General features: G+C 43.1%; 9 protein-coding genes and 1 long non-coding RNA gene across 18 annotated transcripts in view; 8 read left to right on the top strand and 2 right to left on the bottom strand.

The window, feature by feature from the left end:
• Window positions 1-327: 327 nt before the first annotated feature.
• On the top strand, window positions 328-49,470 carry LOC139537201 (vascular endothelial zinc finger 1-like). Of its 2 annotated transcripts, XM_071338248.1 has the most exons (6): window positions 328-436; window positions 30,904-31,658; window positions 39,205-39,274; window positions 39,734-39,896; window positions 46,325-46,360; window positions 47,069-49,470. In XM_071338248.1, exons 1-6 carry the CDS (start codon window positions 404-406, stop codon window positions 47,416-47,418), a joined length of 1,407 nt encoding a protein of 468 aa, XP_071194349.1. In that variant the 5' UTR covers window positions 328-403; the 3' UTR covers window positions 47,419-49,470. The 2 variants fall into 2 exon arrangements, with proteins under 2 accessions (XP_071194349.1, XP_071194350.1); XM_071338249.1 differs by lacking the exon at window positions 46,325-46,360.
• A 1,390-nt stretch (window positions 49,471-50,860) lies between these two features.
• Window positions 50,861-73,606, top strand: LOC139537202 (CUE domain-containing protein 1-like). Of its 2 annotated transcripts, XM_071338250.1 has the most exons (11): window positions 50,861-51,154; window positions 60,998-61,678; window positions 63,177-63,313; window positions 63,879-64,041; window positions 64,368-64,620; window positions 64,900-64,971; window positions 65,236-65,325; window positions 65,691-65,784; window positions 66,652-66,713; window positions 66,882-66,948; window positions 67,068-73,606. In XM_071338250.1, coding segments are annotated over exons 2-11 (1,257 nt in total). In that variant the 5' UTR covers window positions 50,861-51,154; window positions 60,998-61,360; the 3' UTR covers window positions 67,069-73,606. The 2 variants fall into 2 exon arrangements, with proteins under 2 accessions (XP_071194351.1, XP_071194353.1); XM_071338252.1 differs by lacking the exon at window positions 64,900-64,971.
• Window positions 73,607-77,257: 3,651 nt separating this feature from the next.
• On the top strand, window positions 77,258-123,139 carry LOC139537203 (kinase suppressor of Ras 1-like). Of its 4 annotated transcripts, none has more exons than XM_071338254.1 (21): window positions 77,258-77,783; window positions 103,536-103,676; window positions 111,165-111,312; window positions 111,544-112,039; window positions 114,267-114,454; window positions 115,509-115,578; window positions 115,701-115,784; window positions 115,939-116,000; window positions 116,335-116,444; window positions 116,572-116,734; window positions 117,152-117,193; window positions 117,597-117,645; window positions 117,745-117,802; window positions 117,894-118,169; window positions 118,322-118,518; window positions 118,634-118,730; window positions 118,846-118,979; window positions 119,096-119,227; window positions 119,361-119,496; window positions 120,142-120,275; window positions 120,670-123,139. In XM_071338254.1, exons 1-21 carry the CDS (start codon window positions 77,574-77,576, stop codon window positions 120,674-120,676), a joined length of 2,934 nt encoding a protein of 977 aa, XP_071194355.1. In that variant the 5' UTR covers window positions 77,258-77,573; the 3' UTR covers window positions 120,677-123,139. The 4 variants fall into 4 exon arrangements, with proteins under 4 accessions (XP_071194355.1, XP_071194356.1, XP_071194354.1 ...); XM_071338255.1 differs by having other exon boundaries at window positions 121,402-123,139; XM_071338253.1 differs by having other exon boundaries at window positions 77,260-77,783; window positions 120,142-123,139.
• A 25,287-nt stretch (window positions 123,140-148,426) lies between these two features.
• Window positions 148,427-159,626, top strand: LOC139537204 (galectin-9-like). The gene is made up of 4 exons (XM_071338257.1): window positions 148,427-148,814; window positions 158,100-158,188; window positions 158,338-158,545; window positions 158,700-159,626. The coding sequence occupies exons 1-4, from the start codon at window positions 148,785-148,787 to the stop codon at window positions 158,835-158,837; spliced, it is 465 nt and encodes a 154-aa protein (XP_071194358.1). The 5' UTR covers window positions 148,427-148,784; the 3' UTR covers window positions 158,838-159,626.
• Window positions 149,663-150,925, top strand: LOC139537205 (uncharacterized). The gene is made up of 2 exons (XR_011667481.1): window positions 149,663-150,407; window positions 150,640-150,925. It is a non-coding gene; the product is annotated as an uncharacterized lncRNA (long non-coding RNA).
• A 16,849-nt stretch (window positions 159,627-176,475) lies between the features above and the next one.
• On the top strand, window positions 176,476-182,417 carry LOC139537206 (galectin-9-like). Of its 3 annotated transcripts, XM_071338258.1 has the most exons (11): window positions 176,660-176,818; window positions 177,325-177,413; window positions 177,568-177,775; window positions 177,951-178,076; window positions 178,427-178,468; window positions 178,677-178,751; window positions 180,570-180,608; window positions 180,812-180,844; window positions 180,956-181,044; window positions 181,478-181,634; window positions 181,918-182,417. In XM_071338258.1, the coding sequence occupies exons 1-11, from the start codon at window positions 176,789-176,791 to the stop codon at window positions 182,062-182,064; spliced, it is 1,035 nt and encodes a 344-aa protein (XP_071194359.1). In that variant the 5' UTR covers window positions 176,660-176,788; the 3' UTR covers window positions 182,065-182,417. The 3 variants fall into 3 exon arrangements, with proteins under 3 accessions (XP_071194360.1, XP_071194359.1, XP_071194362.1); XM_071338259.1 differs by lacking the exon at window positions 178,677-178,751 and having other exon boundaries at window positions 176,476-176,818; XM_071338261.1 differs by lacking the exons at window positions 178,677-178,751; window positions 180,570-180,608; window positions 180,812-180,844.
• Window positions 182,418-191,821: 9,404 nt separating this feature from the next.
• On the top strand, window positions 191,822-280,140 carry LOC139537209 (neurofibromin). 2 transcript variants are annotated; one of them, XM_071338264.1, is made up of 58 exons: window positions 191,822-192,099; window positions 198,065-198,208; window positions 198,300-198,383; window positions 203,485-203,675; window positions 206,113-206,219; window positions 206,358-206,425; window positions 206,861-206,936; window positions 208,538-208,695; window positions 208,781-208,954; window positions 209,090-209,218; window positions 209,380-209,454; window positions 210,114-210,245; window positions 212,021-212,146; window positions 212,475-212,588; window positions 212,692-212,771; window positions 212,921-213,044; window positions 213,285-213,531; window positions 215,261-215,334; window positions 215,452-215,535; window positions 215,674-216,015; window positions 216,217-216,356; window positions 216,477-216,599; window positions 216,740-216,823; window positions 216,936-217,052; window positions 217,179-217,360; window positions 217,663-217,874; window positions 218,125-218,286; window positions 218,522-218,625; window positions 218,888-219,023; window positions 219,169-219,231; window positions 222,927-223,085; window positions 229,751-229,848; window positions 229,964-230,110; window positions 230,607-230,753; window positions 230,896-231,006; window positions 251,338-251,770; window positions 252,051-252,391; window positions 252,561-252,763; window positions 252,956-253,149; window positions 254,531-254,671; window positions 263,928-264,207; window positions 264,453-264,667; window positions 264,858-264,919; window positions 265,300-265,441; window positions 265,868-265,969; window positions 266,349-266,489; window positions 266,649-266,775; window positions 266,848-266,979; window positions 267,583-267,718; window positions 267,855-268,012; window positions 268,232-268,354; window positions 268,461-268,582; window positions 268,745-268,845; window positions 270,481-270,623; window positions 270,736-270,782; window positions 270,867-271,083; window positions 272,364-272,481; window positions 275,306-280,140. In XM_071338264.1, exons 1-58 carry the CDS (start codon window positions 192,040-192,042, stop codon window positions 275,463-275,465), a joined length of 8,412 nt encoding a protein of 2,803 aa, XP_071194365.1. In that variant the 5' UTR covers window positions 191,822-192,039; the 3' UTR covers window positions 275,466-280,140. The 2 variants fall into 2 exon arrangements, with proteins under 2 accessions (XP_071194365.1, XP_071194366.1); XM_071338265.1 differs by lacking the exon at window positions 272,364-272,481 and having other exon boundaries at window positions 191,823-192,099.
• Window positions 234,943-238,259, bottom strand: LOC139537207 (oligodendrocyte-myelin glycoprotein-like). The gene is made up of 2 exons (XM_071338262.1): window positions 237,914-238,259; window positions 234,943-236,683 (listed from the first exon to the last, which is right to left on the bottom strand). Exons 1-2 carry the CDS (start codon window positions 238,057-238,059, stop codon window positions 235,336-235,338), a joined length of 1,494 nt encoding a protein of 497 aa, XP_071194363.1. The 5' UTR covers window positions 238,060-238,259; the 3' UTR covers window positions 234,943-235,335.
• On the bottom strand, window positions 239,043-241,200 carry LOC139537208 (uncharacterized). The gene is made up of 2 exons (XM_071338263.1): window positions 241,042-241,200; window positions 239,043-240,505 (listed from the first exon to the last, which is right to left on the bottom strand). Exon 2 carries the CDS (start codon window positions 240,499-240,501, stop codon window positions 239,746-239,748), a length of 756 nt encoding a protein of 251 aa, XP_071194364.1. The 5' UTR covers window positions 240,502-240,505; window positions 241,042-241,200; the 3' UTR covers window positions 239,043-239,745.
• A 372-nt stretch (window positions 280,141-280,512) lies between the features above and the next one.
• LOC139537210 (A-kinase anchor protein 1, mitochondrial-like) overlaps window positions 280,513-288,358 on the top strand; it is a 23,233-nt gene continuing 15,387 nt past the window's right edge. The window contains exons 1-2 of the mRNA XM_071338266.1: window positions 280,513-280,731; window positions 287,764-288,358. The exon at window positions 287,764-288,358 is cut by the window's right edge and continues 861 nt beyond it. Of these exons, the coding sequence (XP_071194367.1) occupies window positions 287,794-288,358 (565 nt within the window). The 5' untranslated portion in view covers window positions 280,513-280,731; window positions 287,764-287,793. The remainder of the gene's footprint in view (window positions 280,732-287,763) is intronic.

Below are 288,358 nucleotides of genomic sequence, written 5' to 3' on the forward strand. Positions count from 1 at the left end.
TTCGCTACATACTTTCATTGCCGAGAATAAACTAACGTCCGTGGGTGTAGCGTAGCGTTTGGCCGGAGCAAGGTGTTTGTGTAACAGGCAAGGTAACCCGTACCAGTTAATCGAATACTCTCACTGATCAACTCTACCATTTATTAACCCCCCCCCCCCCCCACGTAGTTATATATTCTATTTGATATATGTTGGATATTCATTCTATATAAGTACAATTTATGTCAAACCTTTGTTGTGCTAAAAATAAGTGATACACTTTGATATGACAACTACAGTACTACCCCCCCCCAAATGCTTTAGAAGTGGAACAGTCCAAGGGTTACAGGAAGTTGTAGCAGCTGCCATGTTTGGCTGCTTTGTTCAGGTTTCTTGAAGGTTTCCTGCAGATTTTTGTGTTGCAATGGAACCGAGCTGGAGTACATTTCTATTTCAAGTAAGTACATTTTGATACCCGAAAAGTACGATAATTAACGGAATAACTGTAGCAAACTCAAGACATTCACGGTTTGACGTTTTTCAAATGTGTAATTTTAAGTAAAGCTACCCAAGCAAAACAATGGTAAATAACATCCAGGCTTCCAGCTGTGAGGTAGCTAGGGCATGACGCTAAGAAAAATCAGTTATTTTCGCTTTCATTTTTTTGTATTACTATGATGGTAAACATGTTTTTAGCTTAAATAAGAATTAAGTTATTTAGATAATTAAGTTAGCTTGTTAGATCAAAACCGGCAAACATGAGGGATCACTCGCAGACTCCAAGAACGCCACCGTTACGAGCCAGCCAGTCTGAGTCTCTTGTTTTTTTGTTATTGGCCGGAACCATTGATGCGTTTTTTTGCTGTCTGATGGTGGGAATTTACTTTATAAACAACGTCTCGCTAGCCAATTAGTCTCCTAAAATAATCGTCCAGAGATCACTCGAAAACGAAAAATACTTTACCGATTGACGTTTACTTCCTTACTATTTCGCTAGTCAGCGTTTAACTTTTTCCTTACCTCCTCAAGTCGAAATAGAGCCAGCTAGTTAACTAACTAGCTTAGCTAACCAAACATTGTGACTGCGGGTAGAGAGAGAATTCAAACTATGCACGCATGAAAGCAGTGTTTTTGCCACATTTATTTCAGTGTGCGACATCCTGATTCGGTGATGGAGATTTCAATCTATAACGTTACTATATACAAATCTCCGATATAGCTAGACGAACTAACGTTAGAAGTTTAACTAAATTGTTCAACATGGGTAACTGGTCACATTTGTCTATTTTTGTCTTTGGTCTGCATTCAAGCAAATTACGTTTCTTACCAGTTTCCATTACTAGTCTACATCATACTCGCTGCACCAACTTGTATCGTATTTGGTTTATCATAAAATAGGACATATTTCTACTAGCCCATGTGTGCATTAAGTCAAATGTTGTCCCCTGTTTACTTTATACAGCTACAGCGTGTTTTGGCAAGAAGATATAAACACAGGCATAGCCGACAACTGTGGTAGTTAGGGGGTAAAAAATAGATAGTGACATCGGGATATTATTTTTGATGATTGTCAAAACTATTGGATATTTCGCAATATAATTGTTGCGCTAGTTTGCTGTGCCTGCACCAAAATTCCAGTTTTTTTCCTTCATAACTTTTTCTCTATCTTCTATTTAAATAGGGAGCAAATGTGTCTTCAGCACTTATTTTGGTGACTGATAAACTTGTTTTCTAATGGCTCTCTTGTCCCTCTGCAATATGTTTGGAACATGGAATTGCAATAAATTCAGTGTCAAATCGTGATACATATCGTATCGGCACTGAAGTATTGTGATATCGTTTAGTGAGGTCAGTGACGTAGCAGCCCTAATATGTGGTGGAATGAATCGATTTTGATTAGCGATTTAGATTAGTGCTTGTTTTTCAACAAATTAATGCCAAGGAAACATAGTCTCGGGTGTTATACATTAGCTGGCTTCTTGTGTTTTGTCTGATTGGATCCTTGAGGAGAGTTGTGGCAAGCTCCACAACAACAAAACTATTCAACCCATTAGGCCTACACAGATATGGGCCTACAATGTGGCATTTCAAGTAATGGTGTTCAAACTGCTTTCAACCTGAATATAACATTCCAGATGGCTGATGTACAGTTGAAGTCGGAAGTTTACATACACTTAGGTTGGAGTCATTAAAACTCGCTTTTCAACCACTCCACAAATTTCTTGTTAACAAACTATAGTTTTGGCAAGTCGGTTAGGACATCTACTTTGTGCATGACACAAGTCATTTTCCAACAATTGTTTACAGACAGATTATTTCACTTATAATTCACTGTATCACAATTCCAGTGGGTCAGAAGTTTACATACACTAAGTTGACTGTGCCTTTAAACAGCTTGGAAAATTCCAGAAAATGGTGTTATGGCTTTAGAAGCTTCTGATAGGCTAATTAACATAATTTGAGTCAATTGGAGGTGTACCTGTGGATGTATTTCAAGGCATACCTTCAAACTCAGTGCCTCTTTGCTTGACATCATGGGGATATCAAAAGAAATCAACCAAGACCCCAGATCATTTTTTTGTAGACCTCCACAAGTCTGGTTCATCCTTGAACAATTTCCAAATGCCTGAAGGTACCACGTTCATCTGTACAAACAACAGTACGCAAGTATAAACACCATGGGACCATGCAGCTGTCATGTCGCTCAGGAAGGAGACGCGTTCTGTCTCCTAGAGATGAACGTACTTTGGTGCAAAAAGTGCAAATCAATCCCAGAACAACAGCAAAGGACCTTGTGAAGATGCTGGAGGAAACCAGTACAAAAGTATCTATATCCACAGTAAAACGAGTCCTATATCGACATAACCTGAGGCCGCTCAGCATGGAATAAGCCACTGCTCCAAAACCGCCATAATAAAGCCAGACTACGGTTTGCAACTGCACATGGGGACAAAGATCGTACTTTTTGGAGAAATGTCCTCTGGTCTGATGAAATAGAACTGTTTGACCATAATGACCAATGTTATGTTTGGAGGAAAAAGGGGGAGGCTTGCAAGCCGAAGAACACCATCCCAACCGTGAAGCACGGGGGGGGGGGGGGGGTCATGTTGTGGGGGGGCTTTGCTGCAGGAGGGACTGGTGCACTTCACAAAATAGATGGCATCACGTGGAAGGACATTTATGTGGATATATTGAAGCAACATCTCAAGACATCAATCAGGAAGTTAAAGCTTGGTCAGAAATGTGTCTTCCAAATGGAAAATGACCCCAAGCATACTTCCAAAGATGTGGCAAAATGGCTTAAGGACAACAAAGTCAAGGTATTGGAGTGGCCACCACAAAGCCCTGACCTCAAACCAATAGAACATTTGTGGGCAGAACTGAAAAGTGGCAAATGGCTCCATCTTGAAAAATAGATTATTTTGAGTGGGAGCTCAGATTATTGGAGTGATACAAATATTTACTCTCTGGGCAAGCTCTTAGCCCTGTTTCTGCTTTGAAGTTATTACTGTAATTGTCCCGGCTAACTGTTCTATTCCCAACGTTTCGGACATGTGTAGCTGTTGCTTGCTAATTGTAATGGGCCCAGAGCCTGTCGAGGCTAAGTGGCAGTTTGTCTCCAAATACTGAGTACAGTGCAGCCATTTTGCTGAGGGTGGGATGGTGTTTGTGTGATGTGATTATGCTAATGTAAACAGTCATTGATCAGTAGGTGTTTAGAAGTGACACATCGAGGGAAAGTTGATGTTAATGCAGCACTCTTGCTGATTTCTCCCACACAACTGCTAGTGGCCATGAATCATTGTGTCGTGTGTGTCATGTCCACTTTCAGTGAGATTAAATTACTTTTTCCTCATCTTGCGGACAGTGCAGCAAGCCAAAATACTGTCTGCTTAGTGTAACATGATTACTATGTCAGTTGTCTTTGTTTCATTGATTCATAAGCATTTGGATGCACCTGCTATAACTGTGTAGGCGACCAATAACATTTGATTTGATCCTATTCCTACCAGATTCTTTCACCCATATGGAGGAGCACTGTTTATTGTGTTGTCTGAGTGAGCGTTTTCTTTAATTCATTCTCATCAGACTATGAACCACCGTTTAGTCAAACGGTAGCAGCTGGGGGCCAGTGGGTTCAACTATCCATCACTACTCAAGAGCAGAGGGGAAAAATCTTTTCATTTTGATTTCCATTTTTACGAGAAAAGTGGTGCTTGACAAAGGTAAGGTTATTGTGCTCTCTGAGAGAGCTAAAGTACTATAATCCTTTATTACTCACCTGCAACGGCACAAAATGAAAGATTTGTTTGTGTCACAGGCTGCCTTGTTCCTGACAGAAAGGCTTTGTGACACTGGCTTCTGCATCTGTATGACTCACGCTAAACACCTCTCCCCTCTTGAGCACTCATTGATCCCAAGGATGTTGGCAGCAGGGTAGCATGGTAATGAGCTAGGAAATGGCCACAATGACCTTCTCCTATATAACCCAATCTCCCCTAGAGTATTTTAAAAGGCTACCCCAAGTATTAATTTCATATAGGTTAGCCTCAGGAGTTTTTTCTTTCTCCACCTATGCCCTGTAAGTACCAGCTGTGAAATGCCTCCAGTTATAGCCTATACCATAGCATAATTTTGGAGCTACCCGAGCAGTGACTCTTTCACATTTAGATGGTCTACTAGAATACATCCCTGCCTGGAGGTTATGTTCCAGAAATAATTGTTAATTTCTGTTTTCAGCACAGACTTGTTAACTAATCTGACATTGAACATTGTCAGAGCAATACATTTGTGCTCAATGGTTATTCAAATTAAATCATTTTATTTGTCACATGCGCCGAATACAACAAGTGTAGACTTTACCGTGAAATTCTTACATACAAGCCCTTAACCTGTCTAACCCGTTCCGCTAGCGGAACCCCTCGCCAACAGCCAATGAAATTGCAGGGCGCCAAATTCAATCAACAGAAATCTCATAATTCAATTTTCTCAAACATACAAGTAGCGGTCGACCGCCGATACTGATTATTGGAGGACGCCGATACCGATTATTGGAGGACAAAAAAAGACGATGCCGATTCATCGGCCGATTTATTATTTTAACATTTATTTGTAATAATGACAATTACAACAATACTGAATGAACACTTATTTTAACTTAATATAATACATCAATAAAATCAATTTAGCCTCAAATAAATAATGAAACATGTTCAATTTGGTTTAAATAATGCAAAAACAAAGTGTTGGAGAAGAAAGTAAAAGTGCAATATGTGCCATGTAAGAAAGCTAACATTTAAGTTCCTTGCTCAGAACATATGAAAGCTGGTGGTTCCTTTTAACATGAGTCTTCAATATTCCCATGTAAGAAGTTTTAGGTTGTAGTTATTATAGGAATTATAGGACTATTTCTCTCTATACTATTTGTATTTCATATACCTTTGACTATTGGATGTTCTTATAGGCACTTTAGTATTGCCAGTGTAACAGCTTCCGTCCCTCTCCTCGCTCGAACCAGGAACACATCAACAACAGCCACCCTCGAAGCAGCGTTACCCATGCATAGCAAGGGGAACAACTACTCCAAGTCTCAGAGCGAGTGACGTTTGAAACGCTATTAGCACGCACCCCGCTAACTAGCCATTTCACATCGGTTCCACCAGCCTAATCTCGGGAGTTGATATGCTTGAATTCATAAACAGCAGAGCTGCTGGCAAAACGCACGAAAGTGCTGTTTGAATGAATGCTTACGGGCCTGCTGGTGCCCACCATTTCTCAGTCAGACTGCTCTATCAAATCAGACTTAATTATAACATAATAACACACAGAAATACGAGCCTTAGGTCATTAATATGGTCGAATCCGGAAACTATCATCTCGAAAACAAAACATTTATTCTTTCAGTGAAATACGGAACCGTTCCGTATTTTATCTAACGGGTGGCATCCATCAGTCTAAATATTCCTGTTACATTGCACAACCTTCAATGTTATGTCATAATTACGTAAAATTCTGGCAAATTAGTTCGCAACGAGCCAGGCGGCCCAAAACTGTTTCATATACCTTGACTCTGCGTGCAATGAACGCAAGAGAAGTGAAACAATTTCACCTGGTTAATATTGCCTGCTAACCTGGATTTCTTTTAGCTAAATATGCAGGTTTAAAAATATTTACTTCTGTGTATTGATTTTAAGAAAGACAATGATGTTTATGGTTAGGTACACGTTGGAGCAACGACAGTCCTTTTTCGCGAATGCGCACTGCCTCAATTATATGCAACGCAGGACACGCTAGATAAACTAGTAATATCATCAACCATGTGTAGTTATAACTAGTGATTATGATTGATTAAGTTTAATGCTAGCTAGCAACTTACCTTGGCTTCTTACTGCATTCGCATAACAGGCGGGCTCCTCGTGAGGCAGGTGGTTAGAGCATTGGAATAGTTAACCGTAAGGTTGCAAGATTGAATCCCTGAGCTGACAAGGTAAAAATCTGTCATTCTGCCCCTGAACAAGGCAGTTAACCCACCGTTCCTAGGGCGTCATTGAAAATAAGAATGTGTTCTTAACTGACTTGCCTAGTTAAATAAAGGCGTAAAAGAAAAATCAAAATTGGCGTCCAAAATTTCCGTTTTCCGATTTGTTATGAAAATTAGGGCCGATTTCAAGTTAATCGGCCATTCCGATTAATCGGTCGACCTCTATATACAAGTCTTAGACACCATTTTAACGATACAATTCTCGTTAATCCAGCCACAGTGTCCGATTTTCAAAAAAGCTTTTCGGCCAAAGCAGAAAATATCATTATGTTAGGTCAGCAACTAGTCACAGAAAACATACAGCAATTTTCCAACCAAAGAGAGGAGTCACAAAAAGCTGAAATATTGATAAAATTAATCACTAACCTTTGATATTCTTCAGCAGATGACACTCCCGGGACAACATGTTACACAATACATGTATGTTTTGTTCGATCAACATCATATTTATATCCAAAAACCTCAGTTTACATTTGGCTTTGCATCCAAAACATCCCGTGAATTTGCACAGAGCCACATCAAATCACTGAAATACTCATAATAAACATTGATAAAAGATACAAGTATTATTCACAGATTTAAAGATATGCTTCTCCTTAATGCAACCGCTGTGTCAGATTTCAAATAAACTTTACGGAAAAAGCTAACCATGCAATAATCTGAGTACGGCGCTCAGAGACCCATCAAGCCAAAAAGATATCCGCCATGTTGGAGTCAACATAAGTCAGAAATAGCATTATAAATATTCACTTACTTTTGATGATCTTCGTCAGAATGCACTCCCAGGAATCCCAGTTCCACAGTAAATGTTTGATTTGTTCCATAAAGTTCATAATTTATGTCCAAATACCTCCTTTTGTTAGCGCGTTTGGTAAACAAATCCAAACTCACGACGCGCGTGCAAGTCCAGCGGAAAGTACGGACAAAGTCCAAAAAGTTATATTACAGGTCGTAGAAACATAAAATGTTTTTATAATCAATCCTCAGGTTTAAAAAAAAAACATAATCGATTAATATTTCGACCGTAACCTATTCAATAGGAGAGAAAAGGAAAATGGAGAGCTACCACACTCTATTCAGAGGACACCTGACTACTTTTGAAAAATCTTGCTCATTTGTCAAAATAAAAGCCTGAAACTATGTCTAAAGCCTGGTCACAGCCTGATGAAGCCATTGGAAAAGGAATCTGATTGATACCCCTTTCAATGGAAGAAAGACGGGCCAGGAAACACAGATTTGTTTTAAAAGAAAAGAAAGGGTTAGATTTTCCGGGTTAGATTTTCTCAGGTTTTCGCCTGCAGAATCAGTTTTGTTATACTCAGACAATATTTTGACTGTTTTGGAAACTTTGGAGTGTTTTCTATCCTAATCTGTAAATTATATGCATATTCTATGATCTGGACCTGAGAAATAGTCCGTTTACCTTGGGAACGTTATTTAAAAATAAAAAAAATCTGACCCCTAGCGTCGAGGTTAACCAACAAGGCTTGTAATTTAAATATTTAATTTGTATTTACAGGTGGCATACAAGTTTGTTATTAAGGCACATGAAAGTTCACATGTTCCAGAAGGCATTTCTGCTAAGAAACTTGTTTAGAATTTATTTTATGGCTCTCCTTTGAAGTCGTGACTTACGCCTAGTTTCCTGAAACTGGTCACATATAAGGAAATCAATCAATTTAAATACATTTATTAGGCATAGGCCCACCCACTTGGGAGCCAGACCCAGCCAATCAGAATTTATTTTTCCCCACAACAGGGCTTTATTACAGACAGAAATACTCCTCAGTTTCATCAGCTGTCCTGGTGGCTGATCTCAGACGATCCCACAGGTGAGGAAGCCTGATGTGGAGGTTCTGGGCTGGCGTGGTTCTGGGCTGGCGTGGTTACACGCGGCCTGCGGTTGTGAGGCTGGTTGGATGTACTGCCAAATTCTCTAAAACAACATTGGAGGCGGCTTATGGTAGAGAAATGAACATTAAAATATCTGGCAACAGCTCTGGTGGACATTCCTGTATTCAGGATGCCAATTGCACGCTCCCTCGACATCTGTGGCGTTGTGTAACAAAACTGCACATTTTAGTGTCCTTTTGTCCTCAGCACAAGGTGCACCTGTGTAATGATCATGCTGTTTAATCAGCTTCTTGATATCCCACACGTTTCAGGTGGATGGATCATCTTCGCAATGGAGAAATGCTCACTAACAGGGATGTAAACAAATCTGTGCTAAACATTTGAGTGAAATAAGCTTTCTGTGTGTATGTAACATTTCTGGGAACTTTTATTTCAGCTCAGGAAACATATGAACAACACTTAGCATATTGCCAATCATATTTTTGTTCATTATATTTCACATGGAATTAAAAGCCAGTCGCCAATCAGTACTGTTAGTCTTTTCAGAATCGTTTATTCTCCCTGCCTTCCATTTTGATGTTATTTACGTTGGAGTGACCTCAGTCTTCAGAGCACATTTGTATCAAAATGGTCAGAGCGGCATGAAAGCGCTGCAGGTCAAGGACCTCTGTCTTGGGGCCAGGCTGTCTGCTGCTGTCTGGATCAGTTGGTCGGAGACAGACAGAAAGAAGGCTAGAAAATGATGATGTTGATGACTAATCCTGGAAGGTATCGAGCGTGAGCAGGTGCGCAGACAATAGGGGCCGGTGTGCACGGTGGCTTTCTTCCTGAGTTACAAGGTCCACCTGGGTCCGAGAGCGCGACGGCTCGTCTGGGCTGAGTCGTGTGTGGAGAAATGCAGCCCCTGTCCCATGAATAGAGGAGCCAAATCAGAGAAGATGCGCACACACAAAGACTTCCTGTTGGGCACTGGGTGCATCACTGGCTGGATTCGTGTCTTCCACAATAGGGCAGATGAAGTAAGGAGGAGAATGTGGGATTCGTTTTTAGACCTCTCTGTCATAAAACTGCGTGCATGAACAAGTATTTTAACTCCGCCATTCACCTTTTATGGTGACAATAACAGCCTTTATTTGCTGTATAATGTGGAACTGTTGTCATTAGGCCACGGCATGCAAAATACCAAGTGTTGTTTAATATTCAGTTTTATCAATAGATTATTGGCTTTCAATGAGTATGTTTACATGCACACTAATACCTTTCTGAGAATCTTTCAAATTAGTTGGACATGTAATCGCCTTGCTTGGCGTTCCAGCTGTGTATTTGATCTGCGCCAAGAGTGTGCAAAGCTGGCATCAAGGCAAAGGGTGCCTACCTTTTTTAAAGAATCTCAAATATAAAATATATTTTGATTTAACACTTTGTTTTTAGTTACTATATGATTCCATATGTGTTATTTCATAGTTTTGATGTCTTCACTATTATTCTACAATGTAGAAAATAGTAACAATATTTTAAGAATATAATGGAATATAAAATACCATTTTTGTTTCTCTTAGAATAAAAACCTTAGTGTGAACCAGTTTTAGTAAGTAATAAGCTACGGCCCAGTTGCAGCTTTTTCTGACAAAGGCGAAACAACGTGTATTTTTTTGACTGTGTCCGTGTGACAGAGGATGAGCAATTCTTATTAAACAAACACTCAAATAGGCAACGGAAGCAGGAACAGCATAGGGCTGAGTGACTCACTCATTCCTGGCTTTCGTTCAAAATAAGTTACCTTATAATGCAGAGTTAAAGACAAATTCTTTCTGATTGTCGTTAGCATAGATTCTCTCCTCACTACAGCTAATTTTGTTTTCAATTATTATGTAGATTATAATAAATGAATGTTTGTAGGAGTTGATGTGTTTTTTTGTTAGGGCAAATCTGGTCTGTGATATTGAGTTAGAAATGTAAAACTTTAGAGTACTTAAGCATTGAATACATTGCAAGTTTTCCCTTTTCGGGTCATTAGGCTACACTTTACAATAGGACTCAACTCTGACTGCCCGCTGCACCTATCTGTAGTCTAAACTGTGGCACAAATGGTTTTTCTCACACCTAGCCAACCTATTAGACTGTCTTTTGTAAGTTAATGGAGGTGTGAATGTTTGTCAGTCTCTCCTATCGCACGAGTCCTGCATCAGGCAACAACAAAAATCAGTTGGCGGGTGGTACCGGAGTTGAGTAAATACAGTGGCGCATTTACACTTGAAATGTGGACTGACGATTTTCGAAAATAGGATACTTGTGCCGTACAGCCCGTTACATAAACGAAGAGTGGATGTTATACAGTGCCGCTCAAAACTGCAGAAAACATAAGGCCAGCTATTGTGAAAGAATAGGTGTGGATCTTGTTGATTTTTCACTTCAAGAGCCCTACTGTCCACCTGGTAATTGTGTGGTTTCAAAGGATATAGCGTCACCTTCAGATGGATGTGTGGTTTCAGAGAGAAGCCAGCTGCGAGCCTGCGACCAGGCACAGTGGATGACATCCTTTTCCTGCACAGCAATTTGAAGAAATCCATTGATGAATGGACTGTTTTTGGAGTTGTTATAGTATATTTATTTGTTTAATGTTAGACTCTTTAAAGCAATTTGAGTTGTCTGTGTGCTGCATTGCAATATTTTCTTAATTCACGGCATGGTTTCTTTTTAGCCAAATGATGAAAAGACATGCAGACAATTTAATTAATGCAGGAAAAGAGAAATGATAGCCTACTGTCTGTAGTCGTAAAAACAATTATGCTAAATAAATTGATATTATTTTGTTGGGTAGTGGATCGGCTCTCGGAACTCATTAAGAGGTGGCTTCGATCTTCAATATAATCATTCAGAAGGTTAAACCCATAGGTTTTAGGCTGTGTGGCGGAGAGTGACACGGGCACTGGAGATGTTGGGTCTGGGCAGGTGGGTCTGGGCAGGTGGGGTGTGTTTTTTTTGTCTAAAAATACTAAATAAAATCTTACAGAAAATGTAAGGAAAAATGACAAGCTTGCAACACGCATTATGAATAGGATTTATTTGATTTTGTTTACATTCTTCATTGTAACCACAATGTCACAAATAATTGAACACATACAACATGAGCAGATGAAGTTGTTCAACATTTCAAAAAATGTATATCTTTTTTTTACCCCCTTTTTCTCCCCAATTTCGATCTTGTCTCATCGCTGAAACTCCCCAACGGGCTCAGGAGAAGAAGGTCGAGTCATGCTTCCTCTGAAGAAATACATGGCCAGCCAAACCGCACATCTTCACACCTGCCCGCTTAACCCGGAAGCCAGCCGCACCAATGTGTCGGAGGAAACACCGTTAAACTGACGACCGAGGTCCACGGACCGCCACAAGGAGTCGCTAGATGAGCCAACTATAAAACCCTCCTCTAACCCGGATGATACTGGGTCAATTGTGCGCCGCCCTATGGGACTCCCGATCACGGCCGGTTGCGACACAGCCCGGGAACGAACCTGGGTCTGTAGTGTAGCCTCTAGCACTGTTGCAGTGTCTTAGACCGCTGCGCCACTCGGGAGGCCCTCAAAACATTTCTTTATGAAAGACTATCAGAAAGAATATTGGTACTTATTTATTTTGACCCAAAGCCACGAATGAGTGAGTCACATACCAAACAATATAGGCAAAATGACTAAACAGGTATTGACAACTCACACAACTGAAAATTCCTTTGGGAACTTGTATTTACTAAGCAGTCCTATGGTCAAGAACGAGATGACACAGGAATGCGCAATTTAAACAGGCTCATCGATAATAGTTTTAGACAAAGTACAATAGACAGAATTCAACACGATAAACTAACAACAATTGCTACAGTGACTCAAGGCTCAATGTATAGGCATCCCGCCATCCCGGGGATGATAAAATGTGTAATGAGCTGTTCAAAACCGACTCTGCTAGTTCTGGGACGATAGATACAAAATTCATACAAAGCCTGTAATTAAAAAGCCACGGTCACAAAAGGCTCTTCACATTATAAGTGCAGGAATCGCACATCGCAGTTGGCTATAGGTGCGGATGTTAAAATGCAACTGGCAGGAAAACACGTTCTCAAAGTGCACCGTTCTCCCAAAGCCCACCGCCACCTCAAATGCGAGTGGTTTCATGTGATCAAGATACCAATATTTGTGAGAGAGAGAAAAGAAAAGGGAAGACCTAACAACTAGCATGGGTTGTTAATATGATTAGGATTTTGTGTTTGCTTCTGGACATCGAAAATAAAGTTTATTTGAAAACCAACAGAACCAGAGAAAATGCTGGTTTCAGTGGCGTAATGTTAATGAGAAAATGTTCAGCCTATGGTCGGATTTTGGTTAGGCTACTTTGAAACCAGGTAAAACTTATTTATTTTGATCAAAAGCCACCAATGAGTGAGTCACTCAGCTTTATGCTGACAAATATAGCTTTATGTTGTGAAATAGGCCAAGCCTAAACACATATTAAATAGCCTAAATAAACTAGTACATTTCATAAATGAAGTAGCTCAGGTCTTGAAAATGTGGGCAACCTTTTCCCCTCCCTATCCTCACTGGACTCTTTCATTCAGTTTCTTCTTCACATCAGCAAAGAAGGACTCCGTGTTTCAGAAACTCACATCATATAGAGCGTCTGTCACTCTTTCACACTGTGGTAAATAAAGCCCGTTTTTTATTAAGAATGGTTTCTTTGTTTTTAGGGGGAGAGAAACCAAAAGCCCACTGTGCCTATTTTTCGAAAATCGTCAGTCCACATGTCAAGTGTAATTGCGCCATTGTATTTACCCAAGTTCTCTTTAAACTCCAGGACGACCCGCACATTTTTATTTTGCCTCATGTAGGACTCTAGTGCCAGAGAAGAGACTTTTGGACTGAAACATTCACACCTCCATTCATTTATGAGAAGAGCGTCAATTTCTGACAGTTTAGACTACCAATAGATCAGCATTCTAACTCTTGTGATAGTGTGGTGCAATGACAGAATGATGCAATTTGCCACGATCTACCACAAACGGTCGCGGCATAAGCTCAAAACCTTTAATTGATGAACCACTGAATATCACTGTTGACCAAATAATGGTTTTATAACAATGTACAGGAACTTTGTCTAGCAAATTCACTGAAATAGCAACTTAACCTGTCTAGGACTGGGGAACCCTTCGCCAACAGCCAATAAAATTGCAGTGCGCCAAATACAAATCAACAGAAATCTCATAAATCAAATTTCTCAAACATACAAGTATTAGGCACCATTTTAAAGATAAAATTCTCATTAATCCAGCCACAGTGTCTGATTTAAAAAAAATGCTTTACAGCGAAAGCTCCACAAACGATTATGTTAGGTCACCACCAAGTCACAGATAAACCCAGCCATTTTTCCCGCCAAAGAGAGGAGTCACAAAAAGCACAAATAGAGAAAAATAATCACTAATCTTTGATCTTCATCAGATGACACGCATAGGACTTCATGTTACACAATACATGTATGTTTTGTTCGGTAAAGTTCATATTTATATCCAAAAATCATATTTTACATTGGCGTGTTAGATTCAGTAGTTCCAAAACATGCAGTGATATTGCAGAGAGCCACATGAATTCACAGGAATACTCATAATAAATGTTGATGAAAATACAGCTATTATACATGAAACTTTAGATACACTTCTCCTTAATGCAACCGCTGTGTCAGATTTAAAAAAAACTTTACGGAAAAAGCATAATCTGAGAACGGCGCTCAGAGCCCAAACCAGCCAGAGAAATAACCACCATGTTGGGTAGTCAACGTTATTCATAAGTAGTATAAAAAATATTCACTTACCTTTGATCTTCATCAGAATGCACTCCCAGGAATCGCAGTTCCACAATAAATGCTTGTTTTGTTCGATAATGTTCATCATTTATGTCCAATAGCTTCTTTTGTTAGGGCATTTGGTAAACAATCCAAAAGCGCCATCTGGTCCATTCGGACGAAACGTTCAAAAATATATATTACAGGTCGAAGAAACTTGTCAAACTAAGTATAGAATCAATCTTTAGGATGTTTTTATCATAAATGTTCAATATTGTTCCAACCGGAGAATTCTGTTGTCTGTAGAAAAGCACTGGAACGAGAGAAACCTCTCGTGAAAGTGCGTGACTGAGAACGAGGCTGTAGGCAGACCCCTTACTCAAACATCTCCCATCCGGCCCCCCTTCACATGAGAAGCCTGAAACCACGTTCTAAAACGTGGTGACATCTAGGGGAAGCCTTAGGAAGTGAAAAAATACCCATATCCCGAAGTGTATTCGATTGGGGTGAGTTCAAAAACTACAAACCTCAGATTTTCCACTTCCTGTTTGGATTCTTTCTCAGGTTTTTGCCTGCCATATGAGTTCTGTTATACTCACAGACATGATTCAAACAGTTTTAGAAACGTCAGAGTGTTTTCTATCCAATACTACTACTAATATGCATATATTAGCATCTGGGGCTGAGTAGGAGGCAGTTCACTCTGGGCACGCAATTCACCCAAAAGTGAAAATGCTGCCCCCTATCCCAAACAAGTTAAGCAAAATGCATCGGGAGAGGAAGACAATGTTGGTAATTTCCGGTTTCTGGGGTTTATCGTCCCAGCTCTAGTACAGTACACAGTAGTTTCGCGGTATACCGGTACCTTGGTAATATCACGATACTGAAACGTCATACTGATACCAACATTTTAGAATATCGTAGTACAGTTTCATATGATTCTACCGACATTTTCAGCCCTACCGCTCTAAAGAACCTGCTGGTGCCTGTTATAAAATGTTTAGTCAGTTTGTTTATAAATTCAGTTGAATTGAAGCAACAGCTACCAGTCTCTTGTATGCACAGGTACAATATCCACTTCACTTTTATACTCGCATCAGGTGTAGCAGCTGTAATCAGCTAGCCGCATCCCCTACCAGCCCTCACTCACCTGCTTCCCCCCCGTCCGCTCTTCATGCGCGTCTATTCCTCATCAGTAAAAAAAATTATTGTATTTTAGCTGGGATGCAGAACCAGACGCTGATGAGTCTTCTGTTGGTAGGTTTGTACATTGGAGCAGCCCGTGAAGCGAGCTATGTTGATGTATTGTATCATTGCATCACCTGTTGTAACCAAGAGCACAGACCATTCTGGGTAGACTTTGAGTTCACTGTCATGCAGCCTCAGTGTCAGATAGGGAAAATGGAGCGCCGCTTCGCCACAGCCATGCTTGCAGCTTTACAGTAAAGACAACGACTTCTCTAGTCTAAACGGTTAAAAACATATGACCCATATTACCAAATATGTTTTTTTCTCTTTCTATTGGGAGTAGCGCGCATTTTATACTGAACAAAAATATAAACGTAACATGCAACAATTTCAGATTTTCCTGAGTTACAGTTCATATAAGGAAATCAGTCAATTGAAATAAATAAATTGGTCCCTAATCTATGGATCTCACATGACTGGGCAGGGGTACAGCCATGGGTGGGCCTTGGAGGGCATAGGCCTACCCACTGGGGAGCCAGGCCCAGTCTGGTTGTCTGTGGTTGTGAGGCCAGTTGGATGTACTGCCAAGTTCTCTAAAACTATGTTGGCGGCAGCTTATGGTAGAGGAATTAACCTTCAATTATCTGGCGATAGCTCTGTTGGACAAACCTGCAGTCAGCATGCCAATTCTGTTTGGTGCTAACGTTTTAAGTTGGGAGCAGTGTGTGTATGCATGTTTGAGAGAGACTCTGTGTTAACTGAAGTGTAAAGAAGGTTTCATGCAGTGTTTTCCTCTTACTGACACTGACATGCATGTCATTATGCATTTACAGTGCATTCGGAAAGTATTATCCCCTTTTTCCACATTTTGCAACGTTACAGCCTTATCCTAAAGTGGATTAAATTGGTTTTTTCTCATCAATTTCGACACAATACCCCATAATGACAAAGCAAAACAGGTTTTTAGAAATGTTTGCAAATGTATTATATATTTTTTTGAAATATCACATTTACATAAGTTTTCAGACCCTTTACGCTGTACTTTGTTGAAGCACCTTTGGCAGCGATTACAGCCTCGAGTCTTCTTGGATATGACGCTACAAGCTTGGCATATCTGTATTTGGAGCGTTTCTCCCATTCTTCTCTGCAGATCCTCTCAAGCTCTGTCAGGTTGGATGGGGAGCGTTGCTGCACAGCTATTTTTAGGTCTTTCCAGAGATGTTAGATCGGGTTCAAGTCCAGGCTCTGGCTGGGCCACTCAAGGACATTCAGAGACTTGTCCCGAAGCCACTCCTGCGTTGTCTTGGCTGTGTGCTTAGGGTCGTTGTCCTGTTGGAAGGTGAACCTTCACCCCAGTCTGAGGTCTTGAGCGCTCTGGAGTAGGTTTTTGTCAAGGATCTCTGTACTTTTCTCCATTCCTCTTTCCCTCGGTCCTTACTAGTCTCCCAGTCCCTGCCATTGAAAAACATCCCCACAGCATGTTGCCACCACCATGATTCACCGTAGGCATGATGCCAGGTTTCCTCTAGGCGTGAAGCTTGGCATACAGGCCAGAGAATATTGTTTCTCATGGTCTGAGTCCTTTAGGTGCCTTTTGGTATACTCCAAGTAGGCTGTCATGTGCCTTTTTACTGAGGGGCTGCCGTCTGGCCACTCTACCATAAAGGCCTGATTGGAGTGCTGCAGAGATGGTTGTCCTTCTTGAAGGTTCTCCCATCTCCACAGAGGAACTCTGGAGCTCTGTCAGAGTGACCATAGGGTTCTTAGTCACCTCCCTGACCAAGGACCTTCTCCCCGATTGCTCAGTTTTGCCGGGTGCCAGCTATAGGAAGAGTCTTGGTGGTATCAAACTTCTTCCATTTCTAAGAATGATGGAGGCCTCTGTGTTCTCGGGGACCTTCAATGTTGCAGAAATGTTTAAGTGCCATTCCCCAGATCTATTTCTCGACACAATCCTGTCTCGGAGATCTACGGACAATTCCTTAGACCTCGTGGCTTTGTTTTTGCTCTGACATGCACTGTCAACTGTGGGACCTTATATAGCCTTTCCAAATCATTTCAATCAATTGAATTTAGCACAGGAGGACTCCAAGTTGTAGAAACATCTCAAGGATGAACAATTGAAACAAGATGCACTTACGCTCAATTTCAAGTCTCATAGAAAACGGTCTGAATACTTATGCAAATAAGTCGTTTCTTATTTTTAAATGTGAAAACATTTCTAAACACCTGTTTTCAGTTTGTCATTATGGGGTATTGTGTGTAGATTGAGTTTTTTAAACATTTAATCCATTTTCGAATAAGGCTGTAACAAAATGTGGAAAAAGAGAAGGGGTTCTGAATACTTTCAAATACACTGTTTTCCTTCCTCCCATTCCTGAGCAAATCAGCCATTCGATGCAGCATTCTCTTATACAGTGAACAGTGTGATGTTAAATTCAGTGTGTTGTATTATGTAGAATTGTGAATTTCAGTGATGTTTTTAGAGAACGGTAACAAGTGTCCGGGGGAGGGCACGAACAGGATGCTAGGCCTATTTTTTTTTTCTCCCCTTGGTATCGCGATACTACTTGGTATCATGATACTTGGCCTGGTATCGTTTGTAAAATGTTGTTATTGTGACAACACTAGAGCACACTAGAGTTGAGAACACTATATTTTACTGTACTGAACTCTACTTTACTGTGCTGGACTGTACTCTATTTTGCTGTACTTTGTTGTCCAAACTTGTAAAACAGACGTCTATGATTGGTACAGATTTGGTCCGGACCAACCAAATTTAGTATTTTTGTGGGGCAGAACTCATTAAAATAATACCCCAGTGTGTAGAATAATACCCAAATATGCAAAGGAGGATAGTGCATATGTGTTAGAGGTCGACCGATTATTGGAGGACAAAAAAAGCAGATACCGATTAATCGGCCGATTTTATTTAAAAAATGTATAAAAAAATAATATATATAAAAATAATAATAATATATATATATATATATATATATATATATATATATATATATATATATATATATCATACACACACACACATTTTTGTAATAATGACAATTGCAACAATACTGAATGAACAATGAACACTTATTTTAACTTAATATAATACATAAATGCACACAGCTCTGAAGTGACAACGATACTGAAGAGTCTGCTTAGGAGACAAATACTCTCAACTGTTTGAATAAAAATAGAGTTTAAGTTACCTGTGATGAATGTTAAAAACTTTAATTTCTATATGCAGGAAATCCTATTTTAATAATGGGCATGGTAAGAATTGACGACCAAAGTGCGAGTCATAATTCCCATGACACCTAGCAAAATCTGAAAAGCGGTTCCTTCATTTATTCCATAGGATATTTTTAGATTCACTTAAAATAAGGTCTGTGTTTCGTGTAGGCTTACATCATCGTTTATAACTGTGTAGATATCCATAGGACAAGGTAACTCTGATCAATATTGGCTAAATATAAGCGAAGATACATTTTTTTGTAGAGTGGATTTATGAAAATATGTTGACAAACATTACCTTATCCTAGTGAGATTTACACGGGTATCAAAACGTTGAGGCGGTTTAAGCCTGCACGAAACACAGACCTTATTTGAAGTAGATCAAGACATTCTCTATGGAAGACATGAACGGTAAAATAACGAAGGAACCCCTTTCAAATTCAGCCGCAAGTTATTACAGGAATTATAACGCGTCGACTATTTCTCTCTTAACCATATACCTTTGACTAATCCGGAAACTATCACCTCGAAAACAAAACGTTTATTCCGTTCCGTATTTTATCTAACGGGTGGCATCCATGAGTCTAAATATTCCTGTTACATTGCACAACCTTCAATGTTGTCATAATTACGTAAAGTTCTGGCAAATTAGTTCGCAAAGAGCCAGGCGGCCCAAACTGTTGCATATACCCTGACTCTGCGTGCAATGAACGCAAGAGAAATTACACAATTTCACCTGGTTAATATTGCCTGCTAACCTGGATTTCTTTTAGCTAAATATGCAGGTTTAAAAATATATACTTGTCTATTGATTTTAAGAAAGGCATTGATGTTTATGGTTAAGTACACATTGGAGCAATGACAGTCATTGATTGATAGTTTTTTATAAGATAAGTTTAATGCTAGCTAGCAACTTACCTTAGCTTACTGCATTCGCTAACAGGCAGGCTCCTCGTGGAGTGCAATGTAATCAATGCAAGATTGGATCCCCCGAGCTGACAAGGTTAAAAATCTGTCGTTCTGCCCCTGAATGAGGCAGAACGTTCCTAGGCCGTCATTGAAAATAAGAATGTGTCCTTAACTGACTTGCCTAGTTAAATAAAGGTGGAAAAAAATGGGGGAAAATCTGCAAATCGGCCCCCAAAAATACAGATTTCCGATTGTTATGAAAACTTGAAATCGGCCCCGATTAATCGGCCATTCCGATTAATCGGTCGACCTCTAATATGTGTACCTATTACATCACCGTGAAGAGAATGATATCCATAATTATGCATTTCTGTGTAGTACAGAGCAGGAATCCATGATGAAATTCCTTTTAACGCAATTCCGTTACCGGGTGGAAGTCCACTTCACTTACTGTAGTTCAATAACCAATTCTTTCTGCAGACATTGACTCTTAATTCAAAGCAGATATTCTACAGAATTTCAGGAAAACGTGGACACAACATTTCTACGTGTTTTTTGTTGTTGTTTTAACTAACTTTACTTCTGCACAGTTCTTTCAGTAAATGTATTTTTGTACATTTTTAAAAGTAGTCCTTGTGCATAGTGTTGTATGGTTTGTTAAATGTTGAAATCAAATTTTATTTTTTTTGCATACATTTTATGTGAAAAATAGGAGTGTCTGTGCAATTCCGTTGCCGTGGAATTGCCTGTAGACCCGAATCTGGCCTCTGAAGCTGTTGAATGATTGATTACAGTCAAGTGGTAGGCAAGCCTAAAGGCCAATTTATGCTTGATCTGAAAATGTGATCGGAGGCCTCGTATGGAGTGTGTGTGACACAAGCAGAGCCTTTTAAATGTGTTTAAACACATGTTTAATTGTTGTCCATGATCTTGCACACACAGTGCTGACACAGTCAGTGAATCCCCAGTCACATCCTTTTCTTCAAAACATGCCCCTGTCTGGTTCTGGTGCAGTGTGTCTGTGTTCCGCTGAAGTGTAGTGCAAAGGCCTGATCTAGATTTTAGAGAGCTGTTTAGTAGGCTTGGGTGGTATACTGTATACCGGGGTATTTGAAAATAGCCACTGGATGTTTTCTTTTAAACCGTTAACTATTTCTTTGGCTTTTTTTATTTGTATCAATTTGAATATTTGTAGCTACTTTTTAAGTAAATAGCAGTAGTCAACTTGTGCAAAACGTTAGGAGATAGAGAACATTGTGTTCTTCATTTCACCTCTCACACATAAGGGGCTCCTGAGTGGTGCAGCGGTCTACGGCACTGCATCTCAGTGCTAGAGGAGTCACTACAGTCCCTGGTTCGAATCCAGGCTGTATCACATCTGTGATTGGGAGTCCCATAGGGCGGCGCACAATTGGCTCAGTGTCGTCTGGGTTTGGCCAGGATAGGCAGTCATTGTAAAAAAGAATTTGTTCTCAACTGACTTGCCTAGTTAAATAACGGTTAAATAAAAATATTTTGAAGCTTACCAGTAGTCCCCAGTCACGTGGTGTTTGTTTACAAGCACACAATGACAAGAGACCGGAGCCTTTTGAGTCACTGTTGTGCAGCACGCGCCAGGTGATCTAGATCAAGTTTGTAATTCACAACTAAATGTTTGCCAGCTAGATATCTTAACTAATAAGTTAATGGTCTAAAATGTGCTGAATGCTCTGCAGTTGTGTGTTTGGTTTGCTATTTTAGTACTAAGTTCGCTGTCTAGCTAGGTGGTTAGCTTCTTCCAAAATCAAGCTTCGCTTGGTAACAGTAGAGAATCCCCTCCTGGATCAAGAGCCTTGCTGTCTAATATTTGTGTGTGCAGAAGACTGTGAGTAGCAATTTTGAGTTCCTTGTATGACTTTATAAGCTGGGATGTCGTCTGTTCTGCAAATAGTTTAGGTCAGACTGTGTAAAATGTTTGCTATGTGCTCGTTAGCATTTAGTTAGCATTCTCAATGGGATTTTACATGTACTTGTTAGCATTATTAACCTTTGGATTACAGAGGCTGTGTGGTTAGAAAATAGTGTTCAGTGGCGATATTACTGAATATCCTGGTATGACAATCTGGATACCGCCCAAGCCTACTGTTTAGTCTGCACTGAAGTTGAGGAGACAGGCAGACAGACTAGGTATTCCAGCGCTGCGTGTGATTTTATTTATTAATGTCAGTCGACGTGGGTAGCTTCCAGCTTTGACGTCACTAACCTTTTCCCACAGCGGGGGACCTCTGCCTGCTGTGCAGTACAACCATGTGCTCTTATAACTGAACTGCTTTATTTTAGCAGCGGCAGCACATTAAGGCCCCTCCCCTCTCCGCCAGCTCTTTTCTATTTGGGCTGCTTTGGGTGGTGGCTGGACGTGGCGGTTCTCTATTCGGGTGGCGGGTTTCCTCTGTGTGTTTGTTGTAATGTGACAGAGATTCATCGCTGTGATTAGATGGGAGGCTTCCTGTGGCACTCACTTTTACCTGGTGTCTCTCCTCTGCTTCCTGAAGGGTGGCTAAGGAAACGAGGCTTGTGGCTTGACCTGCGCATCTCCAAAGCCACGCAGTCACCCCACTGAGAGGTTCTCGCTCCAACCCTAATCTATAGCACCTGATTCTAATAATTAGCTGGTTGATAAACTGAATCAGGTTAGTTACAACTCGGGTTGGAGTGAAAATCTACATGAGGGTAGTTCGTTAGCCCTGGTCTAACGGACACCGGTTTCTTATTCATTTATTAATTTGAACTTTCCTGTCAGTTCTTCAATAGTTTAATGTTTTGAGGAGCACTTTTGTAATGAATTCCATTGTAACGTAGCTGGGGGATTCTCACGAAACTGGCACTTGACCCACCAAAAAGTACCATTAAAAAAATAAAAATAAGATTCCAACATAATTCCTCTTGGATCACTAAGATTAGGATCTGTATTTATCTATTTCATAATTATTATGTTTATTGATCAGATATTATGCATTTTTACCTCTTTTCCACTACTACCAGTGCAAAAATTCCAAAAAAGTTAAACAAATCCATTTCAAATGTTAAAAAATATTGCTAATGTAAAGGCCTGAGTTAAACATAACACTAATAAGAATACATGTAAAATGACATTAAAATGTTTCATTACCAGAACACAAACTTTTCTGATTATAGTTGTTTTTGTCATCACTTCATGTTATTTTTATGTACACATATTTGGATAAAGAACAAAAGACACACCACAGATTAAGCCAAAATTACCAAACGATGCATTTTATTTTTCTGAATATTTCCTTAATATTGGTGCATTCTGGGTAATGGTGAGCAGGTTTCGGAGATGAGACTGCATGTTTTGGACTGTTGCGTAGTTTTTCATTGAAAAACTGTACTGAGCTCTATTAGAGATTCAGTAACCCAATAGATCAAACTGTTATTTGTTAATCCCAAATTACTCTCATAATTCTAAAATCACGGATCTTAATGCTATTGACTAAAATACCCCTTATTTTAGCATAAGTATAAGTACTGTAATTACATATGTATTTTCAAAAGTCAAATGTGGATTTAAGCTTAAAAAGTTCATTTTTTTTGGGAAAATGTCATTTCTCCAAGGTCTTAATAACGGGTAGTATTGGTGTATTAGGATGTGGATATGTGTGGGTCTAAGGTATTTTAGATGTATTTCTAAATTGAATGGAAACCTTTGGGCAAATGGCATAACATGACATGCCTATAAAGTATCTAAATATGTGGGGTATGGACCAAGACTGTCTTGGGAAATCAAACAACAGTATAGCTAAGTGCTAAAACAGGTACACATGTCACAATGAGGGATATCCTCCTTTAAGAGGTGGGGTTTCTCTTTGCTGAAACAAATTCCAGATTGTGGATTTAAGTAAATTAAAATGGTGTTTATACACCCATATTTTGACAACTTTTACTTAATCAAATAACTGATGTTTAACAAAAATCTATACAATAGGTGTAAGCAGCACAGCACACCCATTGACTATACACTAGAATTGACTTAAAAAGGACCTAAAAATTATGCAGTAATGAGAAATGTGTTTTCAGTAAAGAGAGGCCCTTAACTTAATCTGCAAGTAGTAGGAGACAGCCAATGAGTCAGCAAACAATTGACTACATCACTAAAGCCCATTCATGTCTAGGCCTGTGGTGGTCATGAAATTGTCAGCCGGTTATTGTCATGAAAAAGTCTACCGATCTCCCTGTAATTGATCGATAATTAGCATAAACATGTTTAGCATCCCCAGGCCTCCTCATACAAATCAAATCAAAATGTATTTGTCACATGCAACAAGTGTAGATCTTACCGTGAAATGCTTACTTACAAGCCCTGAACCAACAATGCAGTTCAGTAAAGAGTTAAAATATTTACCAAATAAATGAAAGTAAAAAAATATATAACAATAACGAGGTTATATACAGGGGATACCGGTACCGAGTCAATGTGCGGAGGTACAGGTTAGTGGAGGTAACTTGTACATGTAGGTAGGGGTGAGGTGACTATGCGTAGATAATAAACAGCGAGTAGCAGCTGTGTAAAAACAAATGGGGTCAATGTAAATAGTCCGGGTGGCCATTTGATTAATTGTTAAGCAGCCTTATGACTTGGGGGTAGAAGCTGTTGAGGAGCCTTTTGGTCCTAGACTTGGCGCTCCGGTACCGCTTGCCGTGCGGTAGCAGAGAGAACAGTCTATGACTTGGGTGACTGGAGTCTTTGACAATTTTTGGGGCTTTCCTCTGACATTGCCTAGTATATAGGTCCTGTATGACATGAAACTTGGCCCCAGTGATGTACTGTGCCGTACACCCAGTGATGTACAAGCCGCTGATGCACGGCTTTGGAAAATCTACATTTTTAAAAGGTCTAATAAATCTATGTAGTATACACCATCAAATCAAAGTTTATTTGTCACGTGCGCCAAATACAACAGTGAAATGCTTACTTACAGGCTCTATCCAATAGTGCAAAAAAGGTATTAGGTGAACAATAGGTAAGTAAAGTAAAGATACACACACTATTTATTTAGTCGGGTCGAAAGAAACGTATGAAGAAAATGTATTTCAGAAGTATAGGCTTGTTAATTTAGCTGACAAGATGTGCTTATGTCTCATGCCATTATTTAAAATATGATTTTATAGTAAGAAGAATATAATATAACTTAGCTGAATAAAATAGAAAGGATATTTTTTCCATTACAGAACGAGTGCATACGAAGGGGCTATGTGTAATGTAAAAGTGACCTTTTGAAATGGTTATTTTATCCTAGCTTTAGAGTTATTTGTGAACTTTAGTTGTGAATGATACAAACCTTAGAATGTCTTAGAAATCAACACATATATATGGGCTGGATGATGTGACTATAGGCTATTGACGATTTGAGAAAGTATCAAAAAAATCTTGTGCTCTGTTCCTTGCCTCAGGCTTCACAGTCGTTCTCTCATCAAGTGATCATATTTTCACGCATCAGACTATTCTCAAATGAATTTAATCTTTACTAATATGTAAAATTAGTTTCGAATTAGTGGCCCATTTGTCAAATGGGCAGGGGGAAAAATACATGTCATCTGTATGCATTCGAGTAGCGAATGGAGGCCACGCTTTCCGCCGGTCCGTTTGTAGGCTACATAACTTTTTTTATAGCAGAGCATGTAAGCACATGCTCTGCCATATGAGCAGCTGAGAAATATATTTAAGAACACTTAATTCACGCCAAGCATCAACCCCTGTTTGAGGAGCATGCTCTCGCTGCCTGACAGGTGATATTCCTGTTTGAGGAGCATGCTCTCGCTGCCTGACAGGTGATGTTCCTGTTTGAGGAGCATGCTCTCGCTGCCTGACAGGTGATGTTCCTGTTTGAGGAGCATGCTCTCGCTGCCTGACAGGTGATGTTCCTGTTTGAGGAGCATGCTCTCGCTGCCCGATCTTCAATGCTGCAGAAATGTTTTGGTACCCTTACCCAGATCTGTGCCTCGACACAATCCTGTCTCGGAGTTCTACGGATAATTCCTTCAACCTGATGGCTTGGTTTTTGCTCTGACATGCACTATCAACTGTGGGACCCTATATAGACAGTGGTGTGCCTTTCCAAGTCATGTCCAATCAATTGCATTTACAACAGGTAGACTCCAATCAAGCTGTAGAAACATCTCAAGGATGATCAATCGAAATCATATGCACCTGAGCTCAATTTTGAATCTCATAGCAAAGGGTCTGAATACTTATGTAAATACGTTTTTAAAGAATATTTTTTTCATAAATAAATGTGAAAGCATTTCTAAAATCCTGCTTTGTCATTATGGGGTATTGAATATTTTTTTTATTATATTTAATCAATTTTAGAATAAGGCTGTAACGTAACATAATGTGGAAAAGGGGAAGGGGTCTGAATACTTTCCGAGTGTACTGTACATTCTCTCCTGGACTCATGGATAGAAAGTTTGGAGCGTAGCATAAGGTAACCAGTCCATCCAGTATGCATCATAATACAGTCCACACTCAAAGGTGATTACTAGAGTTTGTTTAATTTTGGAGTATAGGCTAGACCAATTATGTACCAAAGACAACTTAAATCTGTTTTTGCATGTTTTCCAGCTGTGTGTAATATGCGGTAGGCTATATATTGTATAACAGCACAATCATCATTTTTAATTCAGGCTTTTCTTTCTGGCTTGGGCTCATAAGCCTATGCATAAGCTCTAATATGCTATAGGTGTTTTTGAATTCATCACATTAGAAAGCACTGTCCATTTTGTTGTGTTAGGCTTTGAAACAACATCCACAACCATGTTTTACACTGTTTCACCCTGCTGTGGAACTTCTGATCATTGATCATCACAGTGAGGTACATTTTAAAAGTAAGAGATGCCTACTGTTTTGATGATAAGTGTATGCTGTGCTTTTCAATTGTGATATCAATGCAAACAAAGTGGTTAGAGGAACAACAGAGCCCGGAGTACCAGGCCATTAGGACCTGATAGTAGTTAGCAAGTTGTGTAATACCAAAGCATGTCCAAAGTGCATAAAAGGAGATTACCATGTCACATGGAATTTTACTGCGGTCATGACTCATGACAGCCAGTGTGGCAGTAATATGGTCACTGCAACAGCCCTATGCATGCCTCCATGTTGGTAAGTTAATGGAGTTTTTTTTGTCGTTTTCGCTAATGAGAAGGTCAAGTGTCGTGAAGGGGTTGTTTGAGAATACAATCCTTATTCTGAAGTCATAGCCTGTAAGTGAAGAAATCAAATGAACTTGTGCTCCTCCAAGGACTACTTCTTTAGATCAGGGGTTCTTAAACATTTTCAGTCTGGGACCCAAATGAGAATTCTGTGAAAATATGCAACTATACATAAATATCAGTACATTTCATTGCCCTTATGCCTAAAACAAATAAATATCCACATAAATATGTTTATTTTCCCCCATTAAAACTCTTACATATCTGTCTAGGTTGGAACTATTACTGTTAAAATATAATAATTCCAGTTCAGAATGAAATTATTTAACTAATTTATTGCATAACACAGATGTGGACCAGAAAACACACACACAGTCCTAATGAGAGCATGTCTATTCTGGGCTCTGTTTTTGACAGTGTAACACTGAGGTTATGCTCAGCCTTGAAACGGTTTCTGTACTTATTATTTAAACTGGATCAGAACATCTACTGCGTTCTCAGTCAGGCAGGAGACCGCTTCCTGCTGTAGATGAACAACCCAGAACTGTGTGAGTGTGTTTGCCTCAAAAAGCATCTTGCTTCAATCAGTTTTATTCCAGTTCAGAATAACAATTATTATTGTATTTTAACAGCAACAGTTCCAACCTAGACTCGTTTCCAACGATAATTTCTACAGTAAGATGTACAGTGGGCCTGATCATTTTTCATCATCTGTACTGTTACTTAGGGTTGCACTATCAGTAGCTAGCTTGCTTTGGCGAATGTTAGCGATTAGCTGTGTACAAGGCCAGGGGATTGTTTGAAAGAAACTCACATCTACTACTGTGAGTGTTAGTACTCCCTTATTTCTGCTTATCACCTGTTATAAAATGACAATGTCTTGCTAGCTGACTGACTTTTCCACTGTCAAAGCACTGTTTCCTGAAGTATTCTGCCCTGTTCTGAAAGAACTTCCTGGGTTTACCATCATGGTGTGGATGTTTGGTCAGGACTTGTCATTTATTAATTTGTTCGTTATGAGAGACTCATTACTAAACTCTTCACTGCACAAAACACACTGTGGGTGCTCCTCGTTATACGTTTGTATGAAAGAGAAATTCATCGCTATATTTTTCGGTTCATGACAATTGAGCTCCGTCCGAACTTGTGGCTAGCATGAGTCCATTTCTAGACAGAGGTGAGTGATGGCGAGTGAGGATGCGTAGTCATTGGCAGACAGCGCATCATCTGCTGCTGAACGACAGCGCTGCATCGTGTGTGTTGCAGAGTGATCTTCAAGAAAACTGGTGTAAACCGCGAAGCACACGGGCAACTCCCTCTCACTCACGCAGCTGGCTAACAGCAGAGGCCGCTGCTAAACAGACAGCGCAGATGCACTTGGCCAGTAGCCATTGCACGGATTGAGGGAGACAATGCCATCCTTTCTGAAGTTTAGACTCTGCTTGCAGATGTAAGAGAAGAAATCCATACTGCCCTTCCCCCCTCACTGTTGCTCCAAGCAGAGGAAACTGCAGTTCTGAAATGCATCAAAAAGTGTGAAGACTTCTGCCTTAAGCCCAGAGTACATGTTGGACACTAATTATGCTGTCTCGCCACCCTGGCCTGGATGAGGGCAAGGTTCTTGGTAGTCTGGCGAAGTACACTTCCAAGCAAGGGCTTTGGAATGGAGATGCAATATGGCAGTCGTGCCAGCATATCTCATCAGCCACCTGGTGGAAGGGACTTTGTGGATCTGAGGCTCTTTCCCCTGTTGCCTCCATCATCCTCCAAATCCCACCAACATCAGCCACCTCAGAGCGCAACTGGTCTTTGTTTGGGAACACACACCAAAGCACACAACAGGCTGACCAATACAAGGGTTGAAAAATTGGTGGCCATCCGGGCGAATTTGAGGCTTTTTGAGCCTGATAACGAGCCATCCTCAACAAGGTTGGAAAGTATCAGTGAAGATGAGGCCTCAGAGTCTGATGTTCAAGAGGTGGACATTGAGGAGGTCCAGGGAGAAGACATTGAAGCCTGAGAGGAAGACAACCAAAGCTTTAGTTTCTAGACTATAATTTTTCAGATGTATGTTGAAATCTTTTTTGGGAGATGCGATGGATCATTGGGGATCATTCAATATTCCCTTTTGTTGTTCAATGACATCATCCCATGTGACGAGTCAAATCGTTGAATTAAAGTTAAATTCGTAACAATTGTTTTTCTATTGGAATGATTTAATCATTTGTAATTGTCTACTTATGATAAGGTAAAAGGTTTCTGTTTCCATATGATATGGTAAATATATCCAATGCAAAAAACATCTACATTTTAAATTGTATAAATATTAATGTGTATATATTCCCATTAATTCCCACAGAAAGTGTCCACCTCTGAATATTCCCCAAAATGTGCAGCCCTAATCAAGGGTGAATAAAACATTATTTAAAAAAATTATTGGAGTTTTTATAGCAAGTGTTACCGTAATGAGAAACATTTCCAGTGTTTTCATGTAATACGTATTATAATTTAATGTAGACTTCAACTAGTATCCAATTTTTATGATTTAAGGACAAACACCATGTATTTTATTCAAATAAGTTTTGTTTTTGTTTATAAAATGACCTGAATTTGGGGGTGAAAATGTACAAAATTCAGGTGAAACTAGACTGTATTTTAAATAAGACACTGTGCTATAAACTAGGCATCTTACTCTTCAGATTGATTGTTAATAGTTGCAGATGCATCATGGTTTTCTAACTCCATTTGCTACTGCCATGGTTAGAATCACCCAGTATACCAGGGCCTTGGTCTGGCTGAGCTCATGCCCAGGTTGCTGCTGTGTTTTGGCAGGCTACTTTTACAGTCACATGAAGAGTGCACCATCATGGCGGGGGATCATTTTTCATATATGCTAGCAGGTTTGGATTCCACAGCAGTAGCAGCAGTAGGCTGTTAGTGTGCCTCCTCACTAATGACAGAGCCAGGGCCTATTTATGTCCCTGTAAAACACCAACAGTCACTGACCCTGCTTTTTTTGCGTGATTCATCGAATAGATGCCCCAGACATCAATACTGTGGCTTGGTACAAAGGTGATTCTTTATAAGGGACTTGGATGTCAATAGAGCACAGTAGCAACTACGTGCAGTAAAGGACTTTGGCAAATGATATTCCTAGTTGCTGTGGTTTTAGACTGGAGACCAGGGTTGTTGTGGCGACTATCTGGGTGAATGTTTTCAGATCTTCCAGTACATTTCCTCCCGTTGTATTTGCTGCAATGTTCAGCTGACTGAAGTCCCTCTTGCATGTCATTAGTCATTCAGCAGAGTGGCGGTAGTGCTGACTGCTGTGTTCTGTGGTCTACTGCGATGCCACATTCGCCAAGAAGGACTGTCTATTTTGGTGTTGCTTCCGATGCAATGGCTTTTGCCTCGCAATCACACCCGCAGCCAGCCACGCTTTAACTCTCCAACTCTCTAAAGCCTCACTTCAGTGGAGGAGCTGTGAACTAACTCAAAGGGCACAAGCTCTCAGGGTGAAATTGAAGAACCACCACACAGAGACAGTGTTCAATCTCCATGTGTTGTGCAAACTCATGTAGCTTCTAGGCCCAAGCTATGGCTGAGGTGGACGAGTCACCAAAGCAAAGCCTCCCCAGCACCACTGGAGCATTTTCAGATGTGGCCTTTGAATGGCATTGAGATGAAGCTGTTCCTAATAGTTGTTGCATGTGAATGGCTCCCAGATTAGGCTATTCCCAGTAGGCCATCTAAGCCAGTAACACAACACAAAGAGAGCCTAATGCTAAATTAATTTCCTCCCAAACTATTTTCCCAACCACAAGAGCGGTTATATAAAGGAGGAATGTGAAGATGTAGGCTAATCTCCAAAAAGTGTCGTGTTACATAAAGGAGAAAGGCAGAGCTACAAGGATGTGAAGTGAATGTGACTGTATTGAGTAACACAAATAAAACCTGAACTTTCAGTGAGCTATCTCTTACAGCTTGCCTGTAGCAGACAGCAAGAATGGCTCATGGTAGTTTCAACCTGTAATTCTACCCTGTCCGTTCCAACAGGGAGGCCACCTGCTACACGTTCAGGCTACTGGTAATACTGTAATATTGTTTTGATTGAAAATTGAAATGTGTTGATCTGTGTTTCACCTTGCTCTGATGTGATGTCTCTACAGCAGGCCAATGAAGCCCTCCACCACCAGCACCAGGTGGCCCAGAACAGCCTGCTGCCGCTGCTCAACTCTGGGAACGAGCTAGTGGACCAGAAACCTGTTATGCCCATCCTCCTGGACCAGAAACCCCCCGCCAGCGCCGCCGAGCTCCTCAAAGACAACGTGGCCTGCGGGACTGGCAGCGGCAGGGGACCCATGCCCGTGGTGAAGAAGGAGCACAAGAGCAAGACACCCTTCATCTGCGGCTACTGCAACAAGGCCTTCCGTGACAGCTACCATCTGCGGCGCCACGAATCCTGCCACACGGGTGTCAAGATGGTGTCCCGGCCCAAGAAGACAGCTCAGACAGCCCCCACCATGGTGCCTCTCATCTCTACCCTGCCCAGGGAGAATAGTGGGCAGCCCTCCTACATATCAACCATCGCAGGCATCCTCACCACGGCCACCCCCTCTGTGTCTTCAGCCTCCAGCATCATGTCTCCAGCCTCTATGATCAATGTACCCCAGCAGAGCCAGCCCAAAAAGCCTGCCAAGCCAGTGAAGAAGAACCACGGCTGTGAGATGTGTGGCAAGGCCTTCCGAGACGTCTACCATCTGAACCGTCACAAGCTGTCCCACTCGGACGAGAAGCCCTACGAGTGCCCCATCTGCCAGCAGCGCTTCAAGAGGAAGGACCGCATGACCTACCACGTGCGCTCTCACGACGGTGGAGTCCACAAGCCCTATGTCTGTTCTGTGTGTGGGAAAGGTTTCTCAAGGTAGGCCCCAGGCCCAGTCATGCACATTCACAACCACTCGCTAGCTGCCATACATTTCAAGTAAAAGTGCTTGCTATTTATTACAAACTCAACTAATTCAGATCATGTAGGTACACGGTTGTTAGTCTACACATTCTATATAGTGTTGAGAGTGTATGACCATCAGTTGTTCAATGTGACATTAACGTGGTGCACGTCCCATTTGGCTGCTGCCCTCACAGATTTATAGTAGCGTTGAATGGTCTTGACTCAGTGCCTTTGTGGTCCCCAGCATGTTTAAACAGTCACGCTTTAGAGAGTAGTTCAACTCCAGTGTCCAAGAGTTCCCCCCTGTGAGGACAGGCATGCAGGCAGAGAGGAGTGAGCAGGGGGAGGGGAAAGGTGGCTTTGATTTGTGCGTCATGCTGTGGTTCCCGCCAGCTCGTCACCCCTTCCCCAGGGAATGCCATTTAAAACAGACCTAGGAGGCAGGAGCCTGAGATTTCCTCTTACACACACACACACAGCAGATCCCATTCTGATCCTGTGCTGCTGCTTAACCTCACTACGCTAGCGTCCCACCTCGTCAACAGCCAGTGAAACTGCAGGGCGCCAAATTCAAAACAACAGAAATCCCATAATTAAAATTCCTCAAACATACAAGTATTTTACACCATTTTAAAGATACACTTGTTGTAAATCCAGCCACAGTGTCCGATTTCAAAAAAGCTTTACGACGAAAGCACACCAAACGATTGTTAGGTCAGAGCCAAGTCACAGATAAACACAGCCATTTTTCCAGCCAAAGAGAGGAGTCACAAAAATCAGAAATAGAGAAAATTAATCACTAACCTTTGATCTTCATCAGATGACACTCATAGGACTTCATGTTACACAATACATGTATGTTTTGTTCGGTAAAGTTCATATTTATATCCAAAAATCTCAGTTTACATTGGCGCGTTATGTTCAATAGTTCCAAAACATCCGGTGATTTTGCAGAGAGCCACATCAATTTACAGAAATACTTATAATAAACATTGCTAAAAGATACAACTGTTATGCATGGCATTTTAGATCCACTTCTCCTTAATGCAACCGCTGTGTCAGATTTTTTTTTAAAGAGTCCAGCGCTCAGACACAAAACCAAGCCATACAGATATCCGCCATGTTGTGGAGTCAACAGAAGCCAGAAATAGCATTATAAATATTAATTTACCTTTGATGATCTTCATCGGAATGCACTCCCAGGAATCCTAGTTCCACAATAAATGTTTGATTTGTTTGATAATTTATGAACTTTATGTCCAAATACCTCCTTTTTGTTTAGACAAAAAGTCATATTACAGTTCATAGAAACATGTCAAACGAAGTATAGAATCAATCTTTAGGATGTTTTTATCATAAATCTTCAATAATGTTCCAACCGGAAAATTCCTTTGTCTTCAGAAATGCAATGGAACGCAAGCTAACTCTCACGTGAACACGCGTGGTCAGCTCAGGCCACTCTGGCAGACCTCTGACTCATTCCGCTTCCATTCCCCCCCCTTCACAGTAGAAGCATCAAACAAGGTTCTAAAGACTGTTGACATCTAGTGGAAGCCTTAGGAAGTGCAATATGACCCCACAGACACTGTATATTTGATAGGCAATGACTTGAAAAACTACAAACCTCAGATTTCCCACTTCCTGGTTGGATTTTTTCTCAGGTTTTTGCCTGCCATATGAGTTCTGTTATACTCACAGACATCATTCAAATAGTTTTAGAAACTTCAGAGTGTTTTCTATCCAAATCTACTAAATATATGCATATTCTAGCTTTTATGGCTGAGTAGCAGGCAGTTTAATTTGGGCAGGCTTTTCATCCAAAATTCCGAATGCTGCCCCCTACCCTAGTGAAGTTAAGGCCGCTACACACTTTACGCAAACGCAGCGACGGGTGTCGTTTTCTATAGTTCTACGTACTTTTGTGCGCTCAAAATGTATACCATGCTCCATCACTCTGTTTGCGTAGGGTGTTTAGTGCCCTTTACAGGGCCCAGTTTGTTTTAAGTCTAGCCCGCCTGGAATGACTGTTCATTCCGGTCTTTCCAGGCATAGCCAACAGTGGCCTTGTAAGATTTCCTCTTTCATCATTTACTGCAAATCCACTCACTACTTCCAGCTATGCGTCACTAGTAATCTGTGGGCATGAGTAATGGCAAATTGACATCGCTTTCCAAGAAGCAAAGGGCTTCTCTTACAGCTTGTTTAAAACAGTACTGTAGCAATGAGGTTTGTGCAGTAGGCTACAGTATAGGCCCAATACATTATCGCCGCATATTGGCTTTGCTTTAATTGCCCTGTTTGTTTGCTGGGCTGATGGTGTCTGCATTTGATGGTCAGTGTAAGGAAAGAGCAGCAGACTGAGGGTCCGCCTCTCAACGTTCCTGCGCTCTCCCTTTCCACCGCTGACACTGACCAAAAAGGGACACTGTCTTCCAGCTGATGGCGCAACTCATGTCGCGCCGCATTATTTCTGCCTCATGCACAAATTCATGTTAGTTCACGAACAGAGAAAGTGAAATATTCCTCGACTATAATAGAATTTACGCAAATCGATAAACTTTCCTGCTCATTCATTCATTACAGCTGTAGTGTTGGTTGTAGTGTGAGTGGAACTAGGAAGAATGTGCATTTTATTGCATTGTGTTTAATAAAAAGTGCTGACCGTGCTGAGCAAGAACTTAAACATGACCTCACTCGTAAAAACAGCAGTTCTTTGCTGTATTCATTGAGTCTCTCTAATCAGATAATTAAAAACAAATCTGTGTCGATTTTGCTTTATCTTTCTTTTACGCCTGCTATGTTACTGCAGACACGGTAATCTGAGTCATCCGATTGGCCAGCGGTAGGCCTATAGTGCACTTGATTTGCTCTCTGGGCCCGCTGGGAAGGCGTACACATGAAATGGTTCAAAATGGGAACACTTTGCCTACCCGGTGTGCATTGCAACTGAATTGGGTTATCGGGTACATTATTAATCATATACAACAAATTAGATTTTTCTCTACAATATTATAACCTTAATGTGCTTTTACTTAACTGATTAAATTAGGGGGGGGAAATGTTTTATTGGATTTCTGTTAAAACGCTAAGAAAAAGTAATAACATTCCATGTGAATTCACAATGCAGATGGTCTGTCATGCTTCCTGCGGAGAGAGAAAATTTTATAATTTATGATGCTGCTGCACTTGCTTTTCACGAGAGGGGCGCATGTAGCTTTTTGTTGTCGTCCAATCACAAGTCATCAAACCAGCACTAGGCTACAGTAATAGAGCTAGAGGCTCTATGTGGCAAGTTAAGATGCTCACATACCTTCGACCTTCTCTTGAAAAAAACTTTGCTTAAGAAATTAGTGGCAATAGTACGGTTTGTCGATCTTGAGACACCGTAGCCAGTATACACTTCCGCAAAATTAAAACTCAAATCGGTCATTCATTTTGACGTTTTTAACAAGGAAATCTTAGTTGCGCAATTTTACATCTAACTAGGATGTTTGGTGCAGTATTTCTCAAGTATTTTTTGTTGTTGCATGAAAACGATTTGCATATCGTTGAATGAAAACAGACTTTATTGAAGAATCCCTGCTTTTGACCAATCACCGACTAAGGGGTGTAGACTTAGGCTTCCGAACTTGGGCTTGCCTCAGGGGAAAAAAATGTTGGCACGAACAGACTTTAAAAAGAAAAATCCCCGAAGGCCAAAACGTCATAATATATTCAAACTTTTGAAAACTGTTTTGGGTGGGAAGCATGCCTTTAGGAGATATCTAGGCTAATCAATGGAAGATGTAATTAAAATTATAGAACTAAAAGTTAAATGAGAAGAACAGGCTACAACATCAAGAGCCAATCAATGGAAGATGTAATTAAAATTATAGAACTAAAAGTTAAATGAGAAGAACAGGCTACAACATCAAGAGCCAACAGGTAAGCTGCTACTTAATAATACGAATGGAGTTGAAAGGGGGAAAAGCGCTGTTATGTCTCAATTAGCCTAGCTAACATTAGCTAGCTAGCTTAACTAACTTTTCGCGGTTTGAAGACCGGTACTATTTAATCAGATGAGATGATAAATAACTACCAATAAAATAGTCTACCAGCGCGAGTCGACTTGTATTGCTATCTCTCTCCCCCTTCCTGCTCCCCTCGTCACTCAAACACACCGCACGGCCCCTCGCCGCTGCCTGCAGGAGCGCTGCTCTCATAGTAGTAATACAGCTCCGGTTAATAGGGTTGGGCGGTATCCATATCATCATACCATCCTTCTCTCATACCGGTATATATGGTATTACCGGCTTAGTGCACAAGGGGTGCCAAAAAACTTGCACAAAAAAACATTGGGTGTCTATTACCAGAATGCTGACAAAATTAACACAGGTAATGGCGAATTTCAATGGAGGATGCTAGCTAAATATGCTAACGAGCACAAACGAAAATAAACAAATTGCAAAGACAGGCAATCCAACTCATGAAGTTATACATATATAAGTAGGAGCTACTGAATGGCATTTTTGGTGAGTTTGGACATTTACAAGCGAATGTGAACGAGAGACATTGTGCAAATGAACAATGTTTTGAGACATACTTGTCTGAAGGAATCACAGTACTGGCTCCGCAGAAGCATGTGTAGGCTACATGTTGTGTCTGTAGAGTTGCTAGGGCAACTGGCCTGCCTGCTCTGAGAACAGGATGAGAGCAGAAACTCAAGGAAATCAAGATGGTGGAGGCTGTACAAATAACTCATCCGGAGGGCTTTGACTTCTCAAACACGGCAGAAAGCTAACACAATATGATGCCCCGTCACCTTATTAATTCAGCCACTTACTTAGATCAACTAGCAAGCTAAATTTAGGTGTGTGTATTTCACACAGGAAAACAAAAAATGTATTTCACCTTTATTTAACCAGGTAGGCCAGTTGAGAACAAGTTCTCATTTACAACTGCAAACTGGCCAAGATAAAGCAAAGCAGTGCCACAAAAACAACAGAGTTACACATAAACAAATATACAGTCAATAACAGTAGAGAAATCTACGTACAGTGTGTGCAAATGTAGAAGAGTAAGGATGTAAGGCAATAAATCGGCCACAGAGGCAAAATAATTACAATTTAGCATTAACACTGGAGTAATAGACGTGCAGATGATGATGTGCAAGTAGAGATACTGGGGTGCAAAAGAGCAAGAGGATAAGTAACAATATGGGAATGAGGTAGTTGGGTGTGCTATTTACAGATTGGCTGTGTACAGTGATTGGTAAGCTGCTCTGACAGCTGATGCTTAAAGTTAGAGAGGAAGATATGACTCCAGCTTCAGTGATTTTTGCAATTTTTCCAGTCATTGGCAGCAGAGAACTGGAAGGAAAGGCAGCCAAAGGAAGTGTTGGCTTTGGGGATGACCAGTGAAATATACCTGCTGGAGCGTGTGCTACGGGTGGGTGTTGCTATTGTGACCAGTGAGCTGAGAAGGCAGGGCTTTACCTAGAAAAGACTTATAGATGACCTGTAGCCAGTGGGTTTGGCGACGAATATGAAGTGAGGGCCAGCCAACAAGAGCATACAGGTCGCAGTGGTGGGTAGTATATGGGGCGTTGGTGACAAAACAGATGGCACTGTGATAAACTATATCCAGTTTGCTGAGTAGAGTGTTGTAGGCTATTTTGTAAATGACATCGCCAAAGTCAATGATTGGTAGGATAGTCAGTTTTACAAGGGTATGTTTGGAGGCTTTGTTGCGAAATAGGAAGCCGATTCTTGATTTAATTTTGGATTGGAGATGTTTAATGTGAGTCTGGAAGGAGAGTTTACAGTCTAACCAGACACTTAGAATATGTGGACAACTACAAATACCTAAGTCAGAACCGTCCAGAGTAGTGATGCTAGTCGGGCGGGTGCGGGCAGCGATCGGTTGAAGAGCATGCATTTAGTTTTACTAGCATTTAAGAGCAGTTGGAGGCCACGGAAGGAGTGTTGTATGGCTTTGAAGCTCGTTTGTTAGTTACCGAAAGTAAGACGCAAAAACTAAACTTAAGAATGGGAAGCATAGAAATAGCGCACATAGAACAGATCTACCACTTCTTAGACTTGCTTTCAAAAGAGTGACAGCTCTATAACATACATTTCTATGTGAATTTGGTCAGATCACCCAAAAAGTTATATATTGCAGCTTTAAATGTTTTAACATTGAAACGTTAACACCCCTAGATTAAATAAGACATTCGTTTGTTGTGACCATTGCTAATTTAAACTGCTCAGCTCTTGGTTGTATCTCCTCCATTTTTCGATGTTGGGAGTTGGTAACATTTGGAGGTGTTTCCATGCTTTGGACCAATCAAAATCAACTTTTCATCAACAGATCCGTGGTATTGTATTCCTCTAACCCAGGTCAATCAACGTTGCTGGGCCGTTTCTATGGCGGTTTAAAGGGGGAGACTCTTATATATATATCATATATATATATATATATATATATATATATATATATATATATATATATATATATATATATATATACACACCATGAAAACTGGAACAGATTGTCTTCGGGGAGGGTAGATATTTAAACTCCGTCTGTTAGCTTTGTAAATTAATATATAGACCCAATTTTGTTTTGTAGTCAGCAGATTTAATTTAGAAAAAAAACCTATCACACACTAACCTGCAGCCACTAGCTAGTTTGTAAGTTGACATTTGAAGTTGGCGCCGTTCTGCCCGCGGAGCAGTGACACGTTTATTTTGAGCGGCGTCCACTTTTTGACCATGGCCGTAATGACATTGTATTCACTCTAATCATGCTAAATTCTGAGTAAATTGTAACTTGTTAACCATATATGGTAGACATAGGGTCTTAACTATTGTTTTTCCAATGCAATTCTCTGTTGACTGAACATTTCTTTATGAACATTGAATGAAATAATAATTTTATGGGTTGGGTGAACACCCTACATTATACTGTCTGTCCAAACTGTAATCTTAGAGCTGGGCAGTTAAGGGAAGAACCCGGCTTGGTTCCAACACAGTGACGCAGAGGTTTATCGGCACATTGAAAAGTGAGGCCGGCCAGCAGAATAACGTAACGATGAGTCACTGTCAGACAGCCAGCCAGGTCTGCAGGCGCTCCCTCTCTCTTCTCTCTGTGTGTTTGTGTGTGTGTGTGGAAGCTGCTGTCCTCCTCAGTTAACAGTGAAAAGAAGAGAAGTCATTCTGGTTCACAGCACTGCTGAAAAGATTCCACTTGACTCATCTCCGTTGTAACAAAACCACTACCAGTGTGAAACTGTCTCGCTTTGGCCCAGCTGTTAGTTTTGGAGTTCTCCACACCATTCCTTATGACAGTGATGAAATGATTTAGCTCTTAGCCTGTCTGCTGTTGTTCAGGTTTTCAGTTAAACTAATGGGAGCTGCGATGAGTGGGATGTGTGAACAGTGGAGTCTCACTGGAAAGGTCAAAAGTTAAGAAACAGACTGTGTTGTGTCTATTAATATTCTACAGCAAGATTAACTTTTTTTTCACCTCTCTCCTCCAGGCCAGACCACCTGAGCTGCCACGTGAAGCATGTCCACTCTTCAGAAAGACCGTTCAAATGTCAAGTAACGGTGAGAGAGAGAGAGAGAGAGAGAGCTGTACTGTGTGGCCTTATTAGGGCCACTTGTCGAGCTCATTATTGACAACTCTCCCACTTTGCACGTTCTTCTCTGCCGGCTCGGACAGTACTTGTTAGTTTCCAGCATCGAAAGGAATGAAGATAACTGTGCCCGACTAGTGTCTTTAAAATGAGCCTGTTAGTCATAGAGTGCCGTAATGGCAGTCTGTTCATGACACCATACTCCAGTAGGCTCTGCCCTGTGGCCCCAGTAGAGATTTATGATGATCTATAAGCCTTTATAGTTGGACATGTTCCATGCAGTCTGAATGATGAAAGCTGGCTGTGTTAGATAAATTATTAAAGCTGCACTTGGCACCAAGCTGGAGCACAAAGCTGGGTGGCCCTATGAATAGTAGTGTGCCTCTGGCCTGACCTTCTGACCCCGTCTTGTTCTCCTCTCCTCCCCCAGGCCTGTACTTCTGCCTTCGCCACCAAAGACAGACTGCGCTCCCACATGATCCGACATGAAGGGAAGGTCACCTGCAACATCTGCGGCAAGATGCTGAGCGCAGCCTACATCACCAGCCATCTAAAGACACACGGCCAGACCAACTTTAATTCCTCTAACAAAGGTAAGTCACGTTAGCCCTATCTCACCAGCCACTGCCCCCCTCCTAACTTAAACAGTCTTCCTAATTTAATAGATTTGATTGATTTAATACTTTATTGTCCCTTTAGGTGAACAGCAGCTCCTGCCATACACATAAACACAAAATAAAAAACAGGACATAGCCTACACAACTTCACTTATGGACAAGACATACGTTTGATCATGTAGTGTATGTGGACACCTGCTCATCAAACATCTCATTCCAAAAATAATGGGCTTTAATATGGAGTTGGCCCACCCTTTGCTGCTATAACAGCCGCCACTCTTCTGGGAATGCGTTCCACTAAATGTTGTAACATTGCTGCAAGGACTTGCTTCCAGTCAGCCACGAGCATTAGTGAGGCCGGGCACTGATGTTGCGTGATTAGGCTCGCAGTCGGCGTTCCGATTCATCCCAAAGGTGTTCGATAGGGTTGAGGTCAGGGCTCTGTGCAGGCCAGTCAAATTCTTCCACACCGATCTTGACAAACAATTTCTGTATGGACCTCGCTTTGTGCATGGGGGCATTGTCATACTGAAACAGGAAAGGGTCTTCCCCAAACTGGTGCCACAGAATAATCTAGAATGTCGTATTCTGTAGCGTGAAGATTTCGCTTCACTGGAACTAAGGGGCCTAGCGCGAACCATGAAAAACAGCCCCAGACCATTATTCCACCTCCACCAAACTTTACAGTTGGCACTATGCATTTGGGCAGGTAGTGTTCTCGTGGCATCCGCTAAACCCAGATTCATCCGTTAGACGGCCAGATGGTGAAGTGTGATTCATCACTCCAGAGATGACGTTTCCACTGCTCCAGAGTCCAATGGCGGCAAGCATTTTACCACTCCAGCCGATGCTTGGCATTGGAGATCTTAGGCTTGTATGGGGCTCCTCCGCCATGGAAAAACATTTCATGAAGGTCCCGACTAACAGTTCTTGTGCTAATGTTGCTTCCAGAGGCAGTTGGAACTCTGTAGTGAGTGTTGCAACAAAGGACAGACCATTTTTACGTGCTTCAGGGCTCTGCGGTCCCATTCTGTGAGGTTGTGTGGCCTATCACTTCGTTCCTGAGCAGTTATTGCTCCTAGAAATTTCCACTTCACAATAACGGCACTTACAGTTGACCGGGGAAGCTATAGCAGGGCAGAAATTTGACAAACTGCTGACTTGTTGGAAAGGTGGCATCCTATGAGGAGTTTTTCAGTAAGGTCATTCTACTGCCAATGTTTTTGTCTATGGAGATTGCATGGCTGTGTGCTCTATTTTATACACCTGTCACCAACAGATGTGGCTGAAATATCCGAATCCACTCATTTGAAAGGGTGTCCACATACTTTTGTATATACATTGCATTCAAGACCCCTTTACGTTTGCTACATTTTGTTACGTTGCAGCCTTATTCTAAAATTGATGAAATTGTTTTTTTCCCCCTTCGTCAATCTACACCCACTACCCCATAATGACAAAGAAAAAAAAGGTTTTTAGAGTTTTTTGCAAATGTATAAAAAATACAAAACTGAAATATCACATTTTATATAAGTATTCAGACCCTTTACTCAGTACTTTGTTGAAGCACCTTTGGCAGCGATTACAGCCTTGTCTTCTTGGATATGATGCTACAAGCTTGGCACACCTGTATTTGGGGAGTTTCCCCCCCCCATTCTTCTCTGCAGATCCTCTCAAACTCTGTCAGGTTGGATGGGGAGTGTCGCTGCACATCTCTCCAGAGATGTTAGCTCGTGTCCATGTCTGGGCTCTGGCTGGACCACTCAAGGACATTCAGAGACTTGTCCCGAAGCCACTCCTGCGTTGTCTTGGCTCTGTGCTTAGGGTCGTTGTCCTGTTGGATGGTGAACCTTTTCCCCGTTCTGAGGTCCTGAATGCTCTGGAGCAGGTTTTCATCAAGGATCTCTGTACTTTGGTCCGTTCATCTTTCCCTCGATCCTGACTGGTCTCCCAGTCCCTGCCGCTGAAAAACATCCCCACAGCATGATTCTGCCACCACCATGCTTCACCGTTGGGATGGTGCCAGGTTTCCTCTAGACGTGAGGCTTCCGTCTGGCCACTCTACATAATGGCCTGATTGGTGGAGTGCTGCAGAGATGGTTGTCCTTCTGAAAATTTCTCCCATCTCCACAGAGGAACTCTGGAGATCTGTCAGAGTGTCCATCGGGTTCTTGGGTCATCTCCTTTACCAAGGCCCTTCTGCCCTGATTGCTCAGTTTGGCTGGACAGCCAGCTCTAGGAAGAGTCTTGGTGGTTCCAAACGTCTTCCATTAAAGAATGATGGGGGCCACTGTTTTCTGGGGGACCGTCAATGCTGCAGACATTTTTTTGGTACCCTGCCCCAGATCTGTGCCTCGACACAATCCTGTCTCAGAGCTCTACGGACAATTATTTCGACCTCATTACTTGGTTTTTGCTCTGAAATGCGCTGTCAAATGTGGGACCTTTTTATACACTGCTCAAAAAAATAAAGGGAACACTTAAACAACACAATGTAACTCCAAGTCAATCACACTTCTATGAAATCAAACTGTCCACTTAGGAAGCAACACTGATTGACAATAAATTTCACATGCTGTTGTGCAAATGGAATAGACAAAAGGTGGAAATTATAGGCAATTAGCAAGACACCCCCAAAAAAGGAGTGATTCTGCAGGTGGTGACCACAGACCACTTCTCAGTTCCTATGCTTCCTGGCTGATGTTTTGGTCACTTTTGAATGCTGACGGTGCTCTCACTCTAGTGGTAGCATGAGACGGAGTCTACAACCCACACAAGTGGCTCAGGTAGTGCAGCTCATCCAGGATGGCACATCAATGCGAGCTGTGGCAAAAAGGTTTGCTGTGTCTGTCAGCATAGTGTCCAGAGCATGGAGGCGCTACCAGGAGACAGGCCAGTACATCAGGAGACGTGGAGGAGGCCGTAGGAGGGCAACAACCCAGCAGCAGGACCGCTACCTCCGCCTTTGTGCAAGGAGGTGCACTGCCAGAGCCCTGCAAAATGACCTCCAGCAGGCCACAAATGTGCATGTGTCAGCATATGGTCTCACAAAGGGTCTGAGGATCTCATCTCGGTACCTAATGGCAGTCAGGCTACCTCTGGCGAGCACATGGAGGCCTGTGCGGCCCCACAAAGAAATGCCACCCCACACCAGACTGACCCACCGCCAAACCGGTCATGCTGGAGGATGTTGCAGGCAGCAGAACGTTCTCCACGGCGTCTCCAGACTCTGTCACGTCTGTCACATGTGCTCATGTGCTCAGTGTGAACCTGCTTTCATCTGTGAAGAGCACAGGGCGCCAGTGGCAAATTTGCCAATCTTGGTGTTCTCTGGCAAATGCCAAACGTCCTGCACGGTGCTGGGCTGTAAGCACAACCCCCACCTGTGGACGTCGGGCCCTCATACCACCCTCATGGAGTCTGTTTCTGACCGTTTGAGCAGACACATGCACATTTGTGGCCTGCTGGAGGTCATTTTGCAGGGCTCTGGCAGTGCACCTCCTTGCACAAAGGCGGCGGTAGCGGTCCTGCTGCTGGGTTGTTGCCCTCCTACGGCCTCCTCCACGTCTCCTGATGTACTGGCCTGTCTCCTGGTAGCGCCTCCATGCTCTGGACACTACGCTGACAGACACAGCAAACCTTTTTGCCACAGCTCGCATTGATGTGCCATCCTGGATGAACTGCACTACCTGAGCCACTTGTGTGGGTTGTAGACTCCGTCTCATGCTACCACTAGAGTGAGAGCACCGCCAGCATTCAAAAGTGACCAAAACATCAGCCAGGAAGCATAGGAACTGAGAAGTTGTCTGTGGTCACCACCTGCAGAACCACTCCTTTTTTGGGGGTGTCTTGCTAATTGCCTATAATTTCCACCTTTTGTCTATTCCATTTGCACAACAGCATGTGAAATTTATTGTCAATCAGTGTTGCTTCCTAAGTGGACAGTTTGATTTCACAGAAGTGTGATTGACTTGGAGTTACATTGTGTTGTTTAAGTGTTCCCTTTATTTTTTTGAGCAGTGTATATACACGTGTGTGTGTGTGTGTGTGTGCGCCTTTCCATATCATGTGCAATCAATAGAATTTACCACGGGTGGACTCCAATCAAGCTGAAGAAACATCTCAAGGATGATCAATGGAAACAATATGCAGGGTCTGAATAATGTAAATAAGGTTTCTGTTTTTTTATTTGCAAAGATATCTAAACCTGTTTTCGCTTTGTCGTGTGTGTGTGCGGATTGAGTTTTATTTTATTTAATCCATTTTAGAATACGTCTGTAACGTAACAAAATGTGGAAAAAGCAAAGGGGTCTGAATAATTTCCGAATGCGCTGTATAGTGTACTTAAAACAGACACACAGATTTAAATATGTGGGAAACCGGTTTAAAATAACTACTTCAAAGGGCTTCAAAAGTTCTTACTTGATTGTTTTTGTATACACATTGAACATCCACACTTCTCATCCCATCGCTGACACTTTCCTAGAAGTTGTCTTTTACTCCATACCAAGACAGTGTGCCAAAGGCCAGTGCTTGGGAAACCTCACTAGGTGATCTCACATTACAGTGAAAATCTCGTTTGACTGGTGCTGACTTTATCCTTAGGCAGGTTTCATTGTCTGTGTAGTAGAGCTACGGGACATGGAAGCTCCCACCTTACGTTTACCAAGATGACCATGTCCTCCTCGCTAGTTACGTTTCCCCATTTCTCTTCAATTACATTCTGTTTTCAAACATGAATTGGGTGTTACAATCCGTTGAGTGGAGAGATGTATACGCTATGCTATACGTACTTTTTAAAATATTTGTTTTGTCTGCACGTGGTATGTAATCTGACATTCTGGTTGACAGAAGTGAATGGCCTGTGGCAAAAATCTGTTCTAAATGTAAAGCGCTTTCAGCAATTGGCTCGTGTTTGAGCATAAAGGCGCAGAGGAAAGTGGAACACAAAGTGAGATCTGATCCCACCGCAACAACCTTACAGCTTCCCCACTCGATTGATTTGTGCAACTTTCACAGATTTAGAAGTGGGCAGGGTTTTTGTCAGAGGATTGCTCTTCCATGGGTCTTTATTGTTAGTGTTATTGACATCTTTGGTGGCATGAACTCAAGTTTACTTTGTATTACTGCATAGTAAATAATTCAGAAAAATCCCTGCTACCGTAACCATTTAAATACATTGAGTGTACAAAACATTAGGAGCACCTGCTCTTTTCATGACATAGACTGAACAGGTGAATCCAGGTGAAAGCTATGATCCCTTATTAATGTAACTTTTTAAATCTACTTCAATCAGTGTAGATGAAGGGGAGGAGACAGGTTAAAGAACGGTTTTTAAGCCTTGGGACAATTGAGACATGGATTGTATATGTGCGCCATTCAGATGGTGAATGGTCAAGACAAAATATTGAAGTGCCTTTGAATGGGGTGTTTAGGTGCCAGGCACACCGGTTTGAGTGTGTCAAGAACTGCAAGACTGCTGGGTTTTTCACACTCAACAGTTTTCTGTGTGAATCAAGAATGGTCCTCCACCCAAAGGACATCCTGACAACTTGACACAACTGTGGGAAGCATTGGAGTCCGCATCCCTATGGAACATTTTCAACAGTTTGTAGAGTCCATGCCCCCACGAATTGAGGCTGTTCTGAGAGCAAAATGGGGGGTGTAACTCAATATTAGGAAGGTGTTCCTAATGTTTTGTACATAGTGTATAATAATAACTTTGTCAAGTACAGCCCAATAACGGGTTTCTTCCTCAGCCTTCGCGCTGTAACTATGTGTCTGTATTTCCTGTTTATTAATCTGAGAATTTCCATTTGTGAAAGTGCTGTATTTGAGTTGTGGTGATACAGGCCGTTAGCCAACGCATTTGTGATTCTCCTGTGGCTGTGGAACATGAACCCTGTTCATCTCTTCCCATCTGGAGAACACTGCATTACACATGAATCACTGCTCAAAAGGTGTAGTCAATAACAATGTATAATCAACATTTCTCAGATTCCTGTTTCAGTTACTCAGACAGTAGAAGAAACAAGGCCTTTCCCTGGCCACTGAAGGGAAATCCCTTAGCTGCTATGTTTATTCACTCTGCATGAGCTGCCACCTGAACGAGCACTGCCACCCTTCTCCCAAGGGTCCACAACACAAGGCAGACATATACAGCACAGAGAACTCTACAAATAGGGTATTGCTTGTCACCACAGTAATTCTATGGCCCGTTCCCTCCTCCCCCTAGGGACTTGTAGGCCAGGGTGTGTGCCACCGTTTTGGTGTTTGTACCAACCTTGCCCACCTGAAGTGGGGCCTGTAGAGTGCACTGAGAGTGACACCCTGGCCTTAGCGCAGCAGCCTTGGCTGGCCTGCAGACAGCCTTTTATAACCCCTGTGTGTCTATTTCTGAATAGGGGACTGGCAGTGGAACTCCTCAGGGGGACAAAAAGGTAATAATAATGTAGCATTGTGTGAAAACCAAACCTTACCCCAACCCCCCTGCCCGCAACCCAAGAATACACACAGTCACATCACACACACACAAGTATAAGGCAAGGATAAATTGATGTTAGGATGTGGGTAAACTCCCAAAAGGGGGGGGGGGGGGGGGGCAGCGGCGCATTTCTGCCGAGAGCCAAATTAATATAGGGAAAACGCTGCATGATAGTGTGTCACTTCATTTATAAACATTGCATCATCATTACATTCCATAAACATTTCTGTGCCCTAATTGTAAAACTGTTTTACTATACTATGTACAGCAAGAATGACCGCTAGAGATTTTTTTTTTTTTTTACTGTTTTAAGCTATACATGATTTACCTGCTTCAGTATTTTTCTTTTTTAGAAAAGCATGTATTTGCCGCATTTTAAAGAAAAGTGTGAAATGGTTATTGCTATTATGGTCAGTTTTAGTTTAATCTGTGCTGCAGGTGAGTCAAGGCAGTAGCAGTAAAGAGAAGAATGCTGAAGGCGTATACTGCAAAAATAATCTGAGTACACTGCAAAAAATTATCTATGCAAAATAGTCGAGTACAGACCGCATTCCTCCCTCTGTTTTAATGGCGGGGAATAAGCAGTAAGTCTGTGTGTACAGGTATTTGTTTGATTGATTTAGCAATGAACCTTAAACACTATATCCTCTATCCCGTTCTCTAGACAGTAATGACGTCCACAACTCTGCCTCAGCCACACCTGTAACAGCCTCCGCCCCCATCACCACCACGATGAACCGGGGAAACTCCAACAACCCCGTCACCATAGCGTCGCAAATGAACATTTCCACCAACACGGTGAACGTCAGCCTCCAGCACCCAGTCACCATCACTGGACCCATCAACATCGCCTCGATCAACATCCCTACCACGGCACACATGAATATCGCCCACCCTCTGGCCATCAGCACCCCAATGTCCATGACAATGTCCGGGCCCCTCAACATCGCCATGAGGTCCATGGAGAGTATGCCTTTTCTGTCCCAAGTCCTGCCTTCGTCCCCACCCTGGTAAAAAAAAAAAAAGGTGGAGAGTAAAGAAAGGGAAAAATTGGGCAAAACAAGAGGTGATGATGCCTTCTCCTTACCCCCTTCTTTCCCCAGCCCACTCCTCAGACCTGGAAATGAAAGTTTAGCCTACTTGTGCCGTGCAGCGGGAGAGAACCTCCCTGTCACATGGCTCCACCCCAACCAATGCTACATCACAGAAAAGAGAACCAGAACAGTTGTGTAGAAGTTAGGTTTTGTCTATTATCTGAATGACTTCAAAACTAGATGTAGTTAGTCGATGAAGTGTTATACAGTGATGCCTACATTAGTTGGGGTAGGATGAACAAGAGTGGAGGACTCCTCTCAAGCCTCACTAAACGCCCATACCTTTGCAATTGGAAGATCATTTTTAAAAGGATTAATGCAAGTCTGAATTGCTGGTTTTATTGTTCCATAAGTTATCTTACAAAGTCAGTGGGTGTTTCTTATAAGTTGTTTTTAATCAGTATTTCATATTTTTAGGAGAGCAGTCAAACAAAAGGGACAAAGACTTCCATTTGGACGGAAGGTTATTCTTTTTTTCACAGCTGTGTAACTTTGTTTTTCAAATAAGAGGTATGCACTTGAGGTACATGTTAATGTATTCTCACCATCAACAATTGAGTCTGTATTATTTTGTTGAAGTGGATATCTGGAAATTGTCCCTCTTGACTGTTAAATATGTGTACAGTTAGTTTTTTTCTGTATGTTAGGGATGGCAGAGGTGTGCTTCTTTTGTTTGGTCATCAGTTGACGTAAATTGTTTTACACAAACGGAAAGAGGAATGAGTATTGCACTGAAAGCATATCCCATGTGTCACTTAACTGCAGTATTATCAATGATCAAATTGGAGTGTTAGGTAACCAGCCTACATAATAACAGGGCCATCTAGTGGCTTGCAAATGCCATTGAGGAAATTATCCTGAAGTTCACAAATGTGTATTTCTTTTATTATTATTATTATTATTATTATCATGTTGGTGACAGTTTATAGTTTTGTTAGAAATATTTTATACCCTTTTTAATATTGTTTTTGATGACCCTGATAGTATGGACACTCTGCTCAGATAACACGCTGAGAGTAACCCTGTAAACTTTATTTTTTGTTTTATTTGATTGAATTCACATCTAATACAACTTGATCCTTTCCCATGCTACTTTGTAAATATTTAACTCCCCATATACCTTTTTTGCTAAAAGAAAAACGTAGAAGTTAATTTTGTGAACATAGCCGTCCATTTTAATAATCATTTCAGCAAACTATACTTTCAATCAAACATCCATTGTCTCCGCCTGTGTCATGGTGATTTATGGATGAGGTGACGGATGTATTGAGAACAAAACACTAATGGTTTTTGAGAAGTGTATGGAAGTAATGTACGACTAAATCATGTTGTAGTGTGATGCAGACAATTTAGTTGAGCCAACATGGCCTCGGCAGCACATCTCAGGCATTGAGACCCATAGATTACTAGATAAGACGTTCTTACTTGGCCATATCACCGTTGCAAGGTTTTTGTGCTGTGTGAGGTATTTCCTGAAAGATCACACAAGATGCATGCCCCCCTGAGTTCTTTCAAAGAAAGTCCAATGATGAGCGTTTTCTTATGCATTGAGTAGATGAGCTATAATTGCCTGTTCTGTGCCAAATTTGATACGATTATGAGATTCAAATAAGCTAATATTTTGAATTGAATATTTCATCATTTTTAACAAGAAGAAAAGAACAATGATTTGGAAATTATTGGACCTCTGTGAAGGCAGTTGAATGTATATCTTTGTACAAAACTATTTTAGTTCTGAGGATGTCATAGTTACAATAGACATGTGAAAGATAACCTTTTTATAAATATTTTGTATTAGAACATTAACAATGGTAATTTTGTATATACCTATGAAGACTAGGCTTTCTGATTAGCAGAAAGGTAAAACATTCCTACATTTTTTTAAATGTATGTTTGAAATTATTACGTAAACATGCTCAATGTTTTATGTGCCTTTTTATTTGCATTGTCTAAATAAAACATGATGGGTGGGCTTTGTGGCGGTGTGCCATTTCCTGGTGAGTCAGCCTATGGTGGGAGGCTAGCTGTTCCACTCATTAGAGCCTCTACACTCATACCCCACAGTAGTACAGATGTTCACACACTTAATTGACACCAATTGTGTTTCCTCTTGTCAGATTGCTTTGTGCCTTTTTTGGGGCCTTGTTCTGTGATTTGAGACACCAAGGAGCTGCTGAGTGGCACAGCGGTCTGAGGCACTGCATCTCAGTGCTTCGATTCCAGGCTGTATCACAACCGGCCGTGATGGGGAGTCCCGTAGGGCGGCGCACAATTGACCCAGCGTCGACCGAGTTAGGGTTTGGCCAACGTAAGCAGTCATTGTAAATAAGAATTTGTTATTAACTGACTTTCCTAGTTAAATAAAGTATATATATTTTTTTAAATCCAGTTTCCCAGACACAGATTAAGCCTAGTCAGACTAAAAACATTTTCCAATAGAGATTCACCATTGAAATTGCTACCTAGTCTAAGCTTTGTGTTTGTGCGAAACCTCCACATAGATGCTCTATTGAGTTACTGATGACGCGTGAATGACCTTTCCAGTCTTTATTTCCTGCTGCAGAATAAATTACTACTGATGTGCTGTTTGTTTTATTCAGGTCCAATGTCAATTGCCCCCTCCTTTTCAGCTGATCCTCCTTTGATGTGTACACAGTTCAAGGTGGCTAGATGATACTCCCTATTTAAAATGGTAAAATATTTGAAGAGATAAAGGAGATTAGTCTTAAATATTGCATGTTTTCATTTAGAGAATATCTACAGTATTTGGTTAGTATATTCAGTAGACTGACATGTAGGCCAACATTCTGCAGTGTTGCAGCATTATGCTGTCTCAGCTGACCATCAACAGCTAAAATTAAATTGGGGTTGTATTGCTGTAAACGTTCTTGATATCTGAGAGCCTGTCATAACTTACCCAACCGAAAACCCAATTTCATTCAAGTGTGACCATTCTTAGAGGCTCAGTTTAAATTTAATTGTGAGTACCCCAAATGAAAAACAAGCATGGGAAGGAAGCAGGTGTTTTTTGTTTCGAGCCTTTTGTCTGTCTGTCTCTCCAAAAGAGAATGAATACAACTATTTTGTAGTGACTATTATGAATTAACATATAACACCAGTTAATAATAGCAAAAATATGGCTATTACAATGTTGCTATGCTTCTGATTTTTAAATATTTTTTATACATAAAATCAAATAGGACGTAGATTGCATAATTTCTGTTTTCTCCTATCCAAACAAACTTACAAAAATGTAATAAACAAGACCCTGCCCCCACTGATAAAAGTATCTTTGTTGCCCTATGTGCAATTCTCATATTTCTCCGCTAGGCTCCTCTTGCGCCATCTGTCTGAAGCTCAAATACATGGTCAAGCAAGGCTATCCGCGCCCAACTGAATTTGCGTGTGATGGCTTGGCGGTCGTAGAGAGGTGGTAAGAGGGAGACGACACCGGTCACGGTCAGGACCAGCAGTCAATGGATGACAGCACAGCATTCGGTCGCAACTGCAACTTGCGCCAAGAGAAAACACAACTTTTGGTCAACGTTTACCCTCGACCCTCGGGTAAACCAAGCATTGTTTTTTAATGTTGATAATAGGAACGGGGAAGCTAACGTCATTTTTCTAGCTTCAGATGTTCGTCCGCTCTTCACCTGGTAAGGGGGTTTACATTTCACACATCAACGATACTAGAGTAAAGCATTACGGTAGCTTACAAACCCTATCTAGCTACATTTCAATTGCGCAATCGTTCAAATGTGTCGCTTTATGTTTTAAATACCAATACGCTATTCAATGTTAGGTATCTTATAGATAGCAAGCAGCAACATGCAAACCTGTTAAAAATACTATCCGTCAACTCGTCAGCTAGCTAGAAGATAACCAACCAGCTAGCCTGTCTGGTAACGCGGGGGGATGAGAAGTCGCGTACTTCACTGGTCCACGGCACTAATTATTTGCTATCAGGGATTCTTGACGTCGCCCCATTGAAGTTGAAATTTAAGAGCGTTAAGGTCAGGGTATGGACATCCCAAGGATTCTAGATAGTACTAACCGTGCTTCACTAGCCATATAGCTGGGTGCACCACGGGCAGGAGTAATCACAGGGTCTTTGATCTTATGCTGCTGCCTTTGCCCACCAAGGCCCCGAGGGTCTCCTGGCTCAGGTGTCAATGGCTGGGGTCAATTCTGTTTTAATGGCAGGTGCATCTGCATGCTATAATCGCCTATTTATCATGTTATCTCTGGTTAGCAGATTTGTCATTCCCCCCCGCCTATTGTATTCTTGTAATACATTGTGTTTCAGAAAAGCACTAAATAAATATTTGAATGTAGTAGCCTTTTATAATTTCCCCAGAGCTATATATTTACAGTACGGCTCTGGATGTGCCTGTTAGTGCACAAGATCACAGGGCGATACCATGCCAGCGTAGACCAATTTTGGGGGGGTATCTAAGATTATTCTGGCAATTCTCACATAGAAACTATTAGGGATCAATGAAAGAAAGATGTGTAAATACACGCATATTCGTTAGGGCCGGGACATTACTAGTGTCACGATACTCATTAGTATTGTGGCAAGGAAAGTAAACATGAAGGGGATTTAACTTCTTTAGGAAAACAAACCTAATGTTGGAAACTAAGTATTTTTGTTTGATTTATTTGACCGTTTTAACACCATACAACCACATGTGGATATAGTACAATGCCATTAAACTCATTGAGGACGACACAACGTTTAAACACATATTCCATTGTGCTCCTCATGAAAATACATAAAAACGAAATATACACCAGATTATAACATGAAAACAAAATACATCTCATCAATAGGGAAGAAACCGGAAATGTAATAAAACAGATTACCAAGTAACGTTCATTGAAACAAGTATACTTTCTTTAAGCCTGTGCCGTTTTTTAAAGAATTTTACCCATGAACCATTTCTTCAGGTTTATCTTACAACTTCCTAGCGTAGGGATGGATTTAATATGGTTTGGTACACCATTCCACTCCGCTGCACCAGTGTTAAGGAAAGAGCCATGCTCCTATAGCGCAGTGATCTGATATTGGCTACACTGGTTCTGGTGTGATGGCTATGAGAGAGTCTAATGAAATTAAAATAACCAGACAGGTAACTGGGGGCAAGGTCATGTATAACTTTAAAAACCATCAACAGTTTAATCTGCACCACCCGGAGATAAACTGTAAGCCAATTCACTTCCCTGAAATGATTAGGACCAATGTACGTCTGAGGGCTGAGCTTGAGTATAATTCTCATTAGTTTGTTTTGGGTCGTTTTGAAGTTTGTCCTTCAGATGTTTTGTTATGAACCTTGAGATGCAATGCATAATCATAGTGGCACAGCTTAGTGTCTTTTCAACAGGCTCCTTATTCTTATGTGAAACCAATAGGGCAGAATCATCTGCATACAGGAACAGAGGGCATAAACAGGCAGAGTCTATGTCATTTATGTAGAGCAAAAAAGCAAAGGCTCCAAAACGCTCCCCTGGGGGACACCACAATTTATCTCATTAGCATCAGACAGCGTCACGCCCACATACACATCAGTTAGGTATGAATTAACCCATAATAAGGAGTTGGTGCCAAAACCAATTGCTTACAGTTTGTGCAACAAAATATAATGGTTCACAGTATCAAATGCTTTTTGTAGGTCAACCATTACCATATCACAGAAGTTGCCCGTGTCAATTTCTTGCTTGATCAAATCTGTCAAGTATAGTAAACGTGTCGGTAGAATAGGATTGTCTAAAACTGGACTGAAGGTCATATAAAATGTTATGGTCATCAATGTACTTTAGGATCTGTTCACAGATTCACTTAATTCATAAGGTCCTATACGATCAGCAGCATCACTCAGAAATCTAGCCGGGATGTTATCCAGTCCTGTGGCTTTCTGTTTGTCAAGATCTTTAAGTCTTTGTAACATCTGAGGTTGAAACCTGGGAAAATCCAAATTGTCCTTCGGAGATGCCCTTGGCTGAATAATAGGTTTGAATAGGATGGTTGCTGGCAATGGTGGTGAACAATTCATTAAAATTATCAGCCACCTGTGCTCGGTCAAAGGTTACAGTACCATTGATGTCCAATGCTGTTTGACTGTTTTTGGCTTGTTGCAAGTGCCTAGATTGAGTGCCTAGATTACTTGAGAGTAGAACTCAGTAGAATCACTCCAGAGTTAAGAAAGCCACAGTATGCAGTACATATATTTGAAGGATCTCATTAAAGTCACTCTGGTCTGGAGTTCTATACAGAGCCCCTACCAAAATTGATTTGCTCTTAGGTAATAACATATCCAGCCAAACTGCTTCCATGCGATCATGGTTTAAATCTGTTCTTGTGTTAAAACTAAAGTCCGCTCTGACATAGACGTACACATCCCCTTCTCTCCGATTTCTGTCCTTTCGGGTAATTTTGAAGTTTTCTCTTTCTGGCGAGCAAGCAAATCTCATCTATTTTTGGCAGTAGACTGCATACATTAAGATGTAGACATTTACATTACATTTACATTTAAGTCATTTAGCAGACGCTCTTATCCAGAGCGACTTACAAATTGGTGCATTCACCTTATGATATCCAGTGGAACAACCACTTTACAATAGTGCATCTAACTCTTTTAAGGGGGGGGTTAGAAGGATTACTTTATCCTATCCTAGGTATTCCTTAAAGAGGTGGGGTTTCAGGTGTCTCCGGAAGGTGGTGATTGACTCCGCTGACCTGGCGTCGTGAGGGAGTTTGTTCCACCATTGGGGTGCCAGAGCAGCGAACAGTTTTGACTGGGCTGAGCGGGAACTGTACTTCCTCAGAGGTAGGGAGGCGAGCAGGCCAGAGGTGGATGAACGCAGTGCCCTTGTTTGGGTGTAGGGCCTGATCAGAGCCTGAAGGTACGGAGGTGCCGTTCCCCTCACAGCTCCGTAGGCAAGCACCATGGTCTTGTAGCGGATGCGAGCTTCAACTGGAAGCCAGTGGAGAGAGCGGAGGAGCGGGGTGACGTGAGAGAACTTGGGAAAGTTGAACACCAGACGGGCTGCGGCGTTCTGGATGAGTTGTAGGGGTTTAATGGCACAGGCAGGGAGCCCAGCCAACAGCGAGTTGCAGTAATCCAGACGGGAGATGACAAGTGCCTGGATTAGGACCTGCGCCGCTTCCTGCGTGAGGCAGGGTCGTACTCTGCGAATGTTGTAGAGCATGAACCTACAGGAACGGGTCACCGCCTTGATGTTAGTTGAGAACGACAGGGTGTTGTCCAGGATCACGCCAAGGTTCTTAGCACTCTGGGAGGAGGACACAATGGAGTTGTCAACCGTGATGGCGAGATCATGGAACGGGCAGTCCTTCCCCGGGAGGAAGAGCAGCTCCGTCTTGCCGAGGTTCAGCTTGAGGTGGTGATCCGTCATCCACACTGATATGTCTGCCAGACATGCAGAGATGCGATTCACCACCTGGTTATCAGAGGGGGGAAAGGAGAAGATTAATTGTGTGTCGTCTGCATAGCAATGATAGGAGAGACCATGTGAGGATATGACAGAGCCAAGTGACCAGTGATCAGTGATCACCAACCTTTTCTGAGTCAAGATCACTTTCCCAGTCAAAAAGCAAGCTGAGATCTACTGCTCAGATATTTTTTTTTACATTAACCTCACACAGTTTTGTAGGAATAAAGTTTGGGCAGTAGGTCTAATACATTATCACAGCATATTGGCTATATGATTGGCCTGCCAATATTGTTAATCAGACCATATTATATTTCAAAACTCAAGCTTTGATAACAAAATACATCAGTTGGATTAGCACTTGTGAGGCACTGTGGAGCATGAATTTAAATAATTGTCTTTTTTTATTTTACTGGACTGATGGTACCTGCATCTGATGGTCAAATCACGACGTCAGTGATCTTCAGGTCGAAAAGTCAGAGCTCTAGAAAGATGCCGAGTTTCCGAGTTGGATGACCGTTCAAAACTATTTTTCCCAACCGCCTCTCACGGTCCCTGCTTTCTCCTTCCTTTCCTCCGGTGAGACTGACCAGAGACCGCATCTGCCTCATGCACAAATTAATGTTGTTCCTATGACCAGAGAAAGTTAAATATTCCTTAATATTAAAATCGACACGACGAACTGCTAATAATAATAAAACGCAGGGCTAATGATACTTAGCTACTCATTCATCGTAGCTGCAGCCCAAGCAGAAGTGTGGAGAAGTGCGTTTTGTAATATTGTTGAATATGCACTTAAACATGAACTCACTCATAAAAACAGCAGCTCTTTGCTGTATTCGTTGACAGTCTCTCTGTGGTCATGGTTATAAAAGTTATTAAATCTTACGTAGGCTACCGGTAGTAGCCTATTAAACTTGGCTGTGGCCAGGGTCAGGTAAGCGCTGTAGCCACGGTGATTTGAGCTATCCGATTGGGCAGCGCAGTAGGTGCACTGGAGTTAGTCACAGATTTGCTGGTCCGCCGGGTAGGCGTACTTTGTCTCATGGGAACACTTTGCAAACCCGGTGCGCAGGACTTTTGAAAATCAACACGATTTTAAAGAAGGAGCGCAAGCCTTTATCGTTCGTTGGCTTTTCTACAGAAATATTTGGTGATCGACCGGTTGGCGACCACTGATGTAGACAATGCAAACCTCTGGAGGCGAGGGGCTTGACTCTGGATGATGTTGTCATCTAGAGTCACACGTATTTATTTTCCAACCTATAGCACACAATATTTTACATACAGCAGGTTTTTAGAGGACCAGTGTTTTCATTTTTGCCATGAAAAAAATATTGGGATACTGGTGTCGTCACAGCCCTAATATTCATCAAATGTTCAGCACCAATTGGTAGATAAAAAAATACTGATCATGTATATTATTTAGGGTAAGGAAAATATATATGAATAATTTAAAAAACGAGTTTGGAAAGCATTTACACACTAAATACAGTGAGCTCCAAAAGTATTGGGACAGTGACACGTTTTATTTTGGGCTCTCTACTCCAGCACTTTGGATTTGAAATGATACAATGGCTATGAGGTTAAAGTGCAGGGTATTTTCATCCATATCGTGTGAAACGTTTAGAAATTACAGCACTTTTTGCGTATAGTCCCCCCATTTTAGGGGACCAAAAGTATTGGGACAAATTCACTTAAATGCATCCAACAAGTTTGTAGAGTCACAAGCTTGATGTAATCATTGCGTGCTAGGAATATGGGACCAAACACTAAACTTTTGACTACTTTAATACACATGCTGTTTGTTTTGGTTGTGTTTCAGATTTTTTTTGTGCCCAATAATGTATTGTGTCCTTTTGGAGTCACTTTTATTGTAAATACGAATATCATATGTTTCTAAACACTTCTCCATTTAATGTGGATGCTACCATGATTACGGATAATCCAGAATTAATTGTGAATAAAATGAGTGAGAAAGTTAGACGCACAAATATCATACCCCGAAGACATGCTCACATCTCACCACTACAATAACAAGGGAGGTTAGCATTTTTCTAATGTTTTGTACACTATATTGGTGAATAAAAATACAGTGGTTGCCATATTCAATTGTTCAACCCATGAAATATTGGAAGGTGAGTAAAGTGTACAGTAGGGGTTTAACAGTATTCCTATGAATCTGTCCTAATAATCCTCACTAATCATGGAACTGTGAACTGTGCTAGGCTTGGGCGATATAACGTTTATACCGTATACTGGGCTATTTTGATATACAGACGGTATGATTTTCAATAAGTGCCTTCAGAAGTATTCATACCACTTGATTTATTCCACATTTTGTTGTGTTACAGCCTGAATTCAAAATGTATTTTTCTCACCCATCTACACACAATACACGATAAAAACAAAGAAATGTTTGCAAATGTATTATACAGTTATTTAATGTACATAATATTCACACACATGAGTCAATACTTCGTAGAAGCACCTTTGGCAGCAATTACAGCTGTGAGTCTTTCTGGGTAAGTCTCTAAGAGCTTTCTACACCTGGATTGTGTAACGATTCAAATGGAAGGGGGAGCATCATAGTCCTAATGACCTATTCACTGCCGGACAGGAGGCCATACTGCCACCAAAATATACCATGTAGCCTACACTGTCAATGATACCTTACCTCAGGAGGAGGATTTTGAGGTTCCTGTAAGAGATCCCCTCTTTTCATATTGATTGGCTAAATCCAAAACATCTAGACGAGGATTTTGAGGTTCCTGTAAGAGATCCCCTCTTTTCATATTGATTGGCTAAATCCAAAACATCTAGACTAGGCCTAGTTAGCCAAAGATAATATTTGTGTGTAGGCCCACCTATCACCACATGTTGTCCATTGTGTTTGTCTTTCATCACAGAGATTTATCAAACAGTCCTTTGTCTTCTACCGGTAGGCCCTATCTGTAATCAGCTCAGGGCCTAAACCAGCAGGCATTAGTTATGGGTGACGTAAGCAAGCCCTATGCTGCATGTAATTCACAAGAGCAAAGCAGTCCTCCCCTGGCTCCCATATCGGTAAGCAGCTACAGTAGCCTACATGAGGACAAAGAGCTGTGGTGGATTGTGGTGCTAAATATAGCTGGGCACTAGGTTCAGATTAGTGTTGAATAGTGAAAAGTGAGGAATCGGTGCGTGGGAAATATCATTCAGCCAGCTCTGAGATGATTGATTTGACACCAGACAGCTCACTGGCTTCAATTGATGTCTGCCTGCAGGATGCTGGATTGGGCCTATTTTATCCCAGATAAGTATCTGGAAGAAGAGCTTGACCAGTGATTCTGCTTGTGAATCTGTTGCTGTCAGTCAACCCTGTCTTTCAGTCAGTTCAGCCTAACATAAATTATGCTGAATGGAAAGTAGGAATGTAAAGATAGTATTTTTGTATGTTCAGTGTCTGGCCTCTGCTGAACTGTGGCACTTCTCTGTATCAGATCTGTCGTGTCTTTGGCTATGCTGGATTAAGTGATATGACATGCTATTCTATAAAATCCTTTCTCTGTAATTAATATTACCTGATTAAGCTAATCATGTAAATGTAATTAACTAGAAAGTCGGGGCACCACGAAAGAGTGTTTATAGAGCTGTTATCTTCCGAATAAACTCTGAAAGACCTAGTAATATTTTACATCAATAGCAGTCAACATTAATCGTCACCTTATTTCAGTCTCATCTGAACATCGTAAATTCTTGGTTATCTTCACGAACACTGGCTAACAAGTTGAATCAGCAAAACAAAATTGGGTTTAATTATTTATTTACTAAATACCTAACTAATCACACAGAATTACATATACACAGAATGAATCATACCTTGATTACAAATTATGTCATAAAGGAAAACATCCCTTGCGGACAGAGCAGATATGACAGCTGGTTACACATAGGAAAGGGGGTTGGGTTTGAGTGAAAGAGCGGGAAGACTGAGGAACAAAGGGAGAAGCTGTGCTATCGTAAATACAGTATCCTATGCATTCTAAATTACCGCCCATTTGGAAAAGGAAAATGCAATAAATATTTACTCTGAGCTGCGCTTCAATAGGTTGGTGGTTGGGTGGTAGACAGAATACTCTGTCTGTCCTCTCCTAGCCCACGTTTACAGCGGCCGCTGCTAACTCAGCGGCTAGGAGGTATCACTTCTGTAGTGAATAAGAGTTCAAAGTTCATACCATTTGCAACCAAAGCTCACGCTGAGGTTGGCTTAGTTCTGTAGTTGACATGTTAGTCCTTTTCAACGTATGGACCGTCGTCCTATCGTCCTCGGAACAGAAGGTTACATTTTCGTCAAGGGCTTATATAGTGGAGGGAGAGAAGGGTGTGTTTCCTAGTTTATAACCCATGTCTCTTCACAGGGGCGGGCCACTGATTGAGCAGAGCTCTAACTTTATGAAAACCCAAATCTCTCATTTGGAAGCTAAAATTACATTTAATCTTTTCACAAATAGTGTCATATTTAAACATTTAAATTGCTCAACAATTCCATGTGAATCTGATAACTAGAATGTGTAGACTTTCCCAGATACAGTTTAGGTCATCCTGTCATCAGTCATAATGTCTCAGCTGACAACCGAACTGACATCATATTCATTAAGTACCAACGCATATTTTCAACTGGTTCTATTACCGAAATATGGTTCCTTTCCCTCCACTTGTTTGATGTTCCCAGACTCTCTATGTTTAACAAAGGCTATTCAAGAGTCCATCAGTAGAGTCAGAGAGAGAGGGAAGGGAGAAAGGTATTTATGGGGGGGGGTCATAAACCTTACCCACAGGCCAACGTCATGACAGATCATATGGTAATGGTGTGCCATGACATCTAGAAAAGTTTTTTTGAGCAGAAACTCTTAGAACTGTTAGCAGGCAATCCATAGGCCAGTGCAGAGCAGTGTGTCCTTGGTGCAGCACTGTGATTCACAGGTTCACGTGACACTGCCCTATTTCATTCTGAGTGCTCCATTATGTTTTCAAATGACCTCCTCTGTCAGGGCAGTACGATCTAGAGCAGGGTTATGAGACACTCTGCCTGCTCTCCTTGTGCTCTAATGCAGCAGCGGTGGACCAGGTTCAGTTCCACCACCTGGTCCAATTCTCAGACCCTACTAGCATTTAAACAGAACTTGATCCAGTGCCTCTGCGAACTCTTATTATCCCTAATCTGACACTATCCAATGCCTACTGACTGACTGTGATGAGGCGCTGCTGGGCTAGGCTGGCTTCATAGTCACACCGCCTGGCCCTGGCGCCTGGCCCGGGTCTCTGGGAAACAAACTGCTGCATGGTGGTGTGGAGTGTTGACTCAGTGGCAGCCTGATTAATTCAGCTCCTGTAACCTACTTAGGCGGTGCATGTATCGGCCCTCTGGGTCACGATGCAGTTGGCAGCGGGTGGTGCTTCTGCCCTTCCCTGGCACTGGCCGACTCTATTCTGGTGCCTGGGGACACAAGCGTTGCCGTGGGAATGCAGACGCCTAGGGTGTCGAGGTCGGGAAAGTAATGCATTCAGACAGCGACTCTGCCTGAGAGGGACCCAGCTGATTGGAGAAAAAAGATGGAGAAATTGAAATATGATGACATGGTTTGAGCACTATGAATTTGGAAGCTACACACTCAACATGGTTCAATGTGCCAATAAATTAGCACAATCTACTTATTAGTTTTTTCAAATTGCTGCCGTCTTGGAGCTAGTATTGGGATCATGTATACCGTGCTAATGCGACGCAAAAAATCAAACTAAAGTAACAGAGCATTGTACAGTACGGCGAATTTAGCAAATGAGGCATTTGTGATAATAACATGAGGGCTGCCATCTTTATGCACCTTCGCCATTTTAACGCCGCCTTCTCTCTCTCTGTGTGTGTGTGTCTTCAAAAAATATGTAGCCTTATCTTTTTATAACCTCCTTGGACACACTATTGCTCGAGTGGAACTTCTCCATTTGTACCGCTGTTCATTGTGTTGATGCTTGTCTGCTTCATTCTGTTCCTGTTCTCGACTCTGCAGGTGCTGAAGGGATGTGTGGGTTGGAAGTGTTAGGACACATCTAGTCCACCTCTGATCAGAGAGAACATAGCGCTGTGTCTTCCACACACTGCCTGCCTGGGGAGACCAGCCACCACATCCTCACAGCATTGCATGCAGCTGGGTCAAAACCAGAGGAGAAGAGAGAATGGCTTTCTGTGGTGTTGTGATGATGAGAGGATAACGGGGCCGAGCACTGAGGGCCCTGAGGTGGACAGGCACAGTTGAAGCAGCAGGCCAGGCAGGCGGTGGGCACCCACCGTCCAGGGACCAGAAGCCACCATTTCTCGGGTGGTGTGGCCGGCGCGGAGGAGGGGTGCCGTGCGGAGGCTGGAGGCACTCTGGATGATGACCAGCCTGTTCCGCCGCCGCAACAGTGGTAACCATGGTGACGTGGCGTCGCACAGCGACAGCCCAGTCCCAGCTGAACTCAACAACAGTAATCCCAGTGGGGGTGGGCGAACGGTGCGGCGTCTGGAGTTCAACCAGGCTATGGAGGACTTCAGGACTATGTTCCCCAGCATGGAGCAGGAGGTGATAGAGTGTGTGCTGCGGGCCAACCACGGAGCCGTGGACTCCACTATTGACCAGCTGCTCCAGATGAGCCTGGACGGACACGGCTCTGACGACAGCTCCGACTCAGAGGACAGCATCCCCCCTGAGGTACGTCTGCATGGGGGCAGGGGCGCTGGTACGAGAACTTGTGAGTAGCCCAGATAAAACTAAATGAACACAACCTAAGATAGTCTGAGACCATAGCATATCATGAAATGTATGTCAAGGTTGTCAGCTACTTTTTCACCCAATAGTAGTTATTAATTCACACACCTTATTTCAGGTGTTTTGCCTCTTCAAACCAGATGGTTGTTCTTGGAGAGGGAAAAGTATTTTTAATGTTGCTCTTAATATGCTTTTGTAGTGGGTGACATGCATTTCTCTGGAGGGCATGTGATTATGCACTGCTATTGTGGACACAAAGCTTTGATAAGCTGCCTAAAGCGATCTTCAAAAGCTTGACAATAGCTAGAGGTAAACACTTTGTGGTCTCTTGTGCAATGGGGTGACTGTTGTGGACAGCCGAGACCAGCCATTCCTTTGGAACTCCCTTGGTGCTGATACATAAACTCTTGCTGAGTAATAACAAGATTGTATCAAGTGCAATATTGGACTGGCAAGCTGTTCACTTTGTATTTGATTAAATTACTGCAGGTCTCTCAGTTCCAGCCATATTTAGTCTTTTTATTAGCATTTGTCCACTCTGGCTGTATTCCACCATGCTCCACACAGGATATGAACTGTTTTGTTTATTTCCCCCAATCATTCTGAAAGACTTGAGGGAGAAAGAGGAGAAGATTAAGAGCTGCACTTAAAAATTACACGGAGTGTACAAAACATTAAGAATGCTTCCTAATATTGAGTTGCACTGCCACTTTTGCCCTCAGAACAGCATAAATTCGTCGAGGCATGGACTCTACAAGGTGTCGAAAGTGTTCCACAGGGATGTTGGCCCATGTTGACTCCAATTCTTCCCATAGTTGTGTTAAGTTGGCTGGATGTCCTTTGGGTGGTGGACCATTCTTGATACACACAGGAAACTGTTGAGCGTGAAAAACCCAGCAGCGTTGCAGTTCTTGACACTCAAACCGGTGCGCCTGGCACCTAAACACCCCATTCAAAGGCACTTCAATATTTTGTCTTGCCCATTCAGGCTCTGATTGGCACACATACACAAGCCATGTCTCAATTGTCTCAAGGCTTAAAAATCGTTCTTTAACCTGTCTCCTCCCCTTCATCTACACTGATTGAAGTGGATTTAACAAGTGACATTAATAAGGGATCATAGCTTTCACCTGGATTCACCTGGTCAGTCTGTCAGTCTATTCTATCTAACATGCTAGGCTGTTTTAAAAATAAAGTTAATTTCAATCAACCATTTATTAAATACAGGATAAAAGAGTGTTGCTGGTCTAGTTGAATTAAACAGCTCAATACCAAGCGCTCGCAATGCCTCTAATTTAGGGCAGAGAGGCTGTGCTGTATTGCCAATGAGTAGTTATAATACAGATTCATTTAATCTGCTCTTTGAAGTGTCCACATGTGCCATCTGATGGGATTTTCAAGACCTTTTAGAACATTCTCAATGGTTCCTCTGACCCTGTAGATCCTGGAGCGGACTTTGGAGCCGGACAGCTCTGACGAGGAGCCCCCGCCGGTCTACTCTCCGCCCTCCTATGACATGCACATCTACGACAGGAAGTACCCAGATCAGGTCCTGCCCACAGCATCACCACCACCCAGGCAAGAGAAGAAGGGGAGGGAGGGAGGGAGGTAGGGAGAGAGAGAGGGCTCAGGGCTGTCTGCCTGGCTCTGACCTCATTTCATCACTTAAAGGAGAATGATAGATGGCTGGGATAATGTGAATGAATGAATGGTTTTTCTCTTATACCATCATTTACATGAGTGATGAGATGCATATATTCTTCGTTGTTGCTTTCTCAATATCTAATACATGATATGGCTGCTCAGCGATTCATGGTGTGAGTGCTTTGAATGCCAAGAGGTTCTTGATACATTCAATGCTCCACCTGCTGTCTAATGAATGCTACTGCAGCAGCTATGAAATCCATGTTCTGTACTGTGCCCTAACTTTGGTAGATCTGTAGACTTAATACTAGTGACACTTTTGTTAGATGTAGACAATTTTATGTGTGCCAAGGAGGGAACCTGTGAGAAGAAATAAGAGAGACCGGTTTATGCTAGACAGATCCTTTGAAGATGACCAAAACACGTCATTATTGATATGTACTCTTATAGAACATAGCATTGATGGGACTAACAATATCCTTTCCCATCTCTGTGCCAGCTTTGATGCCAGTCAATCCCGTCCCTGCCAGCCCCCTCCTGGTCCACACCCTCCTGCCAGTCAAAGGCAGATTGGAAGTTACAGGAACTGGAACCCACCGTTACTAGGCAACCTCCCTGATGATTTCCTCCGGATCCTGCCTCAGCAGCTGGACAGTCTGCCAGTAGGTAGATTTATGGGTCAGCCCCTAATGGACCATTAACCCACACTCCCATCACTTACAGACCACTGCCTGGCGCTCTGCTCTGATGGCCAACTGGCTGGATAATTACCAGCCTTTGCAACAGACTGCACATGAAGAAAAATACTGCACATGAAGAAAAATACAGTCCAATTATTTATACAGATTCAATTCCCTGGTACACCCCCCCAAAAAAAATTATATATTATTTTATAATTTATGGTGCAATTTTATTAAAAGCTGAAGCATTTCCACATAGGACTTTGACACGTCTAACATTGTTCTCTCTGGTCCCTCCCTTCCTGCAGCGCTCTCACAGCAGCCTAACGCCGACTAGTCTGACCCAGCCCTCCTGCTCTTCCTCCCTGTTGTCCATGACGCAGCAGGTTGAGCCTGGGGCTGGGGCGGCGGCCAGGGCAGGCCAGGTTGGCATGGAGACGGACCAGGAGAGAAAGCTGAAGCAGTACTTGGAGGATGAGAGCATAGCCCTCTTCCTGCAGAACGAGGAGTTTATGAGGGAGCTGCAGCGCAACCGCGAGTTCCTCATCGCCCTTGAGAGAGGTGTGCATACACTTAGTAACACATACAAACGTTTACATTTTTGGCATCATTTGCAAAGGGCTTATGCACTACTTAGTGATGATATCACTATGCTTTCATCCCCAGCAATCAAGCTATGAAGAGTCAGTAAAATAAGGTCTCTGTCATGGCAGTGCTTTCCTCCTCATTCCCTCCACCTCTTCTCTAGTAGTGCATGAAGGAGAGCTTGTCAGCTCCTGCTACATGCCTCCATGCTTTTAACTCCATTGATGCTGAGACATCGGCTCCCTCTGTTTTTAGATCGGCTGCAGTATGAGTCAAAGGCATCCAAGTCCCATCATTCACCAGCTGTCATGGGGACGTCCACTCCAGGTAGATATCATTCATCTGCACTCCATAGCATTTAGCTCCATTCTCGTTCTGGCTCAGTCTGAAACTGTCCAGGTTTCTTCATGCGGGGCCTGTGTACAGCGGGCTCCTGCAGTGAAACGCCTTATTTTCAAGGCACACAGAGGAAGTGTGACTTGTTGTGCATCTCAGTTGTTGTGTGTGTCTCTGTGTGCATCCCTGTGTGTCTTTCTCTTGTGCTCGCATGTCTCTGTGGGGTCTATTTCACGCTGCTTGTCTGTGTTCTAGGAGATAATTGTGCCTCAGGCTCTGGGGAGGCCTGCACCAATGTTACTGATGACGCCTTGTTCCGTGACAAACTCAAGCACATGGGCAAATGTAAGAACACTCAATCTGTCGCTCTCTGGGCCATAACCAAATAATTTTCTCAATGTGTGTGTGTCTATCACTTCAAAATGTAATTAGAACTTTCCATATTGGGCATGTCCAGTTAGCATGACGTGCTTCTAGCAGTACGTGGAACTGTAAATGATGGATGCTGAAGGACATGACCCTTTCACAGTCTGTGCTCCAGAAAGCTATAGGAAAACCAACTTTCCTACCGTCTCTGCACTTGAATGACATGTTACTAAGATGTTTTTTAAAATATATAATGATGTATTCATGGACATATGCTTTTTCAAATCAGAACAATCATATTCAATTAAAAAAACCTTTTTATTTGATCCTGTAATCCTCCACAGCTACGCGAAAGAAGCTTTTTGAAATCGCTAGAGCTTTCTCTGAAAACACCCGAAGAAGAAAAACGAAAAGGAGAGCCCTCATGAAACATCATTCGTATCCTTCCACTTCACCAATGGTCCCTGCCACCACCCATTGCCTCCCCCTCCTTTCCCTAGTCTCGAAAACTTGGGTCTGGTTTCAATTACAGACTCTTTTGGCATAGAGGAACTACCTCACTACTCTATCCTCTTGAATAAAATACTAAATAGTAGCAAGTAAGTCAAAGATCACAGAGGTTATTTTTAATGAGTGCATTTCGCAAGTGGCTAGTTTGCATCAACAACCTTCATTAAGCCCTTGAAAAGGTTTTGCCTACAAACTTAGGTTTTGAATCGTGACGTTCTGGCATGTCTGCATTGTGATTTGTTGAGAGGACCCACCCCAGACATTTTTCCCCCCCCTTATTGAAGTTGTCAAAAGAGTAGGTCATTGAAACCAGACCCTGGCCTAGGGTCGGGTTTACAAGACGATCCTCTCTCTGGCAGGCCTCCATGCTCAGGAGTCATTGCCCAATGGATCTTTTGTCCTTGCCAGAAGTGACAGTGTTCAAATGAACTGAACAGATGTGCTTGCATTGTACAGATGTAATTAACTATCCCTCAGAGACTTCCCTGCATGTTGATGAGTGGCTGTAATATCTGCCTTTGTTTCTATTGTTGATGTCATTTGGTTTGAGTTCCAGGGAAAGTCCCATTTAGTATCCAGTTGGCGGGTCATATGCTGGGCTTCATCACATTTACATTTTAGTAATTTAGCAGATGCTCTTATCCAGAGCGACTTACAGTAGTGAGTGCATACATGTTCATACCATTAGGGCTGTGCTGAATTAGGAGGTCTTTTCATGGGCTTGACTCTGAACTTGCATTCATATGTTTTATGTATAAACATCTGCCTCTCTCCTTAACATCCTATATTACCCAGACTGGGTAATGCTGCCTCCACTGCCAACCTCTTGGAAGATGAAGAAGCTGGACACCTGAGTGGTACATTTATCCATGTTGTTTTAATATCATTCTAATCAAGAAACCTAATTGAATCGTATGAGGCATGATTGTTCGATTGTTTAATTTAGGCCTAGTCCAACTGTAAACAGGGAGGTGAATTTAGTCCACATGCTAATTTGTATGAACCTAACTCATGTGTCTGTACAGAGGAGGACAGCATGCTCAAGAGACCAGGCCCTCAGGAAGAGGAGGTGCCCCAACAGGAAGTGTTATGGTGAGAGAGCAGTAACACTGCACACACAAAACCTACAAATTACTATACCTTGAAAACTATACATTTTTCATCTTTTGGATTTCCTCAACTAACAGTTATCTTAACTATTTCTTTGACAGATTTCTCATATAGTTTTGTCTGTGACAATGGAAGAACAATATGGCTCACACTACCCCCTTCTTGACCTGAACCAAGTCCCGTGGAATATTACTACCTTCAGATGAAATTTCCCAGTTATGAAGTCGTAAGTCCTGTTTTAGAAGTCAGAGCAATTCTTCAACCAATGAGATTTCATCTAGCGCGATGAGCTAGCTAACATTGCTAATGATAAAGTTAGCTAGCTTGCTTAACTTTGACAATATGGTAAACTAGCTATTATCCACATTGATATGTTTGACGGCGTCAAACGTTAATTTGCTTTATCATCTTATGGTTGAAAAGATGAAATGTCAGTGATGAAACGTCACAACTCTTAAATTGGTTATCTTCTCTGAATTTCACTCTTGGGATTCCAACATGGGAGGGTTGTTCAAGTGCTTATTTCCCAGTCGGAACATCGTATTTCCCACTTGAGTAGCATTTGAAGGCAGCATATTGCTCTTTTGGTTTCATGTTTCAGAAATCATCAAACTAGCTAGTTAGGCACTTTTTAAAATATTTAAGTTATATGTAAAATGTATTGTTATTGATGGTGAATATTAAAACATGTTATGATTAGAAAAACTATATTTAATTTTTTAAAATATTTTAATTATTCCTGATAATTGCTGAGTGATACAGTAAAGGCACAGTGAAAGCTGGAGTTGTAATTCTGATAGGACTCAGGACCCTAGTGCATTTTACTCTCATATGAATGGATTTGACCATGTCTAGCTCCGGAACATTCAAACAGTCCATTTCTGGCCCCATGTGAGTTTGTCTGTGTGCAACAGCGATTGTTCTAGTTTATGCTTCCCCCAATGCAATTATATTTTTCCTAATCTGAGACTATATTCTCTACCAAATTGTCTGCCTTAAGGTCCAACAACAAGGTCCAGATAGGCAAATTTTCCCCATTGATCTAATGGTACAGTTGAAGTCGGAAGGTTACATACATTTAGGTTGGAGTCATTTAAAACTTGTTTTTCAACCACTCCACACATTTCCTGTTAACAAATTATAGTTTTGGCAAGTCGGTTAGGACATCTACTTTGTGCATGACACAACTAATTTTTCCAACAATTGTTTACAGAGAGATTTATTTCACTTATAATTCACTGTATCACAATTCCAGAAGTTTACATACACTAAGTTGACTGTGCCTTTAAACAGCTTGGAAAATTCCAGAAAATGATGTCATGGCTTTAGAAGCTTCTGATAGGCTAATTGACATCATTTGAGTCAATTGGAGGTGTACCTGTGGATGTATTTCAAGGCCTACCTTCAAACTCAGTGCCTCTTTGCTTGACATCATGGGAAAATCAAAAGAAATCAGCCAAGACCTCAGGAAAACAATTGTAGAACTCCACAAGTCTGGTTCATCCTTGGGAGCAATTTCCAAATGCCTGAAGATACCACGTTCATCTGTACAAACAATAGTACGCAAGTATAAACACCATGGGACCACGCAGCCATCATACCGCTCAGGGCGGAGATGCGTTCTGTCTCCTAGAGATGAATGTACTTTGGTGCGAAAAGTGCAAATCAATCCCAGAACAACAGCAAAGGACCTTGTAAAGATGCTGGAGGAAACAGGTACAAAAGTATCTATATCCACAGTAAAAACGAGTCCTATATCGACATAACCTGAAAGGCCGCTCAGCAAGGAAGAAGCCACTGCTCCAAAACCGCTATAAAAAAGCCAGACTATGGTTTGCAACTGCACATGGGGACAAAGATTGTACTTTTTGGAGAAATGTCCTCTGGTCTGATGAAACAAAAATAGAACTGTTTGGCCATAATGACCATCGTTACGTTTGGAGGAAAAAGGGGGAGGCTTGCAAGCCGAAGAACATCATCCCAACCGTGAAGCACGGGGGGTGGCAGCATCATGTTGTGGGGGGTGCTTTGCTGCAGGAGGGACTGGTGCCCTTCACAAAATAGATGGCATCGTGAGGAAGGAAAATGATGTGGATATATTGAAGCAACATCTCAAGACATCAGTCAGGAAGTTAAAGCTTGGTCGCAAATGGGTCTTCCAAATGGACAGTCACCCCGAGCATACTTTTTAAGTTGTGGCAAAATGGCTTAAGGACAACAAAGTCAAGGTATTGGAGAGGCCATCACAAAGCCCTGACCTCAATCCTATAAAAAAAATTGTGGGCAGGACTGAAAAAGCGTGTGCGAGCAAGGAGGCCTACAAACCTGACTCAGTTACTCCAGCTCTGTCAGGAGGAATGGGCCAAAATTCACCCAACTTATTGTGGGAAGCTTGTGGGAGGCTACCCAAAACGTTTGACCCAAGTTAAACAATTGAAAGGCAATGCTACCAAATACTAATTGAGTGTATGTAAACTTCTGACCCACTGGGAATGTGATGAAAGAAATAAAAGCTGAAATAGAATTATTTATCTACTATTATTCTGACATTTCACGTTCTTAAAATAAATTGATGATCCTAACTGACCTAAGACAGGGAATTTTTACGAGGATTAAATGTCAGTAATTGTGAAACTGAGTTTAAATGTATTTGGCTAAGGTGTATGTAAACTTTTGACTTCAACTGTATATTCCCAGAGATGACTAATGTAGGGGAATACTGTTTCCATGTAACCAGAGAGCCCTGGTTTGAATCAGAATCTGAACCTTCAGTGTAACAGTATCCATGTGGCTAGGGTTTTCACCTTTAGCATGCCTATGCCTATTTAGTAGGTTTAGAAAATAATTAATTTACTGTTTCTCATACACATTTTTAGTACAGTATTAGAAACACTATGAAGCTCCTTCTGTTTGTGGTCCCTACATCTTTGTTGCTAACAGAAGAGCAGTTAGACCTTCAATTGTGAGTTGAGGCTTTATTTTCACGGTTATCTCTGCTTGCAATTTTCATTCTACCATTTCCATTCTTTATGAATTGTCTTTTTCAACCACATGTGTTCTTGCTGGTGAATATCACTGCTATGTCTCTCAGAGTACACCTCTTTGCACCTCAGAACTTTTACTCAAGTGATATGTTTTTGTTATTTAAAGAAGAAAAAATGATGTCTATATTATTTGAAGATAATAGTTTTACTCCTGTGTTGCTTGTAGCTGCTTGGGAAAGGAAGCTCGAGACTATCACAATGATCCAATGGCTTTATGTGATCCTACTGTAAATGAGACCAGTAAGACTTGATATAAGTTTTATTTATTTATTTTTTCATTTTTTTTATTTACAATACCAGTACTTCCTGATATTACTCACACTGGTTTAGACTTGCAGATAAATACATCACATACAGTGCATTTAGAAATTATTCAGACTCTTGACTTTTTCCACATTGTTACGTTGTAGCCTTATTCTAAAATTAAATTGTTTTTTCACCTCATCAATCTACACACAATAACCCATAATGACAAAGCAAAAACAGTTGTTTAATTTTGTTTTGCAAATGTATACAAAATTAAAAACGGAAATATGACATACATAGGTATTCAGACCCTTTACTCAGTACTTGAAGCACATTTTGCAGCGATTACAGCCTCGAGTTTGACGCTACAAGCTTGACACACCTGTATTTGGGGAGTTTCTCCCATTCTTCTCTGCAGATCCTCTCAAGGTCTGTCAGGTTGGATGGGGACTGTCACTGCACAGCTTTTTTTCAGGTTTCTCCAGAGATATTCGATAGGTTTCAAGTACGGGCTCTGGCTGGGCCACACAAGGACATTCAGAGACTTGTCCCGAATCCACTCCTGCGTTGTCTTGGCTGTGTGCTTAGGGTCGTTGTCCTGTTGGTAGGTGAACCTTTGCCCCAGTCTGAGGTTCTGAGCACTCTGGAGCAGATTTTCATCAAGGATCTCTCTATACTTCGCTCCATTCATCTTTCCCTCGATCCTGACTGGTCTCCCAGTCCCTGCCGCTGAAAAACATCCCCACAGCATGATGCTGCCACCACCATGCTTCACCGTAGGGATGGTGCCAGGTTTCCTCCAGACGTGATGCTTGGCATTCAGGCCAGGGTTCAATCTTGGTTTCATCCGACCAGAAAATCTTGTTTCTCATGGTCTGAGAGTCCTTTAGGTGCCTTTTGGCAAACTCCAAGTGGGCTGTCATGCAGTTGTGGAAAAAGTACCCAACTGTCATACTGGAGTAAAAGTAAAGATACCTTAATAGGATATGACTCAGGTAGAAGCCAGTCACCCAGTAATATTCTACTTGAGTAAAAGTCTGAAAGTATTTGGTTTAAAATATACTTAATTAGTCAAAAGTAAAAGTATAAATCATTTCAAGTTCCTTATATTAAGCAAACCAGATGGCACCATTTTCTTGGATGGAATATGAATGACATTCATCCAATATGCTGTGATAGGTCCCATGTTGCTCAGTTGGTGGAGCATGGTAGTTAGTCTTGTCCCATCGCTGCAACTCTCGTATGGACTCGGGTGTGGCGAAGGTCGAGAGCAATGCGTCCTCCGAAACACGACCCTGCCAAGCCGCTGCTTCTTGACATACTGCTCGCTTAACCCGTGAGCCAGCCGCGCCAATGTGTTAGAGGAAACACTGTACAACTGGCGACTGAAGTCAGCTTGCAGGCTCCCATAAAGGCCTGATTGGTGGAGTGCTGCAGAGATGGTGGTCCTTCTGGAAGGTTCTCCCATCTTCACAGAGGAACTCTGGAGCTCTGTCAGTGTCCATCGGGTTCTTGGTTACCTCCCTGACCAAGGCCCTTCTCCCCCGATTGCTCAGTTTGGCCGGGCAGCCAGTTCTAGGAATAGTCATGGTAGTTCCAAACTTCTTCCATTTAAGAATAATGGAGGCCACTGGGTTCTTGGGGACCTTCAATGCTGCAGACATTTTTTTAGTGCCCTTCCCCAGATCTGTGCCTCGACACAATCCTGTCTCGGAGCTCTACGGACAATTCCTTCAACCTCATGACTTGGTTTTTGCACTGACATGCACTGTCAACTGTGGGGCATTATATAGACAGGTGTGTGCCTTTCCAAATCATGTTCAATCAATTGAATTTACCGAAGGTGGACTCAGTCAAGTTGAACAGACATCTCAAGGATGATCAATGAAAACAGGATGCACCTGAGCTCAATTTTGAATCTCATAGCAAAGGGTCTGAATACTTATATAAATAAGGTATTTATTTTTTATTATATATATATATAAATTAGCAAACATAAAAATAAATAAAAAGTTTTTGCTTTGTCGTTATGGGGTATTTTGTGTAGAATGCTGAGTTTTCTATTTATTTAATCACTTTTAGAATAAGGATGTAACGTAAGAAATTCTGGAAAAAGTCAAGGGGTCTGAATACTTTCTGAATGTACTGTATGTTGCTAGATATGTATAAATTGAAATGGTTTAAAAGATGTATGATCTATCTTGGGGATGTCATTACCATAAACTATGTAGATATGCCGTAGGTAGCAAGAAAATAATCAATGCTCAGGGAATCTTACTCAGCCGCAATTTTCTTGTTGTGTTTGACCCTCTTCTCTGCTATTTACTCCAACTGATTAAACACAGCTGAAAATATTCTGATATGTTCTGATATTCTATGTGTTCCATAGCCTAGTATGATAAGATACAACTCTGTTGGCCTTTTCTGGAATACAATTCAGTACAAATGGCAAGACTTTTCAATATCAGTCCTACCCTGAATAAAATACTGTTTTAGCAAATGCAATTTAGATGACAATGTCTTCTTATCAGACCACAAGCCTAATTATCACCATGTCTAGCTGTAGCTTCCCTCTACTTTAACAAAGGTGAACTTATAAATGCTAGATTACTTGGCAACTCTTTATAGATTGTGTTACACTGAAATAGGATATGTTCTAGCCATACCACAACTAGAGGGTTACATGTTCTTATGTAAGCCAGGATTTCATTTCAGTCGGAGCATTTTTTTTATCTGGGTTTGCGTGATTGTTTAATTATTCTATTGTCCTGTGTGTTGGTCAGGGGGCACCTGAGACTTGGCATAATGATATTTTCTTCCATGTTACCGTAGCTCCCTCCAAAGGATTGTGTGTTACATGAATGTACAGTATAGAGCCAATGTTGATTAAAACATGAACCATTTAGAGTGCACGTCTTTGGGCTTGTTATCCTGAATGACTCACCATCAACCCAATCAGAAGACAGAATGTATCTAATGCTAATTTGTGATTGTTATTGTAAGCATTATACTGTATTCCTCTATTTTTCTATTTGAAAAAGCATATATGCTGGAAACTTATCAGCCAATTACATTACAATTCATGTTATCAAATGCAGGTTGAAGAAAAAATGGATGTTAATGCTTTTTATGACTTGTACAATTGATTTGTATCTGTGAGAGACATGCTGGTGTAGATCTAGAGAAATGATCTAATCTTGTATAGTATAATCTCTTACTTCTCAACCCAATCCAAAAATAGGAAAATATACACTTCTGTCTTTTGCATTTTCAAGATAACTTTCATAAACAAATATTTTCTTATACTGCTTTTGTTTGCTACGTGAATAATACAGTTGTGTTATACCCCGTGTTCTTGGTCTTTTTCTGTGTGACAGATATTAAATCAACATAGAACTATAGTAGGGCATGTTATATGTGATGTATTTTGTATGTGCCAGTGCGTGCTCCCATGCTCCGTAGTTTAAAGATGAGTTCCCAGAATATAACATTGTGAGCGGACATTCTTTCCCTTCCCTCTATTGTCTCTGTTTCCTGTTGCTCCTCATTAAGTGTGAGTGAAGGACCTGCCAGAGTTGCCTCGTGCCTCAGTATCTAGATGCCTAATTTAAAGGAAGTGACATCAACACTGACTGAGAACTGCCACTGATTTTTAGCAGGTTTACTTCTAAGTGCTCTATTTGAGTCTGCATTTACCATAGATATCCTATTAAATTACTAGGATTAATTAGTATTCTAATTCCTAAAAATATGGTGTTTACTTCTATTTTAAATATGGTATGTCAGACATATCACTTCATCACTTTTATTTCTGTTTTATGTAAATACCTGTGCTTTCATGCTTGGTACAAGGTAATTAACACAGGTTATTTCTCTGGAATAAGCCTAATGTAAACTGTTGCCATTTTATTCAGTTTCTCATGTCCAATGCATCTCCTGACTTGACAAGGACTATTTGTGATAGTAATCAATGCTGCTCAGTAAAATTATTCAATCTCACTGCCTCTACTTTTTCGACCAAGTTAAAGGCCCAGTGCAGAAGATGTGGTTTTTCTGTGTTTTATATATATTACCCCACTGAGGTTGGAACAATATTGTGAAAATTATCATAATGCCCTTTTAGTGTACTAGCTATTTGAAATGACCATCTGAAATTTCTGCTTGTTTTGGTGGGATGGAGTGTTGGCCTGCCTGGTGACATCACCAGGGGGTAAATTAGTTAATAAATCATATAAGAAATAGTTCCAAACCTCTCTGCCAGTGCCAATAACAGCTAGTTTTCTGATTTCCCTCCCCATTCCCAGACAGTCCTAGCAAAATTCTTCCTTGAGAAATTGCTCTTTGCTACGAAGCTATTTTGGTTTATTTTTTACCATTTTCATTTAAAAACAATCACAGGAAAGTACTTAAATGTTACACAAATAATTTAATATTGAGATCAAAACGGCTGCATTGGATCTTTAATGGTTTTGGAGTTTGCCCACTGAGCTCTAACGGCAAACCTACTTTGCCCAGTAGATGGTGCTCTACACAAATGTATTTAACGTCATCGCATCTGCATCCCATGTGCAGTTTTTTCCTCATTGCCTTTCTTCCGATAGTACTGTATGACACATCAGTGTTTTTTCTCTTTTGTTATCATGCTAATCTCTACCATATTACCCACAGTATCTTGATTATCCTTGCTCTTCTGTTTTGTAGTTCTATTCTTTATTCCTCCCTTGCCGTCAGTCTTTCTTTGTCTCTGCATGGCCTCCCGCGGTAGTCATTGCCACCCCTGTCCTGAAGGGGGCTCCAGCCTGTATGTGTTGTAGTGGCAACTGGGCAAGCAAGGCTGACTATGGCTGAGTGACGTGCATGTTGGTGTGATTAAGCCTGTCAGGCCTTTATGCTGCTAATTGCATGGCAACTGCAGATGGAGCTTTAATCTAAGCCTGACTGTCCACCCTGCTCCTCAGATCATGCCTGGTTCTGGTGTCCCCCTCCCTGTCCGAGGTTAGGATTGGGATGTTTAATGTCCCCTTTTACATATGTGTCTAAACTTGACATGTCTAAACTAGACATGTGAACCTCACACTCAAGACTTTACAATTTAGATTGTATGGAGCAGCAGTCCTCCCAGGCAGGCCGTGTTGTTATGGAGCAGCAGTCCTCCCAGGCAGGCCGTGTTGTTATGGAGCAGCAGTCCTCCCAGGCAGGCTGTGTTGTTATGGAGCAACAGTCCTCCCAGGCAGGCTGTGTTATTATGGAGCAGCAGTCCTCCCAGGCAGGCTGTGTTGTTATGGAGCAGCAGTCCTCCCAGGCAGGCTGTGTTATTATGGAGCAGCAGTCCTCCCAGGCAGGCTGTGTTGTTATTGTTATGGAGCAGCAGTCCTCCCAGGCAGGCTGTGTTGTTATGGAGCAACAGTCCTCCCAGGCAGGCTGTGTTATTATGGAGCAGCAGTCCTCCCAGGCAGGCTGTGTTGTTATGGAGCAGCAGTCCTCCCAGGCAGGCTGTGTTGTTATGGAGCAGCAGTCCTCCCAGGCAGGCTGTGTTGTTATGGAGCAGCAGTCCTCCCAGGCAGGCTGTGTTGTTATGGAGCAGCAGTCCCAGTGTTTGTGGCCCTTCCTGGGCTCATCCTCTCTCCTCAGACCTGCAGGGTTGGCTCAGGAGATCCCCACCACTAAAGGACACGCAATCAGATTGTCCACAATCCAATTGAATCTGATGCAACGCTGCCTGGGAGGCTTGCCCCTACGCTAAGATGCAGCAGCCTGGCTGGCCAATGGGGCTGCAGTACGAGGCCGCCAGGCTGGCAAAGGATGTGTGTGTCTACCCTCAGCTCAGCAAGTCATGTCAACAAGCTGACAAGTGCCTCCTTTCCTCACTCGTCCTATTGCTTTCAGACCAAATTGTCAGCTTTTTTGTAAATGAGGCCTTGGGGGAATTCTAACTTCGTGAAATTTGCTTTGCTTGCCTTGATGCTCTCTGTGCCTTACCCTTGGCAAGACTGTAACAAGCTCAGTCCAATACGCAAAAAAAGGAGAGCCATGTTTCTGGAAACGAGACTTAGTCTTTGAGTGTGTAGGTGATGTAAAAGGTGGCAGAGTCTCCGGAGTCTAAGCCAGGACACACGTTAATGTCAGTGTGTGTCTCTAGTCAGCATTGCTATGTGGGGCTGAGAAAGCAAGAAGAGAGCAGTCACATACCCTGAAGGTGACAGTGGGACCTTATAGGGGATTACCTTGTAATCTGCATTTAGGATGAGTGCCTACTAAAATAGCTTATGTTGTGCTCTGCTCTCTCTCGATGGAGTTTCTAAGTGTGTGGTCATAAGACAGCACCCACATGTGCTTATCCAGGACAGGGCTCACTCATAAGGGCTTACATTCACCAGACTCGCAGCTCAAATCTTGCCTTTTTGATCCTGTCACCCTCCCACTCTCATACATGTGCAGTTTTGTTCCTCTCAGAGTTAACATTATGGGGAAACCCTGCACCCTGGTCATTTAATTTAAGGTGGGAAGCAGGCAGTGTGTTTAAGGAAAGCAAGGCATTGTTCATAGTGCTGTGTCAGAAATAAGAGAGGAAAGGGTAAGTGATGTAGATGGAGAAATCCAGGGACACATCACATGTGCTTACAGATCCAGAGTGAACATTGCTGGCCCTCACGCTGATTCACTCCACAATGTGGTTGGGTCTAATTCTGCACATTATAGCATGTCAAGTAGTAATTGTCAAGTTCACAGGTTGTGGAGTATTATTGTCCTAATATGACTGGGTAGTATACTGCAGTAGATCTCGGCATCATCGCTTCTTATTCTATGGAGCGATATACTTCAGCTCAAGGTGTGTGTGTGTGGGGGGGGAATAATTTGTTGGCAAGCCTTTATAAGAAAATATTTTGTTGGTCCTCTCAAACAGGCTAGAGAACCAGCCACGTTTAGTCAGGACAATATGCCCAAACTGAGACACGTATTTATTAAGCCCCAAATCAGCGGATGCCCAGCCATATTAAAGGACTTCATTTCCCGAACTGCAACGGGTCTGTGATGTCTCCAACAGCTGACAGACGATAAAAGCCTAGGCGAGAGCTTTCTGGAGGGGGAGAGAGTCTCTCGGCAAGGAGAATACACAACCCGAACACTGTTGGACTTTGAATTGCTTTGGACCAGGATATTGATATCGAACGTTTTTATTTCTATAGCCGAATTTGGCGCTTTTTCTGCTGAATGTTGGGGCATTTGTTAAGTTCCATAACATTGCGTAGCTGGTGCATGTGCATTTTAACATTTTAAAGTGCATCTACCCCCTAAAGCCGTGCCCAATGCCGAGGAATGGAGAGTGTGTCTGATAACGGTGGAAAGATGGTCGAGAGTGATGAGCAGTCGGAGAGGGATAGTGGCGGTGGCGCAGCGATGGCCGCGCTACACCAATGCGAACTCATCCAGAACATGATTGAAATCTCCATCTCCAGTTTACAGGGGCTCCGGACCAAATGCGCCGCGTCCAATGACCTCACACAGCAAGAGATACGTACTTTAGAGGTAATTAACTCTTGAAAACGCATAAATACGGCGGTCCAAACTGCGGAGTTATACGTATGTCTGCCTGGGCTGCATTTCTTTGGTGGCTAAGCTAGGCGCTCCATCAATTTCCTCATGTTTTGCACAATACACTGCAGTTGTTTGCTGTATTGCGCGATGCTATACATGATTATTTAAAGAATAGGCCTACATTTAAACATGCACGGTGACTTCCCACATTGTCTACTATTGATATAGCTATAAATAGACATTGTCACTGACGTTGATCTGGTTACTGTGACCTCTTTCTCGAGGTGAAATATTTGTCTGGAAACCCCGGAATTTTTGCAGCAATGTTTTGCGTGCTGATGGAAACAAACGGGCCAAATTCCTCACATTTTAATTCTGTTCTTGTTCACGATTCCGCATTTCAAGCAAAGTTCGGGGACAAAACGAAATACAACATGAAATAGCAGAGCATTTCTCGGCAATGGTAAATGCTCCTCATGCCAATAATCTTGATAATTTCCCTAGTATATTTCTAAGCCAATTAAGGCCAATATGTTTTTTTATGTGTTCCCTGCACCTGGCTGTGTGAACCAAATAATTTCGGTCGTGTCTGGGATGAGTTGAGTAGCGTAGCGTGTGCAAACAGTTCTGAGGAACCAGTGTTTAAATTGCGCAACGGGTGATGGCCTACATATAGGCTCCAGTCTTTAGGCCCATAATATGGTAGTGTTCCGTTGGAAAATATTATATCACAATAATAAAATAATACGGGAAATGTAGCCTATTATAGAGCAATAACATACTCATGGGTGTATAGAACATTAGGAACACCTCTCTAATATTGAGTTGCACCCCATTTTGCCCTCAGAACAGCCTCAATTCGTCTGGACATGGGTTGAAAGCGTTTCACGAGAACGCTAGACAATGTTGACTTCAATGCTTCCCACAGTTGTCAAGGTGTCTGGATGTCCTTTGGCTGGTGGACCATTCTTGATACACCGAGAACTATTTAGCGTCACACAAAAAAACGGCAGCGTTGCCATTCTTCACACACTCAAACCGGTGCAACTGGCACGTACTACCATACCCCGTTCAAAGGCACTTACATATTTTGTCTTGCCCATTCACCCGCTGAATGGCGCACACATACAATCCATGTCTCAATGCTAAAAAATAATTCTATAACTGGTCTCCCCTTCATATTCACTAATTTGTAGTGGATTTAACAAGTGACCTCAATAAGGGATCATAGCTTTCACCTAGTCAGTCTGTCATGGAAAGAGCAGGTGTTCCTAATGTTTTGTACACTCAAAATCCCAAATCAAACTTTATTTGTCACATGCTCCAAATATAACAAGTGTAGACCTTATTGTGAAATGCTTACTTAACAAGCCCTTAACCAACAGTGCAGTTCAAGAAGAGTTAAGAAAATATTTACCAACTAGACTAAAGTAAACAATTATAATAAAAAGTAACACAATAAGAATAACGAGGATAAATACATGGGGCACCTGTACCGAGTCAATATGCAGGGTTACAGGTTAGTTGAGGTAATTTGTACATGTAGGTAGGGGTGAAGTGACTATGCATAGATAATAAACAGTGAGTAGCAGCAGTGTACAAAAAAGGAGGGGGGGTCAATGTCAATTGTCCAGTGAAGATTTTTATTAATTGTTCAGCAGTCTTATGGCTTGGGGATAGAAGCTGTTGAGCCTTTTGGTCCTAGACTTGGCGCTCCGGCACCGCTTGCCGTATGTGTGTGTGTGTGTATATATATATATATATATATATATATATATATGCAATGATTTTACAGAGTTACAGTTCCTAATAAGGAAATCAGTAAATTGAAATCATTTCTTTAGGCCCTAATCTATGGATTTCACATGATGGGGCAGGGGCACAGCCATGGGCCGGCCTGGGAGGGCATAGGCCTGGGCTGGCATGGTCTGCGGTTATGAGGCCAGTTGGATGTACTGCCAACTTCTCTAAAATGATGTTGGAGAGGCGGCTTATGGTAGAGAAATTAACATTCAGTTCTCTGGCAACAGCTATGGTGAACATTCCTGCAGTCAGCATGCCAATTGCACGCTCCCTCAACTTGAGACATCTGTGGCATTTTAGTGGCATTTTATTGTGCACCTGTGTAATGATCATGCTGTTTAATCAGCTTCTTGATATGCCACACCTGTCAGGTGGATGGATTATTTTGGTAAATGAGAAAGGCTCACTAACAGGGATGTAAACAAATTTGTGCACAACATTTGGGAGGTTTTTTGTGTGTGTGTGGAACATTTCTGAGATTTTTTTTATTATTTATTTATTTATTTCAGCTCATGAACATTGGAACCAACACTTAACATGTTGCATTTATATTTTTGTTCAGAATATTCTCAGCTGTCATGACATTTGTCCGGCCTGCATTCAGTCACCAACATCCACAAAGATGTATCAATAGCCAACTCTTTATGCAAATTGAATGATACTACTGATATGCTTTCATGCTCATCACATTTGAATGAGATTGTCAGGTTTCTATTTGAGGAAAGCATATGCTATTACTCTTCCCTTCAGGGGTTTTTGAAGAGTGCATTTTCTTTACGTTTCATGCATCTTCAACATCTGAGTTTTGAAAAGGTTCGGACTTCTTGAGTGGTCATTGGACTGCAACACTAGTTATGGTAAACCTGTTTCAGGACAAAGAAAGACTTCAAGTGAGTGTCAGAAATAGAAAGCAATGAGTGGGTGCTCTATGCTCACTCTACAGTACGCCTTTCACCACACTGCCACTTTCACTTCTTCCTTCACACTGGGTTTTCTTGTTAGTTCAGGATGTCCATCACTGAGGAAAACTGGATCGTTATGGTCTGCTCACCCTGCCTTATAGACATTCAACCAGCAATGGTCAATCAGAAGCTGCATTTCTCCAGGCCGTACATATACCCTGATCCCATCTTCACACGCCCCCTGAACCAGACAATTGTGGGGATGCTGGAAAGAATATAGGTAGTATTACAGCACCAAACTTAAGCACTCGTTTTAGTCACAGTATTTCACAGGTACAAAAGCCCGAACCATCTGGGTTGAATCACCCCCATCTGTTTGTATGAGAAGATTGTAGTGACAATTGGAGCAGAGAGAGCTGTTAACCATAAGTCGCCCGGATCTGTCTTGGGCTTGGCCATGAAATCCTAACTGGCAGAAATCTGACAGGCCTGTCAGCTTGACACTCCCATAGGGCTCCACAAGTGTTCCCATGAGTCCCGTATATAACAGCAGAGTGGAAAATATCAATTGTCAATCCAGCTAAATGGCCTAACTGCTCAGTTAATTTGTGTGATGAATGAGAGAAGTGAATAGCGACGGGTTAAAGTGTCTGTCACAGTTGTTTTGCAAAACAGGGGCATCTCTCCCAGAGACCCGCACTTGAGCGCAATCAAGAGAGGCTTGAACTCGCATTATATTCTTACTGAAAGAGCTTTATTATGGCACTCCATCCATGGCTGTTTTTTTACTGTGTGCCTTGCCGGTGAAAAGATAATGGTGCTTTGCTCTCCAAGTGGAGTACTGCAAGGTGGTGCTTCAGTTTTCACACACTAATCCCTGTCTGACTCTTGACATCTCTCACACACCCCCTCTGTCTGTCTTTCTGTCTCCATGTTGGCCTGTTCTTTGTTATGTCTCCCTGTCGTTGTCTCTCTGGCTGTGAATCAGTATGTCTGTTACACTTTAGCAATGAATGACACCAGATGATATCCAATAATAATTTAAACAGCCTCTAGGGACAGATTAAATACTGTGCAGGGAAGGTTACTCTAAAAGAGCTTGAACATTGTGGGGGGTTTTTGCTTACAGGTTATACAGTGCCTTCAGAAATTGTTCACACCCCTTGACTTTTTCTACATTTTGTTACAGCCTGAATTTAAAATTGATTCAGTTGAGCTTTTGTGTCACTGGCCTACACACAATACCACATAATATCAAAGTGGAATTATGTTTTTTCAAATTTTTTCGTTTTTCAATAACAAATGAAAAGCTGAAATGTCATGAGTCAACAAGTATTCAACCCCTTTGTTATAGTTCATAATGAGTTGCATGGACTCACTCTGTGAATGACAACCTCATCTCTATACCCCACACATACAATTATCTGTAAGGCCTCTCAGTCGAGCAGTGAATTTCGAACACAGATTCAACCACAAAGACCAGGGAGGTTTTACAATGCCTCGCAAAGAAGAGCACCTATTGGTAGATGTGTTCAAAAAATGTTCTTTTTAAACAGACAGTGAATGTCCCTTTGAGCATGGTGAAGTTATTAATTACACTTTGGATGGTGTATCAATACACCCAGTCACAACAAAGATGCAGGCGTCCTTCGTAACTCAAGTTGCCGGAGAGGAAGGAAACCACTCAGGGATTTCACCATGAGGCCAATGGTAACTTTAAAACATTTACAGAGTTTAATGGCTGTTACAGGAGAACTGAGGATGGATCAACAACATTGTAGTGTCTAGGGTTGCACATTTTGGGGAATAGTCACAGGTGGAACATTTCTGTGGGAATATATGGGAATCAACGGAAATATATGCAAATTAATATTAATACAATTTAAATGTATATTTTTTTTATTGGATATATTTATCATATGGAGACAAACATAAACCTTTTACCTTATCATAAGTAGACAATTAGAAATGATTAAATACTTCCAATAGAAAATAAACAATTTAGTTATGAATTGAACTTTAATTAAATGAGTTGACTCTTCACATGGGATGATTTCACTGAACAACAAAAGAAAGGGAATATTGAATGATCCCCAATGATCCATCGCATCTCCCAAAAAAGATTTCAACATGCATCTGAAAAATTATAGTCTACAAACTAAAGCTTTGGTTGTCTTCTCCCTGGACCTCCTCAATGTCCACCTCTTGAACATCAGACTCTGAGGCCTCATCTTCACTGTCACTTTCCAACCTTGTTGAGGCTGGCTCGTTATCAGGCTCAAAAAGCCTCAAATCCGCCCGGATGGCCACCAATTTTCAACCCTTGTATTGGTCAGCCTTTTGTGTGCTTTGGTGTGTGTGTTCCCAAACAAAGACCAGTTGCGCTCTGAGGTGGCTGATGTTGGTGGGATTTGGAGGATGATGGAGGCAACAGGGGAAAGAGCCTCAGATCCACAAAGTCCCTTCCACCAGGTGGCTGATGAGATATGTTGGCACGACTGCCATATTGCATCTCCATTCCAAAGTTCTTGCTTGGAAGTGTACTTCGCCAGACTGCCAAGAACATTGTCCTCTTCCAGGCCAAGGTGGCGAGACAGCATAATTAGTGTCCAACATGTACTCTGGGCTTAAGGCAGAAGTCTTCACACTTTTGATGTATTTCAGAACTGCAGTTTCTTCTGCTTGGAGCAACAGTGAAGTGGGCAGGGCAGTACGGATTTCTTCTCTGACATCTTCAAGCAGTCTGAACATCAGACAGGATGGCATTGTCTCCCTCAATCCGTGCAATGCTACTGCTATAGGTTTCAGGCTGCTTACCACACTCTCCCAAAATAAACTCAGCAAAAAAAGAAACATCCCTTTTTCAGGAGCCTGTCCTTCAAAGATAATTTGTAAAAATCCAAATTACTTCCCAGATCTTCATTGTAAAGGGTTTAAACACTGTTTCCCATGCTTGTTCAATGAACCATAAACAATTAATGAACATGCACCTGTGGAACAGTCGTTAAGACACTAACAGCTTACAGACGGTAGGCAATTAAGGTCACAGTTATTAAAACTTAGGACACTAAAGAGGCCTTTCTACTGACTCTGAAAAACACTAAAAGAAAGATGCCCAGGGTCCCTGCACATCTGCGTGAACGTGCCTTAGGCATGCTGCGAGGAGGCATGAGGACTGCAGATGTGGCCAGGGCAATAAATTGCAATGTCCATACTGTGAGCCGCCTAAGACAGCGCTACAGGGAGACAGGACTGACAGCTGATCGTCCTCGCAGTGGCAGACCACGTGTAACAACACCTGCACAGGATCGGTACATCCGAACATCACACCTGCGGGACAGGTACAGGATGGCAACAACAACTGCCCGAGTTACACCAGGAACGCACAATCCCTCCATCAGTGCTCAGACTGTCCGCAATAGGCTGAGAAAGGCTAGACTGAGGGCTTGTAGGCCTGTTGTAAGGCAGGTCCTCACCAGACATCACCGGCAACAATGTCGCATATGGGCACAAACCCACCATCGCTGGACCAGACAGGACTGGCAAAAAGTGCTCTTCACTGACGAGTCACGGCTTTGTCTCACAAGGGGTGATGGTGGGTTTGAGCGTTACACCGAGGCCTGTACTCTGGAGCGGGATTGATTTGGAGGTGGAAGGTCCATCATGGTCTGGGGCGGTGTGTCACAGCATCATCGGACTGAGCTTGTTGTCATTGCAGGCAATCTCAACGCTGTGCGTTACAGGGAAGACATCCTCCTCCCTCATGTGGTACCCTTCCTGCAGGCTCATCCTGACATGACCCTCCAGCATGACAATGCCACCAGCCATACTGCTCGTTCTGTGTGTGATTTCCTGCAAGACCCCACGGGGTGAGATATTGCGTGGAGTCCCAGATCGAGGGAGATTATCAGTGGTCTTGTATGTCTTCCATTTCCTAATAATTGCTCCCACAGTTGATTTCTTCAAACCAAGCTGCTTACCTATTGCAGATTCAGTCTTCCCAGCCTGGTGCAGGTCTACAATTTTGTTTCTGGTGTCTTTTGACAGCTCTTTGGTCTTGGCCATAGTGGAGTTTGGAGTGTGACTGTTTGAGGTTGTGGACAGGTGTCTTTTATACTGATAACAAGTTCAAACAGGTGCCATTAATACAGGTAACGAGTGGAGGACAGAGGAGCCTCTTAAAGAAGAAGTTACAGGTCTGTGAGAGCCAGAAATCTTGCTTGTTTGTAGGTGACCAAATACTTATTTTCCACCATAATTTGCAAATAAATTCATTAAAAATCCTACAATGTGATTTTCTGGATTTATTTTTCTCATTTTGTCTGTCATAGTTGAAGTGTACCTATGATGAAAATTACAGGCCTCTCATCTTTTTAAGTGGGGGAACTTGCACAATTGGTGGCTGACTAAATACTTTTTTGCCCCACTGTATATGTTTGAAATGAAACATGTATGGAAACAGGTGAATTAACAGGTCAAGCATTTAAATCCCACATGGTAGCAAAAACTAACTAGCAGAAATTGTTCACAAGTTAGAAATGATTTAAACACACTTTGCTGTAGGCTGCTATTTACTAGTTAACAAAAAATCATGTATGTCATAAAATATATTCACCCCACCCAGTATTGTAATCAACTTACCAGAAAGCATGTAGTCCTTGGCTCAGACAGTGTAGTAGTGTGGGCTCAATAGCATCTCATTAGTGTGCAAGATCTTGAGAATCAGCTGTACATGTGATGGAAGAGTGCACTGCACATGTGATGGAAGAATGCACTGTGCATGCAGAGGGTTGCAATTCCATTGAATTGGGGATAGTTTAACCAAAATATGCCACAAGACCTAGACCTGCCTTATGTGTATCCCACAAAAAAGGTTCACTGTTATAAGCTAACTTTTTTGATGAATATAAGCTAAATTCCTCAAATTCCTGAGCTTAACTTCCCATGGAAAAATTCTGGAAACTTAGTGTAAAATTTCCAACCGTTCTCAACCCTAGTAGTTACTCTTTTTTTTTTTTTTTAAGAAACAGAATGAAGCTAAGCACAGGCAAAATCCTAGAGGAAAACCTGGTTGTCTGCTTTCCAACAGACGCTGAGAGACATTCACTTTTCAGCAGGACAATAACCTAAAACTCAAGTCCAAATTTACACTTGAGTTGCTTACCAAGACGAAATTGAATGTTCCTGAGTGGCCTAGTTACAGTTTTGACTTCAATCGTCTTGAAAATCTATGGCAAGACTTGAAAATGGCTGTCTAGCGATGATTAACAACCAACTTGACAGAGCTTGAAGAATTTTTTTAAAGAATAATGTGCAAAATATTGTGCAATCCAGATGTGCAAATTTCTTAGATTTACCCAGAAAGACTCACAGCTGTAATCACTGCCAAAGGTGATTGTATCGTGTATTGACGTAAATGAGATTTGATCTTCAATACATTTGCAAAAATGTCTAAAATCGTGTTTTCACTTCATTATGGGGTATTGTGTGGAGAGAGAAAAAAAAGATTGATTCCATTTTGAATTCGAGGCTGTAACACAACAAAATGTGGAATAAGACGAGGGTTATGAATACTTTCTGAATGCACTGTATGTAGCCTAGCCTATATAGACATATAACATGATAGAGATTATATTATATCGGTCACAAAAACCAGACTTCTGACTCCTCATTTGAATCTTGCTTGCCTAGTGTCTCTTGATATACATTTTCTTCCGTGAGTCTTTTGGAGTAATGCATCACCATGTTATCTGTGCAGATAATCCATCCCTGAGCCTACCTAATGATCAGCAGATAGAAATGCATCATCTGTTTTGTCTTCTCATGGCGTTGGAAAGAGTTTTGCTGCGGCGCTCGTGGTGTGAGCTATTGTGGCTGTGTCTATATTTAGACGTCTTTCTTCCTACGCATTTTCAGGGTTGGTTGTTAAATAAGGAAATCAAATGACGCGCAAAGAGGCTATGCTGAGAGGGGAGAGCAGGGAGGAAGGGGGGGGCGAGGGGATCAAAGCCAATCAGCTGGGCTGCTTCTTATGACATAGCAACTGCTGTGTCTGTCTGAGGCCTAGGAGGAGACCGACTGGGGAGAATATGGCCATCGCCAGAGAAGAAACACAAGCAAATCATTGCAGCATTATCCACACTATTTTGGTTTCCTCTTTTTGTATTGGGAAAGCAAACGGTACAATCCAGCAGTCGGATTGCATTGTGTGGAAATCATGGTCGTTTTACCCCAGCAGGCGGCCTTTGAGCTATTCTTAAACATGTTGAGGATGTAGTGTTACTCTGCATCTGGTCATTTTGAGGTCTGCAGTATTTGTGTAATGGGGAAGGAGGATTTGTATGACATGGCAAAAAAACAAGGGGTTTCTTTGCCCTGTTCAAACAAGCTTCCTTCCTACCCATTCCTTTCTTTGTTTCTTCCTTTCTTCAAGGACCATGACATAATTCCATTTCCAGATCGGATATATTACATTTGGGTAACATTTTACATACAGTTGCTTCTATACCTGTGTAATAAATCTGCAATAACTTTGTAATTGCTTAGTAACAGAATTGGGCATGTCTTTGTTATTATTACTGAAGTGGAATAAGGAACAGTGCCTATTCCTCATTCCTGTTAGAAAGGTTCTATATGCAGCATGGTTACACTAATGTATTTGAGGCATTTTGAGTTTCTCAATTGAATTCAGTTTAATCTAAATTCTTAAATAATGATGCGTTGCACTCTAACAGAAAGCGCCTTAGATTTAGAGAACCATTTAGATTCAGAGAATGATGCAACACCAGCTCGAACTCCTACTCTTAAGTTCTATGGGAATTGCCTGGTTAGATAATAATGCATGTGTGGTTTCAAATGTAACTCGGGAGAAGACAGTCATTAGCCCGCCCCCATGCTGTTCTAACTGACTCGTGTCAACGTGTAACCCAAAACACTCAACAATGATCTTCCAATTGATGTGAAGAGGCTGCAATTGATTCAGGGCCTTGATGCAATTGCAATCCCTAAATTGTCCTATTGTGTTGTATTTCTTGAAACGGCAGTAAATTGGGGTCCGAAATTATTGACACGCTTGATCAAAAATTAGCAATTATAACTGTAGAAAATAATTTAAAAAAATACTGAGCTATATTTTGCACTCCAAAAAATGGGTAAATATTATTTTATACTAATATAATTGCTCAGAGAAAGAGATTTTCTTTAACAAGTAATACATTTTTTTCTCAAAGGTAGGGGCAAAATTATTGACAGCCCTAAAGATTCTTAGAAATAAAGTATCTAAAAGTGTAGTATTTGGTCCCATATTCCTAGTACGTAATGACTACATCAAGCTTGTCACTCTACAAACTTGTTGGATGCATTTGCCGTGTTTCAGATTATTTTCTGCCCAGTAGAAATGAATGGTACATAATGTATTGTCATTTTGGAATCACTATTATTGTAAATAAGAAAACAATATGTTTATAAAAACTTACGTTAATGTGGATGCTACCAAGACTACGGATAACCCAGAATTAATTGTGGTTAATGATGAATGAGAAAGTTACAGAGGGTCAAAGATCATACCGCCAAGATATGCTAACCTCTCACCATTGCCAATAACAGGGGAGGTTAGTATGTCTTGGTGGTATGATCTTCTTCTTTTTTTGAGCGAGCATACAATAAAGCAGTGTTGAAGTGATTCATTTTAAAGTCATTATTGCTTATCAAGATGAGCAGTAATGTTCACACACTTAAGATTCCAAGCTATTTCTGAGCTTTGTATGGTGTGTGTCGGCAAGGCCGGGCTGTGTTGCTGTGTGTTGCTGGGGCTGTCGCTGGGACAAGCCAGACGGGGACTAACCTTACACAACATAAGGACAGAGGATTAGTGGCAGCAGCCAACCAATCCCCCAGCCCCTCCCCCTCCCTGTGGGGTCAGCCAGCGATGACGGAGGGGTCAGCGCAGTGGGCCATTGTCTCTGACAGTCACCCACGGCCGATGGGCGCCCAGCCCCGCCACAAAGCACATGTGACCCTTCCTCCCTCCCTGCACCATGCGTCACTGTGCCTCCATCCATCGTGCCACAATGGTGGTGGGCTGTGGTGATTTGTGGCATATTCATGTTGTTACCTGGGGCTGCTTAATATGCAGCATCACGTCACAGCCGTTTGTTAACATTTAGGCCCATCACTAAGGCCTTAATGTGCCATGTTCATTATCTGCCAGATCACAGTGCACACGGTGACGGTGACGGGGGCCGCCCACATTTTATTAATGCTACCATGGACCGCATGGGGCCAGCGGATAAGGGCAGATGAAGCTATAGGCGAAAAGGCAAAACACAACAAAGCCTCCTTGTCACATGGTCCTGCCTCCTTGTCACATGGTCCTGCCTCCTTGTCACATGGTCCTGCCTCCTTGTCACATGGTCCTGCCTGCTTGTCACATGGTCCTGCCTGCTTGTCACATGGTCCTGCCTGCTTGTCACTTGGTCCTGCCTGCTTGTCACTTGATCCTGCCTCCTTGTCACTTGGTCCTTCCTCTTTGTGACAAGGAGGCAGGACCAAGTGACATGGTCCTGCCTCCTTGTCACATGGTCCTTCCTGCTTGTCACATGGTCCTGCCTGCTTGTCACTTGGTCCTGCCTGCTTGTCACTTGGTCCTGTCTGCTTGTCACTTGGTCCTGCCTGCTTGTCACATGATCCTGCCTCCTTGTCACTTGATCCTGCCTCCTTGTCACTTGGTCCTGCCTGCTTGTCAATTGGTCCTTCCTGCTTGTCACTTGGTGCTGCCTGCTTGTCACATGGTCCTGCCTGCTTGTCACATGGTCCTGCCTGCTTGTCACATGGTCCTGCCTGCTTGTCACATGGTCCTGTCTGCTTGTCACATGGTCCTGCCTGCTTGTCACATGGTCCTGCCTGCTTGTCACATGGTCCTGTCTGCTTGTCACATGGTCCTGCCTGCTTGTCACATGGTCCTGCCTGCTTGATGGTGATACTATTGTGTACTGATGAGTTCTTGTACCTACTCCAGTTACAAAGACATGTATTTTTTTATTTTTGTACATTTGTATTTTCTGACTGAAACAATGTTTTGGAAGAGAACCATCAAGCACTCATAGACACACTGGAACATTTATTTTGCTCTTGAAAATGGAGCGTTGATCATGGTTTCATTTACAATTGTGAAGACAAAAGCCAGCACATAATACCAGATGGGAATAGTGCAGTTTGTGGGCTTCTGTGGGGCAAATTCAGAATCCATGTGGGTCATATGCCCACCATGACCACAGACGGCAGATGCCTTTAAAAACTGCTGTACAGTTCTGAGGGGACCAAAGGATAATGGCACATAACATGTGACAATAGAAACTGCAGAGAGTCATGTACATTTGAAGGGGGCTTCTATTACCACAGATGACTCTGATTGTTTTATCTTTGAGAAATCTGATATTACCTCCTCATAGTGTAAGTTCTGTTTCCCTGGGAAAGAAGTCTTGCACAATTCTCCTGCAGAGAGGCAATGCTGTCATTGGCAAAGACATCAAAGTAAGGCTGTCATCCAATGTTTATGAGAGTACAAGACGGTTATTTCTGCCGAATCTTGAGGAAACAAGTGGAACAGTAGGACTTTGTCCCCTGTGTCAGACAGGTGTTCTGGTGTCTCTCTGGCTGCTCTCTGGTGACTTGGTTCGTATTGGCTGTCACTCATCTCCTCAAGGCACTAAAGCGTTTCCATGGTGGTGTTTAACCCCCATTTTCAGACTAACAGGTGGGATCTGAGGCCAGTCAGGCTACCCCATCCCCCACCAGGCTCCCATCTATATGAGTCCATGAGTTCCATCCCCCACCAGGCTCCCATCTAAATGAGTCCATGAGTTCCATCCCCCACCAGGCTCCCATCTATATGAGTCCATGAGTTCCATCCCCCACCAGGCTCCCATCTAAATGAGTCCATGAGTTCCATCCCCCACCAGGCTCCCATCTATATGAGTCCATGAGTTCCATCCCCCACCAGGCTCCCATCTAAATGAGTCCATGAGTTCCATCCCCCACCAGGCTCCCATCTATATGAGTCCATGAGTTCCATCCCCCACCAGGCTCCCATCTAAATGAGTCCATGAGTTCCATCCCCCACCAGGCTCCCATCTATATGAGTCCATGAGTTCCATCCCCCACCAGGCTCCCATCTATATGAGTCCATGAGTTCCATCCCCCACCAGGCTCCCATCTAAATGAGTCCAAGAGTTCCATCCCCCACCAGGCTCCCATCTAAATGAGTCCATGAGTTCCATCCCCCACCAGGCTCCCATCTATATGAGTCCATGAGTTCCATCCCCCACCAGGCTCCCATCTAAATGAGTCCATGAGTTCCATCCTCTACCTAACACAGACCTGTTGTTAACTGATCATCACAGTTGAAGAACCTGTTGTTTAATGATCATCACAACTGAAGAATCTATCGATCTGTGAATCTAACATTTTGAAGCCCACTGAGGATTTCAGTTTTTTATAACACACGTCATGTCTGGGATCTGTGGAATGGTACAACGCTACTCTAGCTTTTTATCTTTCTATAGAAAATGGGCTGTTATTCAAATGTTACCTAATAAGATACATGTGTTTTATTTAGCAGAAATGCAGAATTGTGTCTAGTCTGAGGTGTACTTTTAATAGATATTCCACGTCGAGGTGTACGGTCTCAGATTTTCTGTTACTTGTCTATGGTAAAATCCCACTCTAAACAATGCTGCTGACGACTCTGGAGTGAGGTTGCTAGGTAACCTGACAACACTCTTGCACCCGTGTATTGTTCACTGTGCTGCCTGAATGATCCCCATCTATCTTGTGTGTGTGTGTGTGGTTCTCGTGACGGATGTCTCTGGTGTCCAACTACACAACAACATTATGTTCCACAAATGAGACTGAAAAATACTGTATCTGCAACTCACAGTTGCAAAATATGAGGAGCAAATCGTCACGTTGGCTGTTACTCAGTAGGCCTAATACAAATGTTAAATAGTTTTTGCAGTTAAAATGTCTCCTGACCCTTTAAACTACACAGAGAGAAGTTCTGACAGAAGTCTAATTAATCTAGTGTCATTCCTGCTCTGTGGGAAATGTCATGTAGATCTTCTCCATTTAAGCTTACATCCTGTCTCTCCACTAAGAGAAGAGATACAGTGAAGAGAGCATGTTGTCGGCAGGAGGAAGCTTACTGGCCCTCTTGTCCACCCACAGCATGAGGCCTCTCATTGGCTAACCTCAAAGGTCAAATGCCTGCACCCAGAACAATGGTTAAAGTCCAGACACATTGTGTCAATATAAGGAGTTGTGGGCATGGTAGCCTATATGAATAGGATAGGATAGGGCTCCCTTTAACCAGCCCTGTCAGACAGTCTGTATTTGAAGGGATTCGGTAATATACATTCACTGGACATAGTACCATTCAATGGGTCTAGTCAAAAAGAAAATGCTGCTTCCCATTCATTTGTATTGGTCACATACATGTGTTTAGCAGATGTTATTGCAGGTGTAGCGAAATGCTTGTGTTTCTAGCTCCAACAGTGCAGTAATATCTAACAAGTAATATCTAACAATTTCACAACAATACACACAAATCTAAGTAAAGGAATGGTATTAACAATATATAAATAAATGGACGAGCAATGTCAGATCATATCAAGTTCTCTTCGAGTCAACTCTCTTTAGCACACTTTCAGTTTATTCAATTCTCAAATAGACTGGGGTTCTTTCTCCCAGTCACACGTCCAGGGGAAGAATAGAAATTGAGCTTTTATTGAGGAGTGTGATCTATGCCCTCAGTACAATTAGCACTTGTCTGGCAGCCGAGGAGCTGGAGTGGTCTATGGAGAGCCCCTTTGCCCAGGCCGTTGACCTGACCCCTCCTCAGGTCCTCCTCCAGACGCCTTCTCTCCTTTCCTCTCTTCCTCTATGCTCCCTTCTCTCCCTTCTACTCTCTCCTCTTGCCTGCAGTGGAGAGGCCTTTGTTAACCGCTGCCGCAGAGCCAAGCTGCCTCTTTCATCCCAAGGCCGCACTTTCTCTCGCCCAAAGTGTGTCTATGTTTCTACAGTGTGTACTACGTGTGTGTGAGTGAATGAGCTGAGAAAAGGCATGCTCAGCTCATTGTTGCTCCAGCACTCGAGAGGTGACTGGTGGGCATAGCTGTGAGAAATTGAAAAGAAATTGCCCAAATGTGGCTGCTTCTGCTTCTTCTTCTTCGAGCAGACATTAATACAATTATTCCAAATAATACACCAAATATAGAACAGCTTGTTGCGTTGTGGCCATCGATATAATCCATAGAAATATTTTGGAACCTCTAACCCTGGCACCTTTACTGTTAAACTCATGGGTACACTTGCAATGGCTTCCCGTCCTGACTTGAATAGGAACTGCCATCTATGGGTTATATTTCTATGTTTGGGTGCAGCGGTCAGTTTTCCTTTCACAAAAATCTAAATACACTCACGAGAGAATCGTAGGCCTACCGTTTGGAAAGCAAATACCTACTTTTGAAAAGAGAAGACTGATCTGTCTGTAGAAGCAAACCACTTCAGCGATTCTGAGTAAACAGCACTGTTTTTCAACATAGCTTATCTCGAGATAGTGGCATGAGCGCATTGGCCATCACTGATGAGTAGCCTATGCTTCCTCTGCATCATTGGTTGAGTCAGTGTTACTAACTAGGTTTCCATCCAATTGGCAAAAGATGTTCATGTGAATATTCTAAAATCTGCTTTAAGAAAATATGCAGATTTTTTTTCACCAGTGATATGTTTCCACCAAACTGACTTGTTGGGGATAACAAATTGTGTGTGATGACTTGGTGCACACAAAGTTGACTTTTTAGCTTAAGTTTTCATGTACCGATAGTTGTCACAGAAACTGTTGTGTTAAATAGCAAATGTGTCTACTCTGGTCTTGGCAAATGTGCTCTAGCCAACAGCTCACAGATACAGTGCAGGTAGACTGTGTGGTTACAGTGCAGGTAGGCTGTGTGGTTACAGTGCAGGTAGGCTGTGTGGGTACAGTGCAGGTAGACTGTGTGGTTACAGTGCAGGTAGGCTATGTGGGTACAGTGCAGGTAGGCTGTGTGGGTACAGTGCAGGTAGACTGTGTGGGTACAGTGCAGGTAGGCTGTGTGGGTACAGTGCAGGTAGGCTGTGTGGGTACAGTGCAGGTAGGCTGTGTGGTTACAGTGCAGGTAGGCTGTGTGGGTACAGTGCAGGTAGGCTGTGTGGGTACAGTGCAGGTAGGCTGTGTGGGTACAGTGCAGGTAGGCTGTGTGGGTACAGTGCAGGTAGGCTGTGTGGGTATAGTGCAGGTAGGCTGTGTGGGTACAGTGCAGGTAGGCTGTGTGGGTACAGTGCAGGTAGGCTGTGTGGGTACAGTGCAGGTAGACTGTGTGGTTACAGTGCAGGTAGGCTGTGTGGGTACAGTGCAGGTAGACTGTGTGGGTACAGTGCAGGTAGACTGTGTGGTTACAGTGCAGGTAGGCTGTGTGGGTACAGTGCAGGTAGACTGTGTGGGTACAGTGCAGGTAGACTGTGTGGTTACAGTGCAGGTAGACTGTGTGGTTACAGTGCAGGTAGGCTGTGTGGGTACAGTGCAGGTAGGCTGTGTGGGTACAGTGCAGGTAGGCTAGTTAACATGAGATTATTATGGAAAAGAGTGAGAATATTTTTATTTGTCAAACGTCGGTCAAGCATTGATCATCATGTCACCAAAATAAGACCCTCAATATTTATTGGAAAGGAGCATCAAGAGCACCGTGCACTTTCACCACCCTGTGAAGTTTGTCATAACTTATTTCATCTGTAGTTTTTAAATATGAACCCTTTTAATTAACTAGGCAAGTCCGTTAAGAACAAATTCTTATTTACAATGACGGCCTACCCCGGCCAAACCCGGACGACACTGGGCCGTTTGGGCATCGCCCCAATCACGGCTGGATGTGATACAGCCTGGATTCAAACCAGGGAGTCTGTAGTGACGCCTCGAGCGTAAAACAAATTTGTCTACAACATTTTGTCTGTGTGGAAAAATTCTGGTATCTTTTATTTTAGATTATGAAATATGGGACCAACACTTTACATGTTGCATTTATATTTTTGTTGTGTGTGTGTGTGTGTGTGTGTGTGTGTGTGTGTGTGTGTGTGTGTGTGTGTGTGTGTGTGTGTGTGTGTGTGTGTGTGTGTGTGTGTGTGTGTGTGTGTGTGTGTGTGTGTGTGTGTGTGTGTGTACAGTTGAAGTCGGAAGTTTACATACACCTTAGCCAAATACATTTAATCCTAGTAAATATTCCTCTCTTAGGTCAGTTAGGATCACCATTTTATTTTAAGAATTTGAAATGTCAGAATAATAGTAGAGAATTATTTATTTCAGATTTTATTTCTTTCATCACATTCCCAGTGGGTCAGAAGTTTACATACACTCAATTAGTATTTGATAGCATTGTCTTTAAATTGTTAAACTTGGGTCAAACGTTTCGGGTAGCCTTCCACAAGCTTCCCACAATAAGTTGGGTGAATTTTGGCCCATTCCTCCTGACAGAGCTGGTGTAACTGAGTCAGGTTTGTAGGCCTCCTTGCTCGCACACGCTTTTTCAGTTCTGCACACACATTTTCTATAGGATTGAGATCAGGGCTTGTGATGGTCACTCCAATACCTTCACTTTGTTGTCCTTAATCCATTTTGCCACAACTTTGGAAGTATGCTTGGGGTCATTGTCCATTTGGAAGACCCATTTGCGACCAAGCTTTATCTTCCTGACTGATGTCTTGAGATGTTGCTTCAATATAACCACATCATTTTCCTTTCTCATGATGCCATCTATTTTGTGAAGCGCACCAATCCCTCCTGCAGCAAAGCACCCCCACAACATGATGCTGCCACCCCTGTGCTTCACTGTTGGGATGGTGTTCTTCAGCTTCCAAGCCTCCCCCTTTTTCCTCCAAACGTAACGATGGTCATTATGGCCAAACCGTTATATTTTTGTTTCATCAGATCAGAGGACATTTCTCCAAAAAGTACAATCTTTGTCCCCATTTGGAGTTGCAAACCGAAGTCTGGCTTTTTTATGGCTGTTTTGGAGCAGTGGCTTCTTCCTTGCTGAGCGGCCTTTCAGGTTATGTCGATATAGGACTCGTTTTTACTGTGGATATAGATACTTTTGTACCTGTTTCCTCCAGCATCTTCACAAGGTCCTTTGCTGTTGTTTTGGGATTGAGTTGCACTTTTCGCACCAAAGTACGTGCATCTCTAGGGGACATAATGCGTCTCCTTCCTGAGTTGTATGACGGCTTCGTGGTCCCATGGTGTTTATACTTGCGTACTATTGTTTGTACAGATGAACGTGGTACCTTCAGGCATTTGGAAATTGCTCCCAAGGATGAACCAGACTTGTGGAGGTCAACACATTTTTTTCTGAGGTCTTGGCTGATTTCTTTTGATTTTCCCATGATGTCAACCAAAGAGGCACTGAGTTTGAAGGTAGGCCTTGAAATACATCCACAGGTACACCTCCAATTGACTCAAATGATGTCAATTAGCCTATCAGAAGCTTCTAAAGCCATAACATAATTTTCTGGAATTTTCCAAGCTGTTTAAATGCACAGTCAACTTAGTGTATGTAAACCTCTGACCCACTGGAATTGTGATACAGTGAATTATAAGTGAAATAATCTGTCTGTAAACAATTGTTGGAAAAATGACTTGTGTCATGCACAAAGTAGATGTCTTAACCGACTTGCCAAAACTATAGTTTGTTAACAAGACATTTGCGGAGAGGTTGAAAAACGAGTTTTAATGACTCCAACCTAAGTGTATGTAAACTTCCGACTTCAACTGTGTGTGTGTGTGTGTATGTATGTATTATGTATATATGTGTATGTATTATGTATGTATGTATGTATGTATGTGTATATATACACTGATTTCCTTATATGAAATGTAACTCAGTGAAATCTTTTAAATTGTTGCGTGTTTGTATTTTTGTTAAGTATATAGATAAAGAGAAGCTTAGGCCTAGCCCCAGAGAGAGCGAGAGATGGAGATATGCCGGCAGCATGCTACGATACCAACACCAACATCTCTTTATCCTTGTCAGATATGCTACTGTGTGAAGATATAGGCCTACAGAAAGTCTAATTCGCAATTTTTCGATCACAATATTTTTTATAAAGATAAGTATTATATTGTTAAATTATAGGATTAACTCTGGTAGGCTTAAAACATTCTTCCTCACCTCGAGATCATCTGTCGGAGTCCGATGCAGCGCAGGTGCGCACTGCCTTCATATCATAAGCCTGCAGTATAATAGGCTAATAGCCACACCAAACCTTCACAAAAGTTATTGTCAAAAGTAAGTCGAGCCATTAGTTTATTTGGAAAATATGAGCAGATATTATATCACAGCAAACACAACATTACAGTTGGAACTTAATTTGTCCAAAGAAAATGGCTCAACAGAAGCAAAAAAACACTTGAACTGGTTTAAACCTACGAAGGAAGGCTATTGCCTACTGTACCCAACAAATGACAGCAATAGGCAAATGTTATTTATTTTACAAAAGGCCTACTTATAACCTGTCTTAAACTAAATACTGAGCACAATTAAAAAGACAGCTCGAACTTAATTTAGCCAATGAATATGTCCCAACAGAATTAAACAACACCTTTTGCATAATTAAAGAACTGGTTTAGATTAATAAGTAGGCCTACAATAATAATAATGATGATGATGATGATAAAACAAATGATTCTAAAAAAAAAAAAAAAATTTAAGAAAGTTTCACAATTGCATCCTATCTGAATAGTCAGTTGCACAGTAGCCTACATTTGGGCATTTGTGTGGTATTAAAAAATACTCTGTCTTTTGAATTAAATGCAATGGCCATTTTTTATTTATTTTTCCCAGACCCTGAAAAAAGAAAACATCCCCAAAAACATGTATGCTCCTTTGTATGCACTACTCAAATGCGATTATAGATGCATGCAATGCTTTACTATAAAGGGGATTTTTCTCCCCCCGCACACCCCTCCTTCCAGCACCCACCACTCAAAACATCACATTGTATTTATCACTTGCGCCGAATACAACAGGTGTAGACTTGACCGTGAAATGCATCTTCCTGCGGCTACGCTGGTGGGTGGAGTAGAGTGATACCTGGCGGTGCGCTGCTCATTTCATGGCCACGTGTTGCGGCCTGCAGCCCAAGGCGTCCTGCTGTAATGGACACTCCCAGATGGAGATAAGGAGACACACTATACTGGAGCCAGCACTGCACGGAGTTGAGAAGGCCAGGCCAGCGCAAACTAATACCACAGTGCTGTGAGTTACTCATCCGGTAGTCACCTGGGAAGGCCGGAACAAGGAGTGGAGCCTGCCATATCCTCATAATGTTGCTATATTAAAGTACAGCAGTAGGTAGTGGTAATGCTAGAGTTTCAGACATCCTCTGGACAACTTCTGAGGTGTTTATATCACAGACCACTATCTTCAGACTGTCATTAACATGCCACGTGAGCGTCCAGCCTGCTCATAGTGTTTTTTCTTCCCTCTCATCTGTTTTATTTTTCCACTGTCATGTTCCATACAACATCTCTTGATATCCCAGTGTTCATTTGCACAATCACCATTAGGGCAGTGGTGTCAGGTGTGCTGTTTGAATGGTACACAACAGGGCTTGAGATGTTGTGATGTTTATCAGTACATCAGATATCAGGTGAAGGGAGCAATGGGGGGAGGGGGGAGGGGACATGTATCTTAGCAGTCACTAGGTGTGGGGGGGGGGGGTCTGTGTGTGTTTGTGGTGAAGGATGAGGTGGACTTGGCATCCCTGAATCTAGATGCCAGTTACTGAGGCTTCACTTATTAAAGTGCTGATTAGCAGATACAGGCGGCTGGGGGGGTTGGTGTGTGTGTGTGTGTGTGTGAAAAGGATGACTGGCTTAATGGCCAGCGGCCCCAATGGTAACATGGCTTGCTGTGCGTCAGCAAGCTGCTGCCCTGGGTGCTGGTGAAAGGGCCGTCTCAGCGGGCGAGCCCTCCTCCCTGGTGTCAGCTGTACAGGCCTCCTCTCCCCTCAGACTGCCCTGCTCCCTGCGTCATCACCAGCCACCACAACACGGAGGTGCTGCCACTACCTGTTCTCAGAGAGGGAGAGAGGCAGGGGGAAGGAGAGAGAAGGGAGGAGGGGGGGGGCATATCCTCTCACCCCTAGCCGCCTGTCTGTGTCCGGCCTGTCTCTCTCTGTCCAGCCTCTCTGCAGAGCTGGAAAATGAATGTGGTAGCCAGTGCTCTGTTTGTTTGTAGATGATCATGGTGGAGTGCTTTCACATATTCTGCAATGTAAGCATCCTCACTGTTTTGTTTATTATGTGAACAGCCTATGACGTCTTTTAATAGAAAAAAATGGATCCCACGGTCTTGACAGATGAAAGAACAATGTGATACCTGGGTTAGCACCTAGAAAAACAAAAGCTCATGGGCTGACATGTTGATACATGGTCACTGAGGGGGAGGTATGTTTAGTCGGGGGCCAGTCCAGTGATGGCTGTGAGGCTGTCTGCTAGCCTCACTGTGAACTTTGTGTCTTCCAGGACTGTGATGTCACTATGCCCCTGCCTTCAGTGGCTGCAATGTTCCAATGACACTTGGTTGCCATGCCAGCGGTGCAGACACCCTCATGAGAAGGCCAGCTCGCTGTTCCCTTCCATATAATAACAGCTATTTATATCTACTTGACAGCCCTGCTTGCTGGAGGCGAAGCAAAAAAAGGAGAGAGGGAGGGTAAAATAAAATCCAGTCAGATATCTGCCTGCCTGTGTGAGAACATATATGGAGGAGAAACGCCACATTGTAGAATTAATAAATGTGTGTCTGCGTGATTGGAATAATTAATGTTTCAGATTGGCTTCTCCTCACATTATGGGAGAAGGATTGTGTGTGCGTGTGGGTGTGCATACATGTGTCTGAAACTGCTTAATCTCCCCAGTGTTCTACCACAGTCCAAACATCAAAGACCGTAAAGCCCACTTAGGGCTGTGGCAGTCATGACATTTTGTCAGCTGGTGATGTGTCAAGCAAATAACTGCCGGTCTCACGGTAATTTACCGTTAATTAACATAAACACGTTTAGCATCTCCTGGCTTCCACACACAGCCTACAAGCCACTGATGCAGACCTTTGTAACATCTACAGTTTAAAAAGTCTAATAAATCCATGTAGCCTACACCATCACAATAAATTCATGTAGCCTACACCATCACAATAAATCCATGTAGCCTACACCATCACAATAAATCCATGTAGCCTACACCATCACAATAAATCCATGTAGCCTACACCATCACAATAAATTCATGTAGCCTACACCATCACAATAAATCCATGTAGCCTACACCATCACAATAAATCCATGTAGCCTACACCATCACAATAAATCCATGTTGCCTACACCATCACAATAAATCCATGTAACCTACACCATCACAATAAATCCATGTAGCCTACACATCACAATAAATTCATGTAGCCTACACCATCACAATAAATCCATGTAGCCTACACCATCACAATAAATTCATGTAGCCTACACCATCACAATAAATCCATGTAGCCTACACCATCACAATAAATCCATGTAGCCTACACCATCACAATAAATCCATGTAGCCTACACCATCACAATAAATCCATGTAGCCTACACCATCACAATAAATCCATGTAGCCTACACCATCACAATAAATCCATGTAGCCTACACCATCACAATAAATCCATGTAGCCTACACCATCACAATAAATCCATGTAGCCTACACCATCACAATAAATCCATGTAGCCTACACCATCACAATAAATCCATGTAGCCTACACCATCACAATAAATCCATGTAGCCTACACCATCACAATAAATCCATGTAGCCTACACCATCACAATAAATTAATGTAGCCTACACCATCACAATAAATTCATGTAGCCTACACCATCACAATAAATCCATGTAGCCTACACCATCACAATAAATTCATGTAGCCTACACCATCACAATAAATCGATGTAGCCTACACCATCACAATAAATCCATGTAGCCTACACCATCACAATAAATCCATGTAGCCTACACCATCACAATAAATCCATGTAGCCTACACCATCACAATAAATCCATGTAGCCTACACCATCACAATAAATCCATGTTGCCTACACCATCACAATAAATCCATGTAGCCTACACCATCACAATAAATCCATGTAGCCTACACCATCACAATAAATCCATGTAGCCTACACCATCACAATTAATCCATGTTGCCTACACCATCACAATAAATCCATGTAGCCTACACGTCACAATAAATCCATGTAGCCTACACCGTCACAATAAATCCATGTAGCCTACACCGTCACAATAAATCCATGTAGCCTACACCGTCACAATAAATCCATGTAGCCTACACCGTCACAATAAATCCATGTAGCCTACACCGTCACAATAAATCCATGTAGCCTACACCGTCACAATAAATTCATGTTGCCTACACCGTCACAATAAATCCATGTAGCCTACACCATCACAATAAATCCATGTAGCCTACACCATCACAATTAATCCATGTTGCCTACACCATCACAACAAATCCATGTAGCCTACACCATCACAATAAATCCATGTAGCCTACACCATCACAATAAATCCATGTAGCCTACACCATCACAATAAATCCATGTAGCCTACACCATCACAATAAATTCATGTAGCCTACACCATCACAATAAATCCATGTTGCCTACACCATCACAATAAATCCATGTAGCCTACACCATCACAATAAATCCATGTAGCCTACACCATCACAATAAATCCATGTAGCCTACACCATCACAATTAATCCATGTTGCCTACACCATCACAATAAATTCATGTAGCCTACACCATCACAATAAATCCATGTAGCCTACACCATCACAATAAATCCATGTAGCCTACACCATCACAATAAATCCATGTAGCTTACACCATCACAATTAATCCATGTTGCCTACACCATCACAATAAATCCATGTAGCCTACACCATCACAATAAATCCATGTAGCCTACACCATCACAATTAATCCATGTTGCCTACACCATCACAATAAATCCATGTAGCCTACACCATCACAATAAATCCATGTAGCCTACACCATCACAATAAATCCATGTAGCCTACACCATCACAATAAATTCATGTAGCCTACACCATCACAATAAATCCATGTTGCCTACACCATCACAATAAATCCATGTAGCCTACACCATCACAATAAATCCATGTAGCCTACACCATCACAATAAATCCATGTAGCCTACACCATCACAATTAATCCATGTTGCCTACACCATCACAATAAATTCATGTAGCCTACACCATCACAATAAATCCATGTAGCCTACACCATCACAATAAATCCATGTAGCCTACACCATCACAATAAATCCATGTAGCCTACACCATCACAATAAATCCATGTAGCCTACACCATCACAATAAATCCATGTAGCTTACACCATCACAATTAATCCATGTTGCCTACACCATCACAATAAATCCATGTAGCCTACACCATCACAATAAATCCATGTAGCCTACACCATCACAATAAATCCATGTAGCCTACACCATCACAATTAATCCATGTAGCCTACACCATCACAATAAATCCATGTAGCCTACACCATCACAATAAATCCATGTAGCCTACACCATCACAATAAATCCATGTAGCCTACACCATCACAATAAATCCATGTAGCCTACACCATCACAATAAATCCATAAGCGCGAATGTTCCAAAATGCTATCAATTAGCGGGAAAATACCATTCTCAAAAGTGACTGCAAATGAGATTATGCATATAATGCTTTTCTTATAAAGATGCATTTTTATGGTGAAAATTATCTTCCCCAAACCTGAAACTCACGCGCTGCTTATGTATACCAGTTATGCTCTACGCCCGGATTGTGCTTAATTTTAAGAAGTTATTTTGCCACATTAGTTGTAATACAAACCTTATCAAAACATATAGGCCTATGGGCTAGGCTACATGAGGTGTGCTGCTATGATTAGAAAAAGCCGCTAAAAAAGCCATGCGCTCTTTCTTGTCTTACAAGCATCATTCACAAGTGATAATATATCATTCACAAGTGATAGGCTAATATTGTCACCCATCAGATTATCATTTTTTTGTTCTTTTTTTGTAACTTTTTATTTAACTTCAGTTAAGAACAAGTCAGTTAAAAGAGCAAGTCAGTTAAGAACAAATTCTTATTTACAATGACAGCCTACTCCGGCCAAACCCTAATCCGGACGACACTGGGCCAATTGTGTGCCGCCCTATGGGACTCCCAAGCATGGGCGGTTGTGATACAGCCTGGAATTGAACCAGGGTAGCCCTGTGTGTTTTATAGGATTACATTTTTGGGGGCTTTGTCCAATATTTGATAAGGGGCTTGGGATAGGCTAAAACTCCAGCATAGACATACTGTAAACATGGCTTGGCATTGTCAGTGGCTGTCTTATTCTGGCTTTCATTTACCAGTGAATATAGTGTCTATTGTAGGTTTTCTGTTTAGTTAATCAGTTGTTAAATGATTTGCATGTGCAAGGATGACGCACAGAGAAGAATTCAGCAACATATAATCAGAGCGTGATTAAAATGTCTAATTAATGTATCCCTGGTATTTCATGTTTTCTATGTACTATTTCTGCAAAGAACGAGTGCGCATACAAATTGTGCAGGCCATAATTGCTGTAGTTATGTTCGACTGTCCATTAGGCTCATGGTTCTTTTCAATTCACCTATATTTTCCTGTCACGCTAAACTACACAGTTGACAACAACACAGGGAAGAGTAGTAGATATCCTACAGACCCCGGCCCTGGCCTGCTCCCAGCTAGCTTATCCAGGCTCATCTCCTCTCTTCTCACTAACCTGCCCCTCCCTTATCTGTTGTGTGGCCCTTTCTGTTGCCCCCTGCAGGTAAAGCTGATGAAGTACATCTGTAAGCAGCTGCAGTGTAAGCGGAAAGTGCCAGAGGCAGAGAGGCCTCAGGCCTTGGACAGTTACCCACGGCTGGGGGACTGGCTGCGCACCATCAACCTGAGACCTGAGCTCATTGAGGTAAGTCCTAGAAGTGTGTGCGTGAAAAGTATGTGATTTCTGAAAAAATCTGAGTTTGCTTAATTTACTATCATCTTAAATTAAGATATTACATTTTTTTATTATATTTATGCTACTTTCTATGATGTGGACAGTATGTGTACTTAGAACGCAGCGATGAATTTCTTTCTCAAATGGCACAGATAATTTAAATAGCAGCCAACCGGTGTCACTGTTGATATCTTATGGCGGGTCGTGATTCGATGAAGTTACGTTTTTGAGCTGTGTTAGTTTTAACAGGACGTGCAACCTCATCTCCTCTCTCTCTCTCTCTCTCTCTCTCTCTCTCTCTCTCTCTCTCTCTCTCTCTCTCAACCACACCACTGTTGGCTGCTGCTTTACTGTATCTGCATGTCTCCCCAGGCACGCGCATTATGTACTGGCTAGGCTGGGGCCAGGCCTGGAGAGGGCAGGGCAGAGTGGTGCTCTGTTGTCCACTTACCAGTGTTGTTTTAGCTGAGAGTCTCCTCTCACATTCCTCACACTCTGGATGAACCCCAGATACAGCACCACCCAATCCACAGAATGTGCAGTCTCTCTCTCATGTTGTCTCTCTGATGCTTTCTCTCTTACGTTGTCTCTCTCTCTCATCTCTCTTACGTTGTCTCTCTCTCTCTCTCTCATGCTCTCCCTCCATCATTTGCTCTATTTTTACTCATTGGCCAGTGGTCTGTCTGTGCCCTGTGAACAAACGGCAAGCAGGATAGGACAGAAATGCAGCCTACTAAATACCAGGGATGCCAGCGGGCTTTTGTGCTTATAGTGGAGCTTTATGATGTCTTCCATCCAACAAGTTCCTTTTACAGTACAACTCCCATCAGTCAGCCATTCAAGCAGTTTTGCTGCTGCATCCTGGGTGCTGTGACCCACTTCAGTGACAATGTGAACCATAGAATTAGGAATTACAATACTAGGATCTCTATGGTGTGAACCATGAAGGCACAGCTGACCCAGAATCCACCAGTGCTGCATGCCTGCACGCTCACTGTTTGGGGGTGTACTCAGCCAAGAAGGGAGCTTGTCTCTTTGTATTCATTATGTACATAATATTACATAACCAGCCGATCTGTGGATATTAGGTTGAGAGCTTCTTGCAGGTCTGTGTGTATCTTATGGGCTTAATTGCAAGTGATGCAAAAAGCCTCCCTGTGACAGCCCTCCTGTAAGCCTTCCAACTGGGTGAGCCTGCTTCTACACGTTGCATGTTACCCGGAACGATAGTCGAACATATCTGTAAGCAACTGAATGTTTTTTGTTACTCGAAAAGGAACCTCTCTGGAGTATGTTCTTGCCTTAGATACAGTATTTCCAGAAAAATCTTCTCAGCTTGTTGAGGATGGTGAGACAATGGTTTTAGCTCTAAGGTTACAGGGTTCATTCTCATCCACACAATATGCTTCAGGCCAGTAGTGGGTGAACAAGGTGTTCCTCTCCTCTTGGCTCAGTGACCACACCTGTGTTGAACTGTGAGTAAGGGTTAGACCTGGCCAGTGAGTCACCTGTCCTGGTCTAGCCAGGCTGACATCAGCACTTTACGGGGAGCAGGCATACACCCCCCCCGAAAGATGAACGGAGCAATGTACAAAGAGATCCTTGATGAGAACCTGCTCCAGATCGCTCAGGACCTCAGACTGGGATGAAGGTTCACCCTCCAACAGGACAATGACCCTAAGCACACAGCCAAGACAACACAGAAGTGGCTTCGGGACAAGTCTCTGAATGTCCTTGAGTGGCCAAGCCAGAGCCCGGACTTGAACCCGATCGAACATCTCTGGAGAGACCTGAAAATAGCTGTGCAGCGACGCTCGCCATCCAACCGGACAGAGCTCGAGAGGATCTGCAGAGAAGAATGGGAGAAACTCCCCAAATACAGGTGTGCCAAGCTTGTAGTGTCATAGCCAAGAATATTCGAGGCTGTAATCGCTGCCAAAGGTGCTTCAACAAAGTACTGAGTAAAGGGTCTGAATACTAATGTAAATGTGATATTTAAGTAGTTTTTTTATATAAAAACCTGTTTTTGCTGTGTTATTATGGTGTATTGTGTGTATATTGATGGGGAAAAAATACTATTTAATCATTTTTAGAATAAGGCTGTAACGTAACAAAATGTGGAAAAAGTCAAATCAAATCAAAATATTGTCGCATGCGCCGAATACAACAAGTGTAGACTTTACCGTGAAATGCTTACTTACAAGCCCTTAACCAACAGTGCAGTTCAAGAAGAAGAAAATATTTACCAAGAAGACCAAAGTGAAAAGTAATAATAAAAGTAGCACAATAAGAATAAGAATAACGAGGCTATATACAGGGGGCACCGGTACTGAGTCAGTGCAGGTCGAGGCAATCTGTACATGTAGGTGGGGGCGAACTGACTATGCACAGGTAACAAACAAACAGCTAGTGTACAAAGGGGGGGGGGTGTCAATGTAAATTGTCCGGGGGCGATTTTATGATTTGTTCAGCAGTCTTATGGTTTAGGGGTAGAAGCTGTTGAGGAGCCTTTTGGTCCTAGACTTGGCGCTCCGGTACGGCTTGCTGTGCGGTAGCAGAGAAAACAGTCTATAACTTGGGTGACTGGAGTCTGACAATTTTATGGGGTTTCCTCTGACGCCCCCTATTAAATAGGTCCTGGATGGCAGGAAGCCTGGCCCCAGTGATGTATTGGGCCGTTCACACTACCCTTTGTAGCGCCTTATGGTCAGATGCCGAGCAGTTGCCATACCAGGTGGTGATGCAAACGGTCAGGATGCTCTCGATGGTGCAGCTGTAGAACCTTTTGAGGATCTGGGGACCCATGCCAAATCTTTTCAGTCTCCTGAGGCGGAAAAGGTTTTGTCGTGCCCTCTTCACGACTGTCTTGGTATGTTTGGACATTGATAGTTCGTTGGTGATGTGGACACCAAGGAACTTAACTCTCGACCCGCTCCACTACAGTCCCGTCAATGTTAATGGGGGCCTGTTCGGCCCGCCTTTTTCCTGTAGTCCATGATCAGCTCCTTAGTCTTGCTCAGATTGAGGGAGAGGTTGTTGTCCTGGCACCACACTGACAATTCTCTGACCTCCTCCCTATAGGCCGTCTCATCATTGTCGGTGATCAGGCCTACCACTTTTGTGTCGTCAGCAAACTTAATGATGGTGTTGGGGTCGTGTTTGGCCACTCAGTTGTGGGCGAACAGGGAATACAGAAGGGGACTAAGTACACACCCCTGAGGGGCCCCAGTGTTAAGGATCAGCGTGGCAGACGTGTTGTTGCCTACTCTTACTACCTGGGGGCGGCCCGTCAGGAAGTCCAGGATCCAGTTGCAGAGGGAGGTGTTTAGTCCCAGAGTCCTTAGCCTAGTGATGAGCTTTGTGGGCACTATGGTGTTGAACACTGAGCTGTAGTCAATGAACAGCATTCTCAAATAGGTGTTCCTTTTGTCCAGGTGAGAAAGGGCAGTGTGGAGTGCGATTGAGATTGAGATTACGTCATCTGTGGATCTGTTGGGGCGGTATGCGAATTGGAGTGGTCTAGGGTGTCCGGGAGGATGCTGTTGATGTGAGCCATGACCATCCTTTCAAAGCACTTCATGGCTACAGACGTGAGTGCCACGGGGCGGTAATCATTTAGGCAGGTTACCTTCACTTCCTTGGGCACAGGGACTATGGTGGTCTGCTTGAAACATGAAGGTATTGCAGACTCGATCAGGGAGAGGTTGAAAATGTCAGTGAAGACACTTGACAGTTGGTCCGCGCATGCTTTGAAAACACGTCCTGGTAATCCGTCTGGCCCAGTGGCTTTGTGAATGTTTTGTTTAAAGATTTTGTTCACATCGGCTACCAAGAGCGTTATCACACAGTCATCCAGAACACCTGGTGCCCTCGTGCATGCTTCAGTGTTGCTTGCCTCGAAGCGAGCATAGAAGGCATTTAGCTCGTCTGGTAGGCTCACGTCATTTGGCAGCTCGTATCTGGGTTTCCCTTTGTAGTCCGTAATAGTTTTCAAGCCCTGCCACATTCGACGAGCGTCAGAGCCGGTGTAGTTGGATTCAGTCTTAATCCTGTATTGACGCTTTGCTTGTTTGATGGTTCGTCTGAGGGCATAGCGGGATTTCTTATAAGCGTCCAGATTAGTCTCCCGCTCCTTGACAGCGGCAGCTCTAGCCTTTAGCTTGATGCGGATGTTGCCTGTAATCCATGGCTTCTGGTTGGCATATGTACGTACAGTCACTGTGGAGACGACGTCATCGATGCACTTATTGATGAAGCCGATGACTGAGGTGGTGTATTCCTCAATTTCATTGGATGAATCCCGGAACATATTTCAGTCTGTGCTAGCAAAACAGTCCTGTAGTGTAGCATCCACGTCATCTGACCACTTCCGTATTGAGCGAGTCACTGGTACTTCCTGCTTTAGTTTTTGCTTGTAAGCAGGAATCAGGAGGATAGAATTATGGTATGATTTGCCAAATGGAGGGCAGGGGAGAGCTTTGTATGCATCTGTGTGTGGAGTAAAGGTGGTCTATGATTTTTTCCCCCTGGTTGCACATGTGACATGCTGGTAGAAATGAGGTGAAACGGATTTAAGTTTGCCTGCATTAAAGTCCCCGGCCACTAGGAGCGCCACTTCTGGGTGAGCATTTTCTTCTTTGCTTATGGCCTTATAGAGTTGGTTGAGAGCAGTCTTAGTGCCAGCTTCGTTTTGTGGTGGTAAATAGACTGCTACGAATAATACCGATGATAACTCTCTTGGTAGATCTACGCGGTCTACATCTTATTATAAGCGGCAGGCTTATAGCCTAGTCCGGGGCGGCAGGTAGATTAGTGGTTAGAGCGTTAGACTAGTAACCGAAAGGTTGCAAGATCGAATCCCTGAGCTGGCAAGGTACAAATCTGTCGTTCTGCCCCTGCCCCTAGGCCATCATTGAAAATAAGAATTTGTTCTTGACTGACTTGCCTAGTTAAATAAAGGTTAAAAATAAATAAAAATAAGGTACTCTACCTCAGGCAAGCAATACCTCGAGACTTCTTTAATATTAGATATCGCGCACCAGCTGTTATTGACAAAAAGACTAACACCCCCACCCCTCGTCTTACAATAGGTAGCGTATCTGTTCTGCCGGTGCATGGAAAATCCCGCTAGCTCTATGTTGTCCGTATCTTCCTTCAGCCACGTCTCGGTGAAACATAAGATGTTACAGTTTTTAATGTCCCGTTGGTAGGATAATCTTAATCGTAGGTCATCCATTTTATTGTCCAATGATTGCACATTAGCGAGTAGAATGGAAGGCAGTGGGAGTTTACTCGCTCGCCTCCGGATTTTCAGAAGGATGCCCGATCTGCAGCCCGTTTTCCAGCGTCTTTTCTTAACGCGAAAGCCGTGGATCTGGGCCTGTTCCAGTGAAAGCAGGATATCCTTTTCGTCGGACACGCCGGACTCGTTAAAGGGAAAAGTTTATTCCGGTCCGCGGTGAGTAATCGCTTTTCTGATGTCCAGAAGTTATTTTTGCTCATAAGAGACGGTAGCAGGAACATAATGTACACAATAAGTAAAAAAAAAAAAAAAAAAAAGTTACACAATACGCAAACAAATTACAAAATAGCACAATTGAGTTTCTGTGTCCTCCTCGTGCAGCTTGTTGTCTGGCCTCTTCTCTGGGTGAGAGGCTCCAGGGGGATTTGGCCAGTCAGTCAGTCAGTACTGACTTACTGGTCTCTGCTCCTTGCCTGGCCTGGCTTGTTCTGGCCTGGCCTGTCCTGCTCTGTGGACGTAACTGGAGTTAGACATATGGGCTGGCTGGCTTTGGTTTATGAGAATGAACAATGATAACCTTTGTGTCTAGCATAGGCGAGTTGGACTCTAGCATACTCGTTCGTGTAAGATGTATACAGTTTGTATGTTTCTCTGTCACATGTTGTACTGTATGTAGAGGTGTGTCATGACGTTGCCCTGTTTGGGTACAGCAAGCCCCATCCCCCTCTCCCTGCCCCCTACAACTAGGCTGCTGTGGTCAGTGAGGTCGTAAATTCCTAGGGAAGACCCTGCCTTATGGCCACACAGTATAGAGATAGAGTGTTTCACTCTATTTCACTCTAAGTTTCATAGAGAACAAAGGAATTTCTTCCACCTCACAGAACTTGAGGTCCGAACAACGTTTACGTTCCGGAGAAGGTATAAAAGATCGGTGAAGAATCCAGCTAGGAACTGGTCCGTTTGTTACAACTTGGGGAAGCTCATGGGAGACAGTGCGGCCACATTACCATAACTCTGTTTATATAATAGACTCAGATATGAGGTTTACATCTAATTGTTGTATAAGATGAATGAGTGAGTATGATACTGTTTGTAAAATTGTGTAATGTGATTTTGGACTGTTTAATGAAGGAAACTCCAATTACCTTTTGAGTTGAACTAAATCAGAGGACTGCCCATGAGCCCAGTTAGGGTCAGGCATCCTGGGACAGCCCCTTTTCTGCAATTCCGAATAAAACCCAACTTTGAGAAATTCTCAGTAGACCATGTTTCTCTCAATCACGGGAGGACAAAGGTTGTAGACCATTGCTGAATCTTTTAACCATATCACGTGGTTAAACTCTTAGACTATCGATACCGACGGAATAAGAACTAGTCTTTGATATTAATTACGAGTCTGCAGCTAGGAATTCGGTATCATTGAACGCGAAGAATGACAACCGCCGAAACATCCATTTTACAACAACACGAATGAATGTCACTCTGAACTATCCACTCTAACCACGACAGAGAGAGAGAGAGGACGGAAACTCTCCAACAGAAACTAACTTTTCAACAGCGATCAAGACGACACACTGAGCGTAAATATATATATTGATTGCAATTGTTCCCGAATGAGTGAGCGTTCATGTGCAAAGGATTAGCATTTAAATTGTTATAATTATCAACTTTGTAGTGTCTCATCTCAGTTGACCCCCACTTCCCCTTTTGTCCATACCGGTTTAGCCCACTAGGGCACATTCTCCTATCATTTCTTGTAACCATATTTACTTTGTTTGTTTTGTTTATGCATTTCTGTGAATTACTTAGTTAGTAATAAATAAATGATTTAAGACAATTGATGTATGGATGACTCATAGGGAAGACTGGGTTCGTGCAGATAACCAACAATTTACGACGTTTGGAATGAGACTAACGTGAGGTAAATTAAATAATTCATTAATCAGAAGACTATTGATCAGATATGAAAATATCTGAAAGGTTATATTAGGAAATTATAACTTTGTAATCTGAATATTTTCCTTGGTGCCCCGACTTCCTAGTTAATTACAGTTACATTATTAATCAGTTTAATCGCGTAATACTAATTACAGAGAATCTTTGATAAAACCTAAAAGTCTTCATTTAATGATGCCAAAGACACGACAGGTGTGACTGGATATTGTGTGGACGTACTAATAACTCCCCCCGACCTTGTCTCTTTCTCCTCTCTCCAGGCAGTGCCCGTGAAACTGTCCCTGGATGCCTTGCTGCAGATGCCAGATTCTCAGGTGCAGGAGACCGTGAGGAGACTGGGCTCCACTTCAGAAGAGTGTGCCAGGCTCACCGCTGCCCTCTCCTGCCTGAAGAGTGCCACTGAATCAGGTGGGTGTCTGTCTGTCTGTACCCTGGAGAGTCTGCCTGATCTGGGTTTTACTGACTGTAGGACACGGCTGTTTCTGCCAGGCTGTTTCTGCTCTATTAGCCCCGTCAGCAGCAACAGGGTGCCACCCAGGGTAAGGTTATGTTGTAGGACAGAAGACACAGGGTTGAGGGGTGGAAGACTGATTGGAGTGTGGTAGTGGTCTGTAACCCTGTTCTGTGCCTCCCCTACAGATGGGGAGCTGAGAGAGGATGTTGGACTCTGGTTCTCTGAGCCCACCCGGCGAGACAGTGGCTCTCTGCTGCTGCCTGCCGACCAGCTGATGGGGGGGATGGGGGGTCCGATGCGCCCCCACAGCCCCTCTCCCCTAGCTCGGCCCCCCACCACCCCATCCACTCCCTCCACCCCCTGCACCGCCTGTGCCCAACCCCGGTTCGGCTCCGTGTCTGCAATGCCCGGTCCCGAGGCACATGGGGCGTACATTTACGCTGACAGCCCCTTCACAGACCCCTTCCCCCTCTCCGCCACCCATCAGGGGCGTCTCTATGGCCACACCTCCACACCGCCCATCACCCCGCCCTCCAAGAGGCGCCACAGGCTGAAGCCCCCATGCACCCCGCCACCGCCCTCCCGCAAGGTGCTGCACCTCCTGCCCAACATCACCCTGACCCGCAGCAAGAGTCACGAGTCCCAGCTGGGGAACCGCATCGAGGAGCCGCCCACCAACAAGTAGGTCACTTCCTGCCCCCAATGCTTTGTGAGAGTTCCAGTCCATTATGACCTAGATTAAAGGGTTATGCTGTCTGACAGTGTTGTTGGAGGCACAGAATTTCAACTGATCCAGTCCATTTGACAGTAATCATAGTGGCCCACTCGACAAGAGATTTCTGAAAGATTATTTTGCTTGGCAACGCATGTGAGGTCATCATGACCAGTGTCTGGGCAGTTTTCCACAATGCTCAAAATCTTGGAACCAGTTTGTATATGGGACACACTTCTGTCCTTCCTTATTATGATGTTACAACTGAAGCACAGGGTTTTTCACACACACACACACACACACCACATCCTGCCCATTGCTGCCTTAATGTGTTCAGTATAAGGCCAGAGCTAATCCCCCACAGATTCCCTGAGATTGAGTCATTTCTAAGGCATGATTCTCAGAGGGCAAGACACAGAAACACACACACACACACACACTTTTCCCACACAGAAATACATACACATACAGTACTAACACATATCCATAATATCCTGTTCATTTGTAAATGTACAGTGGCTTGCGAAAGTATTCACCCCCACTTGGCATTTTTCCTATTTTGTTGCCCTACAACCTGGAATTAAAATAGATTTTGGGGGGGTTTGTATCATTTGATATACACAACATGCCTACCACTTTGCAGATGAAAAATATGTTTTATTGTGAAACAAACAACAAATAAGACAAAAGAAAACAGAAAACTTGAGCGTGCATAACTATTCACCCCCCCCCCTCAAAAAAAAAGTAAATACTTTGTAGAGCCACCTTTTGCAGCAATTACAGCTGCAAGTCTCTGTCTCTATAAGTTTGGCACATCTAGCCACTGGGATTTTTGCCCATTCTTCAAGGCAAAACTGCTCCAGCTCCTTCAAACTGGATGGGTTCCGCTGGTGTACAGCAATCTTTAAGTCATACCACAGATTCTCAATTGGATTGAGGTCTGGGCTTTGACTAGGCCATTCCAAGACATTTAAATGTTTCCCCTTAAACCACTTGAGTGTTGCTTTAGCAGTATGCTTAGGGACATTGTCCTGCTGGAAGGTGTGCCTCTGTCCCAGTCTCAAATCTCTGGAAGACTGAAACGGGTTTCCCTCAAGACTTTCTCTGTATTTAGCGCCATCTGTCATTTCTTCAATTCTGACCAGTTTCACAGTCCCTGCCGATGAAAAACATCCCCACACATGATGCTGCCACCACCATGCTTCACTGTGGGGATGGTGTTCTCAGGGTGATTAGAGGTGTTGGATTTGCGCCAGACATAGTGTTTTCCTTGATGGCCAAAAAGCTCAATTTTAGTCTCATCTAACCAGAATACCTCCTTCCATATGTTTGGAGAGTCTCCCATATGCCTTTTGGCAAACACCAAACGTGTTTGCTTCTTTTTTTCTTTAAGCAATGGCTTTTTTCTGGCCACTACATATGCACGCACCACTTTTCCGTTATAATTATTTTTAACAAGTTTATTTTTTACATTTCACTTCACCAATTTGGACTATTTTGTGTATGTCTGTTACATGAAATCCAAATAAAAATCTATTTAAATTACAGGTTGTAATGCAACAAAATAGGAAAAATGCCACGGGAGGTGAATATTTTTGCAAGGCACTGTAGCATTAGTGATGAAAAGCTCAGCCGTAATGAATGGAACCTGACTAGATGGAAGTATTTAAACAGGACTGATAATATAGCTTAATACATAGACTATATACTTTATATAGAAGTAGACCGTATGACCACAGACCTATCATGTGAGGACACTGATGCGTATGACCGGGGGCATAGGGAGGCACAGGCCTTTTCCACTGTGTATAGAGCTCAGAGAGAGCAGGCAGGAAGCAGTGGGGCTGCCTGCTGCTGGATCAGCACTCTGCATTCCTGACCCAGTGCCAGGCAGAGGACGCTCAGCCCTTTGGCCTGTGCTCTGCTGTGGTGGAGGTTGTGGCTGAGTCTGCCATGTGCCAAGACCTGCTGCTAATGTCTCCCTCCTTCCCTATCTGCCTCGCTCCTCTCCTCTCTGCCACTTGCATAACATGGTTGGTACAGGATAGCCATTCAATTATTGTCTTTGGTGATCTGTATGGTGGCCCATTTGGGATTGTCATTGAGTAATCCAGTGTTGACTGTGTTGAGATGAGGGTGTGGGAGCAGCAGCGTGCCACTGTACTGACGTCCCAGTGTGTTCTTTTTTCCCCTCAGGTGTACAAAGCAGAATAAGTTGTTCCTCAACGTTCAGATCAATGGGAATGGCTGTGAGGACTCACCCTCCCGTTCCCCCCACCTGTCTGCCCGCACCCCCGGGGCTTCCACCCCTGCCCCCGCCACTGCCCCCTACACCCTACCTGGCACCCCTACCCTGATGGAGGAGCATTCATCCCACCTCAAGAGTGAGTTCACACACATGTCTACTTTCCCCACTTAGGCTATATGTAAGGAATCTTCCTTTGAGTAGATTGGTAAGTGCATGGTGAACTACTCTGATAGAATGGACCCTTTGTCTGTGTGTGCTCTTTGTAAAGAAATAGATTTATTTTCCAGTAACTGGCTGTAGGGCCACAGTAGCCGTCCCAGTTTGGCTCAGAGGCAGTGTGTGTTTCAGTCGGTAGATTGCTGGGGTTTTTCCATCTGAGGGCTGTGATGTGGAGGAGCGTTCGCTGACCCCATTGCTTGTATAGATTACATTACTCCTCCACTTCATTTGACAGCTTAGAGATAAATCTAAAACTCCCACAAATTTGTATCTTTGAGAGTGACTGACTGAGTGAGTGATTGTGTGTTGAGTGAGTGATTGTGTGTTGAGTGAGTGATTGTGTGTTGAGTGAGTGATTGTGTGTTGAGTGAGTGATTGTGTGTTGAGTGAGTGAGTGAGTGAGTGAGTGAGTGAGTGAGTGAGTGAGTGAGTGAGTGAGTGAGTGAGTGAGTGAGTGAGTGAGTGAGTGAGTGAGTGAGTGAGTGAGTGAGTGTGTGTGTGTGTGTGTGTTGAGCGAGTGAGTGTGTGTGTGTGTGTGTGTTGAGCGAGTGAGTGTGTGTGTTGAGCGAGTGTGTGTGTGTGTGTTGAGCGAGTGAATGTATGAGTGTGTGTGTGTTGAGCGTGTGAGTGTGTCTGTTGACCGAGTGAGTGGTGAGTGAGTATGTGTGTGTGCTTTTGTGTCAGTAAATGTTTTTCATTGGTTTTGGCACATACTGTAGCAAGTGGTAGGGTTGAAAAATTCTGGGAACTTCCACGAGTCTTCCAACCAGGATTTCTGGAAATGTTGGGAAGTTTGGGAAAAGAACCAGAATTGAGCATTTCCCTGAGCACCACTCATTTCATTTTGATACTAGCCTCTAAACTTCATAGAACATTTGCAGTTTTTGCACTAATACTCAATGTTTAGACACATCCTCCTCTGTCAGGTTTACGTTTGATTCCTAGTGTTTGACATCTCTGTCTCTCTCCAGATAACATGGGGTTGCGTCGCGGCTCCCCACAGGCAGTGAGGAGAGACATAGGCCTGGCCGTCACCCACAGGTTGCTGACTACACCTTTAAGCCTCAGACTGCCATGATGAAAATATGAAATATACTTTCAATCTGCAGTAGATATAGCAAAACACTATTGATGGTTTAAGCAATTGATGATTCTGTGTGCAGGTTTTCCACCAAGTCGTGGCTGTCCCAGACGTGTCAGGTGTGTCAGAAGAACATGATGTTTGGAGTGAAGTGTAAACACTGCAGGTGAGTGAAGTGAGGAGGATGGGGAGGTGGAGGCTCTCTGAGATGTTCTGGAGTTAGGTTGAATGTCTGTACAATGCAGTAAAATACAACTTCATCCTGTTTTGGTGGTTTGTTTTTCTGTGCTGTTCTCTGATTGGTTGTTTCCTGACTGCAGGTTAAAGTGCCATAATAAGTGTACTAAAGAATCTCCCTCCTGCAGAATCTCCTTTCTGCCAAGTAAGCCTTCCACACCACACACTTTCGCAGGTTAGTATTTATTGGGATGACTCATGTACTGGAGGCAGCTCTGCAGAGGGGTCACTAACTGGCACAAAGTCATAAAATCTGATTTTAAACCTAACCTTAACTGCAATATTGTTTTCATAAATCTTTACAATATATACAATTTTGACTTTGCAGCTGGCACATCTAACAGAAAATCGCTCAGTTCTACCTCCAGGACAAGACTCATCCCAATAAACGTCAACCTGCTAAATGTTAATCCGTTTATTAAAGGGCCTACATAGATTCAACAAGTATGAGGGTTATGATCCCAATCTCTTCTTTCCAGTCACCAAAATCCGGAGGACTGAGTCTGTGCCGTCTGACATCAACAACCCTGTGGACCGGCCATTAGAAGCACCACAATTTGGCACACTACCAAAAGCCATCACCAAAAAGGTACAACCAATCACACCTGCTTAGATATTACATCACAGCTTTGATGATAATCATGTGCATGATGCTGTTAGGACAGACAAGTGTGTTATTGACTCTGATCAGTGTGTATTTGTTCTCCTTCTCTCAGGATCACCCTCCTGTGCTGAACCAGTTGGACTCCAGCAGTAACCCGTCCTCCACCACCTCCTCCACACCCTCCTCCCCTGCCCCCTTCCAGAACCCTCCCAGTGCCACCCCGCCCCCCAACCCCTCGCCCAAGGGCCACCGGGAAAACCGCTTCCACTTCCCAGGTAGGTCCCTCACCATCACTCACACACGTATACAAATACACACAATCACCGCTCTCACACACAAACACACACATGAATATACACACACACGGATAAATAAACAACCACACAAGCATGTCCACTGCACACAGTTAAGCCAGCATTCTCCCACTATCAAGGTGCATGCTTGCATTGTGTTCTTCATTACACAGAATGTCTCCCTGAGTCACATTTTCTGTTTAGTGAATGCTAGACTTGGAATGGCCGGGCAGCAGTGGTCGAACTCCCTCTCTCTCCCTCTTCATTAATACCACTAACACAGAAGAACTCCTGTGGCTGGGAGGGTGGGTGTGACTAGGGTTGTTTTAATGGCTACTCTAACCCAGAGTCCTTCTCTCCTCTCCATGCTTGTTGGTTCTTCCCTCTCTTTCCCCTAAGCTGCCTGCTACTTTCAGCATAGACAGCAGTTTATCTTCCCTGGTGAGTTTACGGTACAGTCCCAGACACTGTTGGGCGGCGCTCACTCCTGCCCACATCCTCAGCCACAACCAACCCTGTCAGCTCTGTCTATCTCCTGCATGTACTCACGGGTTTAGTGGATTAAATGAGCAAGTTGTGCATTTGTGAATGCCTTGGAACAATGTGTTGTGCTGTGTGATATTTAGACTGCATTATCTCATGTGGAGATGGGTCTCTGTGCCACCTGCTGGGGAGTTTCAGAATTGCATGTCTTATCATATTGTGGTGGTGGTGGTTGTCAACACATTGCTATGGCAAGGGGCCAATATAAGTGGGCAAAGAAACTACATGAGGGATGCAAGTTTGGCTTTAAGAGCAAAAATAGTTTTATTGCATACTGAATATTTGTATTATTTTCTCCCAGATGTGTCCAGTTCCACTACTTTGCACTCTGAAGCCCTCCAAGACACAGTGTAAGGCTCGCCTGTCTATTTCATTTATCAATAGTGTTTTAATGGTGCAACATTCAGAACACTCTGACATTGTGACTGTGGTTTGACCCGTCCCAACAGTGAGACTGAACCAGCAGATGACATGCACGCTGAACTGGCTGAGGATGAGGACGGAGAGGTAGAAACTGTGTGTGTGTAAAGTAACTGTAACATATGTGCAGACACATGCCCAAAACCAAAAACATTGGCCATGCATGAATGTCCTACAGGAGGAAGAGGAGGAGGAGGAGGAGGAGGTTGAACCTGAGATAGACCCAGACCCAGTAGAGGAGGAGGAGGAGGATGATGAGGAAGATGACGATGGGAGTGAGATTAATGGGGGTTCGGACGGTGAGTGTGATGGTGATGAGTTGGATGACCTGCCCAGCTCACGGGGGGGTCGCTGGAAAGGCCCCATCTCCCGTAAGGCCAGCCAGACCAGCGTCTACCTGCAGGAGTGGGACATTCCCTTCGAACAGCTGGACCTGGGAGAGCTCATTGGGAAGGTGAGAGGGCAATAGAACACACTGTTTTCACTGGAGATAACCTTTTCAATGATTGAGCTACATATGCATGAAACTATCAGTGTTTTTTATTCAAACCCATTGAATGTGTGTTTCTGAAAGTGTCATTAAAATCACTCCCTCCTTCACTCCAGGGCCGTTGGGGCAAGGTGCATAAGGGGCGTTGGCATGGCGAGGTGGCCATCCGGCTGCTGGAGATAGATGGGAACAACCAGGACCACCTGAAGCTGTTTAAGAAGGAGGTGATGAACTACAGACAGACCCGTCATGAGAACGTGGTCCTCTTCATGGGGGCCTGCATGGCTCCGCCCCACCTCGCCATCATCACTAGGTAGGGGGAGGGGCTAACTTACATCCCAAATGAATATCTCTTTGGTATATTCAGTCCACCATAGCTGTTGTTTACTTGTTTAGTTCCATTTGTTAATTCAAATGTTTCTCTCCAGTTTCTGTAAAGGGAGGACACTATATTCTGTTGTTCGGGACACCAAAAACACACTGGATATAAACAAGACGAGGCAAATCGCTCAAGAAATTGTAAAGGTGAACTTCTATTCTTGTTCGGTCCTTTCAGATTTCTACAGGTAGATGGGTAATGTTGACATATACAGTATGTGTAATATATATTTACTGTATTTCCTTACTTTAATCCACACAGGGAATGGGCTACCTGCATGCCAAAGGCATTGTCCACAAGGACTTGAAGTCAAAGAACGTCTTTCATGACACCAATAAAGTGATTATTACAGACTTCGGCCTGTTTGGGATCTCTGGAGTGGTTCAGGAGGGGAGGTATGGACTCGGCATATTGGTTCCTACAGCTATCATCTCAGCTGGTGGATACTCGGTGGGTCTGTGTTCTCCTAACAGTGGTTTCTTATTGTGCGTGTGTGTGTTTTCGCTCACAGGCGAGACAACGAGCTGAAGCTTCCACATGGCTGGATCTGTTACCTGGCGCCAGAGATCGTACGCAGGATGAGCCCTGGAAACAATGAGGACCGCCTGCCCTTCTCCAACGCTGCAGACGTCTACGCCTTTGGGTACGCTCTCTAAGCAGATTCTGAAGTACCTTTTCTTTATCATTAATAGCAGAATAGTTTCTCCTTGAGACTGCTTCACTTTACAGTTAACTGGCTCTGGGGAATGACCATATTGCTGGTTGCCCCCTTGTAGCACCATTTGGTACGAGCTCCAAGCCAGGGACTGGCCTATCACCAACCAGCCTGTGGAGGCTACCATCTGGCAGGTGGGGAGCGGTGAGGGCATCAAGAAGGTCCTGGCAGAGATCAACCTGGGCAAGGAGGTCACGGTGAGTGGAGGGGGGAAGCACTTATGTGAGCGGAGCTGGAGTGGAGCGTGCCCAATTTGACTGGAGCCCGGTGCGAGATTCCCAAAGGCTGGAGCGTAGGCCTTCTCGCCCGCCCCAATTTTGCTCCAGTAGCGCTCACTTCACGAGCTCAGGGCATGCCCACCTCAGCATGCATTTGTAGTCTACTTGCTTTAGCTACTGTCATGGAGTTCACTAAATATTTTCATAAAGAAAGTGATAAAACACACAGGTGCTAAATCAAGGTGACTTACAAAGATTAGGACCAAGAGCAAGAGAGGGAGTGTGGTGATGTAGTGTCCACAACTAAAGAATCATTGTGGAATCTGAAAAGATACGTATCCCGAAAGCATGAGCGGGATTTCCAACCGCTCATCTCCCCTCACATGCTCTGGTGCCAGATCACATTGTGCTGGAATCATGCAGAAATCTATGCTCATACTTTTTGGGGGGGAATTGCATCTTTCTTAATCCTAGCAGGGTAAGTGAGGGTATTTGCTCATGCTAATGCTATGTTTTTAAGGGATGACCTTGATAGAGTAGAGAAGAAATTAAAGCTGACTACAGGATACATCTCTGCATTGTGTTGGCATGAAGTGATGACATTAATCCTTCCTGTCTGTGCAGGAAATCCTGTCTGCCTGCTGGGCCTATGACCTGAGGGAGCGGCCCACCTTCACCCAACTGGCAGACATGCTGGAGAAGCTGCCCAAACTCAACCGGAGACTGTCCCACCCTGGACACTTCTGGAAGTCTGCAGAGTACGTATCCTAGAGGTGGAGGTATGGGAGTAGGACATGCCTGCCCGCCCTGCCATGCACTCTGACCCCTGACTGGGTTCTGACTCATCTGGAATGGACTTGTGTATGAAACAAAGGGGTTCAGCTGAAGGCATGACTCCCAGATTGCTGTGCGGTATTAGGGCCACTGATGTCAAACTGATGGGGACTAGGCAGGGGATGACTGAGTTGACTCTTGGTAGTAGTTTATAGTCATGAGCCACATACCCTCTTGACGGTCCATTACAGATACGTTGACCACTGTAATATGAGTGACTGTGGTTTCTAATGGTGAAGTATTTAGAAATGAACCATTATATGTGACGCTAAGGGAATTTTCTGTTTTATCTTCTGTTTCCCAAACTTTCTCCTCCAGGATGTGACTGTGAGTGCACTTTTCTGTTTAAAAGCATTGTTTTGTCCCTCCCTTTCCTGGACTTTTTCCTGCCCTGCTCTGTACCCATACACCTCCCCACCCCTTTCTTCTCATATGTTAGGTGTACAGTACCTGGTCCAGATTTGTCTCTCCACCTTCACTCATCTCCTGCCATCTCTCTCCTGCTCGCACTCTGTAACTTCATCATTCACTACATACTGCACGTCTGTCACTCAAAGGCTCATGGGTGGTCTTCTCTACACATGAACTACTTGTCCATTAACAGCCCCTACCAGTTCAACAACTCTCTGCTAGTGGAGCTAGCTACTGGTCTTATGTTTGTTTTCAAACAAGCTGTCCTTTGCCAACACTATCAGTAATGATGCCACTGATGCCCCAACAAATTGTGCCCGCATAGCATGCCAGAGCTTGAATGGGAAGAGAAGCGCTTACCAGCTTGCATGGTGTTTGCAATGGTCTGTTGGGAAACTGCATGGGCTTGTAAATCCTGAAAGAGGTTTTTGTGATGAGAAGGCTCATTTGAGATTCCTGTGGTGCAGAAATCTGGGCCCTTGTTTCATGTTAAAGTATTTACCTGTCTCTTCTACTGTACCGGTCTTCTTCTCAAATCATTCTCTTAATTTTAACCTGTTATTATATTTTCACTAACAGTCTCTAACCTCCATGTTTCATTTGTTCTCTCTCTTTCTGTTTTCTCTCTTCCTAATATAGGTTGTAGCCGTCACTATGAAATATAAGCAATGCAAAACAAACAAAGCCTGGGTCTGCCTTGCATGCTCCTGAACTCCTTAACTTTTAGGATTGATCAAAGCATTGACTCTGCCTGATACAGACACTGCTTCCACTAACCCACAGCCTGATCTTCCATGTCTATTAAACTGTAGTGTCTGGTTGTGTGGGAGAGAAGGGTGCTGGACTGAGGAGGCCGCGGGTAGTGCTTCGCTACCTCCCCTCAACTTTCCTTCCTTCGTCTCAAAACATATTGCCTTCATTTTTTTCTACTGTTGCTTTTTGGACTATCTGAGGCTTGTGAATAACTGGCTTGTGGTGTCTGTTCTGAGACTGACCGGTGTGCTCTGGTATGAGCCCGGTAGCTGACGGCTGCTCTGCTGTGCTCTGCTCCGTCTGCAGCTTGCCCTGCTCTCCCTCCTCTCTGTGCTGCTGTGATGTGGTTCTTCCTACTGGGGGCTCCCAGACGATGCGACCCAGACACTTGCTGGACCAAAACAATGGTTGTAACTCCTATCCTAAATGGACCACTGCATTCACTCCTTCCTCTTTTCTCATTGTGGTCTTGAAGCTTCGGGCTGCTTGAGTGATGTAATCCAACTGCCTCTTGACTCTTACCCTTCAGCTCTCTGCAGTTTTTCAATGGCATGCGCTGCGACCCTGTCACCGTGCTGCCCTCTGTCTGCCTCCTGCATACGACCTGTACACATTATTTCAACAGGAGAAAAAATTATAAGATACAAACTTTTACTTTTAGTTGTTGGTTCCTATTTTGAGTAATCAATTTCAGTGTTTATTTTTTTGTTCCATGAAGTTTGAAAGGACAAATGTCTCAGGAGTTGCGAGAGCATGATTGAATTGACTCATGTCTCTGTGTTGCTTGTCTGAGTAGAATCTGATGAAACTGTACATTTGAAAACAGCTCATTGCATAAATGAAGAATGAATATGTTGAAACCACAGCTAAGAGGTGTCAGCATGCAATGTGATCTTCCTCTCATCTCACTACACACTGGGAATGGATTCATGTTGGTTATTTAGGACTGAAGGTATTTGATAATGAAGCGAGTGCCCTGATTATTAAAATGCATAAGAGGGAGCCACGGAGAAGCAGGGATGCCTTCTCTCTGCCTGGGAGCACTGTAGAGAGGTAGATCAAGTAGTATAGTAGATTAATTTACAGCGCCCAAAAAATAGAACAGGAACCTGGCACAAAAGTGTCCTATAATTTACTCCTTAAACATGACCACTTGTGTGCGCTTGTGTGTATTCCGTTAGTGGTGGCCAGCTTCAGTTGGTGTGCTTGTATTTGTGTGTGTTTGTGAGTGTAAGTGAGTGTATTGTATTGTAATATATAGGCTTGATTTAGTGAAAGACTGCAGTAAATGTATTGATGATATCAATGGTATGTAAGATATACATGTAGATACATTATTTAATGTACAGGTAATTAACTCTTTTAATATTTGTACAAACATTTTATATGTACAATACATCGCATTTTGAAATAGGTACTGCTCCCCTATTACAGATGTATATATCTTTATATTTTTTCATGTACAAAATACTGTAAAAATACTGTACATTTCTTTTTGAATGGGTCAATTCATGTTTTTTATGTCATGTAAAAATTCATATTTTTGTATTGCATGTGGCTACCATTCTGTGAACACAGTTTCTGTTTTCATCCTTGAAAGAATAAAATGAAGCTTGTTATGTCATTTGTTTGAGCTGAATTTAATAAAGTATTTCATTTATGTTATGGGCTTTTACAGTCAGTTGTATTTAGTTACTGCCACATGTTCAAAAGATATGATGGGGAGTAAGGCCATAAAACCAAATATCTAAATGAATTAACATATCTAGAGACTAGTGTAGTATGTTTTATTCAAATTACTTTTTCATTTAGTTTTAGTTTGTAGCTATTTCTTGTGGGCTCGTTAGACGAAGAGGCCCAGGGCGGTCCAAAAAATGTTAGTTGTCAAATGTTTGGGTCATAAAGGACCTGGTCAAATCGCAATCTTTTTAATGCTACGCGTGTAAAGTAAGCAGGTACATGTGCTAAGTTAACGTGTTCTCGCACTAAGTTAACGCCTACGCGCATCAAATAAGCACGTGCAAGTGTGCTTGCAGGGGGTCTAACGTGCTAAATAAACGGCTGTAAGTGGTCCTGCACACGTCAAATTAACGCCTACAGCTGCTAAATATAAACCTGCACACAGTGGCGGATTTAGGTATAGACAACATGGGCAGCCGCCCAGGGCGGCATCTTGCCGGGGGCGGCACGGGGCACCCGCACAAAAATGTTGGAATGGTGACATTTGCGCGATCTGTTTTCTATCGCTCATTTGCACGTCACGTCAATGATATGTCACCATGTGGGACTGTTGGTCAATTAACCTTGTCAGAGTGGGTGCCCTGATTCTAGTTTGTGAGCTAGGCAAGAAGGAATCCCACTCAGAAGTACGAGAGGGGGTGGGGGTAGGTTGACCTCAGGTCGCCCCACTGGAACCCCGAGGTAGGGGGAGCGGGGGAATCTTATCAACTAGCGCACCTCTAACTTTGTACAGTACTAATGCAATTAGTAAAATCAGTCACACTACAAAATGCTACCAAATAAACCACAATTCATTCATAATACTGTGAATATATAGTTTCACAGACATATTGTTGCATTTTTTTCTGGTTTGTGTGAAATCGTTAAGAATAATATAAAACCAGTCTGCACACCACCAAGGTGAATTGGTTTAGTCTTGACTCTTGTTTGACAGTATTGTGGGATGGGTAATGTATTGATGCTCGAGTGCCAAATCAACACAAATGGATAAGACAAGGGCTAAGCCATCAGGTGCCCAGTTTAGGAAAAAGAGGAAAGAGAAATGTGCAAAAGATAAAAGGTATGCAGCTATGTCATCTCTTTGAGTATAATTTTTTATATATTTTTTTATTCCACCTTTTTTAACCAGGTAGGCTAGTTGAGAACAAGTTCTCATTTACAACTGCGACCTGGCCAAGATAAAGCAAAGCAGTTCGACACATACAACAACACAGTTACATATGGAATAAGCAAACATACAGTCAATAATACAGTAGAAAAAAAGTATATAGTGTGTGCAAATGAGGTAAGGCAATAAAATAGGCCATAGTGGCGAGGTAATTACGATATAGCAATACTATTAATATTATGCATGTAATGAAATAGGGTAGTATAACACATGTTTCTTAGCCTATGTTGCTTGCTATGTTATTACACATGGGGCGACAATATTTTGGTTTTCTGTCCAACTGGCTTACTTAACATTGGCTATATGTTCGCCCAGGGAGCCATACAAGCTAGAACCGCCACTGCCTACACGCTAACTTACCGCGTTCTTTAATATGCTGATATTACCAGCCAATTTCCCTAGCTCCTCCTTTCAACCACATTTCACAGTTTAAATTAACTTTATTTTCCACTGCAAGCAGAGTATGGACCTTCACAATGTAACGGTTTTGTCTTTGAAAATTGTTATTACTGAATCATAAAGTTTATCAGCTAGTTTACTGTGGAAGGATCTGTTTCTCATCACTGGCTATCCACGAGTTTCCCGTGTCCCATGATGCCTTGCGAATTATGGACGTTATTTCCGGTTTGACGTAAACAAACGGTTTATTCATTCATTCATGAAGAGCTTGCCAAACTAATAATGATGTGGGAATACAACCTGATGGAGAACAAAAAGGGTCATATTAGCCTACCTTTACCCTCCGTAATTGATGGTTGGGAAGATGACGTGAAGAAGTGGCCTCGTATCACGTACGGTAGCGTACTTACTTAGTTGAATCCGTAAGGCGATGAGCAACTTAAGTTTGAAGGCGTACCAATAACGTCACAGTAGCAAAGTCGGTCGGGTGTTATTGAAGGATGTTGGAAACGACCTCGTCTACCTAAAAGCAGACAGAGCCTGCACGCATCTCATCACAAGGCGTGGGTACTCGCATCAACGACAGCTGTCATACAGACAGCGAGTTGCTCATGTATTGCAGGGCCAGGACGCTCATGTAGTCATGCTGCAGCAATTCTGTGGAAGGTCAGTAAAGTAACGACCAAAAATGAAATGAAAGTGCAGGACAACGGGTACTCCAGGAGAGGTTTGAGAAACACTGGGTTAGATAATAACTAAAAATATTTTCTTCAATGTAGGTCGAGAGTGCAATCGGGCAAGGCGAAACAGGAATGGCATGCAAAGAAGTGAAACTCAGGCGTGAGGAAGAATGTAGAATGCGAAACACATTAATTGTAAACACCACAGACCCCACCACACAAATCCAGGCCCATCAATGTCGTCACAGGACGATTCCACAACCTCCCCATGACTTTTCAAGAACCATGCAGAGTTCACAAGCCACATCAACTCCTCAGTAATGGCCCCACTATTTCGGCTCCAGACAAATGGTGTTCTTTAGCTAAGTTACAGCGCAGATGTAGACAGCAGCAGCAAGTCAGGCCCAAGCCAACATGATTCAGCCCACACGAACACACTGTGTCACACTGAACACAACACAACACTAACCTGTAGGAAGTGCACAATGTTTTATGAGGCCTACATCAAATGATCCCCTGTACAAGCAGCTACATTGATGGAAGAAACCAAGATCCAAAGTGCTTCACAGCTACGGCATGATGCTAGGAAGCTGTGTCTAAGAGCCAGTACAGCGAAACGAGTCCCCAAACGAAACACCACAGATCCCCCAAAAATGTGTAAATGAGCATTTGTACCCAACCTTCACTGGCAATACAGCAACAAAGCATGGCAAAGAAAATTAGGTCAATGTCATCACACTCCTGGAGAGCAGAGGGCATGTTGTGGAGAACAGAGGCCTGGTGGTGCACCCTTACTATCCTTGGTTGGGAGCCAGCCCAGATGGGATCCTTGGTCGGGAGCCAGCCCAGATGGGATCCTTGGTCGGGAGCCAGCCCAGATGGGATCCTTGGTCGGGAGCCAGCCCAGATGGGATCCTTGGTCGGGAGCCAGCCCAGATGGGATCCTTGGTCGGGAGCCAGCCCAGATGGGATCCTTGGTCGGGAGCCAGCCCAGATGGGATCCTTGGTCGGGAGCCAGCCCAGATGGGATCAAGTGCTCCTTCAAGAGTTCCACGTCTCTGACAGAATTTCTGAGTCAGCCAAATGGTGACATCAAAAGCGTGGAGAATGGACAGTACCTAATTTGTCCTAATGGGAAAGATGGACACAACCTTCAGGTGGGTGAAAATGGACAGTACCTAATTTGTCCCAATGGGAAAGATGGACACAACCTTCAGGTGGGTGAAAATGGACAGTACCTAATTTGTCCCAATGTAGAAAATGGATACTACCTTCAGGTGGGTAAAAATGTTTAAGAAAATAGATTAGCTCTAATATTACAAGTATTGAACATTGTATTGTAAACTCATACTAGTCAGAATTGTGTGGCAATGCGCTTTATTATTCCTTTTTTCTCGACACAAGTGACCATGATATACCTGGGCCTACAGAGCTGCAAGCTGGTCGTCTGGACACTAAGCGAGCAAATAGAAGTGGACATTCCATTTGATAAAGACTACACAGATGCACATGTGCAACAGCTGCAGAAGTTCTACTTTTTACATGCTACCTCAGTTGGCTGATGATTGGCTGAAAAGAAGATACATCTCTGCCCAAAGTACCTGGTCTCTTTAAGTAAAATGGGGGTGAGCAGTAGATTGAATATGCTGGGCATACACAATTCAATTAGTTTGAGCGTGCACTTACTTCATGAAGTACTGTTTTAATAAATATATTAAATAATACATAAGATACTAATAGAGTAGATCATCAATTTATTAAAGAGATATACCTACACAAACACAGTGTAATGATCGCCAGCTTATTTTTCATAGGACAGAATCAGTTAAAATAGTCAAGTTGGTACAGGCAGTTGTGAGCTGACAAATGATTTAAAACAAATACAGCTAACAGTTGGAATAAAATAATGTTACAAATGCTGACAATGTTTTGCAGTTCATTAATAGGAATAAAGTTATGTACATTTTAGGAATACATAAACAATCAGTGCATGTTAGTCATGTTAGACATTAGTGATGGGCATTCCGGCTGTTCAGTGAGCCGGCTCTTAAGCTCCCAAACGGCTCTTTAAAAAAAATGTGTTTTGTATTTTTTCAAGTCAAACAGTTTGCGATAGTTTGACTATGATTGATAGTTTGACTATGATTGGTGTTAAAACAATTCTAGTTAAATGAAAATCATACTCTACCTTAACCACAATGTATTTAAAAATGCATTTGTTTGTTATGAAAAAGAATGTTATTAAACATTTGCATTTAAAGTATAACTATGTATATAAACAAAGTGCATATAAATCTAACCATTCAAAACCAATACAATCTGAACAGCATAATAGAATATTGCACCATATCAAAGAAAAATAAATGTGCAAAACTGCAGCATCCCACTTAAAACATTAAAACTGGTCCCTCTTTTCTCTCTTTTATTGCCATGTTATAACCAGCAGCACACGGCAATGCTGACCATATTTTGCTTTTATGAGAGATTTGCATTCAGAAATCCAAGCTGCCTCACTTCTGAGGGGCTGATGCGGTTTCTTCTCAGTAATTATTTGTCCCGTTTTCGAGAAGACCCTCTGAGGGAACGGATGTGGCCACTATGCAGAGTCTCCCTGTCATGACTTTAGTAAGCCGTGTGTAGACAGAGGCCTTGTTCCATTATGGGATCTGAGAGATTCCTTCGTACTGCTTCCCCAGTTGCTCTCTCATCAAACAGTAGATGTTTGTGGCACTAATGCTGGTGCTTCTGCTCCATCTGATCCCTCTTCTTCCTGTTGCCTGAGGCAGCTGACTGCTGGGTCTGTCCCTCCCTGCTGCTGAGGTTATTCTTTGAAGAGCCTCATCAATCACTCTGGCATCACTGAAGGCTAACTTCTTAAACCTGGGGTCAAGTGCAGCGGTTTCTGATAGCACGTGATTATATTCCATTCCATTTGCTTCTCTCTGGCGGCTAGCTGTGTTTCGCTGCAGACCCTTACACAGGAGTATCATTTTTGAGGCTGTCACATAGCTGAAAAGAGAGAACAGTAACTTATTAGTTCAGGTTCATGTTTTGTCTACTGAACACTACAATCTCATCTACTGCTCATATACATATATAATACTGAATTAAACAATGATGTAGTAATAACTGCTTACTGTACTTCTCTCCACTAAAAGGGTTTCAGGTGTCACGACTTACGCCGAAGTCGGGTCCTCTCCTTGTTCGGGCGGCGCTCGGCGCCAGTCTTCTGGCCATCATCGAGCCACTTTTCATTTTCCATTCGTTTTATCTTGTTTTCCTCACACCTGGTTTCAATCCCCTCAATCACTTGTGTATTTAACCTTCTGTTCCCCCCATGTCTTTGTGTGGGATTGTTTATTGTTTCATGTATGCGCACGTTAGACTGGTTGCACTGGGTTATGTCAACCCATTTTGTATTTCGTGTTCGTTGTGCCTTGTGTTTTTTGGTTTCTCCTAAATAAAATATCTGCTCTCCTGCGCCTGACTCCCTTACAGCCATTTATACATACCTAACAGAATCCCACACTACGACATGGAGTCAGCAGGAGCAGGTACCTATGGTAGCGGAGTCGAGGAGCGCATCCAGGAGCACACGGCATTGATTCACCATCTCGGGTGCCACCATGGACCGCGTCGTCCAGACGATGGACCGCTGGGAGAGACAGGGAGTTCCTCCAGCACCTCCACCAGCACAACAGGGGTTCCTACTACTCGTCCCTCCTGTACCCGGTCCCAGTGTCTCGCCCTTCCCGGGGAGTATGATGAGACGGCGGCACGGTGCCAGGGTTTCCTGCTACAGCTGGACTTATACCTGGGCACCGTTTACCCGGCTCCCTCGGGAAGGGAGAGGGTGTCCGCCCTCGTCTGGACGAGGAGCACCCAGGAGTTCGCGCTGGAATTTCGGACCCTGGCTGCCGGAGCGGGATGGAACGACAGGGCCCTTATCGACCACTACAGTTGCAGCCTGCGCGAGGATGTCCGTCGGGAGTTGGCCTGCAGGGATACCACCCTCACCTTCGACCAGCTGGTGGACATGTCCATTCGGTTGGATAACCTGCTGGTCACCAGTGGACGTCCAGAGAGGGCTCTGTCGATTCCCTCTCCCAGCACCACCGCTCCAGTGCCTATGGAGCTGGGAGGTGCTGCGCTCAGGGAGGCCGGAGGGGCTTTCACGTGTACCATCTGTGGCCGGAGAGGTCACACTGCCCTCTAGGGGTCGAGGCAGCAGGCAGAGTACTCTGGCGTCGGCCCAGGTGAGCATGCACCACTCTCATCCAGAGCACTCTGTTTTTGCATATTTATTTTCCTGAGTTTTCCCCGCATAAGGCGCTCGTCGATTCAGGCGCGGCTGGGAATTTTATCAACAGAGCATTCTCCCATAGGTTAGGGATCCCTATTGTTCCAGTGGTTAGGCCTTTCCCAGTTCACGCTCTGGATAGTCGACCATTAGGGTCCGGATTAATTAGGGAAGCTACCATCCCCCTGATTCTCACGAGGAGAGAATCAGTCTCTTCCTCATTGACTCTCCTGCGTTTCCCGTGGTACTAGGCCTTCCCTGGTTAGCTTGTCATGAACCCACCATTCATGGCAACAGAGGGCTCTCACGGGGTGGTTGCGAGAGTGCTCAGGGAGGTGTTTAGGGGTTTCCGTTGGTGCTACTATGGTGGAAAGTCCAGACCAGGTCTCCACCGTGCGCATTCCCCCCGAATATGCCGATTTGGCTCTCGCCTTCTCCAAAAAGAAGGCGACTCAATCCCCCCATCGACGGGGGGGATTGTGCGATAAATCTCCTGGTAGACGCTGCACTTCCCAGGAGTCACGTGTATCCCGTCACAGGCGGAGACGGTGGCTATGGAAACATATGTCTCCGAATCCCTGCGTCAGGGGTACATTCGGTCCTCCACTTCACCCGCCTCCTCGAGTTTCTTTTTTGTGAAGGAGGGAGGTCTGCGCCCGTGTATTGACTATCAAGGTCTAAACCAGATCACGGTGAGGTATAGTTACCCGCTACCGCTCATCGCCACAGCGATTGAGTGAATGCACTGGGCGCACTTCTTCACCAAATGAGATCTCAGGAGCGCTTACAACCTGGTGTGTATCCGGGAGGGAGACGAGTGGAAGACGTCATTCTGTACCACCTCAGGGCATTATGAGTACCTCGTCATGCCGTACGGGTTGATGAATGCTCCATCAGTCTTCCAAGCCTTTGTAGACAAGATTTTCATTGACCTGCACGGGCAGGGTGTAGTAGTGTATATTGATGACATTCTGATATACTCCGCTACACGCGCCGAGCAGGGTGCTTGGTCGACTGTTGGGAGTGTGACAGCTAGACAGCTAGACATCAAAAAAATCTTCAATGAAGTGACATGTAACCGACATGTAAGAAGTAGTTACCCTTGATGTCCAGCAGTCAGTGGTAAGGCAAACTGCAGTAGCTTTTTGGACTCTTTCCCACACTGAAGCCTGTGTGCTCTCATACAGTTGTGGAATAAGTGATTTAGAAAAGGTTTTCCTGCTTGGAATTGTGTACATTGGATTTAGACTATTTCTATAATTTCTAAAACCTCTGTCCTCCACGATCGAAAATGGCTGGAAATCGGTGGCAATCATTTTAGCCAATGCAATATCAATTTGGCCTTGTTTTGCTACAGATATAGACTTTGGCATAAACTGGTCCATAGAAGACTGCATTGCTGTGGGTCGCGGAGTAGGCCTACTTGACTGAGTGGATAAATCTCCACGTGTGGAGGTGCTGGCTCCACCACTATCACTAGCAGGCCCGCTAGTTTCTCGCAGCTCCGCTACAGCTAGCTTCACAGTTGGGTGCACAGTTCGCATATGCCGGTGTAGGTTGTGCGTAGAACCGGCTTTATATGAGATTTTGTTTTGGCAAATTCTACACTGTGCTCTAACATCGTCTACATTATTAAATTGCATCCAAATGCTACTGTGCTTCCGACTCATTTTCCAGCTATTGTTTTCACAGCTGTCCTTCTTCTCGCTCCTCGGGTTCTAAGTGTGTGACTGAGTGAGTTGGCTCGGCCCTCCCTCACGCATCTTTGGTTCATTGTTTGACACTGCGTGTCTGATTTGACAGGAACAACAGGTGAGGCTGTTAGTCTGAGCAGACAGAACGAGTGTGAGCGCTTGAGCATTTAGGCCTATATTATTTTTTAGATCCTTGAATTAGTTAATTATATTCATATCTTAATTTTTGTATATTTTTCTAAATAAATTTGGGTTCTTCTGATATGTGAGCCGGCTCTGTTGATAAAACGTTTACTGGAGACAGGAGATCAAGTGGAGACATAGGACGAGGTGGATAATTATATAATAAGGCCGTTTATTCACATGTAAAAATATCTTAGTAAATCGTGCAGCACGGCTCCTTCTGTCTGACTCGTATGGAATCGTCGGAAGAGAGCGCTCTAAACAGTTCATACAGATTATATAGGCAACAAGCAAAGTAGGTTGATCTTGTAGTCTGGCCTTCCGATTGGTCGATCTGGGTCGTGGGTAGTCCTGTCCGGGCCTGATGTCGACATTCCATTGGCTCTTCACACAGTTCTTTGTCTTAGTCTCATCCAAAAGCATCCTGCATGTGCGTTTGTTTTCACAGGGCCCTTTTCATGGGGGAGGGGAGTGTGTGTGTGGGTCTGCGGTTATTTATAAGGGTACAAAGTAGTGGGGGTATAGTGGGGATGGGTGCATGTTGTGCCAAGTATAGCTTGTGTTGATAAGTTGTAAAACAAGTTACCAGTATCTAATACAATTTCTTACAGCTCCCAACGTTCACCTACAAGAGCCGGCTCTTAGAGCCAACTCGTTCGCGAACAACCCATCACTATTAGACAGTGTCTATTTGCTAGAAATAAGCTTTCAGGTTTACAAGAGCTGCACAAATGTATGTTGTCAATTTTAGGTACCAAACGAATAGGCACAGTTTGAGAGAATCTTGTACACCTTAAGAAGCCTTATTTGTCGTTACACATGAATACGGAGATTTGCAATGCATTGTGTGCGAGTGACCTGCTCATTTGTCAACTGGCATTGCTTGCGTGTAAATGCTGGTAAGACCAAGCGCACACTCCGTTCCTCTAGCAAGTCCCTAATTGTGAAGCCACGGCCCCCCATCACCTCATCTCCAGCACGCAAATGGTTGAGAAACCCTGAGTTCTGTGTTATGAACCTATCGCTACATTTCCCACCATAAGCCTCTGTAATGAACATAACCATTCCTGTTGGAGCAGTAGCACTAGATATTTTACAGTATTACTGGCATAGTAGTGACTAAGATTCAGTTCTTGAGTCCAGATGTTTAGCCTTCTGCAAAACACTTAATGTGCAGTCAATAACACAAGTTGTTTTTGAAAAATCATCCTGAAAAACATGTGGCATAGTAGCCTTTATCGTCTCACGAGGCAGCCATGGAATGAGATCCTTGGTGTGCGCAGCAATGATATCTATCCATAATTTCAATGTTTTACTGACCCGACCGGGTGACCTTTTGAAGCGTCTTGCTAAATCAGCTATAACAAAGTTTCAAGTATCAACAGAATTTGGTCTACAACCGGCATTGTTGATGTGGGGGAAAAACCTTGTAAGCAAGACACGAGTTGAATTCTAGTAGTGAAATCCCTGTGTCCAGCAGACAGTCTGCATCATCTTTCAATGTAAGTGCCAAGCATAACGTTACATAGATTAGACAACGGAGATACTCCAAAAACATCCTGCTCAAAATCCTGGTAGTTGTCGATTTTTGGACTATGTTGTCTCTATTTTGCTTTATCATTGACTAAAGGAAGACAAGCTACCTAAATGTGACTTATCGGATAGTACTGAAGCAGGACATGTTTTTGAGTTACGTTTTTTGCCCAAAGCCTTGTATTTAAGCAAAACAGCTGAAGGTAGGCAATTTCTTCAGCCTAACTGGCTGTCATTTCAATGCTAGCGGTAGCCGCGCTAGCTCGCGATTAGCATGAAGCCACTGAAAAGCTCACAAAGCAAATTTGGCTAGTGACAACCTTGTAAAACCTTTGCTAACATCTACAACATGTCAGCTTTAGAACAGAGTAGACTTTAATGTGCACGTTCACTTCGTTTTTGGAATATTTAAATTCCATCGAAGCTTATTAGGGTAAAATAACAACTTCAGGCATATACCCAGTACTATATAGTACTGCTTCAAAGGAATAGGATTCCCATTCTTTCCGCTTTATTATCACACAATTGTCTTGCAGAAGGGAACCATGAAGAGGAGCTTGGAGTGGGCAAGAGAGAGGCTGATCAAGCAGCAAAGAAGACCTGATTCATCGAGTATCACAGTTAATTCCGGTGATTCTCACCTGGTTTGCATGCACAACACGGCAATGTATGCAACATTAAGCCCAATCAAATATCCAATGTTATTAAAACATGTATCTCAATCTACGGTCAAGCAGCGTTTAATGTCAGTTGCGTGAATGTTATGAACAATCTATGGTTCTTGGAGTCAATGAATCAATTGAAAGCGACTAGAATTAGAAATTATTTTAAAACCACTGTGCCAGTAAAAATTACAAAAAAAAGTCATCTGCTCTTATGGTTGTTTACATTTTCAGACACTTCAAACCAACACTCAATGTTTGAAGTCAGGCAAAACTTCTTCAGCCACGGTAGGATGGAGTGCCGCTGGTTGTTATTTGACTGCCGTGTGTACCAGGAAAGGACGTTAGAATTTTGGTCCCCATGATATCGTAGCTTCTGACAATCTCCACTGCAGCCCAGTCGATATCGATTTTAAAAACTGGAACAATAGATATCGTGTAGCACATGGTAGCTGTGAGGATATGTGTTTTATGCACTATAGCCCGCCACCACATCATTTGTGATTGAATATTGTATGCTGTATCTGCTTTGTGCATGTGTGCCTGTGTGTGTGCTGGAAGTAACATTTTGCCCCAGATAGTGTGCTGAGAAGCTGTGGTTAACCTTGAGCGAGAACAGTATGCTTTCTATGCAGGTGCAAATACCTCAACAGTATTACAGAACTGTCTGACCTCAGTCTCTAGGGTGTGGGAGCGTAATCTACACAGCAACAGCACCGGACATCTGGAGCGCCACCGACAGGCTAGTGAGTCTAAACCACGCTAAGCCTCTACTGTGATAGGCCAACGGACGATTTGGAACTATCACAGTATAACAAAGGTTGATTGTATCATTTCGAGCCAGTTCTCTGCTTTACCCTGCGTGGTGATACAGTGAACCCGTATATATGAAAATTGCATTTACCATTTATCGCTTGTGTCAAATAAAAAAGTACTTAAAGTATATTCGGTGACTCTGAATCACATTTTATCCTGATACCAGATTTGATTGACGCAACCCTTTACATAGCAAAAATTCACTGGACCAACTCCAGTTTGTCAATTATGCATTTTACATACGTCAGAGTGCGTTTTCTTTTATAGCTCTGCTTTCAACACCATCCTGACCCACAAACTTGTTAGCAGACTCAGGCCTCGGTGTAAACCCTGTAATAACAAATTCGATTTTTTACATATTACAAGAATGTGTATCTCCAGAATGGACCCAACACCTAAACATGCTGACAACACTACCATAGTACACCTACCTGATCACCAGTGATCAAGAGTACATGAAGGAGCTTTGGGACCTGACATGATGGTGATAGGACAACAGCCTCAGTGTAAGCAAAGTAGATGGTGAGACTTAAAGACCATTCTCCCATCTACGGTACATGGAGATGATCAGCAGCTTCAAGTTCCTGGGCACCCTGATATCCTTTTCACCCTTAGTCACTTCACTCAAAAAGTCCCACCAAATGTCCCACCAGTGCTTCTCCACTACCCTCATCAACTTGCTGCACCACGACCTATGTATCAACTACAGCAGGTGTGGGTCATTCCAGTCCTCGAGTGCCTGATTGGTGTCAGTTTTGCCCTAGCCTCAGCTAACACACCTGACTCCAATAATCACCTAATCATGATCTTCAGTTTAGAATGTAATTTGATTAATCAGCTGTGTTTGTTAGGGATGGAGAAAAAGTGTGACACCAATCAGACCCTCGAGGACTGGAGTTGCCCACCGATGAACCACAGTGTCTGTTTTTATTGCCATAACACATGTAAATGAAATGTTGTCCATATTTACTGTAAGATTTATGGTAACATTGCACATATTGTAATATTATAGTCCCTTGACATTCATGACTTAACTACTTTGCATAATGCCCAGTTTACCCACCACTAAGAAATCATACATTTATTAAAATATTAAAGCTGCATAATGTATTACTGTCCAATTGTTTCTGGTTGGTTGTAATGTTTTTGAAAACTTTCACTACACAACTTTTTTTTGCTGATGGCCAATCTTGTCGGAAACTTTCAAAATATCAATAATTTTGGGACACATCACCAATTAACATTGGCTGCAGTATTCCTGAACTTTACTAACTTTACTTTACTAGTCATGCAATAAACATTTTGGATAATTCCCCTAAAATGAATTCCCTTTAAATCAAATGTAATTTGTCACATGCGCTGAATACAACAGGTGTAGATCTTAGAGTGAAATGCTTACTTACAAGCCCTTAACCAACAATGCAGTTAAGAAAAATACAAAAATAAATAACAATAATAATTTGAGCAGCAGTAAAATAACAATAGCGAGGCTATATACAGGGGGTACCGGTACAGAGTCAATGTACTGGGGCACCGGTTAGTCAAGGTAATATATACATGTAGGTAGAGATAAAGTGATATTAAAGTGACTATGCATAGATAATAACAAAGTAGCAGCAGCATAAAAGAGAGAGGGGGGGGTCAATGGAAATAGTCTGGGTAGCCGTTTGATTAGGGGTAGAAGCTGTTTAGAAGCCTCTTGCGCTCCGGTACCACTTGCCGTGCGGTAGCAGAGAGAACAGTCTATGACTTGAGTGGCTGGAGTCTTTGACAATGACACCAAATGTTGGTGACTAGAATTCCACTCTCCATTTCCTCCCTGAAGGCTACGTAGGGTTGGGTGAATTGGTAGCCTTAAAACAATGCTGCATGTATTTGCTTCCGGGAAGATCCTGGCAGCCTCATTCTCTTGTTTGTGTAAGAACTGTGGCTGTGGCTCCACTGACAATCCCAGCCTAGGAATGGCTGAAGCCACCAAAGTGAAAAGGAGAACCTTCTCTAGGGTCAAAGGGTATGTGTTTCCCTCTGAAAAAAGAAGGGAAAGGGAGGGGGGACATTAAAGTCCATAAGTAACACTTATTGGAGAACACGATACAGGGGCAAAAACAGAGTGAACCTTGCTGCTCATTAACTTCAGCAGTGTTTGGAGAACAACACTTAAAAATAGACATTCAGAATAACAAAGCTCAGATACTTCCCACAATTCATCTGTAAAAATGTTACAAGACGCCGCTGTTCACTGCGGCTATGGCTGGGGTTTGCGGCTAAGGAACATTAGAAAACAAACTAGTAACTAATTTAGCAATCCAGCCATTTAAATACCAGCATTCATTTTAAAATATATATATATATATTACTAGCTACATATATAAAATACTCCCTTGGCCTAATCAGACTTACAATATTAGCGACACGTACCGTTAGGGCTAAGTTAATTGCACTGCTGTCTCAGTGTCTGAGCATCCAACATAGCTGCATAGCCATAAACAGATCCGTCCGCTGTGTTAGCTAGCTGATCAACTTTATGATGAAGTAATAATAGCATTTAAGGAAGTTCCTTCTCGACATCTTCAATTGTGGTGTTGTTGCTTCAAACTGACTGTACACCGATTAAAGAAATCTGGTTGAAAGGAGGAGCTAGGGAAATTGTCTGGTCAAATTAGCATATTAAAGAATGTGTTAAGTTATTGTGTGTAGGTGTATATTTAGCAGCTGTAGGCGTTAATTTGACATGTGCAGGAGCGCTTGCAGCTGTTTATTTAGCACGTTGGACCACCTGCAAGCACATTTGCACACTCTTATTTGATGCGTGTAGGCGTTAACTTAACGAGTGACCGCGTTAACTTAGGCCTGCACCTGCTTACTTTACACTCATAGCATTAAAAAGATTGCATTTTTAACACGTGCTTTATGACCCAAACGACGTTCCAAACAGTTTTCCAAGTGTCGACTAACTTGACTGTAGTAATTGAAATGGTGAAGCTCAGATAAGAGAGCAACTGACATCTTTTATGCAAAGTACACCTGCATTGCGCAGCGGATTTTGCCGACTGGTGATTGCAATTCACTTCCCATTGAAAAGGTTTCCTTGCATTGTATCCGTTCCTTTGTGAGAATTAATATGTGAAAGCAATATATAAATTCACCTAAGTTACTCTAGGACCAGAGGTATTTAAGGAATTTAAATTGGAAAAGGATTGCATCTAATCTGAAGGCCACCACATGGGCATACCTGGCTTCACAAAGTGCCCATTTGTACGGAATGCCATTTGGGTCATAAAGCACGTGGTCAAAACGCAATCTTTTTAATGATACGCGTGTAAAGTAAGCATTAAAAAGGTTGCGTTTTGACCACGTGTTTTATGACCCAAACAGCGTTCAATACAACTGGGTCAAGCCATCCGCTCTACAGTTTCCTCCAGAATTTGTGTGCGCAGAATACACAACACTTTATGGTATTGCATGTTTTCTGGAAACTGAGTCGGATGTACTCACGCACAGATATAGACAATAGCTACAAATCATTCCAAGCAAACAGCTTGAAATACACTTACTCAATCTTCCATAATTATAACAAATCGTTTATTTAATTTTTGTGCTTTATCAAAAAATACTTTGATATCATGGTTAGAGTGAGGCAGCACTAGCCTAACGGGTGATGTTTAGCAAATGTTAAATTGTTAAAGCAAGATGTTTACAGTCATGGCATACAAACACAGTACACAAACACACGCACAGCAAGATCTAAGTGAGCTTGAGTTGACACTGTAATATACAATAAACTTGTGACCCCATCCTAATTATAAATATGGTTGTTGTTTTAAAAACTATTGTTTTATTCATTTAATTTGATTAAAAACAAAGCATAGTCTCCTATCCCTTCCCCTCAATGAAGGTTGTTTTCTTTGGTCGTGCCCAATGCATTCACCAAATAACAGCCTATCAATAAAGGGTTTGGCTAGTGAGACTGCTTTGAAATAAATATCACAAAAGCTTTATTAAATATCAAATTTGGTAGCAGCAAAACAGTGAGCGGACAACCCCTTTTTATCATTATTTTAGCCAGCTCCTGTTATTATTTTGGATGTGCGTAAAGGCACATTGTATGCATACGGGGAGTAATTATAGTGCCTGTAACTGTAAACCCCTTCCCTTTTCCCACATTTCGTTACTTTACAGCCTTTTTCTAAAACATTTCCCTCAATCTACACACAACGCCCCATAATGACAAAGCGAAAACAGTTTATTTTGATTTTGGCAAATTTATAAAAAATAAAAAATGGAAAAACATTATTTACATAAGCATTCAGACCCTTTGCTATGACAATCGAAATTGAGCTCAGGTGCATCCTGTTTACATTGATCATCCTTGAGATGTTTCTACAAATTGATTGGAGTCCACCTGTGGTAAATCCAATTGATTGGACATGACTTTGAAAGGCACACACCGGTCTATATAAGGTCCCACAGTTGATAGTGCATGTAAAAGCAAAAACATTTACATTTACATTTAAGTCATTTAGCAGACGCTCTTATCCAGAGCGACTTACAAATTGGAAAGTTCATACATATTCATCCTGGTCCCCCCGTGGGGAATGAACCCACAACCCTGGCGTTGCAAGCGCCATGCTCTACCAACTGAGCCACACGGGACCAAAAACCAAGCCATGAGGTTGAAGGAATTGTCCGTAGAGCTCCGAGACAGGATTGTGTCGAGGCACAGATCTGGGGAAGGTTAGCAAAAAATGTCTGCAGCATTGAAGGTCCCCAAGAACCCAGTGGCCTCCATCATTCTTAAATGGAAGAAGTTTGGAACTACCATGACTCTTCCTAGAACTGGCTGCCCGGCCAAACTGAGCAATCGGGGGAGAAGGGCCTTGGTCAGGGATGTGACCAAGAACCCGATGGTCTTGATTTATTTTATTTAACCTTTATTTAACTAGGCAAGTCAGTAAAGAACAAATTCTTATTTACAATGATGGCCTACCAAAAGGCAAAAGGCCTCCTGCGGGGACGGGGGCTGGGATTTAAAAAATAAATATTTCCTATTTTGTTGTATTTCAACCTGTAATTTAAATTGATTTAAATTATTGATTTTTATTTGGACTTCATGTAATGGACATACACAAAATAGTCCAAATTAGTGAAGTGAAATGAAAAAAAAGAACATATTTATAAAAATTCTAAAAAATAAAAAACTAGCAGCATCTAAACAAGGTCCTTTGCTGTTGTTCTGGGACTGATTTGCACTTTTCGCACCAAAGTACGTTTATCTCTAGGAGACAGAAAGCATCTCCTTCCAGAGCGGTATGACGGCTGAGTGGTCCCATGGTGTTTATACTTGCGTACTACTGTTTGAACAGATGAACGTGGTATCTTCAGGTGTTTGGAAATGGCTCCCAAGGATGAACCAGACTTGTGGATGCTTAGAATGTCTTGACTGATTTCTTTTGATTTTCCCATGATGTCAAGCAAAGAGTCACTGAGTTTGAAGGTAGGCCTTGAAATACATCCACAGGTACACCTCCAATTGAATCAAATGATGTCAATTAGTTTATCAGAAGCTTCTAAAGCCATGACATCATTTAATGGAATTTTCCAAGTTGTTTAGAGGCACAGTCAACTTAGTGTATATAAACTTCTGACCCACTGGAATTGTGATACAGTGAATTATAAGTGAAATAATCTGTCTGTAAACAATTGTTGGGAAAATTATGCACAAAGTAGATGTCCTCACCGACTTGCCAAAACTATAGTTTGTTAACAAGAAATTTGTGGAGTGGTTGAAAAACGAGTTTTAATGACTCCAACCTAAGTGTATGTAAACTTCAACCGTATATCCACAGTAAAACGAGTATTATATCGACATAACCTGAATGGCCGCTCAGCAAGGAAGAAGCCACTGCTCCAAAACCGCCATAAAAAAGCCAGACTACAGTTTGCAACTGCACATGGGGACGAAGATCGTACTTTTGGGAGAAATGTCCTCTTGTCTGTTGAAACAACAATAGAATTGTTTGGCCATAATGACAATCGTTATGTTTGGAGGAAAAAGGGGGAGGCTTGCAAGCCCAAGAACACCATCCCAACCGTGAAGAACGGGGTTGGCAGCATCATGTTGTGGGGGTGCTTCGCTGTAGGAGGGACTAGTGCACTTCACAAAATAGATGGCATCATGAGGCAGGAAAATTATGTGGATATATTGAAGAAACATCTCAAGACATCAGTCAGGAAGTTAAAGCTTGGTCGCAAATGGGTCTTCCAAATGGACAATGACCCCAAGCATACTTCCAAAGTTGTGGCAAAATGGCTTAAGGACAACAAAGTCAAGGTATTGGAGTGACCATCACAAAGCCCTGACCTCAATCCCATAAAAAAATTGTGTGCAGAACTGAAAAAGCGTGTGCGAGCAAGGAGGCCTACAAACCTAACTCAGTTACACCAGCTCTGTCATGAGGAATGGGCCAAAATTCACCCAACTTATTGTGGGAGACTTGTGGAAGGCTAGCCGAAACGTTTGACCCAAGTTAAACATTTAAAGGCATTGCTACCAAATACTAATTGAGTGCATGTAAACTTCTGACGCACTGGGAATGTGATGAAAGAAATAAAAGCAGAAATAAATCCTTCTATCTACTATTATTCTGACATTTCACATTCTTAAAATAAAGTTGTGATCCTAACTGACCTTAGACAGGGAATTTTTACTAGGATTAAATGTCAGGAATTGTGAAAACTGAGTTTGAATGTATTTGGCTAACTTCCGACTTCAACTGTGTATACACCTGTTCTGAAAGGCCCCAGAGTCTGCAAAACCACTAAGCAAGTGCAACACCAAGCAAGCAGAACCATGAAGACCAAGGAGCTCTCCAAACAGGTCAGGGACAAAGTTGTGAAGAAGTACAGATCAGGGTTGGGTTATAAAAAAATATCCGTAACTTTGAATATCCCACGGAACACCATTTAAATCCATTATTGAAAAATTGAAATAATATGGCACCACAACAAACCTGCCACGAGAGGGGCGCCCACCAAAACTCTCGGACCAGGCAAGGAGGGCATTAATCAGAGAGGAAACAAAGAGACCAAAGATAACCCTGAAGGAGCTGCAAAACTCCACAGCGGAGATTGGAGTATCTGTCCATAGGACCACTTTAAGCTGTACACTTCACAGAGCTGGGCTTTACAGAAGAGTGGCCAGAAACAAATAAGCAAACAGGTTTGGTGTTCGCCAAAAGGCATGGGAGACTCCCCAAACATATGGAAGGTACTCTCGTCAGATGAGACTAAAATGTAGCTTTTTGGCCATCAAGGAAAACACTATGTCTGGCGCAAACACCTCATCATCCTGAGAACACCATCCCCACAGTAAAGCATGGTGGTGGGAGCATCATGCTGTGGGGATGTTTTTCATCGGCAGGGACTGGGAAACTGGTCAGAATTGAAGGAATGATGGATGGCGCTAAATACAAGGAAATTCTTGAGGGAAACCTGTTTCAGTCTTCCAGAGATTTGAGACTGGGACGGGGGTTCACCTTCGAGCAGGACAATGACTCTAAACATACTGCTAAAGCAACACTCAAGTGGTTAAAGCGGAAACATTTAAATGTTTTGGAATGGCCTAGTCAAAGCCCAGACCTCAATCCAATTGAGAATCTGTGTTATGACTTAAAGATTGCTCTACACCAGCAGACCCCATCCAACTTGAAGGAGCTGGAGCAGTTTTGCCTTGAAGAATGGGAAAAGATCCCAGTGGCTAGATGTGCCAAGCTTATAGAGACATACCCCAAGAGACTTGGGAGAAAAGGTGTCTCTACAATGAATTGACTTTGGGGGGGGGTGAATAGTTATGCATGCCCAAGTTGTACGTTTTTTTGTTTGATCCACAATACAAAATATTTTGCATCTTCAAAGTGGTAGGCATGTTGTGTAAATCAAATGAAACAAATCCCCCAAAAATCAATTTTAATTCCAGGTTGTAAGGCAACAAAATAGGAAAAATGTCAAGCTGGGTGAATACTTTCACAAGCCACTGTATGTCCAATAACAGGGCTGCCCAACCCTTTTCCTGGAGATCTACTGTCCTGTAGGTTTTCTTTCCAGCCCTAATTTAGCAGTTCTGATTCAGCTAGTTAAATTCTTGTTGAGCAGCTAATTAGGAGAATCAGGTGTGTTAAATTAGGGGTGGACTGAAAACCCACAGGACAGTGGATCTCCAGGAAGAGGGTTGGGCAGCCCTGTCCTATAAGGAGCATTGGTGGCAAATCTGATGGCCGAATGGTAAAGAACATCTAGCCGCTCGAGAGCACCCTTAACTGCCAATCTATAAATTACGTCTCCGTAATCTAGCATGGGTAGGATGGTCATCTGAATCAGGGTTAGTTTGGCAGCTGGGGTGAAAGAGGAGCGATTACAATAGAGGAAACCAAGTCTAGATTTAACTTTAGCCTGCAGGTTTGATATGTACTGAGAAGGACAGTGTACCATCTTGCCATAATCCCAAGTACTTGTATGAGGTGACTACCTCAAGCTCTAAACCCTCAAAGGTAGTAATCACACCTGTTGGGAGAGGGGCATTCTACTTACCAAACCACATGACCTTTGTTTTGGAGGTGTTCATAACAAGGTTAAGGGCAGCAAAAGCTTATTGGACACTAAGAAAGCTTTGTTGTAGAGCGTTTAACACAAAATCCGGGGAGGCGCCAGCTGAGTATAAGACTGTACCATCTGCATATAAATGGATGAGCGTTTCCTTCTGCCTGAGCTATGTTGTTGATGTAAATTGAGAAGAGTGTGGGGCCTATGATCGAGCCTTGGGGTACTCCCTTGGTGACAAGCAGTGGCTGAGACAGCAGATGTTCTGACTTTATACACTGCACTCTTTGAGAGAGGTAGTTAGCAAACCAGGCCAAAGACCCTTCAGAGACACCAATACACAAGAATGGAATGGTCTACTGTATCAAAAGCTTTGTCCAAGTCAATAAAAATGCAGCACAACATTGCTTAGAATCAAGGGCAATGGTGACATCATTGAGGACCTTTAAGGTTGCAGTGACACATCCATAACCTGAGCGGAAACCAGATTGCATACCAGAGAGAATACTCTAGACATCAAGAAAGCCAGTCAGTTGATTGACACGTTTTTCCAACACTTTTGATAAACAAGACAAAATAGAAAAAGGCCTATAACAGTTTGGATCAGCTTGATCTCCACCTTTAAATAAAGGACAATCCGTGGCTGCCTTCCAAGCAATGGGAACCTCCCCAGAGAGGAGAGGCAGGTTAAAAAGGTCAGAGATAGGCTTGGCGATGATGGGGGCAGCAACCTTAAAGAAAAACGGGTCTAAACCATCTGACCCAGATGTTTTTTGGGGGTCAAGTTTCAGGAGCGCCTTTAGCACCTCGGACTCAGTGACGCCTGCAGGGAGAAACTTTGTAGCGTGGCAAGGGAAAAAGAGGGAGGAGCGTCGGGGCTAGTCGCATTAGAAGGGGTGGGAGATGAGGAAATGTTGGATGGGCAAGGAGGCATGGCTGAGTCAAATAGGAATCCTGACTTAATGAAGTGGTGATTAAAAGAGCTCAGCCATGTGCTTCTTGTCAGTAACAACCAAAACCACATCAACATTAACTTCTTGCCGCACGGATCCCTTTTACGGGATCATTTTCGTAAACAACCGCTGAATTGGCAGCGCGCCAAACTCAAAAATAATACTAAAAATATTTATAATCATGGAATCACAAGTGAAATATTTCACCAAAATAACCAAAATCCACCATTTCGTTTGTGCGTTATGTTCAGAAAACCACATGCACGTTCCGGCCCTGAAAGGCAGACACAAATTCCAAAAAGTATCAAATTAAAAAATAATACTAAAAATATTTATAATCATGAAATCACAAGTGAAATATACCAAAACACAGCTTAGCTAGTTGTTAATCCACCTATGGTGTCAGATTTTGAAAATATGCTTTACAGTGAAAGCAATCCAAGCGTTTGTGAGTTTATCAATCACTAGACAAAGAACAAAAGAATAGCTAGAACAGCTAGCCTTAAATTAGCTTGGTCACGAAAGTCAGAAAAGCAATAAAATGAATCGCTTACCTTTGATAATCTTCGGATGTTTGTACTCACGAGACTCCCAGTTACACAATAAATGTTATTTTTGTTCGATAAAGATTCGTTTTATAACCAAAAATCGCCATTTGGTTTGCGCGTTATGTTCAGAAAACCACAAGCTCGTTCTGGTACTGAAGGGCAGACGAAAATTCCAAAAAGTATCCGTAATGTTCGTAGAAACATGTCAAAGGTTTTTTATAATCAATCCTCAGGTTGTTTTTAACATACATAATCGATCATATTTCAACCAGACGGTAAACTGTTCAATTCTACAGAGATAGAAAATGTCGAGCCAAATCTCTCCTGCGCAGGAACCAATCAAAGGACACCTGGTCATCCACTGATGCGTTTTGATAAATCTCGCTCACTTTTCAAAATAAAAGCCTGAAACTATGTCTAAAGCCTGGTCACAGCCTGAGGAAGCCATTGGAAAATAAATCTGGTTGATACGCCTTTAAATGGAGGAGGGGCAAGCAATGGAACAAGGACATTAAAAAAAAAGAAAAGCACTTCCGGGTTGGAGTTCCTCAGGTTATCGCCTGGAAAATCTGTTCTGTTATACTCACAGACAATAGTTTGACAGTTTTGGGAACTTTAGAGTGTTTTCTATCCTAATCTGTCAATTATATGCATATTCTAATATCTGAGCCTGAGAAATAGTCCGTTTACCTTGGGAACGTTTTTTTCCATCTCTACAGTACTCCACCAATCAGGCCTTTGTGGTAGAGTGGCCAGACAGAAGCCACTCCTCAGTAAAAGGCACATGACAGCCCGCTTGGAGTTTGCCAAAAGACACCTAAAGGACTCTCAGACCATGAGAAACAAGATTCTCTGGTCTGATGAAACCAAGATTGAATCCTTTGGCCTGAATGCCAAGTGTCACGTCTGGAGGAAACCTGGCACCATCCCTACGGTGAAGCATGGTGATGGCAGCATCATACTGTGGGGATGTTTTTCAGCAACTGACTAGTTAGGCATGGTTGATTAATTAGGGCCAATTTCAAGTTTTCATAACAAATCGGTAATCAGCCTTTTTGGATGCTGATTATGGCTGATTACATTGCAATCCACAAGGAGACTGCGTGACCACCTGTTACGCGAGTGCAGCATCAAAAGGACCTTGTGGCTGCAAGGAGCCATGGTAAGTTGCTAGCTAGCATTACATTTATCTTATAAAAAACAATCAATCTTCACATAATCACTAGTTAACTACACATGGTTGATGATATTACTAGGTTTATGAGCTTGTCCTGCGTTGCATATAATCAAATCGGTGCCTGTTAATTTATCATTGAAACACAGCCTACTTCAACTTTGCCTAACTTGTGATGATTTAACAAAAGCACATTTGCAAAAAAAGCACAATCGTTGCACAAACATCAATGCCTTTCTTAAAATCAATACACATAAGTATATTTTTTTAAACCTGCATATTTAGTTAAAAGAAATTCATGTCAGCAGGCAATATTAACTAGGGAAATTTAGTCACTTCTCTTGCGTTCAGTGCAAGCAGAGTCAGGATATATGCAGCAGTTTGGGCCTCCTGGCTTGTTGCGAACTGTGTGAAGACCATTTCTTCCTAACAAAGACCATAATTAATTTGCCAGAATTTTACATAATTATGACATAACATTGAAGGTTGTGCAATGTAACAGCAATATTTAGACTTAGGGTTGCCACCCGTTCGATAAAATACAGAACGGTTCCATATTTCACTGAAAGAATACGCGTTTTGTTTTATAAATGATAGTTTCCGGATTTGACGAAAGACTCGTATTTCTGTGTGTTTATTACATTATAATTATGTCTATGATTTTATATTTGCTTGTAAGCATTCATTCAAACAGCACTTTCCTACGTTTGCCAGCAGCTCTTAGCAATGCTTGAAGCGCAGCGCTGTTTATGACTTCAAGCCTATCGACTCCCGAGATTAGGCTGGCAGTACTAAAGTGCCAATAAGAACATCCAATAGTCAAAAGGTATATGAAATACAAATGGTATAGGGAGAAATAGAAAAAGTTGAAATAGTTCTGCCTCTGAACAAGGCAGTTAGCCTACCGGGGAGCAGTTGGTTGTCATTGTAAATAAGAATTTGTTAAATAAAAGATCCTCTCTAATCTTTACAGGAATGTGGTTCTGAATATAAATAGCAACACCTCCACCACTGGCATTTCTGTATTTTCTGTAAATGTTATAACCTTGTATTGCTACCACTTTATCATCAAAGGTATTCTCTAAGTGTGTTTCAGAGATAGTCAGAATATGAATGTCATCTGTTACTTGCAAGTTATTAATTTCATGAACCTTGTTTCATGAACCTTGTTTCACTTCTGCTAAGCTTCCCAGTAAAGCAATGAAAACAAGCAAGCATCCCAGAAAAGTGCTCAAAATAGCGTACATTAACATATGTAGATTAACTTCTCTCAGCTACGGATCCCTTTTACGGGATCACTTTCCTACACAACCGCTAGAATTGCAGGGCGCAAAATGTAAAAATATTACTAAAAATATTTATAATCATGCAATCACAAGTGAAATATACCACAACACAGCTTAGCTTGTTGTTAATCCGCCTATCGTGTCAGATTTTGAAAATATACTTTACAGCGAAAGAAATCCAAGCTTTTGTGAGTGTAGCTTTCAATGCTACAACAAGCTATCCTTATATTAGCTTAGTTAGCATGGTCAGAAAAGCAATGAAATTAATCGCTTACCTTTGATAATCTTCGGATGTTTCCACTCACGAGACTCCCAGTTACACAACAAATGTTATTTTTGTTCGATAAATATTACTTTTATCACCAAAAACCGCCATTTGGGTTGCGCAATATGCTCAGAAAATCAAAGCCGTGTTCCGTTCGTCAAATTCCAAAAAGTATCCGTAATGGTCGTAGAAACATGTCAAATGTTTTTTATAATCAATCCTCAGGTTGTTTTTAACAAACATAATCGATAATATTTCAACCGTACCATTACCTATTCAATAAGAGACAAACAGAAAATGGGGAGCTCCTCTCGCGCGCACAGGAACTATTCAGAGGACACTTGACTAGTTTTGAAAAAACTTGTTCATTTTTCAAAATAAAAGCCTGAAACTATGTCTAAAGCCTGGTCACAGCCTGAGGAAGCCATTGGAAAAGGAATCTGGTTGATACCCCTTTAAATGGAGGTTAGACGGGCCAGGAAACACAGTTAAAAAAAATATATATATCACTTCCGGGTTACATTTTCTCAGGGTTTTGCTTGCAGAATAAGTATTGTTATACTCACAGACAATATTTTGACAGTTTTGGAAACTTTGGAGTGTTTTCTATCCTAATCTGTAAATTATAAGCATATTCTACGATCTGGGCCAGAGAAAATGTCCGTTTACGTTGGGCACGTTATTTTCAAAAATAAAAAAAATCTGACCCCTAGCGCTACATATGTTAATGTAGGCTATTTTGAGCACTTTTCTGGGATGCTTGCTTGTTTTCAGTGCTTTACTGGGAAGCTTAGTAGAAGTAGATATTCTCATGTTATTTATGTTAGTGCATGGTGAGCTGCACACAGTGGACTTCCTACTAGGGCACACCGCCTCAGTGCTAACAGCATAAATCTGGTTCATAGACACGTGATTGCGGCAAACAATAGCTGTAGGATCAGCAGAGGCATTCGGGAAGTTAGAGGGACATACATTAGATTACTTACATTATGTCTACCACTGCCCCTTGTATAATGTACATTTGCTAAAGCATTATGATGACTCAGCGATACAGTGGTAGGGATTAATTGAGCTGGGTTTAAGAGTGCATAGAGACAGTGCAAAAAGAAAAGCGGATGGCTTGACCGTGTTTCAATTAGTGTAAAATAATGATGACCGCATGAGTCATTGTGAGAGAAATTTATAGACGTGGCAGAAGAGAACTGCCGAACGTCTACATGCTGCACTCTCTAGATTCACCATAAAGACAGACAGATCAGAGCCACACTGCAGCATGGATTATCAGCAACCCTTCTGCAATCCGGTAAGAATTCTACTTTGGCATTATTAACATGTACTTTTCAGGCCCCATTATGTGTGAGGTTTGGGAGTCAATTTGATACTTATTTTTGCTGTAATGTTCCACAATATTTTTATATTCTGGACCCACAGATTTTCTTCTAGCCCAGCACGCACTAGCACATCCGATGCAACTAAAATCAGGTGCAATGGGTCTGTTAGTGATACATTTAGTGGACTAGAATAAAAATGGGTTCCTCAGGAACAGGACTGAAAAACATTGAATAGGTCTGTCTATATTTCCTGTCATTTTCATATCCACCTTTGACACCTAAAAACTTAAGTGATTGATATAATTAATGAAAGAAGGTAAGAAGTAAGGAAACTATAACCTTTTAGGGTGGGTTGCACCAACATGGTTTTAATTAATATAGGATTAGAGCTAATCTAGGTTTTTTAAATCTAGGTTTATAATTAATCAGAGATGTGTGGCACCACTTCATTTTAAATCTGGCTCAGTAAATCTATAATTAACGGTTTTAAACTATGTGACGTGTTACACCAATATATTCGTTTTTTCTTGAGTTGAAACGAAGTAGCTAGCCTACTTGACAAATGAGGCCACAAAGTTGCTGCTCCTTGATAAAATAATAACAATGTAACGTTTGAACTATTGCAACTCCATCGTGAAAGGTTCTCATGGGTTGGCTGATTTGAAATAAAATCAGTTTTTTTACCAGTACTAGACAGATAACTAATTTGTTAGCTACTGTAGCTAGCTAGTTTATAAACAAAGCTAGCTAGCATTAAATATAATGTATTATTGTCATTACTTATTTTGGCATGTATTATTTGTCAGCTACCCACCTGATCATGGCACGTTAAAGTTGTTCACATTTCTCCGCTAATGAAAACCTCGTCGGAACTGATGGAGGAATTTAGTAATGTACTGGAGGATAAAAAGACAGACAATACGACTGTCAAAAAGGAGGAAGACACAGACACCTGGGCCATTTTATGCAGCAGATTTAATGGATCAACACGGATTAAAGAGAAAACGGACCCAAATCAAATAAAGGCGTGCTGGAAAAACGTAAAAGCGAAAGCGAAAGCAAAAAAAGGATGCGGCAGAGGCGAGTGCTATTTCAGACCGGAGGGGGCCTCCGTCCAAGGGAATTGATCCTCTCCCAGAAGATTTGAGAGATGATTCCCAAGCAGTTTGCCCCTCTCCTTAACCCCTATGATGACGACGGGCAACTCGGCCCACCAATATTTAGTAAACATAAATAACTGGTAAATATCAATGACTATAATGCACGTTAAAACTAACTTACTTCACTACAATGTTAACACAATCATCGCGGGATGAACGGTGTCAGCCACCGGTAACGTGTGGGTGCTTTATATGCGCTACAGTCAATTATGATTGCATGTCTACTTATAGTCCGAGGGGCTTACATCGCAAACTTCCCTTGCTTGGCTAATCATTTGGACCACCGACCAAGTTGGCGACGTTGATTCCCCCAAGGGCATAAGGCGGACGAGGGTGTGTCTTTTAAGTGTTTGGACCGTATTTAAACTTTCTTCAGCAAAGATGGCTGAAGGAATGGAAGAAAATGTAAGTGATTATAACGTCACAACGAATCATGCAAAAATGTACTGTTGACAGGAATATGTTAGTTCATGTAGAGACAAACTATTATGCTGAATTGTTTTATCATGAAGTTCATTTACGAAAATCTCGATTTAGCAAGCTAGCTGACTAGCTAACATTAGCCATCTAGCTGGCGAGCTTTATGTGTTTTGTGACATGCGTATGAAATTGTAATTCTGGTTGTTTAATGTTTTAGGGACTCCTGAAACAACCAGCAAACCAGGCTGTCGTAATGGGAATCAGTGGATGTAAAGAATCTAGCTAGCTAAAGCATTTACGTGTACTGCAAATTGAATGTACAATTTTGGAAGCTTGTCTTGCTGATATTTGCCATGCAATGCAGAAAGATGAAATAACGTAGCTAACTATGTTCTTCCTTATTGTGCAGTGGAGGATAAAAAATACCTGTATTGTAACCTGTACATTTAATATATTCACTGATCATGTACTCTACCTTGGCAAATAAAGGTGCAGTTCAGGTATGAATGTCTTTGAGATTATTTCAGTCATATCCAATACCAGGAGTATCACATTCCAGTCTTTGAATGATGCTGTGTCTGCATTACAATTATACACTTCAACAGTGTTTACCAATCTTGGTTCTGGGACAATGGTTACACATTATTCGTTACAGACTAGAAAAGGGATTTAACTAGTTAAAGGCTGATATTATATATATATTTAAACAGTACACTACACTTCCTATGCATCATGTAAATACTCTAAAACCAGTTAATCGCAATATCTAATGCCCTTCATTTGCATTGATCTGATAAACACAGGATATATGTATTTCAACCAGTAGAGAATGTTAAACTCTTTATTGAAAGAAGTTCATTATCCAAGTGTTATAAATACCTACATTATAAATATAATTGTAATATTATAAATTCAAGTTCAATCTGTATTTCAATGCACATCTGTTGTGCAGTATAAAAACAAAGGAAGAAAGGAGGTGGTGAGAGAGGTAAGAACATAGGAGCAGGGAAGGCAGCATATAATTAATGAATCACAGTGGAACCCAAATATTCTCTCAGTTCGTCACAATTACATAATAGTGTCGGCCCGAAGGTTATCTTAAAAGCGGGTGAGGTGGCTGATGGGACTGGGGGATGGCATCCTCTCACACCAAAACATATCTAAGGATGAGGGAGAGCATGTTTAAGCCTTGTGTTTTTATTTTTTATTCTAACATTGTTAGTCATAATCAGGAGGTGAAATGCAAAACTGACCTTGGATCATTAACTCTGGGACTACTACATCTATCTGTTTTTCAATGTAAAGCATCTCTTTAATAATGGTTCCTGTTGACCTGACCAAGTGATCTCTCACCTCTGATCATGCTGTGCCCTCTGTTTTATTTTTTACTTAACCAGGTAGGCTAGTTGAGAACAAGTTCTCATTCACAACTGCGACCTGGCCAAGATAAAGCAAAGCAGTGCGACAAAAACAACACAGAGTTACACATGGAATAAACAAACAAAGTCAATAATACAATAGAAAAAGTCTACATACAGTGTGTACAAATGAGGTAAGATAAGGGAGGTAAGGCAATAAATAGGCCATAGTGGCGACGTAATTACAATATAGCAATTAAACACTGGAGTGATAGATGTGCAGAAGATGAATATGCAAGTAGAGATACTGGGGTGCAAAGGAGCAAAATAAATAACAGTATGGGGATGTGGTAGTTGGATGGGCTATTTACAGATGGGCTATGTACAGGTGCAGTGATCTGTGAGCTGCTCTGACAGCTGGTGCTTAAAGTTAGTGAGGGAGATATGAGTCTCCAGCTTCAGTGATTTTTGCAGTTCGTTCCAGTCATTGGCAGCAGAGAACTGGAAGGAAAGGCGGCCAAACGAGGAATTGGCTTTGGTGGTGACCAGTGAGATATACCTGCAGGAGCGCGTGCTGCTATGGTGACCAGTGAGCTGAGATAAGGCGGGGCTTTACCTAGCAAAGATTTGTAGATGACCTGGAGCCAGTGGGTTTGGCGACAAATATGAAGTGAGGACCAGCCAACGAGAGCGTACAGGTCGCAGTGGTGGGTAGTATATGGGGCTTTAGTAACAAAACAGATGGCACTGTGATAGACTGCATCCACTTTGTTGAGTAGAGTGTTGGAGGCTATTTTGTAAATGACATCGGCGAAGTCAAGGATCGGTAGGATAGTCAGTTTTACGAGGGTATGTTTGGCAGCATGAGTGAAGGATGCTTTGTTGCGAAATAGGATGCCGATTCTAGATTTAATTTTGGATTGGAATGCTTAATGTGAGTCTGGAAGGAGAGGTTACAGTCTAACCAAACAACTAGGTATTTGTAGTTGTCCACATATTCTAAGTCAGAACCGTCCAGAGTAGTGACGGGCGGGCAGGTGCGGGCCGCGATCGGTTGAAAAGCATGCATTTAGTTTTACTTGCATTTTAAGAGCAGTTGGAGGCCACGGAAGGAGAGTTGTATGGCATTGAAGCTCGTCTGGAGGTTAGTTAACACAGTGTCCAAAGAAGGGCCAGATGTATACAGAATGGTGTCGTCTGCGTAGAGGTGGATCAGAGAATCACCAGCAGCAAGAGTGACATCATTGATGTATACAGAGAAGAGAGTCGGCCCGAGAATTGAACCCTGTGGCACCCCCATAGAGACTGCCAGAGGTCCGGACAACAGGCCCTCCGATTTGACACACTGAGCTCTATCTGAGAAGTAGTTGGTGAAGGCAGTTGAGTCGTGAGGCAGGTGAGGCAGTCATTTGAGAAACCAAGGCTGTTGAGTCTGCCGATAAGAACGTGGTGATTGACAGAGTCGAAAGCCTTGGCCAGGTCGTTGAATACGGCTGCACAGTAATGTCTTTTATCGATGACGGTTATGATATCGTTTAGGACCTTGAGCGTGGCTGAGGTGCACCCACGACCAGCTCGGAAAATAGATTGCATAGCGGAGAAGGTACGGTGGGATTCGAAATGGTCAGGGATCTGTTTGTTAACTTGGCTTTCGAAGAACTTAGAAAGGCAGGGTAGGATAGATAAAGGTTTGTAGCAGTTTGGGTCTAGTCTCCCCCTTTGAAGAGGGGGATGACCGCGGCAGCGTTCCAATCTCAGACGATACGAAAGAGAGATTGAACAGGCTAGTCATAGGGGTTGCAACAATTTCGGCAGATCATTTTAGAAAGAGAGGGTCGAGATTGTCTAGCCCGGCTGATTTGTAGGGGTCCAGATTCTGCAGCTCTTACAGAACATCAGCTATCTGGATTTGGGTGAAGGAGAAATAGGGGATCTTGGGTGAGTTGCTGTGGGGGGTGCAGGGCTGTTGACTGGGGTAGGGGTAGCCAAGTGGAAAGCATGGCCAGCCGTAGAGAAATACTTATTGAAATTCTCAATTATTGTGGATTTATCAGTGGTGACAGTGTTTCCTAGCCTCAGTGCAGTGTGCAACTGGGTGGAGGTGCTCTTATTCTCCATGGACTTTGCAGTGTCCCAGAACTTTTTTGAGTTTGTGCACCAGGATGCAAATTTCTGTTTGAAAAAGCTAGCCTTTGCTTTCCTAACTGCCTGTGTATATTGGTTCCTAACTTTCCTGAAAAGTTGCATATCACGGGGGCTATTCGGTGCTAATGCAGTACACCACAGGATGTTTTTGTGCTGGTCAAGGGCAGTCAGGTCTGGAGTGAACCAAGGGCTATATCTGTTCCTGGTTCTACATTTTTATGTAGCCAGTTCAGATGCGGGAGGGGTTCAGCGACACAGCTGATATAACCTAGAGGATTTAGGGAGAAGAGAGAGGGATGAAGTGAAGGAGAGAAACTTTTGAGAAAATAAGGTAGTTAAAGAGACCGTGTTCAACATGAATCTGTGTGTGGCCTCACCTGGTGTCCACACCACACTAAGTGGCTGCAGAGTACTTTATGCTGAAAAACATAAACAGACACATGAGGACAAACATTATAACGTAGTTATATAAATAATATAGTGTTTTACTATTCTCCATGGTTGGCCCTCTTGCCTATTCTTTGAAGGTGGAAGGAGCCACAGTATTACACCTGAGCCTGCTTACTGCACAACACAATCCATCAATCAGGTTGATACATGGGTGTGTAGGTGTGGGTTATAGGGTGTTCAGACATCACAGCACCCTCACCTGAGAAGTAGAAATCAAAGGCATAGAAACTGGGAATTGAATAACTGCAGTTGACATAGCTAAGTAAATGGAAGAATACTCTTATTGCAATGTGAATGGCTCTTAAAAGAGCCTTTGTTTGTGCATAGTGTAGTCTATGGTGTTGCCAGGGAACAGCACCCTCTTCAAAGAAGTAGGAGGTGAAGATCTCCCGCACACAGATTGCCTCTGGTCCTCGTGTCCATCCTCAAGAAGTTATGCAGGACACAGGTAGCCTTCACACACCTGAATTCCTCCAGGAGGCAGTCCCAGATGGCCCTGGTCACCCAACCTTGCAGTGCCCTACACGTTAACTGTAGGCAATCGTTGTGAAGGAATCTCCAGTTACAAGGTATCTGTAGGAATATGGAAGATAATGTAATTATTTGACATTTACATCACCAGGTCATTGTGGATTACTAAAGCATAATATCCCTGATAACTTATCATGATTGTCAGGACCCGGTGTGAGAAAGTCACTAATAGTCGGCAGAACCCAGAAGATGAGGCAGACACAGCAGTACTGGAGACGGTGGTTTAATCAAAGTAAAAGATCTTCAGGCAAAAAATATAAATCCACAACGTCAAAAGAAAAGCCAAGAGAAAAAATGGATATCCTCCAAAATACAATGAAAATCCACAAAGTGGTAAGAACAGCAGGAAAAAACAAACCTCAAAAGACTAATCAAAAATAAACAAGAACAAAACCAGAGTACCTCTGGAAAATCCAACAAGAGAAATATATGTTCACAGCATGGCTGGGGCTGGGTGCTAACATACAAACACTGAGCAAAGAACTGAGGAACACTAAGGGTTTAAATACCTACAAAGAAATAAGGCACAGGTGCAAATAATAATTAGACCAAGGGAAAAACAAAAGGTTCAAAAAAGGCGCAATGGGGGCAACTAGTGACCAAAACAATCCTGGCCAAATCCCGACAATGATAACATTGGATTGATAGATGCATGGGCACACATGTGCATGTGACAATAACAGGATCATATCAAGGATAGCATCACAAATGAATACGTAAATACCACTCGAAGCTTGATTGAGTTGATCATTTGAGTCAGCTGTGCAGTGCTAAGGCAAAAACAAAAATGTGCACCCCTTTGAGTCCCCAGGACAAGGACTGAGAACCACTGCTCTTCATTGGGACCTCTTCATGTGTAGAGAGGCTTTCATAGCGCTCTTTAAATAAGGAAAGAAAACCTCACAAGAAGCAGACTTCATTATAGTCAAATTGGTCCCGTGTGGCTCAGTTGGTAGAGCATGGCGCTTGCAACGCCAGGGTCGTGGGTTCATTCCCCACGGGGGGACCAGGATGAATATGTATGAACTTTCCAATTTGTAAGTCGCTCTGGATAAGAGCGTCTGCTAAATGACTTAAATGTAAATGTAAATTACACCGCACTGACCAATTTTGTGTCCTCCAGTCTTATCCTCACTGTTGTGTTCTTGTGCTTCTAGTTCCACCCTGTATTTTATTGAGAATAAGAAAGTCTTAATAATACATATGAATACAGATAGCCTAATTAGGAATTGTACTTGTCGATCAAAATATATTGCTTTTTACATGTTACCAATGTCACATTATACACACCTTAGGCTGCAAAATGGTTCTCAATCAAGGTTCTCCTCACAGCATTCCCATTTGGATTGGCAGCATGTTGCACCTAGCCATCTTCTTCATTCTCCTCAGGTAGGTCCTCTTCAGCCTCCTCAGGTAGCTTGTGTCCTTGTCTCTTGCCAAAGTTATACATAACCACCACTGCAATAATGATTGTCAGTGTAGTGTCCATCTTTGTGCGGAGCCCCTCTAGGCAGTGGAATCTTTTTTTTTCACACTCCAAAAAATCTTTCAATGAGACCTCTTACCAGGATATGAGAGGTGTTGCATTCTCTCTCTTCAGGTGTCTGGGGGTTTTAAAGGGGAGTCATAAGGCACCCACGACAGGCATATCCATTGTCACCTAGTAGGTGGCCTTCATATGCCCCCCTTTCCAGCATTGCACACAGATGACTATTGTCAAAGATTCTGCTGTCATGGGTGGATCCTGGCCATCTAGCTACGATGTTGGTGAGCTGACCTTTGTCATCACAAACAGCCTGCACGTTGATGGAGCAGTAACCTTTCCGATTACGAAATAGTTCTCCGTTCTCCCCACCAGGGTTGGGAATAGGAATGCGTGTACAGTCTATTGTCTAGTACACCTGGGAATCTACCTCTCCTGTAAAATCCAGCTGCTGTTTCCTCTGTAGGATTGAACCTTATGTACTGATTCTTCAGACCGGCAATAGCACTGGACACTGACTACAATCCTGCAGACAGTTGACTTGTGGAGTCCAAAAATATCCCCATCCACCATCTGGAAACATCCAGTTGCATAGAACCGTAGGGCCACCAGGAGCTGCAGTAGTGGGGGTACAGCCTCGTTCCTATCACTCCCATGCTTAATGGTTGGTCCAACCTTTCTTGTCAGTTGCATTACAGAGTCCTTGGAGAAGCGGTATCTCCTTGAAAACTCATCATTATCATAAAACTCAACAAGATTCAACCTGTCTCTAATTATTCTCTAAAGAACTCTGTCAATTTGATCTCTCCACGGTGGATATGCTGCCATTTTATCAGTTAAACCACCTCAAGTGGCAGTTCAGAATTAACTTTCCATCTAAGTTTATATATATTTTTTACATGTAATTGAGCAACAGGCTTAAAATGTATCTAGGTTTAAAGTGAAAACTAAAGGATTTAATTGACCTAAGATTAATTTAAAACTAGGTTTAAAATGTGGTGTGACAAGATGAATAGATAAACCTTGATTTAACCCAGTGTGGCAGATGGCAGGGAGAGGTGAGGGGAGTGGTTATTGAGGGGAGATATCTTGCAGCCCGCTGGCTCTACCCCTGAGCCTTACATAGACTTCCTGCCCCAATGAGGCGAGGCTGTGGATCATTAAGCCAGGGAGTGCTTGGGGATAAAGGAGGAAGCAGCCTGCACAAAGGGGCATAGAATGGAGAGAAAAATGTGGGTTATGAAGAGCGAACAATATCTGTGAGATTACCTGTTGTGACCTGGACTGTCAGATTACCCCCTTTGTCTACCGGATCGGCTGAGGACCTGAGTTTTAGGGTTACCCCTGGAGAACGGAAAGGTCAACGAGAGCAGCTTGTGGACTGAAGTAATTGGTGAATTCCCCCTTCCCCCGTGTACAAAAATCCCTAATAAACTCTCCATTTGCATTCTAGTTGTGCTACTGGTGCATGTTTTGTTATTGAACTTGGTGACGTGGAAACCCCACACCCTTGAGCCTGCTACACCAGTTTAAGAGTTAATCCATGTTGGTGCAACCCACCTTAGATTGTTATAGGTTACAAAATGCTTGATGTGGTCATTGTGAATGTAAAAGTTTTGCAATGTCCCTGGCCTTATCAGGCAGACTACCTAGCTGGTGAACGAGATTAGCTACCCAGCCTGGTCAAATGTTTTTTGCTTCATGCCCTAGAGCGTGCCATTCACAGGCCGTATCCAGGGAGCTCTGCATGAGGGGAAGACCATCACTGTGACGGGGAGAGTCCTGCCAGAAGCCAGGAGGTAGACCTACCTAGTATTGAAAACATCTCTTTTTGACGATAGGACAGCCATGTCTCCGTAAACTCAGTCTTGTCACTCACTATCAGCACAGGAGGGATCTTGTTAAACCTAATCACTTTCAAATATGGCCCCCTTTCTTCTCTCTATAGGTTTCATGTGAATTTGCAATGTGGCTCAAAAGAAAAACCCAACATAGCCCTCCACTTCAACCCCCGATATGATGAATCCAACCGCCATGTGGCCTGCAACACCATGCTGTGCTCTAAGTGGGGCCCAGAGGAGCGTAAATATTATATACCCATGGCCCAGGAGGAACGATTTACCCTCATGTTCCGAGTCAACCGAGATTCATATTCGGTCAGGAGACTTATCACTGATACTTAGGCTACACATTTTTCTTTTGACTGTCTAATTGAATTGTATCAATATTCTAGAGCAAAAAAGATTCATGCCCTTATTTTTCCTCAATGTGCCATTGATTTCTTGTCTCCTAAATCCTGTTTTATCCCAGGTGATTGTGAATGGTGCCCACTACATGGAGTACCTGCACCGGATGTTAATCACCGAAGTGGACACCATCCTCGTGTATGGGGATGTGGAGATCGAATCCATTGCCTTCTTCAACCCTGCAGTGACATTGAGTATCTGACAGGTCCTCCGTTTGGGAGAATACTGTACATCTTTGCAGTATTCTAGAGAAGCTATTATGCATATTTTTTTTATCATAAAGTTAATTTCCGATCATCTCGAATAAGCTAGCTAACATTAGCCAGCTAGCTTTATGGGTGTTGTGACATGCGTATGAAATTGTAATTCTGGTTGTTTAATGTTTTATAGACTCCTGAAACAACCAGCAAACCAGGCTGTCGTAATGTGAATCAGTGGATGTAAAGAATCTAGCTAGTGTTAGGATTTATGTTTATGCACTATAGCCTGCTACCATATTGTATGAAGATGAATATTGTTTTGTTACATCTGCATTGTTTGTGTGTATGTGTGTAAAGACTGAGCAATATAGAGTGACATGCTATAAAAGCTGTGGTCAATCTGGAGAGGGGAGGGGTGCATATCTCCAGGCCAACCAGGGAGGGCAGGACACTGGACAATACCATATACGGAACTGTTTGAGTGTAGCATCTGGGGAGCGGAACAAGACAGATCTAATCTACCCAAAGACCAGATGCGGACACCTGCGAGCACCAAGGGACTGGGACCAGTCTGAGTGCCAGCGATAGGCTGAGCAAAGTTTAAACCACGCTCAGCCTCTACCGTGATAGGCCAACGGACGGGTTGGAAATATGCCTGTCATAGTATAATAACTGTTTGCGCACATTCCAGAGTTCTCTGTTTTACCCTGCGTGGTGATACATCGAACCCGTATATATGAAAATTGCATTTGCCATTTATTGCTTGCGTTAATTAAAAGTAATTAAAGAAAGTTAGCAGACCTTGCTTTTTATTTATCCTGATACCGGATTCGATTAACGCAGCGCTTACATGGTGACCCCGGATGTGGTCCGATTTAAGGACCTCGCTGGTCTTTGACGAGCCAGCTAATTGACCGTTACTGTCGTCGGATGGCGTTTCTCACAAAAAGACCGGTCTAATAAAAAGGTAAGCAGATACCTATTGTATAAAATACTAAAGTTCTGCATATTGGCATTATCCAAATGTATTTTGTGAGATACCTGTTTGATGTAAGTTACCAAATTCCTTATATCCAATATACGAATAGTCTAAAATACTGTGGATCAAGTGGTGGCAAATGCAATTTTATTTGATCAAAATCATTCAATAATGCAATGTGTAAATTAAATGTACTGAATGCATGACGTAAGTCGGGGCTTACAAAGTATAAGTGAGGGTAATATCATACAATAACAAGTAATGTACTAGGCAGAGCCAAGTGTGTATGACGCAGGTCGGGAACCTACATACAGTGGGGCAAAAAAGTATTTAGTCAGCCACCAATTGTGCAAGTTCTCCCACTTAAAAAGATGAGAGAGGCCTGTAATTTTCATCATAGGTACACTTCAACTATGACAGACAAAACGAGGGAAAAAAATCCAGAAAATCACATTGTAGGATTTTTAATGAATTTATTTGCAAATTATGGTGGAAAATAAGTATTTGGTCACCTACAAACAAGCAAGATTTCTGGCTCTCACAGACCTGTAACTTCTTCTTTAAGAGGCTCCTCTGTCCTCCACTCGTTACCTGTATTAATGGCACATGTTTGAACTTGTTATCAGTATAAAAGACACCTGTCCACAACCTCAAACAGTCACACTCCAAACTCCACTATGGCCAAGACCAAAGAGCTGTCAAAGGACACCAGAAACAAAATTGTAGACCTGCACCAGGCTGGGAAGACTGAATCTGCAATAGGTAAGCAGCTTGGTTTGAAGAAATCAACTGTGGGAGCAATTATTAGGAAATGGAAGACATACAAGACCACTGATAATCTCCCTCGATCTGGGGCTCCACGCAAGATCTCACCCCGTGGGGTCAAAATGATCACAAGAACGGTGAGCAAAAATCCCAGAACCACACCCCAAATGATCCCAAAGTGACCTAGTGAATGACCTGCAGAGAGCTGGGACCAAAGTAACAAAGCCTACCATCAGTAACACACTACGCCGCCAGGGACTCAAATCCTGCAGTGCCAGACGGGTCCCCCTGCTTAAGCCAGTACATGTCCAGGCCCGTCTGAAGTTTGCTAGAGAGCATTTGGATGATCCAGAAGAAGATTGGGAGAATGTCATATGGTCAGATGAAACCAAAATATAACTTTTTGGTAAAAACTCAACTCGTAGTGTTTGGAGGACAAAGAATGCTGAGTTGCATCCAAAGAACACCATACCTACTGTGAAGCATGGGGGTGGAAACATCATGCTTTGGGGCTGTTTTTCTGCAAAGGGACCAGGAGGACTGATCCGTGTAAAGGACAGAATGAATGGGGCCATGTATCGTGAGATTTTGAGTGAAAACCTCCTTCCATCAGCAAGGGCATTGAAGATGAAATGTGGCTGGGTCTTTCAGCATGACAATGATCCCAAACACACCGCCCGGGCAACGAAGGAGTGGCTTCGTAAGAAGCATTTCAAGGTCCTGGAGTGGCCTAGCCAGTCTCCAGATCTCAACCCCATAGAAAATATTTGGAGGGAGTTGAAAGTCCGTGTTGCCCAGCAACAGCCCCAAAACATCACTGCTCTAGAGGAGATCTGCATGGAGGAATGGGCCAAAATACCAGCAACAGTGTGTGAAAACCTTGTGAAGACTTACAGAAAACGTTTGACCTCTGTCATTGCCAACAAAGGGTATATAACAAAGTATTGAGATAAACTTTTGTTATTGACCAAATACTTATTTTCCACCATAATTTGCAAATAAATTCATTAAAAATCCTACAATGTGATTTTCTGGATTTTTTTTCTTCTCATTTTGTCTGTCATAGTTGAAGTGTACCTATGATGAAAATGACAGGCCTCTCTCGTCTTTTTAAGGTAAGGTAAGGTAATTTGATAGAACACGGTGGTGAAATTAATATTATGGATAATAGTGGAAGATGAAAAATCATTGAGGGCGCTATTGGTCAATTTATGGAGGTTTGAGTGCACACTTCTCTGTTCATTGCACTATGCTTGGCTGCGGAATGGGTATAATGGCTTCAGGGGGGTGGTGGAGGTCCATGCCCGGGTTGGGTGCGGCCCCCTGCCCCCCACCCGGAATTGTCCGCAAGAGGGCGCCATTGGACATTTTAAGCTGATTTTAAGCATATGGGCCTAAAAACACAATGAAAACTTAGTTGGTTGCAGGAACTAAGGGGCAGCACTGATAACTTTTATAGTAGATAAGATACTTGACAGAATTGTTAGATTTGCGCCAGTATTGATACAAGGGCGGAGCCATGTATCAAAAGGGGGATGGAATAGGGCACTTTGTGGTGTGGCCTATTAGTTAAATATCCCTAGAGTTGGTTTACTAGGATAATAATGGATGATATTCTAGCTAATCAGATAGAACAGATAGAATGACAGAGGTTCTAGCAGAACACATTAAAAGACTGTTAATTAACCAAACCCGTATGTCCAAGATTTTATGCTCTACAGGAGAACTCCAGGAGGAGATTACCCACATGAACGGGCCAGGGGACTGGGTCTGGGTCCAATCACTAAAGAAAAAGGACTGGAAGCAGCCACGGTGGGAGGGGTCATACCAAGCACTCCAGGTGACTGCATTCGCAGTGAGAATAGCTGAAAGAACTACCTGGGTTCATATCACACAATGCAAGAGGGTAGGACACACTGACACTGCCGAACTATCACAGAGTTAAGGAGAAGAACCGTAGCTAATAAAGTTCGGGGGTCAACTCCTTAATGAAGATTTCCCTGACCCCGCCCTCTCATCACTGTATGCGTTCATAGAGTTGAAAGTGTGGCTTGGCCTCTGGCTGATGATGTGTTCTCTGGGAGAGGGTGGGGCTTTACAGGACTGCTGGTCGTCCTGAGCTGTCTGATTGGGATACGATGGGGATGGTTACCGTCACAGTGCTGCCAAAACCACCACCAGTTCCAACAGGCCAAGGCCAGGTTCAGCCGAACTCCTCCACCATCAGTCATATCCAATACCAGGATTATCAAATTCCAGTCTTTGAATGATGCTGTGTCTGCATTACAATTATACACTTCAACAGTGTTTACCAATCTTGGTCCTTGGACAATGGTTACACATTGTAATGAATAGACTAGAAAAATGATTTAACTAGTTAAATGCTGATTTGTAAATTATATATATATATACAGAAATAGAATTTAAAAACAGTACACTACACTTCCTATGCGTCATGTAAATACTCTAAAACCAGTTAATCGTAATATTTGAATCCCAGTGCTACCCCTAAATTCTCTGTTCGTCACAATTTCATAATAGCGTCTAGTCGGCCCGAAGTTTATCTTAAAAGCAGGTGAGCTGGCGATGATGGGACTGGGGGATGGCATCCTCTCTCACATCAAAACATATCTGCAGACGAGAGACCGATGGAGAGAGCGAGCATGTTTAAGCCTTGTGTTTTTATTCTAACATTGTTAGTCATAATCAGGAGGTGAAATGCAAAACTGACCTTGGATCATTAACTCTGGGACTACTGCATCTCTATCTGTATTTCAATGTAATGCATCTCTTTAATAATAGTTCCTGTTGACCTGACCAAGTGATCTCTCAACTCTGATCATGCTGTGCCCTCTATGTAGCCAGTTCAGTTGCGGAAGGGGTTCACCGACACAGCTGATATAACCTAGAGGATTTAGGGAGTAGAGAGAGGGATGAAGTGAAGGAGAGAGACTGTTATTGATAAAATAAGGTAGTTAAAGAGACCGTGTTCAACATGAATCTGTGTGTGGCCTCACCTGGTGTCCACACCACACTAAGTGGCTGCAGAGTACTTTATGCTGAAAAACATAAACAGACACACGAGGACAAACAATATAGCGTAGTTATATAAATAATATAGTGTTTTACTATTCTCCATGGTTGGCCCTCTTGCCTATTCTTTGAAGGTGGAAGGAGCCACAGTATTACACCTGAGCCTGCTTACTGCACAACACAATCCATCAATCAGGTTGATACATGGGTGTGTAGGTGTGGGTTATAGGGTGTCTCATTGTTTGTTTTTGTTCAGACATCACAGCACCCTCACCTGAGAAGTAGAAATCAAAGGCAGAGAAACTGGGAATTGAATAACTGCAGTTGACATAGCTAAGTAAATGGAAGAATACTCTTATTGCAATGTGAATGGCTCTTAAAAGAGCCTTTGTTTGTGCATAGTGTAGTCTATGGTGTTGCCAGGGAACAGCACCCTCTTCAAAGAAGTAGGAGGTGAAGATCTCCCGCACACAGATTGCCTCTGGTCCTCGTGTCCATCCTCAAGAAGTTATGCAGGACACAGGTAGCCTTCACACACCTGCATTCCTCCAGGAGGAAGTCCCAGATGGCCCTGGTCACCCAACCTTGCAGTGCCCTACACGTTAACTGTAGGCAATCATTTTGAAAGAATCTCCAGTTACAAGGTATCTGTAGGAATATGGAAGATAATGTAATTATTTGACTTTTACATCACCAGGTCATTGTGGATTACTAAAGCATAATATCCCTGATAACAAATCATGATAACATTGGATTGATAGATGCATGGGCACACATGTGCATGTGACAATAACAGGATCATATCAAGGATAGCATCACAAATGAATACATAAATACCACTCGAAGCTTGATTGAGTTGATAATTTGAGTCAGCTGTGCAGTGTTAAGGCAAAAACAAAAATGTGCACCCCTTTGAGTCCCCAGGACAAGGACTGAGAACCACTGCTCTTCATTGGGACCTCTTCATGTGTAGATAGGCTTTCATAGCGCTCTTTAACTGAGGAAAGATAACCTCACAAGAAACAGACTTCATTATAGTCAAATTACACAGTACTGAATATTATGTTACTATTATCTCCGTCCTCACTTCTAGGGTAAGGAACTACACAAAAGTACCTGCCCTATCCAGAATACAGTCGTTGCCAAAAGTTTTGAGAATGACACAAATATTAATTTTCACAAAGTCTGCTGTCTCAGTTTGTATGATGGCAATTTGCATATACTCCAGAATGTTATGAAGAGTGATCAGATGAATTGCAATTAATTGCAAAGTCCCTCTTTGCCATGCAAATGAACTGAATCCCCAAAAAACATTTCCACTGCATTTCAGCCCTGCCACAAAAGGACCAGTTGACATCATGTCACCGATTCTTTCGTTAACACAGGTGTGAGTGTTAACGAGGACATGGCTGGAGATCACTCTGTCATGCTGATTGAGTTCGAATAACAGACTGGAAGCTTCAAAAGGAGGGTGGTGCTTGGAATCCTTGTTCTTCCACTGTCAGCCATGGTTACCTGCAAGAAAACACGTGCCGTCATCATTGCTTTGCACAAAAAGTGCTTCACAGGCAAGGATATTGCTGCCAGTAAGATTGCACCTAAATCAACCATTTATCGGATCATCAAGAACTTCAAGGAGAGCGGTTCAATTGTTGTGAAGAAGGCTTCAGGGCGCCCAAGAAAGTCCAGCAAGCGCCAGGACCGTCTCCAAAAGTTGATTCAGCTGCGGGATCGGGGCACCACCAGTACAGAGCTTGCTCAGGAATGGCAGCAGGCAGGGGTGAGTGCATCTGCACGCACAGTGAGGCGAAGAGGATGGCCTGGTGTCAAGAAGGGCAGCAAAGAAGCCACTTCTCTCCAAGAAAAACATCAGGGACAGACTGATATTCTGCAAAAGGTACAGGGATTGGACTGCTGAGGACTGGGGTAAAGTCATTTTCTCTGATGAATCCCCTTTACGATTGTTTGTGGCATATGGAAAAAAGCTTGTCCGGAGAAGATATGGTGAGCGCTACCATCAGTCCTGTGTCATGCCAACAGTAAAGCATCCTGAGACCATTCATGTGTGGGGTTGCTTCTCAGCCAAGGGAGTGGGCTCACTCACAATTTTGTCTAAGAACACAGCCATGAATAAAGAATGGTACCAACACATCCTCTGAGAGCAACTTTTCACAACCATCCAAGTAGCCAACTAGCTAGCTCATTTAGCAGCTCATTTGAGTTAGTCTTCACCTGTAGCTAGTTAGCTAATAATACAATGGTTTTTTTACATTTTTGAAATGTATTTACTTACTTGAATAGGTTCTCCCAGCCATGTGGACAATTGGAAACAGGGCAGCAAAGTTTGTTTGTCACCAGAGCGTTTTAGAGGATATTACTATTGAACTATGTACCCATTTAATAACTAGACCTTCATACAAACTTGCTATGCTGATTTCTTGACGCACAATGGAACGTGCTGCCATATGCTACCTGCACGCCCACAAGCGAGTCACAATGGGCGGCCTACGCGGCAATCTACCGCTATCTAGTGTACATGCACAGTTAGCCCCCCTATCCATGAATCTCTAGTGACATCCCTGGTAGGTAATATGACGAGGTAACACCTAGGATGAGGTGCTGAGGCTGCCATGGACCAAAGAGGCCATGCAGGTTCTAGGGTGGGCTCGATAGACAAAGAGGCCCAGGGCTGTCCAGAAAATGTTAGGTGTAAATGGGCAGTTGTGAAGCCAGGTATGCCCATGTGGTGGCCTTCAGACTAGATGCAATCCCTTTCCAATTTAAATTCCTTAAATAACTCTGGTCCTCTGGTCCTAGAGTAACTTACGAAGGAACGGTTACAATGGAACAAAACCATTTCAATGGGAAGTGAATTGCAATCACAAATCGGCAAAGGCCGCTGCGCAATGCAGGTGTAATTGGCATAAAATGTGTCAGTTGCTATCTTATGAGCATCACCGTTTCAATTACTACGTTCAAGTTAGCCGACACTTGCAAAACTGGGTCAAGCCATCCGCTCTTCAGTTTCCTCCTGAATTTGTATGCGCGAAATCACAACACTTTATGGTATTGCGTGTTTTCTGGAAACTGAGTCGGATGCACTCACGCACAGATATAGACCATAGCTACAAATCATTCCAAGCAAACAGCTTGAATTACACTTACTCAATCTTCCATAATTATAACAAATCGTTTATTTCATTTTCGTGCTTTATCAAAAAATACTTTATCACGGATATAGTGAGGCAGCACTAGCCTAACGGGGTGATGTTTAGAGACTGTTAAATTGTTAAAGCAAGATGTTTTTAATTTTGGCTAAAAAAACAAATACCTTATTTACATAAGTATTCAGACCCTTTGCTATGACACTCGAAATTGAGCTCAAGTGCATCCTGTTTACATTGATCCTCCTAGAGACGTTTCTACAAATTGATTGGAGTCCACCTGTGGTAAATTCAATTGATTGGACATGACTTTGAAAGGCACACACCTGTCTATATAAGGTCCCACAGTTGATAGTGCATGTCAGACCAAAAACCAAGCCATGAGGTCGAAGGAATTGTCCGTAGAGCTCCGAGACAGGATTGTGTCGAGGCACAGATCTGGGGAAGGTTACCAAAAGATGTCTGCAGCATTGAAGGTCCCCAAGAACCCAGTGGCCTCCATTATTCTTAAATGGAAGAAGTTTGGAACTACCATGACTATTCCTAGAACTGGCTGCCCGGCCAAACTGAGCAATCGGGTGAGAAGGGCCTTGGTCAGGGATGTGACCAAGAACCCGATGGTCTTTATTTATTTTATTTAACCTTTATTTAACTAGGCAAGTCAGTAAAGAACAAATTCTTATTTACAATGACGGCCTACCAAAAGGCAAAAGGCCTCCTGCGGGGAAGGGGGCTGGGATTAAAAATATGACAAAACACAACGAGAGACAACACAACATAAAGAGAGACCTAAGACAACAACATAGCAAGTCAGAAACACATGACAACACAGTATGGTAGCAACACAACATGGCAGCAGCACAAAACATGGTACAAACATTATTGGGCACAGGGAACAGCAATAAGGGCAAGAAGGTAGAGACAACAATACATCACGCAAAGTGGCCACAACTGTCAGTAAGAGTGTCCATGATTGAGTCTTTGAATGAAGAGATTGAGATAAAACTGTCCAGTTTCAGTGTTTGTTGCAGCTCGTTCCGGTCGCTAGCTGCAGCAAACTGAAAAGATGAGCGACCCAGGGATGTGTGTGCTTTGGGGACCATTAACAGAATGTTAGACGGGTGTTGTATGTGGAGGATGAGGGCTGCAGTAGATATCACAGATAGGGGGAAGTGAGGCCTAAGAGGGTTTTTATAAATAAGCATCAACCCTTGCGATGGGTATACAGAGATCATCCAGTGCCTTGCGAGTATTCATCCCCCTTGGCGTTTTTCCTATTTTGTTGCATTTCAACCTGTAATTTAAATAGATTTTTATTTGGACTTCATGTAATGGACATACACAAAATAGTCCAAATGAGTGAAGTGAAATGATCTGTCACATGATCGTTTTTCAACCACTCCACAAATTTCTTGTTAACAAACTAGTTTTGGCAAGTCGGTTAGGGCATCTACTTTGTGCATGACACAAGTAATTTTTCCAACAATTGTTTACAGACAGACTATTTCACTTATAATTCACTGTATCACAATTCCAGTGGGTCAGAGGTTTACACACACTAAGTTGACTGTGCATTTAAACAGCTTGGAAAATTCCAGAAAATTATGTCATGGCTTCAGAAGCTTCTGATAGGCTAATTGACATCATTTGAGTCAATTGAAGGTGTACCTGTGGATGTATTTCAAGGCATACCTTCAAACTCAGTGCCTCTTTGCTTGACATCATTGGAAAATCAAAAGAAATCACCCAAGACCTCAGAAAAATAATTGTTGACCTCCACAAGTCTGGTTCATCCTTGGGAGCAATTTCTAAACACCTGAAGGTACCACGTTCATCTGTACAAACAACAGTACGCAAGTATAAACACTATGGGACCACGCGGCCGTCATACCGCTCTGGAAGGAGACGCGTTCTGTCTCCTAGAGATGAACTTACTTTGGTGCGAAAAGTGCAAATCAATCCCAGAACAACAGAAAAGGATATTGTGAAGATGCTGGAGGAAACAGGTACAAAAGTATCTATATCCACAGTAAAACGAGTCCTATATCGACATAACCTGAAAGGCTGCTCAGCAAGGAAGAAGCCACTGCTCCAAAACCGCCATAAAAAAGCCAGACTACAGTTTGCAACTGCACATGGGGACAAAGATCGTACTTTTTGGAGAAATGTCCTCTGGCCTGATGAAACAAAAATAGAACTGTTTGGCCATAATGACCATCGTTATGTTTGGAGGAAAAAGGGGGAGGCTTGCAAGCCGAAGAACACGGGGCAGCAGCGTAGCCTTATGGGGCAACAGCGTAGCCTAGTGGTTAGAGCGTTGGCTTAGTAACCGAAAGGTTGCAAGATCGAATCCCCGAGCTGACAAGGTACAAAATCTGTCGTTCTGTCCCTGAACAAGGGACATTGTTCCCCGGTAGGCCGTCATTGAAAATAAGAATTTGTTCTTAACTGACTTGCCTAGTTAAATAAAAGTAAAACAATAAAAAAACACCATCCCAACCGTGAAGCACGGGGGTGGCAACATCATGTTGTGGGGGTGCTTTGCTGCAGGAGGGATTGGTGCACTTCACAAAATAGATGGCATCATGAGGCAGGACAATTATGTGGATATATTGAAGCAACATCTCAAGACATCAGTCAGGAAGTTAAAGCTTGGTCGCAAATGGGTCTTCCAAATGGACAATGACCCCAAGCATACTTCCAAAGTTGTGGCAAAATGGCTGAAGGACAACAAAGTCAAGGTATTGGAGTGGCCATCACAAAGCCCTGACCTCAATCCTATAGAAGATTTGTGGGCAGAACTGAAAAAAAGTGTACCAGCAAGGAGGCCTACAAACTCCGTTACACCAGCTCTGTCAGGAGGAATGGGCCAAAATTCACCCAACTTATTGTGGGAAACTTGTGGAAGGCTGGGCCAAAATTCACCCAACTTATTGTGGGAAACTTGTGGAAGGCTAGCCGAAAAGTTTGACCCAAGTTAAACAATTTAAAGGCAATGCTACCAAATACTAATTGAGTGTATGTAAACTTCTGACCCACTGGGAATGTGATGAAAGAAATAAAAGCTGAAGTAAATCATTCTATCTACTATTATTCTGACATTTCACATTCTAAAAATGAAGTGGTTATCCTAACTGGCCTTAGACAGGGAATTTGTACTAGGATTAAATGTTAGGAATTGTGAAAAACTGAGTTTGAATGTATTTGGCTAACTTCCGACTTCAACTGTGTATACACCTGTTCTGAAAGGCCCCAGAGTCTGCAACACCACTAAGCAAGGGGCAGCACCAAGCAAGCAGCACCATGAAGACCAAGGAACTCTCCAAACAGGTCAGGGACAAAGTTGTGAAGAAGTACAGATCAGGGTTGGATTATAAAAACATATCCGTAACTTTGAACATCCCACGGAGCACCATTAAATTGAAAGAATATGGCACAACAGCAAACCTGCCAAGAGAGGGCATCCTACCAAAACTCTCGGACCAGGCAAGGAGGGCATTAATCAGAGAGGAAACAAAGAGACCAAAGATAACCCTGAAGGAGCTGCAAAACTCCACAGCGGAGATTGGAGTATCTGTCCATATGACCACTTTAAGCCGTACACTCCACAGAGCTGGGCTTTACAGAAGAGTGTCCAGAAAAAAATAAGAAAACAGGTTTGGTGTTCGCCAAAAGGCCTGTGAGACTTCTCAAACATATGGAATAAGGTACTCTGGTCAGATGAGACTAAAATTGAGCTTTTTGCCATCAAGGAAAACGCCATGTCTGGCGCAAACCCAACACCTCTCATCACCCCGAGAACACCATCCCCATGGTGGTGGCAGCATCATACTGTGGGGTTGTTTTTCCATCGACAGGGACTGGGAAACTGGTCAGAATTGAAGGAATGATGGATGGCGCTAAATACAAGGAAATTCTTGAGGGAAACCTGTTTCAGTTTTCCAGAGATTTGAGACTGGGAAGGAGGTTCACCTTCGAGCAGGACAATGACTCTAAACATACTGCTAAAGCAACACTCAAGTGGTTAAAGGGGAAACATTTATATGTCTTGGAATGGCCTAGTCAAAGCCCAGACCTCAATCCAATTGAGAATCTATGTTATGAGATTGCTGTACACCAGCGGAACCCATTCAACTTGAAGGAGCTGGAGCAGTTTTGCCTTGAAGAATGGCCAAAAATCCCAGTGGCTAGATGTGCCAAGCTTATAGAGACATACCCCAAGAGACGTGCAGCTGTAATTGCTGCAAAAGGTGGCTCTACAAAGTATTGACTTTGGGGGGGTGAATAGTTATGCACGCTCAAGTTTTTTTTCTTCTTATTTCATATTTGTTTCACAATAAAAAAAAAAAAAGTGCATCTTGTTGTGTAAATCAAATGATAAGGCAACAAAATAGGAAAATTGCCAAGGGGGGTGAATACTTTCGCAAGCCACTGTATGTCCTATAACAGGGCTGCCCAACCCTTTTCCTGGAAATCTACTGTCCTGTAGGTTTTCTTTCCAACCCTAATTTAACAGTTCTGATTCAGCTAGTTAAATTCTTGTAGAGCAGCTAATTAGTAGAATCAGGTGTGTTAAATTATGGTTGGACTGGAAACCCACAGGACGGTAGATCTCCAGGAAGAGGGTTGGGCAGCCCTGTCCTATAAGGAGCATTGGTGGAAAATCTGATGGCCGAATGGTAAAGAACATCTAGCCGCTCGAGAGCACCCTTAACTGACGATCTATGTCTCCGTAATCTAGCATGGGTAGGATGGTCATCTGAATCAGGGTTAGTTTGGCAGCTGGGGTGAAAGAGGAACGATTACAATGGAGGAAACCAAGTCTAGATTTAACTTTAGCCTGCAGCTTTGATATGTGCTGAGAAGGACAGTGTACCATGGTGACAGGCAGTGGCTGAGACAGCAGTTGTTCTGACTTTATACACTGCACTCTTTGAGAGAGGTAGTTAGCAAACCAGGCCAAAGACCCTTCAGAGACACCAATACTCCAATACACAAGAATGTAATGGTCTACTGTATCAAAAGCTTTGTCCAAGTCAATAAAAATGCAGCACAACATTGCTTAGAATCAAGGGCAATGGTGACATCATTGAGGACCTTTAAGGTTGCAGTGACACATCCATAACCTGAGCGGAAACCAGATTGCACACCAGAGAGAATACTATAGACATCAAGAAAGCCAGTCAGTTGATTATTGACAAGTTTTTCCAACACTTTTGATAAACATGACAAAATAGAAAAAGGCCTATAACAGTTTGGATCAGCTTGATCTCCCCCTTCAAATAAAGGATGAACCGTGGCTGCCTTCCAAGCAATGGGAACCTCCCCTGAGAGTGGAGACAGGTAAAAAGAAATGTCAGAGATATGCTTGGAGATGATAGGGGCAGCAACCTTAAAGAAGAAATTGTCGAAACCATCTGACCCGGAAGTTTTTGGGGTCAAGTTTCAGGAGCTCCTTTAGCACCTCGGACTCAGTGACGCCTGCAGGGAGAAACTTTGTAGCGGGGCAAGGGAAAAAGAGGGAGGAGCTTCGGGGCTAGTCGCATTAGAAGGGGTAGGAGATGAGGAAATGTTGGATTGGCAAGGAGGCATGGCTGAGTCAAATAGGAATCCTGACTTAATGAAGTGGTGATTAAAAGAGCTCAGCTATGTGCTTCTTGTCAGTAACAACCACATCAACATTAAGGGACATGGGCACTCTGACAGAGCTCCAGAGTTCCTTTGTGGAGATGGGAGAACCTTCCAGAAGGACATCCATCTCTGCAGCACTACACGAATCAGGCCTTTATGGTAGAGTGGCCAGACGGAAGCCACTCCTCAGTAAAAGACACATGACAGTCCGCTTGGAGTTTGCCAAAAGAAATCTAAAGGACTCTCAGACCATGAGATACAAGATTCTCTAGTCTGATGAAACCAAGATTGAATATTTTGGCCTGAATGCCAAGCGTCACGTCTGGAGGAAACCTGGCACCATCCCTACGGTGAAGCATGGTGATGGCAGCATCATGCTGTGGGGATATTTTTCAGCGACTGGGACTGGGAGACTAGTTAGCATCGAGGGAAAGATGAACGGAGTAAAGTACAGAAAGATCTTTGATGAAAACCTGCACCAGAGCACTCAGGACCTCAGACTGGGGCGAATGTTCACCTTCCAACAGGACAACAACCCTAAGCACACAGTCAAGACAACACAGGAGTGGCTGCGGGACAAGTCTCTGAATGTCCTTGAGTGGTCGGGTCAGAGCCCGGACTTGAACCAGACCGAACATCTCTGGAGAGACCTGAAAATAGCTGTGCAGCGACGCTCCCCATTCAACATGATAGAGCTTGAGAGGATCTGCAGAGAAGAATGAAAGAAAATCCCCAAATACAGGTGTGCCAAGCTTGTAGCGTCATACCCAAGAAGACTCGAGGCTGTAATCACTGCCAAAGGTGCTTCAAAAAAGTACTGAGTAAAGGGTCTGAATAATTATGTAAATGTAATATTTCAGTTGATAAATTATCTAAAATGTCGACACCTGTTTTTGCTTTGTCGTGATGGGGTATTGTGTGTAGATTGATGAGGGGAAAAAACGATTAAATGCATTTTATAATAAGGCTGTAACGTAATAAAATGTGGAAAAGTCAAGAGGTCTGAATACTTTCCGAATGCTCTGTACAGGGTCAGTTCCAATTCCATATGTGGAGGGTTACTGGAGTGATCGAGGTAGATATAGGGGTAAGGTGACTAGGCATCAAGATAAATGATAAACAGAGTAGCAACAGTGTAAATTATGATTGTAAGTGAGTTTTTGTGCGACTGTGCGTGTGTGTATTGAGTATAAATGTGTGTGCATGTGTTGTGTGTGTTGGAATGTCCGTGAGAGTGTAGAGTCCAGTAAGTGTATTTGTATTTGTATTTATTATGCATCTCCAATTGCTGCCAAGTCAGCAGCTACTCTTCCTGGGGTCCGGCAAAATTAAGGCTGTTATACAATTTTAAAAACATTACAATTGATTCATTACAGAATTCACAACACACTGTGTGCCCTCAGGCCCCTACTCCACCACTACAACATATCTACAACCCAAAATCCATGTGTGTGTATGCATGTGTCTGTGCCTATGTTTGTGTTGCTTCACAGTCCCCGCTGTTCCATAAGGTGTATTTTTATCTGTTTCTTAAATCTGATTCTACTGCTTGCATCAGTTACCTAATGTGGAATATAGTTCCATGTAGTCATGGCTCTATCTAGTACTGTGCGCCTCCCATAGTCTGTTCTAGACTTGGGAATTGTGAAGAGACCTCTGGTGTAGAGGTCGACCGATTGATCGGCATGGCCGATTAATTAGGAATGATTTCAAGATTTCATAACAATTGGTAATCTGCATTTTTGGACGCCGATTATGGCCGATTACATTGCAATCCACGAGAAGACTGCGTGGCAGGCTCACCACCTGTTATGCGAGTGCAGCATCAAAATGACCTTATGGCTGCAAGGAGCCAAGGTAAGTTGCTAGCTAGCATTAAACTTATCTTATAAAAAACAATCAACCTTCACATAATCACTAGTTAACTAGACATGGTTGATGATATTACTAGGTTAACTAGCTTGTCCTGCGTTGCATATAATCAATGCGGTGCCTCTTAATTTATCATCGAATCACAGCCTACTTCAACTTTGCCAAACGGGTGATGATTTAACAAAAGCGCATTCGTGAAAAAAGCACAATCGTTGCACCAATGTACCTAACCATAAACATCAATGCCTTTCTTAAAATCAATACACAAGTATATATTTTTAAACCTGCATATTTCGTTTTTCAAAAATCATGTTAGCAGGCAATATAGAGTCAGGGTATATGCAGCAGTTTGGGCCTCTTGGCTCGTTGCGAACTGTGTGAAGACCATTTCTTCCTAACAGAGACCGTAATTAATTTGCCAGAATTGTACATAATTATGACATAACATTGAAGGTTGTACAATGTAACAGCAATATTTAGACTTAGGGTTGCCACCCGTTCGATAAAATACGGAACGGTTCCGTATTTCACTGAAAGAATAAACGTTTTGTTTTCGAAATTATAGTTTCCGGATTTCACCATATTAATGACCTAAGGCTCGTATTTCTGTGTGTTTATTATATTATCATTAAGTCTATGATTTGATATTTGATAGAGCAGTCTGAGCGGTGGTAGGCAGCAGCAGGCTCGTAAGCATTCATTCAAACAGCACTTTCCTGCGTTTGCCAGCAGCTCTTAGCAATGCTGGCTCTTAGCAATGCTCATAAACAGCCCTGTTTATGACTTCAAGTCTATCGACTCCCGAGATTAGGCTGGCAGTACTAAAGTACCTATTAGAACATCCAATAGTCAAAGGTATATGAAATACAAATGGTATAGAGAGAAATAGTCCTATAATTCCTATAATAACTACAACCTTAAACTTCTTAACTGGGAATATTGAAGACGCATGTTAAAAGGAACCACCAGCTTTCATATGTTCTCATGTTCTGAGCAAGGAACTTAAACGTTAGCTTTTTTACATGGCACATATTGCACTTTTACTTTCTTCTCCAACACTGTTTTTTGCATTATTTAAACTCAATTGAACATGTTTCATTATTTATTTGAGACTAAATTGATTTTATTTATGTATTATATAAAGTTAAAAGAAGAGTGTTCATTGTTCATTCAGTATTGTTGTAATTGTCATTATTACAAATATATATATATATATATATACAAATCGGCCGATTAATCGGTATCGGCTTTTTTTGGTCCTCCAATAATCATAATCGGTCTACCTCTACTCTGGTGGCATGTCTTTTGGGGTATGCATGGGTGTCTGAGCTGTGTGCTAGTCGTTTAAACCGACAGCTTGGTGCTTTCAACATGACAATACCTCTCACAAATACTAGTAATGATGAAGTCAATCTCTCCTCTACTTTGAGCCAGGAGAGATTAACATGCATATTATTAATGTTTGCTCTCTGTGTACATCCAAGGGCCATCCGTGCTGCCCTGTTCTGAGCTAATAGCAAGTTTCCTTAGTCCCTCTTTGTGGCATCTGACCACATGACTGAACAGTAGTCCAGGTGCGACAAAACAAGAGCCTGTAGGTCATGCCTTGTTGAGAGTGCTGTTAAGAAAGCAGACCAGCGCTTTATTATGGACAGACTTCCCCATCGTAGCTACTGTTGTATCAATATGTTTTGACCATAACAGTTTATAATCCAGGATTACTCCAAGCAGTTTAGTCACCTCAATTTGTGTGTGTGCTGTGTTTGTAAGTCATGACTGTGAACACATCTTACTTTAACAATTTAACATTCGCTAAACGGGATACCCGTTAGGCTACTGCAGCCTCTGCGACCTCACCTGTGATATCAAAGTCATTTTTGATAAGGCCCGAAAATATAATTTACGATTTGGTATAATTTTGATTATGGAAGATTGAATAAGTGCGGTTCAAACTGTTTGCTTGGAATTATTTATTGCTATCGTCTCTATCTGTGCATGAGAGTGCATCCGACTCAGTCTCCCTACCAGAAAATACGCGAAGTGTTGAATTCAGCAGGAAACTAAAGAGCGAATGGCGGATGGCTTGACCGCCTTTCAATTACTGTAAAACAACGATGACCGCATGAGTCATTTTCAGAGAAACGAAACTAATGGAAGAGGAAACAAAAAACTAAATAATTTACGAATGCCTCGTTCACACAACTGGGAACTCGGAAATCTCCGGCATAATTTTGTTCAAAACAACTCGGAACTCGGAAAAATTACTAGCTCCGACCTGGGAAAATCGATTTGAACTGTCATCCAAATCGGAATTCCAACTGGGGAACTTGTGCCTCTTTCTAGAGCTCCGACTTTCCGACCTGAAGATCACTGACGTCATGATTTCCCCTCGTATTTTTCCGAGTTTCCAGTTGTTTTGAACGTGGCAGAAGAGAACCGCCGGACCTCTGTGCTGCACTCTCTAGATTCACCAAACAGTCGCACAGACATATCAGATCCACACTCGAGCATGGCTTGTCAGCAACCCTTCTTCAATCCGGTAAGAATTCTACTTTGACAGTATTTACATGTATTTTTTTAGCCCCCATTATATGTGAGTTTCAGGAGTCATTTTGGGGATTCTTTTTGGTGTAATGTTCCACCATATTTTTATATTCTGGACCCACAGATTGCACATTTTTCTTCTAGCCCAGCACCCACTAGCACATCCGGTGCAACTAAAATAAGTTGTAATGGGTCTGTTAGTGATGAGTTTAGTGGACTAGAACAGGACTGAAAAACATTGAATAGGTCTGGCTATATTTCCTGTCATTTTCATATCCACCTTTGACACCTAAAAACTAAGGTAAGGAGAAAGGAAACTATAACCGTTTAGATTGTTGTTGGCTACACAATGCTTGATGTGGCCATTGTTAACGTTTAAAGTTTTCAACTAAGTCTATTGCAAAGTCCCTCGCCCTATCAGGCAGACTACCTAGCTACAAGCTGGTGAACGACATTAGCTACCCAGCCTGGTCAAGTGTTGTTTTTTGCTTCATGTCCTAGAGAGTGCCATTCACTGGCCGTATCCAGGGAGCTCTGCATGAGGGGAAGACCATCACTCTGACAGGGAGAGTCCTGCCAGGATCCCAGAGGTAGACCTACCTAGTAGAACTCTAGTAGAGTCTCTTTTTGACTGTATGACAGCCATGTCGTCTTTAGATCAGTCTTGTCACTCACTATCAGCACAGAAGGGATCTTGTTAAACCTAATCACTTTCAAATATGGCCCCCTTTTTTCTGTCTGTAGGTTTTATGTGAATTTGCAATGTGGCTCAAGAGGAAATCCCGACATCGCCCTCCACTTCAACCCCCGATATGATGGCTCCAAAGACGTTGTGATCTGCAACACAATGCAGCACTCTGAGTGGGGCCCAGAGGAGCGTGACTACTCTGCACCCATGGCCCGGGGGGCCAACTTTACCCTCATGTTCCTGGTCAACAGAGATTCATATTCGGTCAGGAGACTTTTATCACTGATGATTAGGCTACACATTTTTTTTTTTTTACTGTGGACTCATTGAATTGCATTGTATCTCTGTTCTAGAGCAAAAAGATTCAAACCCTTATTCATTATTTTTCCTCCATGTGCCATTTATTTTTTTGTCTCTCCTAAATCCTGTCTTACCCCAGCTGATTGTGAATGGTTCCCACTTCATGGAGTACCTGCACCGGCTGTCGTTCTCCAGAGTGGACACCATCAACGTGGATGGTGGAGTGGAGATCCAATCCATTGCCTTCGCTAACCCTGCAGTGACAGTGAGTATCTGACAGGTCCTCCGTTTGGGAGAATACTGTACATCTTTGCGTTCCAAAGGATCAGCTTGGCTGATCTTGGTCAGTTGTTTGGAATGCTACCCAGTTGGCAAAACAAGTTGCAACTTGCAATGGTCATGGTCGGCATGTATAATGATTGTAATGATGTTTTGGGCATCTTTTTAGTGTCCAAAAAAAGTATTTCCCTCAGTTCCTACTTTAATCAAAGTCGCTACTTTAATCAAAGTTCCTACTTTAAACATTTAAATAAATAGTAATCAGACTTACATGTGCTGACCAAGATTCTGTCCATATCCTACACAGAGAAATGAAATGTATTTTCTTTTCTCCAGTCACCTCCTCCCCAACCAGGATATCTTGTCCATCCACACAGTGTGAGTATTCTCCAGACAGACTGATCAACAGGATTCTTAGTTATACAAGTGTTACGAGTTTTAGTATTTGGATTTACATAAGGCCTGTAGTTGTATGGACACACTTGTACTTAGTAATAAGCACATTACTACTAAGCACATTACTACATATTTGTCCTCACAAATCAGTAGCATAACCCATAACCCAAGAGAGACATTTTGTTTGCAGGGTCAATGGAACCAAGCCATGTCTCATCAAATTAAATCAGGTCCCAAAACTCCTCAATGGTGTAATGCCACACAGGTAGATTATAGCATGCTGGGTTGGAGGCTCATTTGGTGTATATACAGTGAGGGAAAAAAGTATTTGATCCCCTGCTGATTTTGTACGTTTGCCCACTGACAAAGAAATGATCAGTCTATAATTTTAATGGTAGGTTTATTTGAACAGTGAGAGACAGAATATCAACAAAAAAATCCAGAAAAACGCATGTCAAAAATGTTATGAATTGATTTGCATTTTAATGAGGGAAATAAGTATTTGACCCCTCTGCAAAACATGACTTAGTACTTGGTGGCAAAACCCTTGTTGGCAATCACAGAGGTCAGACGTTTCTTGTAGTTGGCCACCAGGTTTGCACACATCTCAGGAGGGATTTTGTCCCACTCCTCTTTGCAGATCTTCTTCAAGTCATTAAGGTTTCGAGGCTGACGTTTGGCAACTCGAACCTTCAGCTCCCTCCACAGATTTTCTATGGGATTATGGTCTGGAGACTGGCTAGGCCACTCCAGGACCTTAATGTGCTTCTTCTTGAGCCACTCCTTTGTTGCCTTGGCCGTGTGTTTTGGGTCATTGTCATGCTGGAATACCTATCCACGACCCATTTTCAATACCCTGGCTGAGGGAAGGAGGTTTTCACCCAAGATTTGACGGTACATGGCTCCGTCCATCGTCCCTTTGATGCGGTGAAGTTGTCCTGTCCCTTTAGCAGAAAAACACCCCCAAAGCATAATGTTTCCACCTCCATGTTTGACGGTGGGGATGGTTTCTTGGGGTCATAGGCAGCATTCCTCCTCCTCCAAACACGGCAAGTTGGGTTGATGCCAAAGAACTCAATTTTGGTCTCATCTGACCACAACACGTTCACCCAGTTGTCCTCTGAATCATTCAGATGTTCATTGGCAAACTTCAGACGGGCATGTATATGTGCTTTCTTGAGCAGGGGGACCTTGCGGGCGCTGCAGGATTTCAGTCCTTCACGGCATAGTGTGTTACCAATTGTTTTCTTGATGACTATGGTCCCAGCTGCCTTGAGATCATTGACAAGATCCTCCTGTGTAGTTCTGGGCTGATTCCTCACCGTTCTCATGATCATTGCAACTCCACGAGGTGAGATCTTGCATGGAGCCCCAGGCTGAGGGAGATTGACAGTTCTTTTGTGTTTCTTCCATTTGCGAATAATCATAGAAACTGTTGTCACCTTCTCACCAAGCTGCTTGGCGATGGTCTTGTAGCCAATTCCAGCCTTGTGTAGGTCTACAATCTTGTCCCTGACATCCTTGGAGAGCTCTTTGGTCTTGGCCATGGTGGAGAGTTTGGAATCTGATTGATTGATTGCTTCTGTGGACAGGTATCTTTTATACAGGTAAGAAACTGAGATTAGGAGCACTCCCTTTAAGAGTGTGCTCCTAATCTCCGTTCGTTACCTGTATGAAAGACACCTGGGAGCCAGAAATCTTTTTTGATTGAGAAGGGGTCAAATACTTATTTCCCTCATTAAAATGCAAATCAATTTATAAAATTTTTGACATGCATTTTTCTGGATATTTTTGTTGTTATTCTGTCTCTCACTGTTCAAATAAACCTACCATTAAAATTATAGACTGATAATTTCTTTGTCAGTGGGCAAACGTACAAAATCAGCAGGGGATCAAATACTTTTTTCCCTCACTGTAGCTTTTTTCCTTGTGGTGGGTGTTTTCATAAGATGACTTCATTTCATTCCATTCAGTCAAGTTTAGCTTTGAGGGTTGATCATGCTTTCCTTGTTTTCATGGTTTCCTTGTTTAATTTGATACTGGTTTGACAACTGTTTGTTTGATCTGTTTGTTTGATTTGTAGGCTTTCTCGGCTGCGTTTTGCGCCCCAGGATCTTTTCAGGTGCATTGCATTCAAATGAATCAACTTTTTAGAGTTCAAAATTTGTAGAGTAGCGGCCAACATCAGGAATTTGATTGGAGTCGTATCATTGATCTATATAAAGCTGAAATGAAAATGAAACTCTGACAAGATTTAAAGTAGTTTAGAGACTGTACTGAAAGGTGCTATTCTTCAGATGGTAATGTACAAGGTTTATTTTATAGACACCCCCTCCATACACCCCCCAGCCATCCTTCGTAAGTACCCCTTCTTTAACCTACAGACTAAGTGTAGACTGAACAATTACATTAATTTATTTGGTATCGAAACCAATTGTTAAGGTGATTTTATGGATCCTGTGTTCTCAGGTTGTGCCATATAAAAATATAATGGTAGGTGGACTTTACCCAGGCAGAAACATCATCGTCCAGGGTGTGGTCAACCACAACGCTGATAAGTAAGTAACGCTTTCTCATTTTAAACACATCTTGCATTATTAATTTGCTTGTCACCTGCTATGGGTCGGAGTTGGTACTATGAATCGTGTACCTGTACATTACAGACAATACAGATAGATGGTAAGGAAAAAGGTCCTTTTTAGATTAGTCTGTCACCCTCCAAATGATTTGCATAATTCTTTCTTTCACGATTGTGTAACACTCACCTGCCAGAAAAGTTCTCCCTCTCTAGAAACAGTACATTACAGAGCTATACAGTACTATGTCATTCCTTCAGCATATCAATGGCCGACATAGGTAAGGGTGATACTCTTTGTAGGCTTACCTTTGCACACCCTTTCCTGTATCTACCACAGAGCGTTCATTTATTTGGTCACCTAACATATTCCTGGCCAAGCCTTATAACCATGATCATGGTCTTTATGGTTCCAGGTTCTGCGTTAACCTGCGTTTCAACTCGGGGGTGGCGCTCCACTTCAACCCCAGGTTTAATGAGAACATTGTCGTGCGTAATAGTCTCCTGAAGGGACAGTGGGGTCCAGAGGAGAGGAACGGGGGCATGCCCTTCTACAGAGGCCAGCCTTTTACGGTATAAACTCCATTATCGAACTGCTTTGCTTTATCTTGGCCAGGTCGCAATTGTAAATGAGAACTTGTTCTCAACTTGCCTACCTGGGTAAATAATGGTAAAATAAAAAAATATATACCTGATTGTAGACTGTATTATGGAAGCTAACTATATTTTAATGTTTTTTTTTTGTGCATTGACAACAATTTGAGCTGAAATGAGTACTGAATGTGTTTTAGCTGCAATGGTACCGTGTGCTTTTCCTTGGATGAACTCAGCACTCATGTCAGGCTCTCTGTTTCAGGTGACCATTATGTGTGACACCAAGTGCTACAGGGTGATGGTGAATGGAGTCCAGATGTTCAGCTACAACCACCGCCACTTCCTGCTCCAGGAGATAGATATCCTGGAGGTGGAAGGGGACGTGAGCCTGTCCTCTGTGCTGGTCTAAGTAATGACTCTGTCCTGTTATGGTTTGAGTTACATACACTGGGGTCAAAGGTCAACAGGGGTAGGATCTGATCAGAACATTATAAAAACCGATGAGTGAAGTCATGTCTTCTGTGTGGACATTTTCTGTGTTGAAAAACTGTGGCGTTTTGCTATGTTGCTGATGGCGAATGTTGATATCATGTTGGGCAAGATGTTTTCATCAATATTTGTATCTCTTTCATAAACTATTTAATTTAGAGTAGACTATGTAAAATATTGTCTTCTATTTATCAAATTCCACATACTTACTGTGTCTGTTCTCTCTGTACCGACAATGTTTCCATAGCAAATAAACTTTAATATTGGAACTAAGATGTTGTCATAATTCTACATCACCCCCAGGGGGCAGAGGTTCTGATAAAATTACTAACTTTGTCCTGTTTTAGATTGTAGTGGGAGGGTTCAGATTTTTTATTAAAAGCTCAATTCTGAAGATTTTGACAAGGTAAATACTGATGACATTAATGGTGCTGTGAATCATTATAATTACATGAAGTGTATTCAAATGACTGGGAGTTCCAGGTGGTTAGAAATAGGCTAGTAGGCCGGTCGACAGATTGTTCTGGCTGGGATGTCTGGTCTAATCCATCGTCTACAGATTCCCCTCACTTGCTGCTACAAGCAAGTTGACAAATCTGAAGCCACCAGCAGAGGCCAATTGGTGATATACACTACAAAGACACGGCTGTTGCAACCAAAAATCTCCAATTTGGTCTCCAGACTAAAGGACAAATTTCCACCGGTCTAATGTCCATTGCTCGTGTTTCTTGGCGCAAGTCTTTTCTTATTGGTGTCCTTTAGTAGTGGTTTCTTTGCAGCAATTCGACCATGAAGGCCTGATTCACAGTCTCCTCTGAAGAGTTGATGTTGAAATGTGTCTTATTTGAACTCTGGGGAGCTTTTATTTGGGCTGCAATTTCTGAAGCTGGTAACTCTAATGAACATATCCTCTGCAGCAGAGCTTTGTGAAGAACATGCAAACAGTTTTTTTTCACATTGAGATGCAAACACGAGTCACTGAGCCACTTTGTACCCTGGACCATTACAGTAGTGAGTTCTTGTGCAGCTTGTTGTTTGCTCTTTGCATGCACATATATCACTGTATCATCTGCATACATTTGAACTTCAGACCCAGTACAGACAGAAGGCAGATCATTAATGTACAGGCTGAACAGGAGGGGCCCCAGTATTGACCCTTGGGGAACACCCACATCATAGCTAAGAGTGGGCGACAGCTCATTGCTCACTCTGACACACTGAGTTCTGCCTTCAAGGTATGATTTCATCCATCTCAAGGCATCGGGGGAAAAGTTTAACTTGGACAATTTTGTGATGAGAATCTCATGGTTAACAGTATCAAAAGCCTTCCCTAGGTCCAGAAACACAGCCCCAACAACGCCCCATTGTCCATCTTGGACTTCACATTTTCCAGAAGAAAGCAGTTGGCCGTTTCTGTGGAGTGTTTTCGCTCTGAAGCCAAACTGCATGGAGTGTAATGTGAAGGGGCTGTTGAGGTGGGCAATCAGTTGTTCTGCTACACACTCTTCAACAACCTTTGACACCATAGGTGCCTGTAGTTACTCACGTCAGCAGGGTCGCATGATTTAAAGATGGCCGTTATTATGGCCGACTTCCATACCCTTGGAAACACCCCGAGACCAATAGATGTGTTGGTGACCTTAGTAATGGGACCAATGAGTGACTCTCTGTAGTTTTTAAGAAAGGTAGAGTCCAGCCCAAACACATCTTTGGCTTTAGAGTTCTTCAGTGAGCTAATCACCTTGTTCACCTTTGACTCAGAAGCCTCCCTTATGATGAAGACAGGTTGAGCGTCATTCACTAGCACTGAGCCCAAGAAACCAGTGGAGGGGTTCTGTGTCAGTACCCTGACAGAGTCAATAAAGTAGGAATTGAAGGCTATTGCTATTTCGACTGCATCCTGTGTTAGATTGTTATTCAACATGATTTCTAGTATTTTTGCAGTGTTAATATGGTCTTTCCCTGTTAACTTTTTTAGATTCTCCCAGATCAATTTAGAATCAATTTGATCAATTTGCAAATCCTGGAATGAGTAGGTGTTCAACCTCTCTTTTAAAAAGCATGTGAAAAAGGTAATAAAAATAACCAAATTCAACCTAGCTAATTTCCAATTTATACAAAATTGTTTGACTATTGTTTGCTACAGAGGTAGCAAAACTGTACTTCAAATCTATGATACTCCCCCACTTAACATACTGCTTGACTAGTTGGGCCCAAGCTTGCTGTACAACATTAAAACCTATTCAGTCTGTCTACAAACAGGCTCTCAAAGTGCTTGATAGGAAGCCCAATAGCCATCATCACTGTTACATCTTCAGAAAGCATGAGCTCCTGAGTTGTGAAAATCTTGTGCAATACACCGATGCATGTTTTGTATTCAAGATCCTAAATGGCCTGGCTCCCCCTCCACTCAGTATTTTTGTTAAACAGAAAACCCAAACATATGGCAGCAGATCCACAAGGTCTGCCATGAGAGGTGACTGTATAGTTCCCTTAAGGAAAAGCACCTTTAGTAAATCCACTTTCTCTGTGAGAGCTTCCCATGTCTGGAATACACTGCCATCAGACACACATAACTGCACCACATATCACACTTTCACAAAATGCATGAAGACATGGCTAATGGTCAATCAGATTTGTGAACATAATCCCTAGCTGTGTATTGCCACTATCCACGTTGTCTGTTGTCTGTAGCTTGTGAGGTGTGGAAACACTTTGCTGCTTTTATGAATTTTGTCTTGCTGCTTTTTGTTCTATGTTGCTCTGTCTGTATGCTACGTCTTGCTTGTCCTATGTTGCTCTGCGTGTGCTCACTGCTCAATGATTGTCTATATTGTAATTGTTTTTAATAACCTGCCCAGGAACTGCGGTTGAAAATTAGCCGGCTGGCTAAAACCGGCACTTTTACTGAAACGTTGATTAATGTGCACTGTCCCTGTAAAAATAAAATCAACTCAACTCAACTGCCACCAGTCATTTTTCACTCCGCTATTTAAGAGGTCGCTTGGTGGTTGCGTAGGGGTGCTTTCAATCTATGGTGTGCATTCGTGCATGTATAAATACATTATTTATTGGGGGTGCTAGGCCTATTCTTTACAGGGCTTCAGCACTGTCTTGCCCCTCCCTGGAGCTGCCCATGACTGCCTGGTTGTACCAAAATGATTTAGACCAGTGCTGCACAAGTTGGCCTTTCTTTCACTAAAACAGATGCCTATGCAACATTCTTTAGATTAGTGAAATGAGTTCATTTTGCAGCATGTGATTTGATATGCTTTCTGAGGAGACCAAAATGGCATCTTATTCACAAAGAGCCCCTTCACACAGGGTCAAAGCATGGTAACATTACATGTCAACAAATTTGGATGACAAAGTATGTCAAATCAAAGTTTATTGGTCGCATACACAGTTTAGTAGATGTTAGGGTGGATTTATGCGAAATGCTTATGTTACTGGCTACTAACGATGCAGTAAAATGTCAATCAAGTACACAAATAATATAAATAATTAAAGAAATTTAAAACGAATCTAATTAACAACCCAAATAGCACTGTAACAGAATTTAATTTACAAAATACAAAGAATGGTATGTACAGCAGTAGATACAGTGAGCTCCAAAAGTATTGGGACAGTGGCTATTTTTTTGTTGTTTTGGCTCAGTACTCCAGCACTTTGGATTTTAAATTATACAATAACTATGAGGTCAAAGTGCAGTCTGTCAACTTTAATTTGAGGGTATTTTCCTCTATAGCGGGTGAACTGTTTCGAAATTACAGCACTTTTTGTACATTGTCCCCCATTTCAGGGGACTAAAAGTATTGGGACAAATTCACTTATATGTGTATTAAAGTAGTAAAAAATTCAGTGTTTGGTCCCATATTCCTAGCACGCAATGATTACATCAAGCTTGTGACTCTACAAACTTGTTTGGTTGCATTTGCTGTTTGTTTTGCTTGTGTTTCAGAATATTTTGTTCCAATAGAAATGAATGATTAATAATGTATTGTGTCATTTTGGAGTCCCTTTTATTGTAAATAAGAATAGAATATGTTTCTAAACACTTTACATTCATGTGGATGCTACCATGGTTACGGATAGTCCTGAATGAATCGTGAATAATGTTGAGTGAGAAAGTTACAGATGCACAAATATCATACCCCCAAGACATGCTAACCTCTCACCACTACAATAACAGTGAAGGTGTAGCATTTCTGGATCGGTAGGATATTTGTGCGTCTGTAACGTTCTCACTCATCATTATAGAACGGCAGCAAAAAGAGCTTCTATTTTCATGTTGCTTATGAGTGCATTTCACACTTCTTTTGGATTATAATTGGATTTTAAGGCTCGTATGAATGTCCTGCTTAATATAATGTTTGTCTCATCATCCCAAATCAATTGATTTATACTTTTAATAAATGGCTCTTTGGCTAGCTTTTGCAATAGCCAATTTCAATGAGCGTTAGCATTCTAGCTAACAACTGCTGCATCCCAAATAGTTTATTTGCAAAGATCACAACCAAATATAATGTTATGCTTCAATCACACCAACAGTGTTTTTGTGCAAAATAGTAAGCAGCATCATCTGGATATGTATGCAACAAAAGTTCAACATTCACCTTCTGCTACCATTTCTGTCAAGACGTCTACGCATACAGTTTGATGCATACATTATACACCACACCGAACGCACTGCAACTGCCTGTGCAACGCAATGCTGCGAGGCAAACGCAGCCATTTCATTGGAAATTAATGCAATTCTGGTGTACCAAAATGCAATAACGCTGTCGGTGTGATCGGAGCGTTAGAGACTGTTCAAGCAAGAATCAAAACATAATTGTAAGCGTACGAGAACCCCAAAAACATATTTTGTTTAGATGTAATAAAAACGTAAATCTAGGCTATGTTGAATGGGCGTAGATTGCGATGGCTTTCTAATGCTTCGAACACACCGGCTGCGTCGTTGCATCACTGCTGCATAACATTTTGCGCAGCTAGGCAACTATACTGATGCAGGTACCTTTTGGAAATGGTCGCATGCGGTTGGACACATGGAAGAGAGAATAATTTTCGCAGTATCCTCAAAACCGTGTCTTTTTGACACAACTGCTGACAGCTACAGGGACATAAACACAAAAAAATGCTGCTTGGAGACAAGTGTCCACGATAGTAGGATTGCCAGGTCAGTTTAGTAGTGAGCTTGTGCTAGATGTGGCTAGTTAGCGTTAGCTAGCTAGCTAACCTAGCCAATGAGGTGTGTGTGAAAGAAATAGTCAAATAAATAATAAATAAACCATCTCTGGAACCACACAGACCTGCGCTTTCGGCGGGGCTGGTCCCGGCCCAACAGCGCGATCAAGACCACCTTCCTCAACGTTGGTCTCATTGTTGAAAGAGCCTAAGCTGCTATCTTGACTATTTATTATTGCATTTTGCTCCAAAACTGCATTTGAGGGAAATTATATTATAGGCTCTCACAATTAATTTGTGGATGTCATCAAATAAATAATATACTTGGCAAATAAATTAATAAAACATTTAAATAAATTCTCCACTCAAACTGTTTTTATTATGTTATCACACATTTTTTTTACTGCATATGTGTGCAACAAAACTTGAACATTCACATTATGCTACTTTCTGTCAAGTAAATCTACGCATACAATTTGATGCATACGTTCGATAAATCGAACGTATGCATCACACAGAACGCACTGCAACTGCCTCTGCAACGCAATGCTGCAAGGCAAACGCATCGAACAGTCGAACACACCGACTGCGTGGTTGCGTTTCGATACACCAGAAGTACATTCATTTCCAATGGAACGCTGCATTTACCTTGCAGCATTGCGTTGCAGAGGCAGTTGCAGTGCGTTCTGTGTGGTGCGTTCTGTGTGGTGCATACGTTCGATAAATCGAACGTATGCATCAAATTGTATGAGTGGACTTGACAGAAAGTAGCAAAATATGAATGTCGTTTTTTTTTTGCATACACATTCAGTAAAAATTTGTGATTACATAAAAACAGTTTGATTGCATAATTTCTTTACATTTTTTATAAATTTATTTGCCAAGTATATTATTTATTCGATGACATCCTCAAATTAATTGTGAGAGCCTATAATATAATTTCCCTCAAATGCAGTTTTGGAGCGAAATGCAATAATAAATAGTAAAGATAGGCAGAGTAGGCTCTTTCAACAATGAGACCAACGTTGAGGAAGGTGGTCTTGATCGCGCTGTTGGGCCGGGATCAGCCCCGCCGAAAGCGCAGGTCTGTGTGGGTCTGCTAGCTAACGCTAACTAGCCACATCTAGCACAAGCTCACTACTAAACTGACCTGGCAATCCTACTATCGTGGACACTTGTCTCCAAGCAGCATTTTTTGTGTTTATGTCCCTGTAGCTGTCAGCAGTTGTGTCAAAAAGACACGGTTTTGAAGATACTGCGAAAATTATTCTCTCCTCCATGTGTCCAACCGCATGCGACCATTTGCAAAAGGTACCTGCATCAGTATAGTTGCCTAGCTGCGCAAAATGTTATGCAGCAGTGATGCAATAACACAGTCGGTGTGTTCGAAGCGTTACTGCCGCCAAGAGTCACGCATATCTCTGCGTGATGTCAGTGTGTCGTGTACTGGAAAAAGGTCTATAGGTTGCACCTCTGTCACTCGGTCGCATCATGTGGTTATTATGAATGTTCTCAACCTGCCCTCTATCGGTGGCACCATAGTGATGCCCTAAAGTGGTGATAAACACAGTCATTCTGGATTGAGGATACTGTTTAGTCGAAATTAAACTATAGTGCCTGGAAATACGCTGACGTTGCTCAAATAGTCAAATATACAAGGGCTGCATAGCGAACATAACAAATACAACTGTTTATATGGATTCTCATGACAATTTAAATTGGCATACGCTGCAGTGTATGGGAATTGACGCTGTTGACTGCGTCCCCTCTTGTGGTTTTGAGTGCTTCGAACACACCGACAGCTCATTGCATTTTGGTACACCAGTATTACATTCATTTCCAATGAAACGCTGCGTTTTCCTTGCAGCATTGCGTTGCAGAAGCAGTTGCAGTGCGTTCGGTGTGGTGCGTACGTTGACGTATGCGTCAAACTGTATGCGTAGACGTCTTGACAGAAATGGTAGCAGAAGGTGAATGTTGAACTTTTGTGGCATACATATCCAGATGATGCTGCGTACTATTTTGCGCAATGTCGGTGTGTTCGAGTGGGCTGCTTTCAGTACGTTTTTAATGTTCTGGAATGTTCAATTGAACGGAAACGGTGCTGTACTGAACTACCAGTTGAAAACCAGAGAGGTTGGGGAACGTTGTCAGCATGGTCACTTCCCCTTAAATGCATCACTTATTGTTTCAAGCCACACCCACCAAACGGGAGCAAATGCACTTCAACGTCTATTCAAGAACGTACAAGAACGTTTTGGGGAAATGTGTTGTTCAGTTCAAACCGTTCTCCAACGTAGCAAACGAGCAAGCGAACTGAACACACTTCTGATTTTATAGACTAGTAACATAGTAAACGTAAATCCGGGACACTCAAATGGGTATGTAATGTTCGGTGTGGTTACATAAGATTGATAGAACCTACTAGCAACCCAAAAGTTACGTGTTTGAATTTCACCACGGACAACTTTAGCATTTTAGCTAACTACTTACTACAACGCAAATCTAGCTTTGGCTTTGATAAATGCAACATGTAAAGTGTTGGTCCCATGTTTTATGAGCTGAAATAAAATATCCCATACATTTTCCATGTACAAAAAGCTTATTTCTCTTAAATTTTGTGCACACATTTTAGTGAGCATTTCTCCTTTGTCAAGATAATCCATCCACCTGACAGGTGTGGCGTATCAAGAAGATGATTAAACAGCATGATCATTACACAGCTGCACTTTGTGCTGTAGACAATCACAAGCACATGTAACCACACCAGCCCAGGACTTCCACATCCAACTTCTTTACATGCGGGATCGTCTGAGACCAGCCATCCGGACAGCTGATGAAACGGAGGAGTATTTCTGTCTGTAATAAAGCCCTTTTGTGGGGAAAAACGCATTCTGAGTGGGTAGGCCTGGCTCCCAAGTAGGTGGGCCTATGCCCTCCCAGGCCCACCCATAGCTGCGCTCCTTGCCCAGTCATGTGAAATCCATAGATTTGGGCCAAATTAATTAATTTCAATTGACTGATTTCCTTATAGGAACTGTAACTCAGTAAAATCATTGAAATTGTTGCATGTTGCATTTATATTTTTGTTCTGTATAGGTAAACAATAATTGTTCTTATGTAATGGATAGACTGTATCATAATGTTGTCATAAGAAACACTATGTATATTATGTAACACTAGATACAGACCTTCCGACTTTACCAATTGGGGCGGCAGGTAGTCAAGTGGCTAGCCTCTTAAGGATTCGCCCTTTTCCCCCCAATTTTTGCCTAAAATTACATACCCAAATCTAACTGCCTGTAGCTCAGGCCCTGAAGCAAGGATATGCCAATTCTTGGTACCATTTGAAAGGAAACACTTTGAAGTTTGTGGAAATATTAAAGAATGGTAGGAGAATATAACACAATAGATCTGGTAAAAGATACTATAAAGAAATAACCAACCGTTCTTTTGTATTTTTTTGTACCATCATCTTTAAAATGCAACAGAAAGGCCATAATGTATTATTCCAGCCAGGTGCAATTTAGCAGTGTACGTGCAACGTTTTAGACTGATCCAATTAACCATTTAATTTCTGTTAAAAAAATTGTATCAAGACTGCCCAAATGTGCCTAATTTGTTTATTAATAACTTTTCATGTTCAAAATTGTTCACTCTCCTCAAACAATAGCTGTAATAGCTACTGTAAATTGGACAGTGCAGTTAGATTAACAAGAATTTAAGCTTTCTCCTAATATCAGATATGTCTATGTCCTGGGAAATGTTATTGTTACTTGTTTAGCGACGGGACTTGCAACCTCATGCTAATCGCATTAGCCTACGTTAGCTCAACCGTCCCGTGGACGTTAACTGACTTGCCTAGATAAATATAGGTACAACATTAAAAAAATATATATCATTAGCTATTAAGGAACTCCCTCCCCTTTTCTCGCGCATTCAGCCCCCCCACTCCTCACTCCACAGACACATTCACAAATAGCAGCCAGTAGGCTACTCTATTCATACTGTAGGAACGAAAGGCTCATCTGTAGGTGAATGAGGGAAATATATTTTCTAAAGAACAATCTGCTAAGAGATCATTCATAGGTTGAAAGGCAAGCCCATTATCCTTTTTTAAATATTAACAATTAAATATTTCCTAGGAGAAAAGAGGCAGGGAGGGACATAACAGGAAAAAAAGGTTACACAACAGCGTAGAATACCAGCACATATTACGGACTGGAGTATTATATTGTACATATTGATGATGTACACAGATCGAATGGCTATCTGGTCTACTGTTACCATGCATTTTTCTTATAATGTAACTGCAAAATGTTTATGGTTCTGTTTCTTCTGATCTAAAATCACAAGGCAGTGTGACATCACCGGTTTGTTATCTAAAGCCTGTCATTGATGAAAACACACGGCATTGGTCCAATCCCCCGTTTTTACATTCATACTAGTCGCCGCAAAGATTCTTGCAACGCACGCGCAGTAATGTTAGCTGTTTCTCAAAGCAGCATCAGTGCCTGCTTCATTTCATTGAGAAGGAGGATTCAAACTTCCGGTACTGTCATGGCGACATAGTGGTGTGTCTGCTAAAATAAAGAAAAATAACCCCATCAACATCGGATTTTGAGCATTAACTGGTTGCAAATTGCAGAGGAATCATTATTTATACGGATAATTCAGGTGGCCCATCGCGGCTCGCACCCGGCCGGCCATGGCGGCGCATAAACCCGTGGAATGGGTTCAGGCCGTAATTAGTAGATTCGACGAGCAGGTAAGAATAACACATCGTATCAGACATTGTGCCTCTGCCTTGTCCCTGTAACATCATGGAGGTCGTGGCTTTAGCGACGGGATCATTTGAAGAAAGCTGCAATGTCATGACTGGTGTGTTTTGTGCCGCTCTAGCTAGCTAGCTCAACACACCGCTCCTGCAGAGCCGCATCATCACACACAGGACTCGGGAGCAAGTGACAGCGACAGAGAGGGCGAAATAGCACATGGGCAAATTTATCCCAAACATTTGAGATACCATTTAAAATCCATAAGGATAATACCACGAGGATGTACTCTCTATATAAACAAAGGAGTCGACAGAGTACGCCTTTTGCTGTTTAAAAGGAAGAACTAGCTAGATGTAGACTTAAGCAGCGAGTTGTTAGCTTGGTTAGCAATGCATTCAGCTTCTGGCAGTAACACTGTGCTAACTATAGTTAGCTAGCTAGCCACTGCGAGCTTTGTTGCTAGCCAATTTGTCAACCTGAAGCTAGTGTCCAGTAATTAATGTGCAAATGCAATTTCCATTTACCTACCTAGTAACTCATCGTGGACTACAAATCAAATTGTTTGTCTATACTATAAATTGTTTGTTTATAGCCTGTTAGCTATTACAGTAGCAGCTAGCTAGTCATATCCTGTGTTATTTTAGCTGCGTCCAGTTTGTTTAGCCTACAGTGTGTGTGTGGACTTTTCTATGCAGACTGACAATCAGGTCTCATCCATTGCATTGGGAAACATTGGTGATGATGGGTATCGAAACTTGTTTCTGAATGAATTTATTGATCTACTTTACTCCCCTCGCAAAATCTCACCAATGTCTTAATTTTCCTTCTCGTTCATCATAGCTATCCTATATGATGCAGTATCAGTATGGGCTATGGTTGTACAGTACTAGGCTTGTATGCAAAGCAGTGATTTCATTGTATCATCCTTACATGTGTTGCTTTCCCATGTTGACGTTTACATTGTAATGTATAGGCCTAGTTAGTCTGTGTAATTCTGATCAGTGACGTTTGTAGTATATTGCAGTATACACGGAGTGTACAAAACATTAGGAACACCTTCTCTTTCCATGACAGACTGACCAGGTGAAAGCTGTGATCCCTTAATGATGTCACCTTCAATCAGTGTAGTTGGGTAGGAGACAGGTTAAAGAAGGATTGTTATGCCTTGAGACGTGGATTGTGTGTGTGCGGCTATTCAGAGGGTAAATGGGCAATACAAAATATTTAAGTGCCTTTGAACGGGGTATGGTAGTAGGTGCCAGGCGCACCAGTTTGAGTGCGACAAGAACTGCAATGCTGCTGGGTTTCACACTCAATTGTTTGAGAAGCATTGGAGTCAACATGGGCCAGCATCCCTATGGAATGCTTTTGACACCTTGTAGAGTCTATGCCCCTACAAGTTGAGGCTGTTCTGATGGCAAAAAGGATGCACTCAATATTAGGAAAGTGTTCCTAATGTTTTGTTAACTCAGTGTATATGTTATGCCTACATGATGAACCTATGGGATGGTAAATTCCATATATTTCATATGTAAAAGTAAATATAGGCTAATGAACCTTATCAAATGACAAGTTAGTGGATTAGCGAACCGGAAATCTCAGTCCTGGGAGCATTAGTTTTTGTGCTTGTTCATTGTTGCAAGAGGAAAGTGACTTGTGTGACCATATTGGCACACACTTCTAATTTGTTTACACATTCAATTACTATCAACTATTTCTTTAGTATAAAAACTCCAGTGGATATGAGAGATTAGTAATTGTAGATGTTTAGGCTACTGTGTCCAAGTTGGTTTGTTTTGGGTATGTGGTTACTTCAAACCTCCATGCAGGGCAGGCTAATCGGATGAATGGTTAATTTTAACCGTTCTATCTAAGCTGTTGGTATACACATCAGTGACATTCCTACAGTGTATGACATGAGGAGGTTAGACAGTATGCAACAGGCCGGATGTCTAGGTTATTGAGACAGTATCACAACACTTGGTTTCTGAGATCCGCTATTCATAGTTTTGACAGGGTTTCCGGTAGCATAGTCCTAACTAGTCCAATGTCCCCAGTAATCTCCGTCTTCCAGGGTTGGGATAGTCTGAGGACTGTTCCACCTAAGATCAAGCCGATAGGCCTACCTGTCCCTTGTAGCAGATATCCTGTTGAAGTTGTGCCCCCCCTATCCATTAGCTCACTGTTCTGGCTTGGAAGGCCAAGTGGCTGGGTGTGGCTCATTGCACTTTGATGAAGGTTTAATGGAGATTAGGCCTAATTTGCTGTTAAGCCTATTGATACCACTTTGTAATCATTAAAGAGGGTTTTGTATGTTGGCTTCTGGTTGGATTGAGACTGCTTTCTGTCAGAATCAGCTTTGAGATTAGCAGCTCAACCCTCGACTGTGACGTTATAGGTTAGGCTGTATCACCTTTCCTTTTGAGCTTGACCCGTTGAGGCCAGAGCATTGGGGCGGCAGGTAGCCTAGTGGTTAGAGTTTTGGACTAGTAACCGAAAGATTATCCCCGAGCTGACAAGGTAAAAATCTGTCGTTCTGCCCCCGAACAAGGCAGTTAACCCACTGTTCCAAGGCCGTCATTGAAAACAAGAATTTGTTCTTAACTGACTTGCCTAGTTAAATAAAGGTACATATAAAAAAAAATGATGTTATTACCGTATAAATAATCCAACCCTCACTTTTCTAAATCCAAGGTAGGCTACTTTCCTCATGCAAAATTCAAGAATAATGTAGTGTGTAAATGTGTGAAGGGGATTCCAGTCAAGCAGATTATTTTCCCCTGTTGTGTAAACAACATATTTGTAAAATGTTATTAATCGCATACACATATTCAGCAGATGTTATTGCAGGTGTAGCGAAATGCTTGTGTTGCTAGCTCCAACATTATGCCCTATAATGTATTATCTAATAATACTTTCTTATACTAGTGCTTGCATGTATTGTGCTTGAGCTTGTAACACCAAAGCTCCTAAGGAAAGAGGATGGAGTCTTTCTGACCTTTTCATTGAAAATCTGATGTTGATCCCTGATGCTGGTTTACAAGCACTGACCTGGAAAGAGAAGCTCAGCCAAGTGAAGAGCCATGTCTTTTTTTAGATGGCATCTCAGATGGAAGCTCATAAATATCTCCTAATGGTGTTTCTGTGCTCGCCTAAATAGTGTTTCTATGTTGGCAGCACTCAGGAAAAATGTCTTAAACCGCGTTTGTGTATCTTCTGGCGTTATGTCGACAAGGGAAGTGTACTCTTCCTCTCGTCCCCTCTTTGTGTTCAGTGCCCTGTTGGCTGGTGCCAAAGCACTCATTAGGAAAGGGATTGACCTTAGAGGAATTTCAGACTGTGCCTGTGAAACAAAGTGGCCCTGTGTCTGTTGGCCTGAATATAGATGTCAACAAGCCATACTCTGTGTGCATGTTCGCAGGGAAGATGCTTAAGTCTCGGGACTCTCATTTCATGCTCATGTCTCTGAGCCAGGAGACGAGCAGCCCCTCTCTGGTCTGTTGTGGTGACCTCTGGCCTTTGCTGGATGACATGGTATTAGGTCCTGCTATAGGTGAGGAATCTCCTCTGGACCTGTCGGATGGTTGGGATTGGTGTGTCCACCTCAATCTCCATACCTTTATATGTTTAGCATACTTATAAGAAGTCATAGTATAAAACTGGGTCAAGTTGGACTTTCTTTGCACTTTGCAGACTAAGTAAGTTTGTTTTCATTAGTAGTCCTACTTGTGAATTGTGTGTGTGTGCGCGCGCACACGTTTGTATGTGGGCGAGCAGCAGACTGCCGCAGGTGTGCAGCTGTGGCCCAAATGGGAGCGGCGCAGCGCCAAAGGCCTCTTTGTTCCTACGGAGCGGAGCATGGCGCATGGAGCATGGCCCGTAGTGGGTGTCTGTGAGCTCAACCCATCCACCCCCTGTGTGTGTCTGTGTGTGGTACTATATACTCAGGGAGGGGCCACCCAGCCACCTTCCAGGCTTCCCCAGTACTCTACACTCCTCCCTATCCCTTTAGCCTCTTCTACTCAAGGTTATTATAGCTTTGTGTTTTTATATATATATTTTTTAATTTAATTTAAAATTAATGTTAAGTTTAATATACTTTTAGTTGTGTACAAATATATATTTTTATTTCGTTTTTATATTATGTAGGTGTAGTTTTAGTGTTGGGGACAGAAGGCATGCATTGGGGGCTAGGAGCTTAGTTTTTTGTGTATTTGTGATGTCTCTTCTTGTGGCCATATGTGCTGGTATTCTACGCTCTTGTGTAACCTTTTTTCCCCTTATGTCCCTCCCTGCCTCTTTTCTCCCAGGAAATATTTCATTGTTAATATTTAAGAAAGGATAATGGGCTTGCCTTTCAACCTATGAATGATCTCTTAGCAGATTGTTCTTTAGAAAATATATTTCCCTCATTCACCTACAGATGAGCCTTTCGTTCCTACAGTATGAATAGAGTAGCCTACTGGCTGCTATTTGTGATTGTGTCTGTGGAGTGAGGAGTGGGGGGCTGAATGCGTGGGAAAAGGGGAGTTCCTTAATAGCCAATGATAAAGTCGGAAGTTCTGTATCTAGTGTTACGTAATATACATAGTATTTCTTATGACAACCTTATGACACAGTCTATCCATTGCATAAGAACAGTTATTGTTTTACTATACCGAACAAAAATATAAATGCAACAATTTCAATGATTTTACGGAGTTACAGTTCCTTTAAGCAAATCAGTCAATTGAAATGAATTCATTAGGCCCTAATCTATGGATTTCACATGACTGGGCAGGGGCACAGCCATGGGTTGGCCTGGGAGGGCATAGGCCCACCCACTTGGGAGCCAGGCCTACCCACTCAGAATGAGTTTTTCCCTGCAAAAGGGCTTATTACAGACAGAAATACTCCTCCGTTTCATCAGCTGTCCGGGTGGCTAGGCTCAGACGATCCCGCATGTAAAGAAGCAGGATGTGGAAGTCGGGGGCACTAAAAGGCTACCTTAGGTGATGGGTCAGGTCATAGGTTTAGTTACAATTATAACGTCAATCTCAAGCGACTTAGATTTAAAAGGAATTGCGCAGATGCTGGTGCAAAAAAATATGATGGAAGGAAACTATCGCTTATGTTTACACCAATCCAATGCTTTTTCACTTTTGTAGTACATAAGAAGAAGAATCAGTTTGGCTACCTAGACCGTTTTTCCCCTGTTAGCTCGTTCTAGCGATGCACTAGTTAGGCCTACTGTACAGTTCACCCCCCCAGACCTGGAACAGGCCTCCTTGAAAACATATTGAGTACGTTTACATGTACACTGATTCATTCGATATTAAACTGTTTCATAAATCCAACATATGCACCACATAGAACACACTGCAACTGCCTCTGCAATGCAATGCTGCATTGAAAATGAATGTGCTTCTGGTGTATACAATGACGCTGTTGGTGTGATCGAGGCGTATGTGCGGGTGAGGTGAGTTCGGAAAAACTGAAAGTATGCATCTTAGAAATAGTTTTCACATACAAACTTAATATGTCCAAACTCAGAATCAAATCGGCTTTGCAAAAATAACATGGTCGCTGTTGTAGAATGTTTATTTTGATTGACGATTTTTGGCATTATTTAAGTCCCATCAGGTAGCTTGGTTTCAGATGTCCAAGTAAACAGGATTATTAGGAAAAATTGTTATTTTTGCAAGGCATGTAAATGTTTTAAATGAACTATTATATTAATCAGACTATCTGCAATAATCGTATTGTTGTGTGCATGTAACCACGCTCTCTGATGAACTTATTGACAGGAAATGGTATACACAACACTTGGCTATTCCTGTACTCCATGCTCTTGACATTATGGTTAGGGTTATGTATATTGGACACAAAGTGAAGTTACCAACTTCGATGAATGCACCAACATCAAGGGTTTTCACACTGTATAAGCCTAACTCCCCCACCCCGTCCCCTCTGCAGCTTCCAGTTAAAGTGGGCCAACAGAACACTCACACCAAAGTCAGCACGGAGCACAACAAGGAATGTCTGATCAACATCTCCAAGTATAAGTTCTCACTGGTGATCAGTGGCCTCACAAACATACTGAAGAATGTGAACAACATGGTAAGTGTGTGTGTGCAAGCAACGCCAGTTGTAGCCTATAGAGACATGTACAGTGTTGCATATGTCTCAACCATGTCTCCCTCTCCCCTAGCGAATATTTGGGGAGGCTGCGGAGAAGAACCTGTATCTCTCTCAGCTCATCATCCTGGACACACTGGAGAAGTGCCTTGCTGGGGTGAGGAACATTTCTTAAGGCAGTCTACATTTTATACCCTTTATTTTTTCTCTTAAACTTTCCCCTTAATATATATATTTTTAAATTATGGATACATGTCGCTTTTATTTCTCAGACTCTCCCTTCATCCTTCTTTCCTCCCTATGTCTCCTTCCTGATTTGTTTCATTTTCTCATGCTGGCCTAAGACACTTTTTTTATCAGTAGATTTCCATTGGATATCAGCATAACACAATAGGATGTGGTGGGCTGTCTGTGGTTGAGATGTTTTGTTTCAGTTGGGACAGTGGCCTTTGCCCTGGATCTGGGCCCTTTCCTCTCCCCACACAAATGAATTGTGTGTTTGAGTACTGTCTCTCTCTCAGGCTCAGTGAACTCTGTTAGTAGCCAGTATTCCCCTGGTTCCTCTCCCTCCTCTCCTCAGTAAAGATGTGCTCACTGCCCACTTCTGAAGATTGCTTTTCCAGGTGCTTCCTCATCTTGACTTCACATTCGCAGCCTCCAAGTTTCCGGCCGTCTTTTTTTTTAATCACTGGGAGCTGGCGGATGGAGGACAGCTGTTAGTGGGTTCTTCAAGTCCTCCTTGTTCTTGAAATGGGAATGCTTTTTGCTGACTATTTTACCTTTGTAAATAGTGTATTTACACATAGGGCTGTGACGGTCATAGAAGTTTGGATGACTGTTATTGGTCAGCCAAATGACGGCGGTCATCATTCTAATTGTTTGAATAGCAAAACATTTATTTGTATTTTAAAGCACATTTTGTACACTCCTCCACTCCTGACTGCATGTGCTGCTGTGCAGGGAGAAGGGTGCTGCCTAGGCAAACAAATACTTATTTTATACAACACCTTGCTTGTTTCAGCAAGGAGCAACCAAATTTTATTACGTAAAGAGTCTGCAGAAACGGACTCAACTGCAAAAATGCCCGGCCGCCCCGTCTTCAGTCAGCTGTTTGTATATTATATTTAAAAAATTACCATGGTATTTATTCATAATCGTCAGTTACATATACGGCTTAAATATACAGCTTTCCTCTTTCAGTTTCCCATGTCACTGCCAGTCAATTTAAAATCATGACATTAAACCCTTACTTAATTAGAAAATCCTTATCTTTTCTATGAAATATTTAACTTAATGATCCAGCATTACTGTCCCCAAGTAGAACCCTCTTTGTCCCAGTCCTCCCACGGTGTGCTGGGGTAATGGCAGATCCCAGGTTGAAAAATGCAGAACAAACTCTATTTTGGTGCCCTCTGGTACATTCTAATGCCTTGATTCCGTCTGAAATACACAGCTAAATTATTGAATACTTTAACGACTACCTCCAATGTTCGGGAAATTAGTTGTGGTATTGAGTAGAAATACCTGACTTTACATTTAAAATAGCAGAAAATTTAAGAATTCAGTGTGTTGTAAGTTGTTTTGGATATGGTCTAGGCATATATGTTCTAGGGCTGTGACGATACCAATATCACTATTGTTTCCATGGCAAAAATGAGAACAAGCAGGCAACTCTCTGGTCCTTTAAAACCTGCTGTATGCAAAATATTGTGCTAAAGCTTGGAAAATAAATAAATGTGACTCTGGATGACAACATAATGATTTTGTTTCCAACATTGGGGCTGTTCTCCTAAAGAAGTTAAATCCGCTTCTTGTTTTGTTACCTTGCCATGCAAGTATTGTGTTACTGGTATCGTCCCGGCCCTAATATGTTTAGGACTGTTTTCTAAGTAAGATAATCTTTTTAAAAAAATAAAAAAACCTTTTCTGCTAGTTTTACTGCAAGATATGAATTGCCACAATGTTTGTTCTTCAAATTATGTATTTTATTGGCTCTGACTGGTGGACCCTAATTTGGGTGAACTATCCCTTTTAACAGTTTGGCCTGTCAATCAATCACTGTGGGTGGGATTGTCAGGGGAGGGAGCAGGTTGCTTGTAAGTCACAGAGTTGGTAGGGGGTCAGACCTGTCAATCAATCACTGTGGGTGGACTTTGAGGTAAGGCAGTAGATTAGTCAGAAAAACTAGTGTAGTCTACTCTTTGAATTTATTGTGGCAAAAACTTAAGACAAAAGTTTGTGTTCTGTAAAGTAAACATGGATTCCTTGTTGAGAAACAATATAGAATTGCAGGAACATTTTTCAAAGGGCAAACATTTTCAGGGGGATGACCCACAGATTGTGCACCCCCATTTTATACGAAGTCAGGGGCCCACTATAGACCTACAGGTATGCTTGAAGAATGAAGCAGGTTAAACATGTGCTTTGCTACACAGAAAGCATCAGCAGTATTTTGGACCAGAATGAGTCTCTCTCTCTCTGCTACTTATTGTTCCTGCAGTGAGGATTCAACATCTTAATTAAATGTTTTCATAATTTATCTGCAGATAAATGCCAAAAAGCAGTAGTAGCCTACCACTATGTAAATTAGGGAGCCAAATGAACAGCTCTCTCTCCGACTCAGTTCCAACATTCACCTAAAAGATCCGTTCAAAAATAGCTGTCTGTTTGCGAACAACCCATCACTAGGCTACACTGACAAGTCACTTTAGCGGTCACTGGCAAGTCTCGACATGGACTTCAAATCTTAGGAAAATAAAAACAAGATTTGGTTTACTTGTCCCGATGCGATACCATGGACATTTAACTACAGTGAGGGAAAAAAGTATTTGATCCCCTGCTGATTTTGTACGTTTGCCCACTGACAAAGAAATGATCAGTCTATAATTTTAATGGTAGGTTTATTTGAACAGTGAGAGACAGAATATCAACAAAAAAATCCAGAAAAACGCATGTCAAAAATGTTATGAATTGATTTGCATTTTAATGAGGGAAATAAGTATTTGACCCCTCTGCAAAACATGACTTAGTACTTGGTGGCAAAACCCTTGTTGGCAATCACAGAGGTCAGACGTTTCTTGTAGTTGGCCACCACGTTTGCACACATCTCAGGAGGGATTTTGTCCCACTCCTCTTTGCAGATCTTCTTCAAGTCATTAAGGTTTCGAGGCTGACGTTTGGCAACTCGAACCTTCAGCTCCCTCCACAGATTTTCTATGGGATTAAGGTCTGGAGACTGGCTAGGCCACTCCAGGACCTTAATGTGCTTCTTCTTGAGCCACTCCTTTGTTGCCTTGGCCGTGTGTTTTGGGTCATTGTCATGCTGGAATACCCATCCACGACCCATTTTCAATACCCTGGCTGAGGGAAGGAGGTTTTCACCCAAGATTTGACGGTACATGGCCCCGTCCATCGTCCCTTTGATGCGGTGAAGTTGTCCTGTCCCTTTAGCAGAAAAACACCCCCAAAGCATAATGTTTCCACCTCCATGTTTGACGGTGGGGATGGTTTCTTGGGGTCATAGGCAGCATTCCTCCTCCTCCAAACACGGCAAGTTGGGTTGATGCCAAAGAACTCCATTTTGGTCTCATCTGACCACAACACGTTCACCCAGTTGTCCTCTGAATCATTCAGATGTTCATTGGCAAACTTCAGACGGGCATGTATATGTGCTTTCTTGAGCAGGGGGACCTTGCGGGCGCTGCAGGATTTCAGTCCTTCACGGCATAGTGTGTTACCAATTGTTTTCTTGATGACTATGGTCCCAGCTGCCTTGAGATCATTGACAAGATCCTCCTGTGTAGTTCTGGGCTGATTCCTCACCGTTCTCATGATCATTGCAACTCCACGAGGTGAGATCTTGCATGGAGCCCCAGGCTGAGGGAGATTGACAGTTCTTTTGTGTTTCTTCCATTTGCGAATAATCACAGAAACTGTTGTCACCTTCTCACCAAGCTGCTTGGCGATGGTCTTGTAGCCCATTCCAGCCTTGTGTAGGTCTACAATCTTGTCCCTGACATCCTTGGAGAGCTCTTTGGTCTTGGCCATGGTGGAGAGTTTGGAATCTGATTGATTGATTGCTTCTGTGGACAGGTATCTTTTATACAGGTAAGAAACTGAGATTAGGAGCACTCCCTTAAAGAGTGTGCTCCTAATCTCCGTTCGTTACCTGTATGAAAGACACCTGGGAGCCAGAAATCTTTTTGATTGAGAAGGGGTCAAATACTTATTTCCCTCATTAAAATGCAAATCAATTTATAACATTTTTGACATGCATTTTTCTGGATATTTTTGTTGTTATTCTGTCTCTCACTGTTCAAATAAACCTACCATTAAAATTATAGACTGATAATTTCTTTGTCAGTGGGCAAACGTACAAAATCAGCAGGGGATCAAATAATTTTTTCCCTCACTGTATGTTGTATGAATAGCAAAGGGATATAGGATATTAACTTTATTCAGTCAGTTCGACACCTTTTTATAAACTAGTCTGCTGTTAAAACTTGCTATTCGGTCGTCAATCCAAGCACAGTAAATGGCCTTTGCGCCCTGACTCCTTGGCTGGCTATATGAAACACGCTAAATAAATTAAATGAATTTGCCACAAAACAATAATTAAGTGGATTTCAACACATTTTTTCCACTTACATGACATGGGACTTGTAAATTCACTCACAGGGGATGATGAAGCGTCATGCTCTCCCTGCTCCGTGAAAATACATTTTGACTGCAGCCAACCACAGCACACATAAATAACACGGATACCGAGAGGCAGGACAGACAGCAGACTGACAAACCAGCAGTTTCACTGTCATCGCTCACTTTGTGACTGACAGGTGCCTGTTCTATCAATAGATTACTAGAAGATGCACTGTATATCGTTCATTCTGGCGGGAGAAGGCTATACAGACTTTTCTGACGAGGGAATTGAACCTTTTAAATGAAAATAATCCTAGTTAATTTATGAAGGGGAAAAAGTAGGCGCTTAGAGAACACTGAATGTGTGACTTAATTTTTATGCAGAGCTCTCTCTGCTTTTGTGGTGCTCGGCTCTGTCCATGGTGTAGTTGTTCAGGGATGCCAGCCTTGTCACTGGAGCCTGACTGACCATTCTCTGTGTGGGATGGCTTTGATCCTCATCCTCAGTGGTTTCTCTCCTCTGGGTTAAGAGGGCAGTGCAGACATAGATTTAAAGGTTTTCTTCTTTTTGACCACTAACCTTTCCTTTCCTCCTCTTCTCCCTTCCCTCCATCACTCAGCAACCGAAGGACTGCATGCGTCTGGACGAGACCATGCTGGTGAAGCAGCTGCTGCCAGAAATCTGTCACTTCATCCACACCTACCGCGAGGGCCACCAGCACGCCGCCGAGCTCCGTAACTCCGCCTCTGGGGTCCTATTCTCCCTCAGCTGCAACAACTTCAACGCTGTGTTCAGCCGCATCTCCACCAGGTGACATTAACCTCACAACTCTCCCCTCAACCCAACCTGCTCTAAGCAGGAACAGGCCAAGATGGAAGGCATCAGGCTGCACATAGAGGATGGGTTACTAAATGTATGTACATTTCATTCGGAAAGTATTCAGACCCGTTGACTTTTTCCACATTTTGTTACGTTACAGCCTTATTCTAAAATTGATTAAATAGTTTCCCCCCCCCTTATCAATCTACACACAATACCCCATCATGACAAAGCAAAGACAGGTTTTTAGACATTTTGGCACATTTATAAAAAATATATACAAGTATCACATTAACATAAGTATTCAGACCCTTTACTTAGTACTTTGTTGAAGAACCTTTGGCAGTGATTAGAGCCTCAAGTCTTGGATATTACGCTACAAGCTTGGCACACCTGTATTTGGGGAGTTTCTCTCATTCTTCTCTGCAGATCCTCTCAAGCTCTGCCAGGTAGGATGAAGAGCGTTGCTGCACAGCTATTTTCAGGCCTCTCCAGAGATGTTCGATCAGGTTCAAGTCTGGGCTTTGGCTGGGCCACTCAAGGATATTCAGAGACTTGTTCCGAAGCCACTCCTGCATTGTCTTGGCTCTGTGCTTAGTGTCGTTGTCCTGTTGGAAGGTGAACCTTCATCCCAGTCTGAGGTCCTGAGTGCTCTGGAGCAGGTTTTCATCAAGGATCTCTCTGTACTTTGGTCCGTTCTTCTTTCCCTCGATCCTGACTAGTTTCTCAGTCCCTGCCGCTAAGAAACATCCCCACAGCATGATGCTGCCACCATGTTTCATTGTAGGGATGGTGCCAGGTTTCCTCCAGATGTGACGCTTGGCATTCAGGCCGAAGAGTTTAATATTGGTTTCATCAGACCAGAGAATCTTGTTTCTCAGGGTCTGAGAGTCCTTTAGATGCCTTTTGTAAAACTCCAAACAGGCTGTCGTGCCTTTTACTGAGGTTTCCGTCTGGTTTGGTGGAGGACTGCAGAGATGCTTGTCCTTCTGGAAAGTTCTCCCATCTCCACAGCGGAACTCTGGAGTTCTCAGAGTTCTTGGTCACCTCCCTGGCAAAGACCCTTCTCCGTGCCGATTGCTCAGTTTGGCCAGGCGGCCAGCTCTAGGAAAAGTCTTGGTGGTTCCAAACTTCTTCCATTTTAACAATGATGGAGGCCACTATGTTCTTGCGGACCTTGGGTTTTGCTCTGACATGCACTGTCAACTGTGGGACCTTTATATAGACAGGTGTGTGCCTTTCCAAATCTTGTCCAATCAATTAAATTTACCACAGGTGGACTCCAATCAAGTTGTAGAAACATCAAGGATGATCAATGGAAACGATGCACATGAGCTCAATTTTGAGTCTCATAGCAGGGTCTTAATACTTATGTAAATAAGGTATTTTTAATTTTTAATACATTTGTTAATTTCTAAAAACACAGTTTTTGCTTTGTCATTATGGGGTATTATTGAGGAAAATGTTTAATTTTATAAATGTTTGAATAAGGCTGTAACGTAACAAAATGTGTTAAAAGTCAAGGGGTCTGAAAACTTTCCAAATGCACTGTACACCAGTTCAGGCCTTTAAGCTTCAATGAGAGTGAGGGGGAAGAGAGAAGATAGCTCTATCACCCACCTAAGATGGAGTAAATGGAGAGAAAGGAAGGGAGGATGAATAAAGGTAGTCTCTGTCAGCAGCCTTCATAAAGAGGGTCTTTGTCCGGGTCTGATGGAGCAATGTTCCACTGTGAGCACCGTGCTCCATAAGGACCTGGGCCTGAACAAGGCGTGTGGGGAGATAACATCTGGTGTAACCATTAACCACTAGGGTTTATGAATTATTTATAGAAGCTTAGAAAGCACAGCTTTTTGTTCCCTTCTCGTTGCACTGGTGTACTATTTGGTTCTGAGGCAGAAGAGAGGAGTGCTGCTCCACTCGTGTATTTATCATGTCTGTGAGTCGCAGTCTGCACTTGTTAACCAAGCTGTGCTGTGGTCTGATTGGTCCATGACTCGCAGGCCCCAGACTGATGAAATAGCTGGTTATTAAAACATGAGGTTTTGATATGTGATGTTAGCACAGGGAGAGTGTGTTGACCTCAACCACTCCCCAGTGTCACTCACCTTTTGCTCTTCAGAGCTTTTACCTTGAAAGCATTGCCCAGTCATCCAAACTATTTGATGTCAGTTAGTACTACGTGAAGGCAAAGCACTATATGACCCTTAATTTGCTACTTAACCTTGTTCTTGGAGGCTCTAGTAGTCTTACTCACCGACCCGCCTCATTTAATTATTACATTTCCCATTGGGTTTGGTTTTCACCATACGCTAGTGTATGTATGTTGATCTAATGCTACTTATGTGATTCTATTGAACGTGAATATTTGATGAGATGAAAAGGATGGTCTTTATTAAATATCCATCTCTGCTGTGTTTCCCCTCAGGTTGCAGGAGCTCACCGTGTGTTCGGAGGACACAGTGGATGTCCATGACATTGAGCTCATCCAGTACATTAATGTGGACTGTGTCAAGCTAAAGAAACTGATCCAAGGTATAGGCCTATTCTAATCAGTCACATTGCTTTATTTAGGACAACAGATGTCACATTTTGATTGAGCTACAGACGTTCTGTTTCTTTGGAGTTGTTCTCTGTTATTGATGTTCGGTGTTGACTCCCTATCTTCTGCAGAGACGGTGTTTAAATTCAAAGCCCTCAAGAAGCCTGCCCAGCTAAGTGTCATCAACAGTTTAGAGAAGGTGAATGGCCCTCTGTGTCGCCCTCTGCAGTGTCTGTCTATAGACTCACTGTCTCCTCCTAGTGGTGTCTCTCCTCCTGTAGCCGTGTTCCTCCTGCTCTAGTGTTTGAGTTTCCATCTCGATACACAACTCGGTGCAGTCAGGATGCTAGTGTTTACACAAACTGTCTCTGGCTCGCCAGAAACCCCAGTCATGAAGCTGGAGTGTGGCTCCACTGAGAGGACCTGTAAACACATTAACTGTTTTATGGAGTTTTACATTTTAACAGTTTTTATCTCTCGTCATCAGAGCGTGACATTAGTATCTGAATAGTTTAGTTGGCTGAGGATAGGGAAACATCCTTGCAAGTTGGTGTGTTGATAGTTTTCCTGTGAGTTGAGGATAGGGACAGTGCTTCCCAGGCAGTTGATGTAACCCTCTTCTCTCCCCCCTCAGGCCTTCTGGAACTGGGTGGAGAACTACCCTGATGAGTTCACCATGCTGTACCAGAGGCCACAGACAGATATGGCCGGTGAGGATGCTGTTACACTTCTAATGTTACGATCAGAGATGAATCCTGTGTTATAGATTGTTGTTTCTTGGCCGGGTCTCTCCCAGACTGTGTGTTGTTGCTTGGCCGGATCTCTCCCAGACTGTGTGTTGTTGCTTGGCCGGATCTCTCCCAGACTGTGTGTTGTTGCTTGGCCGGGTCTCTCCCAGACTGTGTGTTGTTGCTTGGCCGGGTCTCTCCCAGACTGTGTGTTGTTGCTTGGCCGGATCTCTCCCAGACTGTGTGTTGTTGCTTGGCCGGATCTCTCCCAGACTGTGTGTTGTTGCTTGGCCGGATCTCTCCCAGACTGTGTGTTGTTGCTTGGCCGGGTCTCTCCCAGACTGTGTGTTGTTGCTTGGCCGGATCTCTCCCAGACTGTGTGTGTCATTGACTGTGTTGTTTCTTGGCCGGGTCTCTCCCAGACTGTGTGTTGTTGCTTGGTCGGGTCTCTCCCAGACTGTGTGTTGTTGCTTGGCCGGGTCTCTCCCAGACTGTGTGTGTCATTGACTGTGTTGTTTCTTGGCCGGGTCTCTCCCAGACTGTGTGTTTCATTGACTGTGTTGTTGCTTGGCCGGGTCTCTCCCAGACTGTGTGTTGTTGCTTGGCCGGGTCTCTCCCAGACTGTGTGTTTCATTGACTGTGTTGTTTCTTGGCCGGGTCTCTCCCAGACTGTGTGTTTCATTGACTGTGTTGTTGCTTGGCCGGGTCTCTCCCAGACTGTGTGTGTCATTGACTGTGTTGTTTCTTGGCCGGGTCTCTCCCAGACTGTGTGTTTCATTGACTGTGTTGTTGCTTGGCCGGGTCTCTCCCAGACTGTGTGTGTCATTGACTGTGTTGTTGCTTGGCCGGGTCTCTCCCAGACTGTGTGTGTCATTGACTGTGTTGTTGCTTGGCCGGTTCTCTCCCAGACTGTGTTGTTGCTTGGCCGGGTCTCTCCCAGACTGTGTGTGTCATTGACTGTGTTGTTTCTTGTCCAGGTCTCTCCCAGACTGTGTTGTTGCTTGGCCCGGTCTCTCCCAGACTGTGTGTGTCATTGACTGTGTTGTTTCTTGGCCGGATCTCTCCCAGACTGTGTGTTTCATTGACTGTGTTGCTTGGCCGGGTCTCTCCCAGACTGTGTTGTTGCTTGGCCGGGTCTCTCCCAGACTGTGTGTGTCATTGACTGTGTTGTTTCTTGGCCGGGTCTCTCCCAGACTGTGTGATATTGAATGTGTTGTTGCTTGGCCGGGTCTCTCCCAGACTGTGTTGTTGCTTGGCCGGGTCTCTCCCAGACTGTGTTGTTGCTTGGCCGGGTCTCTCCCAGACTGTGTTGTTGCTTGGCCGGGTCTCTCCCAGACTGTGTTGTTGCTTGGCCGGGTCTCTCCCAGACTGTGTGATATTGAATGTGTTGTTGCTTGGCCGGGTCTCTCCCAGACTGTGTGATATTGAATGTGTTGTTGCTTGGCCGGGTCTCTCCCAGACTGTGTTGTTGCTTGGCCGGGTCTCTCCCAGACTTTGTGATATTGAATGTGTTGTTGCTTGGCCGGGTCTCTCCCAGACTGTGTGATATTGAATGTGTTGTTGCTTGGCCGGGTCTCTCCCAGACTGTGCAGAGAAGCTGTTTGACCTGGTGGACAGTTTTGCTGAGAGTGCCAAGAGGAAGGCAGCTGTGTGGCCACTGCAGATCATCCTCCTCATCCTCTGTCCCGACATCACACAGGACCTCTCCAGAGAGACCGTGGAGGACACCAAGGTCAACAAGGTCCGACACAAAACACACACACCAGTGTTTTAATTAGCCATGTCTTACTCTCCTCTCGTACAGTACTCTTCTGTCTGCCTCACAGAAACTGTTCCTGGAGAACCTGAGGAAGGCCCTGGCCGGCCACGGGGGCAGTAAACAGCTGACTGAGAGTGCTGCCATCGCCTGTGTCAAACTCTGCAAGGCCTCCACCTACATCAACTGGGAAGACCACTCTGTCATCTTCCTCCTGGTGCAGTCCATCGTGGTGGACCTCAAGGTGTGCACCAGCCACAGATGGTCCTCTGATGATCACTGTTATGGGACAGTATTATAATCGTAGTATACAGGTTGTCACCAGCGATAGCATCAGCTGTGACTGGTTATCTACCTTGTCTCTCCCTTCTCCTGTCAGGCCCTGCTCTTCAACCCAGCCAAGCCTTTCTCCAGAGGGGCGGGAAGCCAGAACGCAGACGTGGACCTCATGATCGACTGCTTCGTCTCCTGTTTCCGCATCAATCCCCACAACAACCAGCACTTTAAGGTCTGGGACTCCTGTTGACCTCTTGACTGTAGTATTCCATATAAATGTTGATAACCATTTATTATTAACTGATGTTGTGCACATACTGGTGTGTTGAAGTAAGGACTGTGTTTGATCTCTGTTCAACGTCTCCCTCTATTTATTTATTTCTCCCATTATAGGTCTGCCTGGCATCATCCTCCCCTCCCACCTTTCACTTTGTCCTGGTCAACTCCCTACACAGAATCATCACTAATGTAAGTGTGTGGTGTCGTGGCCCAACTCCGAGTTAAGGGATCAATCAACACAGCCAATACTAATATCCAGTGGCACCATCCAAAGTATATAAAAGTGACCACACAGTGCCCATCTACAATGACCAGTGGTGACCTTATCTGTGGTGACTCGGTATAGATGATGTCACTACTGTAGGAATGGCTCACATTCTGTACACACTGGGCTTAATTACACAGCATTAGATGGACTACCATCTCACTCTGGCTGAGCCATGCAGGGAGAGGAAGTGCTGCAGACACTTATGTGGTATGTGTGTGTGTTTCAATGGGATGTGCCTGAGGGCAGGTTTCATACAGAGCCCTTTTTATTAGCTCTCCATGTGCCTGAGAGACTGTGTAAGAGCGATGGAGTGGGAGTGTTACTGGTCTCTCTCCCGCCCCCCTTACCCAAAGCACTTCCTGATTGTATTCTTGTGTGTATGTCTGGGTGGGTACCATTAGATGCCCTCTTTCTCCCCTCCAGGCTAACTGAAGAAGTCAATTTCTCCACCCTAACAAATCCTCCTGGGCTGAAGGCCCCATGTTATCTGCGAAAGTTTTGATTGGGATAAGACCGTAAACACCCACCTTAATCAACCTACAGGATTGAGTTTAACCCTCGGTCCATTCCTCTGTTGCAGTCTCCGTTGGACTGGTGGCCTAAGATTGACGCTGTGTACTGCTACTCAGGAGAGCTGAGGGTCATGTTTTCTGAGACACTGGGCCACGTGATGAGGGGCTGCAGTACACACGCTCCCCTACGCTTGACTACGGTAAGACGTTCACACAGCAAAACACCCTCGCCGTCTGTGGGCAGACTGACCACACACACACAGCTCTACACACTCTTGGAAACAAAAACATGCTCAACAAACCCCAAATATTATTGGTGTGTGAGTGTGCATGATTGTTTTTTCCGTAATGGGCCGAGATGTTAACGAATGTCAGACAGCAGTGACTGTGTATGGTTGAACTGTAGAGACCAGGAGATCCACAGCAACGGGAGACAAATCCTCCTGTCCACTTGACACAGCCCAGACACTACTGGAGAGTCATGCAGGAGAATATTTGAACATCTCTGATAACTCCTCACACCCCTGTCCTTTTGTGTGAATGCGTGAGTATGTGTATGGGCCTGTGTCACCTCGCTGTCATCGGTGTGTTTGGTTCAGTCATCTCATGGAGGTGGAGGACTGCAGAGGGAGCTCTCTGACATCACTGACGTGGTGGTGCTTTTTTTCTCTTTCCTCGTTCTTTCCTTCTCCTCCTCCTTCATTTTGAACTGGCTGCTGCTCACTCACTCAGATGCCAACTTGTCACTGTTTTGCATGGCAGTGGGCATCTGTTGCTGTAAGTATAACTGCCACCCCTTCCACTCCCCAAGCCGCCGCCTCCTGAACCTTCTGCAGCTGACCCTCTGACCTCTAACCCCTAACCCCACCCCCAGGCTACCACAGATAAGAGAGAGCCCCTGTCGTCGTCCACCTCCTCTGTGCTCTGGTTGAAGTGAGCCTGCCTCTGGCTCCTCCCTCCACTCCATCTCCTCTGTATGCTAGGCTAGCTGCTGGAGCATGCTTCTCAGCCTGTTGAGGCTGGGTCCTCCACTCCATCTCATCTGTATGCTAGGCTAGCTGCTGGAGCATGCTTCTCAGCCTGTTGAGGCTGGGTCCTCCACTCCATCTCCTCTGTATGCTAGGCTAGCTGCTGGAGCATGCTTCTCAGCCTGTTGAGGCTGGGTCCTCCACTCCATCTCCTCTGTATGCTAGGCTAGCTGCTGGAGCATGCTTCTCAGCCTGTTGAGGCTGGGTCCTCCACTCCATCTCCTCTGTATGCTAGGCTAGCTGCTGGAGCATGCTTCTCAGCCTGTTGAGGCTGGGTCCTCCACTCCATCTCATCTGTATGCTAGGCTAGCTGCTGGAGCATGCTTCTCAGCCTGTTGAGGCAGGGCCCTCCACTCGCACACTCAGTCTTTGGATGGTTCATCTCCTTTATTTTAAGCTTTGACATGCCTTCATACTAGGTTATATGGATGGATACTTGGTTGGGATCTCATCACCTGTGAAGAAATGGGAGGCATGTAGATTGTGTTGGTGCATAGTTGAATATTTCCTTCAACCTCTACTAGAGTTGGTTATTATTTCCTCATCCATAATCTGGGTTTGCCGTGTCCTGATGTTGTGTGTTTGTGTGTGGGCCTGACTCCCTCATGGTGGGCAGCCCGTCATGGTTTAGGCATGGCCCCATGCTCCTGTCTGGTTGCCCACCTCCTGTTTCATGGCCCACCCATGAAGGGCCCTCATGAAACAGTCCCTCTATCTTTGACCCCTGATCCCTTCTCTCCTGGTGGCTCTCCTGATCCCTGTGCTGTGGGTCTCTGCTCGGAGGGAACTTGTTTGTCTGATTACAGTAGAGAGACTCTGCATCTGTTTCCGTCTCTTCTAGTTCCCTTTTCCACGTTTTCCTTACCCTCCCTCTTTTTTTTATCACTCCCCTCATCTTGAAAGAGTGCTCCTGCTCACGGCCAGTCTCTACTGCTTGTTCCCTTCAGAGTCTGACCTTCAAGGAGAAGATGACCAGTCTGAAGTTCAAGGAGAAGACCACAGATCTGGACACGCGGAGCCTCCTGCTGGCCCTGGTCAAGCTCATCCACTCTGACCCTAAACTCATGCTGCATGTTAGTATTTACTCTGTTTATTTCTGTCCAGGAGACCTAAAGTAATGTGTGTTTTGCTGTTTGAGGATGGTCTGTGTAACACAGTTTTACTTATCCTTTAATTCTACATTTGTTGTGTTGGGTTAAGGGATTATCGTGGTTAATTCCACTTGCAGGGTTAGATTTAGACAAATAAGCCAAGTGTTTGGTTAGAGACTGTAAATCCCAAACCAGCTTAAGACTTTCTAAATCAAAGACTTATAGGCAGACTGGTCCAGAAAAGCCACTCTTGGCATGTTTGTACATGGCTGTGTAGTCGTGTACTGTAAGTTTGCTTTGTGTGTGTCAGAACCCGGGTAAGCAGGGTCAGGAGATCCAGAGCAGTACAGCAGAGCTGATCACTGGCCTGGTGCAGCTGGTGCCTCTGGCCAACATGGGAGAGTGTTCACAGGAGGCCATGGAGGTGAGCCCCATCTCTCTTTCTCTCTCTCTCCCCTTTTTCTCCATTATGGTTACATTTGCCACAGTGGCTAATAGATACTCCTCCCGTTCTCTTCCTTTTGTAGGCCCTCTTGGTCCTGCATCAACCTGAGACCATAGAGCTGTGGAACCCAGATGTTCCCATTGAGACCTTCTGGGAGATCAGGTAGCCTAAATGCCCCAATTGTTTAACCACCTTTGCTTATGTGTGGTCCTCTACATTAGATGCAAGGTGAAATTGAGTGTTGATTGATGCTGATTGGTTAGCAGAGATGGTCACCCAAGTTGACTCTGATTGACTTTTGTACCCTACAGTTCCCAGGTCCTCTTCTTCATCTGTAAGAAGCTGGTTGGCCACCAGATGATCAACAGCACAGAGATCCTTAAGTGGCTGAGGGAGATCCTCATCTGCAGGAACAAGTTCCTCCTCAGGAACAAGGTAGGTTACTGCCTTGTGTGTTATGTATTCCTTATACCTCTGTGTCTCATCCAGGAAGGCACAACATTGTATAATGTTCAGGAATATTCTTTGTGTAACAGATATATACTTCTGTCATGCAGAGTAGGGAAAAATGGCAGCTCTGTATGACATTTCTATATACATTCTGAACACCCTCCTGAACGTGACCTCGTTTAGATCTCCGTTGTTCTAACCGTCTGTCCTGTCTTCCTCCCCCAGGAGCGGGCCACGGTGGGCAGTGGCATCCCCATCTGTAGACAGGCCCAGACCAAGCTGGAGGTGTGTCTCTACATGTTCCTGTGGAGCCCTGACATGGAGGCCGTTCTTGTGGCCATGTCCTGCTTCAGACACCTGTGTGAGGAGGCTGAGGTCCGCTGTGGCGTGGACGAGGTCCCGGTACAGACCATCCTGCCCAACTACAACACCTTCATCGAGTTTGCCTCCGTCAGCAACATGATGTCCACAGGTTAGTCATGAACGCACGCGCTAATGACCTCCTAAGATTTCGTCGTCTGGGTCAGTTCAATAATCCTGAGGGACCTTGGAGAAATTATGGCGCTGTACCGTACAGTTTATAGAGTACCACCTCTAGAGCAGTGGCGGTCGGTGCCGTTTAAGATGAGGGAGGACGATTATTGAATTTTTATGAGCATGGCCTTTTTTCTATTACAGCATATTGGATGACTGTCATTCATATTCCATTCATCCAGCTCATTGTAACATTGATAGGTTTAGGCAGCTAAATGATACTCGAATTTTCCCTATACCCGTCATGAGGTTGCTACAACCTACACTATGAATGAAAGTTTACAACGTAGGTGCGTAGGTGCAGAGAAATATGTAAGTAATCAAGACCGTGACACGTTCAATACCGTCTTGCACATTCTTGCCTGCATCTAGCTGCTCTAGGGTGTAATCATTAGTCCAACAGTTGCAAACGAGAGTTTCTGTTGGACAAATTCAGGTATGTTTATCCCTGTTTTGTTCCCTTTGCTTCCGTTTAAGAAATGTTTTTCAACAGAATCGGTGGAACGAATACACGCAAACACAGTTCACTTTCATAGCTGCCACATACAAACAGCATGATCTGCTCATTGTGTAATTCCTACGCGCTCTCCTCCACCTTTTCCCTTCACTTATGGACTAGAATGCACAACACATTAGCTTTTTCCAAGCCGAACATCCATATCATAAACGCTAACCACAGCCTACATCATTGCTAACATACTGTAGCATCCCTCCCTGTTTGAGTAGGCTAAACTAGCTAGCTGCAATCACTAGCTAAGTAAGTGAAAGAAATATTACAAAATATAGCTAGCTCGCTCTCTTACGTCTCCTTTATTTTAGAAGACATTTCTTCAACTGTTGTCTTTCTCTTTGAGTCATCTACTCACCACATTTTATGCACTGCAGTACTAACTAGCTGTAGCTTATGCTTTCAGTACTAGATTAATTCTCTGATCCTTTGATTGGGTGGACAACATGTCAGTTCGTTCTGCAAGAGCTCTGATAGGTTGGAGGACGACTTAATGTGCAAGTCTATGGAAGGGGGTGAGAACCATGAGCCTCCTAGGTTTTGTATTGAAGTCAATGTACCCAGAGGAGGACTGAAGCTAGCTGTCCTCCGGCTATACCATGGTGCTACCCTACAGAGTGCTGCCGAGGCTACTGTAGACCTTCATTGCAACATAGTGTGTTTTAATCAATGATTTGTGACGTGAATATATTTAGTATAGTTTTATCTAAAAAGGATAACCTTTGTAATGTTTTAAATTGTCTGAAATTCACTGAGGAGGATGGGCCTCCCCTTCCTCTTCTGAGGAGCCTCCACTGCTATAGAGGACAGTCCCACCATGAGAACTCAGAAGGTCATGATGCTCAAATCAAATGATAACTAACAGTGAAATGCTTACTTACGGTTTATTTTCCAACAATTCAGATGTAAAGATAAAATAATAAATACACAGTGAATAACAGGTAAAAATAACATGGCTATATACACAAGGTACCAGTACCGAGTCGATGTGCAGCGGTACGAGGTAATTCAAATAGCTATGTACATATAGGTAGGGGTAAAGTGACTAGGCAACAGGATAGATAATAGACAGTAGCAGCAGCGTATGTGTTGAGTGTGTGTGTGCTGGGGCTGTCAGAGAGGTGAAGGCTCCTGTCATAGTGTGTTTGTGTGTTTTCAGGCCGCTCAGCCCTGCAGAAGAGAGTGATGGCTCTGTTGAGGAGGATCGAACATCCTACTGCAGGAAACAAAGAGGTGAAAGAGTGGCCTGCTGTGTTCCTGTTCATACCCTGATGCTTCAATAATGGAAGGATGTTTGTGAAGCACGATATTGATATCAACTCAGCATTTGTTTTATGATCTTCCCCACAGGCATGGGAAGACACGCATGCAAAATGGGAGCAGGCAACCAAATTAATCCTCACCCATCCCAAAACTAAGCTAGAGGATGGCCAGGCAAGCACACACCCAGTACCTTGTTCTTATGCATTCCCGTTATGCAAATAAAAAATACACTTCATATATTATTTGGTTGTGGATTGATGTTGTCTCTCTGTTCTCTCATTGGTCCTCTCGCTCTGCTTCTGTGTTCAGGAGTGGATCAACATGACGGGCTTCCTGTGTGCTCTGGGAGGTGTGTGTCTGCAGCAGCGCAGCGCCCCAGGCCTGGCCACCTACAGCCCCCCCATGGGGCCTCTCAGTGAGAGAAAGGGCTCCATGATCTCCATGGGCTCCTGTGAGGGGAACACGGAGACGCCCCTGGGCCGCTTCCTGGATCGCCTGCTGTCTCTCATGGTGTGCAGCCATGAGAAGGGTGTTCAGATCCGGACTAATGTTAAGGACCTAGTTGGCCTGGAGCTCAGCCCGGCTCTCTACCCCATGCTCTTCAACAAACTCAAGAACAGCATCAGCCGCTTCTTCGACGCACAGGGGCCGGTGAGAGAACACACAAACACACGCACGCTTAGAAAACGTCATCGATTATCTGTTTGTCATAGTATAATCACATTGGTGTGATCACTCTTGCTTCTGAAAAGGGTTATACATTTATATCCAAAGTCACTGATGGAATATAGAAGGTAAGAACGTCTTTGTTAGCTTTTGTGGTAAAATATATTTTTCTTTGTTTCTGTTTAGGTCCCCATCAATGACACGAACACCCAGTTTGTGGAGCAGACCATCGCCATCATGAAGAACCTACTGGACAACCACACTGAGGGCAGCTCAGAGCACCTGGGACAGGCCAGCATAGAGACCATGATGCTCAACCTGGTCAGGTAAATGCCACACCTCCTGTCCTCTCCTCTATGCCGACCCTGGACCATGAGAATGTTGGTGAGCTGCTGTGAGCCCACTGCCCACTCTCATCCTCCACATGCCCTGTGTTGTGTTGGCAGGTACGTGCGTATCCTAGGCAACATAGTGCATGCCATCCAGATCAAGACCAAGCTGTGCCAGCTGGTGGAGGTGATGATGGAGAGACGAGACGACCTGTCCTTCTGCCAGGAGATGAAGTTCAGGTGAGAAAGTCAAAACTCCAGGAGAACAGTCTGTCAAACTGTACTGTCCAGGTTTACTGCAACATATTGATACGGAGTAATACAAAAACCGTGTCATTTAGTTGACATACTGTAAAGCAATGTCCATTCATCCCTGGCAGGAACAAGATGGTGGAGTACCTGACAGACTGGGTGATGGGCACCTCAAACCAAGCGGCTGACGATGACGTCAAGTGTCTTACCAGGTACTGTTCTACTACCCCCTGCTTGGATTGTACCCCCCTCACACAGCTGATGTGAACATGACCTCTGTGACCTCTAACCCCTGATCTATACCCTGTGCTGTGTGATATACAGGGACCTGGACCAGGCCAGTATGGAGGCGGTGGTGTCTCTGCTAGCTGGCCTGCCCCTCCAGCCTGAGGAGGGAGATGGAGTGGAACTGATGGAGGCCAAGTCCCAGCTCTTCCTCAAGTACGCCAGCCAATCTCTACTACTATTGAATTTTATTACTTCTGTACATCACAATTCTACAGAAAGCAAAGTCTGGCATCATTACTCCCACTAGCTTTGTAGTGCTTGTGTGTGTCCTCCTCCCAGGTACTTCACCCTGTTCATGAACCTGCTGAATGACTGCAGTGAGGTGGAGGATGATGGGCAGCAGGTGGCAGGGAGGAAGAGGGGCATGTCCCGACGTCTGGCCTCCCTCAGACACTGCACCGTCCTGGCCATGTCCAACCTCCTCAATGCCAACGTGGACAGCGGCCTCATGCACTCCATCGGTCAGTCTGGAAACCTAACATCGGAACTTATCAGGAATGAAGCTTGGGCTCGCTCTTTGGTTGGCTGCTTCATGTGTCCCTGTTTTTTAAAGTGCTTCACTGCACATGTGAAAGAAGATTAACAGTGGAAGTGGCTTTAATGGGATCTCTGTGAATTACATCTAATTCCGCATTTAGTGTAGGGTCGTTAAAACGATACTTGCCCATGGTCAATGATATTCCCTCTTATCCCACGTAGAGAGAAATGCATTATCTTACCTATTGCGCTCTCTCTTGCGTTCTCTCGGTGTGTGTGTGTGTAGGTCTGGGCTACCATAAGGACCTGCAGACACGGGCCACCTTCATGGAGGTGCTGACTAAGATCCTGCAGCAGGGAACAGAGTTTGACACACTGGCAGAGACGGTGCTGGCAGACCGCTTCGAGAGGCTGGTAGAGCTGGTCACCATGATGGGAGACCAGGGAGAGCTGCCTATCGCCATGGCTCTGGCCAACGTAGTGCCCTGCTCCCAATGGGTATGTAGTCTACTCACCACCCACTGTCCTTTATGTGTGACCTGACATCTTGACCCTGGTGTTAGATCTGGCGGTGTAAATGGAATAACATTTAACGCAACATTTAACGCATGGTTTCCTACTGTTCATAGGTGTGAATATGAATATCAGTGTTGTGTTATTGATGTATAGACTGTGGGTGTCAGTGTGAGCTGTGTCACTAACGGTGTGATCTCTGTAAGTGATTTTCTCCCCTCCTGTCCCCTGTCAGGATGAGCTGGCGCGGGTGCTGGTGACTCTGTTTGACTCGCGCCACCTCTTGTACCAGCTGCTGTGGAACATGTTCTCTAAGGAGGTGGAGCTGGCGGACTCCATGCAGACTCTGTTCAGAGGAAACAGTCTGGCCAGCAAGATCATGACCTTCTGCTTTAAGGTACACAGCATGATTGGCTAGGTGCCCAGTCCTGTCCTGATCAACCCAGGCACGAAAGTGTGGTTGAGCTCTTTTACGGCTATGCAAAATATCTGCTCTCTGACAAGGGTCATGACACAATATGGTCTTAGGCTTTCAAAGAAACGTGGCGCCTGCTTTCTAAAATGAGTTCTAGTTTAGGTTGTCAGTGTGTTTATGCCTGTATGTCCACCCCTCCCTCCCTCTGCTGTTTCAGGTGTACGGTGCCACGTACCTGCAGAAGCTGCTGGAGCCTCTCCTCAGAGGGGTCATCACCGCCCCAGAGTGGCAGCTCATCAGCTTCGAGGTGGATCCCACCAGGTAACTTACCCCACAGACACTATTCAACTCATTCACCCGCTTTGTTTTCCAGCTGTGCTTTTTAAACCAAGACAGCAGTGCTAGTCAATTAACTGATCATCTGCTTGTTTTGATTTCAGTTAGGACCTTCGTAAAATTCTAATATTCTCGGCAACATGGAAGAAGTGTTGCGTTGTCCCATGCTCTCTTGCTGTCTCTGGTTATGACTGACTGGTTCTGTGTCTCTGGTTATGACTGACTGGTTCCGTGCCTCCGGCTGCAGGCTGGAGCAGAGTGAGATCCTGGAGGAGAACCAGAGGAACCTGCTGCAGATCACCAACCGCTTCTTCCTGGCCATCATCAACTCCTCCACAGAGTTCCCCCCACAGCTGCGCAGTGTCTGTCACTGCCTGTTCCAGGTACGTATTCGACCCCTCAACTCCCAACTCTAACCCATGCAGTAGTATTTGTGCAGGTTCTGTATACGAATGTAGTAGTTTGTGGTGTGTGTGTTTGTGGTGTGTGTTTGTGGTGACTTTTTTTGTGCCCATCTCTGTTCTGTAGGCAACTTGCCACTCTCTACTGAATAAAGCCACAGTTAAAGAGAAAAAGGAAAGCAAAAAAGCAGTAAGTTCAGAGAACGTTCTCCCTGGCCACTCTGTTGAAAGAAAGGGAAGGTCATTCACCCTCTTGCTGTTCTATCACCTTAAACTACTTTATACTCCCGCCCTCCTTACAATCACCACCTGAAATCCCACTACTAATACTTTTACTTCCAAACAAGTTTCTCTCAATTTCAATGTATGCTCACCACAAACTGGTGGGACTGTTGTAGCTACAATGTTCCTATCCACTGCTCCTCTGGTAACTTACTGGTGTGAGGTTTTTGGGGTTGGTGTTAAAAGGAGTTTGGGGGTCTATGATAAGGGGCTTGTATTGCAGGTCACGTAGCACTTTGGCAGATAGTTATGTGGTGCTACTCTGTGTCCTGGGATCCACTCTGCTTTTTGAAAAGCTTTCCTGGAATTTGGAACTCTTGTGAAGACTTAAGGTTTCTGTGCCGTTCAGTACTAGCTATGTTTCGCAGTGCAGAAAGACGTCCACCCCAGGGATGATCTGATGACCACACCCTCAGTTCCCTCTACTGCATTTTTATAGATGTATTTTTTTTTGAGGTCGGCCGTTTATGATTTTTCAACGCTATACCGATTTATTAGAGGACCAAAAAAAGCCGATACCGAATAATCGGCCGATTTTATTTGTAGTAATGACAATTACAACAGTACTGAATGAACACTTATTTTAATTTATGTAATACATCAATAAAATAAATTTAGCCTCAAATAAATAATGAAAGATGTTCAATTTGGTTTAAATAATGCAAAAACAAAGTGTTGGAGAAGAAAGTAAAAGTGCAATATGTGCCATGTAAGAAAGCTAACGTTTAAGTTCCTTGCTCAGAACATGAGAACATATGAAAGCTGGTGGTTCCTTTTAACATGCGTCTTCAATATTCACAGTTAAGAAGTTTAAGGTTGTAGTTATTATAGGAATTATAGGACTATTTCTCTCTCTACGATTTGTATTTCATATACCTTTGACTATTGGATGTTCTTATAGGCACTTTAGTATTGCCAGTGTAACAGTATAGCTTCCGTCCCTCTCCTCACTCCTACCTGGGCTCAAACCAGGAACACATCGACAAAAGCCACCCTCGAAGCAGCGTCACCCATGCAGAGCAAGAGGAACAACTACTCCAAGTCTCAGAGCGAGTGACGTTTGAAACGCTATTAGTGCGCAACCCGCTAACTAGCTAGCCATTTCACATCGGTTACACCAGCCTAATCTCGGGAGTTGATAGGCTTGAAGTCATAAAGCATTGCGAAGAGCTGCTGGTAAAACGCACGAAAATGCTGTTTGAATGAATGCTTACGAGCCTGCTGCTGCCTACCACCGCTCAGTCAGACTGCTCTATCAAATCATAGACTTAATTATAACAGGTCATTAATATGGTCGAATCCGGAAACTATCATCTCAAACAAAACGTTTATTCTTTCAGTGAAATACGGAATCGTTCCGTATTTTATCTAACGGGTGGCATCCATCAGTCTAAATATTCCTGTTACATTGCACAACCTTCAATGTTATGTCATAATTACGTAAAATTCTGGCAAATTATTTCGCAACGAGCCAGGCGGCCCAAACTGTTGCATATACCCTGACTCTGCGTGCAATGAACGCAAGAGAAGTGACACAATTTCACCTGGTTAATATTGCCTGCTAACCTGGATTTCCTCTAGCTAAATATGCAGGTTTAAAAATACATACTTCTGTGTATTGATTTTAAGAAAGGCATTGATGTTTATGGTTAGGTACAGTCGTGCAACGATTGTGCTTTTTTCGCGAATGAGCTTTTGTTAAATCATCCCCCGTTTGGCGAAGTTGGCTGTCTTTGTTAGGAATAAATGGACTTCACACAGTTCGCAATGAGCCAGGCGGCCCAAACTGCTGCATATACCCTGACTCTGTTTCAAGCGAAGTGACACAATTCCCTAGTTAAAAGAAATTCATGTCAGCAGGCAATATTAACTAAATATGCATGTTTAAAAATATATACTTGTGTATTGATTTTTAAAAGGCATTGATGTTTATGGTTAGGTACATGTTGGAGCAACAACAGTCCTGTTTCGCGAATGCGCACTGCATCGATTATATGCAACGCAGGACATGCTAGATAAACTAGTAATATCATCAACCATGTGTAGTTATAACTAGTGATTATGATTGATTGATTGTTTTTTATAAGATAAGTTTAATGCAAGCTAGCAACTTACCTTGGCTTCTTACTGCATTCGCGTAACAGGCAGGCTCCTTGTGAGGCAGGTGGTTAGAGCGTTGGACTAGTTAATCGTAAGGTTGCAAGATTGAATCCCCGAGCTGACACGGTAAAAATCTGTCGTTCTGCTCCTGAACAAGGCAGTTAACCCACCGTTCCTAGGCCGTCATTGAAAATAAGAATGTGTTCTTAACCGACTTGCATAGTTGAATAAAGGTGTAAAAAAAAAAGAAAGCCACATCGTTGTCTCAAAATACCGATTTCCGATTGTTATGAAAACCGAAAATCGGCCCTAATTAATCGGCCATTCTGATTAATCGGTCGACCTCTAATTTTTTTGAATCATTATTTGGTATTTTTATTTAATAATATTTTATTTAATTTGACCCCTTTTTTCTCTCCAATTTTGTGATATCCAATTGTCCCATCGAACGGACTTGGGAGAGGCGAAGGTCGAGAGCCGTGCGTCCTCTGAAACACGACCCCGCCAAGCCGCACTGCTTCTTGACACAACGCCTGCTTAACCTGGAAGCCAGCCGCACCAATGTGTCGCAGGAAACACCGTATACAGCGTGCAATGCGCCCGGCCCGCCACAGGAGTGGCTAGAGCACGATGGGACAAGGACAACTCGGCCGGCCAAAACCTCCCCTAACCCGGATGACGCTGGGCCAATTGTGTGCCACATTATGGGTCTCCTGCGGCACAGCCTGGGATCGAACCAGGATCTGTAGCGATGCAGTGCCATAGACTGCTGCGCCACTCGGGAGGCCCCCTCTACTGCATTTACCGTATCTGAAATGAACAATGAAGTGAGCTAGCAGCTTGTTATAATGAGTAGTTGTGCCTCCTTCATCGGTTGAGATGTCATATTGGCATCATGGTTAATATTGCTAGCGGTCAATATCCTGTGTTGATGAGACTGAGGAGTAAGCTGTAGAGGCCTGGTAATTGGCTGACCTTCTCAAAGCAATCTAATACTGCAGGCTGTTAATAACAGCTTGTGGTGTTGCAGCAGCAATGAAACAATTATTTTCATTTTACAGCCTAGTAATTCTATTGCTGCGATCTCCCTATTAAAACACACTTGTGTTACAGCTGAGGACATTTTAGTATGCAGACATGTAGAACGTTTGTTCAGTTCAGGAGATGGATTTACCTGAACATTGCCCAGTGCTTTCTCAGTAGCGTACAGTATCAAGTCTACACTAGTAGTTAGGACTGGTCTACGATTCTCCTCTCCCCTTTATCTAGATTTCCAGGCGCCTTGCTTTCCTTTTTTATCTATAACTCAGTTTTGAAGCGGGCCTAGTGGTGTGAATGTGGTTTGGTGGTGACGTGGCCATCTTGTGTCCTCTAGCCTGTGGAATACTTTGTCTCCTCCTACACTCGATCTGCTCCAACCCATGCCCTCTCCTCCTCTCCCTCTCTCGAACAATGAATCATCCCCTGTTCTTACTATCCCTCCTCCAACACCCTCACTTTCAGGTGGTCAGCCAGCGTTTCCCCCAGAACAGCATAGGGGCGGTGGGTAGTGCCATGTTCCTACGTTTCATCAACCCTGCCATAGTGTCACCCTATGAGGCGGGCATCCTGGATAAGAAACCTCCTCCCAGGATAGAGAGGGGATTGAAGCTCATGTCCAAGGTAAGAGGACAGGACACCCATGCCTCATATACAATATGGCTTAACACTATGTGACTGGATTCAGGATCGTAGGCATTTGACGCTATTTCCTAGTTCACAGTAGGGCTGTTAAAAAATTAAATAAGCATTAATATGCCTTAATTACAAACTTGGAGCTGATTGTGGACTACAGGAAAAGGCGGGCCAAACAGGCCCCCATTAACATCGACGGGGCTGTAGTGGAGCGGGTCGAGAGTTTCAAGTTCCTTGGTGTCCACATCACCAACTAACTTATAGTCCAAACACACCAAGACAATCGTGAAGAGGGCACGACAACACCTTTTTCCCCTCAGGAGACTGAAAAGATTTGGCATGGGTCCCCAGATCCTCAAAGTTCTACAGCTGCACCGTGCAACTGCTCGGCATCTGACCGTAAGGCGCTACAGAGGGTAGTGTGTACGGCCCAGTGCATCACCGGGGCCAAGCTTTCTGACATCCAGGACCTATATATTAGGTGGTGTCAGACTATATTAGGTGGTGTCAGACAAATTGTCAGACTCCAGTCACCCAAGTCATAAACTGTTTTCTCTGCTACCGCACGGCAAGCAGTACTGGAGCGCCAAGTCTAGGACTAAAAGGCACCGTAACAGATTGTACCCCCAAGCCATAAGATAGATGAACAATTAATCAAATGACCACCAGACTATTTACCTTGACCCCCCCCCCCCCCCCCCCCCCCACCCCACCCACCCCATTTGTTTTTACACTGGTGCTACTCACTGTTTATTATCTATGCATAGTCACTTCACCATACCTACATGTACAAATTACCTCAACTAACCTGTACAGCCGTGCATTGACTTGGTATCGGTACCCCCCTGTATACCAGTACCCCCCCTGTATATAGCCTCACTATTGTTATTTTATTGTGTTACTTACTTTAGTTTATTTGCGGAGGCTGCAGGGGTGCGTGCTACACCACTGCATAAGTTAAGTTTAGCTATGAGGAATCTAAGATGTATCAAGAAAATGATATCCAGCTCAGGGCTCCAGCTACGCTTTCGGTTTGCTGACTTGCTAGCTAAGTGGCGAGATGTCAAGATTAAGCTTCTTGGTTACAGCAGTGACATTCAATCCCGTTTTGGATCAAGATCCCTGTTGCCTAAATAGTTTTGTGCGTCCCCAAAATGTGTATAAATACACGAAACAAAAATATAAACGCAACATGCAATAACTTCAAAGATTTTACTGAGTTACAGTTCATATGAGGAAATCAGTCGATTTAAATATTCATTATTCCCTAATCTATGGATTTCACATGAATTTGAATACAGATATGCATCTGTTGGTCACAGATACCTTAAAAAAAGGTAAGGGCGAAAACCAGTCAGTATCTGGTGTGACCATCATGCGGTGCGACATCTCCTTCGTATGGAGTTGATTGTGTCTTGTGGAATGTTGTCCCACTCATCTTCAATGGCTGTGCGAAGTTGCTGGATATCAAATCAGATGTTATTTGTCACATGCGCTGAATACAACAGATGTAGACCTTACAGTGTAATGCTTACTTACAAGCCCTTAACTTCTTATGGCTGCATTCCCGTTAACGGGATGATATGACAACAGCCAGTGAAAGTGCAGGGCGCCAAATTCAAACAGAAATCTCATAATTAAAATTCCTCAAACATTTTAAAGGTAATCTTGTTGTTAATCCCACCAAAGTGTCCGATTTCAAATAGGCTTTACAGCGAAAGCACCACAAACGATTATGTTAGGTCACCGCAAAATCACAGACAAACAGTCATTTTCCCAGCCAAAGACAGGAGTCACAAAAATCAGAAATAGAGATAAAATGAATCACTAACCTTTGATGATCTTCATCAGATGACACTCATAGGACTTCATGTTACACAATACATATGTCTTGTTCGATTAAGTTCATATTTATATCCAAAAACCTCAGTTTACATTGGCGCCATGTTCAGAAATGCCTCCAAAATTGCAGAAAAAAAATTCAACTAAACTTTGATGAAAGATATATGTTTTACATAGAATTAAAGAATTAAAGATACACTTGTTCTTAATGCAACCGCTGTGTCAGATTTCAAAAGCTTTACGGCAAAAGCACAATATTCAATAATCAGTTACCCGCCAAATTGTGCAGTCAACAAAACTCATAAAAAGCATTATAAATCTTCACTTACCTTTGCTGATCTTTGTCGGAATGCACTCCCAGGACTCCCACTTCCACAAGAAATTGTCGTTTTTTTCGGTAATGTCCATCATTTATGTCCAAATAGCTATTTTTGTTAGCGTGTTTGGTAAACAAATCCAAAGCGCGTTCACTAAAAACAGACAATGTCAAAAAGTTCCGTAACAGTCAGTAGAAACATGTCAAACGATGTATTGAATCAATCTTTAGAATGTTTTTAACATAAATCTTGAATAACGTTCCAACCGGAGAATTACATTGACTTCAGATGTGCGATGGAACAGAGCTCCCTCTCATGTGAATGCGCATGGTCAAAGCATGGTCAGGTCATGATAGACCTGACTAATTCCTGTCTCCTTCGGCCCCACTTCACAGTAGAGGCATCAGACAAGGTTCTACAGACTGTTGACATCTAGTCTAAGCCGTAGGAAGTGCAAACTCATCCATATCCCACTGTGTATTCAATATGGTCTTGGTTGAAAATCGACCAACCTCAGAATTCCCACTTCCTGTTTGGATTTTTTCTCAGGTTTTTGCCTGCCATATGAGTTCTGTTATACTCACAGACATCATTCAACCAGTTTTAGAAACTTCAGAGTGTTTTCTATCCAATGTGAATAATAATATGCATATATTAGCAACTGGGACTGAGGAGCAGGCAGTTTACTATGGGCACCTCTGTGCACCTTTCATCCAATCTACTCAATACTGCCCCTGCAGCCATAAGAAGTTTAACCAACAATGCAGTTCAAGAAATAGAGTTAAGAAAATATTGACTAAATAAACCACATTTTAAATATAAAAAAGTGACACACTAAAATAACAATGAGGCTATATACGGGGTAGCGGTACCGAGTCAGTGTGCGGGGGTACAGGATAGTAATGAGGCTATAAACAGGGGGTATCGGTACCGGGTCAGTGTGCTGGGGTGCAGGTTAGTAATGAGGCTATATACAGGGGGTATCGGTACCGGGTCAGTGTGCTGGAGTGCAGGTTAGTAATGAGGCTATATACAGGGGGTATCGGTACCGGGTCAGTGTGCTGGGGTGCAGGTTAGTAATGAGGCTATATACAGGGGGTACCGGGTCAATGTGCTGGGGTGCAGGTTAGTAATGAGGCTATATACAGGGGGTAGTGGTACCTGGTCAATGTGCTGGGGTGCAGGTTAGAGGTCATTTGTACATGTAGGTAGGGGTGAAGTGACCTACACATGTATAATAAACAGCGAGTAGCAGCAGTGTACAAAACAAAGGGGACTGGAACGCTTTATTGTCCATGTCGATCCAGAGCATCCTTAACATGCTCAATGGGTGTCCTGTCTGAGTATGCAGGCCGTGGAAGAACTGGGACATTTTCAGCTTCCAGGAATTGTGTACAGATCCTTGTGACATGGGGCCTTGCATTATCCTGCTGAAACATGAGGTGATGGTGGCGGATGAATGGCATGCCAATGGGCCTCAAGAGCTCGTCACATTATCTCTGTGCATTCAAATTGCCAACGATAAAATGCAATTGGGTTCATTGTCCGTAGCTTATGCTTTCCCATACCATAACCCCACCACCCACCATGGGGCACAACGTTGACATCAGCAAACCGCTCGCCCACACGATGCCGTACTGCCATCTCGGTTTCCTGTACAGTTGAAACCGGGATTCATCCATGAAGAGTACACTTCTCCAGTGAAGGTGAGCATGTGCCTACTGAAGTTGGTTACAATGCCCAACTGCAGTCGGGTCAAGACCCTGGTGAGGATGATGAGCTTGCAGATGAGCTTCCCTGAGACTTTTTCTGACAGTTTGTACAGACATTCTTTGGTTGTGTAATCCCATGGTTTGATCAGCTGTCCGGTTGGCTGGTCTAAGACCATCCCGCAGGTGAAGAAGCCGGATGTGTAGGTCCTGGGCTGGCATGGTCTGCGGTTGTGAGGCCGGTTAGACGTACTACCAAATTCTCTAAAACGACGTTGGATGCAGTTTAAGGTAGAGAAATGAACATTCATTTCTCTGGCAACAGCTCTGTTGGACATTCCTGCAGTCAGCATGCCAATTCCCCGCTCCCTCAAAACATGAGACATCTGTGGCGTTGTGTGACAAAACCAAGTTCAAGGTGCACCTGTGTAATGATCATGCTGTTTAATCAGATTCTTGATACGCCACACCTGTCAGGTGGATGGATTATCTTGGCAAAGGAGAAAGTGTGTGCAAAGCTGTCATCAAGGCAAAGGGTGGCTATTTGAAGATTCTCAAATATAAAATATTCTTTGAATTATTACTACATGATTCCATATGTGTTATTTCATAGTTTTGATGTCTTCACTATTATTCTACAATGTAGAAAATAGTAAAAATAAAGAAAAACGAGTAGGTGTTCTAAAACTTATGACGGGGGGGTGTGTACAGTGCCCTCGGAAAGTATTGAGACCCCTTTACCTTTTCCACATTTTGTTAGGTTACAGCCTTATTCTAAAAATGCATTCAATAAAAAAAATCCTCAGCCATCTTCACACAATACCCCATAATGACAAAGCAAAAATAGGTTTTTAGAACTTTTAGCAAATGTAATAATAAAGACCCTATTTACATGCAGTGAAAGTATTCAGACCCTTTGCTATGAAACTCGAAATTGAGCTCAGGTGCATCCTGTTTCCATTGATCATCCTTCAGATGTTTCAACAACTTGATTGGAGTCCACCTGTGGTAAATTCAATTGATTGGACATGATTTGGAAATGCACACACCTGTCTATATAATGCCCCACAGTTGACAGTGCATGTCAGAGCAAAAACCATGCCATGAGGTCAAAGGAATTGTGTCGAGGCACAGATCTGGGGAAGGGTACCAAAACATTTCTGCAGCATTGAAGGTCCCCAAGAACATAGTGGCCTCCATCGTTCTTAAATGGAAGACGTTTGGAACCACCAAGACTCTTCCTAGAGCTGGCCGCCCGGCCAAACCTGAGCATTTGGGGGAGAAGGGCCTTGGTCAGGGAGGTGACCAAGAACCTGCTGGTCACTCTGACAGAGCTCCAGAGTTCCTCTGTGGAGATGGTAGAACCTTCCAGAAGGACAACCATCTCTGCAGCACCACCAATCAGGCCTTTATGGTAGAGTGATCAGACAGAAGCCACTCCCCAGTAAAAGGTACATGACAGCCCGCTTGGAGTTTGTCAAAAGGCACCTAAAGGACTCAGACCATAAGAAACAAGATTCTCTGGTCTGATAAATCCTAGATTGAACTCTTTGGCCTGAATGCCAAGCGTCACGTCTGGAGGAAACCTGACACCATCCCTACGGTAACGCATGGTGGTGGCAGCATCATGCTGAGGGGATGTTTTTCAGCGGCAGTGACTGGGAGACAAGTCAGGATTGAGGGAAAGATGTACAGAGAGATCCTTGATGAAAACCTGCTCCAGAGCACTCAGGACCTCAGACTGGGGCAAAGGTTCACCTTCCAACAGGACCTCGACCCTAAGCACACAGCCAAGACAATGCAGGAGTGGCTTCGGGACAAGTCTCAATGTCCTTGAGTGGCCCAACCAGAGCCAAAACTTGAACCCGATCGAACATCTCTGGAGAGACCTCAAAATAGCTGTGCAACGACGCTCCCCACCCAACCTGACGGAGTTTAATGGATCTGCGGAGAAGAATGGGAGAAACTTCCAAAATACAGGTGTGCCAAGCTTGTAGCGTCACACCCAAGAAGACTCAATGCTGTAATCGCTGCCAAGTGTGCTATAACAAAGTACTCACTAAAGGGTGTGAATACTTATGTAAATGTGATATTTCAGTTTTTTATTTTTAATAAATTAGCTAACATTTCTAATACCCTGTTTTTGCTTTGTCATTATGGGTTATTGTGTGTAGATTGATTAGGGAAAAAACGATTTAATCAATTTCAGAATACTGTTGTAAGTCAAGGGGTCTGAATGCTTTCCGATGGCACTGTATGTACTGTTATTTTTTTGTTGAAATAGTGCACATTCAGGAATACTGTATACCCCGGTATTGTACAGAAACGATATGACTGTATGAAATGCCATCCTGACTCATGCGTTTATGTGTGAATCATTAAAGTTACCCGGAAGGTTGCTAGACTAGTAACCGGAAGGTTGCTAGATCGAATCCCCGAGCTGACAAGGTAATAATCTGTTGTTCTGCCCCTGAACCTCGGCCGTCGTTGTAACTAACAATTTGTTCTTAACTGAATTGCCTAGTTAAATAAAGGTTAAAAAAAGTGCTTCGGGCTACAGCTTAAGAGGATGAGAACGATGCTGAATGGGTGTAAACTAAGAAAATATATTATTTAAGAGCTTTTTCTCCTACTTGTCTCAAGTTCTTAGTTTATTTTTTTTTACACTTTTATAAAATGTTTATAAAATTTTGGTAAGCTCACCTTCCTGAATTCAGTCACATATGGTGTATTCTATTTGAGGATCTTGCCTTGTTGTTGACATGTTTTTATTTGTCTCTTACAGATCCTGCAGAGCATTGCCAACCATGTTTTATTCACCAAAGAGGAGCACATGAGGCCTTTCAATGACTTTGTCAAAAGCAACTTTGATGCAGCTAGAAGGTATGATAAAATAAGGATCTCTTCCCTCACTGAAATCTATTAGGTTAATGAGTATCCAATAAAAACACCCATCAGGCCTAGCTGAATCTTGTTCATTTGTCCTTTTGTGTTGTAGGTTTTTCCTGGACATTGCATCAGACTGCCCTGCCAGTGACTCCGTCAACCACAGCCTGTCCTTCATCAGTGATGGCAATGTTCTGGCCCTGCACCGGCTGCTGTGGAACAACCAGGAGAAGATAGGACAGTACCTCTCCAGCAACAGGTGAGTGGGCTGAACAGTCCAACAGAGTTGTGTTGTATTGCTTGGGACGACTTCGATGTTTAAGAGAGATATCTGTTTCTATGTAAGATGTTTTACATAACCCAGATCTTTAGGATGAACTGAAGCCCACATTTGTTTACACCAATCTGAGAAGCCCAGCTCACAGGAAGCGTTGTTTGAAACTATTGTACACCTCTGTATCTGCTGCGTGTGGAAGAGGCTTATCAGAGAGTAGACTGGATCAAATAACATTTTATTTGTCACATGCGCTGAATACAACAGGTTACACTGAAATGCTTACTTACAAGCCCTAAACCAACAATGCAGTTAAGAAAAATACGTGTTTAGTAAAAGATGGATAAGTAAAAAACGAACATAATTATAGAGCAGCAGTAAAATAACAGTAGCGAGGTTATATACAGGGGGTATCGGTACAGAGTCATTGTGCGGGGGAGTACACGTCTGCCGTGCTAACTACTTCCTTGTTCTTCTTCAGGGATCACAAGGCAGTCGGGAGACGGCCGTTTGACAAGATGGCTACCCTCCTGGCCTACCTGGGGCCCCCAGAGCACAAACCTGTGGCTGACACCCACTGGTCCAGCCTCAACCTCACCAGCTCCAAGTTTGAAGAATTTATGACAAGGTACACACATCAAGTTACTATTAATCACATAGATCTCACTGTCACAAGCCAGTCTCATAAAACTGGATATGATAGTATCTGAGGCAGGGGTTGTTTTATTAGTACTCTGAAAGTACCTCCAATCTTGTATTTGCTGCCTCAGACACCAGGTACATGAGAAAGAGGAGTTCAAAGCCCTGAAGACCCTCAACATCTTCTACCAGGCTGGCACCTCCAAGAACGGCAACCCTGTCTTCTACTACATCACACGCAGGTGAGGCCTGCAGACTGTCACATTTCAACAGAGTCACAAAACGCTCTATTCACTTCATGATGCATTTATTCAGAAACATTGATGCTGGAAACATTTTAAAACGAGGCATTGAGTTGGAGCACTCAACATAAAAAGGCATAGATTAATTTATTTTAGCTCACCTTAATCCATTGTACAGATGAGAACAGGTGTCTTTCTCAGTGAATTGGCAGTTGCACTTAGGCCACTAGGCTATAAATATGAGCTATTTAGACACAACAATGTAAGAAAATAATGTTTCAAGGTAAATGGCAAATTAATACCAATAATAAGAGATCATGTCTGGTTAATCAATAGCATGTCTGGTTAATCAATATGGAATCATGAAATAAGCAGAAAAAGTGTTAAACAAATAAAAATATATTTGAGATTCTTCAAAGTAGCCACCCTTTGGCTTGATGACAGCTTTGCACACTCTTGGAATTCTCTCAACCAGCTTCATGAGGTGGAATGCATTTCAATTAACAGGTGTGCCTTGTTAAAAGTAAATTTGTGGAATTTATTTCCTTAATGTGTTTGAGCCAATCCGTTGTGTTGTGACAAGATAGGGGTGATATACAGAAGATGGTAAAAGACCAAGCCCTTATTATGGCAAGAACAGCTCAAATAAGCAGAGAGAAATTACATTCCATCATTACTTTAACACATGAAGGCCAGTCAATCTGGATTTTTTTTTGTGTCACTGGTTTACACACAATACCCCATAATGTCAAAGTGGAATTATGTTTTTGGAAATTTGACAAATTAATAACAAATTAAACGCTGAAATGTCTTGAGCCAATAAGTATTCAACCCCTTTGTTTTGGCAAGCCTAAATAATTTAAGGTGTAAAATTTGCTTAAGTCATATATAATACGTTGCATGGACTCACTCTGTGTGCAATAAGTGTTTAACATGATTTTTGAATGACTACCTTATCTCTGTACCTCACACATTGTCTGTTAGGTCCCTCAGTCGAGCAGTGAATTTAAAACAGATTCAACCACAAAGACCAGGGAAGTTTTCCAATGCCTCGCAAAGAAGGGCACCTATTGGTATGTGGGTGAAAGTCCCTTGGAGCATGGTGAGGTTATTAATCACACTTTGGATGGTGTATCAATACACTCAGTCACTACAAAGATACAGGCGTTCTTCCAACTCAGTTGCCTCAGTGGAAGGTCAATGGTGACTAAGACAGAGTTAAAAAAATAGTTTAATGGCTGTGATAGGATAAAACTGAAGATGGATCAACAACATTGTAGTTACTCCACAATACTAATTTAATTGACAGAGTGAAACGAAGCAAGCCTGTACAGAATAAAAATATTCCAAGGCATGCATCCTGTTTGCAACGACACACTAAAGTGATACTGCAAAAAAATGTGGCAAAGCAATTCACTTTTTTTTCTGAATACCAAGTGTTATGTTTGGGGCAAATCCAATTCAACACATTACTGAGTACCACTCTTAATATTTTCAAGCATAGTGGTGTCTGATTCATGTTATGGGTATGCTTGTAATTAAGGACTGGAGTTTTTCAGGATAAAAAAAGAAATGGAATTGAGCTAAGCACAGGCAAAATTCATGAGGACAACCTGGTTGTCTGCTTTCCACCAGACATTGGGAGATGCATTCACCTTTCAGCAGGACAATAACCTAAAACCCAAGGCCAACTCTATACTGGAGTTGCTTACCAAGAAGACCGTGAATCTTCCTGAGTGTCCGAGTTACAGTTTTGACTTAAATCTGCTTGAAAATCTGTGGCAAGACCTGAAATTGGTTGTCTAGAAATGATCAACAACCAATTTCACAGAGCTTGAAGAATTTTTGGAAAAGAATAATGGGCAAATGTTGCACTATCCAGGTGTGGAAAGCTCTTAGAGATTTACACAGAAAGATTCACAGCTATAATTGCTGCCAAAGGTGCTTTTACAAATTATTGACTCAGTGGTGTGAATACTCATGTAAATGAGATATTTCTGTATTTCATTTTCAATAAATGTGTAACTATTTCTAAAAACATGTTTTCAATTTGTCATTATGGGATATTGAATCCATTTTGAATTCGGGGTGTAACGCAACAAAGTGTGGAATAAATCAAGGAGTATGAATACTTTCTGAAGGCACTGTATGTAGTCAAAAAAAAATTGTACCTGTGTGGCATAGGATGTGAAGTCTGAAACCACTTGAAGCTGGGATGTCCCTCCCTCCATTTCATTTGGTCTTCCGACTGTCCATCAACTCCTGGCTAAACCCTACGTCACAGCCACTGACAAAGCACATGCATGCAATCCTTACATCGTAGTGCAGAAGGAGAGAGTGGTCACTATTGCATACTCAGAGATCGATTTATTGCCATTCATCTAAATTATTTCATAGATTTTTTTAACCAACACTTTCTCTTTGTCATAGATGGAAAATATTGATATGAGTTCAGGAATCCAAGCTAGAGCTCCGTGTGACGTTCACAGCGATGGGGGCAGACATTTTGATCAAGAGATCTTTAGAAAATATGCACATTTTCTCTAACACTAAATATACAAATATGTATTTCATAGTTATAAGGAATGTGAAATCGTATAGTTATTGGTTTTATACTTTGATTATACAATATTTAAAAAGCATATGTCATTTCAAGACTTATTCATACAGTTTTGTTGAATAGGAAATGCATCATATGATATTTTTATATTTGTACTTGAGCTTGTGTCCCCAAAAGTGACTACACCTCAGCAATTTATAACTATTTTTACCAGAAAGGTTAGATTTGAGTGTGCAGCCTTACTAATTATTGTTTATGGCCCTCTCATGATGAAGTTGTTTTCAGGGATTACGTAGATTACATATAGTTACATTTATAAAGTTTTAAGGTCACACTACATTTTAAATAACTGACTTGAATGCAAGTAAATTTACTGCAATTAACATCTCACCAATTATAACAGGACCACCAGCACCATTCAAAGATCTCTGCCACTTACCTGTTGTTATGAGCAGCGTAAACCCTCTCACCTGCAGTGGTTTATGAGCAGCGTAAACCCTCACCTGCAGTGGTTTGTGAACAAAGTGAACCCTCTCACCTGCAGTGGTTTGTGAACAAAGTGAACCCTCTCACCTGCAGTGGTTTATGAGCAGAGTGAACCCTCTCACCTGCAGTGGTTTGTGAACAAAGTGAACCCTCTCACCTGCAGTGGTTTGTGAACAAAGTGAACCCTCTCACCTGCAGTGGTTTGTGAACAAAGTGAACCCTCTCACCTGCAGTGGTTTATGAGCAGAGTGAACCCTCTCACCTGCAGTGGTTTGTGAACAAAGTGAACCCTCTCACCTGCAGTGGTTTGTGAACAAAGTGAACCCTCTCACCTGCAGTGGTTTGTGAACAAAGTGAACCCTCTCACCTGCAGTGGTTTGTGAACAAAGTGAACCCTCTCACCTGCAGTGGTTTGTGAACAAAGTGAACCCTCTCACCTGCAGTGGTTTGTGAACAAAGTGAACCCTCTCACCTGCAGTGGTTTGTGAACAAAGTGAACCCTCTCACCTGCAGTGGTTTGTGAACAAAGTGAACCCTCTCACCTGCAGTGGTTTGTGAACAAAGTGAACCCTCTCACCTGCAGTGGTGACGATTGTAGAAGAGCCAACAGTTTGGGATGAGGGATTTTATTGTACCTGGCTAATGACATCATTATAGTTGACCATTGGCAGCGAACCTCAGGGGTATGGCCAGTATTTTTGTTGAGCCTTACCAATTGAAGTTCACAATGCTGTCTTTACCTGAGATCCACTCATCTACAGCCCATAGACATTCACGCTCTCACACACACACACACACACACACACACGCACACACACACACTGTGGTGCCAATAGAAACAAAGGTACAGTATGGTGCCACCTGCTGCTGAGTCAAGGTCATAGCCTATAGAATGTTTGGAAATAACTCTGTTTAATAGTCAAGAAACAGGCAAACACATCTCGGAGGTGAAGTAAGGGCCATTAAGGAACTATTAAAAGTTAACGATGAAAACAGAGTTATGCAGATAGTGAATACTAAAGCATAGTTTTTCAACATCCCAATAATGATGTGTACAGTGGTAGACTGGTAGTGTAAAATGTACATCGATGCTACCTGTGCATGTCATATGTTGTTGATTAGTCATGCAGAAGAGTGCATTTGAGAGATAGTAAGTGTCTGACACAGTATTCAGAATGGTAAGAAAACAGAATGTTGGTTTAATGACACTCATTCGTGTATGTTTGTGCAGTTGTCCAATAGACTGACAAGGACATTTAACTCCAGACATTTTAATTTAACTTTCAGAGAACGTACAGGGTGAGAGTCAGGAGGAGCCACAGGTTCAGTACTAGTGGGAGTGTAGACCTGGGGGCTGGGCTGGTGTTGTGGTCCGGGGAGCCACCCTGGTTGGCCCTCTTGACACTCCTGGTGCGGAGGGTGGCCGTTCTCCTTGTGATGGTAGAGGGGTTGTTAGTGGTGAAGGCTGTATCTGTGGTGTAGATGCTGTCAGTAGTAAAGGTTGTGTCTGTTATGTAGGTGTCGTCTGTGTTTGACGTGCTGCTGTCGGTGTGGGACCTGTCAGTGGGCAGGGTGGAAATGGCCAGAGGGGTTGAGGTGAACGGGTAGTGGTCTGTGAAGAGGTTGTTGTTCTCTGGTCCACTGGGGCGTCCTGGGCCTCTCCTGGTGTGGAGCTGGGTGTTGAGCAGGGCAGACTCGGACAGGTACCAAGGCCACCTGGTGAGGGCCTCTGGGGGAGGAGGGTGGCTCAGCTCCTCCTGAGTACCAGCAGCCAGGGGAGGCTGAGTGTAGGAGGCAAAGTGCCACCCACCAGTCCTGGCCGGGTGGGGCTCTCCACAGACGGGGTGAGTGTGGCAGGGGCAGCCAAGCACGCGGGTGAAAGTGTGCTGGAGCCAGGCCAGCAGGTGGGTGATGTTGGTCTGGTGCTCACAGGCCCAGGGGTTGTCCCCCAGGGAGAGGAGGCTCAGGCTGCCCAGCTGGCTGAAGGCCTCGGGGCCCACAGAGGAGAAGCGGTTGGAGTGCAGGTAGAAGGTGGTCAGCCTGGACATCCGGTTCAGCGTGCCAGGCAGGATCTGCACCAGGGAGTTGTGGGACAGGTCTACGGTCTCCAAGCTGGCGGGCATGTTGGTGGGCACGGTCCAGAAGTGGTTGTGGCTGAAGTTGAGCAGGCGTAGGCTGGTCAGGGTGTTGTTGATGAACACGGCCCGCTCCAGCTTATTGTTGGACAGGTCTAGGACCCGCAGGTTCCACTGGTAGGCCGTGTCATTCTTGTCCAGTAGGTGGATGTGGTTGGCTGCAGCGTGGAGCTCCCACAGTGCCTTTGGCAGGTCGGTGGGCAGGCGGACCAGCCTGTTGTGGGACAGGTCAAGGGTTCGGAGGTGGGCGAAGGTACTCAGCTGGCCGTCCAGGTCATGAATGCGGTTGTGAGACAGGTTGAGGGAGTGCAGGTTGTGCTGCAGGCCCAGGGGCAGCGTCCTCAGGCCCCTCCAGGAACAGTCCACCTCTCTGTGGCTGCGGTTACAGGTACACATGGGGGGGCAGACAGCCAGGGCCTGGAGACACAGCAGCATCAACAGCCATAGCACGGCCACACAGTGGGGAGGGCCACTGGGGGGCATCAGTAGCACACGCCTTGAAACACAGGAGGAATGGTTTAGAAACATGATGGCAAACCCACTTTATTAGCTAGGCTACATATCAGCAGCATCTAGTAGTAAACCCTTATAGTCCACGTAGGTAGTAGACCAAGAACTAGCAGTGTGAATGAATGAGGCAGACTGCAGTAGTGGAGTAGAGGCTGCTGAACAGACTAGAGACCACAGTTCAGATCTCATTCTCTCCCATTCTGCTCTGCCCCTCTCTCTCCCATTCTGCTCTGCACCTCTCTCTCCCATTCTGCGCTGCCCCTCTCTCTCCCATTCTGCTCTGCCCCTCTCTCTCCCATTCTGCTCTGCCTCTCTCTCCCATTCTGCTCTGCCCCTCTCTCTCCCATTCTGCTCTGCCCCTCTCTCTCCCATTCTGCTCTGCCCCTCTCTCTCCCATTCTGCTCTGCCCCTCTCTCTCCCATTCTGCTCTGCCCCTCTCTCTCCCATTCTGCTCTGCCCCTCTCTCTCCCATTTTGCTCTGCACCTCTCTCTCTCCCATGGAGGCTCCCTAATATCTGGCACATGGAGGCAGTGCATGCACTGTACCACCACACCTGAACATGTATGACTGTGACCTCTATAATTATGCAGGTATAGTAATCAGGCAGTGTGTGTAGAGATGCACTCAGTCACAGTGCTGCAGATATACCTTCTCCAGCATGCTCATGCATGCAACACAGTATGTGAGTAGGGTTTAAACGTTTGTCTTCAACGCCTACAGTCCGGGACCTATTTATTTAGGGAGTTCCCCCATCCTCCCTAGCAACAGACTAGTGGGCAGTGTCATGCTTTGACTACAATGGCTTGTAGATTGTTTTGAAGAGGATGTTCTGATTGGCTTGGGTTATTAGTCTGTAGGGGATACCTTTTAGAAGATGGTTGTAGTTCGCTTGAGGTGGGAATTCCCTGCTGTCCCATTTCACTGATGTTAATTAGCCTGTTCAATATATAGCCCAGTTAGTGAGTGTCAGCTATTGAGCAGGGAGTTGTTCCTACTAGAACAGGCTGACTAGATGGGTATTATAAATTACTATGGAGAGGACTGAGACACCGGCCAGTCCCACAGCAAGCCAGAGTCAGAGATGATGTATTGTGAGCAGTGCAGATATTGTTACTGTAGCACCACGGTCATGTTTGTAAGGTTGTGTGTGTGTGCATTGCTACTTTCTTGATTTTCTATTTGATTCCATCGGTGTGTGAGAGTAGCGACACTCACCTTTTCCTCATCTTTGCATTCCAGTCTCTCCTCTCCTCTGTGGTCCCCAGCCCAGGCTGATCTCCTGCCTTTGTCTCCTGAAACACTGGAGTGGCTGCTGCAATGCTGATGAGGGATTTTCCTGTGTTTGACCGGTTTTCGCTCATTCACTGTTTTTAACGCTCTCTTCCTTTTCCCTTCTTACCTTTTGAGGCTGTTTTGTCCCCTGGTTTTGTCCTTCATCCCTCTTTCTTCTCTGGAGGATGGACTGTTAGGAGGATCTGTCTCTTCTTCTATCCTTTAGGTTCAGTGATGCAGGGAGCATTAAACAGTGTAAGCTCCTACTGCTTGAGCAGCCACTGCCGGCTCTGTGCAGGGAAGAGTGTGTGTCTTGGGGAGGGGGAAAGTGGGAGGGGAGTAGAGTAGAGGGATGCAGAGCAGCTCATAGCTATTGATGACTGAGGAGCTGGGGACTGCTGACGCCAATGTTTCATAATCACTATCCTTTCACTCATTCAAATAAATCTCTTCCTGTCTCTCTCTCTCCACACACCTTCCTCTTTCCATTTCTCTGTATTAAACTAGCACTACCAATATAATTCCACTGACTCACTGCACCATGGAAGTGAATTGATTTTGTTATGGCACAGCAATGTTTTTCATATTTACTATAATAGTTATGTACCCAATTTGAAGGCCCCCCCTACAAATATTGCTGTAATGGAAAACCTTTGCATCTGGATTGATGTTAGTGTCAGTATTATGTCATCACGGACAACCCATTTTAGACTTGGCATGCAATACATCCACGCATTCATCATGTTGTCAGCCATAAGTAGCTGAATAAATATCTCGGAAAGACGCTGGGAACACAAAGAAGGGATCCGTGGCGGTGTGGAAGTTTAGAATGGGGTTTTGTGCTGCTTCGTTGTTTTTTTCCCTCTCTGGTCAGTGAAAACAGGGCATTCTTTGAGATCCCAGTGGTACTGCCCAGCAGAGAGACGGACTCACTCTGCTTACTAATACCCAGCCTCACACGCTCTGTAATGGATGGTCTTGCACACTCTCTCACACACACACACACTCACACACATTTAGCTGTCTCTCAGACACACTCTCTGTAGCAGAGAAGCACTCAGGAAGCACTTGACAAGGTGTCGTAATGCTTTATTGTTGTATACAAAGGATAGATGGAGCTAGAGTAGAAACATGTGAATTCTTCTTTACTGTAGAGAAAAGACCAAGAAAGTGATGTTGAATTGTAGTAATACATTGTGAGAGAGTTTCTGGAAGAGCTTTGTTGCTTAAAATCCTCTTAATGCAGTCTCTTTACTTGACCTGATACTACAGTTCAGTGCTGGTGGTGGTGGTTGTTTCTGCTTTTGTAATATTAACAGCATTTCTATTGCATTTAGAATGTCTAAAAAAGAAGTGAGGGAAATGGGAGATGAAATGTGACAACAAGCAAGCTGTGATATATCCACTAGACAAAATACGAGTCCTCTGATCAGTGACACTGAGGAATGCTCTACATTTGAACAAATATTTATTTTTGTTTTTCAAAAATACAAATTAATACAAATATCAAACATTCACATTATAGTCAACTTCTTCTTGTACATGAATGTGTATTACATTATCATAACAGTAATTATTTCATAGGTTTTGAATGAGAATGCAAACATGGTGTATAAAGCTACTGTGGTATTGAAAAATCACTCTATTTGTCTACACAAACACCTGTCAGTGCGAAAGCAGATGGTCTCTTTAGGGCATGTCAATAGAAGCTGTTGTATAAAACTGTGCTGTACCAATCAGTATGCGGTCTGAGAAGGTCACCATGAGTGCGCCACTCACCCCACCACCACATCACTGGAGGCCTGGGAGGAAGGAGAGGCTGTTGTGGCTGCGGGGTCAGAGGGCTCTGCAGGCTGGTTGTTGGTGACTGGGCTCTCTTGGCTGGGGGTCGACGCTCCATTTTCAGCACTTCCTGACGTGACGTTAGCTGTGGCTGCCTCCTTCTCTTTCTTCTTGGGCGTGGCTTTCGCCGTCTCATCTTTCCCTTGCTCCTTGACTTCCTTCTCTGGCTCCTCTTTCTTGCCCCTCTCCCCCTCCTGCGTCTGTCTGAGCTCTGGCATCATCAGGCTGGTCTCACTGGGCTCAGAGCCAGGCCTCTCCTTGGTCTTCTGCCCAGAACCACTCACCAGGTCTACGTTGCTGCGGGTGGGGCGGCTGCTGATGGTTCTGCTACATAGCTGGTGTTTCAGGTGGAACACCTGGTATAACAGCACCACGGTGGAGACCAGCAGGATGGTACACAGGACCACCAGGCAACCCGTCACTATCAGCAGGATGGTGGCATCCATCTCTTTAAACAGACAGTCGGCACAGGGATTGGGATGGGCCTTAGTGTAGGCTCTGGATGGTGTGTTGGTGGTTGCTGGGATGTTGGTTACAGATGTTGCCCTAGTGGAGTGTGTTGTTGAGGTTTGATTTGTTGCTGTGGTTAAACCTGTAGTTACAGATGGTCCCATGGTTGTGTCAGGGTTAGCCCCATATCCCATTAGTACTACACTGTACAGCAAGAGGCAGACCTGGGAGCCATTCATATTTCTATCGGGAAAGAGTGAGAAAAAGAGTGAGGTTGACTGGTGACTCTCAAAGTATAATAGGATCTCAATTTGTGCTTATTTTCTTTGTAACAGTTCCTATTGTGATTTCATGTGAGTCAGTTTCCATACTGTCTGATTCAGAGTCAGTTTCCATACTGTCTGATTCAATCAGCAGTCGGAGATCAATGCTCTCATCTGAGATTTCACGTCTTGATTCATCTGAACCATTATCATTCAGAATATATTTTAGATCATTGACGATCAATGTTCACTTCCAGTTTAGGCCAGCACATTTTTATTTTTTTTACTGATATTATACAATTTCTATCTCCCAGAAAATGTAGCTCAAGCGATTCTGGTCAATATAGACCGTAACCTATACATTCTGGGTATGATGAACAAAATCTCGCTATTGAATTTCCTTATAGTTAGGTTCTCAAAATAGACTATACAATTTTGTATATATAAAAAAAAAAGAAAAAAAAAAAGACTATTTCCAAACTTTTTTCTGTTCTTAAATATGTTAATGTCACTTACCTTGACGGAGTTGACAAGTTTGTTTGTGGTACTTCGTAACACAGGAGAAGCCAGGCAAGATTTTTTTTTAAAACACCTTTATCTGTGAGCAATTTTATAGAAGAGAAATGTCTGGGGGGGAAAAAAGGGGTGTGAGAAGCATTCAAGCCTTCGTCACGCTCGCACAGTAATGATATGTTTCCTGTACCGCTCTTACTTCTCCTTTGCTGCTTTATTTGAAGCTAACTGTAACTTCCAAAATAACGGAAACACTTGAGTAAACGAAGGATACAAAGTATATTGAAAGCACTTGAATCTACACAGGTGTGCTTCCTGATTTAATTAAGCAATTAACACCCCCATCATGCTTAGGGTCATGTATAAAAATGCTGGGTAGGCCATTATCTTTCCCATTATTTTGGCTACCATGGCTATGTCCCCATCCACAGGGCACGAGTGGTCACTGAATGGTTTGATGAGCATGAAAATGATGTAAACCATATGGCATGGCTGTCTCAGTCACCAGATCTCAACCCTATTGAACACTTATGGGAGATTCTGGAGCCGTGACTGAGACAGTGTTTTCCACCACCATCTACAAAACACCAAATGATGGAATTTCTCGTGGAAGAATGGCGTCGCATCCCTCCAATAGAGTTCCAGACACTTGTAGAATCTATGCCAACTTTACCAAGGTGCATTGAAGCTGTTCTGGCCCAATGCCCTATTAAGATGCTTTATGTTAGTGTTTCCTTTATTTTGGAAGTTACCTGTATATCAGTTTGTGTGTGTGTGTGATGATTAGCTTGGTCACACAGAAGCCAGAGAGAAAGCACTATGGTTAACACCCTACAACAGGTGGGCTGTTGAGAGAAGTGGAAACATGCTGTGTTGTCTTGGAGACGAGAAGTGTTTGTTATAATTACTAATCAAATTGTATTTGTCACATGCGCCAAATACAACGTGTAGACCTTACAGTGAAATGCTTACTTACAAGCCCATAAACCAACAATGCAATTTTAAGAAAAATACCTAAAAAGAAAATAAATAAAAGTAACAAAGAGCAGCAGTAAAATAACAATAGCAAGGCTATATACAGGGGGTACTGGTACAATGTGCGGGGGCACCAGTTAGTCGAGGTAATTGAGGTAATATGTACAGTCGGAAGTTTACATACACTTATGTTGGAGTCATTAAAACTCGCTTTTCAACCACTCCGCAAGTCGGTTAGGACATCTACTTTGCATGACACAAGTCATTTTTCCAACAATTGTTTACAGACAGATTATTTCACTTATAATTCACTGTATCACAATTCCAGTGGGTCAGAAGTTTACATACACTAAATTGACTGTGCCTTTAAACAGCTTGGAAAATTCCAGGAAATGATGTCATGGCTTCAGAAGCTTTTGATAGGCTAATTGACATCATTTGAGTCAATTGGAGGTGTACCTGTGGATGTATTTCAAGGCCTACCTTCAAACTCAGTGCCTCTTTGCTTGACATCATGGGAAAATCAAAAGAAATCAGCCAAGACATTCTAGGCATCCACAAGTCTGGTTCATCCTTGGGAGCCATTTCCAAACACCTGAAGATACCACGTTCATCTGTTCAAACAGTAGTACGCAAGTATAAACACCATGGGACCACTCAGCCGTCATACCGCTCTGGAAGGAGACGCGTTCTGTCTCCTAGAGATGAAAGTACTTTGGTGCGAAAAATGCAAATCAATCCCAGAACTTCACAAGGACCTTGTGAAGATGCTGGAGGAAACGGGTACAAAAGTATCTATATCCACAGTAAAACGAGTCCTATATCGACATAACCTGAAAGGCTGCTCAGCAAGGAAGAAGCCACTGCTCCAAAACCGCCATAAAAAAAAAAGCCAGACTACGGTTTGCAACTGCACATGGGGACAAAAATGTTACTTTTTGGAGAAATGTCCTCTGGTCTGATGAAATAAAAATAGAACTGTTTAGCCATAATGACCATCGTTATGTTTGGAGGAAAAAGGGGGAGGCTTGCAAGCCAAAGAACACCATCCCAACCGTGAAGCACGGGGGTGGCAGCATCATGTTGTGGGGGTGCTTTGCTGCAGGAGGGACTGGTGCCCTTCACAAACTAAATCAGCATCAAGAGGCAGGAAAATTTAAGTGGATATATTGAAGCAACATCTCAAGACATCATTCAGGAAGTTAAAGCTTGGTCACAAATGGGTTTTCCAAATGGACAATAACCCCAAGCATACTTCAAAAGTTGTGCCAAAATGGCTTAAGGACAACAAAGTCTAGGTTTTAGAGTGGCCATCACAAAGCCTTGACCTCAATCCTATAGACAATTTGTGGGCAGAACTGAAAATGCGAGTGCGAGGAAGGAGGCCTACAAACCTGACTCCGTGACACCAGCTCTGTCAGGAGGAAATTGGCCAAAATTCACCCAATTTATTGTGGGAAGCTTGTGGAAGGCTACCCGAAACGTTTGACTCTAGTTAAACAATTGAAAGGCAATGCTACCAAATACCATTTTGAGTGTATGTAAACTTCTGACTCACTGGGAATGTGATGAAAGAAATAAAAGCTGAAATAAATAATTCTCTCTACTATTATTCTGACATTTCACATTCTTAAAAGAAAGTGGTGATCCTAACTGACCTAAGAAAGATAACATTTACAAGGATTAAATGTCAGGAATTGTGAAAAACTGAGTTTAAATGTATTTGGCTAAGGTGTATGTGAACTTTTGACTTCAACTGTACATGTAGGTAGAGTTATTAAAGTGACTATGCATAGATAATAAACAGAGTAGCAGCACTGTAAAAGAGGTGGGGGCAATGCAAATAGTCTGGGTAGCCATTTGATTAGATGTTCAGGAGTCTTATGGCTTGGGGGTAGAAGCTGTTTTTTAGAAGCCTCTTGGACCTAGACTTGGCCCTCCGGTGCCGCTTGCTGTGCAGAACCGTTAATGACTAGGGTGGCTGGAGCCTTTGACAATCTTTAGGGCCTTCCTCTGACACCGCCTGGTATAGAAGTGCTGGATGGCAGGACGCTTGGCCCCTGTGATGTACTGGGAGGTACGCACTACCCTTTGTAGTGCCTTACGGTTGGAGGCCGAGTAGTTGCCATACCAGTCAAGATGCTCTCGATGGTGCAGCTGTAGAACCTTTTGAGGATATGAGGACTCATTCCAAATATTTTCAGTCTCCTGAGATGGAATAGGTTTTGTTGTGCCCTCTTCACGACTGTCTTGGTGTGCTTGGATGTTTGTTTGTGATGTGGACAACAAGGAACTTAACTCTCAACCTGCTTTGCTACAGCCCTGTTGATGTGAATGGGGGTGTGTTTGGTCCTCTTTTTCCTGTAGTCCACATTCATCTCCTTTGTCTTGATCACGTTGAGGGAGAGGTTGTTGTCCTGGCTCCACACGGTCAGGTCTCTGACCTCCCTAAAGGCTGTCTCGTCATTGTCGGTGATCAGGCCTACCACTGTTGTGTCGTCTGCAAACTGAATGATGGTGTTGGAGTCGTGCCTGGCCACGCAGTCTTGGGTGAACAGGGAGTACAGGAGGGGACTGAGCATGCACCCCTGAGTGGCCCCTGTGTTGTGGATCAGCGTGGTGGATGTGTTGTTACCTATCCTTACCACCTGGGGGCGGCCTGTCAGGAAATCCAGGATCCAGTTACAGAGGGAGGTGTTTAGTACCAGGGTCCTTAGCTTAGTGATGAGCTTTGAGGGCACTATGGTGTTGAATGCTGAGCTGTAGTCAATGAATAGCGTTCTCATATAGGTGTTCCTTTTGTTCAGGTGGGAAAGGTCAGTGTGGAGTGCAATAGAGATGGCATGATCCGTTGGGGCGGTATGCAAATTGGAGTGGGTCTAGGGATTCTGTGATAATGGTGTTGATGTGAGCCATGACCAGCCTTTCAAAGCACTTCATGGCTACAGACGTGAGTGCTACGATTTGGTAGTCATTTTAGGCAGGTTACCTTGGTGTTGGTATTACAGACTCAGATAGGGAGAGGTTGAAAATGTCAGTGAAGACACTTGCAAGTTGGTCAGCGCATGCTCGGGGTACACGTCCTGGTAGTCCGTCTGGTCCTGCGGCCTTGTGAATGTTGACCTATTTGAAGGTCTTACTCGCGTCGGCTACGGAGAGCGTGATCACACAGTCTGATGCTCTCATGCATGTTTCAGCGTTACTTGCCTCGAAGCGAGCATAGAAGTAATTGAGCTCATCTGGTAGGCTCGTGTCACTGGGCAGCTCGCGGCTGTGCTTCTGTTTGTACTCTGTAATAGTTTACAAGCCCTGCCACACTCGACGAGCATCGGAGCCGGTGTGGTACGATTCGATCTTAGTCCTGTATTGGTGCTTTGCCTGTTGGCTGGTTCGTCGGAGGGCATAGCGGGGTTTCTTATAAGCTTCCGGGTTAGAGTCCCGCTCCTTGAAAGCGGCAGCTCTGCCCTATATCTCAGTGTGGATATTGCCTGTAATCCATGGCTTCTGGTTGGGGTACAGTGGGGAGAACAAGTATTTGATACACTGCCGATTTTGCAGGTTTTCCTACTTACAAAGCATGTAGAGGTCTGTAATTTTTATCATAGGTACACTTCAACTGTGAGAGACGGAATCTAAAACAAAAATCCAGAAAATCACATTGTATGATTTTTTAATAATTAATTTGCATTTTATTGCATGACATAAGTATTTGATCACCTACCAACCAGTAAGAATTCCGGCTCTCACAGACCTGTTAGTTTTTCTTTAAGAAGCCCTCCTGTTCTCCACTCATTACCTGTATTAACTGCACCTGTTTGAACTCGTTACCTGTATAAAAGACACCTGTCCACACACAATCAAACAGATTCCAACCTCTCCACAATGGCCAACACCAGAGAGCTGTGTAAGGACATCAGGGATAAAATTGTAGACCTGCACAAGGCTGGGATGGGCTACAGGACAATAGGCAAGCAGCTTGGTGAGAAGGAAACAACTGTTGGCGCAATTATTAGAAAATGGAAGAAGTTCAAGATGACGGTCAATCACCCTCGGTCTGGGGCTCCATGCAAGATTTCACCTCGTGGGGCATCAATGATCATGAGGAAGGTGAGGGATCAGCCCAGAACTACACGGCAGGACCTGGTCAATGACCTGAAGAGAGCTGGGACCACAGTCTCAAAGAAAACCATTAGTAACACACTACGCCGTCATGGATTAAAATCCTGCAGCGCACGCAAGGTCCCCCTGCTTAAGCCAGTGCATGTCCAGGCCTGTCTGAAGTTTGCCAATGACCATCTGGATGATCCAGAGGAGGAATGGGAGAAGGTCATGTGGTCTGATGAGACAAAAATAGAGCTTTTTGGTCTAACTCCACTCGCCGTGTTTGGAGGAAGAAGAAGTATGAGTACAACCCCAAGAACACCATCCCAACCGTGAAGCATGGAGGTGGAAACATCATTCTTTGGGGATGCTTTTCTGCAAAGGGGACAGGACGACTGCACCGTATTGAGGGGAGGATGGATGGGGCCATGTATCGCGAGATCTTGGCCAACAACCTCCTTCCCTCAGTAAGAGCATTGAAGATGGGTCGTGGCTGGGTCTTCCAGCATGACAACGACACGAAGCACACAGCCATGGCAACTAAGGAGTGGCTCCGTAAGAAGCATCTCAAGGTCCTGGAGTGGCCTAGCCAGTCTCCAGACCTGAACCCAATAGAAAGTCTTTGGAGGGAGCTGAAAGTCCGTATTGCCCAGCGACAGCCCCGAAACCTGAAGGATCTGGAGAAGATCTGTAGGGAGGAGTGGGCCAAAATCCCTGCTGCAGTGTGTGCAAACCTAGTCAAGAACTACAGGAAACGTATGATCTCTGTAATTGTAAACATAGGTTTCTGTACCAAATATTAAGGTCTGCTTTTCTGATGTATCAAATACTTATGTCATGCAATAAAATGCAAATTAATTACTTAAAAATCATACAATGTGATTTTCTGGATTTTGGTTTTAGATTCCGTCTCTCATAGTTGAAGTGTACCTATGATAAAAATTACAGACCTCTACATGCTTTGTAAGTAGGAAAACCTGCAAAATCGGCAGTGTATCAAATACTTGTTCTCCCCACTGTATGTACGTACAGTCACTTTGGGGACGACGTCATCGATGCACTTATTGATAAAGCGAGTGACTGATGTTGTGTACTCCTCAATGGCATTGGAAGAATCCCAGAACCTATTCCAGTTTGTGCTAGCAAAACAGTCCTGTAGCTTAGCATCTGCTTCATCTGACCACTTTTTTTTTTATTGACCGAGGAGGATGGACGGCGAGGGAGAGCTTTGTACTGCTCTGTGTGTGGAGTAAAGGTGGTCTAAAGTTTTTTCCCCTCTGGTTGCACATTTAACATGCTGGTAGAAATGAGGTAAAACGGATTTAAGTTTCCTTTTAATTAAAGTGCTCGGACACTTGGAGCGCCGCCTATGGATGAGCATTTTCCTGTTTGTTTATGGCTGTATACAACTCATTGAGTGCAGTCTTGGTGCCAGTATCGGTTTGTGGTGGTAAATAGAGAGCTACAAAGAATATAGATGGAAACTCTCTTGGTAGATAGTGTGGTCTGCAGATTATCATGAGATTACCTCATGCGATCAAAACCTCGAGACGTCCTTAGATATCGTGCACCAGCTGTTGTTTACAAATATACATAGACCGCCACCCCTTGTCTTACCATAGGCTGCTGTTCTGACTGTCCGATACAGTGTGTAACCCACCAGCTGTATGTTATTCATGTAGTCGTTCAGCCACGACTTGGTGAAACATAAGATGTTCGTTTTTTAATGTCCCGTTGGTAGGATATACGTGTTCGTCCACTTTATTATCCAGCGATTGAACGTTGGCCAATAGTACCGATTGAGGGAGAAAAAAAGTTTAGCCACTCGTCGCCGGATCCTTACAAGGCACACCGATCTCCTTCCGCGATATCTAAAAAAAGAAAAATCCTGCGAATGACGCGGAGGGCCTGTTCGGGTGTCTGGAGTAACTCCCTCTCGTCCAACTCATTAAAGAAAAATTATAATATATATCATTGTTGGTTAAGAGCCCATAAAACGGCAGTCATCCCTTCCGGTGCCATTATCACATACTAATGCTACTGTAGGTTAGCGTTATTCAACAAATGAATGTCTTGCATGGTCAGATTAATTATTTATTAATTCTGTTATTAACCAAATATTTAATTGAAAGCTGTATTTTACTGTACATCAGTCATTCCTCCTATCTGTTTCTAATTTCTGTCTTTGCAGACTCAAGTTCCAAGTTTGTCACGTGCTCAAGTACAGTGAAATGCCTTTCTCTCAAGCTCCAAACCCAACAATGCAGTAATCAACATCAATGTAGCACTACAAATAACACAAGGGAGAACAAAAATACACACGAAATAAGAACACAAGAAAGTAAGAAGCAAAATACAGGGTCAGTTCCAATACCATACAGTGTTTACAATGTGCAGGGAAATGTGTGTGTGGAGTCCTATGAGTGTGCATAGAGATGGTGCAAAAATAAAATACAAGGGTTAACTCAGTCTGTGTAGCCATTTTGTTAGCTATTTAGCAGTCTTATGGCTTGGTGATAGAAGCTGTTCAGGAGCATGTTGGTGTCAGACTTGATGCACCGGTACCACTTGCTGACTGGAAGCAGAGAGAACAGTCTATGGCTTGGGTGGCTGGAGTCTTTAACGATTTCCAGGCCTTCCTTTCACACCACCTGATATAGATGTCCTGGATGGCAGGGATATGTACAGTCGTGGCCAAAAGTTTCGAGAATGACACAAATATTAATTTTCACAAAGTCTGCTGCCTCAGTTAGTATGATGGCAATTTGCATATACCCCAGAATGTTATGAAGAGTTATCAGATGAATTGCAATTAATTGCAAAGTCCCTCTTTGCCATGCAAATGAACTGAATCCCCCCAAAATATTTCCACTGCATTTCAGCCCTGCCACAAAATTACCAGCTGACATGTCAGTGATTCTCTCATTAAAACTTCTTACGGCTGAAATCCCGTTAACGGGATCGATTTGACAACAGCCAGTGAACGTGCAGGGCGCCAAATTCAAACAACAGAATTCTCATAATTAAAATAACTCAAACATACAAATATTATACACCATTTTAAAGATAAACTTGTTGTTAATCCCACCACAGTGTCTGATTTCAAAAAGGCTTTACGACGAAAGCACACTATCTGATTATGTTAGGTCAGTACCTAGTCACAGAAAAACACAGCCATTTTTCCAGCCAAAGAGAGGAGTCACAAAAAGTAGAAATAGAGATAAAATGAATCACTAACCTTTGATCTTCATCAGATGGCACTCATAGACATCTGGTTCAAACAGCTCTTATTCGTTCCCCCTTCACAGTAGAAGCCTGAAACAAGGTACTAAAGACTGTTGACATCAGTGGAAGCCTTAGGAAGTGCAATCGGACCAAATTTACACTATCTTGGATAGGCAAAGACTTAACCTACAAACCTCAGATTTCCCACTTCCTGGTTGGAATTTGTCAGGTTTTTGCCTGCCATATAAGTTCTGTTATACTCACAGACATCATTCAAACAGTTTTAGAAACTTCATAGTGTTTTCTATCCAATACTAATAATAATATGCATATATTAGCAACTGAGACTGAGGAGCAGGCAGTTTACTCTGGGCACCTTATTCATCCAAGCTACTCAATACTGCCCCCCAGCCATAAGAAGTTAACACGGGTGTGAGTGTTGATGAGGACAAGGCTGGCGATCACTCTGTCATGCTGATTGAGTTCGAATAACACTGGACACTTCAAAAGGAGGGTGGTGCATGGAATCATTGTTCTTCCTCTGTCAAACATGGTTACCTGCAATGAAACACGTGCCGTCATCATTAATTTGCACAAAAAGGGCTTCACAGGCAAGAATATTGCTGCCAGTAAGATTGCACCTAAATCAACCATTTATCGGATCATCAAGAACTTCAAGGAGAGCGGTTCAATTGTTGTGAAGAAGGCTTCAGGGCGCCCAAGAAAGTCCAGCAAGCGCCAGAACCATCTTCTAAAGTTGATTCAGCTGCGGGATCGGGGCACCACCAGTAAGGAGCTTGCTCAGGAATGGCAGCAGGCAGGTATGAGTGCATCTGCACGCACAGTGAGGCGAAGACTTTTGGAGGATGGCCTGGTGTCAAGAAGGGCAGCAAAGAAGCCACTACTCTCCAGGAAAAACATCAGGGACAGACTGATATTCTGCAAAAGGTACAGGGATTGAACTGCTGCGGACTGGGGTAAAGTCATTTTCTCTGATGAATCCCCTTTCCAGTTGTTTGGGGCATCTGGAAAAAAGCTTGTCTGGAGAAGACAAGCTTGTGTCATGCCAACAGTAAAGCATCCTGAGACCATTCATGTGTGGGGTTGCTTCTCAGCCAAGGGAGTGGGCTCACTCACAATTTTGTCGAAGAACACAGCCATGAATATATAATGGTACCAACAACATCCTCTGAGAGCAACTTCTCCCAACCATCCAGGAACAGTTTGGTGACGAACAATGCCTTTTCCAGCATTATGGAAAATAACTAAGTGGCTCGGGGAACAAAACATCGATATTTTGGGTCCATGGCCAGGAAACTCCCCAGACCTTAATCCCATTGAGAACTTGTGGTCAATCCTCAAGAGGCGGGTGGACAAACAAAAACCCACAAATTCTGACAAACTCCAAGCATTGATTATGCAAGAATGGGCTGCCATCAGTCAGAATGTGGCCCAGAAGTTAATTGACAGCAGGCCAGGGTGGATTGCAGAGGTCTTGAAAAAGAAGGGTCAACACTGCAAATATTGACTCTTTGCATCAACTTCATGTAATTGTCAATAAAAGCCTTTGACACTTATGAAATGCTTGTAATTATACTTCAGTATTCCATAGTAACATCTGACAAAAATATCTAGACACTGAAGCAGCAAACTTTGTGGAAATTAATATTTGTGTCATTCTCAAAACTTTTGGCCACGACTGTACTTGGCTGTCCGCACCACCCTCTGACAACTGCTTGGTGCTGTTGTCATACCAAGCAGTGTTGCAGCCAGTCAAGATGCGCTGAATGGTGCAGCTGTAGAACATTTTGAGGATTTGAGAGCCCATGTCTGCTGTTAATCCAGTTCACACTGTCATTTTCCAACCGAGTCAAGTGTTGAACTGTGACGCAATCAGTTGGCATGACATACACTTCCTGTCTTGTGCACCTTATTTAAATTACAATGAAAACCACCAATGCTTCTGTGACGTCCCCCTCTCCCTCTTTACCCTCCCAGATTCAAGACGGGCCAGATCAACGGTGACCTTCTCATATACCACGTGCTGCTGACCTTGAAGCCCTACTACGCCAAGCCCTATGAGATCGTTGTGGACCTGACCCACGCCGGACCCAGCAACCGCTTCAAGACCGACTTCCTGTCCAAGTGGTTTGTGGTGTTCCCGGGCTTCGCCTACGAGAACGTGGCTGCCATCTACATCTACAACTGCAACACGTGGGTGAGGGAGTACACCAAGTACCACGAGAGACTGCTGACAGGCCTGAAGGGGAGCAAGAAGCTGTTGTTCATTGATTCACCAGCGCGGCTTGCTGAGCACGTTGAGCCTGACCAGCAGAAGCTGCCTGCGGCCACGCTAGCCCTTGAGGAGGACCTCAAGGTGTTCCACAACGCCCTCAAACTGGCCCACAAGGACACCAAGGTCTCCATCAAGGTCAGGACATGAGGGAGTCAGTAGATTTATAATGTTATATGATTCCTACATACTTTTTGGGCTGTGGGATGTAATTGAAAGTAATTAGGGGCACAGACAGGAATGACAGGAATGTCTGAGACGGATTGAATGCTTGTCCCCCGGAAGTAGATGTGGTCTGAAGGGTCAACCGCTAAACCAGACTCCGGCTGATAATGGATGTTTTTTTTACCATGTTACTCTTTTGTGGGCCGTATAGCATAGTGACTCAGTCTCAATGAGCTGTCTCTGTTGTCCCCAGGTGGGCTCCACAGCAGTCCAGGTGACGTCAGCAGAGCGTACCCGGGTCCTGGGTCAGTCGGTCTTCCTCAACGACATCTACTACGCCTCAGAGATAGAGGAGATCTGCCTGGTGGATGAGAACCAGTTCACGCTTACCATCGCCAACCAGGGCACGCCGCTCACCTTCATGCACCAGGAGTGTGAGGCCATCGTCCAGTCCATCATCCACATCAGGACGCGTTGGGAGCTGTCCCAGCCGGACTCCATCCCCCAGCACACCAAGATCAGGCCCAAAGACGTGCCGGGGACCCTGCTCAACATTGCCCTCCTCAACCTGGGCAGCTCTGACCCCAGCCTCAGGTCAGAAACACAGCTGTGGAAAATAGTCATGTGATTAGTATAGATTTTGATGGGACTATGAGAGCAGACCATTAGGCTTCTTAGGGATGATTGAATTATACATCTATGATGCTTACTTACGTACTATTTTTTTATTATCTCCTTCCCTCTCTGTCTGTGCTGGTTTCAGATCGGCGGCCTACAACCTGCTCTGTGCCTTGACCTGCACCTTCAACCTGAAGATAGAAGGCCAGCTGCTGGAGACGTCGGGCCTGTGTATCCCTGCAAACAACACCCTCTTCATAGTGTCCATCAGCAAGACACTGGCCGCCAACGAACCACACCTCACCCTGGAGTTCCTGGAAGAGTGTATCTCTGGCTTCAGCAAATCTAGTCAGTATCCTTGTTCCTGCCCTCCACACACAATGTCAAAAAAAAACTCACACGCACATATGCGCTCACACACACACACACACACACACACACACACACACACACACACACACACACACACACACACACACACACACACACACACACACACACACACACACACTGTAACATCCTCTCTGATGTGTGTTTTAGGTATTGAGTTGAAACACCTGTGTCTGGAGTACATGACCCCCTGGCTGCTCAACCTGGTGAGGTTCTGTAAGCACAATGACGACGCCAAGCGCCAACGTGTCACCGCCATCCTGGACAAGCTCATCACCATGACCATCAACGAGAAGCAGATGTACCCTTCTATCCAGGCTAAGATCTGGGGTAGTCTAGGACAGGTGGGGGTCTCTCTCTCCTCTCTGTATGCGTTTTAGCCCATGTATCAACCAGTATTTCAAATCAAATCACATATTTTCAGATGCAATCGCAGGTACAGCGAAATGCTTTTGTTTCTAGCTCCAACAGTGCAGTAATATCTAGCAAAACCATGCACACAAATCTTAAAAATAAGAAATTAAGATATATCAATAAAAATAGTGTGTATGGACAGTATATGAATAGAAAAGGTGTGTACAGCAGTAGTGATGAGCCATGACTAGAATACAGTACACATGAAGTGGGTAAAACCAGTATGTACACATTATTAAAGTAACCAGTGTTCAATGACTATGTACACAGGACAGCAGTCTCTTAGGTGCAGGGTAGAGTACCGGGTGGTACATTTAATATTACTGAGCCTGTGCAGTGTCTGTTATTGCCTTAATGCTACTGCTGATTCATGCACTGGGAAATGGCTGAAGGATTCAGTGGACCCACTGTTCAGGATGTTATAGACACTGGACAGGGACACCCTATGCCAGTGATCATCAACTAGATTCAGCCATGGCCTGTTTTTCTTCTTGAGCGGATGGTCAGGGGCCCGGAACATAATTTGTCGACTGTAAATTGACCGCAAGATGCCCAAACAGATATAATGTTTGACTAAAACATAATAATTTAAAACCTTGCTTACATTTGTATATAATCACGTGTCTCTCTATTATGCGTGGGAATACTTGGGAACAGATTTCTTAAATTAAAATCATTTGGCGCTTATTTCTAGGTGTTTTTACAGTCTTATGTCCAACAAAAAAAAGTAGATTTTGTTGAACACACTTTTGCACACAGTGAGTCCATGCAACTTATTTTGGGACTTTAAGCACATTTTTACTGCTTAACTTATTTAGGGGGGTTGTATACTTATTAACTAAATACATTTCAGCTGTTAATTTTTTAATAATTTGTCAACATTTTGAAAAACACAATTCCACTTTGACATTATGGGGTATTGTATAAAGGCCAGTGACCCAAAATCTAAATTTAATCTATTTTAAATTCAGGCTGTAACACAGCAAATTGTGGAAAAAGTCAAGGGGTCTGAATACTTTCTGAAGGTAATGTATGTAGTCATTACAAATGATTTTGTCTTCTGCGTCTCTGTACTTTTCAGCTCTCACCAGTTATCATGCTTGCCACTGAAAGCTTTGTGTATTGAGAAGTCATTCTGAAAGAGAAATTACTTGAGACAGAAAGAAAAGCATACGCTGAGGCCGTTGTGCAAGTCCCAGTATCTATAGGTCTACTGTGGGAACTTCGGTGAAGGTTCTGGGTTGCATCACACCTCTGTGGGCTATTAATGGAGATGAGTTTATGGTTTGTCCTGTTGTCCCTGTTCTGTAGATAACGGACCTGCTGGACGTGGTGCTGGACAGCTTCATCAAGACCAGCGCTACAGGAGGCCTGGGTTCCATCAAGGCTGAGGTCATGGCCGACACAGCTGTGGCGCTGGCCTCCGGGAATGTCAAGCTGGTGTCCAGCAAGGTGAGAAACGCGCACACAAACACAATAAATACCAGTGCGACATACGATACATTACCAAAAGTATGTGGACACCTTGTTGAACAACTCGTTCCAAAATCATGGGCATTAATATTGGTCCCCCTTTGCTGCTATCACAGCCTCCACTCTTCTGGGTATGCTTTCAACTAAATGTTGGAACATTGCTGCGGGGATTTGTTTCCATTCATCCACAAGCATTAGTGAGATCGGGCACTGATGTTGGACGATTAGGCCTGGCTGGCAGTCGGCGTTCCAATTCATCCCAAAGGTGTTGATGTCAGGGCTCTGTGCAGGCCAGTCAAGTTCTTCACACCGTTCTCAACACACACATTTCTGCATGGACCTTGCTTTGTGTATGGGGGCATTGTCATATTGAAACAGGAAAGGGTCTTCCCCAAAGTTGGAAGCACTGGAAATAAGGGGCCTAGCCCGAACCATGAAAAATAGCCCCAGACCATTGTTCCTAGTCCAACGAACATTACAGCTGGCACTACAATTGGGCAGGTAGCCTTTTCCTGGCATCCGCCAAACCCAGATTCGTCCATCGAACTGCCAGATGGTGAAGCATGATTCATCACTCCAGTCCAATGGCGGCGAGCTTTATCAAATCAAATCAAGTTTATTTTATATAGCCCTTCGTACATCAGCTAATATCTCGAAGTGCTGTACAGACACCCAGCCTAAAACCCCAAACAGCAAGCAATGCAGGTGTAGAAGCACGGTGGCTAGGAAAAACTCCCTAGAAAGGCCAAAACCTAGGAAGAAACCTAGAGAGGAACCAGGCTATGAGGGGTGGCCAGTCCTCTTCTGGCTGTGCTGGGTGGAGATTATAACAGAACTATGCCAAGATGTTCAAAATGTTCATAAGTGACAAGCATGGTCAAATAATAATCATGAATAATTTTCAGTTGGCTTTTCATAGCCGATCATCAAGAGTTGAAAATAGCAGGTCCGGGACAGGTGGCGGTTCCATAACCGCAGGCAGAACAGCTGAAACTGGAATAGCAGCAAGGCCAGGTGGACTGGGGACAGCAAGGAGCCATCACGCCCGGCAGCCCCGACGCACGGTCCCAGGGCTCAGGTCCTCCGAGAGAGAGAGAGAGAAGGAGAGAATTAGAGAGAGCCAAGATTTTCAAAATGTTCATAAATGACAAGCATGGTCAAATAATAATCAGGAATAAATGTCAGTTGGCTTTTCATAGCCGATCATTAAGAATTGAAAACAGCAGGTCTGGGACAGGTAGGGGTTCCATAACCGCAGGCAGAACAGTTGAAACTGGAACAGCAGCAAGGCCAGGTGGACTGGGGACAGCAAGGAGTCATCATGCCCGGTTTGCAGTGACGTATGGTCCTAGGGCTCAGGTTCTCCGAGAGAGAGAGAGAGAAAGAAAGAGAGAACGAGAGAATTAGAGAGAGCATACTTAAATTCACACAGGACACTGGATAAGATAGGAGAAGTACTCCAGGTATAACCAACTGACCCTAGCCCCCCGACACATAAACTACTGCAGCATAAATACTGGAGGCTGAGACAGGAGGGGTCAGGAGACACTGTGGCCCCATCCGATGATACCCCCGGACAGGGCCAAACAGGAAGGATATAACCCCACCCACTCTGCCAAAGCACAGCCCCCACACCACTAGAGGGATATCTTCAACCACCAACTTACAATCCTGAGACAAGGCCGAGTATAGCCCACAAAGATCTCCACCACAGCACAAACCAAGGAGGGGCGCCAACCCAGACAGGAAGATCACGTCAGTGACTCAACCCACTCAAGTGACGCACCCTTCCTAGGGACGGCATGAAAGAGCACCAGTAAGCCAGTGACTCAGCCCCTGTAATAGGGTTAGGGGCAGAGAATCCCAGTAGAGAGAGGGGAACCGGCCAGGCAGAGACAGCAAGGGCGGTTCGTTGCTCCAGATCCTTTCCGTTCACCTTCACACTCCTGGGCCAGACTACACTCAATCATATGACCTACTGAAGAGATAAGTCTTCAGTAAAGACTTAAAGGTTGAGACCGAGTCTGCGTCTCTCACATGGGTAGGCAGACTATTCCATAAAAATGGAGATCTATAGGAGAAAGCCCTGCCTCCCGCTGTTTGCTTAGAAATTCTAGGGACAATTAGGAGGCCTGCGTCTTGTGACCGTAGCGTACGTGTAGGTATGTACGGCAGGACCAACTCGGAAAGATAGGTAGGAGCAAGCCCATGTAACGCTATATAAGTTAACAGTAAAACCTTGAAATCAGCCCTTGCCTTAACAGGAAGCCAGTGTAGGGAGGCTAGCACTGGAGTAATATGATCAAATTTCTTGGTTCTAGTCAGTATTCTAGCAGCCGTATTTAGCACTAACTGAAGTTTATTTAGTGCTTTATCCGGGTAGCCGGAAAGTAGAGCATTGCAGTAGTCTAACCTAGAAGTAACAAATGCATGGATTAATTTTTCTGCATCATTTTTGGACAGAAAATGTCTGATTTTTGCAATGTTACGTAGATGGACAAAAGCTGTCCTTGAAACAGTCTTGATATGTTCGTCAAAAGAGAGATCAGGGTCAAGAGTAACGCCGAGGTCCTTCACAGTTTTATTTGAGACGACTTTACAACCATCAAGATTAATTGTCAGATTCAACAGAAGATCTCTTTGTTTCTTGAGACCTAGAACAAGCATCTCTGTTTTGTCAGAGTTTAAAAGTAGAAAGTTTGCAGCCATCCACTTCCTTATGTCTGAAACACAGGCTTCTAGCGAGGGCAATTTTGAGGCTTCACCATGTTTCATTGAAATGTACAGCTGTGTGTCATCCGCATAGCAGTGAAAGTTAACATTATGTTTTCGAATAACATCCCCAAGAGGTAAAATATATAGTGAAAACAATAGTGGTCCTAAAATGGAACCTTGAGGAACACCGAAATGTACAGTTGATTTGTCAGAGGACAAACCATTCACAGAGACAAACTGATATCTTTCCCACAGGTAAGATCTAAACCAGGCCAGAACTTGTCCGTGTAGACCAATTTGGGTTTCCAGTCTCTCCAAAAGAATGTGGTGATCGATGGTGTCAAAGGCAGCACTAAGGTCTAGTAGCACGAGGACAGATGCAGAGCCTCGGTCTGACGCCATTAAAAGGTCATTTACCACCTTCACAAGTGCAGTCTCAGTGCTATGATGGGGTCTAAAACCAGACTGAAGCAGTTCGTATACATTGTTTGTCTTCAGGAAGGCAGTGAGTTGCTGCGCAACAGCTTTTTCTAAATTTTTTGAGAGGAATGGAAGATTCGATATAGGCCGATAGTTTTTTAGATTTTCCGGGTCAAGGTTTGGCTTTTTCAAGAGAGGCTTTATTACTGCCACTTTTAGTGAGTTTGGTACACATCCGGTGGATAGAGAGCCGTTTATTATGTTCAACATATGAGGGCCAAGCACAGGAAGCAGCTCTTTCAGTAGTTTAGTAGGAATAGGATCCAGTATGCAGCTAGAAGGTTTAGAGGCCATGATTATTTTCATCATTGTGTCAAGAGATATAGTACTAAAACACTTGAGTGTCTCCCTTGATCCTAGGTCCTGGCAGAGTTGTGCAGACTCAGGACAATTGAGCTTTGGAGGAATACGCAGATTTAAAGAGGAGTCCATAATTTGCTTTCTAATGATCATGATCTTTTCCTCAAAGAAGTTCATGAATTTATTACTGCTGAAGTGAAAGCCATCCTCTCTTGGGGAATGCTGCTTTTTAGTTAGCTTTGCAACAGTATCAAAAATAAATTTTGGATTGTTCTTATTTTCCTCAATTAAGTTGGAAAAGTAGGATGATCGAGCAGCAGTGAGGGCTCTTCGGTACTGCACGGTACTGTCTTTCCAAGCTAGTCGGAAGACTTCCAGTTTGGTGTGGCGCCATTTCCGTTCCAATTTTCTGGAAGCTTGCTTCAAAGCTCGGGTATTTTCTGTATACCAGGGAGCTAGTTTCTTATGACAAATGTTTTTCGTTTTTAGGGGTGCAACTGCATCTAGGGTATTGCGCAAGGTTAAATTGAGTTCCTCAGTTAGGTGGTTAACTGATTTTTGTCCTCTGACGTCCTTGGGTAGGCAGAAGGAGTCTGGAAGGGCATCAAGGAATTTTTGTGTTGTCTGAGAATTTATAGCACGACTTTTGATGCTCCTTGGTTGGGGTCTGAGCAGATTATTTGTTGCGATTGCAAACGTAATAAAATGGTGGTCCGACAGTCCAGGATTATGAGGAAAAACATTAAGATCTACAACATTTATTCCATGGGACAAAACTAAATCCAGAGTATGACTGTGGCAGTGAGTAGGTCCAGAGACATGTTGGACAAAACCCACTGAGTCGATGATGGCTCCGAAAGACTTTTGGAGTGGGTCTGTGGACTTCTCCATATGAATATTAAAATCACCAAAAATTTGAATATGATCTGCTATGACTACAAGGTCTGATAGGAATTCAGGGAACTCAGAGAGGAACGCTGTATATGGCCCAGGAGGCCTATAAACAGTGGCTATAAAAAGTGATTGAGTAGGCTGCATAGATTTCATGACTAGAAGCTCAAAAGACGAAAACGTCTTTTTTTTTTTATAAATTGAAATTTGCTATCGTAAATGTTAGCAACACCTCCGCCTTTGCGGGATGCACGGGGGATATGGTCACTAGTGTAACCAGGAGGTGAGGCCTCATTTAACACAGTAAATTCATCAGGCTTAAGCCATGTTTCAGTCAGGCCAATCACATCAAGATTATGATCAGTGATTAGTTCATTGACTATAACTGCCTTTGAAGTGAGGGATCTAACATTAAGTAACCCTATTTTGAGATGTGAGGTATCACGATCTCTTTCAATAATGGCAGGAATGGAGGAGGTCTTTATCCTAATGAGATTGCTAAGGCGAACACCGCCATGTTTAGTTTTCCCCAACCTAGGTCGAGGCACAGACACAGTCTCAATGGGGATGGCTGAGCTGACTACACTGACTGTGCTATTGGCAGACTCCACTAAGCTGGCAGGTTGGCTAACAGCCTGCTGCCTGGCCTGCACCCTATTTCATTGTGGAGCTAGTGGAGTTAGAGCCCTATCTATGTTTGTAGATAAGATGAGAGCACCCCTCCAGCTAGGATGGAGTCCGTCACTCCTCAGCAGGTCAGGCTTGGTCCTGTTTGTGGGTGAGTCCCAGAAAGAGGGCCAATTATCTACAAATTCTATCTTTTGGGAGGGGCAGAAAACAGTTTTCAACCAGCGATTGAGTTGTGTATACCACTCCAGCCGAAGCTTGGCATTGCACCTGGTGATCTTAGGCTTGTGTGCGGCTGCTTGGCCATGGAAACCCATTTCATGAAGCTCCCGACGAGGAGTTATTGTGCTGACGTTGCTTCCAGGGGAAGTATGGATCTCGGTAGTGAGTGTTACATCCGAGGACAGACGATTTTTACGCGCAACGTACTTCAGCACTTCGCGGCCCTGTTCTGTGAGCTTGTGTGGCCTACCACTTTGCGGCTGAGCCGTTGTTGCTCTAAGATGTTTCCACTTCACAATAGCAGCACTTACAGTTGACCGGGGAGGCTCTAGCAGGGCAGACATTTGATGAATTGACTATGACGGTGGCACGTTGAAAGCCACTGAGCTCTTCAGTAAGGCCATTTTACTGCCAATGTTTGTCTATGGAGATTGCATGGCTATGCACTCGATTTTATGAACATCAGCAACGGGTGTGGCTGAAATAGCCAAATCCATAAATTAAGGGATTTCCACATACTTGTGTATATTTTTCACACTCTTAAGATCGATTCTGTGACTTGAGTCTAGACAAGAAAATATGCTAAAAAACATCAATACAGATGCTCCACACATGTATACATTCTTTCCAGGTGTCCCTTGTTCTATCAAATGCCATGAAAGATCCGTTCTGTACATTTATTGTACTGCTTTATGGCAAGATGTGATTGTGTAATGTCACTGAATTAATTGGAGTAGCTAACATATTAGCCAATGTTACAGATTACATTACACAGGGTGTCTGCGGGTCCTTAAAAAGTCTGAAATTAATTTATCTGATTTAAAGGCTTTAAGTCTTCATGTCTTAAATTCAGTTTTCAAAGGTCTTGACGGAGTAACTACAGTGTTTCCATTATATTGTGCCGCTGCTTAATACCACCGTGGCAAAACAAATGAACAAATAGAGAAGCATTCTGACAGCTGAGCAACATTTCAAAATGTACAGTGCCTTCAGAAAGTATTCACACCCCTTTTTCCACATTTTGCTGTGTTAGAGCCTGACTTTAAAATGCATTACATTTAGATTTTGTGTCACTGGCCTGCACACAATACCCCATAATGTCAAAGTGCAATTAATTGTTTTATTGCATCTTTTACAAATGAATTAAAAATAAACAGCTGAAATGTCTTGAGTCAAATATTCAACCCCTTTGACTTACTCTGTGTGCAATAATGGTGTTTAACATGATTTTTGAATGACTACCTCATCTCTGTACCCCACACATACAATTCTCTGTAAGGTCCCTCAGTCGAGTAGTGAATTTCAAACACAGATTCAACCACAAAGACGAGGGAGTTTGCCTCGCAAAAAGGGCACCTTTTGGTAGATGGGTAAAGAAAAAAGCAGACATTGAATATCTCTTTGAGCATGGTGACGTTATTAATTACACTTTGGATGGTGTATCGATACACCCAGTCACTACAAAGATATAGGCGTTCCCGGAGAGGAAGGAAACCGCTCAGGGATTTCACCGTGAGGACAATGGTGACTTTAAAACAGTTACAGAGTTTAATGGCTGTGATGGGAGACAACTGAAGATGGATCCACAACATAGTAGTTATTTCACAATACTAACCTAAATGACAGTGAAAAGAATGAAGCCTGTACAGAATAGTTTTTATTCCAAAACATGCGCAATTAACTCATATGTCCTGAATACAAAGTGTTATTTTGCGGGAAATCCAACACAACACATTACTGAGTACCACTCTTCCTATTTTCAAGCATTGTGGTGGCTGCATCATGTTATGGGTGTGTAAAACTAACCTGGTTGTCTGCTTTCCAACAGACACTGGGAGACAAATTTACCTTTCAGCAGGACAATAACCTAAAACACAAGGCCAAATTTACACTGGAGTTGCTTACCAAGACGACATTGAATATTCCTGAGTGGCCTAGTTACAGTTTTGACTTAAATCGGCTTAAATCTATGGCAAGACTTAAATGGCTGTCCAGCAATGATCAACAACCAACTGGACAGAGATTGAAGAATTTTAAGAATAATGTGCAAAATATTATATCATCCAGGTGTGCAATGTTCTTAGAGACTTACCCAGAAAGACTCATAGCTGTAATCACTGCCAAACATTATTCTAACATGTATTGACTCGAGGGGTTGAATACTTCTGTAATCAAGATATGAATGTTTTTTTATATATTTTTTGACTAATTTTCAAATTTATCTTCTACTTTGACAGAATATTTTGTGTTGATCATTTACAAAAAATGACATATATTTTTATCCCACTTTGTAACGTAACATAATGTGGAAGACGTCCTGGGGTGTGAATACTTTCTGAAGGCACTAATTGTAGGAAAGACCATTGTTAAAATAGAGGAGAGCTTCATGTGAGTATGTCAATATAGAGGAAATAACACCACTTTACAGAGTATGTCATTGAGATGATGTGCCAGCGGAACGGAGATGAGCGTGCCATTTACGGTGAATATATCAGGAGGCCTATATAGGCCTACCAATGGAACGTTTTTGCGTGGCTATCTAGCAATAATAGCATATTTAGAGTTAACAATCTAGCTAATGGGTTTTAAATTCCCACTTCCTCAATTTGTAAATTATGTAGCGTTATAGCCCCTAGGCCAATATGCACAAAAAACATTCAGGCAAATTAATTTCTAAAGATATTGGATTACTCTGGATCCTATTTTGACATGTTGCACATAAAAATATCCATCATGCATTCCCTGAACTTGTTAGATTAAATGTCTGTTCATGTCTTACTTGGCACTGGAAAAAGTCAGTCAAGAGCCCTCCCGCTTAGCTACCCTGCTTTCGAAGTACATCCGTTTGATACCTGATTCACTGAATGAGGGAAGGACCTTGTGTGTTTGAGCAGTGCTGGATCAAAAGCCTGCACACCCAGAGTTGACCACTATTTTATACAGTAACAGTGATGTAAATTTGACTAAGGCATTTTTTCACATTGGTATTGTTTTGGTATTGAGTATAATTTTCTGAACACTTAAGAGTTTGTGATCCAGCTATTGATTAGCCCATTGAGGTAGCCTTAAAAAATGCAGATGGGCAACCCCATGCTTCAGCCATCTATAACCTAGCCACTATGCTACTACTCCGTTAGTCTACAGGTGAATGCTCATTGTTAAAATAGCACATCTGCCTGATTTAATATGCTCCATGTAGGCTATAGTCTTTGGGGAAAGAGCCAGCCCTAAAAATACTACTTTTTGCCAACATGGGCTCATTTCTGGAGGAGAATATTAGCAGATGTGTGCTGCATGCATACTTCAAAATTGGTATTAAATTGCATTCCAAGTTGTATTAAAAAAGTGTTAAATTAAACTTAATAGAACCTGCAGATACCCTGATTACAGTTAGATGTTGAACCATACCACTAGAGTATGTATGAAAGCCTGTTTTAAACATCTCACAAACCGAACATACAAGCAGACACATTTTAAGTGCCTACCCTATTTATGTCACATGTGGTGTCCTTCCTTTACTTGTCATTTCCTTTTGACTGTTGAGCTACTTTTCTACTAAAGAGAGCATTGAGTGTATTGCCCAATGAAGTATCCATAACTTACCTCACAAAATGCTGATCATGTGATCTAGTACCAGGAACAGTATGGCCACTGAATACAAAGGCCAGTCTGTGTGGGGTGACGTCTCTTTTCTCTTCTATCTGTACTTGTATGTCAAGGCAAAACACTGAACACAGGTTTAAATTGTTATTGCACAATTGATGAACACCAGACTGGGATATAAAACATTACTTGCTGCATAACCAATTCTGCCTGTAACCTTTAACTACAGGACAGTGATGCTAGCTAAATGACATGAAAGAGTCCTGAATCATCCTGCTCTTTATCATCGGTGGATGGGAGAGATAATAGAAGATGGGGATGTCAAATGTGGTAATGTGATGTGCTACGTACCAGACCTTTGATGTAACCTTAACTCTATCCCTTGTCTGGTCTGCAGGTGATCATCCGCATGTGTAAGATCATCGATAAGACGTGTCTGTCTCCCACGCCCACCCTGGAGCAACATCTGATGTGGGATGACATCGCCATCCTGGCCCGTTACATGCTCATGCTGTCCTTTAACAACTCTCTGGACGTGGCCACTCACCTGCCCTACCTGTTCCACGTGGTCACTCTGCTGGTGGCCACCGGCCCCCTGTCCCTCCGCGCCTCCACACACGGCCTGGTCATCAACATAATCCACTCCCTCTGTACCTGCTCCCAGCTCAACTTCAGTGGTGAGGAGGCCACACACAAAACATCCTGGCCCCGGCTGTAGAGAGAGAGGACAGACCGAGAGACAGAGAGAGAAGTGAAACAATTTAAAAGGCAGAGGGTTGATGAGTGTCATGTCTTGATTCAGTGTTTTGAAAGTAGATGGATAGCTAGAGATGTATACTTTTGGGAGATTTTTCATTGATGTACTGTATAGCCTTGCTGAAACTAACTGATAACTATTCCCCTGTGTGCTGCTCTCTTCCAGAGGAGACCAAGCAGGTCCTGAGGCTGAGCCTGACAGAGTTCTCCCTGCCTAAGTTCTACCTGCTGTTCGGTATCAGTAAGGTCAAGTCTGCTGCGGTCATCGCCTTCCGCTCCAGCTACCGCGACCGCTCCTTCTCCCCCGGGTCCTACGACAGGGAGACCTTCGCCCTGTCCTCCCTGGAGACAGTCTCTGAGGCCCTGCTGGAGATCATGGAGGTCAGGAGATAACCACACTGACATCGTCACTCATTATTCCATCGTCTCTATGAAACTACTGTCTGTACCGGTTTAGATGCTGGGTGAACACCAACCAAATGTAATATTCTACTTGCCCAGTCTAGCAAACAAAAATATATATATATTTTTTTTTTTGAATTTGCTCAAACTGTTTCCTCTTTTCCACAAGGCCTGTATGAGGGATATCCCTGGCTGTAAGTGGCTGGACCAGTGGACAGAGCTGGCTCAGAGGTATGGTAACAACATTTACACTTTTCTAATGAACGGAACCAACCACACTGTTTGCTCTAAATCAATTATCTGATGCTTATATTACTATTGGTGCTAATGTCAGAGCAATGTAGAGAGGCTTCAGATCATCATATTTTTTTTTGTTATTTAGCATACGCGCTTATCCAGAGCGACTTACAGGAGCAATTAGGGTTAAGTGCCTTGCTCAAGGGCACATAGACATATTTTTCACCTAGTCGGCTCTGGGTTTCGAACCAGCGACCTTTCAGTTACTGGCTAGGCTACCTTCCGCCGTCAACTTGACTGACTTTTATAAGGCATGCGTGTGAATGGAGTCTGTGTATTCATCCGTGCTCTCTCTTTTTCTCTCCCTCTGTCAGGTTTGCGTTCCAGTACAACCCGTCCCTGCAGCCCAGAGCCCTGGTGGTGTTTGGCTGCATCAGTAAGAGGGTGACCCACGGCCAGATCAAACAGATCATCAGGATCCTCAGCAAGGCCAGCCCCCTGCTCAGCATAGACCGGGTCTGTGTCCCATCACTCTGCCCTGTTCCTCGCTACATTCTGTCATACATAGAATCAGGACATGCATCTCATTGAAACCACTTGAATGACTGTACTGTATCTTGTAAAAGACAATGGTCAGTGCAATTTTTTTTTTTTAAAGCAGCGCTATTGTCAAAATAGAATCTATCACTTCAAGTAACTGTGCTTCCATCTCGTGCACTTTTTATCTGCCAATTGGCGTTCTAAATCTACAGACATGACCGCTACTCTCGTGGGAACGTTGCAAGTCTTTGAATAGATTCTGCTACAAGTTTTGGAAGTAGTTGTGAATGCTGGAGCAGTGTCTGATCCTGTCTCATTAGGGTCTGTCTGTTGAAAGATGCTGTGTGTAGCATAACCTGTGCTGCGCAGACTGAATTGACCTGTTGTCTTGTCTGTCAATAGGGTCTGGAGAGCTGTCTAAAGGGACCTGATAACTACAACAGCCAGGTGTTGATAGAAGCCACAGTAATCGCTCTCACCAAGCTACAGCCTCTCCTCAACAAGGTACACACACGAAGACACAGATGGCCGATCTCAAAGGATAATTTAAGAGATGGATGTGTTAAATGTTCTGGTGAGCTAACTTATTTGTGTGTGCGTGCGTATGAACCGCATTCTAAAAAGTAGAACCCAAAGATCCTTCTGACACGCAGAGAGGAGGGAAGTTACTTTGGGCCTGCCTGTATGTGGTAAATAGGCTGCTGATAGATGGTAGATGGTGGCAGTAAATGGTCGTGTGAGACTCGCTCTGACTGCAAGTGTGTCTGTTGGCGACTCGCCTACGCACAGGGCCCTGTGTGTGTTGGATTGTGAGTCTGTGTGCGTGTGTGTGTTGGATGGTAATAGTGGTGAGGCTAAATAACAGCCTCTGTGTTTCCTCCAGGACTCCCCCATGCACAAGGCTCTGTTCTGGGTGGCCGTGGCTGTGCTCCAGCTGGACGAGGTCAATCTCTACTCTGCCGGCACCGCCCTGCTGGAGCAGAACCTCCACACACTGGACAGCCTCAGGGTCTTCAACGACAAGGTACTAAACACACAGACAACTTTTCAAAAGGATGGTCTTCCACAAATCTTCAGCTCAAACATTCATACTTTTTTTTGGGCCAGGTCTTCTCACAGTTTCACTTTGATTTAATTATTTCCAAAAAATGTAAACCCTATCTGCGCCTCTTTTCCCCTGTAGAGTCCAGAGGAGGTGTTTATGGAGATCAGGAAGCCTCTGGAGTGGCACTGTAAACAGATGGACCACTTTGTGGGCCTCAACTTCAATTCCAACTTCAACTTTGCACTAGTGGGTCACCTGTTGAAAGGTAAGTGGGCGGGGGTGTCTAAGCATTGGGTCGGCATGGTTGAGCTCTCTAACCAACCACGTCTCTGTCCAGGGTACAGACACCCCTCCCCCAACACAGTGGCGCGGACCATCCGGATTCTCCACACACTGCTAGCCCTGGTGGGAAAACACCTCAACTGTGACAAGTTTGAGGTGAACACCCAGAGTGTGGCCTACCTGGCAGGTGAGTTCAGGAGGAATCCTCAATGAAGCCATACTAGGAATATTCATGATTGTTGGATTTTTATTTTTAACCCCCTTTTCCTCCCCAATTTCGTGGTATCCAATTGTTAGTAGTTACTGTCTTGTCTCATCGCTGCAACTCCCGTGAGGCGAAGAGGTTGAGAGCCATGCGTCCTCCGAAACACAACCCAACCAAGCCGCACTGCTTCTTGACACAGCGCGCATCCAACCCGGAAGCCAGCCGCACCAATGTGTCGGAGGAAACACTGTACACCTAGCGACCTGGTCAGCGTGCACTGCGCTCGGCCCGCCACAGGAGTCGCTAGTGCGCGATGAGACAAGGATATCCCTGCCGGCCTAACCCGGACGACGCTGGGCCAATTGTGCTCCGCCCCATGGGCCTCCTGGTCGCGGCCGGCTGCGACAGAGCCTGGGCTCGAACCCAGGATGCCCATGTTCATATTGACTTTAAACAAAAGTGATTTTCGTTCCGGCCTCCCGGGTGGCGCAGATTTTCATTGATATTCTTAATTTGCATGCCAATGGTTTCTGCGTCGAAAACAAACTGATCTCGTAGTGAAATGACGCCTGTCTGTGTGTGTAGCTCTCCTCACTGTTTCAGAAGAGGTCCGCAGCCGCTGTAGCCTCAAGCACAGGAAGTCCCTGCTCCTCTCGGAAGTTACCATGGGGAATGTTCCCATGGACACGTACTCTGTGCACCACAGCGACCCCTGCTGCAGGTGAGTCTACAGGGCTGACAGAGCAGCTGAATGAATATTAGTTTCAGCTCTCTGTATTGTACAATGTCAAAAAGGAATTGTACGGACAATATGTGTTCACCTTTCATTAATGTTTTTTTCCCCCCTGCTGTGTCAGGACTCTTCGGGAGAGTCAGCCGTGGACGTCCCCCAAGGTGTCAGAACGCTACCTAGTGGCTCACTACTCCTCGGTGGGGCAGATCAGCCCCCGCACACGCAAGTCCATGAGCCTGGACATGGGCCAGCCTTCCCAGGCAAACACTAAGAAACTGCTGGGTAAGACACCTGTCAATCATTCTGCACTGCTAGAGACCAACAGAAGCATTTTAACATGAGAGAACTGGTCAGAGGGAGTTAGCCTATATAGACATGCTGACCTAGATATCCATAGAGGATCCGCCAGGTCTGTGTTAGTTTAGGTATTGTTAGTGTTTAAGTGAATTGACCTGTGTGTTTAACATGGCCATCATGTATTTTTCTATGCTGGCTCACCAGGCACTAGGAAGAGTTTTGATCACTTGATATCAGACAACAAAGCACCAAAGAGGCCAGATATGGAGTCTGGCATCACTACGCCTCCAAAGATGAGGAGGGTGGCGGAGAACGATTATGAAATAGGTGAGTGTCCAGGTCAGTGTCTGTCTCCTGTTCACCTGACACTTACATGTTTGTGGCAGGGATGCTAGAGGTTTGACACTGACTCATGTCTCTCTCCATCCCACAGAATCGACCCAAAGAATCTCCCACCACACCCTGAGGAAGGTGTCTGTGTCGGAGTCCAACGTGCTGCTGGATGAAGAGGTTCTCACAGACCCCAAGATCCAGGCTCTGCTGCTCACGGTCCTGGTGAGACCACTCGCTCAGCTCTCCTCCACCACCTCTGTCTTTCTCTGTCTCTCTCTTTTAAACTCCCTCTCTCACAGTTCCTCGTCATTAGTTTGTGCCTATTTCTAACATGCTGGTATAAAGTATCTCACTGTTCCTTCCTGTCTTGCCTCTATGCTACAGGCTACGTTGGTGAAGAATACAACAGATGATTTTGACCAGAGAATCCTCTACGAGTTTTTAGCTGAAGCTAGTGTTGTCTTCCCTAGGGTCTTTCCAGTTGTGTAAGTGTTTCATTTCAACACTAAAGCCATGAACAAATATATACAGTACCAGTCTAAAGTTTGGGCACACCTACTCATTGAAGGGTTTTTCTTTATTTTTTACTATTGATCACATTGTAGAATAATAGTGAAGACATCAGCACTATGAAATAACACATATGGAATCATGTAGTATCCAAAAGTGCTAAACAAATCAAAATATATTTTAGATTCTTCAAAGTAGCCACCCTTTGCCTTGATGACAGCTTTGCACACTCTTGGCATTCTCTCAACCAGCTTCATGAGGAATGCTTTTCCAACAGTCTTGAAGGAGTTCCCACATATGCTGGGCACTTGTTTGCTGCTTTTCCTTCACTCTGCAGTCCAACTCATCCCAAACCATCTCAATTGGGTTGAGGTTGGGTGATTGTGGAGGCCAGGTCATCTGATGTAGCACTCCATCACTCTCCTTCTTGGTCAAATAGCGCTTACACAGCCTGGAGGTGTGTTGGTTCATTGTCCCAACACACGCAAACCAGATGGGATGGCATATCGCTGCAGAATGCTGTGGTAGCCATGCTGGTTAAGTGTGCCTTGAATTCTAAATAAATCACAGAGAGTGCCACCAGCAAAGCACCATCACACCACCATCTCCATACATCACGGTGGGAACCACACATGTGGATATCATCCGTTCACCTACTCTGTGTCTCACAAAGACACAGCGGTTGGAACCAAAAAACTCAAATTTGGACTCATTAGACCAAAGGACAGATTTCCACCGGTCTAATGTCCATTGCTCGTGTTTCTTCACCCAAGCAAGTCTCTTCTTATTATTGGTGTCCTTCAGTAGTGGTTTCTTTGCAGCAATTTGACCATGAAGGCCTGTTTCACGCAGTCTCCTCTGAACAATTGATGTTGAGATGTCTGTTACTTGAACTCTGTGAAGCATTTATTTGGGCTGCAATCTGAGGCTGGTAACTCTAATGAACATATCCTCTGCAGCAGAGGTAACGGTGGGTCTTCCTTTCCTGAGGCAGTCCTCATGAGAGCCAGTTTCATCATAGCACTTGATGGTTTTTGCGACTGCACTTGAAGAAACTTTCAAAGTTCTTGACATTTTCCAGATTGACTGACCTTCATGTCTTAAAGTAATGATGGACTGTTGTTTCTCTTTGCTTATTTGAGCTGTGCTTGACATAATATGGACTTGGTCTTTTACCAAATAGGGCTATCTTCTGTATACCACCCCTACCTTGTCACAACACAACTGATTGTTTCAAACACATTAAGAAGGAAATATATTCCACAAATTAACTTTTAACAAGGCACACCTGTTAATGAAAATGCATGCCAGGTGAATACCTCATGAAGCTGGTTGAGAGAATGCCAAGAGTGTGCAAAGCTGTCAGTAGCAAATGGTGGCTACTTTGAAGAATCTAAAATATATTTTGATTTGTTTAGCACTTTTGGTTAATACATGATATGTGTTACTTCATAGTTGTGATGTCTTCACTATTATTCTACAATGTAGAACATATTAAAAATAAAGAAAAACCCTTGAATGGGTAGGTGTGTCCAAACTTTTCATTGGTACTGTATATTCCTGTTAGTGTGTACACAAGCCTTCATATCATGTTGTGGTCTTCTTTCCAGTCACAACCTGCTGGACTCGAAGATCAACACCCTCCTCTCACTGTGCCAGGACCCTAACCTCCTAAACCCCATCCATGGCATCGTGCAGAGTGTGGTTTACCATGAGGAGTCACCACCCCTGTACCAGCCCTCCTACCTACAGAGTGAGAGTACACCCACTCCTCCCCCTCTCCACACACCATTACAGTTAGAACTATGGGTTCTGTGGTGATAATGTCGATTTATTAATAGTTGTTTCTTCACTTTCTCTCTCAGGCTTTGGGTTTAATGGTCTATGGCGATTCGCTGGGCCCTTCTCAAAGGTGAGCAGACAAATTGTTTGCCTCTTTAGAGTATGGAAGGTTTATTGTCTGTTTAACTTCCTTTCCATTCTGCTGTGCACACAGCAAACCCAGATCCCGGACTACGCTGAGCTGATAGTGAAGTTCCTGGATGCTTTGATTGACACGTATCTGCCGGGGATCGACGAGGAGACGAGCGAGGAGTGTCTGCGTACGCCCACGTCGCCCTACCCCCCGCCGGGCCAGAGCCAGCTCAGCATCACAGCCAACCTCAATCTCTCCAACTCCATGACCTCACTGGCCACCTCCCAGCACTCCCCAGGTCTGCACACAGATACAGTACACACACACACACACACACACACACACACACACACACACACACACACACACACACACACACACACACACACACACACACACACACACACGGAGAGCCCTTCTGTCTCTTAACAGTTTTTATTCTTTCAAATTAACTAGCTGTGATGCTTTACAGTAGCCTCCATCGCAAACTAAATAGACCTTTGACCTATTTGCGTTTTCTCGTCATCATAATAATATTCTGGCCTGTTTAGTCTTTCCATTTGACCAATCAGGAGAATCAACATGCACTAACAAATACATAGAATTAAAGAGAAATATAAAATATCAATCCATTTCCCACTGAATTCAACCTCACCTGAAAAGTTCCATCCACTATATTGAAGCAATAAGGCCCGAGGGGGTGTGGTATATGGCCAATAAACAACAGCTAAGGGCTGTTCTTCTGCACGACGCAACACGGAGTGCCTTGATACATCCCTTAGCCGTGGTATATTGGCCATATACCACAAACCCCTGAGGTGCCTTATTGCTATTATAAACTGGTTACCAACATAATTAGATCAGTAAAAATAAATGTTTTGTTATACCCGTGGTATACAGTCTGATATACCACGGCTGTCAGCTAATCAGCATTCAGGGCTCGAACCACCCAGTTTATATGTAACGTTACATAGTGGGTTCACCAACTTGGTCCATGTGTAAGGCTGATTCTCTCTCTAACCTTGCATTATGTTTTTAGGTCATATTTTATTATTTAGTGTTCATCATAGACATTCCATTTCATGTTTTTGTTAACTTTTCTTTCGCCTCATTTGTTGTGCTGGATGCGGTGTAGTTTATAGACGATCTCCAACTTTGTCCCGTTTGAGGTCCCCCAAGGTGGTGCCCCCCAAAATGATGGATACAATTAAACTATAGAGCTGCAATGGCAAATAGGGTCTCAGCCTATAATATGTGCATTAGTGGTAACAACTTATTTATGTATTGTAATGTCATACTGTATGTCTTAACCATTTATTCAATTTTATACTTTTGGAAATGTTTCATTATTTGTTTTCTTAATTTAAGACATTTTTGTCATTTCTGCTATTTGGATGAAAGAATGAGCCCCCTTTTTCTATATCACTTTTCTCATGATTTATTTCTCTGTCACTCCTTTGTTAAGTTGGGTTAAGTGTTGTTTTTGTTAATCATGTTGCTCTTTGTTTGATGTCATTCCTCTTTTTGGGTTGCCATGGACACTCACTCCTGTTTCTTTCTCACTCTGTGTCTGTGAAGCTTCTCTGCCTTGCTCTAAGTCCGCTGTTTTCGCCCCACACCACGTCCGGCCAGGTATTACAGCCCCTCGTCCCCATGCTGCTCCTCACTCCCAGGCACACGACACAGCCTCTCAGAGGTGTGTGGGGTAGCAGAGGCCCATCACAAAGCCCAACAACACAACGAGTATTTGTGATGGAAGTTGATGTACATCATGTTTCAATGCCCATACACCGTATGTCCTGTTTGAACAAAACCAGTGGCAAACCTTGACTATAGGACCTAGGCCTTCAGAGGGACAAAAAATCTTCCAATACGTTGTATCAAAATCAAGGAAAGAACTGAAAACATAGCATCTCTTAATGCGCCCGACATTATATATTTTGTAGTCAGACCGTTCTAGATGTAGTGAAGAAGGAACAATGCTTTTTGATGATATTATGAATGAATCAAATAGGCCTGGCCGCGCTTTGGGCTCCTGCACACACAGAGACAGAACCAGCATGGACAGTGGACACAACATAACACAAAGCATAAAATAATGTAACCAGCAAAACCAAAAACACACTGTTTACACAACCTATGGTAGCCTAACACCACTATCACCAATAGCGACAACAGTGTCGCATCAAAGGTGAAAGGCTTGTGGTGCTGAAAGGACAGCGGCCGTCATACCTGTGCACTCCATGGCGCTGAAGGAGAGCTCGTTTTGGTGAAACACAGACACGGCTGATAGACAGGCTGCAGTCACACACACAATCAAATAATGTTAAAGAATAAGCAGCCCATTCACTCTAGTAGGCCCCGTGAAATAAGAACAATACAAAAGCACAACCATTTCATTTAAAAAATGTAATTAACAAACCAGCTATTACTTCCACGTTCATCACACTAACCGGTGATCTGAAGTTTAAATGCAACACTGTTTTACAGTCATTATTTTCAAATAGATAGCGAACAGCAAGCGAGCTGCAACCAAAAACGGTGCCACTGCAACAAAGTTTGAGAGTTCATCTTGAAATGGGGAATAGTAACGAATTAACAACAACATTCACCTTGAAGTTGATAACAACTGCTGCAGCCGCCGTTGTCACACTACCACAACACAAGCTAGCTAACATTGTCACACTACTACAACACAAGCTAGCTAACATTGTCACACTACTACAACATAAGCTAGCTAACATTGTCACACTACTACAACATAAGCTAGCTAACATTGTTACACTACTACAACACAAGCTAGCTAACATTGTCACACTACCACAACATAAGCTAGCTAACATTGTCACACTACTACAACACAAGATTGCTAACATTGTCACACTACCACAACACAAGCTAGCTAACATTGTCACACTACTACAACACAAGCTAGCTAACATTACTAGTGTTACACCTCGATCACACCTACAGGTTATTGCGTTTTGGTACACCAGAAGTACATTAATTTCCCATGGAACGCTGCCTTGCAGAATTGCGTTGCAGATGCAGTTGCAGTGCGTTCTGTGCAGTGGTGGAAAAAGTACACAATAGTCACATTTGAGTGAAAGTAAAGATACTTTAATAGAAAGTGAAATACTACTTGAGTCAGTCTCAAAGTATTTGGATTTAAATATACTTTATTAAAAGTACATGTAATTGCTAAAATATACTTAAGTATCAAATTTACTTAAGTATCAAAAGTAAAAGTATAAATCATTTCAAATTCCTTATATTAAGCAAACCAGATGGCACAATTTTCTATTTATCTTATTTTATTTACAGATAGCTAGAGGCACACTCCAACACTCAGACATCATTTACAAATGAAGCATTTGTGTTTAGTGAGACTGCCAGATCAGAGGCAGTAGGAATGACCAGGGTTTTTCTCTTGATAAGTGTGTGAATTTGATTATTTTCCTCTCCTGCTAAGCAATCAAAATGTAATGAGTACTTTTGGGTGTCAGGGAAAATGTATGGTGTAAAATGTACATAATTTTCTTTAGGAATGTAGTGAAGTAAAAGTTGTCAAATATAAATAGTGTAGTACAGATGAACCCTAAATGTCTTTAATACTTTAAAGTATTTTTACTTAAGTACTTTACACCACTGGTTCTGTGTGGTGCATACATTGGATTTTTTTCAAGTATGCATCAAATTCTATGCGTAGATGGCTTGACAGAAATGGTAGCAGAAAAGCTGAATTTTTAACTTTTGTGGCACACATCCAGATGATGCTGCATACCATTTTGTGCAATGACACTATAGGTGTGTTTGAGGCATTAGTTTGGGAAACTACTGCTTGCACCACAAGATTTTCCCAATGGTCCCACCATTTGCAAGCCAAATTATGATTGGTTCATTCCACTGTCACTCCAAAATTCTGCTCTGATACCGTTGAATGGTAGAGGCCTTATGTACAGCTTCTTAAGACTTAGCCAATGGCTGGCTGAGCTAGCTAGATTTTTCTACCCAGAGACCACCAAAGAAAATCCTGATTGGATATTTCTTTCTCTTCACCGTTAACACTTCTCTTTCCAACACAAACTGAAGAGATGAAATCAGAAGATCATTACATTTATTGTAAAGATTAAATAGAAATAAAAAATATATATTTCAAAGAATATATATATTTTTTATAAATCCTTAGGCCTTCCCTGAAGGCCCTCATGGTTCACCACTGTTCAAAATACAGAGCAATCCTTTGCAGAAGTCGTGGGCACTTAGGTCAGAAATGGTGCATTTGTTTTCAGCCATTGGTACATGGGTTCACTGCTCCCCCTGCTGTTGGATTTGTAGCTTTAGAATCTGTGTTTTTTACAGTATTGATAGCCATATAAAGGTAGATTACATTTACATTTAGTTTTTCAGGTAGATAACTTAAAAGCGTTTGCATTACTTTAGAATTATAGAATAGTTTTAATGTATTAGTGTGACACATTATACCTGATGGCCTGTGTTTGGCGTGTGTCCTCCGGCAGGAATCGACAAGGAGAATGTGGAACTCTCTCCAACCACGGGTCACTGCAACAGCGGACGCACGCGCCACGGCTCTGCCAGCCAGGTGCAGAAGCAGCGCAGTGCAGGCAGCTTCAAACGGCCCAGCATCAAGAAGATCGTATGAGAGAGGCCCACCACTAGGACCACTTACTGGGGTCGCCCACGCCAGTCATCATGCTGCACTTTTACTCCAACTCTCCTCTTCTCTTTCTATCTCTCGTTCTATCTATCTATCTCAGCCTTGATTCTCCTCAGTTTCTGTTGTTTTTTTTGTTGTTTTTTTTTACCCTAAACTGTCCAGTCAGCCATATTTGCTTGACGATCAAGAACTTTGAATATGATGCAGTTTTGTTTATGAAACAGTCAGTGTATGAGATGTCATTGAGAAAGTCTGGCGGTTTTTATGTTTTGTGTATTTTTGTGTCACATACTGAACCACATCGGAATCTTTTTTTTAAAACAGCATAAATTGAAAGAAAGCATTGACATTGACAACACAGCAGTAAAAGTAGGGAACATAGTGTCTGAAGCCATTTTGTTGTCTTGCTTCTTTCTGGTTTTAATTTTGTTTCATAATGACAAAGTATTACGAGAAGACCATTTCTGTGATTTGCACAATTTTCTGTAATTCAACATGCTTGTACGTTTGTTTTTGTTTTTTTGCCTTTTCTAAGTGGTGTTAGTAGGACATTTTTCTTCAAGCTGAGAGAGCTTTGCCAATGGGGCTGAACTAGATCAAAGGACAAGCTGCAGATGCATCTCATTGGGACACATAGCCATGAAGAGGCATTGTGCCTTGGGACCCAGCGTTGAGGAAAGGGATCCCTCTCACCCACCAGAGAGACGCTACAGAGGGAGAGCAGTACCCTGACACACACACCATTGTGGAGGAAATCGCTGAATGCCCTAAACCCTCCTGTAGTAGCAACATCTGTGAAAAGCATGACCAACAATAGACATTAGTGGTTTACGGTGCTATTGAGGGCTGGACTATCAATTGGCCCTGTTTTGAGCTGTGTCAGGGACAATCTAATGATGGCCAAGCCATGTGTCTTTATTGATTAGTGATTGTCAAAGCTGTGGGGATTTCTGTTAGGCAGTATTTTTATTCCCACATGAGTCAGAGAGGGCCAACTGGGCGGCAGGTTGATGTTTATTGTCATAAGCCTTGTCCTGGAGGCAGAACTGAGCGATTTCCCCTTAGATAGCCCAGCTGTAAAGTCAAAATTGGCTATATTGTAAAAATTCATGAAAACAAAAATGTGCTTTTTGGTCTTAATTTAAGATTAGGGTTAGCAGTGTGTTTAAGGTTAGTGCTAGATTTTATGATTTTGTGGCTGTGCCAGCTAGGGACCACTGTGGGGCTGCCTCTAGAACAAGATTTGTGATGTAAAAAACGCTAACCTGCCAGGTGGGCCACTCTGGTGTTGGAGAACAGCAGCCCTGCAGGTTTCAGAGCGTTCGCTTTTAATCAGCACCCTATTCACGTTTTATAACACTATGTCAAGGAAAGTAAAGGAGCAAAATCTGGAAAACAGGAATAGATATTGTCCAATGTTGGAAATTTGGATTGGACATTTGAAATTGTCCTTAGCTTTGAGATTTGAAATATATCTATAGTGGGAGTCTTTCTCAGTAATAATTGTTTCATTCTTGTCCCAATTTACTGTAAACACACATACAAACCATACACTTGGGAGGTTGTTTTGTTCATTGTGTGCCTTTTCTAGGGTTTTCAGATGTTTATAATGAAATAAGAAATGAAAAAATTGCTTCATACAGCATTAAAGGTATTGTAGATGGTTACTCTGAATAAATGTATATTTATATATACAGTTATAAGTATTGTAAACAATACCTTATGAATGACAAGCATACAGGCATTATTAATCTGCTGCCTGATAATTGCCTTGTATGGTTAAATATTTATGTAAAACATTAACATTCGGTACCTCTTGTCAAAACAAGTATTCACACACAAATTCCATGACACTAGGGACCAGATTTGCAGAGTAAGTGCATGTGCACCTGTTTTTTCAAGAGTGAATGAAATGTTGAAGTCAGAACAGTGATGGCTTTTATGTTTGTTTTTATCTTTGTTTTAGGAAAATTGGTGTCAATTATGTTCTGGTTCAAAAGCTTTAGTAAATCTGTCCCTGTTCATGATGTAAATAGTACAATAAGGTATTTGTTATATAGTAATTACAATGACATAGTTGTGATTTGTTTTAGTGAGCTTTGAATTTTATCATTGCAAAAAGTCTGATTTAATTTGAAAGATTTGAAATATGGATTAATTAAAGAAACTATGGTTGTAATTAATCACCTCAAGACACACACCTGCTGAATAGTGTTCTCCATGTTTAAAATCAGCATAAGGAAATGATGCCAAAAAATAACTTTGTGCGGGATTGAGACTATAGTTAGGCTGTCTGTTCGCAGATAGAATTGTGTGTATTGGGAGTACAGCTGTACAGGGTGTTATTGGCTCTCTTGCCATTGTCTTCCCCTCATTAGTCTGTAGTGTGGCATGTGTAAAGGTCTAGGCAGGCATAGGGGTCAGTTCCATGATGCAGTACGGCAGGCCCTGGGATGCTGCACCAAAGACTAGCAAATCTGTTCGGTAGTTTTATCATTGTTGACTTTCTCTCAGCCTTTGCAGTTGGTCCAGTAGGCCTTGCACAGATAGACGTGTGGCAAACAGAGACGTTCCTTTCTCTAACAACATGGTGCAGTTTGTTAGGCAGCAGAGGAGTTCTCTGGTCACACCATTCCATTTCCTCGTGGAGCCTGGTTCCTAGTTTCTGCTGTTTGAGGTTGTGTACCAAGAAACCAACCAGTGCCATACACAGAGTCTCTCTGAAGTCATGGTTGTTTTGGAAGCTTGTGCCAACTCCTTCAGAATGTTTTTGTAAGTGTGCTTGTTAACATTGATGTTAATCCTGGGGTCAAACACAATTCCATTAGCAAAAGCAAGTCAAAAATGTCTAAGGCCAGCGTGTGCATTAAGTGAATTATGTAAACTGAGTAGGAGTCAGTGTATAGAGATGGGGGAAGGGAGGATATGAGGATATGAAGACTGACAGTTTTAGTTTTTCACCTACATCCAGACATTTTAACAATTAACAACCATGCTCAAACTTACATTTGTTTTCTTATTCTATTAATCTGGTTTAGATTGGACATGATGACCACAAGAAAATGAACAATGTGCGCACTTAGTTTTTTCCAAAATCAAAGTGTGTTGGTGCTGTTGAGAGGTAATGAACCTTGTGTAATGAAGTTGATTCCAATGCCTAGATTTTGTTTACAAACGTTAATATACTTGAATCAGGAGGCTATATGTCTAGAAGAAGCACTTCCTCATCATGGAAAGGGGAAAAATTACATTTTTAGAAGTCAAATGGAACAAGTTTTACCAAACACAACATTTTAAAAGATGAAAGGAAACCAAAGTTTAGGAACTGCAATATAGTACACACAAACTCGGAAACTACTGTGTTTGATAAACAGTCCTCTGAGAGAAGTCTAATGTACTAATCCACAACTTAGTTTGCTTTCATATGGGGGTGAGAGATGATTCAAGTAGTGAAAGAGATGGACCAAGCTATGAATCAATGCAAACCACAATGTTTTCTTTTTGTATGTGCTTTTTGTACAGTTAATGATAATTATAACCACAGCATTCTTCATAATGTGCTATGATGTGTGTATTGTAAAATTATTAATTATTTAGTTCTGGACTCATCAGACTTTAGGAACTACAGATCTCTGTTTCTAGCTCATGCTTTGAAGGGTAAACCCAACCAACTGTTTTTATTTGTATTTATTTTAGTTTATACCAGACAGAGCACACTTTGTATATTCAATGGATCCCTTTTTCTCAGTGTCTCTTCATAAAGGGTAGTAGGCCAGAGGGAATGTGTTTGCCTTGCTTTTACTTCATGGAAATGTGCCACTTTAAAGAACTGAAAAGAATTGTCCTAATTTGAGTGAATTGAACATTTTTCTGTTCATGTGAAATTGAAAATGGTCACTTAAAGGCTCTAAAATGTACTAGCAGTAGCTCAGGAGAGACAGTATTATAGATATCAGTTAACCACTTTGTTCAATGCAAGGATAAAACAATGTCAAAATAGCTTTTCTCCTCAAACATTGCTTTAATATACAGTAATGGCCAATCGGTCTTCCTTTTAAGATGATAAAGCATAGAAATGAAAGCTGAAAAGTTCTGGATGCAGAGCACCCTACCACCTGTTATCACACCATTAACAGACAAAAGTATTGGGAGCAGAAACGGTCTCCGAAAGGTAGACTGAGCTCTCTGTAAATGTATTGTAGGTTTTCATCATTCTCAACTGAAGTCAATTGTGTCTTGCGCTGGTGTGATATCTCCTAATTTGGCACATCTCAAGGTTATGCAAAATATGTTTAACCATTGGCCACTGTTTTACTGTTTCTTTCCCTCATTTTTTATGCAGTAAGCTCCACCTCTGTAAATAATTTTGTGTAAAAATTGATAAAGGTATATTTACTACACTGTAAATACATGTGATGATATATTGTATTATTTAGCTTTTTGTAAAGCAGTTAGTTGCTGTACATGTAAAACATACAAATTGAATGATTCTAGTGTTAGTAATGATAACCTCTGTCCACCATGTCACTGCATTGTGTCATTAAATATATTGAGGAAAATAAAGGTTTAAATCGAGGATATAGATGACTGTGTACTCTAAAACCTCCACTGTATGATCGGTTGCTGTCCTCATCTGACATTTACAGATGTTGCCCTAATAAAGAATTTCTGTCCAAACTTTGGCTGCTGGTGTCATACTTGTAGATCATAGCATTTGTGTGCTTTTGATGGTTGTTTAATTCATTATTTAAAAAATTACTAACCTCTACCTCTGCACCTCATTGTCATTAATGGTAAAATAAAAGGTGTAGACTACCTGCCACTCCGCCATTATGCTCATCTGCATGCGCATGAAACCGGTCGTCACTAGTTACCACAGCCACAAAGTCAGAATTATGACTAAACCCAAACCCTCCTATTTCTACAAATTGTATTCTTAAACTGTGATTTTAAACCTATCCTTAACCACACTGCTAATCTTATGCCTAACCCTTACCTTAAATTAATGATGTTTTTTTCCCCATACATTTTTACGGTAGGTTTTACCCAATTTTGACTGGTTGTGGAAGTGACAACCTATGAAACCATGCAGTCTCCCTCCCTGGGCAATACTATCGCGAGGGTTGATTGGCTGCTGTATTTGGAGCAAAGCTGCTGGACTTCTAAGAGTGACTGTGTGCTGAAAGAAACAGGTGGACATATCCAAGAGGCAGCTAGAGCAATTTACTGGTGTGCTGTTATATAGCTAAGCGGGATATTAAAAACGTGGTGAGTAGATATCTAGCTACCTTAACATGTTTGTTTGGCTAACTATCAACCTGATCTTGCACCATTTTCAAATGCATTGTATGTCAATGGGGAGAAACCAGAGGAAACGTTCGATTGTTGCAAGTAAAGATGATCCGCAAACATCTCTGCTCTGGTAACTGGCTAACTTATCTGTATTTAACTAGCTAGTTACTTCTAACTGCGGTAATTAAAGTGGGAGCTAGCTAAGGTTAGCGCTGTATTAATTAGTAACAATCTAGCTAACTAACTAGCGAGTGGTCCAACGCATCTGATTCCCATGTAACACATTAGCCGGTCAGAATGACAACTGCGGAGGCTAACATTTGGTGATAGTTATATTTCGGCCGTGCAAACGAAGGATGAAATGTCAGTGTCGTTTTTGGGGGAAAAAGTGATGCTGATAGTTGGATAGCTGTTAGTGCAATATGGATGCGTTTACCACAGGCAGCCCAATTCTGATATTCTTTAAAAAATATTTGAATTGGGCTGCCTGTGTACACCAATTTGAGTGCCATTCAGTCATGTTTAGTTTTTATCAGCCCCATCAAACTCGGAACACAGGTTCTCTTGGCTTTTAAAACATTGGCTAGTCAGACCATTTGGGGCGGCAGGTAGCCTTGTGGTTAGGTTAGAGCGTTGGACTTGTAACCGAAAGGTTGCATTACAACTTACATTACAACGGAACGACTTGATTAGCGTAGTGTTAGCTAGCTACATAGTTGTCTTTGCTGTCCTTGTATCCAAGATAATTGTGTAGTTTTGAGAAATTGTCGAGGTTACCTAGCCAGCTACACTTTCAAACAAAGTCAACAACGCAGCCACTGCTAGCCAGCCTACTTCACCGCCAGCAGTACTATATCATTTTAGTCAATAAGATTTTATTTTATTTTTGCAACGTAAGCTTAACTTTCTGAACATTCGAGACGTGTAGTCCACTTGTCATTCTAATCTCCTTTGCATTAGCGTAGCCTCTTCTGTTGCCTGTCAACTATGTGTCTGTCTATCCCTCTTCTCTCCTCTCTGCACAGACCATACAAACGCTTCACACCGCGTGGCCGCCGCTACCCTAACCTGGTGGTTCCAGCACGCACGACCCACGTGGAGTTCCAGGTCTCCGGCAGCCTCTGGAACTGCCGATCTGCGGCCAACAAGGCAGAGTTCATCTCAGCCTATGCGTCCCTCCAGTCCCTCGACTTCTTGGCACTGACGGAAACATGGATTACCACTGATAACACTGCTACTCCTACTGCTCAATCCTTGTCTGCCCACGTGTTCTCGCACACCCCGAGAGCTTCTGGTCAGCGGTGTGGTGGCACTGGGATCCTCATCTCTCCCAAGTGGACATTCTCTCTTTCTCCCCTGACCCATCTGTCTATCGCCTCCTTTGAATTCCATGCTGTCACAGTTACCAGCCCTTTCAAGCTTAACATCCTTATCATTTATCGCCCTCCAGGTTCCCTTGGAGAGTTCATCAATGAGCTTGACGCCCTGATAAGTTCCTTTCCTGAGGATGGCTCACCTCTCACAGTTCTGGGTGACTTTAACCTCCCCACGTCTACCTTTGACTCATTCCTCTCTGCCTCCTTCTTTCCACTCCTCTCCTCTTTTGACCTCACCCTCTCACCTTCCCCCCCTACTCACAAGGCAGGCAATACGCTTGACCTCATCTTTACTAGATGCTGTTTTTCCACTAATCTCATTGCAACTCCCCTCCAAGTCTCCGACCACTACCTTGTATCCTTTTCCCTCTCGCTCTCATCCAACACTTCCCACACTGCCCCTACTCGCATGGTATCGCGCCGTCCCAACCTTCGCTCTCTCTCCCCCGCTACTCTCTCCTCTTCCATCCTATCATCTCTTCCCTCTGCTCAAACCTTCTCCAACCTATCTCCTGATTCTGCCTCCTCAACCCTCCTCTCCTCCCTCTCTGCATCCTTTGACTCTCTATGTCCCCTATCCTCCAGGCCGGCTCGGTCCTCCCCTCCTGCTCCGTGGCTCGACGACTCACTGCGAGCTCACAGAACAGGGCTCCGGGCAGCCGAGCGGAAATGGAGGAAAACTCGCCTCCCTGCGGACCTGGCATCCTTTCACTCCCTCCTCTCTACATTCTCCTCTTCTGTCTCTGCTGCTAAAGCCACTTTCTACCACTCTAAATTCCAAGCATCTGCCTCTAACCCTAGGAAGCTCTTTGCCACCTTCTCCTCCCTCCTGAATCCTCCTCCCCCCTCCTCCCTCTCTGCGGATGACTTCGTCAACCATTTTGAAAAGAAGGTCGACGACATCCGATCCTCGTTTGCTAAGTCAAACGACACCGCTGGTTCTGCTCACACTGCCCTACCCTGTGCTTTGACCTCTTTCTCCCCTCTCTCTCCAGATGAAATCTCGCGTCTTGTGACGGCCGGCCGCCCAACAACCTGCCCGCTTGACCCTATCCCCTCCTCTCTTCTCCAGACCATTTCCGGAGACCTTCTCCCTTACCTCACCTCGCTCATCAACTCATCCTTGACCGCTGGCTACGTCCCTTCCGTCTTCAAGAGAGCGAGAGTTGCACCCCTTCTGAAAAAACCTACACTCGATCCCTCCGATGTCAACAACTACAGACCAGTATCCCTTCTTTCTTTTCTCTCCAAAACTCTTGAACGTGCCGTCCTTGGCCAGCTCTCCTGCTATCTCTCTCAGAATGACCTTCTTGATCCAAATCAGTCAGGTTTCAAGACTAGTCATTCAACTGAGACTGCTCTTCTCTGTGTCACGGAGGCGCTCCGCACTGCTAAAGCTAACTCTCTCTCCTCTGCTCTCATCCTTCTAGACCTATCGGCTGCCTTTGATACTGTGAACCATCAGATCCTCCTCTCCACCCTCTCCGAGCTGGGCATCTCCGGCGCGGCCCACGCTTGGATTGCGTCCTACCTGACAGGTCGCTCCTACCAGATGGCGTGGCGAGAATCTGTCTCCGCACCACGTGCTCTCACCACTGGTGTCCCCCAGGGCTCTGTTCTAGGCCCTCTCCTATTCTCGCTATACACCAAGTCACTTGGCTCTGTCATATCCTCACATGGTCTCTCCTATCATTGCTATGCAGACGACACACAATTAATCTTCTCCTTTCCCCCCTCTGATAACCAGGTGGCGGATCGCGTCTCTGCATGTCTGGCAGACATATCAGTGTGGATGACGGATCACCACCTCAAGCTGAACCTCGGCAAGACGGAGCTGCTCTTCCTCCCGGGGAAGGACTGCCCGTTCCATGATCTCGCCATCACGGTTGACAACTCCATTGTGTCCTCCTCCCAGAGCGCTAAGAACCTTGGCGTGATCCTGGACAACACCCTGTCGTTCTCAACTCACATCAAGGCGGTGACCCGTTCCTGTAGGTTCATGCTCTACAACATTCGCAGAGTACGACCCTGCCTCACACAGGAAGCAGCGCAGGTCCTAATCCAGGCACTTATCATCTCCCGTCTGGACTACTTCAACTCGCTGTTGGCTGGACTCCCTGCCTGTGCTATTAAACCCCTACAACTCATCCAGAACGCCGCAGCCCGTCTGGTGTTCAACCTTCCCAAGTTCTCTCACGTCACCCCGCTCCTCCGCTCTCTCCACTGGCTTCCAGTTGAAGCTCGCATCCGCTACAAGACCATGGTGCTTGCCTACGGAGCTGTGAGGGGAACGGCACCTCCGTACCTTCAGGCTCTGATCAGGCCCTACACCCAAACAAGGGCACTGCGTTCATCCACCTCTGGCCTGCTCGCCTCCCTACCTCTGAGGAAGTACAGTTCCCGCTCAGCCCAGTCAAAACTGTTCGCTGCTCTGGCACCCCAATGGTGGAACAAACTCCCTCACGACGCCAGGTCAGCGGAGTCAATCACCACCTTCCGGAGACACCTGAAACCCCACCTCTTTAAGGAATACCTAGGATAGGATAAAGTAATCCTTCTAACCCCCCCCTCCCCCTTAAAAGAGTTAGATGCACTATTGTAAAGTGGCTGTTCCACTGGATATCATAAGGTGAATGCACCAATTTGTAAGTCGCTCTGGATAAGAGCGTCTGCTAAATGACTTAAATGTAAATGTTGCATGATCGAATCCCTGAACTGACAAGGTAAAAATGTCGTAATGCCCCTGAACAAGGCAGTTAACCCAGGCCGTCATTGAAAATAACAATTTGTTCTTAACTGACTTGCCTTGTTAAATAAAGGTCAAATTTAAAAAAGTTATACTGTTCCAGCTGGCTAATAGCAGTTGATATCTGTTAGCGCCTTTAGGAACAGCTGGGCTGTAGTAAATGGCAACTGAATTGCGAGAAAATTCGCCTTCCTGCGGTCCTGGTTGTCAGCTCAGCTTGAATGTTGTCATTAAAACATTGATTGGTTGACAAGATGAACTCTGCTCATTGGTCAACCATGCGCTATGGGGGGTGATACATGCCAGAATTAAGCCTCATAAAGCTACTGATACTTCTCACGAAGTCACGGGAGCGAACCGTGCTGCTTGCGAAACTGCGGCCCTTAGGTAGTGTAAAGCATAGCACAGTTAATTTTCGACCAGCCTTTACTTGGCGATACTTCCTCAATTCCTGACTTGGAAGACAATGCATGTCTTCTAAACTTCCATGGCTAGTTGCAGATGGTTTGTCTCATTGATTGAGACAGGTGGATGTCCACACAAGTGCTGTATGTCATGAGCGCTATCTAGAAATCAAGCGTTGCGTTTAACAACACTAGCCTGTCTTGACAAATGAGAAGATTTGAAGTAGACAAGATGGCGACATACTTCATGGAACAAAACAATTATTTTATTTAATGACCACCTGACCCAACTACATTGTTTTCCAAGTCGGGAAATGAGGAAGTATAGCCGGAAATTCTGTGCTATGCTTTACTCTGCCTACGGCTATCAGCCATCAGTAGTAATGGTCTGACTAGCCAATGTTTTTAAAGCTAGTTATTTCAGTGGGTCCATGCTTGCTGACTTGACTTTTTGACCTAATGCAAATAGCTAGAGGTCCCTCAATCCTGTTAGGGTAATTAGCTAGGCATTAAATAGAAACTGTTTTGATGTGTACCATTGCTATTTTCCTATGCCATGTACTGTCTCGTCTTTTCTGACACCACCTTCAGTTTAATGTTACATTCATTATCAAAATTGAACAGCAACATAACTTCTAGGAGCATGTTAATAATTTACTATTCCTTACAAGGATTCAACCAATGTTATCGATTCATAAGTTTAGCCTAGAATTCAATATAAACAAACATACTTTAGTCAAAGACCACAGTCGGATTACTATTGACTGTGCTGTGGTCATGCTGTGCAGCAGAGGGAAAATTATGCATTTAGGACTAAGGTTCTATCTGTATTTTTTTTTAATTTTTGTTATTGACATAGCTTTGTTCTGTTCAATATTCTCTACCTGACATAGTACTTTAAATACCCTGATTCATGTTCAGAAGAATACAAGATGAAAGATTGCTGACACATTAAACCAATGAGGGTTCTGAACTTTAAAGGGATACTTTTTTGGCAATGAGGCCCTTTATCTACTTTCCCATAGTCCGATGAACTTGTGGATACCATTTTTATGTCTGTATCCAGTATGATGGAAGTTAGCATTGACTCGCGAAACTACCTCTAACTAACGTGCGTTACCCAATGACTTCCAGTCAGTGCGCTATCTGCTAGCATGCTAACTGGGGAAGTAAAGGGCATCATTGCCAAAATCCTGAAGTATGCCTTTAAAGCCAATTATCTCCATATTTTTGCAGATAGAACCTTTTATAATCCCTAGCTCTCAATGTCTGCACTCAGAGGGCTAGTTGTTGAGGGTAGATATTGCTGAGCATGGGACGTTAGGCCTATCACTCCCCTTTCCTGTTGGTTGTGGAGAGGATGCCCTGCAAATGGAAATGGATATTGAGCATAGCTTTGGAAATCCTCTGAGGAATACTAAGACAGGACTGTCACATGATCCTGCTTGTTTGTCAAACATTTAGGCTACTCCTCTTCTCCAGTCTCTAAGATCACGTTCATAAATGAACTGCTGTAGCCTATAGGCATTAGTTTTCAGAACCATACATTTGCGTGGCTCAGATGTTTGATGCTATTAATGGTTATTATTCCGTTGTTCAGTGGAACTTGAAACGAACTCTAGGAAATTAGAGCTTTCCTCCTTGAAGATGAGTACTAGAGTATTTGCCACAACACACCCTGCCTGGCACTTCTTCCATGAGGGTCAAAGTCAAGTCACACAACGGCCCTCTGAGACTTTGCATATGTCACGGTAGGGCTGGCATGCCTGGCGAGAGGCGTAGCCAACTTGTCCGTATGCCAAAACCTGAAGGTCACAGGCTTAAGTGGAACTGCAATGTAGCCCATTGCGTTGTTTCATTGGACTGACCGGATCTGTGAAGGAATGGCATGCCTTTCATGCTCACCTCTTTTTATAATTTTCTACCAAAAGGTTTTGGGTCAACCTGCATGTAGGACAGCCGGTCAGGGTCTGGCCAAACTGCAAACAATACTTCTAGCTTGCTACACTGTATAATCTTCTGTTCTGTGGCAAAAAACTATTGGGCAACATAATTACTGATATTTAGCCTATTAGTTATAACACAGATAATGAGGGATAGTTGATTCTCCCCCCACAGTAGGTAATAATGAGTGAGTTTCTATTGGTAATGCACCAATCAGGGCCCGGCCCCTTAGCCCCAGACCCAGCTTCCCAGAGTGAACTTCTGCAGAAGGTAACGTGACACGTGTGCTTTGTTCGCTGCAACCAGATGCTGTCACTATGGCCTGGCTGGTAATGGGATTGCTGCTCAGAGGGGTGGTGTGGTGGAGACAGAGGGGTTTTTCTCGCTAAACTAGAATAGTGTGACCATGCCCCCTTAGCTCTCCCCTCAATGGAGTTTTATCATCAGTGCTTCACACCTTTCTAGCCCAGCTAGAAGTAAAGAGACGGGGCGTGTTGTGATTCGTTTCTATGGTGTTAACTTGTGTATGTCTTCTCAGGTGTTGCTGTTAGCAGCAGGAGATTAGGTGATGGTGCTGAGGCTTCAATCCGTTCTGGTCCTCTCCCTGTCGGGAGTGTTGGCTTTCCTAGGCCTGTGGTGGTACACCTCTCGGAAGAGAGAACAACCCACTGACAAGGATAAGACGACCACAGACCAGGCGCACCTGTCCTCCTCCACCAGAGACAGAGGTATCGGTGTTGTGGGGAACGGACACTCCACTGGGACAGATCGGGACAGGTATGCAGTGAGGCAGAGGTCGTTAGTGGAACAGGAGCTTGTTGATTGTACAAACACACAAGCGGCAGCAAAGCTGGGTAACGTCCCGCTCTGCCAATCACAACTGGAGGAAAGGGTTGTGGCTGCAGAGTGTCTGAGTAGAGGCCTCGATACTGCTACTGTGAAACCCGTTACGGAGAGAACTGAGTCTTCAGCTCAAGTACTCCCAGAGACTGCACCTAAGAGCCAAGCCCAGGAGGGACCTGAGAAGGATTTATCATTACAAAGGAAACACCAGCCATCCTCTGATGAGGAACAAGTTTCCTCTATCTTTGACCTAGGCTCTAATCCTAACCCTGGTGAGAGTGCAGGCCTAA

This window comes from Salvelinus alpinus, chromosome 13 (assembly GCF_045679555.1).
Source record: "Salvelinus alpinus chromosome 13, SLU_Salpinus.1, whole genome shotgun sequence".
In the NCBI taxonomy this organism is placed as follows: Eukaryota; Metazoa; Chordata; class Actinopteri; order Salmoniformes; family Salmonidae; genus Salvelinus; species Salvelinus alpinus.

Coding starts and splice junctions, on each gene's coding strand:
- LOC139537204 (XM_071338257.1), top strand. CDS start 148,785: ATGGATTATCAGCAACCCTTCTGCAATCCG. Junction 148,815..158,099: donor AGCAACCCTTCTGCAATCCG/GTAAGAATTCTA, acceptor TTCATGCCCTAG/AGCGTGCCATTCACAGGCCG. Junction 158,546..158,699: donor TCAACCGAGATTCATATTCG/GTCAGGAGACTT, acceptor GTTTTATCCCAG/GTGATTGTGAATGGTGCCCA.
- LOC139537209 (XM_071338264.1), top strand. CDS start 192,040: ATGGCGGCGCATAAACCCGTGGAATGGGTTCAGGCCGTAATTAGTAGA. Junction 216,824..216,935: donor GACGTCAAGTGTCTTACCAG/GTACTGTTCTAC, acceptor TGTGATATACAG/GGACCTGGACCAGGCCAGTA. Junction 230,111..230,606: donor CAGTACCTCTCCAGCAACAG/GTGAGTGGGCTG, acceptor GTTCTTCTTCAG/GGATCACAAGGCAGTCGGGA.
- LOC139537203 (XM_071338253.1), top strand. CDS start 77,574: ATGGAGAGTGTGTCTGATAACGGTGGAAAGATGGTCGAGAGTGATGAG. Junction 115,785..115,938: donor GTGAAGTGTAAACACTGCAG/GTGAGTGAAGTG, acceptor TCCTGACTGCAG/GTTAAAGTGCCATAATAAGT. Junction 116,001..116,334: donor CAGAATCTCCTTTCTGCCAA/GTAAGCCTTCCA, acceptor TCTTCTTTCCAG/TCACCAAAATCCGGAGGACT.
- LOC139537207 (XM_071338262.1), bottom strand. CDS start 238,059: ATGAGCGAAAACCGGTCAAACACAGGAAAATCCCTCATCAGCATTGCA. Junction 236,684..237,913: donor AATGCAAAGATGAGGAAAAG/GTGAGTGTCGCT, acceptor CTGTGTTTCAAG/GCGTGTGCTACTGATGCCCC.
- LOC139537201 (XM_071338248.1), top strand. CDS start 404: ATGGAACCGAGCTGGAGTACATTTCTATTTCAA. Junction 31,659..39,204: donor TGTGGGAAAGGTTTCTCAAG/GTAGGCCCCAGG, acceptor TCTCTCCTCCAG/GCCAGACCACCTGAGCTGCC. Junction 39,275..39,733: donor CGTTCAAATGTCAAGTAACG/GTGAGAGAGAGA, acceptor CTCCTCCCCCAG/GCCTGTACTTCTGCCTTCGC.
- LOC139537202 (XM_071338250.1), top strand. CDS start 61,361: ATGATGACCAGCCTGTTCCGCCGCCGCAACAGTGGTAACCATGGTGAC. Junction 65,326..65,690: donor ACTCAAGCACATGGGCAAAT/GTAAGAACACTC, acceptor AATCCTCCACAG/CTACGCGAAAGAAGCTTTTT. Junction 65,785..66,651: donor GCCCTCATGAAACATCATTC/GTATCCTTCCAC, acceptor TATATTACCCAG/ACTGGGTAATGCTGCCTCCA.
- LOC139537208 (XM_071338263.1), bottom strand. CDS start 240,501: ATGAATGGCTCCCAGGTCTGCCTCTTGCTGTACAGTGTAGTACTAATG.
- LOC139537206 (XM_071338258.1), top strand. CDS start 176,789: ATGGCTTGTCAGCAACCCTTCTTCAATCCG. Junction 180,609..180,811: donor GCGCCCCAGGATCTTTTCAG/GTGCATTGCATT, acceptor TTTATTTTATAG/ACACCCCCTCCATACACCCC. Junction 180,845..180,955: donor ACACCCCCCAGCCATCCTTC/GTAAGTACCCCT, acceptor CTGTGTTCTCAG/GTTGTGCCATATAAAAATAT.